This window comes from Hypanus sabinus, chromosome 16 (genome assembly GCF_030144855.1).
Source record: "Hypanus sabinus isolate sHypSab1 chromosome 16, sHypSab1.hap1, whole genome shotgun sequence".
Taxonomy (NCBI): Eukaryota; Metazoa; Chordata; class Chondrichthyes; order Myliobatiformes; family Dasyatidae; genus Hypanus; species Hypanus sabinus.
In genome coordinates, this window is record NC_082721.1 from 33,844,478 (window position 1) to 34,104,604 (window position 260,127).

The window sequence follows — 260,127 nt, forward strand, 5'->3', positions numbered from 1 at the left end:
TCTATCTCTCTGCAGACTCACTGTACCTTCTGCACAATTTGCTTTTCCACTCAAGTTAGTACCATCAGCAAACTTTGATACCCTGCGCTCTGTCCCCTCTTCCAGATCATTAATGTATATTGTGAACAGTTGCGGGCCCAACATCAACTCCTGCTGCACATCGCTCACCACTGATTGTCAACCAGAGTAACACCCATGTATCCCAACTCTCTGCTCTCTATTAGTTAACTAATCCTCTATCCATACTAATACATCACCCTCAACTCTATGCATCTTAATCTTATGGATAAGTCTTTTATGTGGCACCTTATCGAATGCCTTCTGGAAATCCAAGAAAATAACATCCAACTGTTCCCCTCTATCCACTGTGCTCATTATATCCTCAAAGAACTCCAGTAAGTTTGTCAAACAGGACCTGCCTTTGCTGAATCCATGCTGCATCTTCCTGATGGATCCATTTCTTTCCAGATCCCTCGCTATTTCTTCTTTAATGATAGCTTCAACCATTTTCCCAACTACAGATGTTAAACTAACTGGTCTGTAGTTACCTGCCTTTTGCCTACATGTTTTTTTGAATAGTGGCATGACATTTGCCATCTTCCAATCTGCTGGGACCTACCCAGAATCCAGAGAATTTTGGTAAATTATCACCAACACCTCTACTATAATTTCTGCCATTTCTTTCAGTACCCTGGGATGCATTCTATCAGGACCAGGGGACTTATCTACCTCCAGGCCCACAAGTTTGCACTGCACTACCTCTTTAGTGATAGCTATTGTATCGAGCTCCTCCCCTCCTATCACATCCATAACATCTCTGGCATGTTTGATGTGTCCTCCAGCATGAAGACCAACACAAAATATTTATTCAAAGCCTCAGCCCTTTCCTCATTATCCAATATCAATTCCCCCTTCTCATCCTCCAAAGGACCTACATTCACGTTAGCCACCCTTTTCTGCTTTATATAATTATAAAAATTTTTACTATTCGATTTTATATTTTGTGCTACCTTATTTTCACAATCTAGCTTCCCTTTCTTTATTACTTGCTTAGTGGTTCTTTGTTGCTTTTTAAAGTTTTCCCAATCTCCCAGTTTCCCACTACTCTAATGACTTTGTATGCACGAGCTCTTGTTTGATGACCTCTTTTATTTCCTTAGTTATCCAAAGCTGTCTCTCTCCACCCTTACTGTCCTTGCTTTTAACTGGAATATACTTCTGTTGAGCACCGTGAAAAAACTCTTTGCAAGTCCTCCACTGTTCCTCAACCATCCCACCATATAGCCTGTGCTCCCAATCTGCACCAGCCAAATCCTTCCTCATCCCATTGTTTAGGCATAACACATTGGCTTTAGTTCAAACTATTGCACCCTCCATTTGTATAAGAAACTCAGTCATACAGTGATAACTCTTTTCTAGAGAATCCCTAACTACAACATCACTAATTTTACCTGTCTCATTGCACAGGACCATATCTAAAATAGCACGTTCCCTTATAGGTTCACTAACATGCTATTCAAGAAAGCCATCATGGATGCATTCTATGAAGTCCTTCTCAAGACTGCCTTGACCAACTTGATCCACCCAATCTATGTGCAACTTAAAGTCCCCCATGATAACTACTGTTCCATTCTTACATGCCTCAGATATTTCTGTTCATTGCTGGTACCACTGTAATGCTATTTTTCGGTGGCCGATAGACAACTCCCACCAGTGATTTTTTTCCCTTTACTATTCCTAATCTCTACCCAGATGGATTCAACATTCTGCTCCTTAGATCTTATATTGTCTCTCACTATTGCCCTGATCTCATCTTTAATTAAGAGCACCACCCCACTTCCCTTGCCTTCCTGCCTATCCTTCCATATTACCTGATATCCTAGGATATTTAATTCCCACTCCTCTCCACCCTGCAACCACATCTCTGTAATGGCCACTATATCATACTGATTTGTGCAACAAGTTCACTGACCTTGTTTCGAATACTACGGGCATTCAAATAAAGTGCCCTTACACTCACTGTGCTTTTAAAATCTTGTAATCTTATACTCTTTTCCACTTGACTTTTCTTCACTCCACTCTTAATTTTCTCTTTTTTATCTTTTGCTTTTTCTTTATCTTTATCCACACTTTTCTTTTTTACTTTATCCATACTTCCCCAATTTGTCAAACCCAGTGCCGAATACTGTTGTACTTTCCTTGATCTAGGAAAGCATAAGTAATCAATTCTTCCTGATGTATAATGTACACGAACAGCCAAAACAGATGCCATTTTCCTTTAGGAAGGCAATCTTCTCAACAGGAGCCCTTTTCTACATCTGAGGGCACAAATCCAATGTGTGTTCACTCTTGTAGAAAAGACAAACCCTTCCGTTAGTTCCAGGTTCAATTTTAGCATTACACCTCACAATGACCACAATAGTGGACTATTTAGCCTTAAAACAAAATTGTGACTTAGTTCTTTCTTTATACCTTTTCTTATTGCCAGTGATGTAGCATTATTCCCCAACACAGGGTGTGTAACAATCTTTAATTACCTTTCTATAAAATCAACAACATCAGTGAAAGTAATCTTATGGTTGTGCTTTTCACGCAGTTTACAGGTTACTGTTTTTCATTTATCCCACAGCATACAGGGCAATTTCTTCACAACAATCAACATATTAGAAGGCACGTCCAGTTCACACATGTACTGCACTTCTTCCAGTCTCTAAGCAAAAGACAATAGCCTTGAAGAGCTCTCATAGAAACATAGAAAGCCCACAGCACAATACAGGCCCTTCGGCCCACAATGCTGTGCCAAACATGTACTTACTTTAGAAATTACCTAGGGTTACCCATAGCCCTCTATTTTTCTAAGCACCATGTACCTATTCAGGAGTCTCTTAAAAGGCCCTAGTGTATCCACCTCCACCACCATCGCCGGCAGCCCGTTCCACGCACTCACCACTCTCTGTGTAAAAAACTTACCCCTGACATCTCCTCTCTACCTACTTCCAAGCACCTTAAATCTGTGCCCTCTCATGCTAGCCATTTCAGCCCTGGGAGAAAGCCTCTGACTATCCATATGATCAATGCCTCTCATCATCTTATACACCTCTTTCAGGTCACCTCTCATCCTCCATTGCTCCAAGGAGAAAAGGCCGAGTTCACTCAACCTATTCTTATAAGGCATGGTTTCCAATCCAGCCAACATCCTTGTAAATCTCCTCTGCACCATTTCTATAGTTTTCATATCCTTCCTGTAGTGAGGTGACCAGAAATGAGCACTGTACTCCAAGTGGGGTCTGACCAGGGCCCTATATAGCTGTAACATTACCTCTTGGCTCTCAAACTCAATCCAACAGTTGATGGCCAATGCACTGTATGCCTTATTAACCACAGTCAACCTGCGCAGTAGCTTTGAGTGTCCTATAGACTCAGACCCCAAGATCCATCTGATCCTCCACACTGCCAAGAGTCTTACCATTAATGCTATATTTCACCATCGTATTTGACCTACCAAAATGAACCACCTCACATTTATCTGGGTTGAATTCCATCTGCCACTTCTCAGTCCCATTTTGCACCCTGTTGGTGTCCCGTTCTAACCTCTGACAGCCCTCCACACTATCCACAACAGCCCAACCTTTGTGTCATCAGCAAATTTACTAACCCATCCCTCCACTTCCTCATCCAGGTCATTTATAAAAATCACGAAGAGTAAGGGTCCCAGAACAGATCCCTCAGGCGTACCACTGGTCACTGACCTCCATGCAGAATATGACCTGTCTACAACCACTCTTTGCCTTCTGTGGGCAAGCCAGTTCTGGATCCACAAAGCAATGTCCTCTTGGATCCCATGCCTCCTTACTTTCTCAATAAGCCTTGCATGGGGTACCTTATCAAATGCCTTGCTGGAATCCATATACACTACATCTACTGCTCTACCTTCATCAACGTGTTTAGTCACATCCTCAAAAAATTCAATCAGGCTTGAAGGCATGATCTGCCCTTGACAAAGCCATGCTGACTATTCCTAATCGTATTATGCCTCTTCAAATGTTCATCAATCCTGCCTCTCAGGATCTTTTCCATCAACTTACCAATCACAGAAGTAAGACTCACTGGTCTATAATTTCCTGGGTTATCTCTACTCCCTTTCTTGAATAAGGGAATGAGATCTGCAACTCTCCAATCCTCTGGAACCTCTCCTGTCTCCATTGATGATGCAAATATCATCACCAGAGGCTAAACAGTCTCCTCCCTTGCCTCCCACAGTAGCCTGCGGTACATCTCACCTGGTCCCAGAGACTTATCCAACTTGATGCTTTCCAAAAGCTCCAGCACATCCTCTTTCTTCACGTCTTTGTGCTCAAGCTTTCATATTCATTAAGTATCTCTGCTATCTCCTCCAGTTTCATACACACTTTTCCACTGTCACACTTGATTGGTCCTATTCTCTCATGTCTTATCCTCTTGCTCTTCACATAGTTGTAGAATGCCTTGGGGTTTTCCTTAATCCTGCTCGCCAAGGCCTTATTAGCGCAGGCTGAGAGTAAACACATTTCTTTTGGAGGTTTGTTCATGTATCCCAAATGCTTGAGGAACAAAAGAATCAACATTGACATTGAGTTTTTTTGTTTTTCTCTGTGCCTTTTCAATACAGGAACCCACACCATAGGAATGTCCTGCTGGAGCACTTTCAGCACTCACCATACTAACATTAACTTTAGCCATCTGTGTGGCAATTTCTTCCTTCAGTTTAAGCTGTTCCTTCCTTTTCCAGAGCTGTCCCTCTTGCTCTTCCAGCACATGTTTGTCCTTCAATAATTGTTCTTGTGCATTTATTGCAGCTAAATAAGCCTCTGTTTTAATGCATGTAGTAGATATAGAAAATCGTCTCCTGAGCTTTGAGTGCAGACATTTGACATACTGTTGTTCAGTTTCCCATCATCTTGTGGGTTATCTGCTATATGCATAATCAAAATATGCCTTGGAATTTGAGAAACGTTGTTGATGGAAGGTCAGACACATATTCACTTATTGCAGCAACTTGACCTTCAATATAACATGTCTAGGTCAACCATTGTTTCGTATCCTTTATGAATGCACTACAATAGTGATCAATGTTTGGAAAACATCCATTTTGTTTAGAATACTTGACCTTGGAAAGTAATGAGAGATTAGATGTGATGCAGTTTAGCTACAGTTTCACAGAGACGAGTCAAGCCCTCAAGACGAGATTGAACTTCTAAGGCATTTACTTTAGTTTTCATAAGATGATTAATTGGTGGTATTAAACCTTTAATTTTGTTCAGATTTGTTTCATACTCTTTTTGAAGACTTTCAAATAGGTTAGCCTTAGCTTTAGCTTAATTCCTCATTTGCAAGCCCCAACTGCAGGGTCACTGGTGCCAAATCCATGCTTCGATACACTCATGTTAATGTCTCTAGTTGTGCAACTTGCAATTAATTCTTTGTTCACTAGCAGTACTGGTGATACTCAATTCAATAAACACAGTCAACAAACGAACTATCCGCACATCCACAGCTTAAACCAAACTGAACAATTCAAATATCAGCAACTGGAATACCTCAGCACTTGAATTGACTTGATTACTTACATCCTTCACATACATGAGGAGTAAATTTTTTTACGTTATGTCTCCGTCTAAATGTGCAATGTGCAATTTATGGCAATTCGTAATAAATAGTATGTTCAATAAAACAGGCAATATAACATAGAAGTACAATTGTATCAGCATGAATTAATCAGTCTGATGGCCTGGTGGAGGAAGCTGTCCCGGACCCTGTTGGTCCTGGCTTTTATGCTGCGGTACTGTTTCCCGGATGGTAGCCGCTGGAACAGTTTGTGGTTGGGGTGACTTGGGTCCCCAATGATCCTTTGGGTCCTTTTTACACACCTGACTAGGTAAATGTCCTGAATAGTCGGAAGTTCACTTCTACAGATGAGCTAGGCTGTCCACACCACTCTCTGCAAAGTCCTGTGATTGAGGGAAGTACAGTTCCCATACCAGGCAGTGATACAGCAAGTCAGGATGCTCTAAAATTGTGCCCTTGTAGAAAGTTCTTAGGATTTGGGCACCCATGCCAAACTTCCTCAACCATTTGAGGTGAAAGGGGTTCTTTTGTGCCTTTTTCACCAGACAGCCGGTATGTACAGACCACGTGAGATCCTCGGTGATGTTTATGCCGAGGAACTTAAAGCTGTTCACCTTCTCAATCCCAGATCCATTGATGTCTATAGGGGTGAGCCTGTCTCCATTCCTCCTGTAATCCACAACCAGCTCCTTTGTTTTTGTGACATTGAGGGAGAGGTTGTTTTCGTGACACCACTGTGTCAGGGTGATGAATTCTCTGTAGGCTGCCTCGTTATAATTTGAGATTAGGCCAATCAATGTAGCACCATCAGCAAATTTAATTAGCAGATTGGAGCTGTGGGTGCCGACATAATCATGAGTTTACAGAGAGTAAAGGAGGGGGCTTAGGTCACAGCCCTAAGGGGTAATTGTGTTGAGGGTCAGAGGGGCAGAGGTGAGGGAGCCCACTCTTACCACCTGCCAGTGATCTGGCAGCAAGTCCAGGATCCAGCTGCAGAAGGCAGGGTGAAGGCCGAGGTCCCTGAGCTTCTTGTCAAGCCTGGAAGGAATTCTGATGCTGAATGTTGAACTGTAGTCCAAAATCAGCATTCTCACATAAGCAACTTAAATTCACTTATTTTGCCACTTTTCAAATTCTGATGAAAGGTTATCAATTTCTCTCTCCCTCTCGCTTCACGCATACAGCCTGACTGAATGAGCATCTTCTGCTTTAATTTTCAGATTTCCAGCATCTGCATAAGCATTCAGTAAAACAAATCGATGACCCCTTAGGCACAATCAAGCCACGGATGGGCAGCGTTGACCATTTGAACTATGTTCAAGCTACAAGCACACAACATAAATCAACAAAGGTTTGCAGATAATCCTACCACAAGCTTCTTGAGTTCCTGACATGTTGTTCTCAGTGTTGTGATTCTAATTCAGGTCTGAGGCAAGCTTTTACCGTATTCTGGTGTCTGTTTGGTATAACTTTTTTTTGGTTGACAAAATGTAGCAATTACTTTAAAAAAAGCCAAAACAGCGGAATGTCTAAGGCAGGGGATCGACAATCTATGATGTGCTTCCAAGTAACGAAGTTCCAAAGCTGAAAAAGGTACATTCGATCCTTTATTATGAAACCAGTAAAGATGATTGACCTTGTAGCAACATAAAAGAAACTAACAAAACTAAGTGATATAGCTATCTTAACATTCAAGTCAGTGTAACTAAGCATTCTATCCAGTAATGTCAGAATTAGTGTTCCATATGTGTCTAAGCATTCTAGTTAATGATCGAATAGTGGTCAACAAAAAAATACAATTCCCGTAGCCCACCCCCTCCCCCACTAACAACTAACTAACCCAAAGTGTGAATATGTAACTATACTCATTTGCTTTTACTACGCCCCAACCCACGTGACAGGCTACCATAATAAACATACCCCAAAATACGATACAACAGAAAATTGATACTTGGCCCAAATGGAAAGAAAATGGCTCCTACAATGGTTAAAATAACTTCTGTAATTTTCTTTTGAAATAATATTTTCTAGTTGGACTCCAGAGAGACTTTGTGAAATTGTCATGCCAGGCACAATAGACAAAGAAGGAAGGTAGAGAAAATGTCATCTGTTTAGTATAGAAACAGAGAAAGAGAAAAAGTTGGAAAATGAAATATTGATTCCATCATTGGCTTGGATCATTCTTGCTAATTGATGATAAGCATTCACTTGTCTGTGACCATGCCTATAGTTTGAGTTTGATCAAGAGGCTGGATGGTATTGACCTGGAGCTTAGCTGGATATCCACTATCTTTTATTGACAATGGTGAAACAACATCTGACCTCATTACCGATCTAACCATTCGCTCACCTGGTTCAAGTTGAGCAATTCATACAATGGAATAACTTAAAATCAAAGGCACCTTTATATCAATACCATTTGATATTTTTAACATTAAGTGAGTAAAATGTTGTGAGTGAAGTTTAAAAAAAATGCAGATACTGGAAATCTGAAAATTAACAGAAGATGCTCATTCGGTCAGGCTGCGTTTGTGCATAGAGAGCGAGAGAGAGAGAGAGAGAGAGAGAAACTGATAACCTTTCATCAGAATTGGGAAAGTGGCAAAATAAGTGAATTTAAATCGCAGAGAGGGGAGGCGTGGGAATGACATGTCTACAATAGGGTGGAGACCAAGATCATACAAGTGATACAAATGCTACTGAAGCCATCTAAGAGAGGTGATGAACACTTGTTAATCATAGATAGAAAATAGGAGCATCAGAACGAGAAAATTTTGCTGCTGGAACTGAGATTCAGAGCAGTTAATACTAGCACAAAGTGCACTGCATTTATCTACACGAGTGAGTCAGATCGTGCCCCTGAAACACATGACTACTACCATTAAGAAGGACAAGGACAGCACCTCCTGAAGGTTTCCTCCCAGTTACACATGGAACCCGAGTTAGAAAGTACATCACTCCATAATGTACTGGTTGGGTACATTCAGCCAGAGACTAATTCCACCGAGATGTAACACTGAGCGTCATCGGAAGTCATTCCTACCTGTGGCCATCAACCTTTACAACTCCTCCCCTGGAGTGTTAGACACCCTGAGCCAATAGGCTGGTCCTGGACTTATTTCCACTTGGCATGATTAACTTATTTTTATTTAATTATTTATGGTTTTATAATTGCTATATTTCTACACTATTCTTGTTTGGTGCAGCTATTCCCTCCAGACCAATGAAGTATGTCTGTCTGTCTGTCACCTGTCTATCAACATATATGGGTCTAAGTTCTGGAACTCCCCATCCAATGACACTGTGAGACCGCCTTCACCAGAAGGACTACAGCTGTTTAAGAAGGTGTCTCAACATCATCGTCTTCCCTGAGTCATTTACAGTTGGGCAATGAATGCTGGCTTAGCCAATAACACCATAAACTGAAAAATAAATGAAAAAGACAGTCCAGTACCCAAGTGTTCATTGTGAATAAGGTCAATAAAAATTAACCTGGCATTCTGCCCCAGAAAACACATCATACAGCCTCATCTTGGCTTTCCATTGAATTCATAAATGCATTTCCGGTAGGGCAGTAATGAACAGGTGTGTTGACTGATGTACATTCTTTTTCAAAAGGACAGATCATGGCCCATCACAGTCAGTATAACAAAATGGAGGCTGAAATCTGGTCTCTTCATAATAGCTAAAGTTCAGTGCCATCTTATTATTTGTAATATCTAAACTTCTGGAGGCGATTATATGGGATAAAATCGATATATCCAAGTAAATGTGAAACATTAATATTAAGACCAGAGGATATAGGAGCAGAATTAGGCCATTTAGCCCATCGAGTGTAATCCACCATTTCATCATAACTGATCCATTGGCCTCCACAGATGCAAAGAATTCCACAGATTCACCACTCTCTGGCTAAAGAAATTCCTCTTCATCTCTGTTCTAAAAGGATGCCTCTCTATTCTGAGCTGTGGTTTTAGACTCTCCCACCATAGGAAACATACTCTACACATCCATTCTATCAAGACATTAGGTCACCCCTCATTCTTCTGAATTCTGGGGAATACAGGCCCAGAGACAACAAACACTCTGCATATGACAAGTCCTAACCCTCTCCAGTTTCAGCACATCCTTTCTAAGATAATGGGTCCAAGACTGCTCACAATACTCCAAGTGAAACCTCACCAGTGCTTATAAAGTCTCAACATTACATCCTTGCTTTTATATTCCAGTCCTCTTGAAATGAATGCTAACATAGGATTTGCCGTCCTCACCACAGACCAAACCTGAAAATTAACCTTTAGCAAATCCCACATAGGGACTTCCAAGTCCCTTTGTGCCTCAGGTTTTTTTTTGTATTTTCTCTCCATTTGGAAAATAATTAACCAAATTTCTTCTACCAAAGTGCATGACCATACACTTCCCAACACTGTATTCCATTTGCCGCTTGTTTGCCATTTTCCTAATCTGTCTAAGTCCTTCTGTAGCCTCTCTACTTCCTCAAAACTACCTGCCCCTCCACCTATCACCTGCAAATGTTGCAAGGAAGCCAGCAATTCCATCATATAAATCACTGACATATTACGTAAAAAGAAATGGTCCCAACACAGACCTCTGTGGAACACAACTACTCACTGGCAGCCAACCAGAAAAAGACCCCTTTGTTCCCATGCTTTGCCTCCTGCCAATCAGCCACTGTTTTCTCCATGCTAGAATCTTTTCTGTAATACCATAGGCTCATAGTATGTTACGCAGACTCACGTGTATCACCTTGTCAAAGGCCTTCTGAAAATCCAAGTACACAACATCAGCCAATTCTCCTTTGTCTACCCTGTTTGTTAGTTCTTCAAAGAATTCCAACTGATTTGTCAGGCAAAATTTCCCTTGAGGAGACCATACTGACTATGGCCTATTTTATTATGTGCCTCCAAGTACCCTGAAAACACGTCCTTAGCAACTGACTCCAACATCTTCCCAACCACTGAAGTCACACCAACTGACCTATAATTTCCTTTCTTCTGCCTCTCTCCCTTCTAAAGAGTGAAGTGACATTTGTAAATTTCCAGTCTTCTGGAACCATTCCAGAATCTAATGATTCTTGAAAGGCCATTATTAATGCCTCCATAATCTCTTCAGCACCTCTTTCAGAACCTTGGGGTACACCATATGGTCCAGGTGACTTATCTATCTACAGACTTTTCAGTTTCCCAAGAACCTTCTCCCTAATAATGGTAACTTCACGCATTCCATGACCCCGACACTTGGAACTGTCTTCCACAGTGAAAGCAGATGCAAAATACTTATCCATTTCATTGTCCCTCATTACAGCATCATTTTCCAGTGGTCTGGTATCCACTGTCATCTCTCTTTTACACTTCAAGAAATTGAAGAATCTTCTGTTATCCTCTTTAATATTATTGGCTAGTTTACTTTCGTATTCCATTTCTACCTTCTTAATGACCTTTTTAGTTGTCTTCTGCTGATATTTAAAACCTTCCTATTCCTTTAACTTCTGATTAATTTTTTCTCTATTCTGTACCCTTCCTTTGGCTTTTATGTTGGATTTGACTGCCCTTGTTAACCATAGTTATGTCATCTTGCCTTTACAATATTTCTTCCTCTTTGGGATGTATATATCCTGTGCCATCCAAATTGTTTCCAGAAATTCCAGCCGTTGCTGCTCTGCCCTCATCCCTGCCAGTGTTCTTTTCCAGTCAATTCTGGCCAACTCGTCTCTCATCCCTCTGTAATTCCCTTTGCTCCACTGTAATACTGATACATCAGACTTTAGCTCACCTTTTCAAATTTCAGGCTGAATTAGATCATACTATGATCACTTTCCTCTAAGGGTTCCTTTAGCTTAAGCTCTCTAATCAATTCCAGTTCATTGCACAACTCCCAATCCAGAACAGCTGATCCCTCAGTGGGCTCAACCATGAGCTGCTCTAAAAAGCCGTGTTGGAATCCCCCTTGACTATTGTAACATGGCCCTTTTGGTATGCACTTTCTATCTCCCATTGTTACCTGTAGACCACATCCTTACTACTGTTTGGGAGTCTGTATATAACTCCCACCAGGCCTTTTTATTGCTGCAGTTCCTTAGCTCTATTCACAATGACCCTGTGTCGCCTCCTTCCAAAATGATTTAATTTCATTTTTTACCAACAGAGTCATGCCACCCCCTCTGCCTTCCTGCCCATCCTTTTGATACCATATTAACTCTGTTTCTCCTCCCAAACATGTGACCAGGCCTATTGACTATATTCACTATTTTCTGTTCTAATTTGAAAACCGATGCATAGGAAGATGTTGGGTAATTGATGCCAGCCTGACGAAGTCTACTAATATTATTTGGGGAAAATAGTTGTGGTGTAGAAATTGCTGTAGACTATTTTCAAATGGTATTTGATGAAGTGCCACATAAGAAGCTTAATAAAATTAGGAGCTTACTCTAAAGGTACTATTACTGAATAAGTAGGAGATAACACAACAAAAGTAATGGCTGGCAATTATATTTTTGGACCATGGAAGATGAAAAAATAGCATTCTCAGAGCTCAGTTTTGGAACTGAAGCTATACCAATAATAATTAGTATGGCAGTTTTTATGTAAGATAAACTATCAGCATTAGACAATGTCACAAAACCCAATGTGATGTAAAACCATATAATATTACAATGACAGATTTTTTAGATACTACATGAAAATTTTGGTAGGAAGTTTAAGCTTTGTCATCCCCATGGCCTTGGCATCCTTCTCAAAAGCCAAAACTGGATCTAATATTTGTTGAAATTTATAATATATAATTCATATAGAATAAGAGTTAACACCATACACCTTTGTAATTTTATCTCATTGACAAAATAACCGAGAATTTCCTTATTTTAAAAGTAGTTTTTCTTTTTTTTGTTTTCTTCCTCCCAAGGCTTTGAAAATTATACACTGTTTTCACAAGTTATTTTGTTGACCAGATTCTTTTGTTGATTTGACCTCTGCTGTTACATAATTATTTCTGAGGTATTTGTTCTTGAAACTCAGGAACTTGTAACATATAAAGCAATAACCGTTACTGAACAAACGTGAACATCCACATATTAATGTCAGGAATAGATACCTCATTGTGTGTGTGTCTTTTGCTGTGATTATTTGCTTTATATGGTCATTTCTGGTTTGACCTTGAATGCAAACTGAATCCTTTTTCAAACTGTAGTTTGGAATTTCTTCGTCAAGCTCACCTTGTTCTGTTTCACACTGGTTCTCAGATCTGATTAATCTAAAGCACTCGTGAAATTGTGTTTCACTTCTTGCCTCTTTTTTTCTTTCCATTTAACCTGTTCCGAGATCAGTCACATGTGAAAATGATGATTATATTAGCAGCTATATTATTATATATTATAAACCAGTGATAGTCTGCAGAGTTGCTTGGTACTTAAATATGTGAGTAATTGCAAAGCTAGTGTAATTTGCTTCTTCGGGTTGTCTTTTAGCACAGAGAAGCAGAGTAATAGGAAGGAATCAATGGATGTTTGCTGTTGTTACAGTGCATATTAATGTTGAATAAATGTGAAGTGAACTACAGTCCACTGTCAGACATTATTTCCATCAGTACGGTATATGTAGCAAAGATCCATTTAGTTACTTAATGTCTGAACCATTTTTGTACAGCTACCTACAAGCCTGACTTCAATCCATTTTCACTGTGCAGCAGAAAGCACAAGGAAATGATCATTCCTTTATTGACTGAAGTTAATTTAGACTTGTGGGAATGGCTGACTGAAACATTTCCATGATCCAGATAGGTGATATTCCTCCACACTGCTGGCAAACTGTGAAAATCGACACAACCTTCTCTAGCTCTGTATTAATGTTTGGCCAATAAACAGAACAGTTGTGCATGGCCTTCATATTAACAACTTCAGTGTGTTCAGCCACAGTCCTTTATTTCATGGGAACTCTTGGTAGGAATGATTACTGATGTCTCCATTTTAAATATTCTTGAAGGGCTGATAATACAAATCCATGATTATAGAATGGCTATAATGCTTCATTTTGACATTTCTCCTGGCTGGCCAATCTTCTCACAAATTTGTTTTAGTACCATATATAGAGAAGATACTATCGTAACTACTGTGTCTTGCTGATCAATCTTATTGACTAACTGGAAAATCCTTGTCTGCAAACTGCAGTGTGAAAATCAAACTCATGTTGCCAACATCTGAGAGCTCCTTTGGTGAACTGGGTGGAGCATCCGTTTCAGAAGCTAAAACTTTTGCCCAATCCCAAACTTTTCCTATAATATCTGATCATTCAATAATCCATTTTAATTGTGGATAACTTGAAACTCTGACCATCATAGCATGCCATGTAATATTGTGCAGACATTATATAAATGATTTTTTAAGAGAAGTTCATTCGCTTTTTGCTAATGGTGCATTTAAAACTATAATTCTGTCTGCTGTCTTCTGTTTTGTATGTTGCAACCACTTGTCCTATTTTTAAACAAGTATTTCTTAAAAGAACAGTGGCATGGGGTACATATTCATCAGTTCATGAAAGCCAGTACTTTTCCATCTGCAACTTGCAGCCCACTAATGCAGTCACACGATGTTGTCCTCATTACTGGACCAAACCTTGTAAGCTACCATTACAGCAGCAACAAACACAGGGCAGAATTCTCTGGCACTCTTTCCATGGAAGCTGTAATCCAACACACCAGGTCAAATGTAGGGCACCTTTGCTAAAGCACTCCTTGTTTTTTTTTAAATCGTAGGCCTTATATAAACCTGTCTCCCTAATAACATGTCTCCAGAGTTACAACATCTTGATTGATCTTTGAAAGCTGAAATACAATCATTCTTGTCTTCCGCTAGGTCTTAACTTATAGCTGTCTAGTATCACAGGTGGCTGTGGATTTGAAGTATCCTCCCAAACCCTGAACTACATCTGGAATCAAAAGTTTACTACTACATATAATGCTTATATGTAGCTCAACAGATTTTTTGCCCTTGAGAAACATCTCTACGTAGGATGTGAATGATTCCTCTGTCTTGCTACATAACTTCAGGCTTCCCATGAAACATAGAAATATAAAAAAAATTTCTGCACATTATAGGCCCTTCAGCCCACAATGCTGTGCCAAACATGGACTAACTTTAGAAATTAGCTAGTGTTACCCATAGCCTATATTTTTCTAAGCTTTATATACCTATCCAGGAGTCTCTTAAAAGACCCTATTGAATCTGCCTCCACCACAATGGCCATCAGCCCATTCCACGCACTCACCACTCTCTGAGTAAAAGACTTAACCCTGATATCTCCTCTGCACCTGCTTCCACACATCTTAAAACTGTGCCCTATTGTGATAGCCATATTAGACCTGGGAAAAAGCCTCTCATCATCTTATACACCTCAATCAGGTCTTCTCTCATCCTTTGCCGCTCCAAGGAGAAAAGGCCGAGTTCACTCAACCTATTCTCGTAAGGCATGCTCCCCAATCCAGGCAACATCCTTGTAAACCTCCTCTGCACCCTTTCTATAGTTTCACTATCATTCTTGTAGTGAGGTGACCAGAACTGAGCACAGTACTCCAAGTGGGGTCTGACCAGGGTCCTATATAGCTGAAACATTAGCTCTCCACTCTTAAACAATCCCACGATTGATGAAGATCAATGCACCTTATGCCTTCTTAACCACAGAGTCAACCTGTGCACTAGCTTTGAGTGTCCTATGGATTCAGACCCCAAGATCCCTCTGATCCTCCACACTGCCAAGTGTCTGACCATTAATTCTATATTCTGACATCATATTTGACCTACCAAAATGAACCACCTCACACTTATCTGGGTTGAACTCCATCTACCATTTCTCAGCCCAGTTATGCATCCTATCGATGTCCTGCTGTAACCTCTAACAGCCCTCCACACTATCCACAACACCGCCAACCTTTGTGTCATCATCAAATTTACTAACCCATCCCTCCACTTCCTCATCCAGGTCATTTGTAAAAATCACAAAGAATAGGGATCCCAGAACAGGTCCCTGAGGCACACCACTGCTCACTGACCTCCATGCAGAATATGACCTGTCTACAACCACTCTTTGCCTTCTGTGGGCAAACCAGTCTGGATCCACAAAGCAAGGCCCCCATGGATCCCATACCTCCTTACTTTCTCAATAAATCTTGCATGGGGTTCCTTATCAAATGCCTTGCTGAAGTACATATACACTACATCTACTGCTCTACCTTCATCAACGTGTTTAGTCACACCCTCAAAAAATTCAATCAGGCTTGTAAGGTATGACCTGCCTTTGACAAAGCCATGCTGACTATTCCTCATCATACTATGCCTCTCCAAATGTTAATAAATCCAGACTCACTGGTCTATAATTTCCTGGGCTATATATACTCCCTTTCTTGATTAAGGGAACAATATCTGCAACCCTCCAATCCTCCAGAACCTGCCCCTTCCCCATTGAGGATGCAAATATCATTGCCAGAGGCTCAGCAATCTCCTCCCTCACCTCCCACAGTAGCCTGGGGTACATCTCATTGAGTCCCAGATACTTGTCCAACTTGATGCTTGAAAACTCCAGCACATCCTCTTTCTTAATGTCTATATGCTTAAGCTTTTCAAACTGCTGTAAATCATCCCGACAATAACCAAGATCCTTTTCCATAGTGAATACTGAAGCAAAGGGTTCATTAAGTACCTCAGCTACCTCCCCCAGTTCCATACACACTTTTCCACTGTAACACTTGATTGGTCCTATTCTCTCACATCTTATCATCTTGCTCTTCACATAGTTGTAGAATGCCTTGCGGTTTTCTTTAGTCCTGCTCACCAAGGCCTTCTCATGGCCCCTCCTGGGTCTCCTAATTTCATTCTTAAGCTCCTTCCTGCTAGCCTTATAATCTTCTAGCTCTCTATCATTACCTAGTTTTTTGAACCTTTTGTAAGCATTTCCTTTCTTCTTCACTAGATTTTCAACAGCCCTTGTACACCATGTTTCCTGTACCCTGCCATCCTTGCCTTGTCTTGATGCAGAATGCCATGCAAATATCCCCTGAACATTTGCCACATTTCTGCTGTACATTTCACTGAGAACATTTGTTCCCAATTTATGCTTCCAAGTTCCTGCCTCGTAGCCTCATATTTCTCCTTACTCTAATTCAACACTTTCCTAACTTGTCTGTTCCTATCCCTCTCCAATTCTCCAATGTTATGGTAAAGGAGATAGAATTGTTTGTTTTTTTTAATATAAATTTTTATTTGATTTTTTAAATAATTACAGAAATAGAATAGTGAAATAATGATATATATATATATATATATATATATATATATCAGCCCTCCCCCCCCCCCCCTTACATCCCTATCTAAAAAGAGGAAAAAAGAAAGAGAGAAAGAAAGACAGTCTGCCTGGATATCGGAAGAACCCCACATGCTCCATGGAATTCAAAATAACTTTAATATATATACTTATTTTTCCCCAAATGACTTTATCTTCGGAGCACCTATATATTTAATCCTTTTTTTGCAAATATGGGCGCCAAATTTTCAGAAATATGTCATATTTATTTCTTAAATTATAGGTAATTTTTTCAAGTGGAATGCAGCTAAAAATTTCATTATTCCAACAGTCCATAGTTAAGTATGAAACTGATTTCCAAGTTATTGCAATAGTCCTTTTGGCTACTGCCAAAGCAATTTTTATAAATTCTTTCTGATATTTGTTCAATTTGAGTTTTGGTTTTATCTCTTCAATATCACCTAATAAAAATAATATTGGGTTATGTGGAAGTTGTATTCCGATAATTTGTTCCAATAAAACTCTTAAATTTATCCAAAAAGGTTGAATTTTGGCACAGGAGTAAGTAGAATGTAAAAAAAATACCAATATCTTGATTACATCGAAAACATCGATCAGATAAATTTGGATTTAATCTATTTATTTTTTGTGGTGTAATATATAGGTTTTTTTTTTAAATAATTTTTTATTGCATTTTTAAATGATTACAAAGTATGAAAAAACAATGTATATAACCCATACCCCCTCCCCTTAACCCCTCCCCCCTAACTGCCCCATAGAAAAAAAAAAGAAAGAAAGAAAGAAAGAAAGAAAGAATGCCTGGTGGTTGGAAGATCTCCACATGCTCCATGGAGTTCGTAATAATTTTAATATGTATATTTCTTTCTTTCCCCTAATAACCAATTGTTTCATCTTAAAAGCATCTATATATTTAATCCTGTCTTTTGTAAATAAGGGCTCCAAATTTTCAAAAATGTTTCATATTTATCTCTTAAATTATGTAAATTATATTTATCTCTTAAATTATGTAATATATAGTTGATGTAAAAAATTATATTGTACTAATCTAAGTCGGACTTTTATTGTATTTGTCATACTATCAAGACATAGTCTTGACCAACTTGTTTCATCAATTTTAATATTCAAATCAGTTTCCCATTTTTATCTTGACTTATGGATTCCTGGTTTAATTGTCTGTTTTTGAATCAAATTATACATACAAGACGTAATTTTTAAAATTTTTCCTTTTTGAATTAAAGTTTCTATTTTATTTGGTTTTGGCATTAACATTGTATGACCCCGTTTATCTCTTAAATAGCTCTTTAATTGAAAATAACAGAAAAGAGTGTTATTTGATATTTTATATTTATTCCTTAATTGATCAAATGACATCAATATACCTTCAAAACAATCTCCTATATATCTAATCCCTTTTTGAAACCAGTTATATAAAAGTTGATTATCCATTGTAAAAGGAATGAGTCTATTTTGAATTAAAGGTCTCTTTACTAATAAAGATTTCTTTGTCTCATCATCAACATTTACCTTATTCCATAAATCAATTAAATGTTTTAATATAAGGGATTCCTTCTTTGTCCAAGGAGATAGAATTGTGATCACTATCTCCAAAATGCTCTCCCACTGAGAGACCTGACACCTGACCAGGTTCATTTCCCAATATCAGATCAAGTACAACCTCTCCTCTTGTAGATTTATCAACATATTGTTTCAGAAAACCTTCCTGAACACACCTAATATACTCCACCCCTTCTAAATCCCTTGCTCTAGGAAATGCCAATCAAAATTTGGGAAATTAAGATCTCCCACCACAACAACCCTGTTATTATTACACCTTTGCAGAATCTGTCTCCCTATCTGCTCCTCAATGTCCCTGTTATTACTGAGTGGTCTATAAGAATCACTCAGTAGAGTTATTGACCCCTTCCTGTTTCTAACTTCCACCCACAGAGACTCAGTAAACAATCCTTCCATGGCTTCCTCCTTTTCTGAAGCCTTGACACTATGTCTGATCAGCTGTGCCACGCCCCCACCTCTTTAGCCTCCCTCCATATCCTTTCTGAAACATCTAAAGCCTGGCACTCTAAGTAACCACTCCTGCCCCTGGGCCATCCAAGTTTCTGTAATGGCCACAACATCATAGCTCCAAGTACTGATCCACACTCCAAGCTCATTTGCTTTGTTCATGATGCTTCTTGCATTAAAATAGAGACATCTCAAACTATCAGTCTGAGCGTATCCCTTTTCTATCACCTGCCTTTCTTCCATCTCGCACTGTCTCCAAGCTTTCTCTATATGTGAATCAACTGCCACTTCCTCCATCTCTTTAGCTCGGTTCCCACCTCCAGCAATTCTAGCTTAAACTCTCCCCAATAGCCTGAGCAAACCTCCCTGCCAGGATATTGATCCCCCTCGGATTTAGATTCAAGTACAACCTGTCCTTTTTGTACAGGTCACACCTGCCCCAGAACAGGTCCCAATGATCCAGAAATCTGAATCCCTGCCCCCTGCTCCAATCCCTCAGCCACGCACTCATCCTCCACCTCACTCTATTCCTATCCTCACTGTCACATGGCACAGGCAGTAATCCTGAGTTTACTACCTTTGAAGTCCTGCTTCTTAACTTCCTTCCTAACTCCCTGTGGTCTGTTTTCAGGACCTCTTCCCTTTTCCTACCCATATCGTTGGTACCAATATGCACCACGACCTCTGGCTGTTTTCTTTCCCACTTCAGGATATTGTGGACAAAATCAGGAACATCCCGGACCCTGGCACCTGGGAGGCAAACTACCACCTGCGTCCACAGAATCACCTGTCAGATCCCCTCTTACTGCTGCCTTCTTCCTTTCCCTACCCTTCTGAGCCACAGGACCAGACTCTGTGCCAGAGGTGTGGCCACTGTTGCTTCCCCCAGGTAGGCCGACCCCCCCAACAGTACTCAAACAGGATTACTTATTGTTAAGGGGGACAGCCACAGGTGTACTCTCTAGTATCTGACTCCTGTCCTTCCCTCTCCTGACTGTTGCCCACTTATCTGTCTCCCGAAGCCCCGGTGTGACTACTTGCCTATAGCTCCTATCTATCACCTTCTCACTTTCCATGACCAGGCGAAGGTCATCAAACCGCATCTCCAGTTCCCTAAGGAGCTGCAACTTGACACACCTGGTGCAGATGTGGCCGTCCAGGAGGCTGGGAGTCTCCTGGACATCCCACAACTGACACCCAGTGATGTTTGAACCATTATTTTCTTTCTCTTCCAACCAAAATGATGTTGCAATATTTAAACCTCCTGAGTGTTTACAATGTTACCATCAGCTTATTCCACCGACTACCCAGATTATACAGTCAAAAGCCACTGTTTGAAGTTCTGTGTCTCCTTTTGTTCTGACTGGCAAGGCCTATGTGAAAGGGATACTGAGCCTTAAATCAGGAATATGACATTGTGAGCCCTGCTGTTTTTCTTTCCATTTTTGTTTGAGTTTTAAGCATCCTCAAGGTGCAACACTAATTTTTTTTGTCTTTTTATAACATCACATCTCTGTTGATAATTTTAATGTATCCTTGGGTTAACCTAGGACAATGCTAGAATACTCACCATAACAATTACAGTGCTCAGGAGTGTCAAATAGATTGTCTACTTTGTTCTATTGAATAGGAAGGAATTCAGTGCATGTGGTACTTCCATTTTTATACCCTCAATAACTCACTAAACTCTCCATCACACAATGGATACAAATATACAAGGGAGTGGAGGGTTTCACTGTGAGATGTAACTGGAGAAACTATGGCTTTTACTTCGGTCCAGATAAAGATAAGAGATCAGACATATGTATTCAGAATTTTGAAATTAAAAAATATAATGATGTGTTATGATTATATCTGAATTGAAATGAAATGCTGGAAATCAGCCAGCATCTGTTGAATCTATGTTTTGTTAAGAGCCAAGGCTTTTCGGAAAGTAGAGGCGGCAACTGAATGTTGAGGAAGAGGGGGGGTGGAGTTGAAAATAATTTGCTTTCAACTTTTGTGTTACATCTTCTTTATCAAAAATTTGATTCCATTTACTCTAATTCAGAAATAAATGCTTCTATTTTTATGCAGGTCAGATTACTTTCCACCAGCTGATATCCCATGTCCAAATATAACACAGATGAAAAAGCTGAAACTATATTTGCATACCAATCTATTGCAGACGCTTATCCTTCTGTTTCCAGGTACTTGGATGGGTAGTGTGCAGCAGCAACTCTACACTTTCTGTTGGTCTTGTTGTGTTTGTGTTTCTTAGGAGGTGTGCCCTGTAATTTCTAAAGAACCTTACAAATTGTCTGTCCTCATGCCAATAGTACCTGTTTCACTTGCCATTTACCCAAGTTAATCTGGTTTCTGGAAAGACATGGCTTGTTGTAATCTGACACTATGATGGTCAATAGATGGAAGATGTACAATGAAATTGTTTCAACAATGCATAAAGCACACAAGAAACTATGTAAATTCCCTGCAAACTGCGTCAAAAACTGTTAGGCAATAATGGTGTTTACTACAGATTACTTAGTGACCTAGGAAACATACCAGACATTCTCTATTTGTTGGGCGTTGCTTGTGGATCGGTAGCATACTCACCTCTGAGTGGGAAAGATCTGGGCTGAAACCTCACACCAGAGAACTGGAAAAATATACAGACCTGGCACCACAGTGTAAAAGGAATACTACAGAGCAGGAGTTGACATCTTTCAGATGAGATATTAAACTGAGGCACCATTTGCTCTTTTTGGAAGATTCCATGGCATTATCTAAGGAAGAGAAGTGGATTTCCTGATAGGATTTAATCAATGCTTACCTCCTAGTCCAGGTCACCAATTACCTTACCTGATTGCTAATGTTGTCCTCTCAGCTAATTTGCACAAATTAGCTGATTTAATTACTACCTTACTGTGAGTATTCTTTAAAAGTACATCAGTTACTGTAAAATGCTTTGAGAAGTTGCAGATAAATATGCCTTTTTATATTTTTGTGTATGTTTGCATGGTGCTATACTGCCAATATTAAACACTGTTTACCCTTACTCCTTTATTTGGTTTGCTCAGTCTTGTACATGGTTACTGCTAGTTTCCAGCTCTGAAAAACTCTAGTAGAAGTTGTTATTCTTCTAATGTTTCAGATTTGGAATCAAATATTTTCAGGAGGTTGACTCTTAATATTGATCACTGTAGTACCCGTTCCCAACTTTTTGAGTCTCTGCTCTGAGCTCCCTTGGGAACTATGTTAAACAGAACTTAATCTTCCTTTGCATCTCCTCCATCAAGCCCACCTCTGAAGCTTTTGAAATTCATGACAGCTTCTACTTCCCACTTTGAGTTACTCTCAAGATTTTTCCAATCAGTTTAAATGCCTGCACAACTACGCACTTGCTTCTGCACAATTCAAGTCTATCTTAAGAGTTGCAGGCTTTCTTTAGCTTTAACCGACTCTAGCCTTGACAGTAATCCCTATCCCCATGTCCCCATCTGATATGTGTAGGAGATCCACAATGTGTTAGCACTGGCTGAGCATTAGAATTGGGAGCAAGAGTGGACTATTCAGTCCCTTGAGACTACACCACCATTCTGTCTGATCTTCTACCCCCAGCACCTGCCACTGTCCACTGTGAGTTAATGTACTGAGAGGTCTGCTTGTGTGCTGTACACCTCTCTGTGACTCTACATAAACCCATACTTCACCTAACACTCAGAGGTTCATTACAAATGTACCATACCTCAGATATTCGGTTTGCTCGTTTTTCAACATTATGTTTGTGTCGTCGTGTGAATGAAATCGCCAGAGAAATTTACTGGTAGATACAAAGCAGCTTCTTTATTTGACAAAACAAGGTGCAGCAGGCATCATATGGAGATGCTTTCGGTGGAAAGGTCTGCTGGCCCAATGTGGGGCTTGATATTTATGTGTTAAGCACAAAGGACAATTCCATATTTACAAAGTATAGACAATGCTTTCTTTTGAAACTACATACAAACTTCACACCTCTTGATTCACATCCATCCCATAGATGCTAGCATTGTCTGGACTGGGATTCACAGCTTTCAGGAATGCATTGTTCCAAACTAAATCCACAATACATTTTCAAGGAACAGAAGACTGGTAGCCAAAGCCATTTGCTGAATATAAATGACCTAAACCCAAAAATCACTTTAACAGTTTTTTTTAATCTTTAATAACTTGTGTTCCAACTTGATGATGAAACTGATTACTTTAGTACATATTTAAGATTAAACCTGCAACTTCCCTGGTGATTCATCTACTGACAGGTATACTTTTAGACATAGGGTCTTACAAAATGCAAATCAGTTCCTTTGTCCAAAAACTCCACTATCAAACTCCCATTTATTTACACTAATCTTTCATGGATCCCATTTTTATCCTCCTCACATTCCCATCAACTCCACCAGATTCTGTCACTTACCCACCCGTGTAACCCTCATCCTGTACAGTTTTACAATGTGTGAAGAAAGTGGAGCATGAAGAAGAAACCCACATCTAAAATAGACTGGTTATAGCACTGAGTTCAGGGTCAGAGCAGTCAGCTGAGGCTGTATGTGTTCCTAGGTGCGAGCATGCACTGAGACAATGTTCACTATCATGTTCAACAGGTGAAAAAACATATGAATAAGTCATCAACATTCTATTTGAGGCTAGAAGCCAGGAACCTGCCCCAGAATTATTTTCGTGTCATTGACATGACATACTGTGGTCTTAGATGCATTAGAGCCAGATTGAATGGTAACTCACTGGGTAACCATGAGCCATGGGAGCAGAATTAGTCCATCCATCCCATCGACTCTGCTCAACCATTCCATCATGGCTGTTCCCGGATCCCACTCAGCCCCATAAACCTGACTTCTCACCATATCCTTTGAAACCTTGACCAAATAGGAGATGATCAACTTCCGCCTTCAATATACGCACGGACTTGGCCTCCAACATAGGCTATGGCAGAGCATTCCACAGATTCACTACTCTCTGGCTAAAAAACTTTCCTCCTTACCTCTGTTCTAAAGGGTCACCCCTCAATTTTGAGGCTGTGCCCTCTAGTTCTGGATATCCCCACAATAGGAAACATCTTCTCCACATCCACCCTATCCAGTCCTTTCAACATTCAGTAGGTTTCAATGAGATTCCCCTGCATTCTTCCAAATTCCAGTGAGTACAGGCCCAAAGCTGCCAAATACTCCTCATATGTTAACCCCTTCATTCCTGGAATCATCCTCATGAACCTCCTCTGGACTCTCTCCAATGACAACGCATCCTTTCTGAGGTATTGGGCCCAAAACTGTTGACAATACTCTAAGTGTGGCCTGACTAGTGTCTTATAAAGGCTTAGCATAAAAAGGAATTTGTTACTATTGGAAGGAGTGACTGAGATTTCTGCTAAATGGAGTCAAAAACTGGCCTCTATTATCAGAGCAAAACAAAAATAAGTTCCACATATTGTGTCTTCACTGAGTGGAGGGTCTCCTGACATTTTTTTTGTCAGGGTGCCAAGATGATTAATTCACCTGCTGGCTATACACACTCACACTGCCTCTCACCTTTTGTCTTCCTTTGATGAATGCGCACAGTTGACCTGTGCTGGATCAGTTAAGAAATTAACTGTTCAGTTCAGAACGGAGGTAGGCAGCTAGAAATTTCGAAGTCTGATCCCTCTCCCACACTCTATGTTGCAGTTTGTTTCTGAACTAAGGAACGGAGCAAAGAGCAGAGCTTGTCCCAGGGTTATCCTGGCCCCTTCACACATGTATGCACAATAGAAAAGGACTACCTGCAGTCAAAACTCATAGTTTTGATAGCCAAAACTGTCAACATTTATTACCTTGATAGGTCTGGAACAACAGCCTAAAGAACTGTTCTTCAAAAGTCAGGGGATGAAGCATGGTGTTTCAAATGGATTTTTGTTTCTTTAAGCTTACAGTGCTGAACTGGTTTCCTTAAGAATAATGTACTGTGTGTTTTCTTAAAATACAGATATCTCAGATTTTGTCACCCAAAAAGCCCCTGAAATTTGACAACAGGCTTGGAGATTGCCAGTGCTTCCGATCTCCACCCCGGGGCCACCTTGATGTCGATCACAATGCCAAGGGTCAGTCTGTACCAGAGCCGGGGAAAGGTCGAGCAGATTCCGTGCCCCCAACCACTGAATGTCAACCTGCTGGTGAGCCGCTGTCTCAGCATCGGTCTCGGGTCATCAGTGAAACGCCCAGTCGCCACAGTGGCCAAAACCAGGAGTAACTGGCGAGCCAGCCTGCAGCATTCCACCTTACCAGCCATTAAATCTCTCCCAAACTCTCAGCTAGCAGAAGTGAGGCGTGGTGGGGAACACGGTAACTCGGAAACACGACCTGTCTTTGCACAACCTCTGCCTCCCAGCAACGTGCAGAGGATCACCGTTGACCTTCGATCAGCTTTAGCCAGGGTCCATGAGCCCTGCGAGCACAACGATGAGACCCTGGACGAACACACCGTGTTGGAAGAGGTGGGCAGGGGCGTTTCACCCAACGCCGGAGACACGTCGGCGTTTGACAGAAGTCAGCAGCCGGCAGACACCGGTAACTGGAAACCGGATCCACACCCAAAGTCTGGAAAAAGTCGAAGTAACGAAAGGTCCTTTGAACGTTTGAAAATCAAAATGCCCTTGCCACCCATAGCGAACCGTCCCAGTGAACGGGAACCGGCTCCCAGGGCCCCTCTCACTTCCTCGGCTCACAACCCAAAGGTCGGCCTCCTCCAAGTCACTAAAGATGGTGCACTGGCAAACCCAGACCATGACTTCCAATCCGCCAGGCGCCAAGGTAACCAATTAGTCCCATTCCCGAAGATATTTCTAACAACTAGCCCGTCCAATGTCTCGGTGAGGGCTGAATGTGCATCGAGACGAGAGGTGAGATGACATTTTACTGTTTTTCGTCCTGTCCGTGTAAGCGGACTTGACTTGGTTTTGCCGGCCACTTTCGCTTGGGTTCGCTTGGGTGTCCGTGTTGTTTTACTGCCCCTCCACTTTGCTACGTGCTTCGTAATTCGGGCTAATTGCTTGTAACTATAACCTCGGGATGTTCACGGTAATTCGTCTTTAACTTTCTATTAACGGGGACGTTTATACCTGTTATGTTACCGCTGATGGCGCAGCTTTGAAGAAGATCGAAGCCGAGTTGGGCAAGTGCTGAGACTTTAAGCAGTTCTTCCTTTGGGATGTCTGCATTATGCCTTTCTATCTGCCAGAGTTCCTTCCTACTCCGGGTGAGAACTTACCCAGAACGGGGAGGTAGACAACTGCCGTTGGCAACGAAGCGGGAAGACCCTCTCGTATGTGGAGTGTATGCGAAACCTGGGGGCGAATGTTCACCTGAGCAAGAAGCTGTGGATTAGTGCTGGGTTCGGCATGCCACGCTTGGCGTGCGTTTCATATCTGTACAGCCAGAATGGGCGGCAGTGAGATCGCGGCCGTCACGTCTTGCCCAAGTGACACAGGATGCGCCTGTGATTTAACTTTTCGGCAGATCTGTTAGGTTTGGGATTTCAATGACGTTCTTTCGTCCATAATAACCTTCCGTGGTTTGAAGTTGCACAATGATTTAATATACTACTAAAGGTTATACCAAAAGTATAATCATACATTGGCTGTATGATTAACACACGTTGCCATTAGGACCCTGACAGTTAGGCCTCCAAACTGTAGCTGGACTGTGGACTACAGATTATAACGGGAAATAGAAAAGGCGTGTCAAAAGGGCAATGTTATGACAGACACAGGACATTTTAACATGCTGGTAGATTGGAAAAATCAGGTTGATGGTGGATCCCAAGAGAGTGAATTTGTTAAATGCCTATTAAATGGCCTTTTAGTGCAATTTGTTGTTGAGCCTACTAGGGGATCAGTTTAACTGGATTGAGAGCTAAGTAATGAACTGGAGGCGATTAGGGAGATTAAGGTAAAGGAACCCTTAGGAGCAGTGATCACAATATGATTGAGTTCAACTTGACATTTGACAGGGAGAGGTTGATAAGGATGATTCCGGGAATGAAAGGGTTATCAGATGAGGAACGTTTGATGGCTTTGAACTGGAATTTAGAAGGTTGGATGGTGAGGGGTGGGATTTCATTAAAGCCTTTCATAGGCTTAGACAGAATACAGGGTGGTTCTCCTCGACCCTGAGGGTAGCCTCAACAGGCACAAAGGGAGGTCATGGACCTACATGTTGGAATAGGAATGGGAATCACAATTAAAATGTTTGGTCATTGGGAAGTTCCGCTTTTGGCAGATGTGCCTGATGTCCGATGGGTCTCACCAATGTAAGGGAGGCTGCACCAGGAACACTGGACGCAATAGACAACTCCAACTGATTCGCAGGTGAAGTGCAGCCTCACCTGAAAGGACTGTTTGGGACCCTGACTGGAGGTGAGTGTGGGGGTGAATGAGCAGGTTTAGCACTTTGGCCGCTTGCAAAGATGTGTGCTGGAGGGAGAGTAGTGCGGAGGGATGAATGGACAAGGCAATCACAGAGGAAGTGATCCCTGTGGAAAGCAGAGGGTGGAGGGAGGTTATGTTTGGTGCTAGGATCTCTTTGGAAACATCAATGGTAGAGGAAGAGAAACTCTGTTCTTTGAAAGAGGTGGATATCTCTTATGGCCTGGAAAGGAAGCTGGGTGAATGGGGGATGGGGGACGATGAAGTAAGAAGCTGGGAGAAGATAGTTGGAAAAGGTAAAGGGCTGGAAAAGGACTCTGATAAGAGCGGACTATGGGGAAAAGAAAGGAGGCAGGCACCAGGAAGAGTTAATAAGAGGGGTGCCAGAGTGAAAAAGAGGGAAGGAGAGGGGAAAAGCTACTGGAAGTTGGAGAAATCAATGTTCATACCATCAGGTAGGATGGTACCTAAATAGAATACTAGGTGTTGCTCCTCCAACCTGAATGTGGCCTCATCATGGCAGAAGAGAAAGCCATGGACCGACATGCTGGAAGGGGAATGGAAATTGGAATTAAAATGGTTGGCCACTGGGAAATCCTACTTTTTGTGAATGGAACAAAAGTTGCTTGATGAGGCGAAGGTAATAGTGAGAGCATGGCCTGGATGGGGTTTTTGTTTGGTAATGAGTGCTGTTTCTTGTTTCAGCACTCCATGTAAATGCACTTACTGGTGGGGAGGGATTTACCTGCAATGGACTGGGCTGTATTTTTTTGCTTTAATTTTTTTTTAGAGAACCTTGACCAACCTGCATGTTAAAGGAATAGATCAGAGTTTTGAGCAATCTGTTGAGGATTCTACAATCCCATTTCATCAGCTGCTACATCAGATGAGGAAAAGAACGTCCAGTGCAAACCATGTGCTGATTACAGAGGTACTGAAGTGTCTGAGGGAGGAACTGTGGTTAACATCACCAAAACCCAAATGTGGCCAGAACGAGTAAGTATCATAGCTGATTCTTGCCCAATTGTTCAGTGAATAAATACCTTCTCTGGGTGATACTGAGCCACAAGGACTAGATTAATTTCTTATTCTGCTGTCAGTCTTTGCTTCTTTTGATAGACAGAGTGAAGGTGCTTAACAAAGCGGTCCCCAATCCACAGTGGCTGTCATGAAGCTGCACCAGATAGAGAATGGAATTACACTGGTTGTAGTGATATTATCAAAAGCTTCTGGACCACTTATGACCCAATATTGCTCACAGAAAATAGCCTCTTAGCAAGATAGCCAAGATCCGTGACAATAATGGTTATGACAAAAGCTGACCTTCATGGGCGGAGCTCTCTAGTGATGGACTGTGGAAAGCACTCTTGATACTTATTTCTAATGGGTTAAGAGTAGGATTTGTATTCTCAATGATAGCTTGGAGAATACTGCTGTGTCAGGATATAAAACTCTTCTTGTAACACATAGAAATAATCTGTTTTTACATTTTAAAACAAAGAGCAATTTTATTCCTTAAGATTCAGCCTGGTTTTATGGCAAGGATAGCATTCATTGACTATCCCAATGTCCCATGTAGAGATAGCTTCTTGAACTTTTCTAGCATAGGCTGTGACTATTCTCACCACAGTACGGATAGTTTGGAAGTTACAGGAATTACGATGAAGGAGCATCTGCTGCCCTCATCACTCCAGGTCTTGAAGGTTACTGGGACAAAATGTTGTATTGGATCCCACAGATGCACCACTGTGGACTGTCATGAACGGAAACAAATAATTAATGTGTTAATGGACTGCAGGAAATGGGAAAATGCTACTGTATTTAGAATTAGGTAATATTTTCTCCAATTATTTTCAGAGATTTATCATATGTTTCTAGTATTGACCATTAAATTGTCATTTGTCTTTTGTTTCAGAAGAGATGCTATTGGTCCTCTATACAACAGAAGAAGTATTCCATTCTATAGAAGGGCTGAGAACAGATTGGATGGTCAGGCAAGATGCATATATCAATCTTCTCCCTTGAGGAGAAATAAATCACCTGTCAAGCTCAGCTTGTCCAAAAACAGGTCATTGTAACAGTGTGGTATTGTGCATGATAATTACAGTGTGGAAGCAGCAGCACAAATCACTTTAGAAACACTATACTTGTGATGGAGAGAGTGCAAGAAAGCATCACCAAAATTACTTTAGGGATGATGGTTTTGGAACAGGGTTGGGTGTGGTTTCCCACAAGGGAATGCCAAGCAGACTGAGCATATACTATCTAGAGTTTAGAAGATTGAGAAGTGATTACATTGAAGCATGCTGCAATCATACAAGCTTGGCAGAGTAAATGTAGGGATGATGCATGTCCTGGCTGGGGTGATTAGGTCCACTTATCAGGGGCCTCCTATCGGTTGTGAATCATTGGAATTCTCAGCCCTGGAGGACTCTGGAGGTTCAGTCACTGAGTATATTCGTAATGGAGATCAAAAGTTTTTTGGACATTACAGTGACCAAGAGGTGAGTGTAGAAGGATAGTGCTGAGGTCACAAATAAGCGATGACACTGACAGAGCAGGATTGAGGGGCCAAATTGCAAGGGCCTGGTGGGGAAGGACCACAGTCTAAGGTCCTTCTCCCATGGGAGTCGAGGGGTGGGGGTTTTTAAATATGAAAGAACAAAGTGCCACATGGGTGGCAAAACATTAGAACTTTGAAAATGTAAAGACAGTAATGGTACCAACTGTAAAGAATTGAAAGTCTTTGAATGGTTATTGTATACAATTTTATATTGGAATAAAGTATATTTTGTTTAATAAAAAGATTGTTTTCTTATGTTCTTTATGGGCAGCTCTGGAAAACATTTGCATGTAATTTTAATTTCTTTTCTGCAGTGTAAAGAAGATACTGCTGGATACATTAAAACTGAAAAGTGTATTGTTAAATTGTAGAAATACAGTATCACTGGGAGTAGAGCATAGTGAGCAGCATTTTCCGTTCTTCTAAAGTGTAAACTGGAGTCAATTAACCAATACTCCGCAATTGTCTTTTTTTAATATTTTTCTTACTGTTCTAAAAAATGAGCCATATGCTTATATGCACATTAAACTCAACGTGAACTAATGTGCATCTGAGCATATGGCTCATTTTTAGAACTGTAAGAAAAATATAAAAAAGACAATTGAGAAGTATTGGTTAATTGACTCCAGTTTATATTTTAGAAGTGTAAAGGTGGTAGGAAAAATTTAGAGATAAAGAGTAATGAGATCAGATTCCCTGAATATGAGTCAGTACAGGAGACAATGTGAGGGGACGAGCATTCAGCATGGTGAATATGCGGGATTGAAGGACAAGATGCACATAAGCTATTTACAACCTAGAGGGACAAAGGGTCAACCATTGTTTTCTATTATGGATGATCAGTTTTCTAAACAGGACTTTTGCATTCACCTAGAGACATTGGGTATAATCAATAATAAAACAAGGAAAACAAGGAGAATTGAAAATCTTTTCTCTTTCAAAGAACCGCTAATTTCTAACATGGTTGGATTATGTAACAGCCGAATTTGGAGATGAAGAGCCAGTACTGTCCTTGACACCAAGGTCGTGCTTAACCAAGATGTGATCAGGAAGTCCAAATAACACTTAAATCAATAGGAAAAATTTCAGTGTAAATCTAGCACTAAATCCGGGGGTTGCTGTTGATCCATCATCTCTGTCCCAGAACAATACCTCTGGGGTTGTTCAGCAAAATAGTCATTATAAGGCCAGATGGAAACATTCATTGACCATCATAGATTATTCAGTTTCAATTGCAAATACTCAGGCGATGAAATAGTCAATAACTGAACACATTATGTTCTGGATAACATTCAAATTTGGGCTGATTTGTGACATCAACATTACCTTCCACAAGTGCCAGCCCATGACCAGCTTCAACATGAGTGAAATGTCCATACAAACTATTCCCTCTGCCATGGGATCACAAGAGCATGCTTGCTGTAGGGACAATCCAGGAGTTTCAGCAACAAAGGAATCGTCAGAGCAATTCAGCCAAAAAGTGCCAGAACTAAAATAGGAATTAAAGCAGAATATGCTGGAAATACTCAACAAGTTGAGTATCTGTGGGTAGAGAACAGGGTTCATATTTCAAACCAATAGAGCAGGGGCAATATTTCATCTGGTCTTTGACCTGAAACATGAAGTCTCTCTTCACAGATGCCGTCTGAGCTGTTTAGTATTTCTAGCACTTTCTGATTTATTTCAGATTCTTGGCATGTATAATATTGTACTTTTGGTTAATTAAAACAAGAACATTTGCCAGAAATGAAACTCTTGGATATGAATTGTAACTTGGAGTTGGAAGAGTCAATTGTTTCTGAAAGCACTTTTCACCTTTTGTTATCACAGCATATGGGTTAATGTTAATTGTAATTGCATTTGAGTCATAAAATGATCCTCTTTATTAATCAAGATTCTGCCTGTGTATTATTTTAAACCAGAACAAATATTTTATATTTCTGACTTTGCTGTGACACTGCACTGATGTTTACACATTTGAGATAATCTCCATGGGCGAGCCTGGCGGTTAGAATTTAGAATTGTTAAACTTGGATTGAATTGCATCAGATTAATCATTCACTGAAAAGCTTGACAATAAGAAGTATAGATTCCATGATAACAGCAAATAATACATCAGGCAGTTAAACTTTACATGTCATGCTGAATAATCCAGATTAAATTACATAATGAAAATTATTGTAAGATGTAATTTGTAAAGACAGATAGTATCTACAGCTCAACTAATCTACTGAAAACCAAATAAACTGTTCATAAATTCTTTGGATTTTTACATGAAGGCTTTCAGTGGATTTCCATATATTTTACAGTCGGGCTTCCTTCTGTGTTTGCAGAGTGTTGCAGGTAATGCCTTTAGCTGCCTCACAGCCCCATTGTAGCAGGTATGAGTCACGTGGAATTTGCACCTTTATCCATAAGTTAGAAATGACACAAAATTTACAATTATGGTAACAATTTGTCATGAGTATTGTAATGAATGGCATCAAAATCAGAATAGACTGACAAGATTCTAAAAAGAGTGAGGCAAGTGGCCATGATGGTGAGCTGTTCATCCGCCGCCTCCATCTCCGAGCCTATTTATTTGGCAAGGGCTCCCCACCCCCCACTGATGACCCCCTATCCCATCTTCAACCTGCTTCCTCTTCTTGGAAACCCCGTCCTGGTCTTCTGCGTGCTTTGGACCCTTTCATTGCCAACTGCCAATGGGACATTAACCTTCTAGATTTTAACACTCCTCTCTCCTATTCCAACTTCACTCCTTCTGAACACTCGGCTCTCCACTCCTGCATTAATCCTAACCACACCATCGAACCCGCAGATAAGGGAGGTGCTGTAGTAGTCTGGTAGACTGACCTCTACCTTGCTGAGGCTCAGTGACAATTGTCAGAAACCTTCTCTTAATTACCCCTCGAACAGGACTCCACCAAGGAGCACCGGGCCATTGTCTCCTACACCATCACCGACCTTATCAACTCTGGGGATTTCCCGTCCACTGCCACTGACCTCATAGCTCCTCCTGTTTCTACCTCCTACCCAAGATCCACAAACCTTTTGTCCAGGTAGACCCATTGTTTCAGCTTGCTCCTGCCCCATTGAACTCATATTAGCACACCTCAACTCAGTTTTATTCCCCCTGGTTCAGTCCCTTCCCACCTACATCCGTGACACCTCACACGCTCAATCTTTTCATGGATTTCAGGTTCCCTGGTCCCCATTTTATTTTTACTATGGATGTCCAGTCCCTGTACACCTCCACCCCAACCAGGAAGGCCTCAAAGTTACCCGTTTCTTTCTGGACACCAGACCCAACCAGTTCCTCCACCTACCGGAACTTGTCCTCACATGAAATAATTTCTCCTTCAGCTCCTCCCACTTCCTTCAACCAAAAGGGGTAGCCTTGGGCACTTGCATGGGTCCCAGCTCTGCCTGTCTGTTTATCGGCTACGTGGAACAGTCTATGTAGCAAACCTACAATGGTGACCGTTCCACACTTTTCCTACGCTACATTGTCGACTGCATTGGTGCTGTTGCAAGGACGAGGCTGAGGACAAACCCAAGTGCAGGACACAGGCGTGGAGGCGTCAGCACCGTCGTGAGGCGTCAGTACCGTCGTGAACAGGGAACCGATATCCAGCAGTCTTTACACGGAGATAAGGCTTACGTAGAATATCCAGGAAATGATGCGGAGCTTAGAACTGATGGTCCTAAGGAATCAGGAAATGAGGTTTACTCGCACTAGAGTCGACCAAAGAACTGGCGAAGCAGGGCTGTGATGCCCGAGTTTTATCGTTAATGAGAACCCAGTGTGCTGTAATTAGTGGAACTGGGAATGACTGGAAATCAGGCAAGGGGATTAAGGCCCATTTAAGGAGGTAATAGCAAGATGGTGAACTGCCAGATGGGACCATGACAGGTGCTGCTTCCTGCACCCTTGCTGAACACGTCAATTTCATCTACTTTGCCTCAAACTTCCACCTGGCCCTCAAATTCACCTGGTCCATTTCTGACACTTCCCTTTCTCGATTTCACTGTCTCCATCTCAGGAGACAGTTTATCTACCGTTGTCTATTATAAACCACAACTACCTGGACAACACATCATCTCACCCTGCTACTTGTGAAAATGCCATCCCCCTTCTCTCACCTCCTCCGTCCCTGCTGCATCTGCTCTCAGGATGAGGCTTTTCATTCTACAATGAAGGAGATGCCCTCCCTTTTCAAAGAAATGGGCTTCCCTTACCCCACCATCAACGCTGCCCTCAACTGCATCTCTTCCACGTCATGCACGTCTGCTCTTACCCCATCCTCCTGCCACCCTACCAGGCATAGGGTTCCTCTTGTCCTCACCTAACACCCCACCAGCCTCTGCGTCCAGCACATAATTCTCCGAAACTTCCAGCACCTCCAACGGGATCCCACGTTTCCCTCCCCCACCCCTCTCACCACTTTCTGCTTTCCGCAGGGATTGCTCCCTACGTGACTCCCTTCTCCATTCGTCTTACCCCAGTGATCTCCTGGCCTGACACTTACCCTTGCAAGTGGAACAAAGTTCCAAGGTGCCTCTACACCTCCTCCCTCACTACCATTCAGGTCCCCAAACAGTCCTTCCAGGCGAGGCAACACTTCACTTGTGAGTCTGTTGGGGTCATAAACTGTGTTCAGTGCTCCCGGTGTGGCCTCTTGTACATTGGTGAGCCCCACTGTAGATTGGGAGACCACTTCGCCAAGCATCTATGCTCCATCTGCCAGAACAAGCGGGATCTCCCAGTGGCCACCCACTTTAACTCAAATTCCCATTCCAATATGTCCATCCATGACCTCCTCCACTGTTGTGATAAGGCTGCACTTAGGTTGGAGGAACAACACCTTATATTCCGTTTGGGTAGCCTCCAACCTGATGGCATAAACAATGATTTCTCAGACTTCCGCTAATGCTTCCACGGTCCCCTTCACCATTTCCCAACCCCTTGTCCCTCTCTCATGTTATCTCCTTGCCTGTCAATCACCTCCCTCTGGTGCTCCCCCACCCCTTTTTCTTTCTTCCATGGCCTTCTGTCTCTTTCACCAATCAACTTCCTAGCTCTTTGCTCATCCTTCCCCCTCCAAGTTTCACCTATCGCCCGGCATTTCTCTCTCCCTTCCCTCATCTTTCAAATCTACTCCTCAGTTTTTTTTTCTCTCCAGTCCTGCCGAAGGGTTTTGGTCCGAAACGTCGACTGTACTTTTTTCCCTACAGATGCTGCCTGGCCTGCTGAGTTCCTCCAGTATTTTGTGTGTGTTTCTCGGATTTCCAGCATCTACAGCCATAAATTGGCCAATTGTAATTCCCTTTACACCTACAACTGTGCTACTGCACACAGCTCCAATTGACTGATCAAACTCGCAGATGACACGACCTTGGCCGGCCTTATTTCAAGCGACGATGAGACAGCCTACAGAGGAGATGTTGACTCCCTGACACAGTGGTGCCAGGATACCGATCTCAATGTCCAAAAAAACAAGAGGGCTGATTGTGGATTACAGGAGGAATGGAGACAGGCTCGTTCTGATGAACATCAATGGGTCTGCAGTTGAGAGGGTGGGTAGTTTCAAGTTCCTCGGTATACACATCACCAATAATCTCACCTGGACTGTACATACCGGCTTTGTGGCAAAAAAAACACAACAGCATCTCTTCCACCTCAGGCGACTAGCATGGGCCCCCAAATCCTCAGGACCTTCTACAGGGCACTACCGAGAGCATCCTAACTGGCTGTGTCACCGCCTGGTACAGGAACTGCACCAGCTTTGATCACTGGGCACTGCAGAGAGTGGTATGTGCATTTGTGGATGTGAACTTCCCTCCATTTGAGGACATTTATAGCAGTAGGTGCAGAAAGGCAGCCTGGAAGATCTGGGACACCAGTCAGCCCAACCATAAACTGCTTCATCTGGCAAATGCTATGACAACATTAAAGCCAAGACCAAGAGGTTACGGGACAGCTTCTGACTACAAGCCTTTAGACTTTTAAATTCAGATGTCTGTACTTTGCGACAGAGTCATAACACAAAGATTTTTACTCCCGGATGTTCTGGGATGGATGTAAGATTTAAAGAAATTCTAATTCTGTAAAGTCTGGAAATAGCAGGTATCAAGTAATCCAGGCATTTGAAAAACAGGGAGAAACACTAAGTGCACAGTGTAATTCACACTTAACACAGTCAAATCAGGTCGATAATGAAGGCATTAAAGGCAAAACACTTTCTCAGTATAGGTCTTTATTTTGTCAAAACTTTGTACACAGTCCGATACAATATTAATAATGAGTGGGAACAGAGGCAACTTTAAGAGAAGCTTTAAAAAGCTGTAACTCGGCTCAAATACACATACTTTATTCTTGTGCATTGTGTACTTAGAAGAAATGATATGTCACCCAATAAATGACCTTAAGAACACTGGAATGTGATTTGGATGAACCTCATCTGAATCAGATCTTCAGCATTTCTATTTCATGAACATTAGTTTTCAAAATATCCAAGCTTGATTCCCAGTCACTAAAAGTCAGTGGATCCAATGGGCTCAGTAACAGGGAAGTATCACCTGGAGCCACACATGTTCTTAAACAGGAATTGCTAGCTTGATGCAGGAATCCTAGTTAATTCTGGCCAGATCAAGTTACTAAGGTCAAGTGTAGATCCTCTCCCGTCACCTTGGTTGCATCAACTGACTTCCTCTTCCTGAAAGCTCCTTATCAAGTTGATCAAAGACTAGCAGAATAAACAATTTGCATTCAGTGATAGAACTCACACCTTCCACATGAGGTTCTACACAGGGACTTTCCAGCCTGCCCCAAAAATGTCCTCCAAAATATTCTGAAAATAATTACAATGAAATTGATTCATAATCTTGTGCAAGTGAAGCTGTAGCAATTTTTTCAGTAGTTTCTGCTCAAAATATTTCTCTGATGTTAAGAAGAAAAATGCATAAAAGAATTCTGACCTGTACTTTTCAGGCAAAGACCCTAGTGTTGGGTTACACTTCCTGCAGGGCTTCTCCAGTGTTTCTGGTGGCAAGGAACATCCCTGAGTGGCTTCATAGGAAACATTGCATAGGTTAAGGCTTTGGACAAAGCCCTAAAGCTCCAAACCCAGTCATACCCACTGGGTATTGGGTCTGCATGTGATTAAGACAACTATGCTTAAAAAATGACAAGGACATTTATCTCTTGTCACATTTGACCAATATTTGGAACAAAAAATGCCCCTTATCCAGACTTTCTCTTCCTTTCCGCAGGACAACATGGAAAACTGGATGAATTCCCAATGTCGCAATTCCTTTCAATGTTTGCCTACAGTTCACTAATAATCACTTCATTCTCAATATATACAATGCGGCTTTTTGTTTCCTTCTGATTTTCCTACTTTTTACAGTCTTCAAATACTAAAGTGCAAATTAACAGAAGCGCAAAACAGTAAAGAACGTAATTTAAAAATAATTTTTAAGGTTGGTTTCAAATACTGGCTTATCTGTAGTTCTCCATTATCAGACAATACCAAGGGGAAATATTTAACTTAGTACTTTGCAGGAATGATATAGATAGCTAGATTCTGCAGAGTACCACTCGATTCGCCTTAAGCGTTCTTGATGGCTACTTCTCAACAAAGTGCAGGGTTCAATGAATGCTCAATACCGCACGAAGCAGCAGTAAGATGGGGTTCTTTTTTCCGAGGATACAGCAGCATTGCTAAGTTTTTATAATCGGCCACAACTAACACCTTCTTTGAAGGATAGGAACACTTCTTTCAGCATGATATAGCAGCACTTGTGATTTGTCCACAGAACCAGGTTCTTGTTCTCAATCAGCCTGTTGTGGCCAGTTACAAAATGGAAGCCCCCTTAAAAGGGAAGGAACATAACATAGTTCTAATTAGAGGATCTGGAAGCTGGAACAGCACCATGTACTGACAGTGGCTACCTGCTTTCAGAACAAAGGGAGAAGAGATCACATCAAATCAACCTCCCATCAACAGTGGACATGAGCCCAAGGATGTGGAGCTCCAGCCTAGTTGAGTGTCTTACTTGCACGTGGATAGGCTGCATGTGCCTCTAGCTCATGCATAAATCTGACTGCTATATTGAGTTCAGTTTCAATTTGGATGGGATTGTTGAAGGGTGATGGGCTGAAGTAGACATGGACATAACTCTGTCATTAGTATACACTTAATGCCATGTCAGTTATAAACAGTCATTTAATTTCCAGGATCTGGGGTTAGATGTTCAGGGCAGGAAAGTCTACGGCCTTCTTGAACAACATAAGGCTTGTTTCAAAAGAAACTTAAAATAACTTATTAATTTCAGCTCTCACAAAATGCAGGAGGAACTCAATGTAATGTATGTGTGTGTGTGTGTGTGTTGCTTTGGATTTCCAGCATCTGCAGAAACTCGTGTTTATACTAATTTCAACTTCTTTCTCCTAATACAACTCCCAGCAGGTTTGGTATGGTTGTAAATTTATCATTTGTAGTGAACTGAAATGTCAGGAGGGTCCAAGATCTGCATTTATAAAGCAGCACTCCAATGATTAAAGTCAGACAATTTCTTTAATGGCATCAAACATAAGCTAAACTTCCATTCTTAAAGGAGGCAACCAGTTTCCTGGGCATCAGTTACTGCCCTGACTCAAGTGCCCTGCCACACAGCTTTCTGTTATCTGATGTGGTGTGCTGGCTTAGACTTGCATCCCACTCCCTTTCCTTCCCTTGGAACTTCTGGTTGGTTGTAAAAGGCCTTCATAGAAAAGCATTTGTTAAACAAGGTATATCAGCTATTGATACATTAACTTACAGACCGAGTCAATGCTATTTGGACCAAAAATCCTGAATGCATGTTAACATGAAGAATCATGCTTGGCTAACAGTTAAAAAGTCATGAAACGTTTTGTGAAATACACATGCACCTGGTGTAGCAGCCTAATAGAATACCCTTTTTGTAAAATATCACACACAAAATGCTGGAGGAACTTAGCAAGTCAGGCAGATCAATGATGTTGACATTCTGGGCTGAGACCCTTCATCAGGACAGGAAAGGAACAGGAAAGAAGCCAGAATAAGGTGGTGCAGGGAGGGGAAGGATTACAAGCTGGAAGGTGATAGGTGAAGCCAGTTGAGGTGGGGGAAAAGTAGATGGAGGGGGGAACCTTTTTTGCAAAATTCCTTTTCAGATGAAGCTGCTCCAGGGTAGAGCTACATTCACGTGCCAGTTCGTTGTCATGTCCTTTCTTGCTAATAGTGCTTTAGAGCAGGGGTTCCCAAGCTGGGGTCCACAGACCCTTTGGTTAATGGTAGGGGTCCATGGTATAAAAAGTGTTGGGAACCCTTGCTTTAGAGTGAGTTGTGGCCCAAAGCTAACATTCTTACCTGAGTCTAAGTGTTGAGTGTTTTGGGTCTCTCTTAACCCAGGCTGAAATCAGCATATTACTGAAGGAGAGCTGTTGGATGTACCATCTTTCAGATCAGGGATTAAATTGAGGGCATTTTCCTTCAAGTGGATATTTAAGATCCCACAGAGCTTCACTTTAAAAAGCAGGCAGATCATATTTGTGTCTCTCAATTAACATCACCAAAACACATTTTCTTGTTATTATTTTTTTGCCAGAGATTCCTGTGTGGAAATTAACAACAATGACTGCAGTTCAGAAACGCTTCATAAATTATAATGTAATTTTGGAAAACTAGAGATCAGAGAAATTATCATAAAAATGGAACTTAAATTGTGCAATTTTTGATCACAAACTATGACTGGGAGTTGGCTGTTAACTTTAACTGCCAACAGCTGTTGTGAACAAAAATACTTTGCTAGTTTAAGAGTGGAGTTTATTTTTACACTAACTTGTCTTCTCTAAATGATTTGTTTATCTTAGAAAAGCAGAAGCTGTTTAGCCTGCGCACAGTATAGATCCTTTGAGTGGAATGTAAACCTAAAAACTATTTATTGAGATGAGAATGCTTGAAGGAATCCTGTTGAGTGCAGGGCCTACTGAAGTTAGCTTCTATTGAATCACTGAAAATTAATGCACAATTGTCACATCCTGACTTTTAGTTGTGAAGTAAGGGCCTGGAAGTTGAAATTGGTAATGGCTCCCCACAGATAAGGCTGCCTTCCTCAACTCTTTTCAGAACAGTTTAGTTAAGGCTTAGATACAATTATCTAGCAAATTTCAACCACCAGACATAATGTGCCATACTATTCCTTCCAATTACCTTTTTTACCTTTTCCTCTCTCCTTAGACATTGTCAGTAAAAAAAAAACCCTGTAACGCTTGGAGTTTTCTCTCTCACTCTACTCTCTCGCCTGGTAGCAGACCACCCCATATCTGCAATATGTTTCAATCTTGTCATTGTGGGTCCCCAGAGGTGGAACAAATGAAGGTTTACTGCAGCTCATCACCCTGCTTTCATTCAATTCAGATTCAGAAAACTCCAGGAATAAAGTGCCAGGTAAACATTGGCTGCAAATGCTAAAAAGCTTAAAAAGTACTGGAAGTGTAGAAAGAAACCATATAAATAAATCAGTCTGTACATGCTTCATCTTTCATACAAATACAGAAAGGAATAATTTAAAAAATAAAACCTCTATTTCTATCCTGTTTATTAATGGTAACTTGAAACAGGGTGGAGGATGATGGGATGGACTGGGCTGGGGAAGATGCTGAGAGAGAGGGGCTTTGAAAGTTGGATGGTGGTGTTCATTGAATCCTTGCAGAGGGGTGACAGGGCTGTCTTCAATAGTCCAGTAACTGATAGCTCAGTCCAGGCACAATCCTTCAACTTACTGTGCTTTGGAATCTTCTGAATTCAACTGGGAAATGATTTAGATCATACCCAGATCATACTGAACTCTCTCTCACATTCTCATCTGCTAGAAAATTTGTGATGCGCTTTACTGTTTCCTTATATTGTGGCCCATGTGTTACAACATCCTTTAAATATTCTTCTTCACTTTGTTCCTTGGCAAAATTGACAAATACCTGGATGAAAAAAAAGGGAAGAGTTAAAATCGCAGGGAATGGAAAATCTAAAATACTCAACTGGAAGAATGTTTATTATTGTCTTGTGGCGACCCACTTCCTAGCACACTCGAACCGGCTCACAAATAGCCAGCGCGCAGGCACGAAGGCCAGGTCCACAACAAAGGGAAAAAGCCTGCGGGGGTTTGTGAGTAGGTGTCCCTTACAGCATCCACGCCCGGGGAGGGCAGGATGAGGGAGGCTTTAAAGCAAGGCTGTGAAGTTCGAATAAAATCATCTTTAATTGCAGTTTACCGACTCCGTGTCATTATTTTAGCGCTGCGTGTAGCACACCGCTACAGTATATTAGAAATAAAAATTTAAATATGCTGGAAATACTCAACAATTTCAGGAAGAATTTGTGGAACGAAATCAAAATGAATGTTTGAAGCCAAAGATGTTCGATCAGTTCAATGAATGGTTTACAACCTCAAACTTTAACCAGCTTCTCGTTCCAGAGATGCTGCCTGACCTGCTGAGTATTTCCAGCATTTTCTGTTTTTTTATTTTATGGCTTCCAGCATCTGCATTTTCAGTTTTAAATTATATATTAGGATTAATTTTGGATTTTAATCTTCCACTTTCATGTGTTCAAACGCTTATTTAGGTTTGGATCTACCATGCATTGGCAAGCCTATGCGATGTTCACTTTTGTGTCTCGATGATAAATTTTTTTATTTTTTATTTTTTTGTTGAGGAGGGGATGTAGTAGGGTTTATGTTGGTGTGGGACAGCTGGGAGGAAGTATTGGCACTGATCTCAACTCTGTCCTTATTAAATGTCCACACCGTCTTTCTAACAGAGATCAATGGATAGTGATAAGGAATGCTGATCAATTTCCTTCTCAGCTCTGGACACACTCATCGTGCTGTCATGGATCTCAGGGTGCAGTCAAATGCTGGCATGTTATCTATTGCAACTGACTTTGTTCTCACTGCCTTGTGAGCTGCTCCAAACTTCAAGTCCTTTTATGAAACCGGACAATATGGGAGTGGAGGACTTGCTTAAGTCCACTCCCGCCTCCTCACCCTGACTGCAGTGATTTTGTAAAGTGGAAAGTGACACCAACTGAGTGTTGCCCTCATCCGTCAGTCCCAAAGGATTAAATTTAATCTCATCCTTATGCTGAAATATGGACACCTGCAGGTGAGTAACGTAGGTTGGTGTCTAAGGCCGTGGGTCAAGGACTGAAAAGCTGCAGAACGACTTTAGAGTAATATATCTGGGAGTGCGGATTGAGGCTAGTGCTGGAGAGAGGACAGCAATGAGAGGAAAACTACTGGGAGGGAGAAGACAGTGTTGGGGAGGTGGTGGAGGTGGTGACAGGTCCTGCCCCCACAGCAGCCATTATCCAGACACTCACAGTCGGTGCACAGGCTGGACTAAAGGCACTTCCTAATGATCAATCTCATTTCAACTGAACATCAGATTCAAGTCTCCAGAAGGTAGTCTCACATGTGAAATTTTGCAAGCAAGGCAATGCATTTCGATTCAATGTCAGCTAATTAAACTGGTGTATTAATTTTTGGCCCAAGGATTATTTAATTGTAGAACTTCAACATGCCATAGGAGGCAATTCAACCAATGGTTTAAGCTGGCTCTCAGAATTCCCTGACGCTTTGATGTAACCCAGTTACATAGCATCAGCACTGCACGCCCCTCAATTTTTCTGCCAACCATTTATACAATGAGTAATTTACAACGGCTATTTAATCTAACAACTAGCATGCCTCTAGGAAGTGGGAGGAAGCCAAAGAACTCTGAGGAAACCCACTCTGACATGGAGGGAATGTGCACAACTTCGCACAGAAACCTGGTGCGACTGTGCGGCAGCAGTACCAACTGCCTGTCACAGTCCCGGCCGTCCCTTCCGTTTATTCCTCATGTTCTCCTAATTCCCTTTTCCCCATGTTTCTCCTGGGCTTCCTGACTGTGGCGCTCCTGAATTTCATCTAACCTGCAGCATAAATACTCAGCTTTCCATCCACTCATTGCCAGATTGTTGCTTCAGCCAATGTGACAGTTCACGTTCTGGGCTGCTTAGAATTGTGTATTCTAAGCTTTGTTTCCTGTGTTAACTCTGTCCCTCCGTATTAACAGGAGCATTGCATGCCGCCTGCCTTCCCGTTCGTCCTCCTGCCTGCCCTTCTCCTCCAGCCACCCTCACACCCTTGTCTGCATCCCTGCTCTGCTTCGTCCCGCCGCCCGCCTACACTTTCCGCTGGCTCAGTGGTTAAACGCCGTGCTCTCACTGGAGTGACCCGGGTTCGAACTCCTGTCAAGCCTTGCTCTCTCCTCTGCTTTCTTCGGCCTAATCCTCACTCCCCGGCCTTCCCTGCAACTATTTTTAAACCCTCTTCAGATTACTCCACCTCTGTGTCAACGTCTTGTGCTTGGGTTCACCCATTTGTTGCAACACTGCCATGAATTAAGTCTTTAGGGATTTTATAGACAGCTTCCAAATCCCAACAGTTGAGTCTACTGATAACCGTAACACTATGTTAATATCCAAGGACTTGGCTTTCCCTAGACAGACAGAACAGGGCTTGTGGAAGCGTAATGTGGTCCCGGTGAATCTGGTAAACAAACTCTTACTTGATCTAATGTGGTTTGAGACACCGAATAGTCTTCAATCTTTAGCCTTTCTTTGTTGTTTGTGAGTGCACTGAAGATCTTGGCCAGGGAGCAGCACCCAGTCGGTATCTGGTACTGCAGCATACTGTGGTGCTTTTCCTTCAATACACATCCTGGGAATGTGCACAGCATGAATTCTTCCACAGGGGACAGGTCCAGTGCAGAACAATGCATCCTCAGAATGATGGTATAACCATCTCCAAACCTAGGGGCAAAAATTTGTTAGTTCCATTGTAAAGTAAATTCCAAAAACAGACAACAGCATAAAGGTTTCTTGAATATGACTCTTATTACTATCTTGACTCTGCTCCTCCCGCTAGGATGGTGTACAATATTACAGAGAATATTTGTCATGGTCAAACACAGAAGGAGCAAGCTATGCTGAATCACACTCTGAAGGAGGGATGACCTCAGGTTCTTTGGAAAGAAACCACATTTAAAACGGAGAGGAGTGCAGAACAGGGCGTCCAAGGTAGCAATCTCTGCATTACTCCCAGCGCCACGAACAGGATAACAGCACAGATGAACGAGTGGCTGAGGAAGTAGTGCAAAGGGCAGTGTTTCAGATTTATGGATCATTGGGATCTCTTTTTGGGGAAGGTATGACCTGCACGAAAAGGAGGGGTTACACCTGAACCCAAGGGAAACCAATATCCTTGTGGGCTGGTTTGGTAGAACTGTTGGAGAGGGTTTAAACTAAGTATGCAGGGGGATGGGAACCAAAGTGAGGATAGGGCAGTTGGTATACAAGTTGATGCAGTGTACAGTATATTGAGACAGTGAGGATGAAAAGGCCTATGGCAGGGAAAAATTGCAGACTGTGGGAAGTGAAGTGTAACATGGGAGCAAAATCAAGAAGGGTGATGAATACAAGACTTGAAGGTGATATATTCAAATGCACACAGTATACAGAATAAGGTAGATGATCGTGTAGCGCAGTTAGGTATTGGCTGGTATGACGCTGAGTTGTAGCTGAAAGAAGATCATAATTGGGAGCTTAACATCCAAGGGAGCTTAATCTTGCATCGAAAGGACAGACAGGGGGCAGAGGATGGCTCTTCTGATAAAAATGAAATCAAATCTTTAGAAAGAGCTGATGTGAAATCAGAAGATGTAGAACCCTTGTGGGTACAGTTAAGAAACTGCAAAGCTAATTAGACCCTGATGGGAGAGGCTGCTGAACAGTAGCCAAGATGTGGGATATAAATTTCAATGGGAAATATAAAGACATATAATAAGGGCAATGTTACTTAAGTAATGGGGAATTTCAACATTCAGGTTACGTATTGTGAAAAATCGGGTTGGTGCTAGATGCCGAGAGAGGGAATCTGTAGCATGCCTGCGAGATGGCTTTTTAGAGCATCTTGTGGTTGAGCCCAGAAGGGGAAAGGCAGTTCTGGACTGGATGCTGTGTAATGATCCAGATTTGATTGGGAGCTTAAGGTAAAGGAACCCTGAGGAGGCAGTGATCATAATATAATAGAATTCACCCTGCAGTTTAAGAGGGAGCTTATAAAGTCAGATGTATCAGTATTACAGTGGAGTAAAGGGAATAACAGAGGTATGAGGGAGGAGCTGGCCACAGTTGATTGGAAGGGAACAGCAGCAGCAACGATGGCACAACAGCAATGGCTGGAGTTTCTGGGAGCAATTCAGAAGGTGCAGGATAGATATACCCCAAAGATGACATAGTATTCTAAAAGGAGGAGAAGACAAACATGGTTAATAAGGGAAGTCAAAGACAGCATAAAAGGAAAAGACAGGGCATTAAATATAGCAAAAATTAGTGGGAAGTTAGTGGATTGGGAAGCTTTTAAAACCAAACAAAGGTTAACTAAATAAACCATAAAGAAGAGAAAAGATGAAATATGGAGATAAGCTAGCCAAACATATCAAGGGGATACCAAAGTTTTTTTCAGATATATAGAGTAAAAGAGAGGCAAGTGTAGATATTGGACTGCTGGAAAATGATGCTGGAGAAGTAGTAATGGAGATTGACAGATGAATTTAATAAGTATTTTGTGTCAGTTTCCACTATGGAAGACACAAGTAGTATGCCAGAAATTTCAGTGTTGGAGGCAGAGTGAGAATAGTTGCTAAGGAGAAGGAGCTTGGAAAACTGATAAATCACCTGGACCAGATGGACTACACCCCAGGGTTCTGAAAGAGGCACTAGTAATGATCCTTCAAGAATCACTAGTTTCTGGAATGGTTCCAAAGGACTGGAAAATTACAAATATCATTCCACTCTTTAAGAAGGGAGGGAGGCAGAAGAAAGGCCAATTAGCCTGGCTTCAGTGTTTGGGAAGATGTTGGAACCCATTATTAAGGATGACATTTCAGGTACTTGGAGGCGCATGATAAAGTAGGCTGAAGTTAGCAAAGTTTCCTTTTGGGGAAATCTTGCCTGACAAATCTGTTGGAATTCCTGGAAGGAATAGCAGGTAGGATAGACAAAGGAGAGTCAGTGGATGTTGTTTATTTGGATTTTCAGAAAGCCTCTGACAAGGTGCCACATGAGGCTGCTTAACAAGGTAAGAGCCCATGGCATTACAGGAAAGGTACTAGCATGGATAGAAGATTGGTTGATTGGGAGGAGGAGAAGAGTTGGAATAAAGGAGGCCTTTTCTGGTTGGCTGTAGGCGACTAGTGGTGTTCTGCGAGACTGGTATTGGGACGGCTTCTTTTCACCTTATATGTCAACATTTGGATGATGGAATTGATGGCTTGATGGCCAAGTTTGCAGATAATACTAAGACAGTTGGAGGAGCAGGTGGTGTTGAGGAAGCAGGAAGTCTGCAGAAGAAATTGGTCAAATTGGGAGAAACAGCAAAGAAATGGCAGATGCAATATAGTCTAGGGTAAGTGTATGGTCATGCATTTTGGAAGAAGGAATAACGACATAAACTTTTTTGTAAATGGGGAGAAATCTCAAAAATCAGAGACCATGGGAGTCCTTGAGAAGGTTAATTTGCAGACTGAGTTAGTGGTAAGGTAGGCAAATGCAATGTTAGCATTCATTTTGAGAGGACTAGAATATAACAGCAATGACATGATGCTGAGGCTTTACAAGGCATTGGTCAGACCTCACCTGGAGTATTGCGAGCAGCTTGGGCCCCTTGCCTAAGAAAAGATGCTCTGGCATTAGAAAAGATCCAAAGGAGGTTCACAACAATGATTCCAGGAATGAAATGGCTGAAGTATGAGGAGTGTTTGATGGTTCCAGGCCTATATTCACTGGAGCTTAGTAGAATGAGGGTGGGATCTTACTGAATCCTATCAAATACCGAAAGGCCTAGATAAAATAGATGTTGAGAGGATGTTTCCAACAGTGGTGAGTCTAGGACCAGAGAGCACAGCCCCAGAATAGAGGGGCACCCATTTAGAACAGAGATAAGAAGGAATTTCTTCAGCCAAATCTGGGTAGCAAATCTGTGAAATTCATTGCCATAGATGGCTGGGGAGGCCAAGTCATTGAGTAAATTTAAAGCAGAAGTTGATAGGCTCTTGGTTTGTCAAGGTGTCAAAAGTTATGGGTAGAAGCAGGAGAATGGGATTGAGAAAGATAATAAATCAGCCATGATGGAATGGCAGAGCAGTCTCGATGGTCCGGGTGGCCTAATTCTGCTCCTATGTCTTACAGTCTTATGGTGGGTGAAATGATAGTTGTCAGGCTGGTATTGGAGATGAATATTGCAGACTGATATATGACTAAGAAACACTCAACAAAATAGTTCAATGTGGAGTATCAATTTTTCCAAACTTTTAAGAAAATCAGTATGTACTTTTGTAGAGCACAGGGTCTCACAAATGTACCAACCATGTGTTGCTTCCATGCAAGTAATTACTCTTAAATTAATGCAACCATTTGTCCAAAGAAGGTGACGTGGTGAACAGCCAGATTGGGAGTGCAGAAGCGCTCTCAACTTCAGATTATGCCATGATTGTAAACAACCACCTGAACAAGAGTGAGTCCTATTTTAAAAGAATCATCCACTGATACCTCAATCCCTCTTTACTCAACTGGAATGTCAGTTCAGATTACATGTTCTAGTCCTGTTATACAAAGTGAATCCACAATCTTCTTACTCATGGAGAGATGGAGGCATTACTGATGTAAACTGACATTAAGCCAGCCAGACACACACAAGGCAGCACCGTCATTCTCATTTTCAAAGACTTAGTTATCCTAACCTAACCTAAGGTGAGGGATCTAGGAGCCCAACAGGTGGAGTAGTGCCCAGAATCTCATGTTTATGATTGCTGTGTAGCAAAACCAATGTTATGTAGGATTGCATCTTCCACAAGAATTATTCTTTTTCTAAAGACTTTATTGACAGATGTTAGTAGGGATTTGCATGGGACCAATTAATTTAAGGAGTGCAGAAACCAATGTTAACCAAATGCACTGGGACTGTAATAATAATACATTGGAGTCAATAATTCAAACGGCATTGCATTTTACCTCCACAAGTGATCATTCCAGCATCGCAGAGCTTTGTCTAACAACTTCAACTAAATACTGAACATAAACTGATATTCCTCTTTCAAAGTTGTTGGTTCATTTGACATCTTCGGTGACCTCAATAGAATGGTGTTGCACAAGAACCTAAACCCAGCTCTTCGGTCAAATTTAATGATCAATGTTTAAGAAGGATGTTTACCCCCACAGATAAAAGAATAGCTACAATTATCTTCCAAAGACTTACTGAGTTTAAACTTCCTGGTGAAGGACATGCAACTGTTATATCAAAAATACCTGATCTTAAACAGTGTAACCTGATTTGTGGCTTGATGTGAAAATACCTGGATTCACCGGATTGAGGTTACCTGCTTTTCAGGTGTTGCACACTGCCCAGACAGCGGAACCGTCCATTCACCATGATGGCCATCCGTGTGCACAGAGCCTCACATTCCTCCATGCTGTCACAGGGAATACAACAGTTATCACCTGTACACATATTATTACCCTTTTATTGACACAGAAAAATACGTAATTATATTTACCTCAAACTAGCTAGGCTAAATTGTTGCTTTGTGTCATTTAAAGTCTTATAACTATAATGAGTGTATAACATTGATTGTCTTGTACTGTCATGTGGTTAGCAAGGACCAAATTCATTATTTTTTAAAGATGGCATCAAATTAAAATATCCCCCTATCCCAAGTTCCATTTAAAAGACATTTCTCTCCACCATTTGCCTGACAGTAATCTCCTTGATTTAACAAGTTTGGTTGTATGGTAAGATCCACACCATCCATTTAACCACGACTTATTATCTTTTACCAGCACTTTTAAAATTTGACTTTGACTTACTTTGAAGGGAAAAGTTGACATAGGCAGAGGAGAAACTATTGGAGTGACCAAAACAACTTTAAGGAGAACTGTGGAGGGAAATTTAAGAAGGGTGTTCCAGAATCTGGGATCTAGATGGCTGAGGACATAACAACCAATAATTGGCATTGGTATTGTTTTATTATTGTCACATGTACCAAGATACAGTGAAAAACTTGTCTTTCATATTATTTATACAGATCAAATTATTATACAATGCATTGAGAACGAATAAGGTAAAACAATAACAAAGCAAAATAAAGTTCCAAAATGCACTGAAAAGAGTCGTGCAGGTTTATGATAAAGAGTAAGATCACAATGATGTAGATCATGAGGATAATTGTACAAGAGATCCATTCAATCATCTGATAACAGAGGGATAGAAGTTATTCTAGAGTCTGGTGGTACGTGTTTTCTGGCTTTTGTATCTTCTGTCCAATGGGAGAGGAGCGAAGGGAAAATGTGCAGGGTGGGTGGGGTCATTGATTATGCTGGCTGATTTACTGAGGCAGTGAGAAATATAGACAGAGTCCATAGAGGGGAGGCTGGTTCCTGTGATGAGCTTGGTTGTGTAGACAATCCTCTGCAGTTTCTTGTGGTCATATGGAGAGCAGTTGCCATACCTAATTCCAGACAGAATACCTTCTAATGAAGCAAATGCAACAGGAGAAATCCATCTAGATACGCTAGAGAAATGTAAGAGTCCAGTACAAATCTAATGTAGGTTATACAGATGGGGTTGGACAAGGTTATAAATTTCAGGTTATATAATTTCAGCATGATATCAAATGTTAAATTGGAGATAGTGGGAACAAAGATATCATAGTTAGGCAATGAGGATAGGAATGGTGGGTGAAAAAGTTTCATATAAAGATACGGTAGTAAATTCAAAATTGTAAATAGTTAACTCAGAAGTCAAAATTGTTCAAATAAGAATGAAGGGCTAGATGAAGGTTTCCAGGAGCTATGTTGAGTGGGACTATGATATCACTGAGGAGGAGGGTAGGCTATATTTCTTATGGAGAATATGTTGCCTCAGATAGTCAGCTCATGGCCAAATAAGACACTAAGTTTACAAACAGATGGCATGAATAGAAGTAGAAAAAAGAAAGAAGAACCATTCATTGGGGCCAGGAAAGTAGGCTGACTGGACATGGGATCAAGGGAGCATAAAGTCAGTCTCCAAGATCATCTAAGCTGAGAGAAAACATCAGGGAGTGAAAGAGAAACTAGAGGAAAGAAAACTGATAATGCCAAAAGAATTTAGCAAGTCAGATAACAATTGTAATAGAGGTCATTGATGGAAATATTAACTCTGATCACAAAAGGAGAAATTTTTCATTTTATAGTAAAATTATACGGATTTGGTAACACAAACATTCACATGTCTAAAATAGGCTCAACAATCATGCACACTAACCTGTGTGAGGTCAGTACCACTGATCTTCCTTCCTTGATTACACTCAGAATACAATTCCAAAGGAATCGCCTTGCCTTGGGATCCATTCCAGTTGTAGGTTCATCCTGTCAACAAAAAGATTAACAAACATTCCTATGATGATCCTTTTCACCCAAACATTGACGGCCCATCCTCTTGTACTAAAGGCTGCCATGAACAGTACTACGGGCACCAACGATCCCCACTTTGCTCAAGTCTCTAGGCAGTAATAAGTTTTCACCATTGAGCCTTGTCCTCTACTCAGCACGGGATCTTTCTCCCCCCTCAAAATGAAGTAGCATCAGAGATACTTGATGATGCTCTTTCCCAACGACTGGTCTCAGATCAATACATTCCAATCTGAGCAAAGACTGAGGTTTAAGTCATCCCGGGGTTTGTGTTTTAGACTACACTATGTATGCCAGTTACCAATTGGATGACAAGAGTAATGCAGGATATGTAATGGGATTTAGTGAACTGTTTGAATCCTTGTTATTCTCTATATTCCATAAATGTTCCTCTACAATTTTCTTGGAGCTGCAGACACTCCTCAGCTATACCATTTGTATAAAAAATGTTGCTGCTACATTAACCTAGAGCGAAGCTCTGAGGAACTTTCCATACAGTTTTTGTTACTCACAATGAGGGCAAAGCACTAACCAGAAAGATGACAGGAGGGCATCCAATCAGTGCAATGGCAGTGGACAACTTTCGTTTGTTGCCACCACTGTATGTGCCAGACGGTCTATCTGCGTAGCGGGAGAGTCCGAGTTTCTTTATGCCCCATTCAGCGACCTATAAAACAATACTCTATCTTGACACTGAACGTAACCAAGTCCCTCATTCTGTTAAAATATATATTTATTAATGCTGTGGCAAGGATATTTTTTTAAAAATTCAGAATAAGGGTGATCCCCAAATGCAGGGAAACAATGTGAACATCTACAGAGTAGAACATCAGATGAAAAGCTTCATCCCAGAGAAGGCCACCAGCTGAAAAAAAAATTCAGGGGAAGGCATCAACTGAAAGAGCTACTTTCACAGTCCCTAATGAAGGGACTAATCCAGATGTGACACCAGGTTAGAGAGCCAGTCTCACCATGCCAAGTGTCAGCAGACAGAACCAGCCTACAGCAGAGGGCTCTGAAGGACATTATCCCATAGTCAGGATCAGAGCAGTCCCAAAAGCTGTACTGCAGATGGGGAACAAGTTGAACAAACTAATCACATTCTGCATTAATTCATCTGTGGTGCTGAGGATACTAGAGCAGTTCACAGAACATTATAAATGGCAGTAATCAGTGCTGGTGCTGCACCAGGCCTCCAACTTTCCCACCTCCTCTCTGTAGGCCTTTTCATCGCTGTTGGCTGTGGAGTAACAATCACTTCCTTCTCCTTTACACCCGTGTACTGGAAATGACATTAAGCAATCTTAAATCTTAAACAATAGTTCCAGCGATCTGACTTTGACCCGTAACCTCAGGTGCTGTGTAGAATTTGCATCCTCCCACACTCCAGGGACAGACAGGTCAATAGGCTTTTATTCATTTCCCCTCTTTGTAGGTGGGTCTTAGGGGAATTTAAGTCATGCGAGGTGGAGTACATTGCAGAGAGATGCATAGGAGTATGAGACCGATGGAAATGCTCTGGGAGCCAGTGGGATAAATAACCTCCTTCTATGCTATGAAGAGAAATGTACAGAGAAAATCAAAGATAAAATACATGCTTAAAACCAGGTTATTAAATGATGCTAAATTTGAATGCTAAAGGACTTCAGATTGCTTAAACTTGAAGAGACAGAGGCAAGGGACTCAATAAATTACAGTTTTGGAATACAGTGAGTTAAGGGAGGAGATGGACAATTCAATCTTATTTTCTACCACCTCCACCCCTCTCCCTCACAAGTCAAACGAAGAAGGCTCTTTATAAACTTGGTATTAAGATCAATTTTGGATCACATAACTACGGCAGTAACACACGTGCCAATTTCTATTACATTCCATGTCTCCATTAGCTGTTTACCCTGCAGATCAGCCCTGCTCTGAGAGGAAAGCTTGTTGAATGCAAGGTGCAGCACAGCAGCAAAGATTATTGAAAAAAAATGTGTGAGATGCACACAAATCCTCAGAGCAAGCTTCAACTTATTGCTGACCTTGGGAAAAGTGGACCGATTCATATAGCTTGGTGGACTCTTCTCAGTAAAGATTGACGAGGACGTTGAAACTCACTACAGTATTTGATACGTAAGCATTCATGCATCTGAGAAAAAAGCATGTTTGTAGATTGAAACCTGAAATCCCACAGAAAGCATATGAGCATCTGGGCACCAGTGAACCTGTTCTCAATCAGCATTGCCCACACCACAGTCGTGCTCATTAGGCCCAACACCAGTGACTGACATTCTGAGCTCTGCAATGGCAATAGATTACCGATATGCTAAGGAAGATTCAATGTTGTTCTCAAAGCCTCCTTGAAAATGTGATGTCCCTACTAACTCAAGGGAATCCTCGGCCTATAACTGCTCAAAATGGAGAAGGAACATTTAGTGTGGCATTGAGAACATGATATCCCACTCACAGTACATGGAAATCCAGAATAAATAGCTGAATTACCTCATAGTCTTCTAAATTATACCCCTTGCTCCAGTGAGAATTTCTGGCCCACTTGTGGCTACGTGTGTGTGGAAACCTCAGTGGCCCTAGCAGGTACCTCAAAAGTCACAGAACTAAATGGGAAACAAGTCATATTTAACCTCGAGGGCATGCCTAAGCTTACTAAAACATTACCGTAGCCAGCCTCTCCTCTTATACTCTCCATAAACCAAATCATCTAAACTCAAATCAATCTTATAAAGGAAGAAAATTCACATAAGCCTTTGTCTTTGCTGAAATAACAGAAATATGTGCAGTAATTCCAACTTAAAAGCAAACCTACTCTTCTACTTATTTTTAGTACTTTTTCAGGACTTGAAAATGGTGAGATTATTTGAGGACACGGAGCAATCCACAGGAAGATTTATGGCTTTGTTTTGTTGGCTGTGGAAGAGTTTATTCTCTAGCGAATCATACCTTAGCAACTTCATGTTCAGGAACACCACGCAGTCTTGAGTAAAACTCTAGATGTTCTCGTCCTGTCAACAGTTTGTTGATGGCATCAAACTGTGGGCAGTACCCAGTGTTTTGGTGGACGTCCTGGATATTGGACAGAATGCTAAAAAAGGAAAGAAACTTAGGCACTATAGAAAATAATTCAAAAATTGTAACAATCCCACTTTTATCTGTGTTCTCTGTTGTTCCAGCTCCACATGATCTTCCTGAGCTTCTCTACTCTAGATATTCTGGGTGACGCAATGTCACCATAGAGGAGAGGGTATTGTGTGTAACTCTGATTGTCTGGTCATGTTGTCACCTTCAGAGCCACAGAGAAGCAACAAGGTTTTGATTTCTAGTAATCTAAGACAGAATGGCAGTTCTCAAAGTCAGGCTTTACATCCATTGCTAAAGAGGATGTTCTAAATAACAAGTGTAAACTTAACACCATTATCTGCACTGAAGTCTGAAGCATATTACTCAAACCGCAGCACAGTTACAGACATTATTATTGGAAACTCTCATTGAAGCAGACCTTACATGTCATGGGATAATTAAGCAAAGATTCACCCCCCCCCCATGAGGCATTGTTGTATGACATTGCAATTTAAATATTTCTGCAAAATTTTCTTTAAGAAAGGAGGAGAAACTGCTCAACATAGTAAGTTTGCACATAAGATGTGATGAGAGTGGAGTAGAGGATGAGGGATATACTTAGGCAGTAACATGGGGGGGGGGGGGTTGGTACATAAAAATGTAATTAGCATTGATTGAAAGATACACAAAGAGTTTAGGCATAAAAAAGCAGGTAAGGATGATAAGGCATTGAAGGCTGATGACAAGGCATGCTGTGGGGACTGAGTAAAATAGTGAAAAGATGGGCAGAAGGGATTGATTTACATGATTAAATGATGGACAGGCAGATTTGAGATCTGAAAGATTCTGATTATGGATTATACACTAGAATGTTAATAGGTTTAGTTTCCATTATGCTACCTACCTGAGTGTTATCCATTTTAAAATTTCTTACATTTGAATATCTGTGATTGTTTTGACCTTCACTGCAAAGTTAAAGGTTTGAGTCAAATGCCCTTTCCCTGATCTGATTACCACACTTCTACAGTTAATTATGTAATACATAATCTGTCAAGTAATAAGCTTCATGTATCAATTTAAAATCTCTGATATAGTATAAAGACATTCTCATTAATCTACTTATATCAACAATGTGTAAAAAAGTATTAGACCCTAAGACCATAGGATATAGAAGCAGAATTAGGCCATTCAATCACGGTGGAACTGAATCTCCTCTCAACCCCATTCTCCCAACTTATCCCCATTACCTTTGATGCCCTTACAATCAAGAACTAATCAACCTCTGCTTTAAATATACCCAATGACTTGGCCTCCATAGCTGTTTGTGGCAATGAATTCCACAGATTTACCACAAAAAAAAATCCTCATCTTTGTTGTAAAGGGGCTGTTCCCTCTGGTGCAAGATTCTCCTACTATTGGAAATATTTTTCCATGTCAACTCTATCTACTCTCATTTTTTAAATTTTTTTTTTATTTTTTAAAAAAACAGTCCAGTGATGGCAGACCCAGAACCAAACATTTCTCATAAATTTACCGTTTCATTCCCAGAATCATTCTAGTAAACTCCTCGAGACCCTCTACGATGCCAGAACACCCCTTTCACAATACAAGTGTGATTTGACCAATGCCTTATAAAGTTTCATCATTACATCCTTGTTTTTATACACCACCCCTTCCGAAATGAACACTAATGTTGCATTTGCCTTCTTTACTACCAACTTAACCTGCAAGATAACTTTCAGTGAATTCTGCACTAGGACACCTAAGTTCCTTTGCACTTCTGATTCTTAATTCACTCATTTAGAAAATAGTCTATGCCATTACTTCTTCTATTACCAAATTATATGACCATTCACTTCCCTACATTGTATTCCATCTGGCACTTCTTTGCCCATTCTCCTAGTAGGAACTTTCCGTTTACAATGGCACTGGTGAAGCACAGCGATGACTTGCCGGCAGTAATAACAACCATTAACTATGTCATTACTCAAAAACAATCAATGCAATCAATAGCCTGTAACCTCCCTTTTGGAGTTGAGCTTTTGAGCCTGCTCGACTGGGCATTTTTGCAGCGAACTAAAGTCTGAAAGGTGCAGGATGGTTGCAGCATGGTGAATATAGGCCAGATCGAGGCAGCGGAGATCAGGTCTGGGCCCAAAACAGGGAAAGAGCTAATGCTTGGCACTGCTGCATCAGACCTGGAGGCAATTTGAAGCGGCACAACCTAGGTGAAGCAGAGTCGAAGCAGCGGGGTCCATGCCCAAAAGCAAGGAGCGACCTTCAATTTAAGAGCTGGGCCAGATTGGAAAACCTGGGTACAGGTTGAATCGAGTTAGTGGGGCCTGGGCTCGAGAGTGTATCAAAGTGGCAGGGCCCAAATCCAAGTGTGTGGAATGACCTGAGGTTTGGCTGGTTTAAGTGCCGGACCAGACTGAAAACATCAGTGTTGGGGCTGGAGACGAGGGATGAGCCAGTGTTCAGCTCATTGCTTTGTGAGGTTTAGTCATCTCTTGGCTGAACTGAGGCTGTGGCCTGCAATAACAGGCTCCCGGATCGGCCGTGACTGGCTTTGTGGCTGTGGACTTGCTTTCGTGAACTTCATTTCTGAAATTCATTTGCTTACTTAAGTACCTTGAACTTTAATCTGTCCCAAGTCCTTCTGCAGATTCCCCGCCTCTTGACACTACCTGTCCCTCCACCTATCTTTGTATTATCCACAAATCTGGCCACAAAGCTATCAATTTTGTCATCCAGATCTTTAACATGCAAAATGAAAAGTAGTGGACCCAATATCAACCCTTGTGGAACACCACTAATCACCTGCAGGCAACCAGAAAAGGCTCCCTTCATACCCATCTTTTGCTTTCTGCCAGTCAACCAATTTTCTGTCCATGCTCGTATCTTTCCTGTAATCCCATGGGTTCTCATCTTGTTTAGCAGCCTCATGTGAGGTAATTTGTCAAACGCCTACTGAAAATCCAAAAATAACAATATCTATTGTCTCCTCTTTGTAAATCCCGCTTGTTATTTCCTCAAAGAGTTACCCCCGCCCCATCCAGTGAGACAACAACTCTAAAACAGGACCTTTCCAAACAAGACAAACTAATGAGCAATCAGTTACTTGGACCCCTAGGTTTGGGTCCAAATACTGCTCACTGGATGTTTTTCAGACACTTCTGGTCTAGCAGTTTAATTTTCAGGAATCAAGGAGTGTGTACCTATATCCATTAAGGAAGGCCTCACCACTGCTGACCTCAGTATCTCCTGTCAGCATCTTGAAGGTGGATGTTTTTCCAGCTCCATTTATCCCCAGAAGTCCAAAACACTGCAATGGAAATGAAAATTCAGAAGGGATTCATCTATAAGCCAATGTGTACAGTGCAGATGACAAAAACAGGACAGGGAGCAGCAGCTTTTGCTGTGCCATCTTTGCTTTGTACTTCAGATCCCAGAGCTTCTACAGATTCAAACATAACTTGGAGAAGAGAAATTAGAAATTTTGTCTGTTTATTTCTCCAATTTTGCAGATATTGGGCTCTCCCTTAAAGTTATCTGTTCTCAATGTCTATTTCTACACAAGGACCAGTGAGTAGCATTTTATTAGGCACTTTGACAATAGAAAGATATGGAGGAGAATCAAATGTTCCCCTAACTTGACATTTCTGCAAGTACACTTTCCAGCATGTTACTGGATAGAATAACGTGTTGCCAGCTCTATGCATCAGGTAGTAACAATCTTAGGTGTTTGAAATGGCCACAATCAACCATGCATGCAGGCTCTCACCTCCCCTGGGGGAATTCCCACACACAATCGATCCACAGCTGGTTTCTTTTTCCTTCTGTAAACCTGGAGAGACATGAAGTGATTTTTTTTTGCAGATGGCATTAGCTTTATGCTTTTTGGTACCCAATATAGAAAAATCAAATCCCAACTTCAAACTGCCAACAATAAACAGTACAAAATATGGATCTTTGACCTAATATGTTAACTCTGTTTTCCCCCTACAGATATGACTTAACCTGCTGAATATGTCCAACATTTTCAGTTTTTATTCTAAGTATGAAGGTTTTTGGCAAAGAAGCATACACATTACGAGGATAAAGTTTCACTGTACCCAATAACAGTTGAACAATAACAGTTTTCTGAAACTGTTCCCGTTTTCTGACCTTGAGTTCATCTGCAGTTCTTTCATGTGCTTACAGGTTAGGAAATGAAATTGAGAAATGCTTGAACACGTTTCATGCCATTAACAGAAAATATATTGGTCCTATGGGGTATTACCACCTGTATCGTTAAGTGTCACAGAACGAAGGTAATTAAACTCATGTAATTATAATCACAAAGGTTAATTTAATTACTAGACTCTAATGACAATAATGTGATAGTTAAGAAATGAAAATAGTGATTTAATTGAAAGGGTTAAAACAAAAGAGTGTTTTTAAACCACAGTCTTTAATTTAAGACTTTCTATAAGATGCTTTTTAGCTGGAGCAGGCAGGCTTCAGTGGTAAAAAGGTAATTGATAAGCTTTTGTCAAAATAAATGATTCAAACAAAAATACAACAAATCCTTAGTTTGGGGGGGGAGGGGAGGGGTGGGGGAATTAAAGTTAATTAGGTGTGAATGTTGACAAAACATCACTATGGGAATTATTCATGTAAAAGACAGCTTGAGTAAGGCAGGAGGTAAATCAAACATTAGCTGATCCAGGATCAGGTCACTTGGACATCTGTAAATTAGTGTTCGATTTACTAATGGGATGAAGTACTTAGAAAAGTGAAGGACCAGCAACCCTTGTAGACTTTCAAACAGGATGTTTGTGTTAGTGTGACAAGGAGAAGAGGTCATAGACTTTCTTTTTTATGGACCTCGTCTGTCTTGGTTTAACACATTAATCAGATTTAGAAAATGATCCCAACAGCAAAATGTAAAGATTTAGCAATCCTACTGTTCCTTACCCACCTTATTCCATCTATCACTGATCATATGTCTATCTTATGTAATTGTTTTCTAATAATTACAGGAACTGTCACCATTCTGTAAACCAACAACCTTGCTCTGTTGAGTAATCCACATTAAGATCAACGCAGAATCTTGCAGAACCTATAAATGACTGTGTTCAATAAAATGCAACTCTAGCAAACTGTGTCCAATCTGAAATTGTACATGCTATTACCAAGTAACAGTGCATTTGCATTCTCCAATTCCTCACTTCAGGTTATTTGTAGCCACAAGAGTACTGTATGTTCCATAAAATAGAGAGTAAAGATTGATTCGTCGATGCATCTGTGATTAACTTTGAACTGTGCTACTGTACTTTCAGAAATGAGAAACTAGACATTCTGAAAATGGCCTAACAGGGATCTTGAGATATATTCCATTTGGCTCAATATTGGACTGAGCATTGAACTTGCCAACACTGCCAGTAGAAACAAACAGTCATTTAGTGAAATACGTCAAGAAGCAGTTCACAGTTTTAACATCCCTTACCTTGGTGAGATCCTTGATAACTAGAATGTCACCGTCACTCCCACCATACATGACCCTTTGCCTCTCTCTGGCTACATCCTCATCTTCTGATTCCAGAGAAAGAAACTTCAGTGACACAGGCCTGTGGAGAGAAAGCAGGGGTGCAGGTGCTTAATTTAGTCAAACATAAATTAAAATCAAAAGCCTTTGTTCTCTGTATATTAGCCCTTTGAATAATTACCATACAGATGATTAGAGGTTGCAAATGTGACACCAAATTACCTCTGCATGTCATCACCTCTCCCCTACATTTATATTCTGGATCATGCACTTAGTTCTCATTGGCCTAACTGAAGGTTAATTGGAAAGCACATATTAGTTCTTCTTGTTTTTCCAGGGGCACAGGATTATTCTGTCCTATTTGGATTAAAATGTTCACGTATCATCTTGGATTCAGTGCATTTAGCATGTCAGCGAGGGTCTTGAGGGTTTTGCAGGGGGCTACTCATGAAAATTCTGATTTAGGACACTGAATGGGGCTCTGCAAATTGATATTTGCTATATTATCAATAATACAAAATGGACACAAGTGTACCATGAAAGAGTGTGCAGGAAGGATGGCCACTTTAGCAACGGAGCAAAGGTGACCCAACTAAAGAATTCTGTGCTCCCAGATGAGAATAATTGTAAGTGTGGGTGAGAATGGGGGATGGGAAATCCCTTCTCCAAATCCTGAAATCTCCATGCTAATGAACATTAAGGAGTGTCAAGAGTCGGCAATATTGTAAAATGAAAAATTAAACGATGAATTAAAAATGAACAGTCCAGATTTAAGGCTGAGACCATTCATCAAGTCCTGAAGGGTATCAACTGTTCATCTCCCATCATAAATGCAGCCTGACCTGCTAAGCTACTCCAGCATTTTGAGTATTTTTCAACCAGAGACTCCTGAGTCATGCAAGTAAACTACAATTATAGGCCACTCATAACCATGAACAAGTTCTGTTTTTGTGGATGTCCACAAGTTAATCGTGTTCCTAAATCCAAAAGTACTCAATGTGAAATGTATGATTTTGATAAGGGCTAATTAACATGAACATTTATTTGTTGTCTTCCTTTGCCTAATTATAATGGTATAAAACCAGGATGTTCCATGCTCAATGGCTGGTTTTGATGGGTTTGAAGTATCAGTGGCTATTGCATTGTTTAATAAAGTATCATTGCACAACTATCAACAGAGGATCACCAATTTCCCAAACAACTCTGGCGTCCTGTAAAGAAACTGACAACCTATGTTAAGAGACATTGGTGCCCAAATGCTGTGGGGATTCTTGCTTGAATTCAATAATACTTATGGGAGCTCATATATAAAATGTGTATTCATTACCCGAGGAGGGCCTGTAACAGAGAGTACGCAGACAATAAGTGTGAAAACCAAACCCTTCAAATTTTGGGAATCTGAAATAAAATTGAAAAATGATAAAAACAGGTCAGGCAGCATCTGTGGAAAATGAAACAGAGATAAGGCTTCAGGTCAAAGACTGGAAGGTCAGAACTGATGAAGCACCGAGTATTTTCAGGGTTTTACGGTTTTATATCTTTGAATTAGGAACAGTTCTATTCTGTACTTGTACTTTCAATAGAAAATTTCCAAACATGCAGTCAGAAGATAGGACAGATTTTTATCCTGTTGTGCAGGGCTGGATGTAAATGTTTGCCAACAAAAAGATTTTATCAAATTGCTCTGTTTTGCTGCTGCAGAATTCTACAAATCCTGTTTTCAAAGAACTGGACAATCACACCACTCATTAGAGAGACTACAGTCACTAATTGATAGTAATTTTTTTTGAAAGGATGTTGGAGTAAAATTTTAAGCCAACTACTCACCTCATTTTGATAAGGAACTTATACTGTAATAAAATTGTGAACAGAAAGAAGACGACTCCCTGGACAGCCATAGCAAACATGTTCTTCCCCACCAGGTCCCAGGAGAGTGGAGACACAAACTGCCTCTCTCCTACATCAGACACAAGACACAAAGTTCAGGTAGGAATTTCTTAGTTAACCAAGTCAACAAAAATAATGTAGTCTTCATTAAACTGGAATAGCTGTCTATAATTACTAGAATGTAGTAGCATGGTAACTAGCAGTACAGAGATCATTACTACTGATTCAGTAACAATTCAGATCACTGGCTGCAGAGATTATATTTAGCCAATTAAATAAATCCACAATAAAAAGCCAATGTCAGTATGAGCAATTGTGAACTTAAAACACAAGAAATAGAAACAGGAGACCATTCTGCCCCTCATTCCTTCTACCTCAGTGCCACTTACCCATACTAACTCAGTATCCTTAAATAGCTAAATTTCTAATGATGTGTATCTTGAATAAGCTTAACGATGCAGCCTCCTACAGCTCTTTAGTTTAGAGAATTGTAATAGTCCCACTACCCTCTAGGTGAAGAAACTTCCTGTCCCATCTTGTACGGCTAACCCTTTAGATTGAGACTATGGCCCATGTTTCTAGATGCCCCTACTATCTTCCCCATCAAGTCCCACATGAACTTTAATGATAATCTCTTGTCCTTCTAAACCTGACAAGTGCAGACCTCCTCTGACCTCTCTCATTAGCAAGGCATTTTCACCCACAGAACTGCCACTCAACTGATGTTTTCTTTTGTTTTCTGCACCGTCCTCTAAATTCTAGAGACTGTTGTGTGTGAAAATCCAAGGAGATCATCAGTTTCTGAGATAGTTGTATCACCCCGACTGGCACCAACAATCATTCCATGGTCAAAGTCACTTAGGTCACATTTCTTCTCCACTCTGATGTTTGGTCTGAACAGCAACGGAACCTCTTGACCATGTCTGTATGCTTTTGTGCACTGAGTTGCTGCCACATGATTGGCTGATAAGATATTTGCAATAATGAGCAGGTGAATAGATAGACCTAATAAATTAGCCACTGATTGTAATTAGAGAGTGAAAATGCTTGATAGCATAAAGGTTTCACAGAGTGGTTGGGTTAAATAGTCTGTTTCTCTGCTGTAAATTCTGTGTAATTTATATAACTACAACTGGCATTTGAGAGGAGATCTGTTGTTTGCTGCTCATGAGAATTTTGAACTTGATTTGAAAATGCTACATTCTGAAGACTATCAGCTAAAACAATAAGGAACACAATTTCCTTCCCCCTCCTGGAAAGCAGTTCTGGCTGGACTTGAGAAGATCAATAATAATAATTACTGACCAAACCTCTCCAAAGCATCTGCCATGGCTTGATTCTTCACCATGTCAATTAATCCTCGACCCAAACAGAAATGCGGGAATATGAGGAATACTTTCTTCAGGATTCGATTGACATCATTCAATTTCTGCACAGAGAGGAAACAAGGAAACTAATAAATTAAATACATTTGTTTCAATTTTTCTGTCACTTTGCTGAACTCTGATTCAGTAACAGGATTAGGTGTGATGCAGGTAACTATCTTCGTGATAGAGAAGGGATTGTGTTTCTGGATGGGTTGAATCTTCAGGCCATTAGGCTGCACATCCTGAATTGTCCAATGTGTTCTTGTTCACATAAGACATGGAATGGAATTACTTTGTGTCAAGCAGGATGGTTCAATTGGATGTTAGCCCTGTGCACAGTGAAATGGAAAGGAATTAATTCACCTGACTAACATTTCTGTTGATGGTTTGTTGGGGAAATGTAAACGTGAAACCTTGATCTGATTGACAAGACTGACCTCAGTCAGAATGCTGGTGAAGATCTTGCAGCTGATCTCAGCCTACCAGCTACAGAGAGAAATAAGCCAAGGCACTGGACCTGACCAATTAGAGTGTTGGCCAAGGACAGGGCCATGCTTAACTTTGAATGTGCATGGAAGTTGAATAACCTGGTGACCACTATTTTCTGGACTCATGCTGAAATATTCCTGGATACTTGAAGGAGGTGTCCAAGGGCAATTAGTTCGGTGGGGTGGAGACTCAAACCTTCTTACTCAAGAAAGTGTGCATACCATTAATGAGCAAGCTGAGATTTAGTCATTTTAAAATTAATTCTTCCATATGAGTGCACTGTCTCAAAGAAATAAAATGTCAGCTGATCCATCAATGTTCAACAGACAATGACCACAACCATAGTGGCTTTCTAACTTCAGTGCTTTGCTACCATTCGTTTCAGGTATTTTTTTTTCCTTTTTAACCTCACATTCGCAAAATGTAAATTCTGCTCTTTTATTGGGTAAGATCAAGTCCACACAGGAATTCTTTCCTGATCCCTTCCTCACTAGGACAGATTAAGAGCAGGTTATTATTTAAATGGTGAAAGATTGCAACATGAAGCTGTGCAGAGGGACTTGGGAGTGCTTGTTCATGAATCACAAAAAGTTGGCTTGTAGGTACAACAGGTTATTAAGAAGGCAAACGGAATGTTGGCCTTCATTGTCAGAGGGATTGAATCCAAGAGCAGGGAGGTCATGCTGCAACTATACAGGGTACTGGTGAGGCCGCACCTGGAGTACTGTGTTCCGTTCTGTTGAGGAAGGATATTGGCTTTGGAGGCAGTGCAGAGGAGGTTCACCAGGTTGATTCCAGAGATGAAGGGGTTAACCTATTAGGAGAGATTGAGTCACCTGGGACTGTACTCTCTGGAGTTCAGAAGAATGAGAGGGGATCTTATAGAAACATACAACATTTTGAAAGGGATAGATAAGATAGAAGTAGGAAAGTTGTTTCCATTCGTAGGTGAGACTGGAACTAGGGGGCATTGCCTCAAGATTCAGAAGAGAAGATTTAGGATGGAAATGAGGAGAAACTGTTTTTCCCAGAGAGTGGTGAATCTGTGGAATTCTCTGGCCAGGGAAGCAGTTGAGGCTTCCTCATTAAATATATTTAAGATACAGTTAGATAGGTTTTTACATAGTAAGGGAATTGAGGGTTATGGGGAAAAGGCAGGTAGATGGAGCTGAGTTTATGGACAGATCAACCATGATTTTAATGAATGGTGGGGCAGGCTTGATGGGCTGGATGGCTTGCTCCTGCTCCTATTTCTTATGTTCTTATGAACAAAATTATCAGCATCTAATCCAGCAGCATTACAAATTTCAATCCAATTTTTCATTCTAACAGACAGAATTAACCATGCAACAGTAATCAAGACACATGGGGAGATAACAATGTGAAGACTTGTAACAGGGAAGAACATTCCTGGGGATAGAGTGCAATGTCAGCTCATTGACATACAGCAATACAAGGGAGTAACAAGCACCTGCGTCCACAGGGATACAGTCTAGTGTCTGGGCACTGAAACCAGCAATGAAGTGGAATCGCAGAATATTTTACTAGTTTTCTTTATTTAGAGATAGAGTACAGTAATAGGTTCTTGTGGCCACCAAATTGTACATGTGACCAATCAACCTACTGACCCATATGTCTTTGAAATGTGGGAGGAAACCAGAACACCTGGAGAAAATCCATCGTCACAAGGAGAATGTACAAAACTCCTTGCAGAGAGTAGTGGCAGAGTTGAATTGGCGCTATAATAGTGTTATGCTAACCACTATGCTACTATGCTGTTCTGATAGTCAGGCAAATACAAGATAAAAGGGAATGACTCATTGTTGAAACTGATACAGGGGAATATCAATGCATCAACACCTAGAACTTCAGGGTCATATTAGGGTATCTAGATCTGTCGCGCAACATCAGTGACTCAAAGACCTAGTGGACTATTTACATCTAATGATATTACAGGAGAATATCAAGGCATTGGCATCCAGTGGACAGAGGGAATAATGAGATGTTGGTTCTCTCTCATCTGTCATTACTGATTGCACCGATCAAGGAAATGAACAATTGTCATATAAAACACAAAACATCAGTATCAATACATTAATTGTGAAAGTGAATGCAATGATCCACACCAGTACATTATCAATTAATTACACTACTCTTGTGTCACAATTCTTGAATAATGTTATAGGACAGGGAAACTTCATCTTACTTTGTCAGTGAAGAGCTCCAGGACAAAAGTGGCTACACTGCCATTGATGCCAATGAACAAGTTAACACAGGTCAACACCACATAGGCTGTGCTGGGAATGCTGAACAGAAAGGAGGCGGGATACATGAGGGGAGTAATGGACCACCTGAGGAAAGAGAACAAACAAACATGAAATCAATCAGAAATCTGAGAGAGGAACCTCTGGACAATCCATCGATGATATTCTCAAATTCAAAACAAATTTAGTCCAGGACCTAAAAACCACTGCCTGCTTACCCATAGAGAAACAGTAAGAGGACTAGGGCTGGCAAATTAGAGGCAGACACATAGGACTTTTGCTGGAAGCAGATGAAGATGATGACAACCATTGTGGCAGGTACTGCATAATTACACTGGAATGACATGAAAAGAAATGTCACTGGGTGTTAGTCTATCTCCATCAAAGAATAATTCAAAATTGGTTTATCCTATCATATTCTCTACCTAACACATTTTATCTATAGTTAATACACATGCACCCACAGTACCATGATATAATGGAAGAACTACTTCATTACGGTATCAGAATGAGAATGACAGTGACAGCCTGACCCTTATCCCACTGATCTACAGGAATTCACTTTTCAAGTGCTCAATATTAATTTCTGCTTCAAATACTCATTCAACTTCTTTATTCAAAGATGTAATAGTTTCAGTAGTGGACAACATGCATCAAAATACCCGCAGCATTAACAATATTTTCCACAAATTAATTTTGTTCTAAAATGTCTCCTCCTTAATAACTCAAGACTTCAAATGAAAGGAAATTTACTTTTTCTCTATTTCTACACTAACATCTCTCCTTATTTTAAAATTCTCTATTAAATCAACTCAACATTCGCAGTTCTGGTGGAATCGATTCCCAATTCTTCATGCCCATCCTCATAACTAGAGTTTCCTATCCTGGCTTCAACCTGGTGGATTCATAATTCAAATGCTTGCTGCTTGTCCTATTTCAAAGAACAATGCTGGGTATATAATACTGAAAGTACAATGATGGGCCAATGAGTGTCCTGCTTAAACACCTCACTGATTCTAGTTCTTGTTCTCTGTACATATCGATGGTACTTTCAATTTTCTTAGCCTTTTTATAAGATTTATTTTACTTCCTTCATTTCAAGGGATTATGTATTTAAACCCCCAGGTATTTCTGTTTAATTATCTCCTTTAATTTCTCCCTATTGGTTGAATCAATTAATTGTATTAAACCCAAATACTTTGTTATAAATCTCCACTAATGTATCACTTGATGGGGCTTTGTTGTAAATGATATAGAAGTGCATTCCCATTGAGGACAAAATGCACCAGTGGATGGAGTCATACCTTGTACGAAGGAAGATGAGAGTTAGTCAATCCATCCTCAGCACATTAGTGCAAGGATGCCACAGGCAGTTTCCTGGGCCCAACCATCTTCAACTGCTTCATCAACGACCTTTCTTCTAATGATATGCTTCCTTCCATCATAAGGCCAAAGATCTTTGCTGAAGATTACTCAATTTTCAGACCCATTCCCATCTCCTCAGCAAATGAGGCAGCTCATTCTTGCATGCAGCAAGACCTGGACATTCAGGCATCAGCTGGTAGGTGACAAGCAACATCTGCAGCTTGTGGTTGCTGCTTATATGGTGCTATGTGCTTCTGCTGTTACTGCAGGTAAAGTTTTTCCTTACACATTGCATACACGTGCTTGTGCATATGACAATAAATCTGGCCGCTTTTTTGGTGTCCCTCTCAAGACACAACACATGCAAGAGCAGCACAATATACTCCTAGTTATACCATGTATTCAACAGTGGTTGATGGTTGTACCCAGCAACTCTAATTGATGTCTGTAAGGAATGAAATATGCTGCATGTGACTTTTAACACCATAAGTCAGCGAGTTGTTTTATTATGTCTCCCCTCTCACTGTGAAACGGGGACACCTCTTTTCCCCTTATTAGTGATAAAGAGAGCCTGTGGTATGTCAAATTACTGAGTGAACGAGTAGTTTTTGGGGTACTGCAAATATATGTGTCTTTATTAATGCTTTGCTACACTCTTGGGGGGGGGCTTTATTTAACTGTCATTTATTCTTTGAGGCACTCCTCTGTTTTCGTGGATGTTTGCGAAGAAAAAGAGTTTCAGGATGTATTTTGTATACATTTCTCTGACATTAAATATACCTATTGACTTGTGTTTTTTGGATGTCACTGACAGATGAGCCACGGACTATTGTGCAGAGATTGTGCAAATCTCCTAAGGATACAATTTCACTGGACCTGGTCATTCATGTGGCCGTATTCAAATTAAACCACTTTTGTGGTGCATGTAAAACAAAATCCAGTAGACACTAATGAATATGTTTCCTTGGCAAAAGTGCTTTATATTTATTTAAATTAAATTTCACCTGTTTCCCCATTTTACTAAGCCACAATTTTTCCACAGCCATCAGTATTCTAAGCCAGGCAACTTACTTTTGTAAGATCAGAAAATAGATTATTGAGGTCTTGACAAACAAATCCTGTGTCTCTGCAGAACAATCACTTAGGCCCAGCCCAAACAGTTTCAACTTCTCGTTCTGGAACAACACCTATTGGAATCTTTTATTTTCTTACTGATAACTAATTTGCTACATTCTCTCTTGCAATAAAAAGAAATTTGTCCATCTATTTCTTGACACATCTATAGAATGTTTTCCTCAGCTTTATATACAACACCTGTAATTCCTCCATCCTCTAATTGGCCACATAGTTGAAAAAAAACCCAATAAACGTGGCAAAAATATCATTCCTTTAACATTTCAATATAGTTTATTAACCAATGGATTTCTAAATGATCAGCAATGTTATCTCTTTTAATGATAGTGTTATATCAGCTGTACTTAATCCACGAGTACCTTGGCCCAATATTAAATTGCTTTCCAAAGCCCATCTACAATGTATATTATTTAGAATTACGTTCAACACTCCAATTTGCAAGCTATGCCGTATCTGACCTGCACTTACCATATCCCATGCAAAGTTAGCAAGCCAATAAATGCCAGGCTTCACGCCACTAACAAACTGAAGGTGCTTAGCCTTGCTGACGCGCTCTTCGACGAGGAAGAGAACAAAACTGGCTGGCACAAAGGACATGGCAAAGATAACACAAATGGAGACAAGCACATCAACCGAGGTAGCCATCCTGCAAGAAGGGGCAAAGTGTGTTAGAAGCTAGAAATTAGCATACAGTCAAATAACTTCAACTGTCACATTTTCCCCTAATATGCATTTGAACATGGAACAACTTTACAAGTAAATTAAAAAAATTCACTAGTGACCTGTCTAATCCAGTGAGTTCCATCAATAACTTGCTTTCATGATGTCTTTAATACCCACGATCACCAAGTGCTTCATAAGTAATGGACGCTGAGCCCAAGACTTAAATGTGGGCAGTCTTAAAAAAGAGGAAGGAACGAACACATGAAAAAAATTACTGGATACACCCTGCACTTGTTGAACATTGACAGTTTCTCCTTCCACAGATGCTGTCTGACCTGCCGAGTGCTTCCAACATTTCATTGCCAGCATCTGCAGGTTTTCCGATTTTCTTTTACAGAACTTGGAGATGCTGAGGAAGGAGAGTTATGGTCTACATAGGAGGGAGGGGTTAGATTGATTATGGGGTAAGTTTATGTAGGTTGGCACAACATTGTGTAGAAGGGCCTGTACTGTGCTAGACTGTTATACATAGGAAGGGCAATTTGTGGCTGGGCTGTAGTTATCAAGTATGAAGGGGTTTGAGGGATGTATCACATAGGGTCTTGGAGGGCAGAACTTAGGATGATGGCGCCTAATGGCGACTCCTTTGCTTGTATCTTCAGAAACAGCTCTATTTCTATCTTTTATACCTCTTTTTTTCCCTTTTCAGCGTTCTTTTGAAGACCCTGACCTGGAGTTACACGCTGACTTTGGTTCTTTGCAGGAATGGGGCCCGCTCTTGGAGCCCGTGACTGGTCACTTTTCGGGATGTGGCCCAGAAGACTGGTGCGCCTTCAGGGTGCCGGATTGTCACGGCTCTGGAGACGGGCTGATTCGAGGCCGCTGCCGCTGCCTGATGTGTCCTGGGAATCCACGGAAGATCGAAAACATTGAGCTGGTTGCTGGCTTTGTGTCCAGAGACTCAAGATCTTTAGGCACAGAGCTCGAAAAAAGCAATGCAACAGACTATTAACATCATAATCAGTGAGTTGTTTGTTATGTCTTTCGCTGTGAAATGGGAACATCTCTTTTTCTCTTATGGGGGGGAGAGAGAGAGAGCCTATGGTATGTCGAGTAGCCAGGTGAATTGGGATACTGCAAGTCTGTATCTTTAATGATGCTTTGCTGCACGCTTCAGTGCTCAGTGGAAGGTGCAGATGCTTTTTTGCTGGTGGGGGGGGGGAGTCATTGATTCGCTGCTGCTTATGCGTGGGGGGGAGCTGGGGGGATTTCGGGGTTCTAACATTTAACTGTCATTCATTCTTTGGGGTACTCTGTTTTCATGAATATTTACAAAGAAAAAGAATTTCAGGATGTATCTTGTATACATTTCTCTGACATTAAATTGAACCTATTGAACATGTGAGCCAACTGTTAACCTTGTCCAATCCTCTCACATATTTGATTTTAGAGCCATTGAATAACGAATAGGAGTAAGATGGGATGTAGTTCTAACAGTCTACTTTCTAGCTAGGAGCCCTAATAGTAAATGCAGCATCCAAGCTGTTGAACAAAGATTTGAGCTGGGTCTCTACCAAGACCATTAGACCAAGGAGCAGAATTAGGCCATTCAGCCCATCAAGTCTGCTCCGCCATTCAATCATGGCTGATGCATTATCCCTCTCAATCCCATTCTCCCACCCTCCTCCTGTAACTTCTGACATTTTTGCTGATCAAGAATCTGTTCCGATTAGTGCTATTTGGTACCATTTAAATACTTTTTATGATTTTACCGGCTACTTACAATGCAACCTCAGAAAGTTGTTCTTTGGTCAAGTTGAGGGGGTGATTGAAGGCTGTAATCCCAAACAAACGAGGGTCTTTTCCTGGTGGAAGATTTGCTCTCAATACTGCATTATTCATCACATTCACAAAGCTCACCATAGCATGCCAACCTTTATTGTTGAACCACACCTGCAAACAAAAAGAAAATGTTCTTTCCAATATAACAGAAGTATTCTAGAGTCTTCTAATAAAATATTTCAGTTGCTTCTTAACATTCTGTACTTGAGCCAAAGAGTCATACAAGGCACACCACAGCCACCCCAATAATAAGACAGTTATAAAGTCGTATAAAACAGAAACAGGCCCTTTGGCCCATCCTGTCCATGCCAATCATGAACTACCCATCTATACCAATCTTACTGACCAGCACTTGATTCAGAGCCTTCAATGCATCATCAATTCAACTACTAATTAAATACTTCTTAACTGTGAAAGTCACTGTCTCCACCATCCTATAAGGCACTGAATTCTGAACTACAACCATCCTCTGGATGAAAAGCGAAATCTTATTCACCCTAAACTGATTATTGCTTACTTGCTATCGGCAAAAGTTTACAACACTTGCCCTTATCTATGTCCTTTGCAATTTTATGTCTCCATCAAGTTCCCTCTCAGCCTTCTTCACTTCAAGGGAGAGAAACCCAATCTATTCAGTTTCTCCTCAAGATTGAGATACTCCATCCCGGGCAACACCTTACTGAATCTTAGCAGAATCCTGTCCAAAAACCAATTCCATTCACCCAGTGCCAACATTTCTCTTCAGTTTGGCTACATTGCTAATTATTTTGTTCCTTTGGCAGCATTTTCCAGTGGTCATTTTTTAAGTGTGAACTAAATATGATTAGCTTGTTATTCTGTATGGCCCATTTAGTGGCTGGGATAGACCCATTTTCTTTAACCAGAAGGCTAGTAAGACTGGAGGCTGCAGTTAGTTAGGAGTAAGTATAGTCGGCCCTCCTTACCCGCGGGTTCTGCACGTGTGGATTCAACCAACCGCGGATCGGGAAAACGTGGAAGTTCTCTCTCCAGCGCTTGTTGTTTGAGCATATACAGACTTTTTTTTGTCATTATTCCCTAAACAATCCAATATAACAACTATTTACATAGCATTTACATTGTAGTAGGTATTATAAGTAACCTAGAGATGATTTAAAGTATACGGGAGGATATGCGTGGGTTATCCTGGATCGGGATCGAAAAAAAACCGGAAGTTTTCTCTCCAGCACTCGTTGTTTGAACATGCACAGACTTTTTTTTCTTGTCATTATTCCCTAAACAAAACAACTATTTACATAGTATTTACTTTGTATTAGGTATTATAAGTAAGTCGGCATCTGGCATTATATAGCATCAATTAGTCAAACATTTGTCTTAGTATATAGTACATATTTTACCTTTAAGTATATAAAACACTTAAGAAACATATGTATTTCAATAATTAAACCACTGCGTTGCTTAGTAATAATTATAACTTTCATCAGGGCAGGGCCTTTCACATGCTCTATTATTTTCACTTTATCCTTTAAAATTGTTCCAATTGTTGACCGACTGTAGTGTGACACTTTTCCAATGACTGATGGTGTTTCACCTCTTTCTGATCGCTTTACTATTTCCACTTATTTTCAATCGTGATCGTTTCCCATCAATGGAACAGAAACACTGCGGATTCAGCAACAGCTGCGAGCTCCACCGGGTCCTAAAGTTCACTGCACTGAGACAGGTTAAATAAGGGACTTGAGCATCCGCGTTTTTTGGTATCCGTGGGTGGGGGGGGGGGGGGGGGGGGTCCCTGAACCAATCCTCCGTGGAAAAGGAGGGCCAACTGTATGGAACATCATTATTAAAGTTATTACTAATACATTAGACATAATAGATTTTTAGACAGGCACATGGATGAAAGGGAAATGGAGGAATATGTGGGAGGGAAGGTTTAGGTTGATCTTGGCATAGGCTAAAAGGTTGACACAACATTGGGGGCCAAAGAGATAGCACAGTGCTGAACTGTTCTATGTTCTTTTCCTGAGTTGCTGCTGTCCTTGGATGTCAAGCTTTTGCCAGCAGGGGTCAGTCGTGATAAACTTTCACAGAGCTGCACATCACTGAACGTCACTGCATGACAACTTAACTGAAATAGACTAAAGTAGTAACAAAGATAACCTATCCTTGCTTGTCTCACTTCATAGACACCAGCAGGATTCCTCTAATGCTACGAGAAATCCAGCCTGCAAAATATTAATTGTAAACTGAATAGATCTTTCATTTTGGCCACCGCCCATCTGACAAGATTGTTAGACTCCAATGTGGAGCCTTTTACACAACCGAAGAGCAGTGACATGGAATTCTCAGCTAATCCTGCTCAAAGGGCATTTCTGTTCCTAACAAAGCTCTCACAATACTTGATTTAACAAGATCACAATATTCTTTTGTTTCCTTCTCCAGCTTGCACTGAGTTGCCTAGCTGTTCCAAGTGCTTTCGTCCAGCTTCTTATTATGAAATCACATGTAATAATTTGTGAAATTCATTGTAGTTTGATGCTTGAAGGGAAACTTGCAGATTGGAAAGTATTTTATGAACCCTCAGCTCCAAATCAAAAGAAACAGCAGTAAACAGGGGGGTCATTTGAGATAATAATAGGCTCAGTTAGACAGACAAGTGTGAAAAAAGTTGATCAAAATCTTTTAGACCTACTTTAGTATTGTTCTTTGTGCTCAGCCCTTTGATAAACTTCGTAATGTCTTCCAGCAGTCGGTCTGTGGAACTTCCCTATAAAGAAGAGGAAACATTAATTTATTAACCATTAAATAATAGTAACAACCATATTTACATTATTGGTCACAGGGTCAAATGCGGAAGATTATAGAAGTCAGTGTGTTTCCAGACAGCTTCAATTTATTGAGTTTATCCCATTTGGGTAACTAATTTCACAAGTTTAATTTAATTAGATTGCAGAACTTCTCCACGTCCGATAATGGTGTCCTAGCCTGAGAATCATTTCACAAGACCGAATGCAGCAAATGCTCAAAACTAGAGAGGTATAAAATAATATTCATCTAATTGTGGATGGAAGTGTAAAGTGTCATGTGACGGATCCCCTGCTGCTATAAGATTGGTTCCCGTGTCCCTTTCGACCCTACGGTTTCTTTCAGATGTCAACTTACACCAGTATTGAAAAGCAAAAAGAAAGCTGGGGCTGGTGGAACTCAACACAGCAAATGCTGGATTCACAGTCAATGTTTGTGGGGAGTTAAACAGAGTTAACTCATCAGGTAAATACACTTGTATCAGAACTGGAGAAGGGCGAATAGGACAAAAAGATTGTCTAAGATAGGGTGGTGAAGAAGACAGAATTATGTTCAATGCTATCTATGAAGGTAATATTAATTTGTGTTAATCATAGATGATCTGTTGGAAGGAATGTAAACAACCAAAAATGTATCAGGGTCGATGGAATAAAAGGTTGGACAGAGTAGATGTGGAAAGGCTGTTTCCCTTGGTGGTTGAGTCCAGGTCAAGAGGTCACAGTCTTAGAATTAGAGGATACCCATTTCAAACAGAGATGAGGAGAAATTGTTTTAGCCAGAGGGTCGTGGATTTATGGAATTCGTTGCCACATACAGCTGTGGAGGCCCAATCATTGAGGGTGTTTAAGGAGGAGATTGATAGGTATCTAATTAGTCAGGGTATCAAGGGATATGGGGAAAAAGCTGGAAACTGGAACGAGATGGGAGAATAGTTTAGCTCATGGTGGAGTGGCAGAGCAGACTTGATGGGCCGAATGGCCTACTTCTGTGTCTTGTGATCTTGTGTATCATAGACAAACCAAGTCATTGAAACATAGAAAACCCACTGCACAATACAGGCCATTTGGCCCACAATACTGAGGCAAACATGTACTTACTTTAGAAATTACCCAAGGTTACCCATAGCTCTCTATTTTTCTAAGCTCTATGTACCTATTCTGGAGTCTCTTAAAAGACCCTATTGTATCCGCCTCCACCACTGTCACTGGCAACCCATTCTATGCACTCACCATTTTCTGCATAAAAAAATTTACCCCTGACATCCCCTCTATACCTACTTCCAAGCACCAACACCTTGTGCCCTCTCGTGTTAGCTTTTTCAGCCCTGGGAAAAAGCCTCTGACTATCCACATGATCAATGCATCTCATCATCTTCTACACCTCTATCAGGTCACCTCTCATCATCTGCTGCTCCAAAGAGAAAAGGCCGAGTTTGCACAACGTATTCTCATAAGATATGCTCCCCAATCCAGGCAACATCCTTGTAAATCTCCTCTGCACCCTTTCTATCGTTTCCACGTCCTTCCTGTCATGAGGTGACCAGAGCTGAACACAGTACACCAAGTGGGGTCTGATGAGGGTTCTACATAGCTGTTATGTTACCTCTCGGCACAAACTCAATCCCACAGTTGATGAAGGGCAATACACTGTACACCTTCCTAACCACACAGTCAACCTTCGCAGCAGACACTCAAGTCCTATGGGCTCGGACCCCAAGATCCCTCTGATCCTCCACACTGCCAAGAGTCTTACCATTAATATTATAATTCTGCCATCATATTTGACCCACCAAAATGAACCACCTCATACTTCTCTGGGTCGAACTCCATCTGCCACTTCTCAGTCCAGTTTCGCAACCTATCGATGTCCTGCTATAACCTCTGACAGCCCTCCACACTATCCACAACACCCACAACCTTTGTGTCATCAGCAAATTTAATAACCCATCCCTCCACTTTCTCATCCAGGTCATTTATAAAAATCATGAAGAGAAGGGGTCTCAGAACAGATACCTGAGGCACACTACTGGTCACTGTCCTCCGTGCAGAATATAACCAGTCTACAACCACTCTTTGCATTCTGTGAGCAAGCCAATTGTGGATCCATATAGCAAGGTCCCTTTGGATCTCATGCCTCCTTAGTTTCTCAATAAGCCTCACATGGGGTACCTTATTAAGTGCCTTGCTGAAATCCATATACACTACATCTACTGCTCTACCTTCATCAATGTGTTTAATCACATCCTCAACAAACTCAATCAGGCTCTTAAGGCACGACCTGACTTTGATAAAGCCATGCTAACTATTCCTAATCACATTATGCCTCTCCAAATGTTCATAAACTCTGCCTCTCAGGATCTTTTCCATCAAATTACCAACCACTGAAGTAAGACTCATTGGTCTATAATTTCCTGGGCTATCTCTGCTCTCTTTCTTGATTAAGGGAACAACATCTGCAACCCTCCTATTGTCCAGAACCTCTCCTGTCCCCATTGATGATGCAAAGTTCATTGCCAGAGGCTCAGCGATCTCCTCCATCACCTCCCACAGTAGCCTGGGGTACATCTCATCCGGTCCCAGAGACTTATCCAACTTGATGCCTTCTTAATGTCTACTTGCTCAAGCTTTTCAATCCGCTGTAAGTCATCCCTACATTCACCAAGATCCTTTTCCATAGTGAATACTGAAGTATTTATTAATTATTTCTGCTATCTCCTTGGCTCCATACACACTTCTCCACTGTCACACTTGACTGGTCCTATTTTCTCATGTCTTATCCTCTTGCTGTTCACATACTTGCAGAATGCCTTGGGATTTTCCTTAATCCTGCTTGCCAAGGCCTTCTCATGGCCCCTTCTGGCTCTCATAATTTCATTCTTAAGCTCCTTCCTGCTAGCCTTATAATTTTCTAGATCTCTATCATTACCTAGTTTTTTGAATTTCTTAAGCTTTTCTTTTCTTCTCGACTAGATTTTCAACAGCTTTTGTACACCACAGTTCCAGTACCCTAGCATCCTTTCCCTGTCTCATTGCAACGTTCAATGCAGAACACCATGCAAATATCCCCTGAACATTTGCCACATTTCTGCCATACATTTCCCTGAGAATATCTGTTCCCAATTTATGCTTCCAAGTTTCCGCCTGATAGCTTCATATTAAACGCTTTCCTAACTTGTCTGTTCTTAGCCCTCTCCAATGCGATGGTAAAGGATATAGAATTGCGATCACAATCTCCAAAATGCTCTCCCACTGAGAGACCTGACTCCTGACCAGGTTCATTTCCCAATACCAGATCAAGTAAAACATCTCCTCTTGTAGGCTTATCTACATATTGTGTCAGGAAACCTTGAACACACCCAACAAACTCCATCTAAACCCTTCGCTCTAGGGACATGCCAATCGATACTTGGGAAATTAAAATCTCCCACCATGACAACCCTGTTATTAATACAGCTTTTCAGGATCTGTCTCCCTATCTGCTCCTTGTTGTCCCTGTTACTATTGGGTGGTCTATAAAAAACACTCAGTAGAGTTATTGACCCCTTCCTGTTTCTAACTTCCATCCACAGAGACTCAGCAGACAATCCCTCCATGAGTTCCTTCTCTTCTGAAGCCGTGACACTATGTATGATCAGCTGTGCCACGTACCCACCTCTTTTGCCTCCCTCCCTAACCTTTCTGAAACATCTAAAGCCTGGCACTCTAAGTAACCACTCCTGCCCCTGGGCCATCCAAATCTCTGTAATGGCCACGACATCATAGCTCCAAGTACTGATCCACGCTCTAAGCTCATCTGCTTTGTTCATGATGCTTCTTGCATTAAAATAGTCACGTCTCAAACCATCAGTCTGAGTGCATTCTTTCTCTATCTCCTGCCTATCCACCCTCTCGCAGTGTCTCCAAGCTTTCTCTATTTGTGAGCCAACCACCCCTTCCTCCGTCTCTTCAGTTCAGTTCCCACCCCCCTGAAATTCTAGTTTAAACTCTCCCCAATAGCCTTAGCAAACCTCCCTGCCAAGATATTGCCCCCCTTGGATTCAAGTGCAACCCGTGCTTTTGGTACAGGTCACACCAGCCCCAAAAGAGGTCCCAATGATCCAGAAGCCTGAATCCCTGCCCCCTGCTCCAATCCCTCAGCCACACACTTATCCTCCACCTCATTCTATTCCTATCCTCACTGTCGCATGGCACAGGCAGCAATCCTGAGATTACTACCTTTGAGATCCTGCTTCTCAACTTCCTTCCTAACTCCCTGTGGTCTGTTTTCAGGACCTCCTCCCTTTTCCTACCTATGTCATTGATACCAACATGCACCACAACCTCTGGCTGTTACCTTCCCACTTCAGGATATCATGGACATGATCAGAAACATCCCGGACCCTGCCACCTGGGAGGCAAATTACCACCTGCATTTCTTTCCTGCGTCCACAGAATCACCTGTCTGACCCCCTCTTACTGCTGCCTTCTTCCTTTCCCTATCCTTCTGAGCCACAGGGCCAGACTCTGTCAGAGGCACGGCCACCGTTGCTTCCCCCACACTGGCCGTCTCCCACCAACAGTACTCAATAGGGGTACTTATTATTAAGGGGGACAACCACAGGGGTATTCTCTAGTATCTGCCTCTTGCCTTTCTCTCTCCTGACTGTTACCCACATCTGTCTCCCGAGGCCCCAGTCTGACTACTTGCCTATAGCGCCTCTCTATCACCTCCTCCCTTTCCCTGACCAGACGTAGGTCATCGAGCTGAAGCTGCAGTTCCCTAACCTGGTCCCCAAGGAGCTGGAACTCGATGCACCTGGTGCAGATGTGGCCTTCCAGGAGGCTGGGAGTCTCCCGGACTTCCCACATCTGACACCCAGATCACCGGCCTCACAGACATACTTCCTGTTTCTATTCTTCACAGATAACCTGCCTGGCCTCGACCCATTATCACCAAAGCCCCATTGAACCAAAGCCCTCCTACCGCTTTGTAAAGCTGTCTCCTTTTAAACTTCACGCCGGACTATCTCACTGACAAACTATAAGACAATAGCTGCCAGAAAGCCGAATTAAAAGAGAATGCTGGGAATATTCCACAGGTCAGGAAGCATCTGTGGAGAGACAAAAAATAGAGTGCAAGTTTCTGGTGGATGACTTTCGCTGGCAGCCAGGACTCTGGCGTGACATCAGACAGCATTGTTGCTGTGTCTGCAATCACAAAAATGCCTCACAGCTGGTGAGCTTCACCCACACAGTCAGCAACCGTCAAATCTGTCACAGTTATCTAAAGTTCAAAATCACTTGGGAGCACTTTAGACAAAATGGGAAAATAAAATTAATTTAAAAATGTTAAGAATCTAAAAAAAAGACCACAAAACACATATGTGCTTAAAACATTAAAACTCAGTTATATAATTTGAAAACTTTTGTCTACTTTTTGTTTCAACTCATCAGGCAATTTCTCCTATTTGTTTACATAGGACTCCAGAACTACTTTTATTTTAATTCATGAAAGCCTGTACTGTCCCTCTTTCATCTGGCACTGCCACTTGGTCCCTTCAATCTATCACAGACCTTCCCACTCTATCACTCTTTCACTTGGTGTATGTTTTATTTCTTGCTTCCCCAGTTCTGATTAAAAGTTATAGCTCAAAAAGATTTCATTTCCAGCACCTGCAGTAACTTTCTTTCTCGACACAAGCAGCAGCTGACCTCTGCCTCTCTGTTGCCTGCACTACATGAAATAGGAGCATGTTCTCAAACCACCGTGCCAGCAGCCTTCCTTTTCATTGTCATAAGAACCACTCTGAGGAGCCATTGTCCCCAGGCTCATGAACTTGACTTTCACTAACAGTATTGCCGGAAGACCAATTAAGAAAAAGGATGAGGTTTAAAGCAGTTCCATACCTTTGTGACACTAAGTCGTGTCCTGATCTCAGTGATGGACATATTAACTTCATTCAGCGAAGGTAAAATCTGAGAACTTCGTGCTCCAAAAGAGAATCCTCCATACCTAGAATAGATCAAGGATGTCCTTTTCTTGATTCTACTTACTTTTACATATATCCTCTTTAAACCAATATGAGCAGATTTCAGTTTTACAGCTTGCGGATTTATAAAGATACGCATAAAATAAAAACAATACAAGGGATTGAAATGAAACAAAATTGAAAGTTCTAGGATAAAGAAAGCAGAACTGGCTACTTCTGCAGCGAAAGGACAGTTATTTCAATGGTACTGTTTGAGATTAACCATTCACTTTATTTTTCGCTCTTTCAGATAGACAGGTTTGCTGTAGGTCATTTTTCTATTTATGGGTATTCTTAGGAAGTACGGTACTAGTTAAAACACATTTAAACCCAGTGTAATTTACTCAATTGCTTTTCCTCAAAGGAAAAGATGGCTTTATGAAACTTAGCCAAGATTTTACAGGTAATTTCCAAGTTATGAACTCCCAATTTATGGACACCCCCTACATACATTGAATTTCTGTAATATTACTAAATTCAAAAGTCCAGTGTACATATGCTCATTTCTAGAATGGGCTGAACTAGCTTCTCCTCTCTCTTTGTCTCTCCCACCACCTCCCCCCCAGTATTTTAGTTTATTTTTCTTTCTTATCAATCTTATGTGGTTTTGTTGCTGTACACTACGATACCATATCGTATGATTTTGTCTATTTACTAATATATGGTTTACAGACTTCTGCAAAAGCAAAAACTTTGGGGACAGCCTGCACTTTCATACATGTTAGAAAGCACCAAAATAATCTGACATCAATGAATTTCATGTTATAGACCAAACAATTTTGAAGTTGGTAGAGATTCCTTTTGGCAAACAGTGTAACGTTTGGATAATGAAAGTATGCATGTCAACCTTCTTCCCCTCATTGGTTATACACTAGATACAGTAACCTACCTGAACTCGTTCACCCACTTCTTGGTTTTCAGACTGAAAACATGAACAACAAGTTTAAGTTACTTACAGAGCACCAGAATAAATAAATGACTTGAAATGCATATTTGAGTAAATCAGAGCACATTTAATTGCATGATTTGCAATTAAAGCCATGTCACTTTATACCTCTTACTAAGGATTTGGGGGTAGGTCTTCACAAGATAGTCAGAGATATTCCTGCCAGTCAGGTTCTGAAGTATGTCCCCAGTATTCCGATGCATCTGTTTAGAAAACAGAAACCAGTGTTGTCAATACATATGATGCTATACAATTTTTTGATCAAGTCCCTGTAGCTGGACAACTACAATGGTCCAGTGTCTGTATTTCAATGTGAATTCTGGTGCTATAACTTATGTTTTCTGGTGGGCTACATATTGTGCAAGATGAGGTAAACCAAGGGCCAGGGGAAGTTCAAAATAAATGTAGTTCAAACTAAATTATCAAACTACTAATATGTTACCATATAGTATGTAGAGATTCATTTTCTTGCAGGCATTTACAGGAAAGAAAGAAACCCAATAGAACTTGTGAAAACCTATGCATAATCAGACAAAGACTGTCAAACAACCGATGTGCAAAAGAAGACAAACTGCACAAAAAAAATCCTGAGAAGATGATTTGTAAAGAATGAATGTGTAGGTCATAGAATCTGGTTCAGGAGCCTGATGGTTGAAGGGTAATAACTGTTCCTGAACCTGATGGTGTCAGCCCTCAAGCTTCTGTACCTCCTGCCCGTGGTAGTATTGAGAAGAGGGCGTGGCTTGGATGAGTTTCAGTTTCAATATCTGACAACAGTTCAGGAAAGCAAAGAAGAGCTGCTGGTAGTCAGATGGAAGACATTTCCGATCGAGACCCTGTACGTGGAGGGTCTCAACCCAAAACACCGACTGTCTGTCTCCCTCCACAGATGTAGCTTGGCCCACTGACTTCCTCCAGCAATGGATGGTAGGGTCTTTGATAAAAGATGCTGTTTTCTTGTGGCAACACTCCATGTACTGTAAATGTGTTCAATGGTCAGGAGGGTTTTGCCTATGGTGGAGTAGGCTGTGCCCGTTTCCTGGGCTGTTTCCATACCAGGGAATGATACAACCAGTTAGGATATTCTCTACTGTGAATCTATAGTTGTAAAAGTTTTTGGTGACATGCTGAACCTATGCAAACTTCTAAGAAAGTAGGAGGTGCTGTCATGTCTTCTTTGAGATGGCCCTTATGTGCTGGTCCTCCTGGCCTGCTAACACCAATGAATTTCAAGCTACTAATATTCTCAACCTGCATTCCACTGATAAGGACTGGCTCATGGACCTTTAGCTTCTTCTGCATGGAGTCAATGACCTTCTCTTGGGTTTTGCTGATGTTGAGTGAGAGGTTGCTCTTGTGGCACCACTCTACCAGATTTTCAATCTCCCTCTTATATGCCAATTTGATTCAACCTTCAACAGTGATGTCATCAAAAAACTCAGAGATAGCATTGTTGCCGCACAATTATAGTATAAAGTGAGTAGAGCAGGGGCTAAGCACACAGCCTTGTGGTGCACCTGTGTTGATGATGAGTGTAGAGGAGATGTTATTGCCAACTCCTACTGATTGGGGTCTGCCACTGAGGAAATCTTGGATCCAGTTACAGAGAAATACCAAAGCCCAGGTTTTGGAGCTTCGTGATGAGTTTTGTGGGAATGATAGTATGGAATGTTGAGCTGTAGTAAATGAAGAGCATCCTGACATATGCATCTTCATTGCCCATGTTTCCCACAGCTGAGTAAAGAGTCTGACTTCATGAGTCCTGACGAAGGGTCTTGGCCCGAAATGTCGACAGTGCTTCTCCTATAGATGCTGCCTGGCCTGCTGTGTTCCACCAGCATTTTGTGTGTGTGTTGTTTGAATTTCCAGCATCTGCAGATTTCCTCGTGTTAGTAACTGCAGTTGTGACATGGATCAAACATTATATAAGGGCATAAAGTGATAAGGGACCTCGAGATTTACTTGAAGTGAAAAATATGCCAAGCTAGAAGGTAGAAGGGAGCTAGAAGGGAAGGGCATAGAGGCAGAATTAGATAATTAATTCACAGTAATGTCAGAAACACAACAAACCAGATGGCATGCTTTAAATCTAAAGAGGAAACACTGGAGATTTATGAAGAGTTTGTCCAAACTGGAAAATCTTAACTAGAGAAAAAATTGAATAATTTAAGTTTGTTTTCTTTGAAACAAGGCAAGACTTAATTGGGGTGTAAAATTATGAGAACATAGATAAGTGCAAAGGACTTACTTTCTTTAGCTGGTAAGTCAGAAACCAAGTAATCCAATTTAAAAGTAATTGACAGAAGGATTGTAGGAGAGATGAAAATCTAGTTTCCTTCAGAGGCTGGAATCCTTGCTTGAAGGAAGTGGAAGCAGAAATTCTCAACACATTTACAAAGCATTTGGACACGTACCAGGCTTTCAGGGCTATAGACCAAGAGCTAGAAAAGTTGGTGGCTACTTATTTTTAGTACAAATGAGCCATATATTTTTCTTGTGGTACAAATCATCTATAATTCTATTAAATGAAGCAGCAGGACAAGTAAACCTAAGTGCCTAAATTTAAGAAAGCACCCTGTTAAGAAAAAGATGTGTGCTGTTGAACACAAGAGAAAAATGAGGCAATTGGAAATGGTGTGTAAACATGATTTGAGTGCAAATGCTATATTTTTAATGGATTGTAGTTTGATAGACACAGCTAGGACTTTCAGACATTTAAGTGGTACCCATGCACATGTGGTGGTTGCATCTGAACAATTAGATCTGCTGTAGTAAATGAAAAGCATCTTGACGTATGAATCTTCATTGTCCAGGTTTTCCAGAGCTGAGTAAAGAGCCAATGAAATAGCATCTCCTGTTGACCTGTTGCAGGCAAATTGTAGTGAATCCAGATCAAGTAGATCTGAGAAAAATTGCTCATCTAGCTTCTGTTTACAACCCTGCAAAAAATATCTAATAAGGTCACAAAGCACGGCAGTGCCCATCTACCTTCTCATGTATTTGGTTCTGCATTTCTGGTAAATGAGTGATAAACCTCACAACAAGCTAGAAATTATAAAAACATTCAATGAACCTGGCCATTGTTATGCTTTCAAAGCCATCAGCACAAAAAAAAGAAAAACACAAATTATCTACACATTCATCATACCTAATCTATTCCACTCACCTCAGCAGGTGGAAGCCCTCCTGCTCCTAGTCTACATTCAGGCAGCATCCTCTTGCTCTCTTCTGAGCTACACTCACACGTCGGAGATGGGTTCTGCATCGTCCAGTTACCATTGAGAAAAATGCTCATGACTGATCCAGGAATAGGGGGAGTTGCCCATTCATTACTGCCTTGTGAGCAATGTTCATCTCTTAGGGGGAAGAGGGGAATGAGGCATAAAATTTTAAAAAAAAAGCAGATAATACAAAATATAATGTTAGTCAGACCAGTAATTCATACACTCTTGTCACCACTTTAGAGGAGATGTGTAAATGCACTGGAGAGAGAATACACAGGATTTGTGAGGATGTTGCCAGGGCTGGGAAGATGCAAGTATGAGAACAGGTTGAACTAGCTAAGTTTCTTACGAAGGAAGATATTTAACATAACAGTGAAATTCTTTGAGGGGCAAAAATAAGGAACAAAGGATGTTTTTTTTAATACAGGGAGAGATCAAAAAGAAAGGGGCTGAGATTCAAAGCATTTGATGGAAGGATGAGAGAAGGGAAGAGGATTTTATTTTTCCATGGAGATATTGGTACAGATTTTGAACTTGTCACGGTCTATTCATTTATTGAGCTAATTAATAAGACCTACATAATTCCACCGCTGCAACTTAGTTTAATTCATCCCTGATGAATTTAGTCCTGATGAAGGGTCTTGGCATGAAATGGTGACTATTTACTCCTTTCCAGAGATGCTGCCTGACCTGCAGAGTTCCTCCAGCATTGTGTGTATGTTACTTGGATTTCCAGCATCTACAGGTTTTCTCTTGTCAGTTCATTTAATCCTAAAGCTCTCATCATATGTCTTTATTATTATTATTATAATTTATTGATTATTGCAACATTTCCCTCTTAGCTTCCACTCTCAAAATTAAAGGACATCAAATACTGTTTCTCTTTCCTAAACTGCAACACATCCTATTCACTAATCACCTCTGGGTTTGCTGACCATCACTGGATTCTAGATATACAAAGATTCAATTTTAAATGTTTAAATGTACCAGTTTTGTTTTTAGATCTCTCCTCTGCTTTTGTCTGATAGTTCTCCAGGACATCACTTATATACCTTTATCTCACTCTTTCCTCCTTTAAAATATTCCTTAAAACCTCCTTGACCGAACTTGTTATCTGTACAAATATCCCTTTTTGTTTCACAAAGCTCATTCAAAATTTAGAATGGCTTATTGTGCCAAAGATAAACACAAGCTCAAATTGCATCTTTCAGAAGCAGTTAACTAAATTATATTTGTATATAGATTTTAAATTCTTGTTTCGCTTTATGTATAGGAGCTTCAAATCACTGATATTGTTGGGGTCAGATTTAGGACCATCAGCCAATTAGGTAACATTATTAAGAAAAGTCAATTCCAAGCCTCATTAAATGCAAATAGGATATATCAGCAAATAAGAATTCAAGCAGAAAATCCTTTGGTTTCATGGACTGTATGACTCAATGCTCAATAGGTATAAATGATTGTTAATGAACTCGTGTTTAGCACATTCATGTTTATTGTAATGTACTGATTTTTGAGATTGCTTTACAGCCCCATGCATAAAAATATAACAGTGGGACTACCAAACTGGCATCTAATTATTTCACTGTTCTGACCTTTTGAATGTTCTGTGACGCACACAGACTGCATGAAGCACTTCACTGAATGTATGAACTACCAAGGCAAAATGGGTCTGAAGAGTTGTTTAATATGATTATTATAAATGGGCTATCATCTACAAAATGCACCAAAGTAGAGCTGATTAGATAACAAAAATAAACTATCAACATTTCTACTGTTTAGAAGGAACAAGGAGGAAGGAGATCAGCAGGTACAAACACTGCATGTTGTTTGAACGATACGGTAACTTTACTAGAATACTCACAAATTCAAACCATCTGCCATACATGTAGTACCAAATCCAGGGTCACTGAGGAGTGCACTGATCAGCTCATGAGTACTGAAATCCTCTGGTATATCATCACTGAAAGAATTGAAAGCTAAATTAGACAAACAATATTCACACGGGACCCAATAAGTTGGTTGATAATCAGCAACTCTAAGCTTCGGTAGCAGTTGATCCAGGTCAATTTGACACTGCTGCCTGGTCCAAAAGTCAACAGGTAGGTAGGGGGAAACACCGCAAAAATTACTGTAACCATCTTCGGGTTACCTGAGAAATGAAAGCTCAATGAGAGAACTTGCTCAAGGTGTTATTGGCCTACACAATCCAACATCTGTGTTGGTCCATAACAAACTGCCTGACCTCTTTCAGGATGGCTGTGAGGCACAGAGAGTGGCCTTCCCACTCTTTGCATGTGGAGGGAGAAAGAGGAAGATCAAGGCAATCACAGTTCCTGCTCCTCTTGTGATGTATTCACACACCAACTGTAAGACTAGTTTGGAGTTCATTGTCTTGGTGCTAAAATTCAAAGTACAATATAATATAAAAGTACAAGTTTCAATAGTCACTCACTCATTCACCCAGAGACTAAAGGTTCTTTCATCCAAATAAAACAAGAATTTTCCCAGTGGCCTACCCCACTGAGATGACTAGTTAGTGATATTACATGAAGACCATCCTGATGTCACCTTGAAACAGCAAGCTTCACATACTGAGAATGGCAAACATCAAAGAGATCCTTTAAGCATGCTGGATGATATGGACTCATACCCAAGCAAGAGATGGTATGCTCAGAGGGAAGAAACTAAAATTAACTTTTTAATCTATTATAAATTGTTTTTATTCCTTAAGTGGGATTAGTGCAGACAGGCATAATAATCGACATAGATGAAGTACATTCGCATACTAACAGACAATGTGACTCTGACATTTAAGAAAAAAATCCTGAATAAGGAATTAGAAATTAGTCAGAGAAGTTTAAAATGAAATTATCAATCATATTGTACTGAACAAGCAAAGTTGAAGGTACATGCTTAACCTGGAGGCTTTCTTAATTCGTTTAGAGCTTTTGGTGTGTGTATATAAGGTTTCTCTCAAGGGATTAAATGGATGCTACGGAGTCTGTGACTGGAATCATTTACACCACTTACAGTAGGAACGTACTTGGTTGGTTGAACATTTTAACAGCAATATTTGGTTGGCAGAGCGCAGAATAATCTGCACTCCTGGAAGTTAGCACCAAATGTAAATCACTATTCGAGAAATTCTCCTGGTATCCTCAAACATTCTGCACTTTAGAATCACCATCAAACTGATAGTTTTAATGTTGTTGACAAGATCTTGATGTTCAATCAATTCATTAACTCTTTATTTAGTTTTCATATTTGGGTGCAGCTGTACCAACTTCTTGAACTACAGGAGTCCTTTTGGGGAAGGTCCTTTCATAGTAGGGCTGGGTAGGGTATTCCAGCATCTCGACACAGCTGTGAAGAAGGACCGATGCTATATTTTCAACTCAGGGCTGTTTGTTTGGAGGGGAACCTGTAGATGGTGACACTAGCTGCCCTTTTCCTACTTGGAGAAAGAATCACAGGTTTTAGAAGTTCTGTCAGAGTAGACACAGTGAGTAATAGTGGGGCATTTTGTAGATGATACTCATTGTAGCCACTGTGTGCCTGTGATGGACAAAATTAATCTTCAGAATGATGGATTGGATGGCAGTCAAACAGGATGTTTAGTCCTGAGTGCTGTTGAGAGTTGCTGTGGCTTGAATCATCCAGACAAATGGAGAGTATTCTATAACGCACCTGACTTACGCCACATAGATAGCTGAAAGTCAAATAAGTGTTAGGACTTGTGTACCTGGTGATAGCAATGGCATTAAGTATCTGGGGCAGGGGTTTAATTTCTGTCTTGTCAGAGGATGTTATTGCCTGGCACTCCTTTGGCATGAATGTTACTCGCTACTTATCAGCTTATTCCTAAATGTTGACTGGGTCTTTCTGTATGCAGGCATGAGCTGTTTTCCTTTGCTGAGGAGCTCAGAATGGATTTACATATTCAATCAGAAGCAAACATCTCCAGTTCTAACCTTATGAAAGAAGAAAGGTCATGTACATTTTATATATATATATATTTTTTTTTAAAACAGCATTTAAGAAGCAGGTAGCATGCACTTTGTTAATTTCTAAGGGGAATCCAGATGACTAATAATGCAACATGCTCTTGTAATTTCTTTCTGTGAAATAGCACAACAAAGTTTTATAACCATCATTCATTATTTAATACTCTGGGGAGACGTATGCAAGTTGGATACCTGATGAAAGTGTATTGTTCTCCATACATCCAGGGAGTCAACTCTAATGATGGATATTTCCCAAATGGAGGCACAATAAGACTGAAGAGTAGGGCAACAAAGACAAACATTGCAGGCAGCACAATCTGGAAAAGACAAAATATAGAAGTTGGTTCATTTTGATTTCTATCAAAGGACCATACCTCATGCAAGCTTAAATTGGATAATCAGTTTATATAGCATTGGCATGCTTTACTGCATAAATTAATGATGTACTTAAATATACCAGAATAATTTAAATAGGGACCCACCAACTGAAGTTATTTGAAGTTGCAAGCTTCACTGTAGAACCCTAATAGGAAAATCTCTACCTGTTTTAACTGGCTCTTTGCAAATTCAGCCCAAAAGAATGGGATTGAAGGCAGAGGTGCAGTTCAAGACCTTTAACGGTATTAGCATAGAATGAGCCTAGGTAGGTACTACAAAGGTTAGATGTAATGTAATGTTCATTTTGTACTGTGAACACTGATTCCATTTACCAAGTCATTTAGTGTGAGGTTAATGATTATTGTTGTACTGAAGAAAATTGATTGCACTTAGGTTGAAACCAATAAAAGTAATTTTGGAATCATCAGACTAGAAGTCAGACAGAAATTGATGAATGAAAAACAAGACAGATTAAGGATGGGTGTGTTACTGGCCGTACCATTTGATGTTTGGATCCATATTCCAACACCTGAAGGCTGGTTGAGGGACTTTAGTAAGGCTCTGGTCCTAAGCCAACAGACAGACAACTCAGCCTTAATTTGTGGCTACGGTCACATTTTAGAAATTCCTCTGAAAAGTTTGCAAGTATAACATCGAACAAAATTGCATTGGTGAGTTTGTGTGTGTTACCCACTTACTGCTAAAGTCCATTAACAGACAACATCCAGGTGAGAGTAAACTATATAAGGGTAATATAAGAAATGGTAGCAAGAGAAAATCAAATAAACTGCTGGTATTGGAAACAGGAAATGATGGAAACCTTCAACAATTCAGACAGCATCTGTAGAAAGAGAAAGTAAACAATTCAGGTCCGGGATCCTTGATCAGAACTGAGAAAGAGTGAAACAAGATTAACACATTAACACTTCCTCTGTGGATGCTGCCCGACCCTTGAGCTTTTCTAGTGATTTTTGTTTCTTTTCGCTGTAAGAGAAAGATGGTTATGAAGCCATTCCCCAATAAACATTAGTTGTTTTGAGGAAGCAGGAAGGGGATGAATATAGAAAAATACACATCTTGCTTCCACAAATAGTAGAACTTTGACTTGCCTGAGCAAAGAGTCCCCTGTGGCTTCGTCTGGCATAGAGAAATCGTTTGATGAACAGAGAGTGGAACTGCTGTCGGGTGAGCTCCCAACCACGCAATTGGTATGAGCCTCTGCCATCCGAACAGTGCATGAAGTCTGTTTCTTTGGATTCTGAACAAAAGTTTAAAGGAAGCTCTTTTATTAAAGAATGATGGAAGCTTGGAGTTTTTAGCTTAATGAGCTGAAATGTGCTTTGAAATGCCAAACTGCCATCACTTCTCTGTGGAATATCAAATGCTGCCAGCTGCAGGAACATTTTTCACAGAGCTCTGATACTAGATTCTTCAGAGTCCTACAGAAAAACACAAGCTTACACTAGCTCTTATAGCGTTAGGGCTGGGGTATCCACTTACAGAATCTGCAGCAGCTTGGACCTGGTGCAGGAAAAATGAATTCATTCATATCAATGGAAAATAGCAGCTGCAAGTTAACTGGAAAGTATTAGCTTTTAATTCAAGTTAATTATTTAAAAATATTTTAAATTTTAATTATTAAATTGATTCATTGACTAGAAACACAGAAGCATTCAAAGTATTGGAGAGAATATCAGCTAAGTTTATTGTGGCTTAGTAACTATCAAAGCTCTAATGACTGGGATGATGAAATGTTTTATGAGTTGGGGTTGTCGCAATCTGTTTTATCATGACAAAGGTGGATGTGGTTTGATTTCACCATTTAAGAGAGATATGGATAGACACATGGATGGGAGGGATACCGGGGGGGGGGGGGGGGTGCACCTATGGTCCACATGCAGGTCAGTTAGATTAGGCAGAATAATCGTTCAGCACAGAGCAGATGGTGTGATGGACCTGCTTCTGTGCCGTAGTGACCTATGACTCCATAGCATTACATTGCACAAAGCGCACAGACTTTGCTCTTTAGGATTGGAATGTTTCAGGCTGTAAGTTGATACGGGCAGATTGGGCAAAGGGAAGTAGCCATTTGCTATGGATGGTGGTGAGCCACTGGCACTCACCACTGACCTACGCGGCATCACAAATGAGCTCTGCCTAACCATTTCGTAAAATTACCACAGCATGGGAACGCAAGTCATTGGCTGAATGAAAATAGAAGCTAATTTAACAAAATATTTAATAATATTTCTTTCTTATATTTAATAATAAGCTTTCTTGTGTTGCTTTATCATGTAAGATGTCATCCGGCGAGGCTCCGAAATTCTCTGATACTTTGTTACTGGCCAACTTCAAGTGTTCTCGGCTGAGGTTGCACTCAGAAGTATCAGTGTTAAACTTGCAGCTGATAATGATAAGTCAACTCTGTAAAATAACTCCTGCAGCACTGAGTGCTGGTGCTCTCCCCTCACCATCCCCCCCCCCCCCCCCCCCAGGTACAAGGTATAATTGGTATCTTCACAAAGCAGCTGCCCTGTAGAAGACACTACAGGAGCATCAGTAATGCAAAGGCTTAACATTTGAAATATGAAGAGAAAATACTTGAAATACTCAGCAGGTCAGGCAGCAATGGTGGAGCAACAAACAGAAGTAAGTCTTTAGTTCAAAGACTTTTCCCCGGACAATTTTATATGAAAGATGACAGTTGAAAAGTTAACTATATTCTTCTCCCTACAGATACTAGCTGACCTGCTGAGAATTCCCAGTGTTTCCTGGTTTTATTCATTGATTTTTAGATCTGTTTCAGGTAGCAAGATCAAAAAGGGCAAAACCAGCATTTTTGCTTCCTTTAAACCAAAGGGTGATGAGCTCTTTAATCTGAGTCTCACTGAGATCAGCCGGATTAAACTTGATATGCACTCAGCTGTACTGCCAATAGTTAAATGCCCTTCTTCAAGTAAATATTTGAACGTGATTTAACCACTGGGCAAATAGAAAATGTTCTGTGATCAAAGTACCTTCTTTTCCATGTTTTACAAATGTCCCTATAAGGTTAACTTCCATTAAAATTATATCTGTTTTACTTAAATCGTACCTTTTGTTCGTACTTTCCTTCTTACTGGCATTTGGGAAGCATTAGAAATAGAGAGACAACGTGTTCAATATAAAACATTCAGAAAATAACTCTAATTTAGTAAACTATATTTTCTCCAAGTTTCTTCATACTTGTAGAACAAGATAGATAAATTTAAATTTAGTAATATTTTAATTGTAAATTCATATGTGACACCTGGAGTTGATGGGACAAAACAACAGGTAATTTATATTCCTTTTTATTGGGATATTTATTAAGCCAGTGTTTTAGTTTGTGTTTCTGAAGGAATACCTCCTGTTTCTTGGTTGCAATTATGTTTTTTTTATAATATTCCTGAGAAGCTGACTGTATCATTGTTCTGCCCTTGCCTAAATGTTCACGGATAAGCTTAGGTGGTAGAAAGCTACTCGACAATGAGAAATTTTAACTGCCAATCCAAAGGCACACATTAGATTTTCATGCGAATCACTGGACAGTGACTAGGTTTAACACCATGGGCTGATTCCCACCCACTTCTTAACCCTATCTCATGAGCTCACATTTAACATGTACCATCTTCGTCACCTTACAGGCCCAAGAGAAGGGGACTGAACGTGGGGAAATTTTCTGTTCTGGATGACTCAATTTGGGAGCTGATCTAATGAACTTTAATCTGGCGAAAGTAACACATGGTACTGAACCAAAAGCTGACTGGGATCATTAAACGTGCGTATTACCATGTTCTGTATCCGGCAAATCAAAGTCCCCTTCCTCACTGACAGGCTGCAGTGTCTGCTCACTCGATCTTGAACATCTGACTCTTTTAATAGGGACGTTTCCATCTGCAAAATCCCAGAAAATTAAAACTGGCGCATGAAATGATGCAAAGAAAATGCAAAGGTTACAAATTTCATAACAAAACAAATGTGTTTCCATTCAATAGCTTTTGAATTTCTGTGAGCGCTCTAAAGCCTGTGAAGTAAGTTTTTGAAGTGCATCCACTTGTAAGATAGCAGGTGAATGTGATCTGAAATGGCTGACGTGTCAGCAACAGAAACCTATTTCTTGACTTTTAATTGGTAAATTAATTGGCCAACAAACACATCTGGTGCAGGATGTAAACCCTGTCTGAATCTAAAATCATCCTGTATTAGGAAAGGAATTGTGGCATGTGATTTCTTCATTTCAAAAACACTTTGCACTTTCTTTCCAGCATCCAGTAACATAATTGTTAATAAAATATACACAGCCAGTGCCCATATCTGAGGTTGTTTAATGTACACAGAATGTGTGTAGCATCCTACAACCAGGGCATAAATGATGCATGGCTCTTTTAACCCTGCAACTGTAAGACTCAAGCCATATTTTAGAACAGAGTGCTGCCAGTGCTACTATACTAAAGACAAAATTACATAGGAACGAACATTTCTGGATGATTACAGACCACAGTAACATTTCCTAACCATCCTGGCACAATGATACAATGATGAACATGTCAATCAATCGATTGGTCCAAAACTGACCAGGTTTGATACTAGGAAAACCCAGGTAAAGGAAGCTTCAGGTTCCACAAATAGAAAATCCAATCTTTTTTTCCCTGAAATTGTTGCAGCACAATTAAGGAAACAATTTAAATATGTTAATGAATCTTAGTTAGGCGGGCCATTATCATGTCAAAGGCACAAGGCAGAGCCTCACCTTGTTCATTTGCTCTATTATTTTATACACTGTTTCCCCCCCCCCCCCACCAACTTCCTCTTTCGAGGATTCTCATTGCCATAACTTTATGTGAGAGGCAACAGGGGTTGGTAAAGTCTTTCAAGATGGGCTGCAGCACAGAGAGAGATAGTACAGCAGAGAAGGCCATTCAGCTGTGTGACTCTGCAAGTTCAGGTGGTCTCAGCCTTGTTCTCTTCCCATATTCCAGCATAAGCTAGCAGCTTTTTCCTCAGGTATTCATATTATCCTTATTTGAAAACTACTATAAAATCTATTTCCACCATTCTGTCTAGCAGTGAATTCCAACACCTAAACTACTGCAAAGTTTCTCTACTGCTCTAAAGTGACACTATTGCTGTGTTTAAAGCTGTAATTCATTTTAGAGGTGGCACAGAGCTTTTCAAGTAACAGAAGTGTAGCAACAAGAAAACAACAAACACCTGGACACACACAACAGGAAAGGCACATCTAGATGCAGAAATGATAAACTGGTCTTGGGTTCCATCTGGGCTGAAGATTCCTGGTCTCGTGCTTTCCTCCACAGCTGATAACTATCCAACAGTAAACTTGGATTTATTATAGTTTTGCTGGGGAAGATCAATTTTTACTCAAGTCCTTGGTAAATGCAGAAAGTTTACAATGGGCTTGCTCTCAGCTGTACAAAGAGCTTCCCACTAAAACAATGAAAGCAGATTTAAAACATCAACAAAAAAAAACAAGTAATCTTTATAAGTTGCTTAAATATCTCACACTGGATGTAAAAATGCTCTTCACTGACCGATGTCTCGGTTTCAGAATAATCACCAAAAGAATTATAATCAGCAGGGCAGGGTGCGGAAACTGGTTCCTCATTTGGCAAGGATGAAAAAGGTGAAGGAATGGAGCAAGGAATGGTGAGGTGGTGGGGGGGGGGGGGGTGTTGTTGGATGGTGGAACATAGAACAATCCAGCTGTTTATCTCTTTCCGAAAGCACGATGCTTGAAGTTATCAATATATCAGCAATGGCCAATCCAATGACTGATGTTGGTTTTACATGATGTACTGTACAGTCTAGAAATCATGTTATGAAGCATAGGATTCAAATTACTTTATTAACTGCTTTCTTCACGAGCCCATCTGCCTGCCAAGGTTTGCATATGAACACTTCAGCGCCATCCCATGTACTACTCACCTCGTTTGCTCCTCTGATTTCTCTATTCTGTGACTCTATTATCCTCTTTAACATTGTACCGTTTAGCTTGGAACAGTTCTTCCTGAGGAATCCTACCAAAATTCATCAACTCAAATGTTCTCTGTAGTGGATTTCATCTGTCACGTCTGCCCATTTTATTTGTCTATGTTCCCTTTAAATCTAATCACTATTCTCCTTCTTGTTCTAACATTCAGATTCATGCAGTTTCCAGCTGAGGTCACTGGCTAGTGAACTAGAGATGGGGCCCAGGTATTCTTGCTGTCTCATCCCTGGTCTGAGGCATCTTCCAATTTTTCTGAGACAAGACAACATGAAACACTTGGCATCAAGAAAAAGGGGTTGAAATGGCCATTTCTAAATAAAAAAAATAAATATATTTTTTGTGAAAAATAAAGGAGATCTGAAGTGTTAACTTTTAAATTACCTGCAACATCGCTGTCCACTCCTGTATCTTCAGCCACTTTGAGAAAAATCTAAAAGACACATCATAAGTCAAAATGCAGCGATCCTACACAACTTCCACATTCAAAACTCTCAACAAAGACAAAAAATGAAAATAATGAAACCATGTAAGAGGTGATGAAACATGGATAAGAGAATACAAGGAGAGGAGGTAGAGAACAGCAATTTAATCTGCATGTCACATAACATTAAAGGTGATAATAAAAAAACAGTAATTCCAGTAACTGCATACTCAGTTCTGACAGAACCTGATATAAATAATCAAAAGCAAAACAGAACTGATATGGGAAATCTGAAATAAAAATAAATAAGGTGATGGAAAGTTGGAGTGGGATGGAAAATTTAGATATAGGCAATCAGAAGCTTCAGTCATTCTTGGAAACTAAACAGAGTGTTTCTAAAGTGCTCTCACAATCTGCATTTCATGTCCCCAAGGTATAGATGGCAATACTGTGAGCACTGAATATAGGATACTAACTCATGAAATGTACACAAGCTGCTAATTTACTTGAAAGTGTTTGAGGCGCTGGACTATGGACAGGGAGGAAATGAATGTGCAACTGTAGCATTGCCCATGATTGAATGGGAAAGACGTAAGGAAAGTTTCCTTTGGAATGGTGAAAGGGGACGGTATTTGGATTTGGTGATGATATCACACAGGAGATGCAGGAATAAACAAAAGGTGATCCACTCAGTATGGGGAGTGGTGGGGCAGAAAGTAAAGACATTGGGAACATATTGTTGTGTTGAGAAGGGGGATAAGAAGTAAGAAAATGACATGGACATGGGTCAAGAATCTCGTCAAAGATGGTTGAAAGGGACCTCAAACTAAATAACTCATCAAAAACAAATTATAAAACTTCATTTCCTTATCCTCATTATTCTCTCTGTACCTTGATCTTCTGCTTAATGATATTGTACCTCTTTCCTTGTGAATAAATTGATTGTCCTTAAAACAACAGTGACAATGCTTCAAGAACATGATGGGTGGCACGTAAAATTAAAGTTCAGTTTTTCAGTTCCAAGGACAACTCACAAGAGGTTATAGCTCTGTTCTCCAATAAAACAAAGCTTTCACTTCAGGACAACAACCTGTGGTTATGCAGCTCCGATAGTAAAGTTAGCGTCCAAGATACTTCACAACGAAGCAAACGTTGTGAGCTAAGCAAAATGTGACAAGTCCAGTCCAGGGGAATTAATGATTGCTTTAAAAGAATCATTCTTTTTAAAAGAATCATCTTAGAGCAGTGTGAAAAGGAGAGGCAAAGTTTTAGGAAATTAATTCCAAAATTAAGGAGTTGATAGCTAGAGATGATGCTTAAAGCAAGGAATCCACAAAAGGCCTGAAAAGGAGAACTCCAGAGGTTGTTGGGAATTGTAAGCAGTGAGGTGGTTAAATTGATAGAAGCAACTAGAAAGAATTTGAAACAAATATTAGAATTTTAAATCTGAATGCCAGCCAGGCTGTTGGCACCCTTCAGCTTTCTCCTCACATGCTTACCTCTTCAAGGGTGGTGTCCGAGATACCATAGCTGGAAATTCCAAGCTCACAGAGTCGGCTGTCCAGCTCCTGGAACAGTTCCACAAATGCACCATCTTTTGCCCCAATATAGGGTAAAACATAAGTCATTTCATGGCCAAAATCTTCCACCAAACGAGTGTCAGAAACATATTTCTGCACCAGTGCTAAAACAGTTGACACATCTAAAAAATACAAAAACAAAAGACTTGTGAGAGTCACTGCCCGAACCACTGCCTGTAGTTTATTTTTCATTCAGGGCCACTCCTTACCCAGTTTTAGCAGTGAAGGTGATTCGCCTTAATGAAACTGAGAATGGGATAAGCAAAAGGGACTAGATACTAACTTACACAAAATGCTGGTGTGTGTGTGTGTGTGTGTGTGTGTGTGTGTGTGTGTGTGTGTGTGTGTGTGTGTGTGTGTGTGTGTGTGTGTGTGTGTGTGTGTGTGTGTGTGTGTGTGTGTGTGTGTGTGTGTGTGTGTGTGTGTGTGTTTTGTGTGTGTGTGTGTGTGTGTGTGTGTGTTGTTAGAATTTCCAGCATCTGCAGATTTCCTTGTGTTTGCTAGATATTAACTTAGTAGGTGGACACAATTGCAGCAAGAAGATAACTGTGAGACCCATTATTGTCAATCTGCATCTTCATGTCAACTCATCTCATTAATTTAATGCACAGGTCACAATCTCGAATAATTAAGTACTTGTACAGATTCACCACACATGAAGTTGATACTATATTTATTAAAATATTGCATATTCTTGAATAAAAACTAGCTTGATCTTTCTCTCATTTGCTCCGCTCAGTCTAATCTAATGAAATATTCAAATTTAATAAGGGCCAGAGATATACTGAACAGCAGATCTGTTGGGACCAAAGAGATGGATTACAAAACAAATATCAGAACTGAAATAAAACTATAGTTACAGTAATGTATTGCAATGAGAAAAATTGGTTCAAAGTGAAATCACTCCCACAGCTCAAATTTATCAAGGTCTTTTGGATTCAAATTGAATTTTGTATGATCTTTCCCCTTATTCATTTATTTCAAGGTGTTAAAATCTTTAATAAAAAGGATACTGAAGTATTTTATATAGTTCCATTGTCAATGTGGCTCATAAGTGACTGAAACTTAAATTGGCATCTTTCATTAAGTGAAGCTTTTAATTTTAACACTGGAAACTTTCTCATTCAGTTGAACAAAGGCAGGTCCATTACACCATGTAACATCCGATGTATTATTCTACTGCTAAAGTACGGGCAACTACAGCATACACTTGCTTTTACATTGCTTCTTTAAAGTGGCTAAATGTCATGAGGCCCTTTATAGGGGGCAAAAGTTGAAACAGAACACAACTGTTTATGGGCAGATCTTCTGGCTATTTAACTGTTCACATCCTCTCGCCTTCTCCCCCAAGGAGTAGATTTGAAGTCATTTGGATAGCACTTTCTGTCTTGGGGGATATATCATTACTTTTTTATTGAAGCTTTTAAAGATGTTAGAAAAAATACATGCAACTCATAGTCGAAAGAAGTAGTATGTAAAGTTTTTATTCTGGTATTTCAGTCTCCTAGGGGTGCCACACCAAGATATCAAATACTTCCCTTGCATTATCTGAAATACCAATAAAATGGAACAATGCTGAAACGTATCTTATTCACTCCGAAAGGGAATGAAACTTACCCAGTGCACCAGTTTCACTGTACTGTTCACTACCAAGCCCAGTATCATAACTTCTTTCAGAATCACTGTCATCCTAGCAATGTGAAGGAAACAGTTCATGAATGAAGTTCCACTCTTACTTTGTTTCAAAGTACACTCTTATTTTCATCAGTCACTTGAGCTATTAACTCTGCATCTGACAAATTATTTAAATCCATAGTAGATGGGAATTCAACTCATATCAGCTTCTGACTGGGAAACTAGCACAACAATATAATAAATAAATATAATTGTTCTGATAACATACAGGCCTCAGAATCTGAAAGCAAAGTCCTCACAGAATTTATTTATTTATTGAGCAATAACGCAGATAGGACCTTCCGGCCCTTTCAGCCACACTGCCCAGCAATCCCCCGATTTAATCCTAACCTTATAACAGGACAATTTACAATGACCAATTAACCTACTAACTGGTATGTCTTTGGACTGTGGGAAGAAACAGGGGCACCTGGAGAAAACCCAAGTGGTCACGCGGAGAACATACAGGCAGTGGTGAGAATTGTACTCTGGTCGCCTGTGCTGTAAAGAGTTGTGCTGATCACTACGCTACCATGTTGCCCCTACCAGGGAATAGCAATACACCAGAAGAGTAAGCCTGCAAGAATATGTGTAGCACAACAGAGAGATTTAAAAATGCTCTCTCCTACGCTGAATAATGCTTTCCCAGGACCTCAGTACTATGGAACTTCGCATGTCTTTGGAATTTTCAATTGTTAATTCTTTTAAATATTCAGGTATTATAATTACTAAAAATATAAAGATCTTTATAAAGCTAAAGTAGTTCCTTTAATGGACTTTATGAAACAATTATTTTCTAGATGGAACCCACTTACACTTTCTTTAATAGGTCTTATCCATGCTGTGAAAATGATGATTTTACCTAGATTTTTAGATTTTTCAAAATATACCTATCTTTCTAACTAAAAAATATTTTGATCAAATTGACTATATTATTTCATCCTTTATTTGGAACAATAAAAGACCAAGAATTAATAAGTATCATTTACAAAAATCTAAAAAAGACGGTGGACTTCAATTCCTAATTTAAGATTGTATTATTGGGCTGTATCTTTTTGGCTATATTGGCTCAACAAGAGCCAAAAACCAGTTTGGATTGATTTGGAATTAAAAGCTATCAAACAATTTTATTTAACATTATTAGGAGCTCCATTACCTTTACAACTCTCTAAAATTCCAAATTTAAATCTCTACCCTGTTATTAAACAGTCCTTACAGATTTGGTTTCAGTTTTGCAATTATTAAAATTTTAAACAATTTAAATTGTCTAGCTCTTTACATCAAAATTTTTTTATTTAAACCTTCAATAACTGATCCCATTTTTCTCTTATGGAGAAATAAGGGGATCTGTTTTCTTGCAGATTTATTTTGTAATGGTCGATTGATGACTTTTGAAGAGCTAATTAGCAAATATTCTCTCTCTCATACACACTTTTTGCAATATTTTCAGGTTAGACATTTTGTACAAAAATACTTATCTAAGTTTCCATATATGCAAGAATCTGATTTGTTGGATACTGTTTTGAACATGAATCCTTTAGCAAGAGGTTCCATTGGTAGAATTTATAATTTATTTTTACTACAAAAATATAACCTCTCACTAAAGATTAAACAAGATTGGGAAAGAGAACTTAATATGATCTTTATTAACGAAGATTGGTTGCAAGTTCTGAAAATAGTCAATTCTTCCTCGATATGTGCTAATTACTGTTTAATTCAATTTAGAATTGTTCACCATTATTATTTAACAAAGGAGAGACTATCCAAAATATTTCCTAACATAGACAATTATTGCGATAGGTGTAAAACTGAAGTAGCCACTTTGTCACATATGTTCTGGTCATGTCCTTCATTAAAATCTTTTTGGAAATCTTTATTTTTTACAACTTCTAAAGCTCTGAAAATTAATTTACAACTAATAGATTGACTGTTCTATTTGGAATAGTTCCTCATCATAATCAGGGTACTTCATCTTCAGATCAACATGTAATTGCATTTGGCAAGAAGGGCTATTTTATTAAAATGGAAAGATACCTCTTTACCTACATTAATTCAATGGTTTTCTCAAGTAATGTTATGTCTTAGTTTGGAAAAAGTTATAAGTAGAACTTTTGATCCTATTTGATTTTGAGAGCAGATGGGACTCTTTTGCCAAATATTATCATTTAATTTGAATTATTTTATATGGTTTCCTTCCAATTTTATTTTATATAAACATGATTTGGCAGTTGATGATTCTTCTTTATATATATATAGATGATGGTAAGCTGTATTGCTCCGGGAGTTGATTCCCAACCGGTATTTTTTACTTTTTTTCTTTTTCTTTCTCTTGTAGTTAGTGGGGTTTCTTTTTTTTTAGTAAGTCAGGTTCTCTTTTTTTCCTTCTTTTCTTTATAAAAATATTTTTTTCATTATCATATATTATCCTTTTTTTGTAAATTTTTTTCAGCTTTATATATATTGCTGAAATTGCATATATATATCAACTTATTGAAGTTCTGTATCATTTTATAGCTGTAGAAGATTATGTATCAATAAAAAGATTCTAAAATGAGAAAGAGATATATAGATAAATGCCCAGAATCTGTGGTACCTTTCTCATACCGATGGTGGTGCTACTGGAGCTGGCTGGTGTTGTCTTATCATTTTCCTTTTTAACTAATGTCAAATAATAGCCAGTTCCCAAATGGTTTTTGAGGAAGAGTGAAGAGCCACAGCAGCAGAGTTTTCCATGGGAGATAATGGCAATCCTGTCTCCAAGGAGATCTGCCTCATCCATATAATGGGTTGATAATATAATGGTGCGGCCTGCAGAGTAACAAATCACTAATGACAAATGTAAGCCTCTTAAGAAAACTACATTAACGATTACAATACAAGACTTGGCTTTGTATAGGCTAATTCCAGATTAAGTTAGCTCTCAGCAACGCTAGAAATTGGTGAGAGCTCAGAATCGGAATCAGGTTTATTATCACCAGCATGTGACGTGTAATTTGTTAACTTAGCAGCAGAAGTTCAATGCAATACATAATATAGAAGAGAAAAAAATAAATAAAATGTGAGGGGCAATTTTTTTTTGCACAGCGAGTGGTGGGTGCCTGGAAATGCACTGCCTGAGGTGGTGGTAGAGTCAGAAATGTTAGATTTTTAAGAAACATTGAGATGGGCCCCTGACTGAGTAAAATGGAAAGATAGGGACATTGTGTAGGCAGAAGAGTTTAGTTGGTCATTTGATTGCTAATTTAATTGGTTCAGCACAATTTTATGGGCCGAAGGGCCTGTTCCTGTGCTGTACTGTTCTATGTTCTAAAATAAAAATAATAATGATAAGTAAATCAATTACAGTATGCATATATTGAATAGATGAAAACCATGCAATAAACAGAAATACTGTATATTAAAAAAGTGAGGTAGTGTCAAAGGGTTCAATGTTTATTGAGACAGAGAGGAAGAAGCTGATAGTAAAAGAGGAAATAGAATGGCTGGTATTCCTGACACTGTCATTACGTCAGCACTGGAGTTGGCAATGATATCCTGCACAGTCAAATGGCTTAGCAGCACATGCACCCAGGGTTCAAACACGAATTGTGCACGATAAGGAAAAGTACCAAATTACACCTAGAACAACCCCAACAACAAATAAAATATTCAATGCAGAAAATGAACAGAATATTTTTGATCTGTTTGGAAAGTTAAAATTTAGCAGGAGTCATAGCTTGTAATGGAAGAATTTGTTTCTGTCTGACTATCATTGCAACATAAAACAATTGAATGAAGGCAACCAGGACTCTGCATGATATTTAGTTTGGGAGCAGTATTATTCTCAAGAAATTACATGTGAATAGTGGTACTGGTGACCAAGAGAACTAGAAAAGCTTTGGTCGAAGTTACAGCTTTGTAGCTGTGTTCCAGAGAGGAGGGCAAGAGACTGGCGACAAGGAGTTGCAAAATAAACTGGAATAATGAAACCCACTGAGAAACATCGGTTTTTCTGGCTGAATATGGTAGGTCACTATTTTCTGCAATTCACATTAATACTAATTTAAAACATTTTGTAGTAGAAGACATGTTTGGAGTCATCATGGCTCTATCTGCATCTCTTAAGTAATTGGTATTGATTTGTTGAGTGATTTGTAACAGGACCCACCTTTTCTATATTTAAGTAGGAGTTCCCATATTCCTCGGCGTGAGTAAGGGTCAACACCAGCAGTTGGTTCATCTAAAATGACAACCTTTGACCCACCAACAAATGCCACGGCAACTGAAAGCTTTCGCTGCATGCCACCTTAGAATAAATATCAAAAAAAAACAGAATGCTTATACATTCCACCAGAAGGCGCGGCAAGCTCCTACACTGGGAGAAAGCGAGGAGCTGAGTTCTCACCTGAAAGGTTTTTTGTTTGTTCTTGACGTTTGTGTTCCAAACCTATATCTTCAATCATCAGCTTTATTTCTTCTTTTACCTCTTCCTCTGTCAGGCCCTTCAGCCTTCCATAAAACCAGATGTGTTCCTCCACAGTTAGTCTAAACAAAATTTTCATGGATTATAAACAATAAGTTACTGGAAGATTATCAAGTACTGTAGCATTACTTCTCCAATAGGTTTTTACAGATTTGCTTTGAAGTGGGTTGCAAGAATCATGGGGACGGAAACGAAGTGAATAGTTTTATTTTCTAACACCCATCAGCTTCAAAGCTGAGAGTAGTATGCAACATAGACAACAGGAAATGTTGTTGTAGTCAATCATGTGTGACACATTTACACAGATTCTGCTGGGCCTGAGGCAATAATGTTAATCGATAGGCAAAACCCCTTGGACCACTTTTGATGTTGCTGCTATAAACTTTCAGTACACATGTTGGAAACTTCTTTGAAGGTGTTATATAGAAGGTTTGCATCAGAGTAAGTTAAATGATCTGAACTTACATGAGCCACTACGTCCACCAATGAAGCCAACCTTGATAATGGTACAGAGAGCTTTAGTTCTGCAATAATTTGATGTGAGTAGGGAGATTGATGCAAAGATAGTAATCTGACCACATTTTCTCCATGATGACCATTGTTAATTGCAAGTGCCCAGTGCACATTCCTACCTCAGAGCCATCACTTGAAAAGAAAGCTGTTCTAAACTAGGCCACTTGTACTTGTAACATACTTGTAACACTGCTCCTTTAAGTTATCCTGACACCATGGGATGCTGTGCTTTTGAAAACAAAAACACGGTGGGACACTGGTTTTTGTAATTTGGAAGATTATAAATGCTTCTGGATAAATACATTTATACACTCATCTTGTGATCTGGTGATGCAAATATCCTTATATAAAAATACTTACATGTCAAAAAGTACATTATGCTGTGGACATATCCCAAGGGACTTCCTGATGGTATCCATCTCTGTGAAAATATTTCTGCCCAGAATGTATGCTGTACCAGAGGTGGGTGGAAACAGTCCAGTGAGAATAGACCTTTCAGAGAGTAATAAAAAAAATCAAAAGGAAATATCATGAACAATGTAAAATAGAAATGCATAGCAGATGCATGACTATCTAGGGTATCCTCCAGTGTTCAATATCAGGACTACTCTTGGGCTTTAACTTCAGTTTGCAACTGCTTCATGACAAACAAAGAATAAGTTTTTATCTTCCTCCTGTCTCAACTGTCAGATCTTACAAAAAAAATTACAACTTTCTTTGCCCTCCTTCATGTCCTCCTTGTCATTATTCCCAGTGGATTCTCCCAGTAAATTGGAGACTTGTTTAACTCTTTGTCTATCCAGTCTGTTAGCTGACCAGCTAACTTATTCTTAACAAATACTCAACTTTCCCCACTCCCAATCCCTGGATCCAGCTACAGCTCTACTTGCAAATTAATCTCGTTTCTTCCAGATTCTGACTGAACCACAAAATCAGAGCACTCTTGTTTATAGAACAGATTGGAAATACTCCATAGTCAAGCAGTCTGTTGACAGTCACCATTTCTTAAGACCCAGTTAAAAATGCTAATCATAGATGTTGCCTGGCCTGCCAAGCATTTCCAGGATCTTGTAATTTTATTTTCAAATGTAGCACTATAACGTATCACCATACTCTTTCAGCAGGAGGCTCTAATTTGTCTTTGCTGGTAGAATCCTCACTAGGATTTTGAAACCGTAAATTAGACATAGCATTGTCCTTCAATCAAAGAAATACTGCACTAACATTCTGTCCTAAACCAAACACACTGAATGATAGCGGTGTGACAGCAGTGTAGCGGTTAGCCCAGCGATATTTCAGCTCAGTGAGTCAGAGTTCAGAGTTCAATTCTGACGTCTTTTGTATGGAGTGAGTACACCCTCTCCATGAAATGCGTGGGTCTTCTACAGTGCTCTGGTTTCCTTCCACAGTCCAAAGATGTACCAGTTAGTAGGTTAACTGGTCATTGATTAGAGTAGGGTTAAATAGGGGGTTGTGGATTCTGTGCTGAATCTCTAAATAAATAAATAAAATCAGATATGAACTCTAGCTAAACAGCTGTAATCGAAGTTGCATTATTAAACATTCTTCTGTGCTGTAGTTTCACAATCAAAAATACATTTCCGTGCATAAACATCAATACTCCATGTGGGTTAATGGCTATGGAAGCCAAGTACAGAGGATGAGGATGAGGAGAGGGCTCGAGGTGTGAGGGGGTGGGGTTGGGGGTGTGTGTGGGAGTGGGATAGGCGGAATGGGATAGAAGCTTGTTAACATTTACCTATTGAAGTTACATGGAGCTGAAGTGTGCAGATGATCAGGAGGCTAAATTAGAGCAGAAGGATGGCTATAGGAACAAGGGGCTTTGGAAGATTTTGGAAACAAAGGTCAAAACTTAAAAATTGAAGCATTCCTCAACTGGAGTGTGTGCCTAACTGAGCACAAATACAATGTAAGATATATTCTGTAGCACTTTACAGACCTTATCTTTGCCAAGATAGTACAGGTCCTCCACAGCTCACAAACACCTAGCATATGCACATATGAATGAACATTTGGGAGGGTGGTGGGACAGATCTTTCAGCTGCTATGCATCTTCTGATATTTGCAGACTCCGTTCAAGGCTGCAGTTGTGACTTGTAAACTGGGTGAGTTAACAGGAACAGAACCCTGCTGTAATCTGGGAACCACCTGTACAAGAGAATGGGTCAAGTCCAGGCCGCTTCTTTGCTCTTGTCAGTATCCATTAAAAGGAAGTTTCTCTCAGCCAGTATTGGATGATAGACAAGCTATATAGCATTTAGGGACAGTGAAATGGTCAAGAGAGGGAGCTGTTGTTGAGATAAAGTTAATTATTATTAGTGTGCACGTGATAAATGAAGCTATGTTTTCTGATGATTTTGCCTAGGGAACAAATGATTAGAAATGGTGGTGGGAGAAGGATAGTCATACTGAGTTTATTAGAACCAATAGTGCCATTGTAGGCTAGAAACTTCCCATCAGTGTTTATACACCTAACAAACAAGTCTTACATGGTGGTTGTTTTTCCTGCTCCATTGTGCCCAAGGAATGAAGTGATTTGCCCTTCGTAGAAATTAAGGCTAAGTCCATTAACAGCCACCTTCTTCCCATTCCCGTAAACCTTCACTAGCCTCTGGATAGAAACACCCAGTTTGAGATGAGTTGGTTCCTTCTCCAGATGGACTGAAACAAAAAAACATGCTAGAAGTTATTCATAGCATAGTGTTGCATCAAAAACCTCAGGAAGCAGCAGGAATGAAAAACAGAGCTGAAAAACCATGCCCATTTGTTCAGCTGAGTTCCAGATCAAAGACTGTCCAGAGGACTTCCTTCACTGTGAAAGTAATATGGCAGCCCTTTCTTCTTCCAGTCAAGATGGTGATAATTTATGGCTGAGGTTGTGGCTCAGACATAGTTGTTTTTTATATGCTATTAGGGATGGTTTGGGGTCAGCGCCAGAAATTAGGGGATAGTTTAAGGTTTAGCAACAGGGATGAGAGGAGTTAAGACATTAGGAACTATAAATGAAGAGTCAAGGGCAGGAATAGGAGTCCAGGTCAGATTGCTCCATGGTAGAAGGTCAGTGATACCCCAGATGGATGTTGGGCTAGTAGGCTCCCATGGATCCACGGATGAGGACCGGACCATACCCTCGCCACTCCCTTACCCCCGGTTTGGCAGGTCCCAGGATCAGAAGTCAACGTGGTTGAAGATCAAAGGTCAAAGACAGTAGTCAGCGAGTTCAGAAGTTGAGGCCTGATGTTGGCATGTCCAGAATTCAGTGGCCTGATCTCTGAGAGTCTACAAGTCTAGGCCAGGAATACTCCCCAGTCCCAGGTCAGTGAATACCCTTGCAAGTCTGGAGTTCAAGAGAGACTGGAGACTCAGAGATGGCCTGTCCCAGGTGGGGTTGGAGACCTGTCAGTGTGTGTGAATGGGTGGGTGGCTACGAGGAAGAAAAGGGGCTTGTTGTTTGAGTTGTTCTACTGAACATTTTGGATGTGTTATGTTGGCACCACAATGTATGGTAACTCTTGCCCATTCACAACTTTAGACTGTTGGTTGCTAATGCAGACAACACATTTCACTGTATATTTTGATGTACATGCGATAAATAAATTAATCGGATCAGAAACTGAATCCGAAACTGTTCTACTCTAGTTTCTCTACTCCCTATTGTGTGTACTGGATCCAGAGTTCACACTGAAATTGCTGTGAAAACCTGAGGTGATCTGATAACTCAGTCTGACAGATACAATAAACACAAGAGATAATGCAGATGCTGAAAATCCACACAAATACACACCCAAAATGCTGGAGGAACTCAGCGGTTGGGCAGCATCTATGGAAATAAATAAGCAGCTGATCTTTCGGGCCTTCATACGTGTCTACTGGGGTAGTCTACTGCATCCGGCATAGCCTCCTCTACGTTGGTGAGACCCAACCTAGGTTGGGGGCCTACTTTGTCGAGCGCCTCATCTCCATCCACAAAATGTGGAATTTCCCAGTGGCCAACCATTTCAATTCCTAACCCCATTCCCATATGTTAGTCCATGACCTCCATTTCTGCCACGATGAGGCCACTCTCAGGCTGGAGGAGCAACAATTCATATTCCATCTAGGAAGCTTCCAACCTGATGGCACGAACATCAGTTTCTCCAACTTTGGATAATTTCCCCCCCTCCCCCTTCTTCATTTCCCCACTCTGGCCTCTTACCTCTTCTCACCTGCCTATCACCTCCCCCTGGTGCCCTTCCTTCTTCCCTTTTTCCCAGGATCCACTCTCATTCTTATTTTATTCCCCCCCCCCATTCCCCATCCATCTGGCTTCATCCAAGACCTTCTAGCTTGTCCTCCCCCCCCCCTTCCTATTCTGGGTTCCTCCCCCTTTTTTTCCAGTCCTGATGAAGGATCTCGGTCCAAAACGTCTATGGAAATGAATAAAAATTGATGCTGCCTTTATTTGCTGAGCTCCGCCAGCATTTTGTGTGTGTTGCTCTGATGGAGTACAATAATAATATTGTCTGTGTACATTTATGGACAAAGCTGTAGTCATAATCATGAATTCAGCAGAGCTTTGATGTATGTCTTTCAGAACAAATCCATTCTATAGTGTTTGAAAGACAAACATCAGCTGCATTATTGTTATCGATTATAAATCGTATTTTGTAAAGATATTCATAAAGGAACCACTGATTTTAATATTACGCATGACACATAAAGATTTACCAAATTTAAAATGAATAAAATGGATCTGAATCATTTAGTTCTTAAGTTTTCACCTTTTTTTGTATTTCCATTATCAGAATGTTGCAACACATCGTCATTTGAATGTAGTTCTCCACACCAGTAACTCCGGAGGATAGGGAAATACCAAGGTTTGGGAACTCCATACTGACCTGCAAACAAAACCATCAATAAAATAAGACCAGAATCATTCACACCACACTGAATTCAAATACAATGGATTCCATATAATTGGGCCATCGGTAAATTGAGACAGCCGCTTATTTGGGACAACGCTTCGAGAACAAAAATGAATCGAGAAAATAGCCAGGATTCCCTTCCTTTATTGGGGACACTATGCTGCTTAACTGGGGCAGGAGACTGTCATTGAACTGTTTTCTAACTAGCATCAGTCATGTACACTTGTGTGGCCGATAGGTGCTGCACCATGCTTAGAGAGAACAGATTTTAAACAGCATCAGTTGCACGTGTTTGTGTTCAAAAAGCAGTGATTTTTGTCACTGATACTTGTTGATAAATAGGCAGCAAGACGTTTTGGAACTTTCTTATCACTGCGGTTTTAGGCATTCAAGAAACAGCCGGGAGTAAAATTTAAATGATTTCACTACTTCAGCAAGTTAGGAACTATGAAGAATTTGAAGGTAATGAAAATCATCTTGAATGTTAGAATGAAAATGAAGATTTGGAAGGCAAGAATCAAAAGCATTGCATGAAGGCTGCCATTACCTACACTAGGTGCTGCCATCGATTTTGTTCATTTACAATCAAAAGAATGTGGCAGTTTACACTGGATGAATTCATGTAATATTGCCAATGTTAACTGCAATGCTGTGGGATGCAATATAGTACCATGGTAGCATTGGTAGTGTTCTATTTTGTTTTGTATTTAATTTAAATATATATACTCAGTAAAATGGTGGTCATTTTTATATAACTTTTTGACTATTTTCACAAAACTTTGACTTATTGGGGCAGCCAATTAACTGGATCAAAATGTACTGGTATATTTGTATCTAAATTAACCGAATTTCACTATACTCACATTCATATTGTATTCCAAACATGCTGAAATATACTCAGTGGTCACTTTATTAGCAACTCCATGTACCTTCTAAAGAGGCCACTGAGTGTATGTTCATGGTCTTCTGCTGCTGCAGCCCATCCACTTCAAGTTTGGATGGGTTGTGCTTTCAGAGATGCTCTTCTGCACATCCCTGTTCTAACACATGGCTATTTGAGTTTACTGTCACCTTCCTCTCCGTCTGAACTAGTCTGGCCACTCTCCTCCTCTGACCTCTCATTAACAAAGCATTTTGGCCCACAGAACAGTTGCTCACTGGGTGTTTTTTTTTTGTTTTTTGCACCATACTCTATAAATGCTAGAAACAGCTGTGCATGAAAATCCCAGGAGATCAGCAGTTTCTGAGATGCTCAAACCGCCCCATCTGGCACCAACCATCATTCCACACTCAAAGTAATTTAGATCACATTTCTTCACCATTCTGATGTTTGGTGTGAACAACAAATGAACCTCTTGACCATGTCTGTATGCTTTTATGCACTGAATTGCTGCCACATGATTGGATGATTAGATATTTGCATTAATGAGGTGCAGAGGTGCACCAAATAAAGTGGTTACCAAGTGTATATCTCAAAGCCTGCTCTCATTTTCAAATCCATAACCTTGTCCCTCCCAAGTTCAGTAATTTTCTGCTTCGTGCCCCTGCACAGGATCTCTGTAAACCGCCATCAGATGGTACTTAAACCATGTTTCTCATCTTCCAGCTCTCATGCCAAAATATGGTGCAAGAGGCGAAAAATAATGCATTTAAAGCCAAGGATGGAAAAGGTAAAATGAATTGTGAAAACTAGGATGGTAAACTAAAGGTGGAAGCTAATGAGGGTGGATTTTTTGAAAACAGGGGTAAGTACTCCAAGAAAGAATAGATGCTTCCTCATATTACAGCTATCACCACTTCAGGATTCAAGGTCTCTCCGCAAATAAATGTTTGACCCAGTTAATTTCTTTAGATGATGGCTGATTTTTTCCCCCCACTTTCAAGCAAACAAGCATGGAGGACAACTATTTAAATGTTTTATCTGTAGACTGCAATTGTATTTCTTTGGTATTGCACTGAAGAATCTTATTATTATGAATTAGAATTGCACTCTGCAGCACTGAGTCAGAAGATCAGGATGGAGACAATTAGAAAATTACTGAAGACAATTTTTACATTGCACTAAGATTTTTATGGTTGTTAATTTTAATCTGCTTTTCAGGAGAAGATGCCTTTACTTGCAATTTTCTTCACAGGGTGAGACTGCTTCCTAGTTTACTGCAGAGTGATCACTACTCATACAAAGACCTCTACTGTGTTATGATGTTGAAGTGTTTAGGGGCATTTCAGTGCAGACTGACCATCTCTCACCCAATACGTATCTTCCAGCAGAGCACTGAACTAGGTGATCTGTCATTGTTTCTCTCCTGTGGTAGTTCTAAAGCTACTCAGCTTTACATCAACTAAACTTGAGAGATCCTGATCTGTCTGGTTTAATGCTGCATAGCATAGCATGCTTATGAATTTACCCAAGACAAGAGCTCCTCCTGATGAAGTATTTCATTTTTAAAAAAATTTTCTGGAGGTTAATAACAATATTTATTTAAAAGTACTTAAAAATATCTATAAGGCACATTTGCTCAGCAGTATTGACATAAAATATTTAATAAAATAATGAATTACCTGGAAACACTGCTTCGATGTACCACGTGGCAATGGCGTACAAGATGGCGTCTAACAGCATAAGGATGATAGAAGTAATGAAATTGTATGCATCATCCTCCACTGGACTAGAAACGAGATTAAACCACTGAATACCAATACCTTGCTCTTCATAGAGAGAAAAATATTCACATCCAAAACCAAATGCAACTGGAGATAAAAGGCTCTGTGAACAAAAACACACGAGATTTCAGAACTAATCTAATACATTATATCCCCACATTACGAAAGGGTTGAGTTCCTTGAAAGCCATCACTTCTGATCTGCCGTGACATGAAAAATATTAGGAAGTTCCCCCCCCCACATAGACTACCTAAAGGTTTTTTTAAAATTCTGTATCTCAAATTTTCTGGGTATTGGTTTGTGGATTTTGCACTGTGAATGTTTGTTACCAGAAGTTCGGTAATGTTTGGGTATACTGGCTTTTGTTCCCATCAGCTACAGAAGATGCATGGTATATCATAAAAAAGTGATTTATAAAAAGCACAAGCTTGACACGCTGGGACCAGGAAGAGCACAAAAGGTTTAGACTATGGGGCTCTAAATTCAAGCTCAAACAAGAGAAAATTTGCAGATGCTGGAAATTGAAGCCACACACACAAAATGCTGGAGGAACTCAGTAAGCCAGGCAGCATCTATAGAAGAGAGAACAGTTGATGTTTCTGGATGAGACACTTCAGCAGGACTGAAGGAATTTTGTTGCTTCAACAACATTTAACAACTAATTTTGTTGCGGTTGCAGTGAAGGACAAAAAACAAAGATCTGGAGAGAATTGATAATTTTTACAAAATTGCATATTTGCTTCCTTAGGAGCAGCGGAACCTGTGTTACATTATTATTTGCTTTCTTCACCCCAGTTATCAGATTCATGATGGGAAGTGGGAGGCTATCCTGCTAGCCAAGGCAAAAAGAATCGCTACTAGCAAAGGGCAGACCATAGGTGTCAGATGAACAATCTACCACTATTTTCACTTCTTCAATGTGCACATGCATCTAAACATTTCTGCATTTTTCTACATATTTTCTATTCCTTTACCTTGATGAATTCCATTCCCCCTGTATCAAATGCTACTTGCCACTTTTCTGGACAAACCATCCATAATTTCTGGAAGCAAAAGCTTCCCTCCTCCCTTGAACCACACAGGCAATATTTGTATAATCTATCTTTCCTGAGCTCAGTAAAAGGCAATTTCCTCAACACTCATAAATTGGGACAGAGTTAGCACTGATGGAAACTGTTTACAATTTTATTCCCAGATCAAGTGAGTCATATCATTTATTATTCAACAACCATTAGGCAAAATTCTATTTAGATAATAGTGGTATTTACAGTACACTTCAAGCTAATGTTTTTATACAACTTACAGATAAATTCTGAGGATGATAATATATCACTGGCCCTACCTCTTGAACTTGACCTTAATTCCAAACTGAAGGTATAAAAAAACTTAGCTAGGGGCTTATTTTAATGTATACTTAGGTATGTGATCTTTAGCAGCCTCAACTCATTCAAGATTATAGTATTATGATGACCTGGAAAGCAGTCAAATAGTATTTTTGCATAGCAGGTAATGTAAAAACTGTGGGCTACTGGAAGTATTTATTACTGACAGATGATGGGGCTGAGGCATATGATTAAAGTTTTATTCTCTATTTTACCATACTAAACTAAATATTGGAGGGGTCGATGCAGCAGTGTATGCCTGATCCACACCATATCTGACTGGGAAGCATATTCTGTTGGCAATGGGAAAAGGGAGAGCAAAGTAAAACTTCAGTCCTCTGAGGCAAAATTTTTTTAATAATGTCAATCAATGACAGGTCTCAGCATTGTGAAAGCCAACTGGAGTTTTTTTTTCAATAATGCAATACTATAATTTGTCTCACTCTACATTTTTGATTTCAGACTTCCATTTCCAGTTAGCATTTTGAAAACAAAAAGACACCACTCTTCATGTTCTCAAAACCTTTCAATGATGACAGTTCTGCAAGGCAATGATTATGCAGTCTTTGCTTCTTAGGAATCTTCATGTTCCTTCAATTTCCCACTGTCAATCATGCATCAGTACAGAGTTGATGAGAAGAGGGTGCTTCCTCTATAGGGAAGTCTAGGACCAGAGGGCACAGTTTCAGAATACAAGGACATTCCTTTAGAACAGAGATGAGGATGAGTTTCTTTAGCCAAAGGGTAACAAATTTGTGAAAATCATTGCCACAGATGACTGTGGAAGCCAAGTCATTGGGTGTATTTATAGCAAAGGTTTTTAGTTAATAAGGTGCAAAGGGTTAAGGAGAGAAAACAGGAGAATGGGGTTCAGAGGGATAATAAATCAGCCATGTTGGAATGGCAGAGCAGACTTGATGGGCTGACTGGCCCAATTCTGCTCCTATAGCTTATGGTTTATGTCCTGAACATTAAATACATTCCATAAACCTCACTGCTTGGAAAAGATTGGTTAAATCATGGTAGTGTAACAGTTAGCATGACTGTATTACAGCTCGGGGCATCATAGTTTGGAGTATAACTCCGGCGCTGCTTATTAGAGTTGTATATCCTCCCTGTGATTGCAGATTTCCACTGGGTGCTCTGGTTTCCGCCCACATCCCAAAGACGCAGTAATTAGTAGGCTAATTATTCATTGTGAATTGTCCTGTGATTAGGCTAGAGTTAATAGGAGGGTTGCTGGGCAATGAGTCTAATTGAGCCAGAAGAGCCAAGTAAATAAAATGAAAAAATTAACTAAAACTCAACTCAGAACAATTCTTCAACAGTCAGGCCTAACCCTTTATGTGACCTAGTTTCAAATTTTAATCCAACTTTAGTTTATATCCAAATTTTATCTCTGCAGCTTTACACATGCTTTCCTTGAAAGCATTTCTGCATTTTTCATTGAAAGTTACTATCAAGCTAGCTTTCCCTTCAGGCTGCATTCTCAAAAAAAAATCTTTAATAAATTATCAATCAATAAATACTATTGACTCAATTGGAAATAGTCCCTAGCTATCAAAATCCCTCACAACTTTGAGCACCTTTGTCCCAAAACTACTTCTGCTTCAAGGTTGAGGAATTAGTGCAGGTGGCAGTGTTTCCTGCACAAAAAGGATGGGTTACACCTGAACCCGTGGACCAATATCCTTGCAGGCAGGTTTGAAGAGCCGTTGGGGAGGGTTTCAACTAATTTGGCAGGGGATGGGAAACAGAGTGATGAGGCTGAGGGTGGGCCAGTTGGTATACAAGTAGATGCACCGTGTCATCAGACTGTGAGAAGGCAGATGATAGGATAAATCTGCATCAGTGGGATGAGTTGAAATTTAACATGGTGCAAAATTGGAAAAGGGTGATAAATATAGGACTGAAGATGTAATATTTGAATGCACACAGTATATGGAATAAGGTCAATGATCTTGTAGCACAGTTAGAAATTGGCAGGTATGACGTGGGCATCACTGAATTGTGACTGAAAGAAGATCAGAATTGGGAGCTTAACATTCAAGGATGCCAAATATATCAAAAGGACAGGCAGGTATACAGAGAGGGTAAGGCAGCTCTGCTGGTTAAAAAAAGATCAAATCATCAGAAAAATGTGACAAAGGATTACAAGATGTAGGATCCTTGTGGGTAGAGTTAAGAAACTGTAAGGATTAAAAGACCCTGATGGGAGTTATATACCAGCTTCTGAACAGTAGCCAGGATGTGGGATATAATTACAATGGAAAATAGTAGAAAAGGCATGTAAAAAGGGCAATGTTACGAGCGTTATGGGGACTTTCATTATACAGGTAGATTGGGAAAATCAGATTGGTGCTGGATCCCAAGAGAGGAAATTTGTAGAATACCTACAAGATGGCTTTTTTAGAGCAGCTTGTGGTTGACCCCAGTAGGGGAAAGGCAATTCTGGACTGAGTGCTGTGTAATGAAACAGATTTGTTTAGGGTGCTTAAGGTAAAGGAACAGTTAGGAGCCAGTGATCATAATATGATAGAATTCGCTCTGCAGTTTGAGAGGGAGAAAATAAAGTCAGATGTATCAGTATTACAGTGGAGTGAAGGGAATTACAGAGGCACAAAGAAGAGATAGCCAAAGTTGATTGGTAGGAGACAACAAGAGTGATAACGACAGAACAGCAATGACTAGTTTTTGGAAGCAATTCAGAAAGTTCTGGATAATTTCACTGTGGAAGACACTAACAGTAAGCCAGAAATTCGTGAGAGTCAGGGGGCAGAAGTGAGTATAGTTGCTATTACTAATGAGGTGATGCTTGGGAAGCTGCAAGGTCTGAATTAAGTCATCTGGACTAGATGGACTACACTCCAGGGTAGTGGTAGTGAGGAGGCACTGAGGAGGCATTATTAATGTTTGTTCAAGAATCACTAGAATCTGGAGGACTGGAAAATTGCAAATGTCACTCCATTCTTTAAGATGAGAGGGAGTCAGAAGAAAGCAAATTATGGGCCAGTCAGTCTGATTTCAGTGGTTGGGAAGATGTTGGAGTCCAATGAGTGGATGAGTGTAATGGCCTGGTTAAGAGCATGTTTTATGGTATTCCTAATGCTATGCTGTAGATAATTTATTTCAGCAGCTTTTCCACAAAACCCAGTGTGTTCTATTAATTAAGCTTCCCAGATTAGTGTTTGGTTTCTGCTAAGATAAGGAACCATTTGCTCAGTTTAGGAATGATGTGCCAGTTAATTGGGTTTGTCTTGGTAATGTTCTATAACATTAGGACCAGTGGGATGCCATGGAAGATTTGAGAGAGCTTGACATGATCAGAGTCCTGAGGGACAACAGTCTGGTTTTGTTTGCTTGGTTAGCAGGGTGCAAGAGGAAGGAGGTGCAGAGCGGAGCAACAAGGGAAGACGCTCGCAGAATCCCATCCGAAGGAGAGACCCTGTTGCAAGAAGCGATTTGTGCAGATGAATGGTTCCAAGGAGGAAATGCCAATACTCCTGAGTTAGCCAGTTCATTCAAAATGGTCCTCAATGGAAGTTCGAACTGTACCTGTTATCTTTCACGCAGAATCTGGGTTTAGCGCATGAGTAATCAAAGCAAAGCATCCCAACTACTACAGAAACAAGCTTCGATGTTGATGTACACATTTAGACTGGTATAACTGTAATGGGCCATTTTCTTTTTCTCTTCTATTAACTGTTAAAGTTGAAATATCTGTAAATATACTTCCACTTTAATTTTATGCCAGTATACGATCCGTTATTTCCTGGGGCATAACTACGCATAGGACAGCATTTACCCAGCATTCACCATAATTTCCATTCCCTCGTTGGAACATTCCAACTTTCCTGTTTGGCTGAACCTGAATTATACCGACCCTAGATGTGTGTTGCTTATCAAAGGTGGCCTCTCACCATTACCCATGCAATGCTAAGTCACATGGCTGTTAGTCAGATTTGCTATTGAGCCTGTTTTATTATGAGACATGGATAGAGGGCTACACTTGGATGAGGTTTCAGGATATTTGGAGGTATATGATAAAATAGGCCAAAGTCAGCATGGCTTCCTTAAGAGGAATTCTTGCCTGAACAAATCCAGTTGGACAGACAAAGCAGAGTCAGTGAGTGTTGTACACTTGTAATTTCTGAAGGCCTTTGACAAGATGCTGCACGAGGCTGCTTAACAAGGTAACAGCCCATGGTATTACAAGAAAGATACTGCCATAGATAGAAGATTAGCCGACTGATAGGAATTAAAGGGTTAACATATGCGGAGTGCTTAATAGCTCTGAGCCTGTACTCATTGGAGTTCAGAAGAATGAAGGGAGATCTCATTGAAACTTATTGGAATTTCAAAGGCCTGACAGAGTGGATGTGGAGAATATGTTTCCTAAAGTGGGTGAGTCCAGAACCAAATGGCACAGCTTCAGAATAGATTGACATCCATTTAGAACAGAGATGAGGAGGAATTTCTTTAGTAGTGAGTCTGTGGAATTCATTGCCACAGGCAACTGTGCAGGCCAAATAATTTGATATGCAGTATATAAATCTGAATGATAGGTTGTTGACTAATCTGGACATCAAAGGTTATAGGGGAAAAGCAGGAGAATGTGTTTGAAAGGGGTAATAAATCAGCCATGATGGAATGGCAGAGCAGACTCAATGGCCTGAATGGACTAGTTCTGCTATGTTTTAAGGTCTGAGGTGAATGATCACATCATATATGGGAGTGCTCACTCCCATATACTCAAAATCCCACATCAGGGCAGCAGAGAGCCACTGTCCCACAGAATCAGTAACCCCAGTTCAATCTTGACCTCAGGTGTTTGCATATCCTCCCTGTGACGCCTTGGTGGTCCAGTTTCCTTCTACTTCCAAAGGAAATGTGGGTTGGTGGGTTAATTGACCAGTGTAAATTGTGTAGATGTGAGGTAAATTTAGGGAAGGAGGGGGAGAAGATAATGAGTGTGGGGAGAATAACAAAATGGTTTTTTATGTAGGGTGAGTGTAAATGAATGGTTGATGCCAGTGCTAGATTGGTGCACCTAAGGTCCTCTTTCCATGCTTCATTTTCCAATGTCTCTGACTCCCATCATTCTGGTAAACATGTTCACTAATATCTTGTGGTATTATAGCAACCAAAATTACAGACATCATTCAAATTGAGAATCAAAATGAATTGGCATAAATGCTCACAAGAACCAAAACCAAGATAAAACAGCCCTGAATGATTTTTGAATTTCTTTGTGATCCTTTAGAATTATTCTTATGAGCAGTTCATAGTCTAATAACAAAGTTAGTGTTGTACTGAAGAACGGGCACAAAGGCTAGGGAGATGGACATGAAGCAATTCTGTTTCTTGATAAAATTTGATCATTGTCAACTTTCATTTCCAGTTGACTAGAATTCACATGTCAGATTTATAAACTGATATTACAGATTAAAGACAAAGGTTTGAAGGACTATCTTAATGCAAGTGAGGTGGGCGAGGAGAGACTTAGGAATGAAATTCCTATGTTTCAAGGCCGGAGCAGATGACAGCATAGCCATTGGTGGGACACATCAACCAGCCATAAAACAAGCCACATTCTCCATCCATTATTCCACCTGACTCGTATACCCTTCGCTCCTCCAACAATCTGTAGTTCTGTAAAAAAAAACTGAAGAAGTGTGATTGTATTTTATTGCTATCCTATACATGCTATCTGTGCCTCGTGCTGGGTATGACTGTTGGTACTGTGTTTTGCACCTAACCCCGGAGTAACGCTGTTTCGTTTGGCTGTATTCATGGGTATTCACGTATGGTTGAATGACAATTAAACTTGAACTAGATCGAGCTCAAAAAGTCACTCAAGCTTCTTCCTTCAGTTTCCAACAGGAAAATATTCATTCAGCTAACATCATAACAGTTGCTGTACGACATCAAGACAATGACAGTATCAGACTCACTGCAAATATTCGGAGTGGGTAGGTGACATGGTCTCTCCAGGCAACACAGAGGACGTATGGGAGGTAGAGTGAGAAGTAGATGATTCCTCCACATGCAGCCGCTAGGTTTGCCCCAGAAAAGAAGGTGCTGATCAGGAAACACTGCATGATGGTTGCAACTGCAAAAGTTGCAAGGAATACAAACACTACAGAGGGGTCACTATATGGGAGAATGCCTCCTTTCTGTAAGAAAAGAGAAAATATGAAAGCTGAAGATACAATTCTTTGTTCTTAATATCCAAGATAGATAAAAAAAAACTCTGATTTTTAACCAGTGTACATAAACATAACAAATGATCAATTATTTGTTCAAGATTGTCAGTCAGCAGTAAGAAGACTGCCTGGTGTGTCAGGAGTCCCAGGAACAGCACCATGAAAATACACTTATGTATGCTTTTCTGTGCCAGAGACTGCCTGTCCTCTCAGCCTTCCTTGTTCCCCAGAAGGCTAAATTTTTTGGCAGTGGTATCTCTTCAAAGTGCACATTTCACAGATACGGACCCATATAGTAATACCATCATTAAAGCTGAGCAATCCTCCCTTTCAAGGTCCAAGAAAACTGTAGCCATCTTAGTGTAATCAGCTAATTCATGACAGGTCAGAAATTGAACCTGGTACCAATTGATTTTATATCAACAATGCAATTATCTGGAAATTTACTAAATCCATTAATAAAGATGATACAGTAAGAATTATCACAGCACCTTGAGATCTGATTCACCTATTAGCAGTGGAGAACCATCACAACAAATCAATATTTCACTGAAACAAAGCAGACTAGAAAATGAATTTCAAGAGAGCATTGCACACAGATGAGTAATAAAATCTACAAAATAATAGGCAAATACCTATTTTAGTTGTCCAACTATACAATTTTTTTTTAAATTAAGAAACTATTCTTAATACTTTTCCATTGGAGTATGTACGAACTGAAATTAGTTGTTCCTTGCATAAAGCAGATGAGCTCAAAGCAAGAGAAATAAACAAAATGAAGATGAGTGAAGGGGAAGGTTACTATGAAAGCAAGTAGAATATTTTAAGGCAGGGACAGCTAAGAACAATTAGAATTGCACTGATGGTTATTTGTGCTATAGTGAAATCTGATCTTCACGAATGAATCACATCATAAATTCAAAAAAGAACCTCCCCCATTCTAATATATGTGTTATGGCACATCACAGAGTCTAGATCAATGAAGTAAATGGTGATTAAAAAGTTAAAAAAAAACACTGACAAGTTGAAATCTAAAATAAATACCCCCAATATTCAGATCTTGTCTTCTTTTCACCGCTACTTTGAAAAGGAAGTAAAGAAGCCTTAGATCCCACACCACCAGGTATAGGACAGTTATTACCCTACAATTATCACTTTCCTGAATGAGTGTGGATAACTTCAATTACCACTACTCTCATTTCATAGCTTGTCACACCAGACGATCAACCATTCTTTGCCTGGCGCGTAGTGTCAGGACTGGTCTCCTTTTGGATTAACCGGGTCACGGTATGAACGTTCCTGACTCAAGCCTTGAATTTTGTATCAGGCCGAGTGGCTAGCTCAACACGGATGGAAAGCGTGAAGGGGGGGGGGGGGGGAGGTGCCGTTGGGAACCTTCGCTTCCAAAGTCCGGTGCTGATGCCACTGTGCCACCAGCCAGCTTACCACTAGTCTAAACTGGTTTGATGACATACAGACTTACTTTCAAACACCCTTTATGACTCATGTTCTCAATATTACCATTTTACTTGCACGGCTTGTCTTCTTTTGCACATTGGTTGTTTGTCCGTGTTCATGCATAATTTTTTCATAACTTCTAATGCATTCCTTTTTTTCCTGTAAATGTCTACAGGAAAATGAATCTCAAGGTAGAATGTGGTAACAACCACCTCTCACTCAGTGTCAGCAAAACCAAAGAGCTGTTTATTGACTAGAGGAGGAGGAGGAAACTGGGGGTCCATGAGCCAATCTTCACTGGGTTCAGAAGTGGGCAATCCACGCTCTCTTCTTGCTGCTGCCATTAGAGAGGGGGTACAGGAGCTTTCATCCCTCACCACCAGGATCAGGAACAGTTATTATCCTTCAACCATCAAGCTCCTGAACCAGTGTGGATAACTTCATGGTCTCAACACTGAACTAATTCCATCACCAATGGACTCGCTTTCAAGGACTCTACTACTCAAGTTTTCCGTTATTATTTATTTACTTATTAATTATTATCTTTTTTGTATTTGCACAATTTGTGTTCTTTTGCACATTGGGTGTTTGTCAGTTTTCATGAGCAATTTTTCGTTGATTTTATTGTATTTCTTTGTTTTACTGTAAGCACTGTGAACTTTAACCACGTAGGCACTTGGATCATAAATTGACTTTGAATACTGCAGTTAAACAATGCGAACCTAAGGGAAGCACACAAAGGATGAAGATCAGGCAGGAAAGATCAGAGAATGCAACAACATTTTCCGGCAATTTGTGCTTTGTACTCATAACTAAAGGGACTTGGGTGAATAAAACCTTAACCTAAACAAGGAGTCCATGCCCGTGATTATTCAGCAAGAACTCTGCCACCAAATCCTGAACCTTAAAATTGAAAAACAAGTTAAATCACCCGGTATCTTGTTCGAATAATTTAATAATTTTGCAATCCGAGGATATTTACCTTCAGGATTAACATAAGAAAAGCAGAGCTGATGAGGAAGGGAATGAAGCTACTGATGAACCAACTGATCCACAATATTCCATTAGTCAGCCCCATCATCTTCATCGTTTCCTTCAGTCGTGCCTCTTTCTCGTGAACCATCCCTTTGATTATCATTGCAACTGAGTAAATCCAAGCCAACGTCATGAAAAGGGGCAATGAACGGTTCAAAACTCGCAAGAATCTGATCCAAAAGGAAGACAAAATTAATCAGCTATTTGTAAATAGAGCAGCTTAAGGAACTTTTACTTTTATGACAGAGTAAATTGGAACTTTTTGATCAGTGCGCTTTCACAGTGTATACCTTACAGACCAAGAATATTAGAAGGTTCAGAGGATAAATTACTGGTCTATTCTTTATTAGCTACTCATAAACACGGTGATAGTTGGGACTTTGCAACTGGCTTCAGTGCCTCTGTATTGGGTTGGAGAAAAGCAACTGAAGGGATTGGATGCTGGCCTTGGTTTCAGTTCATGATTCATATGCAATGCATGGCTGTAAAATCAGGATAGGGCCAACCTTAGCTGTCATGTGCCATGAATTTAAATACCTTTCAATATTCACTTTCAAAACCATATATTAAGTTGCCAAGAGCTAAGTGCCAACAAGAATCTGTGTTTGTGAGAGTAACTGGAAACTTAAGAGAGACTGGCAAGGAATCAAGGATTTAGCAATGTTACAGTAAACACCCGGAGCTGGTTATCTGGAATTCACTGCATTTAATGGTGCAAAGAATTTGAGTTCATTTGAAATATCCTATTCAAGTGTATTAAAACAAATAATGCAATTTATATGTTATCTACCACATTACTCTATTGTAAAATTCAAATTACACTGTTGACTTTCATCTCCAAAGCTAAAGTCTGACTGAAATACTTCTGACTACTGGATAAATTTACACAAAGATGTGAGGTTGTTATCAATAAGCTAGATCACTTGCCCAGCCAAATTCATCCATAAAGAAGAATCCTGAAGTTGTTACACCTAAAGTAATAACCCATTTCTTTTCAATGATTCTGGGTATTTAGATGACACTAATTTAACTGGAAACCTATGCCATGTGGCATTGATATATTTGCTTGGTGACAAATTCTAATAATCATCTTTAAAATGGTTTGTACCAACTCCCCTTTCATTTCCTCAGAGAATCACAGATGATAAAATCTTATAACACAGAAATAAATTATTTCAGCCACCTTATCCACGTCAACCATGATAACTATCTTCACTAATCCCATATGCTAGCATTGGGCCCATATTCCTCAACCTACATATCCAAATAATTTTAGATGTTATAATTATACTTGCTTCTACTACAACCTCTGGCAGCTTATTCCAGATAATCACCACCTTCTGAGTTGTAAAAGTTAACCCTTGAATTTCCCTTGATTTTCTCTCTTCTCACTTTAAACATGTCTTCCAATTCTAGACCTCCCTTCCCCCAGGAATAAGACCAACTGTCTGCCCTTTCTATGCCCCTAATAATTTTATAATCAGCTATAAAACCCCTCAGTCTCCTATGTTCCAGTGAGAATAAACTCAATATCCTGGTGAATCTCTTCTGCACCCTTTTGCTACTACATTCTCTGAGGTTGGTGGCTGTAAGTGTACACAATATCCCAAAAGTGAGGTCTAACCAATGCCAGTATAACACCCCAACTCTTGTGTTCATTGCCTTGGACCACAAAGGCAAGAATTGTAAATGCCTCTTTCACTCCTAATCACCTATGCCGGCACTTTCAATTAATTATGGACATGCATCTTAAGGTTCCACTGCATCTTAAGGTTACTCTATATGTCCAACCAGAATTTGACTTTCCAACGTCCATTACCCCACGCTTGTCTGGATTAAATTTCACCTGCCACTGTTCCACCCAACTTTCTTGGGGATCTTTGCAAGATGATTTCCTTAGGTAACTTCTTAACAGCAAGGCCACAGTATGTCCATTTGGGCAGTGATGTCCTGTGACCCATTACACTGAGCACGGGTGCTCCCCAAGGCTGTGGGCTCAGCCCACTTCTGTTCACATTGCTGACACATGACTGTGTCGCAGGATTCAGCTCAAACCGTGTCATCAAGTTTGCAGATGACACAACATTGGTAGGCCTCATCAAGAACAAAGACAAGATGGAGTATAGAGAGGAAGTGGAGCAATTGGTGGATTGGTGTGACAGGAACAATTTAAGCCTGAACATGGAGAAGACCAAGTAAATCGTTGTTGAGTTCAGGAAGGTGTAGACAAACCACCCCCTCCACAAAGACATGGCTCCTCTGTAAAGAGAGCTAAGTGCACAAAGTTCCTGTGAGTACACATCACAGATGACCTCACCTGGTCGCTTAGTATCACCTCCCCGAACAAGGCATAGCAGCGCCACCACTTCCTAAGAAGACTGAGGCCCCCTCCTCCCATTTTAATTACATTTTACAGGAGGACCATTGAGAGCTCCCTGACAAGTTGCATCTCCATCTGGTATGGGAACAGCTGAGCATCGCGCCAGAGACTGTGAGAACAGCTGAGAGGAGCACAGAGGTCTCCCTACCATCTACTGGGGATATTTGTCAGAAGTGCTGTGTACGCAGGGCCCTTAGTATTATCAACAAAACCACCCAACCATCCAGCATCTTCTTTGACTTTCTACCATCAGGCAGCAGACTGTGATGCATAAAAACAAGAACAGTTAGGATGAGAAACAGTTTGTCCCCCCAGGCCAGTAGGCTTCTGAACTCCTGGCTGCATCATATTCAAAGTGCCACTGGTTAGCCTGTTTTGAACCTTACAACATTTAATATTAATGCACTTTAGTTTGTTATTTATGTGTGATTCATCTGTAGATTTTATCCTTACCTTCACGAGTTATCATATGTTATGTGTATCACTGTGCTTTACACCCTGATTTGAAGAAATGTTGTCTTGTTTCTATACATTATATACATGAAAATAGTTAAATGACAATACAGTTGACTTGATGACCTCACCAATTCATGGAGATGGAGGGGGAGGGAGGGAGAGGGAGAGAGACAGACAGACACACACCTCTCTGTGTGGAATATCCATTTCCACTCTGGTGAAGACTGAAGTGGTAAATGTGATTTCCCCTGCTTCATATTCTAGGACATTGAACATTGACATTCACCAGGTTTCATAAATGTGAATTGTCATTCCTTCAGGTGTTATGTCAAGATTCTGTCTTTTCAGTCTTAAGCTTACCTCAAAGTTAGTCAATATTGTAATATGCCTCATTAGGAAATAAATTTGCTAAATCACAGGATACAGATGTGGGGTCTGACCCATGTCTTCCCAACATCTAGCTTTATAAATATTCACAGAGTCTTCGTTAGTAATTGGATCAGCTCTTTGGGTAATGTCCCCTCTTGTTATTCACTGATCAGGAGCCTTGCTTAAATCAGCAATTAAACCAATTACAAATTTGATTTTCATCAACTGATATGTGAAATTAGAAGCTCTTATGATCACTAATTATCTTGGCTTTGAACTTGTTCCAGCACTTACACATCGTCTACATAGCATGGATATGGCATCTGCTGCAAATAAATCCCAGTCTTCTTATCTTCACCAGTCTGTACTCGAATAATTGCCTGCTCCACCAAATCCTGGATGTAGACAAATCCTCCCCAGACATACCGCATATCATCAAATGGGTCCGCTGCAGGTCCTGGGTCCCAAAACCTGTGAGGCAAAACATTAGAAGAATGGTCATTCTGGCAATATGAGCATCAAGTATCAATACTAAAAGAAGTGTCTTCCCACCCTGGGAGATACTGCAGTGCTCGCTTCCCAGCCACTCAATCTGTGCGGAATAAATATTACAATCCTCCAAACAACAACAGAACGCTTCCAGTGTTACGTTGTGAATTTCAGCAAGTCTGGAAATTCATCCATGCAAGTGCTGTGTCTGCTATATACAGCAGCAGGATTGTAGTTTGTTCCCAAATTCAGATCCATTAACTTCAACATGACTGAATGATGAAGGCAGAGTATATTGTGCTGTGACTGACAAGAGATCATTGCCAGACAATTACAACTTAATTTCATTGTGCACATGAGAGCCTTCTCTGGGGAAGTTTTGTAGCATCTCTGATCATGCTAAATAAATAAACTTTAAATTGATGAGCATGTACTCTGCTCTGAAATATGGCTGAGGCCATATTGGTGAAACACTAACCTCTGCACAGCTAATGTCAACAGAGCAAACTGTCAGTCAACATCATCACCAGCATTGTCATTTTGCAGCCTCAGCTTACACACTCTCAACTTCAAATGGCCAAAGTTGCATTAAAACACCAAAGAGAACACCGCCTGTGCCTTATAAGAGAGTAAACTGCTGGCAAGTAAGGATGTCAAACTAAGTGACGCTAGTAGCAGTAGGCAGCCGTCGATCCCAGGGGATCACGGGTTTGTGCCTCTGGTGGACTGTGTCCTTGCAGACCTGGGTAGGGAGATGTGAAGAACCGGCTGTTGCCTATGCAGTGGGTTCCTCTCTCCACGTCATTGATGTAGTCCAAGGGAAGGGCAAGCACTGATACAGCTTGGTACCAGTGTCGTTGCAGAGGTTGCCAGAGTGAAGTTGTAAACAACATCAAACTGCCTTAGGTACCCCGGCTCCAGATTTCTTCCTCGGGGTTTACTCCCGAAGCCTTCCCCATGGTGGGTATGGCCACAAGGCAATGGAGGTGTAAAATGAGAGTTTTCCTTTTGTAACTGGCTTCCCTCTGATCCTCTGCTGCCCAACAAGATACACCCCTTGGGTATTCAGAAAGACCCAAGAGCAAGTTTATTATGAAGGAAGAAGGATTTGTAAGTTAGAAGAAAGTGACAAGGCATGGAAAGACCATGACAAGTGGGTATCATCTCTTCCATAGTTCCAGCCTTGTCATCACAATTTCAATGAAGACTAGCAGCATCTCCTCCATGTACAGGTGGTGCAGTTTTCATCAGGGAGAGCCTCTTCAGCATTATGGATTTCTGATACCTTTCCATGCAAGTGAAAGGGAGGCAGATGGGCGAGTACGTGCAATTCCTTTCAGTGATGTGGCTGGCAAACCTGGCAGTGTGGGCTAACCCTGAGATGAGTGAGAGACTTGCAGCGGTCCCAAGCATGATGAGACAAACGTAGTCAGTCAATGAGCCAGAGCTGAAAGAAGTTATCGATCTATTCAGAATCCCTTTTATTATTACAGACGTATATCATGAAACTTGCTTTCAGCAGCAGTATAGTGCAAGACTAAATCTACTACAAGTTACAAAATTCATAATTAGTATAAAGGAGAAATACTGAGGTAATCTTCATGGACCATTCATAAATCTGATGGAGGAGGGAAGAAGTTGCCTTTAAAGAATAGAATGTGGCTTCTTGATCCTCCTCCTTGATGGTACTAACACCGAGTGGGCCTGTCCTGGATACAGAGGGTCTTCAATGATGGATGTCACCTTCTTGAACCACTGCCTGGAAGAGTCCCTCGATAGCAGGGAGGGTTGTGACAGTGATGGAACAGGCTGAGGCTACAACTCCAGGCAGCCTCTTTTAATCCCGATGATAGAGGCTCCATGCCAGCATTGTGATGCAGCTAGTTAGAATGCTCTCCACTGTACATCCGTAGAAATTTTCAGGAGTCTTGGGTGACAAACAAAATCTCAAACTCAATGATGTTGAACCACTAACATGCCTTATTTGCAACTGCATCAATGTGTTGGGTCCAGGATACATCCAAACATTAATGCCCAGGAACTGGAAGCTTTCCACTACTGACTTCTCCATGAGAACTGGTGTGTATGTTTTCTGATTTTCCTTTCTGAAGTCCAAAATCAGTTCCTTGCTGATGTTCAGTACAAGATTGTTGCTGCAACACCGCTCTATCAGCTGACTGAACTCATTCCTATATGCTTCTTCGCTTTGAAAACTTCAAAAGGGAGAACAGCACTATGGAGGGAATAGCACAATACTGTACAAATCCTTGTGGCATCTGGTATCCCTGTGATCTGTGACTCAGGAGGCCAACGTCAGTACATCATTCAAGAGGGCGAGTCTTCAGAAGGCAACAGACCCCAATGACATATCTGGCAGGGTATTGAAAATCTGTGCCAACCAACTGGCTGGAGAGTTCAAGGATATCTTCAACCTCTCACTGCTGCAACCAGAGGTTCCCACTGGCTTCAAAACTGCATCAAACATACCAGGGCCCAAGAACAGTGGAGTGAGCTATCTCATCACCCATCATCCAGGAGCACTCACATTTACTACACTGAAGTGTTTAGGGAGGTTGGTCACAGTTAGAATTAACTTCGGCCTAAGCAAGAATGCGGACATGCTGCTACAAGCCTACTGACCAAATGGGTCTATAGAAAACGCCATCTCACTGGGTTCCACAGAACCTACACAACAGCAAAACACACATCAGGCTGGTGCTTACCAATTCCACCTCTGCATTCAACACCACTATCCCCTCCCTAGTAATCAACAAGCTTCAAAATATGGGCTTTTATACATCCCTCTGGAACTGGGAATCTTTGACTTCCTTATCAATAGAGCACAGCAGCATCAGTAATAACATGTCCTGATTGCTGACAATCAATACTGGCACACCTCAAGGATCGATAGGTGAATGAAGAGGAGGCATCAACACATGCAGTTAATAAGTTATGACGTTTGAGGATGTACTCATTGACCGAGGTTGTGAACTTCCTATGACAGTGCAGTGTCTAGGTCCTTGGCGTTAACTCCTTGGAAATCTACCTCACTGCCATGTCTTGTGGGGAGGAGGGGGTGGAATTCCTGTGGCCATTTCTTCTTTTAGTTCAGTGTCTTAAACGTCTGGAGCCCTCTCTCTCCAAGTCAATTTTTCCTTGGTCAGTTTCAGTAGCTGTAAACTGCCAGCTGCTGGTCTACTTTAAGCGATATTGACTGGCTTTAAACAGTGTATTGATGCTACTGAGTTATGACACTGGCTCCCTCCTCTCAACAGTGAAGTTGGCACTGGCTGTGGGCAGGGTACCCATCATCATCAGCAAGCAACACAGATACAGCATATCGTCTGCATAGCAATCAACGAGGAGGGCTATAGGAGCTGACATAATGCAGATTCCCCGCAATCCCTCCCCCACCCCCACTACTGCCTTATATCTATACAACATCCCCATTGGTTTCCTTTTGTGTATGGCATTTGCTCATTGCACCTCCTCAGATGGAGATGCTGCAAAGTTGAAAAGAAAGCTATTGTTCTCCATTGAGAGCTGTAATACATCACTAGAAGCTAAGTACCTGGCAGTAGGGAATAAAAGCCATCAATCAAAAACACTGTATCACACAAAACCAGGCAAGTCCTGGACAGCATCAAAACACCAAACCACATAAAAGTGAACGGAGCCTGAATGAGGTGCAGGAATGATCAGGATAGCAAACCAAAATGGTTGCTCTTCAAAATGTAATTTTATTATGGTCATTATAATGAGATCAACAAACTCTACATACCCTTGCTTCCTTTCATGCTCTCAATTCTTCCTTCACCAATTAAGTACTTCCAAATCACAATTGAAATGCAGGAAACGAGCTTTCCAATTTGTACTTAGCAAGCTTCTAGAAACAATAATTATGATAACAAGATAATTCATTTTGGGAATGTATGAGGGCTAATTATTGGATAGACCCCATGAAGAACTTCTTTTCATAATCACATGAGGAATTCTTTTACATCCACCTGTGAAGTTGAACAGATCTGGGTTTGTTGAAACATCTGAAAGATGTCCAAGGTATAACAACATAATGGCTGTCACAGCTTAATGCCACAAGTTCCTTGTTTCATTAAGTTGATGGTTACTGTACCTTATTTTACTAGTAGGCCTGAATTTTTAATTACTTCATTCAAACATCTGGAATGGCTAGAAAATGTTACATTAACATAGCATTTACTTTAACCTTTCCAGCACCAAAACTTTGCATTAAGCATTGTGGAAGCATTTTCATTTTCAACAATTTTTGGAAACAGATCAAAAGCAGCTATGAGGCAAATACACCCAGATTCTCATAGGAATGGAAGATCCAATCAGACCTGTCCTTGATTTTATTGGTCCGAGTAACATCATCGATGTCCATCCTGATCTTGTATTTAATGTGTGGCTGAAGACTATGTAGTTCAGAACCCATCTGTTCCTCGTTCAAAAACACAACACCAGCCCAGAACTGTCTCTCTGCCAGGAGCTGCAAGGCCCGTACCACCAACTTCTCTTCAGTTGGGACAGCTTCCAATTTGTTCAAGGATATGCACTGTTAAAGAAAAAGCAGAAGAATTTAAAATAATGCACTTGAATCTTCTGGGCACAATGACTGATATGTTTTCCATAAATTATAGAAAAAGGGAACTAAACCAGATTATGGAAACCTGAGGTCAAAAATTGTTAAGGATGATATTATCAAAGGAAGTGTTGCAAAAACAAAAGAGAGAGAAATGAAAGTTGCTGACTGTCGCTGGAGGCAAACATGAACAAAGGCAGAAAACTCTAAAACACTCAGTTTAGTCAGCATTTGAGAATGTTTCAAATATAATGTCTCCAATCAGGGCAAGAACATTCTGGCAAAGAATGAATTCCAGCATACTTGTCAAATTTTAATTGAATCACTGTGGCAAACCTCTTCTGCAGGAAAATTTGCCAAGAGCAGTCATGGAAAGACCATGATCACCTACGTCATACGACACAGCACATAACAAACAAACTGAGGTTGCAGGGAGAAAAATAATTGAGGTTGAAAATTATGCAAGGTGAGAGATTTGGAGCTTCAGGGAAATAAAAGGAGAGGTCAAAGCCACACAGACTGTAAAAGTATCAAAATAACATAAGGGTCAACTTGCAATGATAGTGTCTTGCACTTCACTTCTCAGTTCTAAATAAATCAATGATAGCATTAATAACTAGGCTATTCAAACTATTATTTGCAACACATGGTTCAGGTGTCAAGGAATAAGGCTTTAGGTACAATTTTTATGTTGGAACTAAACAGAATAGCAACAGTATAAATCTGATCAGCATGTGGAATGTCTTTCGGACGAGTATACGTAAAGGTCTTTGCTGTTTACTTGTGAAGGAAGGCAATGTACTCCACAGAGGACTGAGATTATAAACAAGGCACATCTGTGCCAGGTACACAAATTCTAATATGGGCTGATCAACAAGCATAACAATTTGAGAAATTTGTTTATCCACCTTCAATCCCTGCCCATCCTCCATGGAGACTGTATTTTTCTCTATTTTGTGAAATATCTGAGCTCTTCTGAACTTTTCTCTTTCACCCCTTTCAATGTTCTTCTTGATATTCACACTGCTGCACCTTGCATCCATTCAACGTTGAAATCAGACTGATGTTTGTTACAGAATTCCTTAGATTCAGTCTTGTTTTCTCTGTTTCACAAAATTTTAAGCTCACCATCACCTTGCCACTATTCACTTGATTTATCTTTTATTCTCTGCAACTCCTTTTAAAATCAGTGCTGACTATCATGAGACTTGACCCTCCAACCAGGTTTCCCACAAGAATAAAAAGCCTCATTTTCCCCAACGGCACAAATGTTTTGATAAAATAAAAAGGTAGAAACATTTTTTAGTGGAACAAATGATTCTGTTTATGAGTTTCATTTGAGAATGACAAAATTTTTGGAATAATCTTAGTCAGATAACATCCAGTTCACACCACAGAGTGGCAATATTAGTTAAAACCCCAAAGTTAACAGAATGGCAATATTAGAAATATTAGTTATTATACAAGGAAATAACGCAGGAGAAAATTGGATAGATTTGGCTAACTGGTAGCAAACTTGCAAGGGCAGTTAGCCCACAATGGGTTTTGTAAGTAATGATTACATTAGAAATTTATGTTTCTAGCAATTAGGAAATGCTAACCACACTGTTCTTGGTTTTAGCACCGATAAAGGCTTGGCAGCTTCAGTAGTGAATAGCAGCAGTTGGTGTTGACCAGAGCTGCAAGTTCACAGCTAGAACTCTGCAAGAGGGGCAGGCTTTAGCAGGCAAAAGGCCTCCTGTTCCTTCAGAGTCTGCTCTGCAGTTACTGCTGGATAGGGTGGAGAGGATACGACCTCCTCCAGCCAGAGAGGAACAGGTAATCATCTGGACTTACTGTCAAGTGTGAATGGAGAAGTCAATGCCAGGAGTCAAACCCAATTTCAGTGCAGGAAGTTAATTACTTTTCTTCCTGTGGTTAAGGTTGGAGTTTACACTTTTATCAGTTTACCCAATGCACTATAAGCTTTCAACATGGCTCAATGCTATTGAAACCCATTCCTAGACTACCAAAATTACAATTGTGTAGGACTCACACATAATATGCCCCATAAACCACCATGTCTCAACACATTTACTAATCCCATAAACCCTCATATCTACAACATGCAAGTTACACATACTGCCAGCTCTTTAACCAGGGCAGGCACATCAGTCAAAGAATTTGCAATTTTACATGTGCACTTCCCTTTTCCAGCAGTCAGATGGTATCCGAATAACAAGAGTTGATTGGTCCTCTTACAAATCATCAGCCAGAAGGAGAATATCCATTTTTCAACTGGAACTACCATAACTATAGTTAATGGAGAGTTCACAGGTATACAATTGCCTGGTTATGTCTGAACATTTTCCTCAACTACTACTCTACAATCTCTTCATGTACAAGATGCTGAAAGCATTCATTATTCTTCCTCCTCACGTTTATTCAGTTACTTTACTATAACCCTAGCCACAGATTTCATAATGGAGAAAAGTACAAGGATTTCCATTTGTCTAAATGACTTAGGTCAAGTAACAGAGTATTGATGAAGATGGTACCCCATCACCAGGTCTGACATCATATGAATGCACACAAAAAGGGGAACTATAAGGGTGATTCATTTGTTTTGCCATTGTTGATGGCATTTTGGTTTTTAGAGGGAGTACATGGAGAAGAAAGGAAATAATTATTTTTTTCCTTTTGGGCAATGGGAGGTCAGGATGAGAAGCTGCAGAGAGGAGACAAAATGAATACAGTGTCAGGAGCTATTTATTGAAAATTAGGCTGAGTTAACCATTGTTTGACCATCTTCCATCTCCTCCTCCTTCTCTTTGTCCAGACATTGGGAATTATTAACCCTGTGGCAGTGCCATGTCATACATCATGGAGTAAGTTACTAGAAATTTGGATACCCTCTCCCAAGTACATTGTAGAGCACCTCCTGGTCAGCACAAACAGTGGAAAAAGCTTTTAGACACTGCTCAATGATGTTCTGGGTCACTCCATACCTCCCACTTAATGACCACTTTATTGTGGTGATAATAGAAATGTGTCATTAGCCAAGTCATTAGGACTGGCATATAACAAAGCAGTCACCTGCTTATTTGGCATGGTGGTTAAAAATAGAGGGACCAGTAGGCTGTCTTCAGAAAAGAGAGTTGGGATATGCTAACTGAGTGGAGTCTTCAGTAGGAAATAGTCTTCCAAGTCCTGATGTAACACTCTCAAGGCAGCGTAGAAGTAATCAGTTGTTTCTTAGATCATGAATAAGCCACAACCTTAAGAACGACTTTGATGTGCTGCTTTAAAGGAAGAAGATGAAAAGCGTGGTTCTCTTGCAATAGGAAGGCTTAATGACCTCCTGACAGAAAAGGAAGAGACAAATCCTAGGATGTTGAATGAAGTTACTTCCACATCCAACTCCAAAAATATATCCAATGGTATAAAAAATATACAAAACTGCATTACTTCAAAATTATATACTTGCTGCTGAACAATGGGACAAACACTTTTCTCTACCTTTGTTAAATCTGAATTTGATTTGTGTTAATTTTAGAAATGAGACTATCCAAGGGTCATAGTCACAGAACACTACAGTTCAGAAACAGACCTTCTTATCCATTCAGTTCATGCTAAGCTGCTCTTCTGCCTAGTCCCATTTATTTGCCCATAGACAGAGCCTTCCATAGTTCTTTCATTCATGTACCCATCTATACATCTCTTAAATATTACATTTGGTCTTGCATTTACCATTTCTGCTGGCAAACTTATTTGACGTTCACATCAAGCTGAGTGAAGAAGCTCCTCCTCATATTCCCCTTAAATATTCCACCGTTCACCCTAAATCTATGATTTTTTGTTGGAGACTTACCCAACTTGAGGAGGAGAAAGCCAGAATGAAGTCACCTGATCTGTATCCTTCACAGATTTGTATACCTCAATAAGATCTCCACTAATTACCCTGCACTCCAGGAAATAAAGTCTAATCTTTTCAACCTTTCCCCATCAACTAGGTTCTCAAGTCCCAGCAACATCCTTGTAAATTTTCTCTGTCCTCCTTCATTAATCTCTTTTTTGTAGGTAGGTGACCAGAACTGCACATAATACTCCAAATTCGGCCTCACCAACGTCTTATTAAACTTCAAAATTACATCACAACTCCTGTACTCAGTGTCCCGATTTATGAAGGCCTATGCATCAAAAGCTCTTTTTACAACTCTAACTGTGATATCACTTTCAAGCTGGCGACATTATCAAAATATACACCAGGGTGCACAATAACTTTATCTCAAAACAATAACTGAGTCCTTATCCAACTGAGAACTGTAGAAAAAAAACACTTTAGTATTTACAGTATGTGATACGACTTCCCTCGGTGAAAGTTCTGGTGGGTGAAAATTAAATAGAGTCCATGATCTCTTTATTCTATAAAACACACTAACCTAACTACCAGCTGGTGTGGATTAAAAAAATGACCAACAAAAGTTCTGGCACTCTTGTCAAGTTGGACTTCTTTTCTTGACTGGAAGCTTTAGAAATATTGTAGGTTTTTTATAAGAACTTACCCCAATGACTTGTGACAAAGAGATGATTATTTGATCTATTTCTTTGTAAGCCTGCTTCCACGTGTAAGACTTTTCACTCTCCTGAGTTTGGTTTGACAAGAAACTAGTTATATTTGCTGTACTCCAAGAGGTAGAATTGAGCTGTAGGTCAATTAGGCTGGAGACTTCAGGGTTCTTCAATATTTCCTGAAAAAGGCAAAACATTAAGTGTTTTGTGTGACAAGTACATTAATTATACAAACAATTGAATTGGGCAAGGTCCCCATTTTGCCCACGTGGCAAAATTGAACAGTTTGGGCTACCGATTAACATACTGGTGAAATACTGTATACGTAGGCTATAGGAGACCTCACACAACCAGCACTCTCTGGCTACTGACACTTCAGAAAGAGCAGCCAGGCCATTGGAGGAACCTAGCCAACACTCAGGCTTTTTGTGATGTACTATTGCAGGCAATTTATACTTCATTCAATTAAAAAGCTGAACAGTTTGTCTCAGAATGTTTCTGAATCAGTATCTCATCTTTAATTGTAATAGAGGCTATGTTGCCAAAACAAGTTAGCTTCCATCAGAAACTGCTCAAACAACAGTGAGATAAATGACCTGTTAAACCGTTCTGAGTGACTTTCACTCAAAGAGAATACCCTCTTGCCTCCACGCCATGAGAAGATATTTTAAATGTTTGCCTAAGACAACAAATATAACCCAGGTTCAATGTCACATTGGGTGAAGTGCTTTCTTGGACATACACTGCATTGCATGTTAAAACGTGAAGTGGAATGGCAACATACAATGTTCTGATAGAGAGGAATGACTTCTATCAAATGAGTCAAATAAGATACGATGAGACTAAGACTCAAACCTGCAGGAGGTGGATTTCCTGGCTATTTTCCATAAATTTCCAGATCTGTGGCCCAGTTTCATTCCATGCTCCCTGCACTTCTCGCAACAAACCAAGATCCTCAAATGTTCTGTTAAGCTGATACACATGAAGGAAGGAATGTATTAGTATCTGCAGAGTTGAAAACTCACAATTCCAAGATAAGATCTTCTATTCCTGTTAATATCCTGCATTCAATCTACACTGGCCATTGTACAAACATCTAGAAACAATAGCAGAAATTAATTCATTTGATATATATTTGCTCAGATTTAATTTACATTTTACATCTGTGGAGCAGTAATAGTAGGTCATGAGATGTACATAGAGACCTTGGGATGCAACTCCATAGCTGCCTGGATATGGCAACACAGCTAGATGGTAAGGGCATCCAAGGTTACAGTGAGAAGGCAGCAGAATGGAGTTGAGAGGGATAATAAATCTGCCATGACCGAATAATGGAGTAGACCCAATGGGCTGAATGGCCTAATTCTGCTCATTTAACTTATAAGACTGCTAAGAATGCATCTGTTGCTCTTTCCTTCATAGGCTGGGGGCATTGAGTACAAAAGTTGTGACATCACGTAGCTAATCAAAACATCGGTGAGACCATACTTGGTACAGTTGTGTGCACTGCATACAGTTCTGGTCTCCACACTACAGAAAGAATGTGGTGTGCAGAAGAGATTCAATAGGATATTACCCAAAATGAAGGGATGTGGTTATAGGGAGCGATTGAATAAGATAGGTTTATTCACAGTTGAACTTAGGAGGCTAAGGGATGATATTATTTAGGATCATAAAATTATGAGGGGCATAAATAGGAAAGAGAGATTCCCTTTCCCCCCAGAATAATGGAGTCTAGAACTAGTGGGCATAGATTTAAAGCAGGAGGAGGAACATTTTAAGAAGATCAGAGGGCTAGGCTTTACACAACAGGATGGAGTTTAACTGGAATAAGTTACTAGAAGAGATGCAGAGGCAGATACAGTTACAATGCTTAAAAGGCATTTGGACATACTTAGATTGAAAAGGCATAGATGGATATGGGCCTCTGTGGGCAAATGGGATTACAGTAGACTGCATTACAGTCAGCATAGGTGGGATGGGCTGAGAGGACTCATTTCGGCTCTGTATCGTCCTGTGATCTTTTGGAATCTATACAATGTGAAGGTTTCTTAAACTTTTTTTGCTGTTCCTTTCTCAGGATCTGACTAAGTGTTCACAAAATCATTTATATGCTAGGTGAATTACGTGGTTGGTAGAATTCTTACCAACAAATTCAATAACAAAGACTTCAGTGGAGATGGGATTTTTAAATCATTAAGTACCTCTTTCATTATCCTCAGTGTAGCCGGTGTATCAGGAGTATATAGAATTTTCCCCACAAAAAGTGGCTTGATGCCTCTCCACATAATCCGAGAAATTGGGTTTGATTCCAGAGTCTTAATCAAATCTTTACAATGAGGTGCTATAGGAAGAGAGGGATTTAGTTAAACAATCTCATTTTCTTTTTTTAAAATTTGAAGTATCATTTACTTTCTAAGTTCCCTTCACCAGTCTCTCAAAGGTCTCAAAATCATTTGACATTTCAAAAATTGCTTGAAAGGGGTTAAACCCAAAACTGTTAAAAAAAATTGAACAACTTGCAATTTTATGTTACTTTTCACTATCTCAGTGTCCTAGTGTGCTTTAAATCCAGGGAGGTATTTTTGAAATTTGGTCTGTGCCACCAATCAGGAAATAAAACAGCAAATTTGTATACAAGATCCATTAAACAGAAATACACTCATGACTGGATTAATCTAAGATTAAGAGATAAATATTGGCCAGTGCATCAGGGAAAAAAAAACCCTTTGCCTTCCTTTGGAATTCAGGAGAGGTGTTTTTTTTTACATCTATCTAAGGCAGTTACTGAAACTACATCTGAACTTAGATAGCATAGGTTAAATGCACAGTAAAACTTCCAAGTTCAAGTTTAATTGTCTTTCAACCATACATGAATACCCATGAATACAGCCAAATGAAACAGCATTACTCCGTGGCCAAGGTGCAAAACACAATACCAACAGTCATACATAGCACAAGGCACATTTATAAGATTGCAACGCATATGAGACAGCAGTGAAATACAGTCACACACAAAAACAGTCCAAGATGGTGAGTCCATGAATGTTGCGGCAGTCTGCAGTTGAACAGAATACGGCTCGTCCTCTGCCAAACAAATATGGGGGGGGGGGGGGGGGAGGGCAGCACCACAATGGACACTGCACCACACCTGGTATGAATGGATGTATATATTTTAGTGCAGTGACTCCCCTTAGCACTGCATATTGACTGATGTTTTACCCATGCACATTGATCTGTTGTCCTCTCTTTGCAAAGTGAGTACATTAGTTAACCTTCACCTCTGCATGTGTGATTTTATTTAATTGATATACATTTGGACAGACACAACAAATTATTGATGAGTACGAACTGAATGAGTGAATATTAACAGATATCACCAACTGCACCGTTATGAGATGACAGAGTTCTGAGGAAGAGAGAAAGACAGTGAGAGGAAAGAATGAATCATTACGGAGAAGAAGGCTATCATGAATGCAACCAAACAGATGAGTGAGTAATAGTGCACAGTACACTGTGAGGGACGCACAACTAGCAGAGTTAAAGTGAAAATAACATGACGATAGCCTAAGGTGGGGAAGTTGATGAACTTGATAGTACTAATGAGGACTGGGAATCGTATATCGAGAGGGTTGAACTATTCTGTAACACGATCAAAGTGGATGAGGCAAAGAAAGCCTCCATACTTCTTAGCTTAATGGGTGCTGAAATGTACAAGCTCTTACATAGCATAGTAACTCTTGAAAAGCCAGCAAGTAAGATGTTTCACAATATTGTTGTAATTTTACAAAACCACTTCAGTCCTAAACCACTAGTAATTGCTGAGAGATTTAGATTTCACAAAAAGAACCAAAGGGTGAAAACATTTCTAAATACATTGCAGAACTGCGTAAACTATCCCAATACTGTGACTTTAGAGGTGGACTTTATGATGCATTAAAGGATAGGCTTGTATGTGGGCATGCATAGTCAAAGCACTCGAAAGAGGCTTCTGTCAAAAACAGACATAACCTTAGAAAGGATATTGTCCATTGCAATATCATTAGACACTATAGCAAAGGATTCAGCAGAACTACAGAAAGAGTTTAGATTGTGAAATGCACAAAATGCCCCCAAATAGTGCAAAAAAACAAAAAAATTTATTGATGTGGCAAATCCTCCACAATGACTTTACAATGACTGTAGGTTCAAAGAAAAAGTTTGCAAAAAGTGTCAGACAAGATCACATAGAGTGTGCAAGTCCAGCAAAAGCACAACCAAAGAGAAAAACAACACAGTGAAAAGTTTCAAATATAAAACTAACCAAATGCATAAAGTGACTGAACGAGAAACTGAATCAGATACAGTGTCTGCCAGGGGTGACGTCTAGGACTACATAGCATTACTGAAGCAGATCGCAGTGTAATATGGATTATAATAGATGTGTCTGGTGTAAAACTGAAACTGGAGCTGGATACAGGGTCACCTCTGTCTATAACTTCACAGGCTGACTACGATGGACTGTTTTCTAAGCTACCATTAGAAAAGGCCTCAGTGATGCCAAAGACCTACACAGGCAAAAAAGTGTCTCCCAAAGGTAAACTGAAAGTGAAATTGGAGGTAAAACACAGCAGTGGAGCTTTCGGTGTTGAAAAGTGGGCCAGCAATTTTCAGATGTAAATGGTTGAGGAAAATCCCACAAGACTGACACACAATCAAAGCTCTCAATGTGTCATCGACAGGCAACTGTTGACCAAACAGTAACACTTACCAGAGACTGGCACAGCTGCTTAATGCCTTACGCACTAAGTCCTAAAGTAGATACTGAACATCAGAGCTTAGAGATGTCTGGCATTCTCTCCAAGGTTGAGTGGAGTGACTGGACCACCCCCATTGCCCCGGTGATCAAGGAAGGAAAGGCTGGAGCTATTTGCATATGCAGGGACTTCAAAGTGAGCATCAACCTGGTGTCATGTACTGTGCAGTATCCCCTGCAACGAAGAAATATTTGCATCTTTGGCAGGCAGGGAGAGGTTTTCAAAGACTGACTTGCCACAAAATTATCTGCATATGGAGATGCAGGAGTCAAGCAGGACGTTCCTCACAAACAACATTCACAAGAGACTGTTCCAGTATAATCTTCTCATCTTTGGCATTGCATCAGCTCCAGCTATTTGGCAAAGACTAGTAGGCCAAGTGTTCTAAGATATCCCAGAACACAATGTTATCTTGATGACAACATTGTGACTGGCAAAAATGATGAAGAAACTTCAAGAAACTTGGTAAAATGCTTACCAGGCTGAGTGAGTATGGCCTGCGTGCAAAGAGAAAGAAATTTGAGCTTTTCAAGAATGAAATCTCAAATTGCGGACATGTCATTGACAAGCACAGCTTACATAATCACAAGAGAAAATTGAAGCTGTGTTGCAGGCACCCAAAGTGCAAAATATGTCACAACTCGGATCATATTTGGGCCTTGTAAACTACTACCACTGCTATAGTGCTGCACCCACCGAAGACACTGATGCAGACAGGAATAACTTGGAAGTAAATGGGAAAGTCAGAAATATATGAAAGGTTATTCAAAGAAATAAAGAGACCAATAACATCAGATGAACTGCTCACCCATTCAGAGCCATTTCTGCCCATCAGACTACTGTGAGATGCGACCCCTTATGGCATTGGTGCCGTTTTGTCACACACCTTGGAAGATGAATCTGAGCATTCAATTACATTTGCTTTAAGATCACTGTCAAGTGCAGAATGCAACTACGCACAGATCAACTGAGAGGCCCTTAGTCTAGAATGGGGGAATAAAGAAGTTTCACCACTACCTCGAGGGACAGATTTTTACTCTACTGACAGACCACCAGCTTCCCGTGTCCATTTTCAGTTCCAGTGATGTCTGCTATTTGGCTGCAACTTTTTCTAGGACCCACTCTTATATCAGAGTTCAAGGAACCAAACAACACAGCAATGCTGATGACTTGTCATGTCTTTCTTTGTTGGCAACTGAAGACAAGTCTTCATACTGTGACCCAGCAGAAATGGTCTACACCATATTGGTGGACCAGTTGCCAGTAACAAGTTCTGAAATACAAAGAGAAACAATGAATGACCTGACATTGTCAAAGGTCTATGACATCACCAAGCAAGGATAACCACCTCATGGTAATCCTCTGTTTCCTGAGTTCTCAGTGAGTCCAGACCAACCAACTGTATGTCAAAAAACCCTGATGTGTAGATCTTGCGTTGTGATTCCCTCGAAACTATGTATCAGAATGTTAGAAAGCTGCATGAATAATATCTGGGTACAGTCAAAATGAAGCATCGCATCTGTGTGGTGAGGTGGCCAGGAATAGATCGACAGATTGAAGACTTGACCAAAAGCTGTTTGGTATGCCACAAAGTTCAAAATGTACCCGCCACAGGCACTGTTACACCTATGGCAGTGACCACCTTCACCATGGCAAAGAGTGTATAATGACTTTTAAACCCAAAGTACACTGCAGATGCTGTGGTCAAAGCAACATGTACAACACGCTAGAGGAACTCAGCAGGTCGGACAGCATCCGTGGAAACGAGCACTCAACGTTGACTGCTTGTTTCCACAGATGCTGTCTGACCTGCTGAGTTCCTCCAGTGTGTTGTATGTGTTGCATATTGACTTTGCTGGGCCATTCATGGACTCCATGTTTCAGATTGTTGTGGATGCTTATCTGAAGTGGCCAGAGGTCATACCAATGAAGACAACTACCTCAAAAAAACTGTTTCCATTCTGAGGACTACCCTTTGCAAGTATGGCTTACCTGAACAAGTTGTAAGTAACAACGGTCCACTATACACGCCAGAAGATTTTTGATTGCTCATGAAGAAAAATAGCATCAGACATTTCAAGTCAGCTCCCCAGCAACTAATGGGTTAGTTGAAAGGTTTATCCAAACTTTCAAGAAATCTGTTAAAGCTATGGACAAGGAGGACATTTCTCTACAGCACAAGGTGGACAATTTCCTTTTTGTGTATCGGAATTTTGTTCATGCGATGACAAATCAAACACCTGCAATATTCCTGAGCAGGAGTCATAGACCTCCTGAAAACTGATCTTCAGAGGGAAGTGCAGTTGCCAAGTAAATCAGCAAGGAGCTTTGAGGTTGGACAGGAAGTTCTAGTGCGTAATTGATGAGAAGGCAAGTGGACACCCGGTAGGAGAGCTACAAGAACCGGACCACTGATGTGCATAGTGGATGTTGGAGATCAGACATGGAAAAGTCATGTGGACCAAATACTCGATGCTCAGCCAAAGTACACACCTGAGTCGACTGCATCCAACAAGACGGGACACATTACCACCACTGGAGTTACCCCTCAGTGATGATCATGTCACTAACAGCAACGTGACACCTGCAACAGAGAAAGTGGTCTTTGACAAGGCACCTGCCAAACCTGATGCCACTCCACAGGTCCAAACACACTATCCTGAAAGCAACAGAGTGCCATCCAAAAGACTGCATCCTTAATGTAGTGTAGCTAGTTATGGACTGTTATTGTAAAAGTGAGTATATTTGAATATGGTCTGTTGAAGGGAAATTGAATTTTTTGTTACATGTACAGTGTTATGTTAAATTTAAAGGGGGAGGAAGCATAATGTATGATCTATTTCTTTTAGAACAATGAATCTCCTTAGCACTTCATGAGCATTGATCTGTTGTTCCCTTTCTCTCTCTGCAAAGTGAATACACCTTCATCTCCATGTGCGTGCTTTTATTTAATTGATATGTAGTTTTACAGATACGGCAACAGCCCCTCCGGCTCATCGATGGAGCGCACCAACTCCGACGCCTGGGTGTCTCTCCAGGCAGCTGCAAACAGGTGACAGTGTGGCTTGAGCTCATGTCCTTGCTACAACCAACGCCACGCCCCACACCGCTCCCTGCATCCACCAATATACCGGTGAATTGGACTTGCAGCATTCCACCTTAACAATGTCCTACAGGATCTTGCAACCACAATAAAAGCAACTAAGATGATCATTCACTGTTAGACAGCACACCTCCTTCACACTACCACACCAGTGCCTCTCTGATGTAGACAGTAGCATGATTTTGCATGTTCAGGACCAACTCCTGTGCAATCCAAACCTCCACTCTTGGCTTCACCAACTCCTCTTCAATGCATTGCACCTATAAAGATGTCCTTATTTTCCTTTCCTCCTTTGAATTTGTAACTGTCCACATGTGTCATGGATGAACTAAAGTTCTGCCAGCTCAGCAATTCATTATCAAGATCTGCCATACTATAATGCGATCATATCCCCCACTTTGCATGGTATTTCAGCTGAATTGTACAAAATCAGAACTACTTCAGAAAGCACATCTCAGCCATCATCAAGACTTTCACCTTTAATATGTTAGCAGCTACTCTTCCCTCACCATAGTGCTTAAACATTATCACCACACTAACATTTTCAAATTTATTTTTCCCAGATCATCTTTGCTATTTTCTCAAACACTAGACTTCCTGAATTCTAATTCTTCTTGAAACTTATGTCACACATTATCCATCTTTACCAAAATACTTTTGCATCCTCATTATTCTAAACTGTGTCCCATAACCTAATGTCTATGCAGTCCGCCTCCTCTGCCTGGCTAAACTTGCTCTACTGCACAACTTCTCCTCTGACTGCACACGTTCCACTCACCTTCCAAGCAACAAAAAATGATGCTGTGGAAAATGATATGAACTGAAACTATGTTTATCTCTTAGTGGGATATGAGAAACCTTCTAGATGCACGTTCTCCCCTACACCACAGCCTATCACTGCATTAACAGTAGTATCATTATAACTCATTCCTCATTTCCTGAAGTAGAAAGACTTAATTTCATTGGCTGGCAAGTTGAAGTCTGCTCTGTTGTTCATCTGGACCATATTTGGCTTTTCATTTCCATGTACTGAGGGTACTATGGTGAGACCACCAGTAATTGGCTCCCACATCACCAAGATCAGGAACAGTTATTACCCCTCAACCACCAGGCTCTTGATCTAGAGGGGATAACCACACACACCCATTACTAAACTGATTCTATAATCTATGGACTCACTTTTAAGGACTCCAAAACCTGTGTTCTTAATATTTATTGCTTAATTATTAGTATTATTTTTACTTTACGTATTTGTTGTTTTATGTTTTGCACATTGGCTGTTTGTTCTATTTTTGTCATGCACATTTTTGCGTTGATTCTATCGTGTTTCTTTGCATCTATTGTAAATTGGTTGTCATTGCCTTCTTCTGGGCAATACTCTTCAGAGATTGTCTGTCTAGTGTCAATGGCTGCATAACCAGGAGTTGTGATACAACAATCCAACACTTGCTCCCACGGCTTCACATGACCCTGATTGGTGTAGGGGGTTGGGTCTGAGCAGGTGCTACACCTTACCCAATGGTGACCTGCTGGCCAGTGAAGGGGAAGGATGCCTTACATCTCTTTTGGTAGAGATGCATCTCCACCCTCCTACCCTGACACATCTGTATTTTGAACTTTGAATCGGTGCCTTCTGGTTCCAGAACAAGTTTGATCATGACCCCAGATGTTACCTGTGTGGTACCTGCACATGCTCCCCGTGACTGTGTAGATTTCCACTATGAGCTCTGGTTTCCCCCCATATCCCAAAGCCACCCTGGTAAGTAAATCGGTCTCTATAGATTAGCTTCAGCATAGGAAAATGACGAAAAAACTAATTGAAGAGTAGAAGGTGGGTATCAGAGAGGGAACCTTTTACAGGATGAAGGGAAATAAAGAGGGAGAATAGGACTAATGAAACTCTTCTGCCATGAGCTAACATTCACCTAATGGGCTAAATGGCCTCTTTTAAAATTTCATTGCAGGTTATTAAAATAAGCAGGCGACCTAAATACACTGGGTTTCCACTGATTTCCATGCGTTCCCTGACTGCACCCCCAACACCTCCTTAACTCCACACATTCCATTTCATTCTCATAGCATCTCTAGCTCCATGGCAACACACAGAAAACACTGAGGGAACTCAGCAAGTCAGGGAATATCTATAGAGATGAATAAACAGTCAATGTTTCAGGATGAGGCCCCTCATCAGGACTGGAAAGTAAGGAGAAAGATGGCAGAATAAGAAAGTAGGGGGAGGGGAAGGAGTACAAGCTAGAATGTGATAGGTGAAACCAGGTGGGTGGATGAAGTAAGCTAGGAGGTGATAGGCGGAAAAGGTAAAGGGCTGGAGAAGAAGAAATATGATTGGAGAGGAGAGTGGACCATGGGAGAAAAGGAAGCAGCTGGAAGTGATAGGCAGGTGAGGAGAAGAGGTAAGAGGCTGGAGTGTGGAAATGAAGAAGAGGAAAAGAGATCAGAAAAATTTGCCAGAAATTGGGGACAGCTATGTTCATGCCATCAGGTTAGGTTGCAAGCTACCTAGACGGAATATGAGCTGTTGCTCTAACTTTGAGAGGGCCTCATCGGGGTAGAAGTGGAGGCCATGCACCAACGTGTCAGAATGGGAATGGGGATTGGAAATGAAATGGTTGGCCAGTGGGAAACCCATTTTTTTCTGCAGGTGGAGTGAAGGTGCTCGACCAAGTGGTTCCCTGATCTGCATCTGGTCTTACCAATGTACAGGAGGCTGCATGAGGAGTACTGGATAGATTCACAGGTGAGTGTTGCCTCAACTGGAAGGACTGTTTGGGGCCTTGAATGGAGGTAAGGGAGGAGGCAAGTGGGCAGGTGTAGCACTTTGGCCACTTGCAGGGATAAGTGCCAGGAGGGAGATTAGTGGGGAGGGTTGAATGATCAAGGGAATCAGAGAGGGAGCAAACCCTATGGAAAGTGGAGATTGGGGAGGTAAAGGTGGTAGGGTTACATTGAAGATGGCATAAACTAGAGTATGATGTTTTGTACATGGAGGACAGGACAAAAGGAACTATCCCTGTTAAGGCAGCGGGAAGACGCGGTGAGCTCAGATGTCTGGGGAATGAAGGAATTGCGGGTGAGGGCAGCATCAATAGTGGAAGATGGGAAACCCCATTTCTTTGAAGAAGGAGGACATCACTGATTTCCTGGAAAGGGAAGTCTTGTCCTGGGAGCAGATGCAGCAGAGATGAAGGAACTAAGAAAATGGAATTGCATTTTTTATTTTACAGGAGACAGAGTAGGAAGCAGTATAGTCGCTGTGGGAATCAGTACATTTATGAAGGATATTGGTCGACAGCTTGTCCTCAGAGATGGAGACAAAGAGACCAAGTAAGGGGAGAGAGGTTTCCGAAATGGACAAAGTGAATTTAAGGGCAGGGTGGAAACTGAAAAGAAAAATTGATGAAATTGACAAGCTGAACATGGGTGCGTGAAGCAGAACCAATGCAGTCGTCAATATAGTGCACAAAGAATTGGGGAGCAGTGTCAGGGAAGGCTTGGAACACTGAATATTGATTTCCATCACCACAGAATCTCTAGTATTTATGATTTTCTAGCTCCATGGCCATGCTCTGGCAACGCCACTTTTCACACCACCGCTACCTTGCTCGTTGACTCCGCATTCTCCCCTACAATGGATGAAAAGGCTCTCAAATGTCAGCATTCCACCTCCTGTGCTTCTGCTTACTTTTCCCCTATCCCATCCTCACTTCGTACTTCACTAACCCTCACATTCAATACAGCAGCCTCTGCGATTTCCAGCACATACAAGCAGCAGATTTATTTTTATGTCCTTGCTCTGGACAGTTCAGACAGATTGTTCTTTTCTGGGTCGCTTGGCTTACTCCAACAAAGTTTTTTTTAAATCCTCCTCTCTTCCCACCATCCATGCCCTAACAAACTTGCCATGTAAAGCATCAATATACTTGCATATCTTTCAATTCAGTAACTTACATCTTTTGCTTTCAATGTGGTTTCCTTTACATTAAAGAGATAAACCAGATGATTGCATTGTAGAACAATTGTGCAATTCAGAGCTTCCAGTCACTTGTCATTTTAATTCAGTTGCAATCTTCCTTGGACCTCTCTATCCATAACGTCTAAAAAAGCTCGGAGAAAGCTTGAAGAACATCCATCTCAACTTGGTACATTACAGCATTTTTCAGACTCAAACATTTTATTGTTTCATTTTTTTGTTAATAGCTTCAGTAAATCAGAAATAGTCACGGCTTTAGCCAGCTGCAAATAAGTTTTCTGCTGTTTTTGATCAAGGCTTGTTCTAGCCTTCTGCTCATCCCCCACACAATAGCTTTTGAGTGCATTGATAAAGGGAGATGCTCAAAATATATGTTCTTATTTAAAATATTGGTACATAATTAGCAATGATAGCTCAATTCCTAGCAGCAGAACTTCAGGCCCAACAAATCTCCTTCTTTGAAAGATATATTTGAAGAATAAAATTGCACTCACGTGTTGAATTGTCAAATGTGATCATTCCATCATTTGTGCTGTTCCTACCAAATAAGGCCTTGTAGTCATCATCTTCATACCAGTTCAGTGAAGGTATGCGCAGTCCACCTCCATCTGGATGCCCACAAACAATCTTCGAGATGGCCTGAAACATCGTTTTTGGTGATCCTGTTGTGTTTGGACTTGTTAACCACTGGACTTCATCCCGGAATTCAGAAAAACTCGTCATGCTGGATAGCTTGTGATGTAATTATAAGAGAGGATTTAAAAAAAAACAAAATAGAAGCTTTAGTGGAGGCAGCATTAATGAAAAACCCACAATTCATTAACATATCAGTACTAAAGTTCCCTCTTAACGGTTTGAATTGTTGTGCCTTTGTTTTATGACACTATAAAACAATGCTCCTGGTTTACCTTTCACTATCTTAGATATCCTTAAGATGCTTCTTTCAAGGGCAAACAGCCAGTGTTATTTGTAATAACTCAGGTCTCCCTGGATGATGCTTAGTTCTCTTTACCACCTCCAATTCTTCTCATGCCCTAGACTATAGACAGAGTACTCAATGTGTGACATATCCACCAAAATGTTCCTCATGTTCTAACTATAATCAGGGTTTGGAGTAAAACTATGTTAGTAAAATACCAAGAAAAGAAAATCTTTCTGTATTTGCCACTTTCAATCAAATGAACACAAATTCTTTAGGATTTAGAAAAGATTCTTTTTAAATTCTCTTTGGGTCACATGCTTCCCAAATCCCTTTTCTCCAACTATGAACCTTTACCATTTCCCCTGAAGCCAATTAAGTCCCATTGCAGGAGTCACAGATGTGAATATTACTCTATCTCTTTGTCCTCACTTTCTTCTACCATTTGTTTACCACTATTTCAATCTTCATAACACAAGTAGCTTTCAAATGATCCTTCCAAAAGGCATTTGTTGTCCACAAAAACTACCAATCAGCCTATCAAACAAATTACTTTCTGTCCTGATATCCAACTGCATAGTCCTGTTCAGAAAACTTCATATCATGGACTCTACTCAACTACAGTCTCAATGAGAACATATGCAGAATCTTCAGTCCTCAACAGGAAGAATGAGCAGAGTGCAGTCAGAACACTACATGCTGCTGGAACAGAAGAAAGGAATTTAGCAGCAGGCTACATTCAACAAGAGTATCCAAGGTACAATCCTCTCATCCTGTATGTTAATGAGGAATAATGTGCAAGGCTTCTGCAGAAAGGACACCTTCACTGAGATAAGCCACATCCTTAGCTTCACCAGGAGAGCAGGGAAGGAAGTACTTTGCTGACAGCTGTTAACGTCTCTCTGGTTTTCACTTTCTGCAGTGTGGGTTCATTCCTATCCGGATTTGGAAACACCTATAATGTAGCTGTTGCAGGTGTTCAAGTCTCCCTTTCCAAATAAGGAGCATCCAGTTTTGCAACATGAAATTGGAGACATACCACATCCAGAAGAGAATTTTATTTCTTCAATACACTGGAACTCCTTGCTTGTTCACCAGACTAACTTATTTGTTGCTCTACATGTTAAGGGCTCACCTCTGTCTCATATTCACTGCAAATATGATTAAAGATATCATTTTCCCCTTGTTCAGAGAACTACCTCCATGAAATCTCCCAGGTTATTTGAAAAGTGGTACAAATCATTAATCTGATATAGTACCAGAGATAATTAAGATGTTCCAGAAGTTTTGACTTAGACAAGTTAAATGCAAAGGCCTTGAAGAGTCAGGTAGCTATTTCAAAAGCAATTGAGATATAGCCAATATGTTATAATGAGTATGTCAGCCTCATCTACAAACTTCCCGGAGGCCAACTATTTTGATTCCTGTCCCCATTCCCATATGCCAGTCTACGGCCTCCTCTACTGCTAGGATGAGGCCACTCTCAGGTAGGAGAAGCAAAACATATTCCATCTAGGTAACCTATAACCTGGTGGCATGAACATCGATTTATCCAACTTCTGGTCATTTCTTCCCTTCCCTGTTCTCTCTTCATTTCTCCGCTCTGGCCTCTTACCTCTTCTCCTCACCTGCCTATCACCTCCCCTGGTGCCCCTCCTTCTCCCCTTACTCCCATGATCCACCCTCCTTTCCTATCAGTGTTCTCCTACAACCCTTTACTTTTTCCACCCAATACCTTCCAATTTCTTACTTCATCCTCCGCCCACACCCCCCCCCCCCATCCACCTGGCTTCACCGATCGCCTCCATCCTGTACTCCTTCCCCTCCCTCCACCTTGTTCTGTCTTCCTTTCCAGTCCTGATGAAGGGTCTGAGCCCGTAACATTGACTGTTTACTCTTTTCCATAGATACTGCCTGGCCTGCTGAGTTCCTCCAGCATTTTGTGTGTGTTGCACTCTAGATTTCCAGCATCTGCAGAATCTTCTATGTTTGTGCTCTTGTGTTTATGTTAAAATGATTACAATTTTGTATGATTAAACAAAGCAGAGTTAAAAATGGTTGTTTTTTTTTCAAATTGGATAGATATCAAGTTATACCCAAAATGATTATACTTAGGCCATATTAATGAATTGCATAAAGGCTACTGCTTTCATTTTTATACTGCTGTTTGACCTTTATTGTCAATTACACCAGTACATACAGTATATGCAATGCAAAACTCACTTGCAGCAGCGTCACGGATGCATTGCATCATATACAGAACATTCACAAGAGAAACGTAAATGAAAGATACATTATACAGGAAAGAAAACATACTACAACAAAAAAGTCCATTGCAGTGCTAAGTAGTCGTAGTGTTACGACACTGACCTAGTGATTAGAACAGTGCAGGTTAGTTCAAGAACTGTGTGCCTTAAGGGAAGTAGTTGTTCAGGGACTTCAGGTTCCCGTAACTCCAGCCCAGATGGTAGCTGCATGAAGGTGGCATGGTCCGGAAAGCTGGGGAAAGGTACGCGTGATATATTGGGCTGAGTCAACTAGTTAGTGGCTTCTTGCATTGTTGTGCATTAAAGCTGCCATTCTAAACCATGATGCAACCAGTCTGCATACTTTCCATTGTATATCTGTAGGATCAGGTTGCAGTGTTTGGAGACATGCCAAACCTCCTTAAATTTTTAAGACCGAGATGCTGGTACACCTCCCTGCAGTTTGTAAATCATTCAACATTCATAATAACTATTACTCATTTACAACGTTGGTACAATAATCATGACTCATGTATTTCATAGGCACATAATGAGTACATCTACAAAAGCAAGGTTCAAATCTTCCAGGATTGTCCTGAAATCACCAGGAATTTTAAAAAAAAATCTGCAGAATCCAAGGGTTGCATTTATATTTTTATGCTTTAAAGATTCTCAGGTTCTGAATCTGCTCAAAATCTTAGTGAATGTTTTCAGTATAGTATGGCATACAGCCATTCACATAATTTAAATAACAAACCTCATTATCCATCTTGACTGATGTCTCATCTGCTCTGGCTGCCAGGATCAGTGATGAGCAATGGGAGTGCTAATAATCTTAGATTGGATCTCAGTCAGGTCACCAAAATAACAACGGCTAAATATAGATATCTGTCAGCATCACTTTGATGCCCATGTGGAGCAGCGGTAGCTCACAGCTGTTGTCCAGTTTCCGCTGTGTGTGTGGTGTTTTCATGCTCCCCTATTTCCTCCAGGGCATTTGGTAGTACATTGGTAAGTAACCTGGCTAGCACGTCAATCTTGTAGGAGGATCAGGGTGGATTGATGAGCATGTGAGACAGAAATAGGGTGCAGCGAGGTGTGTGTGAGAATACAAATGAGGCCAATGCCTTGGGACCTGGTATGGACTAATGGGCTGAACAAAGTCATATAAGAAATATGAGAACAATCCTTTTCAAATCAACAATAAGAGGAAAGCAGATCCTGTTTGTCTACACCGACATTCTTATGCAATTTTATTATGCTGAAAGGAATTGAGTAACAGCACAATTCCTTCCAATCTTCTAGCCAAAGAGAGAATGAGTTGAAAGCGGATTAAATACAAAACAACGCCTTCATACATGATTTTCCAAAAAGAACCTTTTCTTAAAAGGGTCACTAAAATCTTTTCATTGTTTCTTGGCATCTGTTTTGTCTGCAATCTCTGCTCCAGCACCTCACAAAAATTATGGAGAGAAGGAAATTAATTCATCAAACCATAAAGTCGTAGCCACAAACAAAAACCTGACCTCATCAAGTTATGAATGGCCACTGTGGCATTACACACTGGTTAGGGCTGGACCCATGTAATAATAAAGTCTTGATAATGTGGAAAAGGAAGAAAAACATTACTTAAAAAAACAAGCCTCAAAATGTTGAACTCTAATTTAAAATCAGCCTATTAACAGAAAGCAAAACAAAAGCTTATTTGAGCAGTTTTCTCCTTAATCCTTCAATGGACAATTTCAATGATTATGGGCTGCCCTCCAGTGACTCACCCACATGACCATTCTTCAAATAAGAAACTGTTGAACACTTTGCACTTGCAGCATGCTTTAGAGGTAAATGGAATCACATCTTCAAATATAAATGTTTGTAGGAATTAACATCAGAATGTCAGCTTTCAGAACATCAGAATTTCAGGAACTGTTTTGTCTTATGGCCTTGGACTCCAAGTTTAATGTTGTACTATACATGGTGAACCAAACAGAAACCGGAACACAGGTAAACATTCAGGAAACAACTAACACTTGCACAATGGATAGAAGTTGTACTAGGCCTGAGAAATTGTGTCAAAGGAACCATGCAATGGCGTTCATTAGTTTTGTTTAAGGTCTCCTACTAGCAATACCCTATCATAAGGTATTACATGCAATGGAACTGCTCTCCATATTTAGAACTGTACAGAATTTTTCTCTTCTCAATTTGAAAAATACAATAAATGATCTAAAGTCATTCAGCATGTAAACAATGATCTATAAAACAATAAACCTGGGCAAACTAGTGTAATTAATCATCATAATTCCATATGGAATATTTTGCCATTCACAATGACATTTTCTTTATGCGTCAAATTGATCTCTCTGGCAGATTTCTTGCCCTGGTTGTGCTGCAACTTCACCATTTGCTGACAGCGTCACATTCTGAAGGATGTCCTTCTTTGCTATGCTGAGTGCAGTAGACATGGAAACTTTCCAGCACACACTCATGTGACTGAGCTGATGAATGTGACGTATAACATCTGATGTTGTCTTGATGTTGCAATTTGTGTCTACAATGCAGGTAAACCACAAGTGAAACGGGTCCAGTGCAATTAGTGTCAGAACATGAAATACTAGTGTGATGTTTCGCATAAACACCCATCTTGAAGACATGGTGAGTGGTGTCACAACAACAACCTCACACTCAATGTCATCAAGACCAAGGAATTGATTGTGGACTTCAGGAAGGGGAAGAAGAAATCAGGAAGACACACAGCAGTCCTCGTTGAGAGGTCAGTGATGGAAAGGGTGAGCAGCTTCAAATTCAACATTTCTATCACCAAGAAGCTCCACTTCGTTAGGAGTCTGAGGTGACTTGGTATGTCCCCCAAGATCTACAAAGTTCTGTAGATGTATGGTGGAGAGCATTCTGACTGGTCACATCACAGCCTGGTAATAAAGCCTTCATTTCATCCGGTTGCAAGAGACTGCAGAGAGTTATAGATTCAGCCTACTCCATCAAAGGCACAACCCTCCCACCACCATCAGAAACAACTTCAAGATGCAGTGCCTCAAGGCAGAACCCATCATTAGGAACCATCACCATCACGACATGCCCTCACTACAATCATCAGGGAAGAGATACAAGAGCCTGAAGACCTACACTCAACAATTGAGGAACAGCTTCTTTCCCTCTGAATGGTCAATGAACCCCATCTCTTATTCCTTTTTTGCACCATATTTATTTACTTCAGTATTGTCTTTGCACTATACTGCCACTGTAAAGAAAAAAATTACTCAATATAACAGTGATAATAAATCAGATTCTCACTCACAGTAACACTTATTCCAACTTCACCAAACACAACTGTGTTCTGGCTAGCTTTTTAGCATCTATCCTCTAGCTACGTATGGTGAAAAACACCTGGAAATGCAAATGTAGAACCTTTGTCTCAACTTTATCTGCTATCAACTTGTTATGAACTATTTTTCCAGGAAGATAGTTCAGCTGGGTGACATGGAGCCATGGAAACAGGCTGGATTCCGTTCCTGCTGAGAAATTTAATATATTCATTGCTACTGAAGATGTTTCGTTGTTCATCTCCGACACCTCTGGCAGACTGTGTGAAGATACAGTATTGAAACCTTCACCTGAACTGCATACACATCTATAGGAACTGCTTCCACCCATTTAGTTTGTACATTTGCAATGATCATCAGCACTTTTCCACATAAAATGACCTGCAAATATTCTGCAATTCCTTGACTGTGGTTTGTTTGAGCAGGGCAGACAGGAGTTACAGATGTATTCAAAGTTCAAAATACATTTATTATCAAAGTAGGTATACATTATACAACCTTGAGATTAATCTCCTAACAGGCAGCCATGAAACAAAGAACCCAAAGGACCCTTAAAGACTAACCACTCAATGTGCAGAGGGAAAATTGCATTCTGAACTGAAGTCCACAGAGAAGTCTTGAATGAATGCTCTTTACATTATTTATATTCTTTCAATGTCCTCCAACAGTTTGTCCAAAAAATTTTTTTGTTAACTTGCTTGATACAAGATACATTTGGATATCCTTCATTCAACTGCTTTAGAATCAATGCTTTTAGTTGGAATAAAACTGTATTCCCCCAAAAAACCTTTCCAGATGTTTAGCTCTCTTGCAAACATCTGTAAACCTTTACCTTTTCTCTTGCCATCCAGATTGTCAAAATAGTTGCACTCTGTCGCCTCAAGGTAGAAAGCTGTTGGGTCACCACAACTGTATGTGTATTCCAACAGTGATACAATCTCATCCATACTGGAGCACAGCTGTTTTCCACAAGGTGCGAAGTTTGCTGTCTGATATCACTGAGCAAGCCAGCAGCTGCCATGCACAACCTCTGCTTAGTTCTTTTTTGCAATGCAGGTAATATAGGTGTTTGGTGGCCATTCTTAGGTACCAATGGGTCTTCCTGAATGACTACATAAATATTTTATGAACTGTGGAGATTTCAAAACCACTTCTGAAGGTTTTGAGGGTGATTATGATCCAACGCACTATTCTAGGGCTTAAGAAACATACTGTCCAATTTAAGGACAACATATTTTCTACCCTCAGAAGGATATTAATAAAAAGAACTGGAATTTGGTATCATTGAAATTACTTGTCAGTCTCTTTTACTGATACCTTTTTTAATCCCAATTTTATTTATTGTTTTGATCCAAATTCTTAAACTAATAGCATTAGCTTTCTGTTACCAGCAACAACTAAAGAGAGAACGGATTTATGTTACAAGTGCGGAATCCTGACAGGGAAAAGTTATGTAAGTGGATCCTGAAAGTAGGGCTAAATTATGGAATTACAAAGGGGATACATTATTATTAATTAGGGCTTGGGAGATTTCCAAATTGCTCTATGGTGAGCCATCAGATCTTTATAAGCTCTGAGAAAAGGGGGTTAACTGAGTAAAATTTCATGAGACATCTGAAAAAAATTTGTAACAAAGAACATGCATACAAAAACAGGAGAAATATATCAAATGACACCTTTCATCTTTCCTAATGTTTTCATAGTATCTATATTAGATGTCCTAAGCCATTCCTCAGCCTCTTGAATATTTATTTAACTGCTGCTCTGTTGTCATTGGTGTCATATTCAGCTTACCTGCTGAACAAGATTTCCAGTTCGGCGTATTATATTGTTCAAAGCATTGGATGCATCAAGCATGTTCCCAGTACTAGATGTAATCTTCTCCTGCAAGAAACAACAAATCAGAGGTAGGTAAATACACCATGATAACATAAAGTGAAAGTAAATAACTTTTGTTTTTCACAAATGAGAAAATCTGCAGTTGCTGGAAATCTAAGCAACACACACAAAATGCTGGAGGAACTCAGCAGGCCAAGTAGCATCTATGGAAAAGTGTACAGTTGCCGTTTCGGGATGAGACCTTTCAGTAGGGCTGTTTCTTATTTGTTTCTCATCATGTTTTGAATACTTTAAGATTAAGCACAGCAACACCCCCCTTTTTCAGCACTACTATTTTGACTATTTTTTTAAATGTAGTAAACATTTATAGGAGTGCCTTTCTCCATCTTCCTGGCAAAAAAAACCCTATTAAAATACTATCTTTAAATAAGAAACAATTTTCCCCATGCCATAGCTATATTGGGTTAATGGGAAACATCAGTGGGTAATAAAACTAAGATACAGTACTTTACACTTTGTACAAAAAATAATGTGTGGCCTTACACTTGGCCCAAAACACTTCTATAGATGCTGCATGACCTGTTGAGTTCCTCCAGCATTTTGTGTGGATTTCTCTGGATTTGCAGTATCTGCAGAATCTCATTTATTACTTGCTGCTCAACTGCAAACTCTCTTCGATATACACCTACCTCTTCCACAGGAGTTCAGCGAGACCATCACCCTCTGCTCCCCTTGTGTGATCTCCACTGCTCTCCAATTCCTCAACCTTGTGCTCACCCAGACTCACTTGTTTTCCTTCCCCTCCCCCCTTCAACTCCTTAATCTGGCTTCTTCCCCTTTCCTTTCCAATCTTGAGGAAGGATCTTGGTCCAAAACATCAACTCTTTATTCCTTTCCATAGATACTGCCTGACCTGCTGAGTTCCTCAAGCATTTTGTGTGTGTTAGCTCTGGATTTCCAGCATCTGTAGAACCTCATGTTTAGGACTGTGCTGATGGAATGCTGCAATGTTGGAGGTGTGACACTATGAAAGATGTCAGTCAAGGTACTTTATGCTCAGTTTAAATGTATGGAATTAAGATAATGCAACTATGTTAACAATGAGTATTAGGCTGTACAGCATATCTAAGTGATCTTGAGTATTCTTGATTATTCTACGTTGTTGCCCAAGGTAACTTTGAAAATAAAAACTGGAGATACGCAGTACAAAATATATCAAATTACATTCAGGTCAGTGCTGTATAATCAGATTCTAAATGAAATGACTACATAAAGGTAACAACGTTAACACTCAATCATGCCAACTGACCGCCAAGAGTTTGGAGAAGTTGATTTCTGAGAAGAAAATACTTCTTGCTTTTTGCAGCATCTCCTCTGGTAAGGCACACAGATGCTTGTGCAAACGGTTGAAGGCCTTCTTGTTCTTTACAGTTAGGAAACTGGAGAGATGTGATATGTTGCAAACAGTCTCCTTTAAATTTTCCCTTAGACCAGCAAGGGATATCTACAAAAATCCAAACACCAGGTAGAGGGGTTTAACTTTATTCTACAAGGAAGCCAAATGGTAACAAATCCTTATTCCAATTTTCTTGCACGTTTACAAATGACCATTTCCATTTTCATGTAATGTTGCCTTAGCTTTAAAATCTGTAATTGCTCAATTGATTAATTCTTACTCTCTCTATACAGCATCAATTGACAACCACTTATTAATACTCATGATCCAAAAGGTATCAAAACATGAATGGTAACTGATTCCCTTGTGGAAAACATTTTTACTTTTGAATAACCAGGTTGAACAGACAGTTTGATCTAAGTACAAACAGAAACTGTCTAACTCAGTCATATGGGATATCTTAATAACAGACCGACTACTCTTAATTGCACACCACAGAGTTTCCAAAAATGGTTGTCAAGCAAGATTCAGTTTGAAACAATAGCCCTTACTAAAATATTACAGAAAAGCGTAACAGAAAAATGGACTTAAACCTCAAAGCTATGCTTGACACAATGGAATATAAAAGAGGCACTAGATAACTCTTGTGGAAAAAAAACTTGCAAATTAAATTTACCATCTAGTATCACGTCACCACCTCACTCCCACGTTTTCTTCCACAAAGATGAACTCAGAAATTCTCGCAGTGGTTCACTGTAAAATGATTTCTCTGGGGAGTGTGTCAGTCTCCCATCAAAGTAACTACAGAGATTAAAGTTCCAGCAGAAATTCTGGACTCTAGGTTCTTAACACCAATGGAGCCCAGGATATCCCTTAGAATGCTTTATTTAAGAAATTGTTATTTCTTTCTAGATGAAGAACATCTGAATGTTATTCTATCCTGCAATGCTGAACTCAGTTGAGATCCCTATCTATTACTGTACATTTTACTTTTAATTAAATGGGTCTTAATGAGTAGCAATCAAGAATCAGGACCTTGAATGAGGTGGTTCCTTCAAAGCATACGACTTTCATTCCTTCTAAAGTTATCTTGCTGATAAAACAGAATTGGGGCCTTCTCCATCTGTAATACTCAGTTTCACAGTGGTGAATGGAAACAACACCTCAGTTCTGCTCCATCCGTTGTAACAAGCCATATCCTCGATTAGTTGATCAACTCAATGCCATCTTTCCGTAAGGATAACCACATCTTACTGCAGATTACCTGATCAAGATTTATCTTCGCCATCATCAAGTCATTAACCACCTCTTTTGGAAGTGATGCATTGTTCGTGAGGAACTGGGACAAGGTTTGATTCTTCTCTAAATACTCCTCTAGTGGCACACCTAGGGAATCAAAGATCAATTAGTTCCTGATTATGTATGTTGACTAAAACTTAAAGTAATTTATTTTCTTATATTATTCTGGAGGTCATGCTAATGTCACAATTGTCTATCTTATTGCTGCTAGCCTACTGTACATGAAACAAATCTGAATCATGAAGCCTATAGAGAAATGAAAAGGGAATAATTAACTGTAAAGTTAAATTAAATTAAACTGTAAAATTACTAACTTTATACAGTAAAAAACAGTAATACATGTTTTTTAAATTATGCACATTAATGATTTTGGTATCACTCACATATCACGTTTGAGTCTGTGAATTACTTTGTTGTACTACTGAACATTGTATCAGATGCTTTGTTGTCTGATATGAGCCTTCTCCTGCCTTTAATATCTTTCCTATCTTTATTTTATTATGGATGAATATAGTGCTAATACCAAAGCTAGCCAAGATGCTACTGACTAGCTAATTCTCAATTCAATCATACCTGATAACCTTACTACTGCAAATGACAAAACAATTTTGTGCTTTGCCTGTGACCTTTTCTCTCTTGTTTTTAAATGCCAATATTCTATCCTAAGCACACTTTCACCATCCTGTCTGAAGACCTGAAATCTCCTACCCATCATTCTATCCAGCAATTTTACCCTCTTCAGCTATGTGGAAGGAAGCAAATATTTAGATTTTAAAAGCCATTTTGGTCTCAACCAAACACAGTGGGATCTGGTTAATTGGTATATGTTGGGACCAATACATTTTGGCCCAATTAAACGGCTAGACCAATTAACTGAAGATTCATGGAAATAGTTAAAAGGTATATTAAAAAAGACAAGCTACCATTTAACTGAGTAACAATTTATGTATTTAAATGAACAGCAGAACAGATTAGAACACTACCAGTATCTCGACAGTACTATAAAACTGTATTAGTTCCTCATCATTATCGGACGAATTCATTTGCCATGTCCTTTTGATTGACTGTAAATGAACAAAATCAGCACAGTCACCCAAATGCAGATAATGGACTGCTTTCATACAATGCTTTAGACGATTACATCCTCCAAATCAGCTCATTCCTCATTCTTGGGCTTCTTTAGTTGCTTTTATGCACTAATAATGCCTCCAAATGTTAATTTTCACCAATTTCTGAGCCAATTTTTACTTTGCTCCCAAACTCTGATCTAAAGTCACGACCATGTAATTAAAGTTAGCAATGGGGTTATGCATATTTCAAGCTATAGATAAGAAACTGGATAAGTTGGGAAAGCCATTCAGGAGTCTGCAGCCACTGTGATTCTGTTTTATTTCGTTAACACCTTTTATTGTAGCTCCACATTGAATTTAATCCATTAGTAATTATCGAATGCAATAACCAGTGAAATATGCTCAGATTCTTTTTTTGGTTAAGATTCTTGCCGCTGTATTTTGAACAAGCTACAGCTGATTTGCATCTTTCTTAGGCAGTCCCGAAAAGAGTGCATTATAGTAGTCTAATCAGCTTAAACCAAAAGTTATCAATTTTTCTGCATCTTGAGATGTTATAAGAAATCAAACTCGTGCAATGTTCCTTAAAGGAAAGTGTGCTTGCTACGTGGAAATCATAACCCATGTCACCACAACACTGATCAAATATCTGGAAGCCCAGTGGTCAATAAACATTCACAGACTGTCAAAAAGGCAGTCCCTTATCCATAATTGTGACCAGTTGATGAATCTATCAAATGAATGTAGTAGGACTTTTAAGGACCAAATGTAATTATCTAGGGGAGATAAAGATGACAGACTCTACTGACATTCTCACATTTCATGAAATCTACTTGAGTGATAACAAGCACAGCCCTATAACATAAATGGCTGCAACTTGCTATAATCATTTAAAAGAAAATTCCAATGTTCGGCATTATGGAGAAGTTCAAATAGCAAAAATGTTCTTTTGACTTGGGACGAAAGACAAAAGCTAAATGGTAGGTTTGTTCAGAAATAGAAATTGTTAAATCCTTTATCGAAGTATCTCAGCTTTATAAGATTGCTAGACTTCTGTCTATCTGGCTACTTACCTTAAAAGCAACTTTTGACATCATTGGCTGGAGGCCTTTTGGTGCTTTGTTACTGTTTTGATGACATCATTTGCAGATATGTAGCAAAGTGAGCCACAAGCAGGACATAGTTTTGGAGCGTTATTGCATTTTCTCTTTTTTTTGCATGTCTACTATTGTTTCTATGAAGTTAGGAAGAGTGCAAAGTGAAGGAGGATGGTTTCTTTGTGATTGCTAGTACAGCCTTTAATTTTTCCTCTCACCATTTCAGGTTGTTTTAAAATAATTTATGATTGCCAAGCCCCATTATTCTCCTTTGCGTCCAATTCTGTGCTGTGTCATTGAAAGTAAGGAACCAAGTTTGCAAGCTCCAATGGAACAAATTCCAAGTTTGAAATGGGAAGGTGTGGCAAAAATCAATTATTTGCTTTGTAATTTTATCAGCTTCTTACATCTACTACCACAGCTACCTTGTAAGGATCTCAAACACTCTGCAAAGCTCCGCCAGTTAAAGCTGAGAGACTAATATATTGATCAAACATGTCAGTGTCACTTCAGAAATTTCGGGAGCTTAATTTGATGACATCACCAAAATGCCCCTCAGCATCAATCAACCATCAACTTAAAGATAAACAAGAGAAAATCTGCAGATGCTGGAAATCCAAGCAACGCACAACACAAAACTCAGCAGGGGTGGCATTATCAAAAAGTACAGTCGACGTTTCAGACCAAGAACTTCGATCAGGACTGAAACAAGAAGATGAGAAGTCAGAATAAGAAAGTGGGGGGAGGGGAGGAAGAACCACAAGGTGATAGGCGAAACCGAGAAGGAAAGGGGTGAAATAAAGAGCTGGGAAGTTGATTAGTGATGGAGAAGGGGGAAATCTGATAGGAGAGGGCAGAAGGCCATGGAAGATAAAAGGGTGTGGAGCACCAGAGGAAGTGATAAGCAGGTAAGGAAACATGGTGAGAGAGGGAAATGGGAATGGGGCACGTTGAAGCGTGGAGGGGGGGGGGAACTTTAGCGGAAGTTCGAGAAATCGACGTTCATGCTATCAGGCTGGTTCCAGGTGTGACCTCCTGCCTCCTGAGTATTGGGGAGACCCAATGGAGATTGGGAGACTGCTTCGCTGAGTATCTGCACTCCATTGCCAGAAAACATTGATCTCCCTTGCTACCCATTTTAATTCCACTTCCCATTCCACCAGGTCAGTCTATGGCCTTCTCTACTGTTGCAATGAGCCACACTCAGATTGGAGCAACACCTTATATTCTGTCTGGGTAAACCTCCAACCTGATGGCGGTTGAACATCAATTTCTAGAACTTCCGGCAATGCCCTCCCCTCTCCTTCACGATTCCCTATTCCCATTACCCTCTCTCACCATATCTTTCTTACCTGCCCATCACCTCTCTGGTGTTCCTCCCCCTTTTCTTTCTTCCATGGCCTTTTGTCCTCTCCTAACAGATTCCTCCTTCGCCAGCTCTGTATGTCTTTCAATAATCAACTTCCCAGGTCTTTACTTCACCTTTCCCCCCTTCCAGTTTCACTCATCACCTTGTGTTTCTCCCTCCCCTCCCTCCACTTTCTTACTCTGACTCATTTTTTCCCCCAGTCCTGATGAAGGGTCTTGGCCCAACATGTCAACTGTTTACTCTTTTCTATAGATGCTGCCTGGTCTGCTGAGTTCCTCTGGCATTTTGTGTGTGTTGATGAACAAAGATTTGTTCTGTGGGTGCAACTAACACTGGCAAAGTAGTATTTATTGGCAAATTCATGGAAGTAATAGCGAGTCCTCTCTTTGGACTACTGACACTCCAACAAAAGAGAGACTTTCAGGGCAGTGACCTATCAAGAACGACTACATCTTCACTGAGATGGAGCATAAAACTAGGAAGGAGAATCTGAAGGAAATGGCAGTGCCATAGCAGCAATATTTTTCCTTTTATCGGCATTAACTGATTATGATGGAGAATGATGTTGTTACATCCCTTAGATAGTGTTTAAAATCATAAGTGGAAATTGAGTCCAGAGGCAGAAACATTACTTAGCAGATGATTCCCTTTCACACACTGCTGAGCCTTGAATGCTTCAGTGGGTATATATGCGCCAAGACAAGTGCAGAACTTGCCATTGCATTTCTGATCAGCTTTGCTGAGGGTCTCGATGTCTTGCAAAGAGTTCATGGCAATTTGATTGTTGTGTACTACCAAGTTACAGAATTAGTTGCAAACTGTTAATCCTTTAGGTGAATCTTGGCCACTCCCTATCAGCTAGGTCTTACCCATTTCCTATCATGTCCCAGCTGCCCCCAACCCACCTTCCCCTTCCCTCCCCTCCCAAGCAAGCAAAAGTTGAGCAACGCAGGTGGTCGGTGCAACACACACAAAATGCCGGAGGAACTCAGAAGGCCAGGCAGCTGACATTTCGGGCTGAAACCCTTTGACAGGACTGGAGAAAAAAAAAAGCTGAGGAGTGGATTTAAAAGGTAGGGAGAGGGAGGGGAAAGAGAACCACCACTTGTTAGGTAAAACCTAGAGGGGGAGGGATGAAGTTGATTGGTGAGATGAGGTGAGAGAGGGAAAAGGAAGGGGGGTTTGGGGGGCATCATTAGAAGTTTGAGAAATCGATGTTCATGCCATCAGGTTGGAGGCTACCCAAATGCAATATAAGGTGTTGCTCCTCCAACTTAAGTGTGGCCTTATCCCGACAGTGGAGGAGGCCATGGATGGATGTATGGGAAGTGGAATTTAAATGGGTGGCTACTGGGAGATCCCACTTGTTCTGGCAGAAGTGGTCTCCCAATCTACGACAGGTCTCACTGATATACAAAAAGCTACACCAGGAGCACCGAACACAGTATATGACCTAACAGACTCAGAGGTGAAGAAAGTCACCTGGAAGGACTCTGAAGGGTAGTGAGGGAGGAGGTGCAAGAGCTGGTGTAGCACTTGTTCTGTTTGCAAGGATAAGTGCCAGGAGGGAGATCAGTAGGGAGGGATGAATGGACAAGGGGGTCACATTCTGCGGAAAGCAGAAAGTGGGGGTGGGGGGTGTGGGAGGGAAAGATGTGCTTGGTAGTGGGATCCTGTTGGAGGTGGAGGAAGTGTCGAAGAATTACATGCTGGATGCAGAGGTTGGTGGGGTGGTAGGTGAGGACAAGAGGAACCCTATCCCTGGTAGGGAGACGGGAGGATGGGGAAAGAGCAGACATGCGTGAAATGGAAGAGATGTGGCTGAAGGCAGCGTTGATGGTGGAAGAAGGAAGCCCCTTTCTTTGACAAAGGAGAACATCTCCTTCATTCTAGAAATGAAGAGCCTCATCCTGAGAGAAGGGATGGTGTTTTTACAAGTAGTAGGGTGGGACGAAGTGTAGTTTAGGTAGCTGTGAGAGTCTGTGAGTTTGCAATAGGCATCAGTGAATAAGCTGTCACCGGAGATAGAAAGAATGAGATCGAGAAAGAAAGGGAGGTGCCGGAAATGGACCAGGTGAATTTGAGGGTAGGGTGGAAGTTGGAGGCAAAGTGGATGAAGTCGATGAGTTCAGCACAGGTGCAGGAAGCAGCACCAGTGCAGATGTCAATGTAACATCAGAAAAGTGTGGGTCGGTCACCAGTGTGGGCTTGGAACACAAGACTGCTCCATATAGGTGACAAACAGGCTATAGGCTACATGTGGGACCTATGTGAGTGCCCATGGCTAACCCTTTTGTGGTTGGTGGTGAGGCTTCCCTTTCTGGAGCACACATGACCTTGTACGATCATTAACCATTATTTATAAGACAAAGAATGTATGTTGTTTAATGTCTGACACTGGAAATTAGTTCATTATTGGTGCTATTGCAAACAGAATTGAAATAGGTTTTTGTGTGAATAACCCCTTTTCTAACCTCATGACACAGGAAAAACATTGCTAAAAATAGCCAAGGAGTTTCAAAATGAGGACAATTCTCCAAGGAAGACCTGCAGCAATGTCCTGAGATTATATTAACCACCCCTTGCCACCCCCACCCCCCGACTCTGTTGGGTTAAATATTTCCCCACACCAATTGGCTCCAGTTCACTGCTGTCAAAGAAGTGGGAAATGAGAGAGTAGAGTTTTAAAAAAAAGTCAAGACCAAGGCCAAGGAGTAGAGACTAAGATCGGATATTCAAGTTTTGATGTTTGTACTACTGAATTGTCATGAACTATGAAAATCTCATTGACACTTAATAATTAACATCTGCTTAAAGCAGCTGGAAGTAGAGAAAAAGATTGTTATTTTACAAGAATTACATCTTGGTTTCTAATTAACAGTCTGTAAATTTCCAGACAACCAACTGAACAAAAACAGTTTGATCAACAGAATAATTCAATCCTTTTTTTTTGAAATTGATTTTATTATGCATTTCTATAACCACTACAAGCAAAAACCCAACAGCAAAATGAAGACTAATACAGTGCAAAATAAACATATCAATTACATAGCTCAAAACAGGAAGGAAAAAGCACCCAGAATAAAATCATATAAAGTTAGTATCCTCCCCACCCTCCCACGGAAAAAAAAACTCCAGGCCAACCATTACAAGATGTAAAAAAAAATCAAAAAAAAATCGGAGTATTCAAACCCCCAAAACTGTAAATAAAACTACTGTAATAACTGAGTGTATCTGCACACTCAGAAAATTTTATTTAAATTCCAACATCACGCAATAACTTAAGTCAGTCTGCTTCTGTTATTTCAGTTCTGTGCAGAACTTTGTTTCAAAGATATCCAAATTAAATAACAGTTCAAGACAAATTTTTTGTTGTTGAAGGTTTTCATTCCAAATCAAATAGCCTGACTGACCTAACTGAGTTACAAGGAATAGATGGTTTTCTGTAGACACAGCAGCTCAGCAAGGGAAATGGAGAAATGTACACATTTAGATTAGATTTCAGCATTCATAATTGAGTTCAAAGTACAACTGGGTACATGACACATTGTTTAGTTCCCACCCTCTATTCAGCATCTTGTATCTTAAAGTACATTCTCTGCACTTGACCCTAGTCAGTATAACCAGAATCTTTCCAGAGTTCCCACATAACTGCCCATTACTATGGAGTTCACATGGACTGTACCAGCTGTGGTGCACCTTGCACTTCAAAGCCAGCCAACTTCCACTCACTTTCCAGGTTTACGCTAGGAAATATGTTGCGTTCTTGCACATGCACACTGTGTGTGACAAGGATCAGTTGATTCTGCAATTATAAACACTGAAAAATGAATTTTATAATAGTTAATATTACCTCAACAAACATCTGGAGACACTAATGTTGCAAGAATGCAACAAACAGTGAGAGCTGTCAGAGAAGCAGACAAGTAATAGTCTGACATAATTATATTTTCAGAAAAATACCAGAAACCAGCATGGCAGACTTTGCCACTCCATCACCTGTAAGGGAGAGATATCCCCACTCAGGAGTTAGTAGAATAATGTTAATACAGGCAAGGTGAAGTGAATCTAGGGGTACTCAATGTCAACTCAAAATCCCACGAAGCTATGTCCATCGTTAAATATGGACAAGAAAACCCCTAATTATCATATACCATTCTCTCTCATCCAATGAATTTTGCTTCCTCCTCATTGAACAATGGTTGGAAGATGCATTGAGAGTAACATGGTCAGAAAATAGCTGCTGAGTAGGTGACTTCTATGGTCATTTATCAAGACTGGATTAAAAGCATCATCACTAACAATGCAGGCAGACAAAGTCCTGAAGGACACAACTGCCAAACTGGGACATCAGGTGGAGAATAAACCACCATAAAGTATAAACCTTCTCCATCTCATCCTCACCAACCTATCTGATGCAAATGGATCTGACCATTACAGCAATCATGGAAGTGACCATCACAAAGCCACATCTTCATATTGAGGGCACCCTCCAGGTTGTACAACAGTATTATTCTGCTAGACAGGATAAATCTAAAATTAACCCTGCATTCATTAAGTGTAATGCTATCTCTACCGTCATGAGCTGACCCACCAGACCAGGGGACCAGACCTGATTTAATAAGAAATAAAAAAGAGATCCACCTGCACCTGAGAGCAGCAGCAGGTGGATCTAAAAAAATGAGCCAACATGACAGAGCTGCAAGATAAAATAATGTGCATGTTATACAGTAAAAGGAACAAACCACAGACAGAGCTAAAAATGCCACAACTGAAGGACCAATAGACAATAGACAATAGGTGCAGGAGTAGGCCATTCGGCCCTTCTAGCCAGCACCCCCATTCACTGTGATCATGGCTGATCATACACAATCAGTACCCCGTTCCTGCCCTCTCCCCATATCCCTTGACCCCGCTATCTATAAGAGCTCTATCTAACTCCCTCTTGTATGCATCCAGAGACTTGGCCTCCACTGCCTTCTGGGGCAGAGCATTCCATATATCCACCACTCTCTGGGTGGAAAAAGTTTTTCTGCATCTCTGTTCTAAATGGCCTATCCCTTATTCTTAAACTGTGGCCTCTAGTTCTGGACTCACCCATCAGCGGGAACATGCTTCCTGCCTCCAGTGTGTCCAATCCCTTAATAATCTTATATGTTTCAATCAGATCCCCTCTCATCCTTCTAAATTCCAGTGTATACAAGCCCAGTCGCTCCAATCTTTCAACATATGACAGTCCTGCCATTCCGGGAATTAACCTTGTGAACCTACGCTGCACTCCCTCAATAGCAAGAATGTCCTTCCTCAAATTTGGAGACCAAAACTGCACACAATACTCCAGGTGTGGTCTCACCAGGGCCCTGTACAGCTGCAGAAGGACCTCTTTACTCCTATACTCAATTCCTCTTGTTATAAAAGCCAGCATGCCATTAGCTTTCTTCACTGCCTGCTGTACCTGCATCCTTGCTTTCATTGACTGATGTACAAGAACATCTAGATCTCGTTGTACTTCCCCTTTTCCTAACTTGAAGTCAGCATTCAGTAGTACAGCAACACCTAGTCATCCAGTGATGGTGGACAACTCAAATAAATTGGTAAATTGGTTTATTATGGTCACATGTACTGAGGTACAGTGGAAAAAAAAACTTTGTTTGGTAAGCCATCCCATGCAGATCATTTCATTACAACACTACATTGAGGCCAGACAAGGGAAAACAGTAAAAGATCGCAGAATAAAGTGTTAAAGTTACGGATAAAGTTTGGTGCAGGCAGACAATAAGGCCGAAAGTTATAACACAGCAGATTGTGAGGTCAAAGTCCATCCGATCAAACTACAGGATCAATTAACAGTCTTATAACAGTGAGACAGACGCTGCCCTTGAGCCCTTGCTGTATGTGCTTTCAGGATTTTGTATCTTCTACCTGATGGCAGGAGAGAGGAGTGGGAATGTCCAGGATGGGTGAGGTCTTTGATTATATTGGCTACATTTAGTGGCAGCAAGAAATGTAGTCTACAGATGGAAGACTGTTTTCATCACATGCTTCACAACTCTAAACTTTCATGCAGTCTTGGGCAGAGCAGCTGACATATGAAACCATGATGCATCTAGACAGATGCACCATAGAAAGCATCCTAGAAAAATTGGTTGGGTCAAAGGGAACATGAGAAAATTCTTTTAGTCTTCTGAGAAAGTAGAGGTGCTGGTGTGCTTTCTTAGCCATGGCTTGAGCAGGCCATCTTCACTCTGAGGTTGCAGGTGAGAACCCAAGAGGAGGCTGAATTTCTAACCATATTTACTCTGATCTGCCAAGCCTTAAATTAATTCTGTTCATTCACATGATAAAGGAAGAATGAGAGGACTGGATACAGCATAGTCCATGGGAGAGACAACATCTCAGGTACGGACTGAATACCTGAAGTCCTGTCACACCTCTAATCAAGCTATTCCAGTAGTTACATCACCAGCATCTACTCAATGATAACGGAAAACTGCTGAGGTGCATCCTGATCTTGTAAAGCAGGCTTTGTCCAAGTTTGCTAATTATCACTATTCTCAATGATCAGCAAGGCGATGAAGGGCACCGTTGATAGGGCTTTCAGGTTTCACTTACTTACCAATAATCTGCTTACTGATGCTTGGTTTGGGCTTCATCAGAGATAGTTAGCTTCAGTACTTTTGAAGGCTTAATCGAAACATCAACTAATGTTATGATTTGCCATGATGCAGTGAATGACTATAGTTTACATGAAGGCAGCATTGACAGTGTGGGTTCAAGGAGCCAAAGGGGAAAGCATTCTGCTGAGTGGAGTCATATCTCACAAAAAGGAGGATTGTCCTAGTCATTGGAGGTCAGTTAATTCAGCCCCAGGACATCACTCTGGGACAGGGACCCCAAACTTCTTTATGCTATGGACCCCTCACTATTAACTGAAGGGTCTGTGGACTCCAGGTTGGGAACCACTAGCTCTAGGAGATTCTTAGTATAGTCTCCAAGGCCCAACAATCTTCAGCTACTTCATAATATTAGAAGTGGAAATATTTTCTGGTAATTATATACTACCTAAATACATATGCAAGTCTTTTCAAAATGAAGTAGTCCATTCTTACACAGAACAAAACCTGGAGAATATTTTAGAATGGGCCGATAAATGACAAGGAAACATGCATCAGGCAATGATCATCTTGCACAAAAGGTCTAAACACCCGGTGTTTATATTCAATGGCACCACAGTCATCAAGACTCCATCATCATTATAGTGAAGATTACCTCTGACTAGAAACTAAACTGGACCAGCTATATAAATAGTATGGCAATGAGATATGGGATTTCCTAATATACCACAACTTTATGATAGACCACTCTCCATTATTTGGATGAAAACACAATATACCTAAACTCAAGAAGTTGGACACTACCTAGAACAAAGCAACCTGCTTGAATTAGCACTCCATCCACCACCCTAAACTTTCATTCCTTCCATTTTGGATCTACTATGCATCATGTACAAATGCTTTGCAGTTATCTGATTTGGCTACTGCAAAAAAAAAAACAAAACAACACCACCTCCAAGGAATTAAAACAGCAGCTTCATGGGAATGATTTTTGTCAACAAGGTTTGTTTTTGCAGAGAGGTGGCTTCCAGGATATGGAAAGCAATCCAGGGTTTTGATCATCAGGCTGGGTAGCGGGAATGGGAGTGGGACATAAAATGGTATTTAGACACAGGAACAAATATAGAAGACCTTTGCTTTCCCATGTGCTTTGGTGCACAAGCAACAGATCAGATCAAACCTTTGGAGTGCTACCATGTATTGTTGTGAATGATAGTCAACAATTAAATAGCTAACAGTAGGAGGCGGCTCCAAGAACAATCCCACCCTTAATCACAGCAGTGCCATGCAACTGCTAGAAGTTAAAATATTTGCAACCATATTTAGGAAGAAGTGTCCAAGAGGTGATTCATCTTTGCTTCCACGTGAAATTCTCTCCATCACAGAGGTCAGTCTTCAGCCATTTCAGTTCATGCCATGCAATATCAAGAAATGGCTGAGAACTCTGGATACAGTAAGGTAGGCAGTAGCATTCTATCGGCATTACTGTAGTCCTGCACTCCAGAACTACTGGAACAGCTTGGCTACAGGTGCATATAAAGTTCCATTGTTGCCAATTAGTGAATAATGTAGAAAGTTGCCCAGATATGGCTATTTATTGCCCAATCAATATACTCTCAATGATCAAAGTGTTGGACGGTACCTACAGTGTTGTCAAACACTATTCAGCAATGATCTGCTTATCACTGCTCTATTGGCAACTTTCCAGGACTACTCAAATTTCAGAGCCTGAACCAAACATTGAAAGCTGAATTCCATACACAAGATCTATAGGACTGCATTTCATATCAAGGCATTATTGGACTGACCATGGACTCAAGGAGCCCTGATAAAACTGACATCCATGGATAGCAAAAAGAAAAGTACTCCAATGGTTAGTCATACCTTACACAATGGAAGGCTTTTGTAGTCACTTGACGACAATCATTCTAGCCCACACACATCAATGTAGGAGTTCCTTAGAATAGTGCCCAGGTCACCATAATCCTTATCTGCTTCAAAGACCTTCCTTCCAACAAGGTTAGAAGTAAGCCCAATTAGTAATGATTGCAAAAGTTGAATTCCACTCAAAGCTGGTCAGCAAATAAAGCAGCACTCTCCTGTCTGTACCAAGACGTTAACAACATTCTAGTGTAGGCTGAAAAATAGCAGCCATCTGCCAGGCAATGACCGTTTGCAACAAGACAGCCTCGCCATGACATTACCATGACTGTATCCCCACCATCATCAATATCTCCTCCTCATTGATAATCGACACAGGTACACCTCAAAGGTGAATACTTAGTCCTCTGCTTATGTTTCTGTACACTCAATACCATGTAACTAGGCACAGCTCAAATCCCATCAAATTATTTGCCAATGACACCACTGCTGTTGGCAGAATTTCAGATGGTGACAAAAGGATACAGGGGTGACACAGATTGGCTGGTTAAGTGGTGTTACTGCAACAACATTGCATTCAACATCTGCAAGACAAAGAAACTGATTATGGACTTCAGGAAGGGGAAGTTGTAAGAATACACCAGCCCTCATTGAAGAGCCAACAGTAGAAGGTGTGAGCAACTTCATGTTCTGGGATGTCAATATCTTACAGCAGGGGCTCCCAACCTTTTTTTTATGACATGGACCAATACCATTAACCAAGGAGACCATTGACTCCAGGTAGGAAGCTCTTGTCTTAGAAGATCTACCCTGGGCTCAACAATGCAAACCAAGAAGAAGATATGCCAGCAGCTAAACTTCATTAGGAGTTTGAAAAGATTTAGTATGTCACCAAAGACTAACAAATTTCTGCAGATGGAGAGTGTATAGCTTTCTGACTGGTTGCGCCACATGCTATGGGGCCTCCAATGGACAGGATCGAAAGAGGCTGCAGAGGTCTGTAGACTCAGTCGTCTTCATCATGGACATAATCCTTCACTCATCATCAACAAAGGCCATAAGACCATAAAACATAGGAGCAGAAGTAGGCAATTTAGCCCATTGAGTCTGCTCCACTATTCCATCATGGTTGATGTATTATCCCTCTCAACCCCATTTGCCTGTCTTCACCCTATAACATTTGACATCCTTACTAATTAAGAACCTATCAACCTCTTCCTTAATGACTTAAATATACTTAATGACTTGGCCTCCACAGCCATCTGTGGCAATAAATTCCACAGATTCACCACTCCCAGGTTAAAGAAATTCCTCTTTCTCAGTCCTCAAGGGATGTCCTTCTATTCTGCAGCTAGACTCTCCAATTATAGGAAATACCCTGGCCACATGAACTCTACCTAGGCCTTTTAATATTTGATAGGTTTCAATGAGATCTCTCCCCATTCTTCTAATCTTCTGTACCTCTGATTTCTAAACTTGATCCTTGTTTAGAAAAATAGTCTACACCTTTATTTCTTCTACCAAAGTGCATGACCATATACTGTGTTCCATCTGTTACTTTTTTGCCCATTCCCCTCATCTGTGCAAGTCAGGAGTTCTGAACCTGGGGTCCACAAGTCCCTTGCTTTATGGAACAAAATGCTGAGAATCCCTGGTCTAAATCCTTCTGCAGATTCCCTGCCCTTCTACCTATCTTTGTGTCATCCACAAACTTGGCCATCAATCACAGTGCCTTGTCCATCATTTAAGGAAATGATCTCTTCTCATTACTGCCATCTGGGAGGAGGTTCAGGAGCTTGAAGACCCACACTCAACTTTTTAGGAATAGCTTCTTTCTCTCTAATATCAGGTTTCTGAACAGTGCTGAACACTACCTTGCTATTCCTCTTTTGATCTATTTATTATTATTTTTTGTAACGAAGTAATTTTTGTCTAGTAGAGTACTGATGCCACAAAACAACATATACCACAATGTACAGCATGTCAGAGATAATAAACCTGATCTCCTTATCCAGAAGGAGACTGGGGGGCAAAGGGCAGGGTGGAAAGCATCATTAACTGGTTACTGTGGACCAATCACACAAATGCTGTGGCTGTCAGAGAGGATAGGAAGATGAATGCCTTGTGATGATTCGCTCCCCTCATTATACTACAAAACTTTTCTATCATCTAAAAAACACAAGTCAACAGTGTGATAAGATAGCCTCCACTTGCAGATGACAGAGCTCAATACCATTCAGGAGGAAGCATGCCACTTGATTCATGAGTGCATCATGGCAATAATGCAAGCCATCTACAAAATGCACTGTTAGTTACCTGCCCAGGATACCCCCATAATACCTCTCCCACCCAGGAGGAGGGCACTACCACCTGCAAGTTCCCCTCAAGGACACACACCATCTGTCGGTCTCGAGAGACCATGGATCTGCGCCTGGAGTTTCCAGGGCGCAGGCCTGGGCAGGGTTGTATGAGAGACTGGCTGCAAGCTGCAGGCCTTCCCCTCTCCATGCCACCGATGTTGTCCAAGGGAAGGGCACTAGGACCCATGCAGCTTGGCACCGGTGACGTCGCCTTGCTCAAGGACACAAACACGCTGCCTCAGCTGAGGCTCAAACCAGTGACCTTCAGGTTACTAGTCTGATGCCTTGCCCACTAGGCCACGCGCCAACACACCATTCTAATGTGGAAATATATCACCAGTACTTCCTCATCACAGGTTCCAAATCCTGAAACACTCTGCTCAACAGCACTGCGACAGTACCTTCACCAGAAGGACTGCAATAGTACAAGGAAGCTCATCACTACCTTCCAAAGGACAATAAACCCTTTGATTCCAAAACATGAAATAACAGGAGGAAAACAGGGTTTACAACATAGTTCTCAGACTCCAAACACACACACAAACACAAATACATACATAGTTTACAGTGATTGTAATTCTGGAGGACAGAGCATGAAAGATTATACAGTACAATTGTTCATTTGTCCTGTACAAACTAGTTTGATGGAAGCAAGGAAGATTAAAGAGGCATTTGGTCCAATGACAACCTTGTTGACCCCTGTCTATATTGTGATTAATTTCATGGTAAGCCAGTTGTTTAGAACTTCAGATTGCATGTCATTGTACAGCAGCCAAGTTTGAAAACCTTCCTCCACAACCCTTCTCAGTTAAAGGAGACTGAAGTCTTTAGAGTTCAGAAAAAGGCAAAGTGGTGCTCCTCACTACATTTTTCTTGCAGTTGCCACATAGTATTAATTATACACATTGTAGCTTTAAATAGAAAGGATCAGCAATATTGCATATAGGTACAGAAAAAAAAACATGCAAAAGCACAGGTTACACCATGCTTAATTACAGGACCAACTATACCTACAACTCATTACACCAACCCTATAGTAATTACTGTTTACTTCAGTGTTGCGAGGTTATGGATTCAAGTTTTGCTCGAGCGACAACTCAAAAATCGAGGTTGATTCATGAATATACTATTGACAGATTTGCACTACCAGAAGTTTAGTTTTTGTTAAGAATAAAATACAAAGTGTTAACTTGCAATTTTGCTTGCTCTCTTTGGGTGAATACAAAATAAAGTCCTATGGCACTAATTCAAAGACAAAGATGACTCCTGGTGTCCTGACCAAGTTTTATCGTACAATCAATATAAATAGTAAAAAAAAGTTACCTGTTTATTATACTGCTGTATACGCGAGCTTGAATGCACAAAATTATTATCACATCTCTTGCATTTTAGCTGTGATTACACTTAACTACTCCACTGACAATTAATAAATTTGCAACAACAAGAGTCTGAAAATAAACTTTTCTTTTTCAATTACACCCTTGCACAAATCTCAATAAGTGAAACATTCAGATAAAGTTGTCAAAGCATCACCAAAACTGTGGGAGATAACTTCAAAAGCAAAAGAGTGATGTATTTGGGAACAGCACCTACAGAGGAACAGAGCAGGCCAAGCAGTACCTACTGAGGAAAATAGATGTTAACTGTACAGTTCTCTCCATATCACTGCTTGACTCAGAGTTCCTCCAGCACTTTGTGCATTGCTCCAGATCTCACCATCTGCAGTCAGTCATCGAGAACTTGGGAATATTTGTGCCTCAACACCAAAAGACACTAATCTCATTAGTCACCCCTCCACACCATGGGCCCATGCAAGAAGTAATTCATTTTGCAGATATTTAGCTTTGATTTGGATACTCTCTGACCACTGTGTACATGACAACTATGCCTGATCACCATTCAACTCAGTAGTGGTCACCGGAAAGTTTGGAAAAATTGGGGATTCTATTTACATCCATTCCACAGATGATGCAATCTATCCAAATTCACTTATGAATTACAACCAATTGGATAAGAAAACTGAAGACAACAACACAATAACACTCTTACACTTGATCCCGCATGTTGTTGATGCAAGCACCCTCCTTGAGATTTGGAGCACATAATCCAGCCTGGCAATCTAAAACAGTACCGAGGGAATGCTGTCTCGCAAGATAAATATCTTCCGTGTGTGTGATTAAAGCAAGGCCCATTCTTTGTGAAGTAGATGCAAAATATTCCTTGGCTCTATTAATACAGACAATGCCCTGGCCAACATCCTTCCTTAATTAACACTACCAAAAAACACTAATTTACTTTGTACCTATTTACAGCACCTGATGTGAAAGTTTCCCTACATCAAAGAAGAATACATTACAAAAGTTCTTAACTTGTTGCTAAATCCCTAGGACGGGGGTCGGCAACCTGCGGCTCCCGAGCCATTTGTGGCTCTTTCACCTCTGTGCTGCGGCTCCCTGTGGCTTTGGGAAATAATTGGTCAGTATTTAATTAAAATGTATTTTATGTTAGTTTGTTAGCTTTTGAAATGTAATTCTAAATTTGAAGATTATGGTGATCTTGTACGATCTAAGTGTGGCGACACATTTCCTCACAATTAGCCAGCATTCCGGCTAAGGGAGATAGCCTACGGGGGTTTGTGAGTACGCGTCTTTTGCAGCATCTGCGTCCATGGGGGCTGGGTTGAGGGAGGCTTAAAAGCAAGGCTGTTTAGTTCGAATAAAGTTACCTTTGACTGCAGTCTTTATTTTAGCGCTGCGTGTAGCGCTACACCGCTACAACGTGTTTTTTATCGCTATTAATATACATCACCACTGCCAATGCCTGACACCCGCCAGTGCGCGCTTTCTTTTAATTCTTCGATCCAAGGTAGGCTACCTATGTAGTAACCTTCAACCCAACGTCTTTTTTTCGGAGTTCAAAATGTTTTTGTTGCATGCAGAAATGTAATTTCGTTTTCTCTGCAGGAGTTCATCAATTTCAAAAATGCAACACATTATAGTTTGTTTATACATAGCATAAAGGCAAAAAAAACCCGTTGTATGCAGTGTTATTTCATTTTGTGGCTCCCAGTGTTTTCTTTTCTGTGGGAAATGGGTCCATATTGGCTCTTTTAGTGGTAAACGTTGCCGACCCCTGCCCTAGGACAAGATCACAATAGGCATAAAACAAATGCTTGCTCTTTTTCTTGATTTTGTGAAAGGCTACATTAGAGACCAGTGTATGGAATTCATCCACCAAATGTATATTGATCTATATATGCAGGTTGTTACTATTAATAGACTCTGGTAAAATTTGCTTTCTTCAATCTGGTAAACTAAGAGTCAACAGTCAAGTCACCTCAACCAAACTATAATTCAGTTCAATCTTGCATCAAATGTTTTAGAGTCAGAGTAGTACAGCACAGAAATAGGCCCTTCAGCCCATCTAGTTCATGCTGAAACCATTTAAATTGTCTATTCCCATCATCCTGCACTGGGACCATAGCCCTCCATATCCCTACTTTCCACATACCTGCCCAAATTTCTCTTAAACGTTGAAATCAAGCTCAGATGCACCACTTGTGCTGGCAGCTCATTCCACACTCTCACCACCCTCTGAGTGAAGAAGTTTCCACTCATGTTCCCTTTAAACACCTTATCAATCACCCCTAACCCGTGGCCTCTGGTTGTAGTCCCACCCAACTTCAATGGAAAATGCCTGCTTTCATTTATCATATCTATACCCCTCAACTGTGTACCTCTATCAAATCTCCTCTCAATCTTCTACGTTCTAAACAATGCAATCCTAACCTATTCAATCTTTCCTTATAACTCAGGTCCTCCAGAGCTGGCAACATCCAATAATTTCTCTCTGTACTCCTTGAACCTTGTTTACATCCTTCCTGTAGGTAGGTGATCAAAACTGTACACAATGCTCTAATTTAGGCTGCATTACCGCCTTATACAACTTTAACACAACCTCCCATCTTCTGTACTAAATACATTGATTGATGAAGGCCAATAAGCTCTCTTTATGACCCTAACAACCTGTGATGCCATTTTCAAAGAATCAGAGATCTGTTTGTTCTACCTCAGCCCTCAGTGCCCTACCGAAGGTCTTACTGTGTAATACCTACCCTGGTTGGTCCTACCGAAGTGCTATCCTCCTGTCACTGAGAATGTTTTAAATATCTCTGCTAGGGATATTTGCACTTGCCTCACATAGGGTCCGAGGGAACAACTTGTCAGGCCCTGGTGATTTACCCACCTAATCAGACAGGGTAGCAAACACCTCCTCCTGTGTAATCTGGGCAGGGTCCATGAAGTTGAAGCTGCTTTGCTTCACTTCTACAGACTCTGCATCTGTCTCCCGAGTAAATGCAAGTTCAAAGAATTAATTTAAGATCTTCCTCATATGTTTTGGCTCCACACATGGATTATCATTCCGGCTTTACAGAGGACCAATTTTGCCTCTTGTAACCTTTTTGCTCTAAGCACATCTGTCAAATCCTTCAGGATTCTCCTTCACCTCATCTTCTAGAGCAACTTTATGCCTTCTTTTAGCCTTCCTGTTCTCTTGCATTTCTTGTACTCCATAAGCACCTCATCTGTTCCTACTTGCCTATGCCTGCTATGCCCCTCTTTTTTCTCTGAACCAGGGCCTCAAAAATCTCTAGAAAACTGAGGTTCCCTATTTGTTATGTTTACCTTTTATTCTGATAGGCACATACAAGCTTTGCACTCTCAAAATTTCGTTTAAGGTGGCCTCCACCTTCCAAGTACACCTTTTCCAGAAAACAGCCAGTCCCAATCCACACTTGCCAGATCCTTTCTGATACTACCAACACTGGCCTTTTTCCAATTTAGAATCTCAACCCATTCTTTCTGCCTATTTACTTTGAAACCAATGGCATGGTGGTTACTGGATGCAAAGTGCTCCCCTACACAAACTTCTGTCACCCGCCCTGCCCTCATAGCAGATCCAGTATTGCACACTCTCTCATTGGAACTTCCATGTACTGATGAAGGAAACTTTCCTGAACACATCTGACAAACTATCCCATCTAGTCATTTTACAATATGGATTTCCAGTCAACATGTGGAAACTATTACAGGCTTATGCTTCTTGCAACAGTCTGCGATCTTTTTACAAATCTGTTCCTCCAAATCCCTAGGACTGGTGTGTGGTCTGTAATATAGCCCCATTAACATGGTGATGCCTTTCTTGTTTCTCAGCTCGACTCATAACGCCTCACTTGTCAAGTTCTCCAGTCTGTCCTGGCGCAGCACTGCTATGACATTTTCCCTGACTAATAATGCTACCCCTCGTCCTTTAATCTCTCTCACTCTGCCACATCTAAAACAACGGAATTTCAGAATATTGAGCTGCCAGTCCTGCCCCTCCTGCAACTGAAGTCTCCCCAATGGCTACAATACCATAATTCCAGGTGTTGATCCATGCCCTGAAGTAAAATGATATAAGCACAGTAAGAGATCACTGAACCCAAGTTAACCATCTGCAAGAGCAAACAGGTAAGACCCCTTCAAATGCACTACTACTCCAGCAACTGATGGCTCCATTGCAGGTAGAACTGATATTTATCCTTTCAAATATTTAGCAGCACAATTGGGCCAAAAATGTTTTTAGTTGTTTGTTATTCTTTTATGTTTTTTGAAGATTGCTGGCACAGATCACTGGTCTGTTAGCCCACGTACTTCAAATTTTACTTCAAAGCAATTCATTATTCATTATCCCTTTAATGAGGTATTTTTAATGTTTTGAAATACTAAGGCCCTGTATAAATAAGACTATAAGCTACAATTTGACCTGCACACAGGCCTACAGAGATGAGACCATCAAATGATACAGTTTGACATTTTAAACAGGGCTTTGTTGGATGATTTGAAAAATGACATCATTATCCTCATAGAACATAAAACGCGGGCCAATAAACTGAAAATGCAGCATTCTATTATTGATTTCTAATTTTCATGGATTGGGTCCAGCTCGGTAAATATGGACATCATTTTCACAGTGACTTAGCTAAACATCAGCACACAATTACTTTCCATTAGAGCACATTCTCTAAAATCAAGAATCAGAAGAAGTCATTTCTCAAAAAGTGGATTAGCAGGAAGCAATAAGACTTGAAAACTTGCACAGTGAATGCCAAACTTGAATTTTACAGAGCTGTAGATTGTGGAGTTAGATACTTGAGAAAGTATAACACACTAATAGAGCAGAATCCATGAGGGTATGAAGGGTGGGTGGAAAATCACTGACACACTCGTAGGGCACGGCCGCTAAGCTTAAGGCAAATGAATCCACAAGAGTGTCTTGGACCTAGATGAAAATCAGTAGATCTCACTTTCATGGACTTTACAACCATAATATCAATATTATTTATCCTTTATTAGCCTTCTTTTTTGTATTTGCACAGTTTTTCTTCTTTTGCACACTGATTGCCTGACCTTGTGCGCTGTTTTCCAGCTTTTCCCCCATTGTATTTCTGTGTACCCACTGAAAATGATGTCAGCGAGGCTGCAGGCTCATTTTGTGGGGCTTTGAGGTTTACATTGCATGTGTTCCTGGATTCTGGTTACTTGCAAGAAAATGAATCTCAAGGTAACAATACAGACTTCGATAATAAATTTACTTTGGACTTCGAACTTTCAGATTTACTGACAAAATGCAAATGGCCAAAGCTTGTAGAAATACTTCGACATTGTAATGTGTTGGAAGCATGAGTTTAGACTTCACTTAACTTTAAAAAGTGTCAGAGTCAGGGTTGTAAAAAGATAGCCCATTGAGTCCAAGCAGATCATCTCAGAAAACAAGGGAGACCTAGTTCAGAGGAACATTTATCATCAGATAAAGTGAGAACTTGTTATTGAGCTCATGCAGGTAAACTGATGATTTCATGAATCCCAACGTGGCAATCTCACTAAGTGCTTTTAATTGTAACCCTATCTAGACAACATTAGAAATTTGGCCAGAATTTCTTACATTTCTTCCGTTCTTTTTAAGTCAGAACTGGAATGTAAAAATCCACCTTTGAGTACATCTCTATTTCTGTACCAAGTTTATTAAGGCACAATAAAATTAACCTGTCATCCAGATATCAGGATGACAAAAGGACAGATACAATTCAGTGGCCACTTCGTTAGGTGCAACTGCTCATTAATGTAAATATCTAATCAGCCAATCATGTGGCAGCAACTCATTGCATAAAAGCATGCAACTAGAGGGACATCCATTTAGAATAGAGAAGAGGAGGAATTTCTTAAACCAGAGGGTGTTGACTCTATGGAATTCATTTCCACTGATGACTGTGATTAAGAGTGATTACAACAGTGGTGTGCAGAAGAACATCTCTGAACACACAACACACCGAAGCTCAATGTAGATAGGCTACAGCAGCAGAAGACCATGAACATACACTCAGTGACCACATTATTATGTACAGGAGATACCTAATATAAAGTGGCAACTTAGTAGTTGTACTTTGGGCCTATTGAGCGATCTTGCACTTTGCTGTCTGAGGGAGTCTGGTGAGGCTTGGAGACAAAGCATGAGCCCATAATTGACTCCATTACTTTTTTCCAACTGAGGCGTTGAGGGTGCGAGCCTACGATCGATTCCATTGTTTCTCTTCCATTGAGGCATCGAGGGTACGAGCCCTTGATTATCTCTATTGCTTTTCTCTGATTGAGGTGCCAAGAAAGCGAGCCCCTGATTGACTTTATTGCTTCTCTCTGATTGAGGCTCCGAGCAAAGCTGAAGTCGATGAGATTGAGAATGGAGGACGAGTGCATGTTTGTTTGGCGCCGTCTGCCTGGTAGCTGCTGTCGTAGGAAAGTGCAGGAGTCTTGGGATCCACATTGCCAGGATTGATTGGCGAGGCCGTGGATTCATTCTGGGGGACTTTGAGCCTGTGTCCTTGGATTCTGCTTACTGATTTTTGTTCTGTTGTTTTTGAGTGGTTTCATCAGAGCGATCGGTGTAGTCTGGGCCATTTTGGCAAAGGAAGGCCCTGCAGCGCTGATGTGAACTAAACCAAATATGACTGGACTCCCGGTTTGATTTTCTACGTGTTGTTCACTCGCTTTTTGCCGTTTGCATAATTCATTCCTTTTTTCGCACTTTGGGTGTTCTTGGATGCTTTCTTGAACAGGTTCCATGGTGATTCTTTATTTCGTGGCTGCCTGCAGGAGGACGAATCTCAGAGCTGTATTTCATATGCATACTTCGATAATAAATGCACTTTGAATCTTTGAAATTTTACAGGACCTGAAAAGTGTGTGGCACATTTTTGTGATATGCATACAGTACTATGAATATTTAGAATGATAATTGAAAAATTTGATTTTATTTATTAATTGAAGGGTATAATGAAATATAGTATAAAGAAAATCTTTCACATTTCATTAACTTTCTCTAGCCGTGTCCAACTCCTGCTGCATGACAACGAAGACTGTGTGTGGGAGCATTTCAGTTACCGCGCAGCCACGTACTAGTGCAGCATAGGGGGAACAGTGGTTCTCATCTCCTCAGACGCTGTTAACTTGCTGAGCAATTCTGGCATTCGTCACTTTAGATTTCCATTCAGAGGTTTCAACTCTATTTAAAAACTGGTGTTGGTGCTACTGAAGAGATTGAGTGTCTGATTTAATCAACAGACCATTGGATTAATTCTACCCTTTTCCTCCATTTTTCCAATTAAAATGGTGAAACAGTCATTGTGTAGATAGCAAGTGTTTTCAGACAAGTACACAGTACAGTATCATACAATACAGGCCCTTCGGTCCATGAAATTGTGCTGACCCTTTAACAGACAGCAAGACCAATCTAGCCATTCTTTCCCACATAGCCCTCTACTTTACTTTCATCCATTTGCCTACCTAAAAATCTCTTAAACGTCCCTGACATATCTGCCTCTGCCGCCCCTCTGGCAACACCTACCAGTCCCCGGGTACAAGAAAAACTACCTCTGACCAATCTTTTCTCCCAGCGCCTCGAAGTTATACTCTGCCACCTGTATTAGATATTTTAGCCCTGGCAGGAGAAAAACAGAAGTCTGACTATCCACTTAATCTGTGCTTCTTATCTTGTACACCTCAATCAAGCCACCTCTCAAGGGACTTAATATATTCAAGCATGGAGGAGAGGCTCAAGTCTAAAAACTGCTCCTCAATCCTCTTGAGGATCAGCCATCTGTAGCTGACACTGACACTTTCAACACTTCCCATGTTGTAAGTGTTTACATCTTCTTTCAAACAAAGTAAGAATGAGGACCCTTAGGATCAACCAGGGCCTGGTTTTGGATAAGAGATTCTGCAAGATGTATGGTGGTCAGTGTCATGTGTGACACTAATGAGCCCAGAGGATCAAAGAGACTTAATCTTGTTCAATTCCATACACTCTTAATTTATTACTACATTGTGAAGCACTTATTTTTCCTGGTGCGCTCAATAATGGTCCTCCCTAAGACAACTTTGTCTGATTTTCATCCCAATTCTCTGAAAGGAGAGTTGCACAAGGTATGATGTGGTTGATACCAATATCCCATTAAGTGCACAAGGGTGAATTGTGCTCATAAGAGACCAGTTGAAGGTCTCAACAGGAGAAATCCTATCAAAAACAGTTGCAACGGATTTCCATTAACGGAAAAAAGTGCAGTTAAATGTAGTGCTGTGAATCCAAATTCCTAGGTTAGTATTCCTTAATTGATGTTTGCAATTTACTATTAAGGCAAAAGTCCATGATGTAACTTTGAAGCTTCTTCTAACAGTCTTGAATAAAGAATGCATGGGGCCCACTGAGGAATAACTTAAATGTTTCTGCATTACTTCAGATGCTGAAACCCATACCTGACAAAGGACGGATGTTATCAACCAGTTTTCTCAATGTGCTCATGAATTCATGGAAGCTCTGTAGAATGTGTTCCTTGTTGGCATGATGCAGTACCTTCTGGGCATCAGAGAACAACCGAGAAACACTGTCGAAAGACAGAAGTATATCTATTAATAAGTGGTCTACAGTAGATGTAAAGTTGCCAAAGGTACTGATTATAAAATGGTCTCTCTCCTCAGATATGCAAGGGAAACCAACCAATTGTTAAGTGCAACTCTTCTCCTGTGACAGAGCTGACTGTTGGAATGTGTAGAATATTTAGTTATCTTATTCTAGTTCCCATTCATGTGTGAAATAGAACAATGAATATCAACCTGCTAATTGAACACATTTAAGAACAACAGAAATCTTGGAAAATATGTACAAAGAAGGTGCTCATGGACAAAAACACTCTTTCACGCCTTGCAGGTGTATGAACATCCACCTTGGAGCCCCAGTATTCCCACTTTGTGATTTATTAACTTAGCAATAATGAAACCCAAGGTATCTCTGCTCCATATGGTAAAGCATGGAAATACTCCACAAGGGGTCTTATTTTAGTGGCATTTGTCCAAAGGACAAGAAAACCTTCAGTTCTGGCCAACTTCATAAGTATTCCTGCTGTTGCTGTTCGCAGCTCACATTGTTAACAGAATTTGTGGGCGGAGAGGATCAAGAGAGGGCCCATAACAGTGGGGGTAGGGGAGTGGCATTGAGGGGTACAGAGAAGCAAAGGACAGCACTGACAAGTGATGCCAACACCCAGCTTACCAGATCTTGAAATGAATATTGTTAAAGCAAGATTGGAAGAGAGAAGATGGGAGAGTCCTAGTTTTCTATACAGCTGGTTTCCATTCCAACAATGGCTGAAATCTTACCTACAAGTTATGGACAAGCAGACCAAAAGATCTACTGTTTAAATAGATCATACAAGCTATATACAAATCATCTGGCTAGAAAAATCATCATCACAGAAACACATTGGTTGTTAAGTGGTTCCACAATTTCCACCTCCACTGTTATATCTAGAAGCTAACTTTACATATTAATAACACTATTAATTCAGTTTCTGGCCTCACTTTATAAAGATAATAACCAAGACTTTTTTTTCTTTTTTTCATTTTTTTCTGATTTGCTTACACGATAACTCCTTTTTAGGTCACAAGTCTAAGTGGGGGGTTGTAATTAGCCTTAAGTCCCTTACACTAAATGTGCAACACGGCCTTACTTCGTCTTAAGAGTTAAAAATGCACAGCAAGGAAACCACATCACCACTGACCGCTGAGCACCAATCTGCACTAAATCCATCTCATAGGTCCATACACTTCCATGTACAAGTAATTCAAGAACCCATCCAGAGACTTTAAGAATTTTTCAGTTAACCAGTTCCAATCATTTCTTTAAGCACTGTACTCCAGGCAGTTGCCACTCTCTGGATGAAAAAGGTCCCCCTCTGATTCACCTCATCTTTATCCTAAATCTGTGTCTTTTTTTTTTCCGTCTACCTCTGATAAAGGGAGAAGTTTTCTGATGCCTACAACTTCTAGACTCAATTTTATCTACCTCAGCTATGTCCCTTCTTAATCTCCTCTGCTCCAGGTAGAACACACTAGGCTTCTCTGGTCTCTCATAACCGAATCATTCCACTCCAAGAAACCTCCTGGTAAATCTCCCCTGTACTCTCTGTAGCATAATTGCAGCCTTCTACAGTATAGAGTCCAGAACTGCTCTGACCTCATCATTACACTTGGATACCTCTTCAAAAATTCTATCAGCTTGGTCAAACACAACAAAGCCACATTGGTTGCCTCTGATTAGACCCAGTTGACCATCTCCAATTAGACTCAGTTGTTCTAAGCAATCATTTGGTCTTGTGTTATACAATTCTTCTGAAATTTGGTTCTGATAAAGTAGATCCTAACTAAAGAAGTTAATTTCCACTAAAGTTAATAGAAATATATTTTCAGAGGGGAAATATAAGTATTAAGTTAGTCCAGTCTTTTCACACAATTCAGACCTTAATAATGGAAATCTCTTTTCTTTTCTGCTTCCAACTGATGGAATGTGCAACTGGACAAAGTGCTCCAAAGTAAGTTTATTGAAAGACTTGCTTGATTTGATCATGACTTCCTTCAACATGTATTGCACTGATTTGTGTGAGTTGGCACTTGACAAATCCTATCCTGCATGGGTTGGATATAGATACTTCTTTGGTGAAACAGGAGATATTAACACCTCTTACATGGATTGGTTGAAATTCCCCACAACTCCTGGAGTTTCTCCTGGTGTAGCATATTGGAAGCAAGGATTGTTAACGTTACAGATGATTCCTTGTATCCACGGCAGTGTCCCTGCTGATGGTAGTGCTTTGTTTGGAAAATGACCTATCAAGAGAAACAGGCAAACTGTGAACCCAAATGAAAGCCTAACCCTCCTACTCAGTCATAAGGATATCAAGTTTTCTAGTTTTGTCAGGCATTGTTAATTAAGTCAGGTGTAAGTAAACAGCAATTAACATCTAACTTTAAAAGAGACTGTGACTACAGCACTTCATGTTTCTATGATTTTAGCAAGCTTAACTGATGATATGCAATCTACTGCCATCAAAAATTAACTCTGAAATAGAGTAAATATTTTATGTTTGCAAGCACACTGCTGACAGGAACAAGAATACAATTTTATTCCCTGCACCTGAAGGCAGAACTTCCATTTGATAAAACTGCTGCAGTATAGAAGGTGACCAGTCAGCCCACTGAATCAGCACCCGTCTTGAACCTATCCATGGCGCCACGTTTCCATGATGTTTTCTTCATTGTCCTGAAAACGTCCTTCAGATTATTTCAGAAGTTCCTGTTGATTTTTTTCATATTTCATACAGGCAATGAGAATGCAGACAACTAAAATTGTTTTGTGTAAGCACTTTTCTCAGTTCCCACAGTACCTTTTGCCCAAGATATGATTATCAGTCTCTCTGTATCTGAACCTTCCACTAATGGGAAATCTGCCTACCATCACTACCAACCCTCTACATGCCCTATCTAAACCAGTCCTGATTATGTACAAATCCTTCAAATCACTTCATAGTCTGCTCTAAGGAGAGTAACCACAGCTTCTTGAGCCTGGAGCTATAATCTCATAAGTTACTTGCAGACATTGCAGCCAAACACTAATCAAAATTGCAAAAACACCACTTCCCACACCAAATATCCTGTGATAATTTTTGTCAAAAAATAAAATCAGGTCAAACATATACCTTCAGCTAGAATAATGATACATGCGGCCAATACAACACAACAACAGATTCCTTTTAAGTTTTGGATAGCGGTGAGTGAAGATGTTCTATTGGAATAAAAGTCAGCAAAGAAAAAAAAACTTAGACTGCTTCGAAGGAAGCCCAATAAGCCAAGAGTGATACTTGCCCTCAGGCATTCTGTATTCCAGAGTCCTCTTGCTCTGTAACATCTTATGGCATTGGTCCCATTTTTATAGACAGCAGTTTTTCATGTGATTGTACTCTGGCAATCAAGTTTCACTGGCAGCTCACGCCAGCTTCACTTTGAAAAGTGAATATTAATATTGTACACAATATATCCACTGAACAGAGGATATTATGCATTCATAAAACCATAGAACATTACAGCACAGAAACAGGCCTTTTGGCCCTTCTTGGCTGTGCCAAACCATTTTTCTGCCTAGTCCCACTGACCTGCACCTGGGCCATATCCCTCCATACCCCTCTCATCCATGCACTTGTCCAAGTTTTTCTTAAATGTCAAAAGTGAGCCCGCATTCACCTCTTCATCTGGCAGCTCATTCCACACTCCCACCACTCTCTGCGTGAAGAAGTCCCTCCCCATGTTCCCTTTAAACTTTTCCCCCTTCACCCTTAACCTATGACCTTTGGTTTTTTTTCCTCCCCTAACCTCAGTGGAAAAAGCCTGCTTGCATTCACTCTATCTATACCCATCATAATTTTATACACCTCTATCAAATCACCCCTCATTCTCCTACGCTCCAGGGAATAAAGTCCTAACCTGTTCAACCTTTCTCTGTAACTCAGTTTCTCAAGTCCCGGCAACATCCTTGTAAACCTTCTCTGCACTCTTTCATCCTTATTAATATCCTTCCTGTAATTAGGTGACCAAAACTGCACACAATACTCCAAATTCAGTCTCACCAATACCTTATACAACCTCACCATAACATTCCAACTCTTGTACTCAATATTTTGATTTATAAAGGCCAATGTACCAAAGTTCTCTTTATGACCCTATCCATCTGTGACACCACTTTTAGGGAATTATGTTTCTGTACTCCCAGATCCCTCTGCTCTGCTGTGCTCCTCAGTATCCTACCATTTACCTTGTATGTTCTACCTTGGTTTGACCTTCCGAAGTGCAATACCTCACACTTGTCCGCATCACAGCAAGTCTCCAAATGCTTATTGATATATAATGTACATATACATGCACATGTCTGTCCATATATATTAGCTGCCATTAGCCCGCATGTATTTAATGAAAGTGATGTGAATAATTTTAAAGATTGTACATCCTAGCAGCAGATCCAACACCAATGGTCAAGCACGTACCAAGATGGGATTGGTATTCTATTAATACTGCTATCATCTTGCAAGTGCATTTATAGTAGTTTGGTTTAGGAAAGCTACAAGATATTAAAAAAAGCAAAGAAAAACAACAAGAGAAAATTTGCAGATGCTGGAAATCCAAGCAAAATGCACAAATTACTGGAGGAACTCAACAGGCCAGGCAGCATCTAGAGTACAGCCACCATTTCGGGCCAAGACCCTTCATCAGGACTGGGGGGGAGAAAATGAGGAGTCAGAGTAAGAAAGTGGGGTGGAAGCAAAGAAAGAATGGTTTAGGCAGCAAACTATGATGTAGTAGTTTCCTGGAGTCCAATGGAGAACTTTTGACAGAAGTGGCTAACATCCCTCTCTCCTTCCAATAGGAGGGAGCATGATGGCGAGAAGGTGGAAAGTACAGGAAGCTCCAAAATTTGTTTTTGCTCATCTTGATATGCAAACTAGTCTCACTTCCCAACAGAACTCACTCCCCCTATTACGAGGTAACCACCTCATCGACAATCAAAATCAAAACTCAGGTGTTAAGAATGAAAACTTGTACATTCCCAGAGGCCACCGTGTATGTGTGGAATCTGTATCCAAGTGAAAGTTAAAATCTGCAGAACTTCATTAAGAGTCTGAGTCTTCAGCAGTGGAGAGGGAACTGTGAGGTATGAATGGGTGTAGCCTGGGGGGGGGGGGGGGGAGGGTTGGGGTGGAGGGGATAAATCATTCTCACAAAGCAGCGGCATATTACTTACATTCATGTTGCTCAAACGGTGGGTGGGACTGGCGTACTGAGATTAAGATAAAGAAGAGGAAGAGAGGCCATAATAGCTCAATAACCAGTTGAATCTGCAAAACAAATAGTGCCGAAAGTTTTGAACGTTAACACACATTTCAATACTGGCTGCATACACAACATTCTATATCACACAAAAATCATCTTTGTCAAGCCCAGCACCAGCAATGATCAGTTTGGCAGCAGAACACAGTCACAGCAAACATCATGGATAGATAGCTAATGGTATGAATATATTTAAATCAGTCGCTACTGAAATGAAGGAATTTCACAGCCAATTTGTTTAATGAACTCTGACAAACTGTTACATTATAATGACCAAATCTCCTGCTTAGTGCCTCTGGACCTATACACACTGGAGTTTAAAAGAATGAAGCAGGATCTCATTGAAACATGTTGTACACTGAAAGACCTACATTGAGTAGACGTGGAGAGAATATTTCCTATAGTGGGGGAGTCTAGGGCCAGGGGGCCCAGCCTCAGAATACAACACAGATGAGAAAAAATTTCCTTAGCCAGAGGGAGGAATACACTGCCACAGATTACAGTGGAGAACAACTCATTGGGTATATTTAAAGTAGGAGGTTGATAGGTTCTTGATTAGTAAGGCCGTCAAATGTTACGGGGAGGAAGCAAGAGAATGGAGTTGAGAGGCATAATAAAATCAGCCACGACGGAAAGGTGGAGCAAAATGGCCTAATTCTGCTCCTATGTTAAATGGTCTTAATTACAGGTGCTGATTTGAAGTTAATATTGGCCAGGACACTCCAGATTTAGCTGTGATGGCAAACTCTGGTTAGCATCACAGATTAAAAAAAAATCAGCCAGTAGGACAAAATCTATTGTAACCATTCCTCGGGAGAGAGATGAAATTGACTGTTGCTGCTTTTGGAGTGATTCCTGGGAAATACTGCCCTATACTATAGACATTAAAACATTACATGACCACCGTCCATTCTCTATTAGCCCCTGGTGATCGGAATCAGCAGGCAGAATCATATAATGTAATCTAAAGAGCAGATTGTGGGTAGAGAAGACTGTCATACTGAAACCACAGTCCTATCATTTCTATAAATAACATCATTTGAAGGGAAAACAAGCTAAGTACTGAGAGATGCCTCTGTTGTTCATGCGCACATTTTGTACACCAGTCTCTACATCCAAATAAACTCCAACATTTAAGCTTGAAATTTCTGATCAGAGGCATTTTAAATGTTATTAGTGCCATGGACTTCAACAGCATAAAAACACGTTTTCAGTAAAGTATATTCATGATAGCAGTGTATTATAATATTGCAAATGGGCACAAATTAGGACAGAACTCTCTGTAATTCGGCACTAACTGGTGATCTCATTCAGAAGATACTTGTGCTCTTCCCAGGTTGGCACTGCAGAACATTAATGCTGTGAGAATATTGTACACTATATCTGGCCAAGTTAGACCTGGCAGAGACCGAGCTTGTGGCAGATATCTGGTGTAATAAAATGGAAATAACTTCATTCACAACAATAACATCTGTTTTTCTTTAAAACAAATAAAATCTAATATACTTGAGAGGGGAAAATCTGCTTTAACTTTACAAGACTGCAATATAAGTAACAGTTCTAGGAAACACTTTAGCATTACAGTTACTACAAATTCCTCTTTGACAGTCTTTCCTCATTTATGGTTACAGAGTGCATTAGTTTACAAGATAAAAACACTTGCTTGAGTTATTATTGCAACAAATGTCACACCACTCCTTACCTCCTTACTTAAAAGCATTTCTGCTCCATACGGAAATGTAGACTGCTGACATTGCACTGAACCAGGAAGCTTCCAAGTTAGAATCAAATTCACATGGCTCCTGGGCTAGGACTGAGAAAGTTCAAACCAAATGCCTCCTGCCCTACTCCCTTTACACTTATGATTGTGAGGCTAAGGACAACTTTGATGTCATACCTTTGCCGACAACACCAGTGTCATAAGTGGAATCAAAGGTGGCGACGGATCAGCATCTAGGATGGAGATTGAAAGTCTGGCTGAATGGTGCCACATCAACAACCTTTCACTCAATGTCAGCAAACTCAAAGAGGTTATTATTGAGTACAGCAAGAAACCGGAAGTCCATGACCCAGTCCTCATCAGGGGATTAGAGGTAGAGACGGTCAGCAACTTTAAATTCCTCGGTGTTAACATTTCATAGGATCGGTACTGAGTCTGGCACGCAAGTGCCACAGCAAAGAAAGTACGGCAGCACTTCTACATTCTTAGGAGCTTGCAAAGATTTGGCATGCCATCTAAAACTTGACAAACTTCCATAGAAGCACTGTGGAGAGCGTACTGACTGGATGTGTCAAAGCCTGTTATTGAGAAACAATACCCTTGAACAGAGAAGCCTACAAAAAGTAGGAGATACAGCCCAGTGCATCATGGGTAAAGCGTCCCTACCATCGAGCACATCTATAAGGAGTGCTATCGCAGGAAAACAGTATTCATCATCGAGAACCCAAGCATCCAGGCCATGCTCTCTTCTTACTGCTGCCATCGGGAAGGTGGTACAGGAGTCTCTGAAACCACATCACTAAGTTCTGAAACACTCATTACCCCTCAACGATCAGGCTCAACCAAGAAGAGGAGATAACTTCACTCAATATCACTCACCCCAAAACTGAACTGTTTCCACATGCTATGGACTCACTATCTCATGCTTTTGATATTAATTGCTCATTTATTTATTATTATTTTCTCTTTTTGTACTTGCACAGTTTGTTGTTTTTGCATAATGACTGTGTCTTGTTATGTGCAGTTTTTCATCAATTCTATTGTGTTTCTTTGCATTTACAGTGAATGCCTGCAAGAAAATCAAACACAGGGTAATATATTGTGACATTTATGTTCTTTGGTAATAAATTTACTCTGAACTTTGAAATGAAATGAAACGGCGAGGAAGATTGAAACATCGAGGTGAACGTGGAGGGGGTCAGTGATGACTCCCAGAGACAGTCAGCAGCCAGATCAGAACGTTCATCCCCAGATCGGTGTTCATTATTTACGGAAGGACCGAGTTCGTGCAGCTGCTCTCCTCGGATGCAGACGAAAAGACGTTTTCCACATTCTGAGATTTATTTGAATATTGGACTGTACTTTATATTGGTTTCCTTCAGTTTCTTTGGTGTTTCCTTTCTTGTGAACGATTGGGGGTGGGTGAATTGTTAATTTTTTTTGTGTGTGGGGGGGGCATTTGGGTGTTTGGTGCTACTGCCGCAGTTCTTTTCTGCAAGTGAGGGGGTCAGGGATTGTTACGTGGCTGTGTTTTGTTGTGGGCGAGGAGAGGATGTTAGGATCTGTGAGTTTTGTTTTTTTCTTTGGGAGGGTGGATTGATGTCTTTTCTTTCGTCAACACTAATGGTCTTTCTTAACCTAATGGCTATCTGGAGAAGACAAATGTCAAGAGTTGTATTGTAGTTTGACAATAAAATGAAGTTTTGATTCTTATGCAGTTGGGAAGCAAAGTATCTGTATATAGAAAACAAGAAATGATAGGATTACTCCTTATTACCACAATAGTCTAGCCTATCAAATGATGAGTATTTCAGTGAAATACCACTGAACTGGCAGGATACATGGATCTGTTCGTTAATAACGAGTTGGCAATCAAAGGCGGCAAAACAATCACGAAAACATTTGGTAAAAGCGTTCACCAAGCTAGCATTTAATGAAACACATCTTACTATGACTTAGTACTTTAAATACAAGCATTAGTTGTTTTAAAACAATACACAGCAAAACCCAAATCAGCTTACTGAATATGAAACTCACAGTTTGCCGTTTCCGATAAGTGAAATTCTTCCAGAGGAGAAGTCTGAGCTGTACCCAGTAGCTCATGTTGGTCCCTAAAATTGTGCATTAGAAAGCAAAGTTGACCTGTGTTGAAAAGAGACAAAGACCATTTAGTACAAACCATGACACATATGAACACCACATGCTGGAAAACATGGTTGACCTGAAGTACAGTGACATTTAATTTTCACTGTTCGATTTCATTCCTCTCAAGGATATGGATCCCTGTAGCAGCACAGAATTTTATGTTCCTATTCTACAGATTCTGATTAGTTCTGACATTTGGCTCCATGGCCATTTGTTCTTTTGATATTATGGCTCACCCAGAGTCATTTAGAATCTTTTCCCGGAGGTTGCTTACCTAGTAGTCAAAGTTCAGTGTGGCAAGCCATCAACAATGGGCAGCAATGTAACCCAACTAATTTCTGTTCGCAACTTAGGTCACTGCATTAGAATTACCCTTGGATGTTAATCTGAAGCATCTAACGATCCCCTTCCTGTGTAACCGTGATCCTGGCACAATCTAAACCACACCGTTTTTACCAGTCCTGTGCCATCATGAAGGGTTAACATGCAACAGATTCCAAAGTATGGAGGTAAAAAGGCAATGGAATGCCAGTGTGAGTCCGGAGATGGGGGCCAAATGCCAGGAACTAGCGCAAAGGCAGAAACTGAGTATGTGAAAGGACTGCCACAGGGCCGAGTTGATACCAGACAAAAATGAGAACTCAACACAAATACAGTCCTGGAGATCTGGAATCCACCTATTTATGATCTGCAGATCTTAACAGTATCCCAAATACAAAAGCCAAATAGACAAGCCCGGTCTGCTAAGTAAAAGGATATTAGTTTCATTTATGTACTAATACAAGACTTGAATTAAGCTTAATTCAAAGAACTGAAAAGCTACCACAGGAAACCACACGCAAGGAAGTGGGTCTTTCTGAGTTAGATAGAGAACCGAATGACTTTGAGAAATGCAAAATGGCTCTAAGTTCATACTTCGAACTTAAACATACAAGGGAATGTTGCTCTTATTTTGAAATTACAGAAAGTATAGCAGAAAATCTAGGTTTAAACAAGTGTAAAACACAGATAACTGAAGACATTTTACGGCCTGGAGGCTCAGAGAAAAGCCTCGGCATTTAATAGGTTCTCTTCTTAAAAAAAATCTAGAAATTTACCTCGGGCACTGGATAGACGGGAATAGAGTGTGTAAGGACAATCTTTTCATATACATTAATGTAGTACAGAATCATGGTATGTCAATCAGATTTATTACAAGACCAATTCTTTAAGCAAAAGGTCATTGACCAATAGAATTTATTCCTATCAGTGATATGGATATTTTGAGCTAATCTACCTAAAAAAATTACAGCAAGTTCCAGATCTACTTTTACATAGCATTGCCCAAGACTGCAATGACTACACTTGTGCGATCAGCAGCCCGACATTTAAAAATTCCTATCAAACCAACCACTCAGCTTAATGTTCAAATTTTTCCTGTAATAATCTGTATTATAATATGTATTATACAAAGCTAATTGATTATCTTAATTGTCTTAACGCAGTTCTCCAACTCCTGTTACACGTATGACAATTCCACAACGATGTTCTCCTGTCTGTGCAACATGCTGGAGGAACTCAGCAGGTTGGGCAGCATCCGCGGAAACGAGCAGTCAACGTTTCAGGCAGAGACCCTTCGGCAGGACTGAAGAGGGAGGGGGTAGGGGCCCTATAAAGAAGGTGGGAAGGAGAAGGCTGGTAGGTGCCAGGTGAAAAACCAATAAGAGGAAAGATCAAGGGGTGGGGAGGGGAAGCAGGGAGGGGATACACAGTAAAGGTGAAGGAGGAATGTAAGGGGAAAGCACTATGGGTAGTAGAAGAAGGCAGAATCGTGAGAGAGGTGATAGGCAGCTGGAGGAGGAGGCAGAATGAAACTGGGATGGGGAAAGGGAAGGGAGGAAATTACCAGAAGTTGGAGAATTCAATGTTCATACCCAGGAGCTGGAGACTACCCAGACGGTATATGAGGTGTTGCTCCTCCAACCCGAGTTTGGCCTCATCATGACAGTAGAGACCATGTATGGTCATATCCAAATGGGAACGTGAAGCAGAGTTGAAGTGGGTGGCAACCGGGAGATCCTGTCTGTTGTGGCAGACAGAGTGGAAGTGCTTGACAAAGCGGTCCCCCAATCTGCATCGGGTCTTGCCGATGTAGAGGAGGCCACACTGGGAGCACCAGAAGCAATTGATGACCCCAACAGACTCACTATAAAATGGGGGGCACCTCTTTTTCCCTTATTAGCGGAGACAGAGAGCTTATGGTATGTCAAATTACTTTGCTGATGCTTATGCATAGGAGGGGAAAGTTGGGGGGGGGGGCTTTGGCGTTCTAACATTTAAATTCTTTGGGGCACTCCTCTGTTTTCGTAGCTGTTTGTGAAGAAAAAATTTCATATGTATACTGTATACATTTCTCTGACATTATATGTACGTTTTGAAACCTATTGAATGGGCCCTTCTGGCTCTTTGAGCCTCACCACCCAGAAATCCCTCGAATGAGTCCTGGCCTAACTTAATCCTAATCATGAGACAATTTAGAACGACCAATTAACCTACCAACCTGCACGTCTTCGAACTTTGGGAGGAAACCAGAGATTCTGGAGGAAACCCACATAGTCATGGGGAGAATGTACAAACTCCTTACAAGCAATGACAGAGATTGAATCTGGGTCATTGGTTCTGTAAAACACTATGCTACCGTACTGCCCCACAGTTGAGGGGTTGCAAATAAAATTCAATATTGCACAATTGTCAGCAAATGTCCAAACTTCTAACCTTATGACTGAAGGAAAAGTCACTGATGTCCAAGATTACGCTGAAGAGCTCCTGCAGTGCGAGGAACTAAACCAAGATGATTTCCTCCAATAACCACAACCATTTCCTCTTTTTTCATTTGTGAGTTTTTCCTGTGAGAAAAAAAGCTCTAGTCCTCGCATAAGAAGGGACAATTTAAAAAAAGGACATCAAGTAGCAAGGGGTGTTTATAAACCAAATCCTCAATTGTTCTGAGCTTGGCACAGTCTCACCTAGGACAAGGGAGGCCAGTACTTTGTGGGCCTGGTAAGTCCTGTCCTTTCCTGGCATCCTTTACTAAATGGATTAAAAAAACACCTACATGTTGTAGTAACTTCACAGAATTATAATTTGAGCTTTTTAAATGGAGTCCATCAGCAGAGACAGATAGCTAAATAAAGCGGGGGTTCAGTTACGACAGCAGAGGATGTGAATATACCTTTAAGTCTTCTCACAGCTATTTTAACTGCACACCTAAGCTTAACATTTGCTCCAAAAGATTCACCTGCTCCCCAACTGCACTGGAGATGTGCAATGTTTGGAATGGAGCTGAATAACAAGCTCTCCAGATCTTTCCTCAACATATCTTTTATTAGCTTATCTCAATAGTTGGTGCTACAACTGACCTCTGAGCCTGTTTTGGGAAGGGGAAAAAACACAGGCATCTGAAAGACACTAATGAACTGCATGCACAAGAATTAGGCAAGGATAAACTCAAAGCCCAGTCAGAGCTCCAATGTTCACACACTGCAGGCACCCATGCTTTGCTGAGCGTGTGAGCAAAAATCAAGAGCCACAATGTCATTTTAAATCCTCAAAAACAAAGTTTTCATCAAATCTTTTCATGCACAAACTAACAATACTTTACATAACAGACATCTTTAATTCAAATGGAGTAGATGTGAGTTGCATAACAATATGCTACACTTTAAGTTTTAATTCAATGCACTAACAAAAATGATTTTCAAGTAAATTTGAAGGTTTAAAGATGATAATAAATTACTCTAACACAACCATTAACCTCACTCAACAAGGTTTCATTTTCAGAAATCTATATGAACGTCCAAGTCAAAAGACTAAGAATGTAATGATTATGATTAAAGATAAGATAAGAAAAGTAGTAGCTGGGTCAGGGCGAGCAAAGCTTGTGTCTATGCAGTTCTTACAAGGGCTCCATGGGCTATGAATCATATGAGTTACAGATACCTGACTTTTATGTAAATTCTTCCATTTATTTTAAAACCTGTTTTAATAAACATTTTATTAATTGGGTATATTTAAAGTGGAGAATAGGTTTTTGATTAGTAAGGGCATCAAAGGTTAAAGGGAGAAGGCAGGAGATTGGGGTTCACAGTTAATTAATCAGCCATGGCCTAATTAATGGCCTAACTCTGCCCCCATGTCGTATGGTCTAATTTATACATGGATAGTGGAACGGTGATTATTTAACAAAATGGAAGAATTATAAAAGTGAAAAAAGAGTGCGGGGATTTGGGGAGCTACAGGAAACTGACATTTCTGATTTATGGAGAGGTCAGTTGTTGACTTCAGGGATGGAACTCTTAATGTAACCAATACATGCTGTAACGGGAATGTAGCAAATACTGGCCAGACTGATTCCTGGGATGGCAGGAGCAGAGTAACATTGCAGTGGGTTGGGCAAGAATTCAGAATAAGAGGAGATCTAACTGAAACATACACATTTGGACAGGACTTGTAGGCTTGAAGCAGGTGAGACTATTTCCCTTAGCTGTGGGGTCTAAAACCACATGCCATGGTCTCAGGATACAGGGCAAAACTTGTAAGGCTGAGATGAGGTGAATACCCTCTTTCAGAATGTTTCCTCTCCCCTAGAAGGTGGCAAACTATGGATCTCACCAACAGAGAAAGCTGAAGTCACTGGAAAAATTGGTAGATTTCTACACACAAAGGACATCAAGTGTAATGGGGAGAGAGCTGAAAGATGCTATTGAGATAGATAATCAGCATGATCATATTGGATGAGGAACAGACTTAATTGAGTGAATGGCTTCCCCCACCCACTCTTTTGTTATATTCAATACAAAATAATACAAGGAAGAACAGAGGAGAAATTTTAAAAGACACTTAGTTAGTAACTTTTCTCTAAAGTTCAATTGTCTGTCTTATTTCTCAGAGCCCAATAGATACCAAATGTGAGAGAAGCAAAGAGAGTACAGAAGGCTCGCACACGGACTACAGCAATATTGTAGCTATATTGTACTTCTGCAGAACAATCACTCTTGAGCGATAGTAAATATGCACGAAATGTTGCTAATTACACACTCTCAGTTACACAGTTAATGCAACATCATTCACAGTTATTCTATCTGACAATTATACCATTGCCTAAGAAGAATAATGTGAGCTGCACATTCCCCAGCAGCACTCACATCTACAATGATGAAATGCTTTGAGAGGCTGGTCATGACTAGACTGAACTCCTGCCTCAGCAAGGACCTGGACCCACTGCCATTTGCCTATCGCCTCAATAGGTCAACGGCAGACACAATCTCGAAGGCTCTTCACTCGGCCTTAGACCACCTGGACAATAAAAATCACATGTCAGGATGCTGTTCATCAACTACAGCTCAGCATTTAACACCATCATTCCCACAATCTTGATTGCCAAGTTGCAGAACCTGGGCCTCTGTACCTCCCTCTGCAATTGGATCCTTGAATTCCTAACCGGAAGACCCCAATCTGTGCGAATTGGTGATAATATCGCCTCCTCACTGATGATCAACACTGGTGCACTTCACGGGTGTATGCTTAGCCCACTGCTTTACTCTCTCTATACCCATGACTGTGTGGCTAGGCATAGCTCAAATATCATCTATAAATTTGCTGATGTTACAACCATTGTTGGTAGAATCTCAGATGGAGATGAGAGGGCGTACAGGAGTGAGATATGCCAACTAGTGGAGTGGTGTTGCAGCAAAAATCTTGCATTCAACGTCAGTAAAGTGAAAGAGCTGATTGCGACCTTCAGGCAAGGTAAGATGAAGGAACACATAATATTCTTCATAGAGGAAGCAGAAGTAGAGAACGTGAGCATTTTTAGGTTCCTGTGTGTCAAGATCTGAGGGCCTAACCCGGTTCCAACATATCAGTGCAGCTATAAAGAAGGTAAGACGGTGACTGCACTTCAATAGGAGTTTGAAGATATTTGATACATCAACAAAAACTTCTATGGATGTACCTTGGAGAGCATTCTGACAAGCTGCATCACTGTCTGGTACGGGGAGGGAGGGAGGTTACTGCACAGGACTGAAAGAAGCTGCAGAGGGTCGTAAATTTAGTCGGCTACATCTTGGATACAAGCCTACAAAGTACCCAGGACATCATCAAGGAGTGGTGTCTCAGAAAGGCAGCATCCATTATTAAGACCCCCAGCACCCAGGGCATGCCCTTTTCTCACTGTTACCATCAGGTAGGAGGTACAGAAGCCTAAAAGCACACTCAGCAATTCAGGAACAGCTTCTTCCCCTCTGCCATCCAATTCCTAAATGAACATTGAACCCATGAACACTACCTTACCTTTTTAATACATATTATTTGTCTTTGCACGATTTTTAATCTCCTATATATAAACACTGTAGTCGATTGATCTTTTTTTCTTCTATATTATGTATTGCATTGAAATGCTGCTGCTAAGTTAACAAATTTCACGAAACATGTTGGTGATAATAAACCTGATTTTGATTCTGAGCTTGTCTGAACTTTTCCTCCCTATGAAAGTTTAATCATGGGTTACAATTGGCTCACTGAGCAGTGCAAGGGGATTAAAAAAAAGGAGTCTATTCATTTTAAAGCATCTTTTGTTTCCTAGAATGGGATAATATATTTTGTAGTGTTTTTTTCTCCTTAACACTGACGTTTGGAAACTCCTAAAACTTCCATTCATCTTATGAAAGCACTTTCACATTAAGAGAGAAGAAAGTTATTTTATCTACTCTGAGACAGAAGTTTCTGAAACTGAAACCATATGTGCTCTTTGTGCTATGTATTGCAGGTAACAAGTCCAGAATTAGGCCATTCAGCCCATCCAGTTTGCTCTGCCATTCCACCATGGCTGATCCTGGATCCCACTCAACCCCATACACCTGCCTTTTCACCATATCCTTTGATGCCATGACCGATCAGGAAACTATCAACTTCCACCTTAAATATACCATGGACTTGGCCTCCACTGCAGTCTGTGGTAGAGCATTCCACAGATTCACTACTTTCTGGCTAAAAAAAAATTCTCCTTATCTCTATTCTGAAAGGTTGCCCCTCAATTTTGAAGCTGTGCTCTCTATTTCTGGGTACCCCAGCCATAGGCAACATCCCCTCCATAGTCAGCCTATCTAGTCCTTTCAACGAGATCCCTCCGCATTTTTCTGAATGTGTGTTGCACCTTGGCCCTGGAGGAACACTGTTTTATTTGGCGATATTTATGTATTGTTGAATGATAATTAAACTTGAACTTGATTTTACATGAAGGGAAACTGTATGATTCAGTCCGACCATTCCTCCATTCAGTGAAACTGGAGCAAGAGCCCACAAGCTATTTTTCAACACTACCCGCCTCCTTCCCTGGCTGACATATTGAAGGCAACTTTGACCACCAGTCTCCCACCTGATGCTAACTGGGGTAACTCAGCATGGCAAAGATCTGAAGATGAACTATTCCTAAGTAGTTTAAATATGCTGAAGAACAAACTAGGGGCTTAACCTTTTATTTTACATTAACTTATCACAATAAATTACATTATACAATAGGATACAGTAAATTATGACAGTAATTGGCTGAAAGAATATTGATCCATTATGTATGTTTTTAGTTGGCCCAAAATTAGCCCTTTAAAAATTCCAGACGTACGTTATCCTGAAACACTGTGCAAACTCCCTTTGTGTAAACTCGACAATTATAAACCACACTAATTCAACTTTTGTCATAACGTTACTCTTTAAACTCAGGTGGCATTATAAGGTCCACCCCAGATTTCTGAGGGCAAATTGGCAGCACAGTGAGTTGCCCTGCACTGACAATATTGTCAACACCCTGAGAAAATAAATCACTGGAAAATACCGTGTCACCATGATATGAAAAGAAGAGGGCACACTAAGAGCAAAATACTGGCTCTATTCAAGTTAATGGGGAAAGAATGGAGATTATTAAGTCTGTTATGTCAAGAAATTGGTGACTAAGTAGATTCAAAAGATTTCAAAATATTAAAATACTTCAACTGAAGTATACAGCAAAAGGAACACAAAAAAAGCACAGAGAGCAAACTTGAAAATACTGATAAGGAAAAGTACATTAATCCTCAAGCATTGGTAAGTGAATCAGCACACCCTTACTATTTTTGTGGCCAGGCTTTGACTCAACAGGCAAGCTAGAAATCAAGTTTGAGAAGTTAGAGGTATAACAATTGTAGGCAGGATGGTAGTAGAGAATCACAAACATGCGAAAATCTGCAGATCAAGTCATCACTTTTATTGTTATTTTGACCATAACTGCTGGTACAGTGCATAGTAAAAACGAGACAACGTTTTTTCAGGACCATGGTGTTACATAACACAATACAAAAACTAGACTGAACTATGTAAAAACAACACAGAAAAAAAACACTAGACTATAGACCTACCCAGGACTGCATAAAGTGCACCAAACAGTGCAGGCATTGCAATAAATAATAAACAGGACAATAGGGCAATAAGGTGTCAGTCCAGGCTTTGGGTATTGAGGAGTCTGATGGCTTGGGGGAAGAAACTGTTACATAGTCTGGCTGTGAGAGCCTGAATGCTTCGGTGCCTTGTCCCAGGCAGCAGGAGGGAGAAGGGTTTGTATGAGGGGTGCGTGGTATCCTTCATAATGCCGTTTACGTTGCTTTGCAACGTGTAGTGTAAATGTCTGTAATGGCGGGAAGAGAGACCCCGATGATCTTCTCAGCTGACCTCACTATCCGCTGCAGGGTCTTGCGATCTGAGATGGTGCAACGTCTGAACCAGGCAGTGATGCAGCTGCTCAGGATGCTCTCAATACAACCCCTGTAGAATGTGATGAGGATGGGGTGGGGGGGGGGGGGTGGGAGATGGACTTTACTCAGCCTTCGCAGAAAGTAGAGATGCTGCTGGGCTTTCTTTACTATGGAGCTGGTGTTGAGGGACCAGGTGAGATTCTCCACCAGATGAACACCAAGAAATTTGGTGCTCTTAACGATCTCTACCAAGGAGCCGTCGATGTTCAGCGGGGAGTGGTCGCTCTGTGCCCTCCTGAAGTCAACAACCATTTCTTTTGTTTTGTTCACATTCAGAGACAGGTTGTTGGCTCTGCACCAGTCCGTTAGCCGCTGCACCTCCTCTCTGTAAGCTGACTCGTCGATCTTGCTGATGAGACCCACCACGGTCGTGTCATCGGCGAACTTGATGATGTGGTTCGAGCTGTGTGTTGCAGCACAGTTGTGGGTCAGCAGAGTGAACAGCAGTGGACTGAGCACTCAGCCCTGGGGGGCCCTCGTGCTCAGTGTGATGGTGTTGGAGATGCTGCTCCCGATCCGGACAATGCTGGAAATCCAGGCAAAATGCACAGAATGCTGGAGGAACTCAGCAAGCCAGGCAGCATCCATGGAAACGGAGTGTGTCATTGATGTTCTGGACCTGTCATCATGGTCTCGGCCCAAAACATCAACTGTTTACTCTTTTCCATAAATACTGCCTGACTTGCTGAGTTCCTCCAGCATTTTGTGTGCCCTCCTGTGAGATGCGGGATTTCAGGGTACCCAGCAGTCTCCCTGATGACAATATCTGCAGGAGGTATACCTGAATTTCAGCTCCTGACCAAGAAGGTCAAAGAACTGGAGCCGGATACACTCAGGACCATCCAGGAGACTGAAGACTTCATAGATGAGACTTTTACTGAGCTGGTCACACCCAGAGTGCAGGCTTCAGATTGTAGATGGGAGACCACCGGGAAAAGTAAGGTTAGTGAGCAGACAGTGCAGCATTACCCTGTGGTCATCCCCCTCAGCAACAAATATACAACTCTGGATTCTGCTGGGGGGGGGGGGCGATGGCGACCTATCAGGGCACAGCAGCAGCAGCTGCTATTCTAGTGGCCCTGTGGCCAACTCTGATACTCAGCAGGGAAGGGTAAAGTCAAGCAGACTGATAGTGATAGGGCACGGACAGCAGATTCTGTGGCCATGAAAGAGAAGCCAGGGTGTTGCCTCCTAGGCACTAGGCTCTAGGACGCCTCAGAGCGGCTGCAAAAGACTCTCAAGAGGGAGTATGAGCAGCATAACCTCGTGGTGCACATTGGCACCAATGACACAAGTAGGAAGGGGGAAGAGGTGATGCACAGTGCGTACAGGGAGTTGGGGGAAAGGTTGATGAGCAAGTCCTCCAAGGTAGTAATCTCTGGATTACTCCCAGTACCATGGGCTAGTCAGGGCAAGATTAGGATGACAGTACAGATGAGTGAGTGTTTGAGGAATCTGTGCAGTGGGCAGAATTTCAGATTTCTGGATCACTGGGATCTCTTCTGGGGAAAGTATGACCTACACAAAAAGGATGGGTTGCACGTGAACTGGAGAGTGACCAACATCTTTGTGGCCATGTTTGCTAGAGCTGTTGGGGAGGGTTTAAACTAAGTCAGCAAGGGGATGGGAAGCAGAGTGACAATCTGAGGGGCAGTTGGTATACCAGACGATGCAGTGTGTAGTGAGAATGTGGGGAAGAACAGGCAATAATAGGGCAAAATTGCAGACAGTGGGATGAGTTGACATGTAACAAGGGGGCAAAATTGAAAAGGGTGATGAATAGAGGACTGAATGTGTTGTATTTGAATGCATGAAGTATGCACAATAAAGGTAAATGATCTTGTAGCACAGTTAGAGATTGGTAGGGATGAAATAGTGGGCATCATTGAGTCATGGCTCAAAGAAGATCATAGTTAGGAGCTTAATATCCAAGGATACACGTTGTATCAAAGGACAGGCAGGGAGGCAGAGGCGGTAGAGTGGCTTGTGGGCAAAAACCTATATTAAATCTTTAGAAAGAGGTGAAATATGTTCAGAAGTTGTAGAATCCTTATGGGTAGCTTTAAGAAACTGCAAGGAATAAATGACCCTGATGGGAGTTATATACAGAACCCCCCCCCCCCCCCCCAAAACAGTAGCCAGGAGTGGGATATAAATTTTCAATGGGAAATAGAAAAGGCATGTAATAAGGGCAATTTCATGATAGTCATAGGGGATTTCAATATGCAGGTAGATTGGGAAAATCAGGTTGGTGTCAGATCTCAAAAGAGGGAATTTGTAGAATGCCTTTTTAGAGCAGCTTGTGGTTGTGCCCACTGGGGGAAAGCCACTTCTGGCTTGAGTGCTGTGTTATGAACAATATTTGATCAGGAGCTTAAGTTAGAGGAACCCTTAGGAGACACTGGTCATAATATGATAGAATTCATGCTGCAGTTTGAGAGGGAGAAGATAAAGTCAGATGGATCAGTATTACAGTGGAGTAAAGGGAATTACAGAGGCACAAGAGAGGAGCTATCCAAAGTTGATTGGAAGAGAACACTAGCAGCAATGATGGCACAACACAAATGGCTGAAGTTTCTGGAAGCAATTCAGAAAGTGCACAATAGATACGTCCCAAAGATGAAGTATCTTATGGGGAGCAACCTTGGCTGACCAGGGAAATCAAAGACAGCATAAAAGCAAGAGAGGGCACATAATACAGCAAAAATTAGTGGTAAGTTAAAGGAATGGGAAGCTTTTAAAAACTAGAAGGCAATTAAAAACATAAAGGAGAGAAAAGATGAAAATCACAGTAAGCTAGCCAACAGTATCAAAGAGGATACTAAAAGTTTTTTTCAGTTATATAAAGATTAAATTGAAGAAAGTGTGGATATTGGACCACTGGAAAATGACACTGGAGAGGTAGTAATGTGCAGCAAAAAAAAGGGTGGAAGAAATAAATAAATATTTTTCATCGATCTTCACTGAGGAAGACACTAACAGTATGCCAAAAATTTGAGAGTGTCAAGCAACAGAGGTGAGTGTATTTGCTATCACTAAGGAGAAGGTGCTTGGGAAGCTGAAAGGTCTGAAGGTAGATAAGTCACCTGGACCAGACAGACCAGGTGGTAGCTGAAGAGATTGTGGCAGTATTAGTAATTATCTATCAAGAATCAATAGATTTTGGAATGGTTCAGAGGATTGGAAAATTGCAAATGTCACTCCAGTCTTTAGCAAGGGATGGAGGCAAAAGAAAGGAAATTATAGGCTTGTTAGCCTGACTTTAATCATTGGGAAGATGTAGGAATCCATTATTAAGGATGAGGTTTTGGAGGCACATAGAAGAAAATGATAAATAAGTAGGCCAAAGTCTGCATAGGTTCCTTAAGGAGAAATCTTGCTTGACAAATCTGTTGGAACTCTTTGACAAAATATCAGGCAGGCTAGACAAAGGAGAGACAGAGGATGTTGTTTACTTGGATTTTCAGAAGACCTTTGACAAAGCACCACACATGAGGATCTTTAACAAGCTAACAGCCCATAGTATTAAAAGAAAGATACTGGCATGGATAGAGCATTGTCTGACTGGCTTGAGGCAAAGTGTTGAAATAAAAAGGGGCATATTCTGGTTGGCGGCTGGTGACAGGTGGCATTCTGCAGAGATCAGTATTGGGACCACTTCTTTCCACATTATACGTCAATGATTTGGATGACAGAACTGATGGCTTTGTGGCCAAGTTTGCAGATGATACAAAGATAGGCGGAAGGACGGCTAGTGTTGAGAAAGCATTAAGTCTACTGGTGGACTTGGACAGACTGGGAGAATGTGCGATGAAGAGGCAGGTGGAATATAGTGTAAGAACTGTATGGTTATGCACTTAGAAGGAATAAAGATGTAAAGGAATAAAGACAAATTTCAAAAATTTGAGGTACAAAGGGACTTGGAGTCCTTGTGCAGATTTCCCTGAAGGTTAAGATCGTGGTAAGGAAGGCAAATGTAATGTCAGCATTCACTTTGAGAGGACTAGAATACAAGAGCAAGAATGTGATGCTGAGGCTTTATAAAGATTGGTCAGACCACACTTGGAGTACTGTGAGCAGTTTTAAGCCCTTTATCTAAAAGGTGCCCTGGCACTGGAGCTGGCCCAGAGTTGATATAGGAGTTTGATTCCAGGAATGAAAGGGTTAACACTTGAAGAGCGTTTGATGGTTCTGGGTCTGTAACCACTGGAGTTTAGAAGAATGAGTCAGGGGAATCTCATTGAAACTGATTGAATATTGAAAGGCTGAGATAGAGTGGATGTGGAGAGGAGGTTTCTTATGGTGATTGAGTCTCGGACAAGAAGGCATAGCCTCAGAACAGAAGGACTTCCATTTAGAATAGATGTGAAGGAATTCCTTTAGCCTGAGGGTGGTGAATCTGTGGAATTCATTGCCAGGGATAGTTGGGCAGACCAAATCATTGGGTTTATTTAAAGCAGAGTTTGATAGGTTTTTGGTTAGTAAAGTTAAGGGGAGGAGGCAGGAGAATGGGGTTGAAAGGGATAATAAGTCAGCCATGATGGAATGACAGAGCAGACTCAATAGGCCAGGTGGCCTAATTCTGCTCCTACATCTTATGGTCTTTTTCTTCCCAAGTCTTTGAAGTTTACTTTAGTTTTTCTCAACCAATCAAGGCTTCTCATATGGGAAACAGTGGCAGCCTTAATCCAATACTGGCCAGCAAAATTTGAAGCAAATACCAAGGATTGATGCCAAGTTCTTCCAAGCTGTTATCACGTGGGGACTTCACTTACCATGCTTCACAACTTCAAAGATGAAGAGATTTATCATTCACTGATTTAAACAGCAAAACATAACACTCAGAACTTTTAGTGTAGTTTTCACAACCTATCAAGTAACATGCCAACTACACTGAGGATCCTTCCACCCAGCCTGATTCCCAACCTTTCCCACCCCCCACCTTTCTTAATGGAAAGGCTTTTATATAGTTACAGAAGATGTAAATGTCAATGGTACCTTGCTAAAGCAGAATTCCTTAATATTTCAGGTTTTAAATGAATACTGGTGGGCTGTAGGACAATTGTAAGCATCGTAACTCAGGTCAAAGATGGTCAGGAATCTTATTCACCCCTCCCACACACACTAATTACCCATACTGCTTAAAGTAGCACTACATCTTTAAATACTTAAACAGCATAATCAGCAAAGCTGGAACAAATGGCATGTTCAAAGGAACCCTTTGGTAAAATGCTTTTCTCGCTTTGTCCCTCCCTCAAATAAAATGAGCCAAAAGCAAGTTAGCAGATTTTCAGCCCAGACAAGTTCATCTGGGAGTGTAATTATGGGAAGAAATCCTAAAGTTACAGAATTTCACTCAAAGCACAAGACAATCAAACAACAGAACAGAAAAAGTAAACCAACTGAACACTCGGCAACAGCAACTGCACTGGAAATGTTCCAATGAGCAGATTTGGATTCTGGCATAGTGAGCACTTTCTGTTCAGTTTCCCAATATTGTACATCTAATATAGACCTGTAGGTCTGTAAGATCATAGAAATATTATTGGAGGATGCCATTCAGCTGTCAAATTCTTGCTTTTTAACAGGAGCTACCAACTCGAAGACACCCATCATCCCACAATATTCAAATTTGCCAAAGATATATTGAATTCCCTTTTAAATTATGTCACACTGTCAAGGACATGCACCATTACCAAACCTTTGTTCACCTTCAGCAAAATAAAATTAAGGGGGAATTTCAAAAAGAGAGTCTTTGATAGCATAATCACCTTGAACATGTAGTGGACCTTCACGACACAGCATCATTAACAACCAAAGTCCAAGATTTTGATTGATACTATGTGGGCACTGAACCTCCTGCTGCGGCCTGTAAGGAATTTGCACATTCTTTCCATGACCGCTTGAGTTTCTTCCAGGAGCTCTGGTTTCCTCCCACAGTCCAAAGACATATACTTGGTTGCTTAATTAGTCATTGTAAATTGTCCTATGATTAGGCTAGGGTTAAATCAGAGGTTGCTAGGCGATGCAGCTCGAAGGGCCAGAAGGTCATTTTTGCACAGTATCTCAAAAAAATAATATAATTAACGTGTCACCTGGGATTGAGGCCTGATCTGGAGGCTCAAGGTGTCATGTGAGAGAAGACACTTAAAGAGAAGATGAGAACCAGAGGCTGGAAGCCCTATTATACCCTGGGAGAAGTGGGCTGAGGGCAACTGATGTACTATAATCAATATGAGAGAAAGTTGGCTCAAAAAAAAAGGTAACAAGTTATTTTATAGAAACGAAAGAAAGGTGGTCAAGGATCTTACAGCCCTGAGTGTGCATCAATAAGATCTTGATTATTTTTAGTCACAATTCAACCTTCCTCTCCATTTCCCACAGTTCTGTTTGCTCCTATCCAATTCTATACATTCAAAAAAGATTACAAAAACAGTACCTTGTATTCCAGTTATGGTAAATGTGCATTCAAACTCCTTTGCATTGAAGGTCAACATTCCACACGCTTTCAAAATTACTAGTACATGTGCATGCAAAAGGACACCCAGATCCCTTTGTACCATAACAGATTATAGCCTCTGTTTAAGTACAGAAACTACTACTGATATCAGCCTAGCAAGCACATAATGAAAACTTTGCATCTAGGAGTGGAAAAGCAATGGCTGACCTCAGGATGAAGTGATTCAATTTCCCCAGCCATGTTCCAATTGCATGTTCCAATGAGGAAACAAGAGTATCTGACAATGAAAACAGAATCCACACTGCAAATGCTTAGTCAAATTTCTAAAAAAAAAAAAATCGCAAGATGTGCTTTTCACCTTATCTTAATCTTTAAACATGTGACATTGAAATAAATCATGAACTAATTTCAAGGGAGCAGAAATGCCTTTTATCAAGTATGTTTGCTGCCTTGGCATTGTGGGAATGTGCTTCTCTTATAAAGATTGCACAGATCAAAAACAAATAGCAACAAGTTTTCTCAAACATTCAGGACACCACATACTCTTGGTTGATGCTAAATTTACAAATCCCAGCTGGCACATTGCAGGGACACAATAGCTGGACCAGTTTCCCAAGAGCAATAAACAATCTGCTGGAAGAACTTAATGGGCCAAGCAACATCTGTGGAAAGAATTGTTAATATTTCAGGTCGAAACCCTGCATCAGTCCTATGTTCATCTGGCAGATATTAGCTCCAAATTCCAACATTCGCATTTGCTCTGTTTCCCTGGGTTGGGAAGAACAGGGTCATTTTTGGTCTGAGTAATTTTGGTTACCAACTGACAGCAGTAGAAAGCGAATGGACAAGGTAGCGAGCGAGGAAGTACTTCACAAAGAAGTCCGAGTGCTCAAGCTTGGACCATGATGTTAAATCACAACAATTTAGTTTGATATCTGAAGAATGCCACTCAGGAAGGAAACCATACAGCAGACTGAACTAGTCCAAAATAAAAGGAAAAAGAGAGCATTAAAAAAAAAATCAAAAGAGGAATGAATTTGTTCTTTTCTATTTAAGGTCATTGATGCACCATCAATAACTCACTCTGAGACGTAAGGCGAGATATCGGCTTTTATTGACTGAAAGAAGGAACAAGCAGTGAGTGACCACCATACTACATCCTGTAGACTGAGAGGCCGGGCTCAGGCCTCAATCGCCTTTATACAGGGGTCTGGGAGGAGCCACAGGAGCAGTCAGCAGGGGGCGTGTCCAGACAGGTATGTGTAGTTCACCACAGTCATACATAATCACCTGATTTAAGAAGTGATACTTTTTCTTCCAGAAATACACAAAAAAAGGCTCCAATACTGGTGTAGTCTCAGATCTGAAGAATGTTTTAGTAAACATTTTCTCCTTCCTCTGTTAACCAGTTACTATTTATTACTCTAGTTACATGCTCCTCCTGAACCAGAAGAATAAAATCCTAGCAGGAAGGTTTGCTAATGCTGTATGGTGAACTTTAAACTAGAGTTGCAGGGAGATGGGAAACAGAGTGGCAGAATAGTTAGTGGAGAGATTATGGAGACAGACATTGTTAAGGCCTCAGACAGAATCAGGAATCAAAAGGTTGAGCATAGTGTGACTAGTGCCGAGCTGTGTATATTTGTCAAACATGTTCAGGAAAGTTCCTTAATCAGTACCTCCAAGTCCCAATGAGAGAGTGTATGATACTTGATCTGCTGTTAGGGAATGAGACAGGGCAGGTGACAGAAGTTGGTGTAGGGAAACATTTTGCATTTAGTGATCATAATGCCATTAGTTTCAAAGTAAAGATGTAAGAAGTCTGTGGATTGAGATTCTAAATTGGAGAAAGGCTAAGTTTGATGACAGCAGAAAGGATTTGGCAAATATGGATTGGGACATGCTGTTTTCTGGCAAAGGTTTACTTGGCAAGCAGGAGGCCTTCAAATGTGAAATTTTGAGTGTACAAAGCTTGTATGTGCCTTTTCAAAATAAAAGGTATAGCTAACAGGTGTTCCAAGCCATGGTTTTCAAGAAATATTAAGGTCTTGGTTTAAAAAAAGAGGCGCATTGCAGGCATAGGCAGGCAGAAATAAATGAGGTGCTTATGGAGTATAAGAATTGCAAGAGAACACAAGAAAGACATCAGGAGAGCTAAAAGGTGGCATGAGGTTGTGCTAGTAGACAAGGTGAAGGAGAATTCTAAGGGATTCTATAAATATGTTACAAGCAAAAGGATTGCAAAGGATAAAATTGGTCTGTTGAAAGAACAGAATTATAATCAATGCGTGGAGCCAAAAGAGATGGGAAAGATCTTAGAAGAATTTTTTTTACATCTGTAATTACTCGAGATGGATAGAAACTATAGAAGTGAGGCAAAGCAGCATCAACCTCATACATCCTATACAGATGACAGAGGAGGAGGTGCTTGCCGTCCTGAGGCCAATTAACGGAAGCAAATGCAGAAATTGCTGGGACCCTAGCAGAGACAGTTAAATCATCCTTAGTGACAGGTGAGGTCCTGGAGGATTGGAAGTTAGAGACTGGATTTTTAAGTATGTGGATAGACTTGGACTGATTCTGTCCAAGACCTCTTTCAGTCAATGCCTCTATAAGACAAGGTACGTCATTAAAGACCCCTCACACCCTCTCCATGAACTGTTTGTTCTTCTGCCATCAGGTAAACGTTACAGGAGCATCAAAACTAAAACCACAAGGCTACTAAACAGCTTCCTCCCACAGGAAGTCAGACTGCTAAATAGCTGCTCTACCTGACTCTGCTTTGGAGACTTTTAACTTGCACTGGACACTTATAACTTGTTTTTAACTGACATGTGGCTGTTGTGTTTTACTATTTATTGTTGTGTTTATTATTTAGTGTTGTGTTCGTTATGTTATGATTGCACTGCTCCTGGGAAACGCTGTCTCATTCTGACCTGCAGAGCTGATGTACGGTTAGAATGACAATAAAGTTTTTGAATCTTGGAAGTCAGAGACTGGATTTTTAAGTATTTGGATAGACTTGGACTGATTAAGGGTAGTCAGCATGGCTTCATGCATGGTAGGTCATCTCTAATCAATCTTACATTTTTGAGGAAGTTAACAAGAAAGTGGATGAAGGCAAAGTAGTGAATGTTGTCTACATGGACCTTAGCAAGGCATTTGACAAGGTCCCACATGGGAGGTTGGTCAAGAAGGTTCAGTTACTGGGCATTCAAGATGAAGTATTAAACTGGATTAGACATTGGCTTTATGGGCGAAGCCAGAGAGCGGTAATAGATGGTTGCCTCTCTGACTGGAGGCCTGTGACTAGTGGTGTGCCGCAGAGATCGGTGCTGGGTCCACTGCTGTTTGTCATCTATAATCAATGATCTGGATGATAATATGCTTAACTGATGAGCAAATTTGCAGATGACACTAAGGTTGAGGGTGCTACGGACAGCGAGGAAGGCCATCATGGCTTGGAAAGGGATCTGAATCAGCTGGAAAAATGGGCTAAAAAAAATGGCAGATGGAATTTAATACAGACAAATGTGGGGTGTTGCATTTGGGTAGGACCATCCAGGGTAGGTCTTATACAGTGAATGGTAGGGCACTGGGGAGTGCAGTAGGACAGGTTGATGGGGTCTTAAAGAAAAGTTTTGGCACATTGGCCTTCATCAATCAAAATATCGAGTACAGGAGATGGGATGTTATGTTGAGGTTGTACAGGACATTGGTGAGGCTTAATATGGAGTAGTGTGAGCAGTGGTCACCTATCTACAGGAAAGATGTAAATAAGGTGGAAAGAGTACAGAGAAGATTTACAATTTTTGCTAGGGACTGGAGGACCTGAGTTATAAGGAAAAATTGAATAGGTTAGGACTATTTCTTGGAACACACAAGACTGAGAAGAGACTTGACAGAGGTAAACAAAATTATAAGGGGTATAGATAGGGCAAATGCAAGCAGGCTTTTTCCACTGAGGTTGGGTGGGACGACAACTAGAGGCCATGAGTTAAGGTGAAAGGTGAAAAGTTTAAGAGGAACACGAAAGAGAACTTCTTCACTCAGAGAAGTTTAGATAGCTACATGGATGGTAGGAGCATGGAGGGCTATGGCCCCAATGCAGGTCAATAGGAGTAGGCAGCTTAAATGGTTCAGCATGGACTAGATGGGCAGAAAAGCCTGTTTCTGTGCTGTACTTTTCTAAGACTCCACTTCAGCAAGCTGGTTAACACAGCAAAAAATTTAAGCTTTTCAAAATTCTGAGGCAGCAATGCTAAAAAAAAAAATCCATGAACTATGTTCTAGACAGACATTAGATATACAACAGAAAAAATATGGCAAATTTAGGATAAACAATGTTGACAAAACTAACAAGTCCTTCCACTTATAGTAGCATGTATGAATTTTGCTGTTCTATGTAATTCTGGGCGTCTATTCAAAGTGTCTTTTGTGCTTTATAGCTAAGTCTGAGATGAGGTAATGCCCTTTACCCATGAAAGATCCAAGTAAATTTATTGTCAAAGTACACGTCACCACACATAACCATGCAATTCATTTTCTTGTGGGCATACTCAAAATCCAAGAACATTACAGAATCAATGAAAGACCACACCCAACTGGACGGACAAAACCAATGTACAAAAGTCAAACTATGCAAATGCAAAATAAACAATAATAATAAATATATAAGCAATAAATAGAGAACATGAGAGGGGGAGTCTCTGAAGTTGTGGAAACAGATCAGTGATGGGGCAAGTGAAGTAGGGGGAAGTTATCTCCATTTGCTCAATGGTTGAGGGGTAATAACTGTTCCTGGTGGAGTGGGTCCTGAGGCTCCTGCACCACCTTCTTCATGGTGGCAGCATGAAGAGAGCATGACCTGGGTGTTGGGGGTCCCTGATGATGGCTGCTACTTTCCTGCAATAACGTTCCATGTAGATATGCTCAGTGGTGAGGAGGGATTGACTGGGCCCTATGCACTACGTTTTGTAGGATTTTCCATTCAAGGGCACTGGTGTTTCCATACCAGGCTGTGATGCAAGCAGACAATCAGCTCTCCACCACACATCTACAGAAAGTTGTCGAAGTTTCAGAGGCGTGCCAAATCTTTGCAAACTCCTATGGAAACAGAAGCACTGCCGCATTTTCTTTATAATTGCACTTACATGCCCACAACAGAGCCCCTGAATTGATAATACTGAGGAATTTAAAGATACTGACCCCCTCCACCTCTGACTCCCCCCACTCCCAGATGAGGGCTGGCTCTTGGATCTTCAGCTTCCTCCTCTGAAAGTCAATAATCAGCTCCTTGGTCTTGCTGACACTGAGAGAGATTTTGTTGTGGCACCTCTCAGCTAGATTTTCAGTCTCCCTCCTATATGCTGATTCATCATCACATTTGATTTGGCCAGCAACAGTGGTATCATCTGCAAAGTTAAATATGGCATTGGAGCTGTAGTCAGCATCACAGTCATGAGTATAAATCAAATAGAGCAGGAGGATAAGCAAATAGCCCTGGGGTGCACCTGTGCTGAAGGAGATTGTGGAGAAAATGTTGCCAATCCAAACTGACTGGGTCTGCAAGTGAGGAAATCAAGGATCCAATTGCACAAGGAGTTACTGAAGCCAAGATTTTGAAGTTTATTGATTAGTTTTGAGGGGATGATTGTATTGAATGCCTAGCTGTAGTCAATAAAGGGTATTCTGATGTATGCATCTTAGCTGTCCAGATGTTCCAGAGTTGAGCAAAGCACCAACGAAATGTCATCTGATGTTGTCCTGATAGGCAAAATGGAGTGGATCCAAGTTTCTTCCCAGATATTTTTAATCACTGACCTCTCAAAGCACTTCATCACAGTTAACGTAAGTGCTACTGGGTGACCATCACTGAGGCAAGTTACTATGCACTGGTATAATTGAAGCCTGCTTGAAGCAGGTGGGTACCTCAAACTGCCAAGGCGAGAAGTTAAAGATACTGGTGAACACACCAGCCAGTTGATCCACGCAGGTCTTTAGTACTCAGCCAGGTACCCCATCTGGCTGAATGCTTTCTGTAGGTTCACCCCCCCCCCCCCGAAGATTGCTCTCAGTTCTGCCTCAGACTGAAATCATAGGGTCACTGGGGGCTGTGAGAACTCGTGAAGTTTCCTCCATGTTTTGATCGTCAAAGCGAGCAGAGAAGGCATTGAGCTCATCTGGGAGTGAAGCTTTGTTATCACTCATGTCACTTCGTAAAAGCTAATAACATTCAAGCTCTGCTACCGCTGTCGAGCATCCTTCAGTGATTCAAGTTTGGTCTGGAATGTCACTTCACTGTGAGATCATACCTGGACCTCTTGTATCTTACTTGGTCACCAGACCTGAATGCCACTGATCAATAAGAGAAACAGATCAAAAACATACAACATGGCACACTACAGCACAGTGTAGTGCCCACAATTGTGTGCCAACCCTTTAAACTATTCTAAGATCAATCTAATCCACCCCTCCCACACTGCCCTCTATTTTTCATTCATCCATGTGCCTAAGAGACTCTTAAATATCCCAAATGCACATGCCTCTACCACCACCCCAAGTAGAGCCTTCCATGCATCTAACACTCCTGTATACAAGAAACACCTCTATATTTCTATACATACAAATATCATTATGCATTTGAAAGCCCTATACATTTCTTCAAACACCATGCCCCTTGGTTTTAGCCATTTCCACTCAGGGAGAAGTCTCTGGCTGTCCACTCTTATCATCCTGTACATCTCTATCAAGCCATCTCTCAACCTGCTTTGCTCCCTCAACCTATCCCAAGACATGCTCTCTAATCCAGGCAGCATCCTCCCTGAAGTGCTGACATCATTCCAATCATGAGGAGAACTTCCCTTCTGATGCCACTTGTATTTTGAGGTGACATCAATGAAGCAAGTTCTTAGATGCTGTAATCAGTATCTTCTCAACTCTCTCTGAACGTAAATGCCTGTGAGACATTTCAAGCCACCAGGTCCCTTGAAGAGTAATACAGGTCCATTCCATCATTTAGTGGGCATTTGGGTGCACATGATTGCCAAGGGACATTTAAAGTGAAGATTGTGACTTTCTGTAGCTGAATTCCTGAAGACATTGATGTTGCAATGCAAACTCTCCTGCAACTTCAAGCGTCTGCTGCTGTGAAAAGAAATAAATAATTCTGTTCAATGTAAAATATTGACAGGATATTTGGTTGCATTTATCCTGGGATACAATAAAGTTTTCTGGACCTAACCAAACTTCCTTTTTAAATAAATACTCTATGAACTTTATAAATTTCAAAGTAAAACATACAAAACAAAACATCTTTGGCCTTTCACTTTGATGCCACAAAGAGCTTGATGAATTTTCTCCCATTACATATCTACCTCAAAGCCAAACTTCTTCCCTAATTAAAGCTTTTGCTACTCAGTGTTTTCCAATATCTCCATTGCTAATGTCAAGCATATGGAGTCACATCATCTGATCGCTCATAGCATCTTAATGCTAATAACAGAAACATTCCCCTGTCATGTGCATTCAGGATGCACTTAACCCACTGCTCTCTGTTTCTGAATGAGCAACAGCAGGCCAAGAAAAGAACTATATGAAAGGTTATGTAATGATAAGAGGTTCAAGGCTAAAGGCACATCAATAAAGAGAGACATTATACTTGGTTTGACAATCTCGGGGTTAGAGATAATGATTCTATAATATTGATCTCCTACATATGGCAATGGCAATGGCATGGGATGTAAAGCAACTTCTTCCACTGATAGATACACCTTCTCAAACTTCAGGGCGGCTCATTTCTATGTTTCTGTTCCCATTATATTTCTCATGAAAGGTATCTCTTCCCCGGATGTTGACAATGGAATATTTGATAATGATAATGTGTTTACTGTTAAGGAAAAGCAAGATTCTCTCTTGTTGAAGATGCTAACACTTAAATGGCATGAGTGCTTCTCGACGGTCATCAACCCAACCTTGAATCTTAACATGGCTTTTCCAAAGAAGCGTAAATGGAACGGAACACTGCCATCGTCAAACAACATCCCCGTTTCTCACACAATGAGAAAGATCTTTGATGACACAGCTGAAAATGATGGACACAGGACAAAATCCTGAGGAAACCCTCAGTAGTACCCTTGGTGTGAAATCTTCAATTCTCACTAACTGGTGACACTTGATGTAACACTTTGCCTAGTGCTGAATTAAAGTCAAGGGCAGACACTCATCTTCCCAGTAGTTGTCGCAATGATTCTCGGAATACACTACCTTCAGAATGAAACCAGTACAAAAACTGTGCTTTAAAAGATGTTACTAAGTTTATGCTTATTAAGTTTATTAATCATCCTAACCACATCCTTTCAGCTAAAGACAAGCAGCAGGTTTGAACATACTGTAACAAAATAAACGACCAGTTCATATTGTTTTAAGTTGGGAACTTCTCACTAGTCTTTATAAATGCCACGGAATCTTTGAAATTCACATGAACCACCGAAGAAGACAGACACTTAGTTTAGTCTCACAATTGAAGAACAGTTTTTACAACAATGTCAAACATAGAAAACTGTTTATTTCAGTATATCCCCACCTTGTGAATTATGCACCAACCTGCTACCTTACAATCGTTTCCAGCTCCCCATTTAAATTTGATGGAGGGGAAAATAAATTAGCATGACATTTGTGTGTCTGATTAAACAATCTATATTGCCTCCAAACTGTTACACTAGGATCCCAAGAACAATTACTGATGTACAGACAACTCAATTTTATGTATTCTTAAATTTCTTATTCACAGAAATAAGAAATTGTTTATATTTTTATAACGGCCTTGAAGGTTTAGAAGAATCATTTTGGCAGTGGTTACAAAATTGGTGGATAAATCCCAATCAGAATACCCAGAGTTATTAGAATGAATGAAGAAATTTGTTCAATGAATTGGCATTACAAGTTTAGGTACTAAGGTTTTACACTGCTCAATGGCCACTTGACACATCATAGAAAAGCAGACGGTTACACTGCAAATTAGCACAAACTCACACAGAAGTATTCTATGTCCCACAGCTATGCAGTAGTGGGAGGTGAGTTCTGTTAATATTTTCTACCAATATACTCACCCCAACTCTCTCTTTCACACCTTCTACCATTAACTTTATTTGGACCAGGTACTTTACAATTGTCAGGAATTGTTTAGCTGCCCAATACAGCTTTGGCAGGACATTCCCTTACATAGTCCATTCGACCCAGTTACACCTCTTGTTGGTCAAGATCAACATGTACAGTCCTTTAGGGTCAATGACAAGGATACCCCACATTACCACATCCAGTCACAGCTCCAACAATAATATTACCCCAGTTCAGTGACGATTAAAAACAAATAGGAATTTGAAGCCACATTTTCTTGTTTGTAGGGCTCATTAACCTGTCAACAATGATCTCATCCAGCAAACCTTCTGACACAAGTGCAAAAACTTCATAAAGTAGGCACATAGTCAGAAAGCTGAATCATGTGCATAACTTTGGTGCTGCTGGAACAGTGTTTTAATACCACAGACACAAACCAAATATATCCTGGATAAAGACAGCACTACAGGTCCCTCAAGCTACAATTAGCCCAAGATCTACAAGTCACAACCATATTGTGTCTGCTGTAGATTATCAAGTGGCAACTACAGTAATCTTAATCTGCCTCTGCAACATTTTCAGTCCCTCAAGTACTTATTGCTATTGCTCTACCTGTGTTTTACCCATGATGGCAAGGATTTCAATCTCCCACTGCAATCTTGAACTCTCTTTGCAGCTGCTTTTGGTCTCAATCACTCACCTCTGTCAAAAATCTTTCCAAAATCTAATTGTTGATCATCACTGAACTCCTGTCTCAGATTTTGCACCTAAACAGAGCTTGCCAGAATGTAACCCTTCACAAGTGACCCGAAGTAACATGCTACAGAAAAAGACTTAAATGTGAACAGGTTGATGAAAATATGCATTCATATCTGAGGCAGCCATCCAAAGTATGCAATTTGACAGTTGGCTCTTTTAAATGCTGTGATTTTCAACGAAAATCTTGCAAGTAAATAAGAATTAATAAGGTATAAAACCTCATTGCTGACATTTGGGGGCTTAATGATGAAAACATGGTGCAAAGGCAAATAATATCCCACAAAAAATTTAGGAGACAATTTTCTCAATAAGTGCTATGACAACCACAAATATGAAGCAAAGGCTAAATTCAAAAGTAAACTGATTTTTTAAAATCACACACCACTTTTATTTGTGCTAATGTAAGGGGGTATGGGGAAAAGAAGTGATGAGTGCAGAAAGAATTATGCTGGGCAGGGTTAAAGTTTGTCATCAAATTCTAGAGAAAGGGGAAAGTATGAAAGGTCCCAATGAAGGGTCTCAGCCCAAAACGTTGACTGTTTACTCTTTTCCACAGATGCTGCCAGGCCTGCCGAGTTCCTCCAGCATTTTGTGTGTGCTGCAGGGTAAAAGCAGAGTTCATTAAGGTTGTCTCAGGATCAATGTAGAGAATTCAACCAGCAGGGTGAGGGGTGGAGCACTCAACCCAGTAAAGAATTAGTGAAAACATAGTCACACCGAAGAGGATCCCTCCTATTAAAATACCTCTTCCCTCAATGTTCCAAATGGAATACAACAAGGGAAGTCACTCTTTTCCATGTAAAAATCACTTAGAAATGGCACAAAGATTGAATAAGCTGTTTTCCCTTCTCCATCAAATTTAAATGGGGAGTTGTAAATGATTGAATAAAGATTGACCGACTTGGATCTGGAGGTGGCCAAAGGAACTACTGAAACAACAGTGATTTGTTTCCACATTATGCAATGAAAACTAATGTTTGGTGACTGAGTTTGGTGAAATGAGAAACTTGAGGGAGGAATAGTGTTGATGGATGCAAGGTTAGCTATGACTGTTCATTGAGCTTAATCAAGTTTACAGTCTTCTCTCAAAATGCTGAGACACTGGTGGGGACAAATAATTGCCTTCTTATTATGAATCATTGTTCTCTCGTCTCATGCCCCTCTAGGACATATTGGTCTGTTTACCTAATTGTCTATAGTTGAAACAACTTGGCGCTCTGCCATAATATAATTTCTCATCCACACCAGACAATGATACCAAAAAGGATGCTTGCTAATTCAATAGGGAGGTTCTGATTTTTGGCTCCTTTTCTAGCAGAGGTCCAAGGAAGAATATAGCATATACCAACCCAAAGACTATAAGGCACATTGAACTGAAACCAGTCTGTGTTTAGAAAAGATTGTGTAAAAAAAACTTGTAGCACTCATAGCTAAAATCTACTGTTTATTTTTTAAAACTTATAAGTGTAGAATCTGTGATACAGCACCACTCACACTGGAGAGAGCTTAGAAAGAACTAATTGTACCTCCCAGAAAATAGCTGTTTTCCCTCCACAGGAACCACTAGCACCAATGTTTACAGTACAGCAGTAAACTCACTCTTGTTCCCTTTACCAAATCCCCAAACCACCTCCATCAGAAATGGTTAACTTTCCAGTAAGCTAGCAAACAGCCAATTAGATCAACTGGCTCATCACAAATCTGGGATTTTGAGTGTGGGTGGGGGTGGGGGGGGGGGGTTAAATAAAACTCTGGTCTATTCTTCATGATCTATGATGGAATACATTAATGATAGCTTCCTTTAAACCTGCTGCTGATAAATAACTTCAGAATCTGAGGTAGTTGGAAAAATACATGATTCATCAGAAAGATGGCCTAACAGTTACAGACTACCTGCATTGGGAGGAGTTAACAACAATAATTGGTGACAATAAGTTGTGCCAGTGTTGCAAATACATATAATACCCTTGTCCACTATGCCGTCTGCTTATTCGCTTCTTATCAGAATTTACCTTGGAGGAGATGTGAAGGCACATCAAGCCGAGCAATGGATGCCAGGTTGGAGCAGAACATTGGAAGGGAAAGTGACCCATTTAAAGGGAATAATGATATCATGCATTTTTATCTATGTGCACGTTTCAGATACATGTGTGTGTTAGGTCTGTACAACAGAATCTGACCTTCAGTTGTCTTAGAATTGAACCAAGACCTCACATTATCATCCTTGTGATAGTTGGTGTGTAACAAACACCTCATGTTAAACAAATTCACCTTCTACTCAACAAATTATTAGATAGAAGGAGGTAATGTCTGCTTTTTACTTGAACACTGAATATTTATTGTATTATAAATTTTAAACTTTAGAATATACATTAATATTTAAAAACATCTCAGCAGCAACCTGAATAAAAATAATAGTTTTAGTCAGTAAAACTGCATATTGAATAAAGAAAGCCAAAGAAAACTTCTGAAGGTGTCTGGGGTACTTTATGTCCATTGACCTCCATTTCCCCACACACCATATTTTATGGGCTAGCTTTGCATGAGGATCCTACAGCAGAAGGAGATGCCAATAAATTTTCCTTTTCAGTACATACAGTAGTTGGGTCATATCAAACACTTAATTTTTTTTAAAAGTACAACATAATTTCAGATTAAAATTAAAATACAAAAATTGAGAACCAAGCAGCAAGCAGCATCTATGTAAAACAGTACTGTCGACATTTCAGGCCAAGACTCTTCAGTAGGATAAAATGTCAGCCCAAAACGATGACTCTACGTTTTTTCCATAGATGTTGGCTGATCTGCTGAGTTCCTCCAGCGGTTTGTGTGAGAACTGCTGACTGTTGCAATCAGAGGTAGAGAGAGTTCGCAACTTTAAATTCCTCAGTATTATCATTTTGGAGGACCTGCTGTGGGTCCAGCATACAAGTGACATTATGAAGAAAGCACCTCTATTTTCCTTTGAAGTTTGCAAAGATTCATGATGTCAATTAAAATTTTGACAAACTTCTATAGATGTGTGGTGGAGTATATATTGACTGGATGCATCATGGCCCAGTATGGAAACACCAATGCCCCTGAATATAAAATCCTACAAAAAGTAGTGGATATGGCCCAGTCCATCACAGGTAAAGGCCTCCCCACCATTGAGGACATCTACATGGAGCGTTGTCACAGAAAAGCAGCTTTTATCATCAAGGACCCCCACCATTTGGGCCATGCTCTCTTCTCACTGCTGCCATCAGGAAGGTGGTACGGGAGCCTTAGGACCCACACCACCAGGTTCAGAAACAGTTATTACCACTCAGTCATCAGGAACTTCAACCAAAGAGGTTCACCTCTCAACTTCACTCACTCCATCACCAAGTGGACTCACTTTCACAGACTCTTCATCTCACATTCTCCATATTTATTGCTCATTTTTTTCCCCTTTCTTTTTGTATTTGTATATTGGTTGTTTGTCCATCCTGTTAGGTGTGGTCTTTCACTGATTCCATTGTGTTTCTTATATTTACTATGATTACCTACAAGAAAATTAATCTCAAGATTATATCTACTTTGATAATAAATTTACTTCGAACTTTGTTCATCATGATTAACTTTTTTTTCCCTCTGACCCTTCCCTCACTGAATTCTTACATTGTTCTCTTAAACATCTGTGCCAGTCAATAAGAGAAACTCAGTGCCACTTCACCTCATTTCTCTGAATTCAATACACATCCTTTTCCCTACATTAAATTGAAATTGGGACTTGCAGTAGCATTGGTAATATACTGCTGCCTCAACTGCCTTCTAACAATATTTTCCCTTATATGAACAAGATACATTGTTTTAAAACAAGTTTTGTGACACTTATATTATTATTTCCGATTCACTTGATCTTCTCTAGCAGACTCCAGCTCTGATGTTTGCCATATACTTAATTGAGAAACCAATTACTCAAATCTACTGGCTAGATTCAAGAGTTCTTTCCTCTTTGGAGCTCCATCTGGGTCTCATCATTTGAAACCCAAATGTTCAGTTCTGACAAAAAATTCATTGAGATATCAACTTTTCTACATCACAGAAGCTGAATTTATACTTCAGATTTCAATATTGCTTTTCTACATACAGTTGTCAGTTTTACCTTTAATCATTGTTTAATCTATGGTAAGAAATTTTCTTTTACTTTCTCAGTCAAATTGCCTGAGAAGAACTTTGTTTCAAAGCAAACAATGCCTATGGAGGAGGTATTAAATACATTAAAAGAAAGAATTTAATTCGGAACTTGTGAAGCTCAGTTATTCATTGGGTTTACCAGCTGAGCCATTAGGGAAACTATTACTGATGTATATCATTACGTAGTCATGTATCATATTTAAACAGAAGTATCATTAAACAATCATTTCACCATTTTTATCCACTGATAGACACCTGTTTAGACTCAAGGGCAGCCAATTATAACCATTCAGACCTATTCTGCTATCCTAAATAGATCTCGATCTGTACCTTAACTCTTATAAAAACCTGGTTGCATATTGCAAAGAGCGATCAATGAAAATCTAAGTGTAGAAATCAGGACTGTGCAAGGGCTCAACAGGTCAATTTGCATTCATGGAATGAAAAACAGAGTTAGCAGTTGAAGTCAAGGACTCCTTGTCAGAACTGGAAAAGGGAAAACAAGTTAGATTTTTTTAAAAAATCTAACTTGTAAAGTAAAGAAACGATGCACTGGAGAAAGGGAATATCCTATACACCAGGGCTCCTGTGGTGATAAGCTGTTGATATAGATCCATTAATCTTTGCATTATTAGTCCTTTACAAACATTGTATACAACTGTCAAACATATTGTTGGAAGTTTAATTACCTATTATGGGAAATTGGCTTGCACCCACTCACTACCATCAGCTGCCAACACTCGACCCAATGCCAACACTCCTATCCCACTCACCTTCTTGGTGAATTAAATACTATTAAGTCAGGCAAAGCATGGTCAAGATGGAAGGTCAAGCTTGCCATCAAGCAACTCTAAGTCAATTGCACAGCATATGGTGGATCACAGTAAACTTCTCTACAGAAACCCAAGGAGAATATTGAGAATAGGCACAATGTGGGCCAATGCTTCTCAGTACCTAGCACTCCTAAGACAGACGTTGTGTGAGTTTGATACTCAGTAAATCTCACACCCATTATTCCGTGCCCTTTCTCTGCTCATGGAAGATTGGTGCCAAGTAAGATAAGAGTGTAGGATGGAGATGAGACACAAAACATAAGAGCAGAATTAGGCCATTCAGCCCATCGAGTCTGCTCTGCCATTCCTTCACAGCTGATCCCAGATCCCCCTCAACTCCATACACTTGTCTTCTCACCATAACCATTGATGCCCTGACCAATCAGGAAACTATCAATTTTCACTTTAAGTATACCCATGGTCTTGTCCTCCACAGCTGTCTGTGGCAGAGCATTCCACAGATTCACTATTGTCTGGCTAAAGAAATTCCTCCTAACTTCTGTTCTAAAGGGTCGCCCCTCAATTTTGAGGCTGTGCTCTCTAGTTCCGGACAACTCCACCATAGGAAACATCCTTTCCACATCCACCTTATCTAGTCCTCTCAACATTCAGTAGGTTTCAATGAAATCCCTCACATTTTTCTAAATTCCAGTGAGTACAGGCCCAAAGCTGTCAAATGCTCCTCACACAAACTTCTTCATTCCTGGAATCATCATCGTGAACCTCCACTGCACTCTCTCCAATGGCAACACATCCTTTCTGAAATATGGGACCCAAATCTGTTGACAATACTCTAAGTACGGCCTGACTAGTGTCTTATAAAGCCTTTGCAGTATCTCCTCACTGTTATATTCTCATCCCCTTGAAATGAATGCCAACATTACATTTGTCTTTTTTTTTTACCACAGACTCAACCTGTAAATTAACCTTCTGGGAGTCTTGCACAAGGACACCAAAGTCCCTTTGCACCTCTGAATTTTCTCCCAATTTAGATAATAGTCCACACTTTTATTCCTTTTACCAAAATGCATTATCATACGTTTCCCAACACTGTATTCCATCTGCCACTTTTTTGCCCATTCTTCCAATTTATCTAAGTCTTTCTGCAAGCACATTGCTTCCTCAGCACTACCTACCCCTCCACCTATGTTCATATTATCTGCAAACTTTGCCACAATGCCATTATCTAAATCATTAACAAACAATGTGAAAAGTAGCAGTCCCTATACTGACCTCTGAGGAACACCACTAGTCACTAGCAGCCAACTAGAAAAGGCTCCCTTTATTCCCACTCACTGCCTCCTGCCCATCAGCCATTCCTCTATCCATGCCAGTATCTTTCTTGTAATGGCATGGGGCTTTATCTTGTTAAGCAACCTCATGTGTGGCACCTTATCAAATGCCTTCTGAAAATCCAAGTAAATGACATCCACTACCTCTCCTTTGTCCACCCTGCTTGTGGAGATGTAATATTAGAATTAAAATGTCACTTTTCAGATGGAAATAGAATACATTCACCATTGTTGTCTAACTTGGGTATGCACTCAGGTCATTGGAGCTAAAGGTCAATGCCCCACCCATCCAATCAGTTATCTCTCAGTTGATTTGTTTTAATTTATAAATTAAAGTCATTGCAGTAGATATGCCCTATTATTATTATATTTAGAAAATACACCATATTTAGAAAATTGAGTGCATGTAGTAAATATTATGTTAAATATAATGACATAGGATGTCATTACTGGATATGGATTCCTGTCATTTAGTAGAGCCAGTCACACCCTCATAAATACACAAGTGTTTTGATCCACCTGCAGAGAGTTATAGCATTCTGAAATCCAACTAAAGTGAAGACTGCTGCTTCTCGGAAGTAACAATAATGGAATAAAGCACCTGATACTGGAGGTTTTGTTTTTAAAATTGTTCATAACAAAACCACAAAATCACTGAAGGGGCATTCTCCTTCAGTTACCAATTACCTTAAAGGTCTAAGAATCATAGAACTGTTGTGGCATGAAAGGATGCCAGTTGGTTATCCAGTCAGCATTGACTCTGTGCAAAATCCATCCAAGTAGCTTCACTCCTCTGCAGATTTCCTTTCAGATATGATCTAGCTGCAATTGAACTTGACTACACCTATAGATCTGGCAACTTATTCCAGATCTAGCCACTCACCGTGCAAAAACATAACATTTTCATGTCATTTTTAGTTCTTTAGCCATCGACTTCATAGTATACGCACTAGTTTGTGACTGCACATCCCTGGAATCATTACAGTAAATCTAATTCCCAACCCTTTTGAAATCTTCACTCTTTTCAGAAAGTGCAGTGCCCACAACTTGACATAGCGCTCCAGAAGTTTTGTGCATCATGATTTTCTTATATTTCCTTTCTTCATCCTTCTATTTATAAAGCTCATGATTCCATATGCTTTTTTAAAACCACTCTAAAACTACCCACACCCTCTTGTTTTCATTGCCTCTTTTGATTCTTCCTATCAAAATGAAATACCTAATTTCTGAGCATTAAACCTCATCAGGTACCTTGTAAAAGTAAACCTGGAGTCCCTTTCATCTAGTACTTTGCCATAGAAATATCATGTGTAGCCCAGGCAGAGAAATATCATCTTCAGACAATACCTTCAGTAGAAACTGTAAACAGGCATTTCCCAGCAAAGAACACTGTGTAATAATCAGAAACAGACTTAGCTGTTGATCAGATTTTATCTCAGGGTCAATGGAGCCAAATGGATTCCCCCATCGATTACTGAACTAATATTGCTAACTCCTTAACAACTGGATTTGAACTGGAACCTATATTCTAAACATACCTATTATGCTGCTGACACAAACCTGAATGTTATGTTCACAACCCTTATTTAAAGACCAGACACCAATTACTACTTTGCAATTAAGACTTAATTGCATCAGACAGCAGTTAAAATAACTGAGCCACAAAGCAATCTCCAAAAAAGCATATATCTATAGTTATACATACAATTAGAAACTTTTAAAAGATATACAAACCAAAATTATTTTATGCTTGTTAAGGTAAACATATTCTACACCTATAACCAAATATTACAATTGTAATGTAAATTGAGCATAACAAGTTAAATTGAACTTTTAAAATACAGATCCTTATCAAAAGTTTAGCATTTTAAACTACATTATTCCTATATGCATTGTTAGGAAATGAACGACCTTAAAAGCAAGAACCTGTAATATTGATTGAACAAAATTCACTAGCCTTAATTACAAATGACATGCGAAATTCACATTTTGGCAATAAGATACAAATTAAAAGAATAATTTAATGCATAAACAACCTGAAGCACAAGGACAAATCCCCTGCAAGTGCATGCGGCTGTAATAAAATCTAATGCAACCGTATATGAGGCAAGCAGGAGCCTGACAGCATCATCCTCCAGCGCTTCCTGCGTATCGTATCGATAATTTATACGTAGCTTCCCTTTCAACGTTATCAAACTATTGTCAGCTTATAATTTATACCTTTTTCAGCATGTCACTGTCTTCGACCCCATGTTGCCTGTTCTTGAGGTATATCACTCTATTCTTTGCCTCCTCTCTTCAACAGCCACCTCTGCCGCTGGCCAGGGTCCTCCCACCACCGCAATCTCACTGGTTCAATCTGGGAATCCGCCCGCCAATACTCGCTCAACTATTGGACGATCACTCCGTCAATAATCGACTATCGGCAAACACTCTAATTACTGGTTGGACAACGTGAGAACCACAGAGTGGACAATCCATGGGAAGAATTGTGGAGGGTGTAGTCTCAGACTTCGTGGAGCTGCTTAAAGAGAAAATTGCTCAAATACAGACTGTTTCTTAGTGCCTTATGTATGCGTAATTTATTTACGGGATGCAAGTGTTGTGGACACGGTCAGAATACATTGCTCTTCCTGAAAAGCCCTAGCAAAGCTGGTGGTGAGCTGCTTTGAATGTTGGAATCTTTATGGTGAGGTATTCCCATGATGTTTGTGAGGGATTGAGTTCCAAGATTTAACTCAGTCATGATGAAGCAAATGTTGTATTTCCAAGTCAGGATGGTATGGTAACGCAGAGAGTCATGTAGCTGCTGCCCTTTCTCTTTTGAGAGGTGTTGTAACTGCAGTATAAATAGTATAGACGGTATAATAGCAACTTTGTCCTGCTTTTAGTGACAGAACTTTTTTTTGCATTAATATATAGCTGCCAGTTTCATAACTTCACTGGAACAATCTAGCTACAGATATGGTTAGATTGTGACTAAGACGGGGATGCCCACTGTATCTACTGCTGTCAAGCTTTTTTTGTGTTATCAAGTGGAGTGGATCAAACTACCTGAATATATCATTATAATGGTGGAGACCTCAGAGAAAACTGATGTGGTCATTCAGACAATAATTCTGACTGGAAATGTTTGCAACTGCTGCAGCCTATTGCATATATATGCTGGGATCCACTATAGCTGTGAATAGGGACATTTGTGGAGCCATTTGACCCTATTAGCAGTTTAATTTCTCACTACAGTTCATGAACTGCTTTGTTCTGGTCTCCTGAATGTGAGATTACTTGGCTTCATCTATTGCATACCACTCTTAAGTTTTTAGCATTAGTGTATCCTATGTTAAAGCATCACCACGATGACACTTTATTTACAGATATGATTAAGTGCTGCTCCTGGGATGCCCTCTTACACTGTACAAAGAACCCGGATTGATCTTCTGGATCAAATGTAATGATAAGGTGAGCAAAAAGTTTCAACACCTTGGACTCAATACATCCTTGTTCAACTGGATCCTCGATTTCCTCACTTGCAGACTCCAGTCAGTTTGGATTGGCAACAACATCTCCTCCACAGTCTCCATCAGCACACATGCACCACAAAGGCTGTGTGCTTAGCCCCCAGCTCTACTCACTTTACACTTATGACTGCACAGCTCCAATGCCATTTTCAAGTTTGCTGACAACACCACTGAATCAAAGGGGGTGGCGAATCAGCATATAGAGGGGAGACTGAAAATCTAATGAGTGGTATCAAGACAATAATCTCTTACACAATGTCAGCAAGGGCAAGGAATTGATTATTGACTTCAGGAGGCAGAGGACCATGAGCCAATCCCCGTCGGCAGATCAGAGGTGGAGAGGGTCAGCAACTTTAAATTTTTAAATTTCTCAGTTTTATCATTTCAGAAGGCCTGCCCTGGGCCCAATATGAGAGTGCAATTATGAAGAAAGCACAGCAGTGTCTTTACTTCCTTAGGAGTTTGCTAAGATTTGGCATGAGATCTAAGACTTTGACAAACTTTTATAGATGTGTGGTTAAGAGTATATTGACTGACTGCATCACTGCCTGGTATGGAAACATCAATGCCCTTGAATGGAAAATCCTGCAAAATATAGTGGACACGGTCCAGTCCATCGTGGGTAAAGCCCTCCCCACCATTGAGCGCATCTGCATGGAGTGATTTCACAGGAGAGAAGCATCCATCATCAGGGACCTCCACCACTCAGGTCATGCTCTCTTTTGACTGCTGTCATCAGGAAGAAGATGCAGGAGCTTTAGGACTCACACCACTAGGTTCAGGAACAGTAATTACCACTCAATCATCAGGCTCAAAAACCAAAGGGAATAACATAACATAAGAACTTAAGAAATAGGAGCTGGAGTAGCCTATCTGGCCCATTGAGTCTGCTCCACCATTCAATAAGATCATGGTTGATCTGGCCACAAACTCATCTCCATCTACTTGCCTTTTTCCAATAACCCTTAATTCCCCTACTATGCAAAAATCTGTCCAACCTTGTCTTAAATATACTTACTGAGGTAGCCTCCACTGCTTCATTCGGCAGAGAATTCCACAGATTCACCATCTCTGGGAAATGCAGTTCCTCGTCATCACCATCCTAAATTTACTCCTCCGAATCTTGAGGCTATGTCCCCTAGTTCTAGACTCGCCTACCAGTGGAAGCAACTTTCCTGCATCTATCCCTTTCATACTTTTATACATTTCTATAAGATCCCTTCTCATTCTTATGAATTTCGTTGAGTACAATCCCAGGCAACTCAATCTCCCCTTATAGTCTAACCCCCTCATCTCTGGAATCAACCTGGTGAACTTCCTCAGCACAAGCCAGTATATCATTCCTCAAGTAAGGGGACCAAAACTGCACGCAGTACTCCAGATGCAGCCTCACCAGTACCCTGTACAGTTGCAACATAACATCTCTGCTTTTAAATTCAATCCCTCTAGCACTGAAAGCCAATATTCTATTTGCCTTCTTGATAGCCTGCTGCACCTACAAACCAACCTTTTGTGATTCATGCACAAGCACTCCCAACTCCCTCTGCACAGTAGCATGCTGCAATTTTTTACCATTTAAATAATAATCTGATCTTCCATTTTACCTTCCATCTTCATTCATCTTCACTTGCCCCATCACTAAACTGTTCCCACAACCTATGAACTCACTTTCAAGGACTCTTCATCTCATGTTCTCAAAATTTAGTGCATATTTACTTATTATTATTATTATTATTTCTTCATTTTTGTATTTGCACAGTTTGCTGTCTATTGACTCTGGTTGAATGCCCTGTTGGTGTGGTATTTCATTGATTACTGTAGTGGTTTTATTATTATGGATTTATTGAGTATGCCCATAAGAAATACTTTGATAGTACATTGAATTTTGAAGATATTGGACCATAACATTACAGATTGCAATGAAATGCAGTTCTACCTCTGGTGATAGCCTATGCCTTTTCATGGAAACTGAGTTCTGAGCTGCTAGATCTGCTCTGAATCGATCCTTTTACATGATGAAAATGACACTCAAGACAACAAGCGGTTTTCTTCAGAGTAAAGATGAAAGTTGATTCCATCTTTAATCTGCAGGGATCACTCATATCAATACTGATAAGGGCAGTGGATGAGATCAAACAAAGTTGTCCTTTGGGAGACACAAGAGATTGCAGATGCTGGAGGATATTGGTGGATCAGGAAGGAAATGGACTGTTAATGTTTCAGGTCAAGATTCTTCACCAGTTCAGATGAAGGATGTCGATCCAAAATGTCAATTGTCCATTTCCCTCCAAGCTTCTCCTGAAGAGAAAAAATAGGCAAAAATCTGCAGTTTTACTTGCCTGCTACTATTTAGATTCAGGTTTGAATACTTCCAAGGTTGATCTTGCTCAACTGTGTGCAGCTACCTGTGACAGGATTTTGCTGCTGTTGGATCAAACCTGCTGAGGAACTATGGTGGAGCCATCTAGGATATTGGCTCTAAGGATCAAATTAATGAATATAATGATGTTGCTTGGTGAGTCTGTGGGAGATCTCTCTCAGTCTACGTGCCAATTTCAAGTTGCTTGGGAAAAGGATTTCCCAGGTTGACATGGTTGGGAGTGACATTGCTATTTCTGAATTCATCTACTGAACGTTTGATACCAGGTGGCTTATCTAGTTTAAACCTTGAAATACTTCAGTGTGGCAGGTTTTGCTATAATTGAATAGACTCCTAAGAAGTTTTCAAAGGGTTGTTAAGAGTCAGTTACTCTGCTGTGGGTTTGGGGTCAAATATAGACCAGACTAGAGAACAGCAAATTTTCTTCCTGAAGGACATTGGTAAAAATATTCATGTTTTTATAATAGCCCTGTAATCTCATGGTTGACATTATAGTGAGTAGCTGTTTTGAACTTTAGATTATCTAAAGTTTCAATTTCCCTGCTGCCTCCATGAGATGTATATTTATGCCTGAAACTCATTAGACGAGTCTCTTTATTTCTAGACTCGTTACTTCTGCGCTTGAGACACTTTTCTCATCCTCAGATGTATGTTCATTAATCTGTAATGTTAACTATTTCTGTCTGTTCAGATACTGTCTGACTTGCAAGGTATTTCTAATACCTTCTATTCCATTTTTACTTGTAATAATGCAGAAGGAAGCTATTTGGCCCATCAGACCTATGCTGGATCCTATGAGAACAATCCCATTGACCTCCCCCCACTATTCTCCTGCATTTTTTCTCACATGTTCTACTTTTTTGCCATTAATGCAAACTAAGGGTAAAAATTGCATTTACTATCTTTGGGAGGTGGGAGAAAACTGCAACACCCAGAGAAAACCAACATACTCACTAAGAGAATGGCAAACTCCAAATATCAGCCTAGATCAGGGTCAAATCCGTGAGCTAGCAACACTAATTGTCAATGTTTAGTTCTGAAGTTTTGCTCTTTCAAATTTTCTTTCAAATCTTCTTCATGCTAACTTGGCTCACTGGTTAGCACAGTTACTTTCAACTCAGGAAGATAGGAATTTAGGGTCATGAACACTAATCTGATGCTGCAGTGTGCTACTAAAGGAATAAAAACTGATGCAAGATTATTAACTTAAAACATTGACTCTGCTTGACCCTTTACACTTATTGCCTGACATGCTTATTATTTCCAATATCTCTTTTTCTTTCTATTTCAGAGGCCCAGCATCCCCAATTTTTGTTTTGCTTTTGACAAATAAGGGAATGCTTCATTGTTGATGGTCTTGCGAATGAAGCTTTAAGCCTCGGTCACACATTCCCTCAGGAAGTCCCTATGGTAATATTTGGAAGTACTTGAGAATTCTGCTAAGTGCTCTGTCCAATATTTATTTCTGAACTAGCATATAAATATTAGATTAGTTGGTCAGAGAACCACAGAAATGTGCTGCATGGAAAGAAGACTTTAACTCCATTCTGTTCATGCTAACCTGATAAGAGTGCTCCTAGCTACCAAGAGCTAAATCAGTGCCCTGATTAAAGGTCTCAGCCCAAAACATTGACTGTTCACTCTTTTCCATAGCTGCTACCTGGCGCCTGCTGAGATCCTCCAGCATTTCGAGTGTGTTGCCAAGAGCTAAATCCATCCTCTTGTACTTGTAATGGTCATTCACTTAAGAAATATCCTAAGGGTTTCTTCCTTTCCAACCATTCAATCACTGAGTTTCAGACTGTAATTCCCTGGGATTTTCTCAGCTTCCTGCTTCAGGTCTCTTTAAAATCATCCCCTTCTCACTTTAAACCTGCGCCCTCTGGTTTTAGATTCCCCTGTCCTGGGGAAAGGCCTTTTGCTGTTGGCTTTATCCCCTCATGATTTTATAAACTTCGAAGAAGTTACCCCTTAGCTTGTATGTTTCAAGGAAAATGTTTTCACTGGTCCAGCCTCTCCTTGTAACCTAATCCCACCCTCCCCTCCTCATTCCTGTAAAATCCTCATATTTTGCCTGCACAATCTTTCATGAGAGGACTGTAAACAGTACTCCAAAATGTGACCTTACCAACATTTCAGAAATACATTGCAGACAATCTCTCTCATTATTCTTTTCTCTATCATACTCAGAAACACAATAGTCCATGAGAAGCATCCTGAATATCTCATGTCTTCTTGCAACCTAATGTGGGATCCACAGCAACGTGATCATTTGTATTTAGAATTGACTTACTCCTGGAGGACGGAGGGTAACGGTCAATGGATCTTTTTCTGGCTGAAGGTCTGTGACCAGTTCCACTAGTTTTGGGACCTCTGCTGTTGTGATATGTATAAATCACATGGATGAAAACTTGAATGGGTAGGTGAGTAAGCTTACAGATGACTTTTTTAAAAATGGTGACACTGTGGATATTGTAGAAGTCCGCCAAAGAATACATCAATATAGAGGTCAGTTGTAGATAAGGGCAGAAAAATGGCAGGTCCAGCTTAATCCAGAAAAATGTGAGGTGTTGCACTTTGGAGGATCAAGTATAAAGGGATCCCTGTTAAAGGCAGTTAAAGGCACGATCCTTAACATAGAACAGCACAGCATAATTCCACAGAGAGATTCTGGGGTCCAAGCCCCCAGCTCCCTGAAAGTGGCCACACAATTTGATAAGCTGATAAATAAGGCATATGGCCCACTTGCCTTATTAGACAGGACTGGGTTCAAGAGTCAGAAAGCCATTTTTGCAGCTTTATAGAAGTCTGGTTAGGCCGCATCTGGAGTATCCAATTATCATTGCATTCTGGGAAGAATGTGAAAGCCTTGAAGAGGCTTAGCATCCTGTATAGAGCATGTGCTATGATAAAAGTCTAGGCAAACTAGGTCTATTTTCCCTAGAGCAGCAGAGACTGAGAGGAGACCTGATTGAAGTTTATAAAGTTATGAGAGGTATAGACAGAGTACACAGCTGGTATCTTTTCCCCAGGGTTGAAATGTCTAATACCAGAGGGCATGCATTTAAGTTGAGAGGGAATAAGTTCAAAGGAGATATGAAGGGCAAGTTTATCGCACAGAGAGTGCTATGTGCCTGTAATCTGCTGCCTGATATACTGGTGGAGACAGATATGATAAAGGTGTTCAAGAGACTCTTAGAGATGTGCAACAAATGTCAGGACGTGGACCACATGCAGGCAGAAGAGATTACTTAATTTGGCATCATTATCTTAATTAGTTTGGCACATCCTTGTGGGCTCTATGTTTTAACTCCAAGAATCGGTATGTCCTTAAAATCTTTTGAATATCTAACTTTCTCCTGTCAAGCCTATCAGTGGAGTTTTCATGTTAACTTATCATGTAATATGAACTTGTTCCCTTCACCGTGTGTTGTGAAGGTTTCAACTAGCTTTTTTAACACCCTCCATTTCGGTTTCAGCTGGACCCATTCAGGCCTGTCCCAAGCTTCCACTACTTTAGTGCTTTTCACTAGCATACCCTGTTGTAGAGTGTGACACTGATCTGTAGCTTAGAAGAAAATCTGTGAGTATATATTCTATATAATAGCCTGACCTGCCTTACAAAGCTTTCACCCCTAGTGCCCCGTTCGTTTACGTATTGATACATAATTTCATTTATGTATAGATACACTGGTGAAATGTAAGGGTCCACTAGACAGGTATATGGAGGAATTTAAGGTGGGGGGGTTATATAGGAGGCAGGGTTTAAGGGTCAGCACAACATTGTGGGCCGAAGGGCCTGTGCTGTGCTGTATTGTTCTGTGTTCTGTGATCTCAAAGCTTCTCCATTTGAGATGTAAAGTTTGATCTTATATTATTTCACAAGTGGTCCATATTCAAATAATTGAAATACAGACCATTACTTGAACACCATATGTTATGAACGTGATTTAAGTTCTTCTATCATGCTTTCAGTGATGGTCTTTCATGCCACATATAATATCTCAATCCTTTTGTACAGTTGTCCGCCAGCACCATTTCTGATTGTAATCTATGTGGACATGCTAGGAGTGCCTTTGTTGACATTTCAGTGCTTGGATTGTGCTCTTTCTAATTGATCTGTAATCTTGATTGATTGTCTGCACTCTTCCAGATCCATAGTTGTGCCAGACTAAAGACAAAGCCTCGAGCTACTGCTTTTACAGAAGCAGTGCCCGAAAGTTCTATGTAAAATTCCTACTTTGTGTATAAATATTTGGCGCCATTTATCATGTCCATGATAGAAAAATTTACATTCTCATCTGAATGTATCTAAGTTCATCCTCTCAAAGTGTGTTCATATACTAGATTTAATTTCAATTTTTCCACACTGTTACAATGATCCATCACTGCCTGATGAAAATTATTGACTTGGGTCAATGGGGATTTGGGGTCAGTGACTAGTGTGAATAATCTACTCCACATATAGCTGGTGGAAATGTGTGATCCCAAATATCAATGGTCAATGCCCTTCTTATGAGTGCAGGCCCACTCTCTCTCTGTTGATGTGTGCAACACCAAGTCAATGGTCCATCATATTGCCTTTGACTATTCCAGCCCACAAATGAAGACAATCCAATTGAGCTTTAGTGTGCACAAGTTGTCATGGTGCACCAGGAAGGTTTTGATACGAAGACATTTCAACATGTGAATTATGCCTTCTGCAATTCCTTTACCTGGTATCACAGTTCACCCTTCATCATTAGTTAATGAAGTGGTGTCTGTGTCATTGTGAAGTGTAGTTGAAACCTGGCATAATTTTGGAACATACTTAGGAACAACTGAATTCAGAGGCTCGCTTGGGTTTTCTAAGCTTAAAAATGACTTTAATCGTTTCCCTGGCCAGTTGTAGAATGTTTGCATCTATGTTCAGGCCAAATAAACCACCTCTTTTCAACAAAAGTGCATTTATTCTTTGAAGCCTCCTACCTTCTCAAGCTATTTAGAAAATTTCCTTCATTGTGTTGATTACAATTTAAATGCCAAGTGACAGTGTTCAACTTACTTTAACGTTGACAGGTAACTATGACAGTCTGAATAATTTGAGTGGGAACTGCGCACCATAAACTAGCTTCTTATATAAATGAAGCCCTGTTGTAAGTGTTGGTCGTCTTTATCCTGGATTAATTATGCATATAAATGTGACAGATCCAATTAGTGAAGACCCTTAATCCCTGCCAATTCAGCGTACAGACCCCAGCACTTTGGCAATCAGCCTTGTTCATCATCTATGGCTCAGTCAACCTTGTGCTTCTGGGATCATTTGGCATATGTGGCATCCTTACATTGACAATCTACATGCCTACATAATTTTGGCTTACATTCCAAAGTATGAGACACAAGAGATTCTGCAGATCATGACACACACACACACACACACACACACACACACACACACACACACACACACACACACACACACACACACACACACACACACACACACACACACACACACACACACACACACACACACACACACACACACACACACACACACACTCACTCACTCACTCACTCACTCACTCACTCACTCACTCACTCTGCTGGAGGAACTCGGCAGGTCAGCCGGAGCTGCTGAGTTCCGCCACCATTTTGTGGGTGTATTCCTTTGTCTGACCTTGCATATCGAGTCTATCTACTTTTTTCACAGATGAAGCATTTCACTGCTCAAAACTATAATATTTATTTCTTGTAATCTCCATTTAATATCACTATTAGTCACATATGTTGTATCAAACTCACATCAGCTTAGTATCAGAGTTCCTGCCTTTTGTTCAGTTCCGAAATTAGTACTGACATCAGACACTAATCAAGCTCATTAATATTTTTGATAATGACCTTTTTGGATGTAGTGATTTTAATACAAGCTCAAAACTTAAATCCAGTCAATTTAATAATTGAGATTCAGATTGTGGTAGGTTGGACCATGCCAAAATGTCCCTCAGAATTCCATTACAGCCTCGAGTCGGATTCTTCAACAGAACTTGTCGCTAACTGCTTCACTTGACTTGTTTTATTTTACATTCTGAATGTGAAACTTGTACTATCTCAGACGATAGCAGATTAAAGTGAATCTCCAATCTCTCTATTACCTCATTGACTGAAAAATCTAATGTCACACACGGTACCACAGAACCTTTCAAACTGATACACATATCTGAGGCTCTTTAACTGTAGGATGACTCTCTTACATTTTCATATGCCATAGTTCACACTTTCATTCATTTTCAGTAATATTATTTCCCCTGAAGAGCATTTTCACCTGTACTACATAAGCACTGAAAGCTTTATCAGAAATAGTAAGGTTTGCAAGTCAAAGCTGTCATCTTGCAAGGTTCTCACAGTTATGGTTACAAAACTTTTACCCAATAATCCCCATTCACTAGCCTTGTGCATGGAGGCTGATCCTGTATCCCATTGTTTCATGTTTTTGCAGTGAAGTTACTGTGACGAGCTCTGAGTTTGGAGACATACCTCACTGCTATGAGTATATGGTTGTTCAATGCATTTGATGACTTTGTTGCTTCAGTAGGCAATAATTTTGTCCTCTTTGCTCATGTGATGTTTATGCCCCTATGCCCCAAGCATATTGCAATGTATAGAGTATTACGCAGGAAAAAGAGACGTGCCTGATTTTTTTGAGATTGTATTTGGACTGCACACAATTAAACATGAGTGATTAGATACATCATTAAAAAGATCGCACTGATTACAAACACGTAGGGCTCCAAATTCATTGGTTGTGAGATCCTGACAGTTCAGCATTTGGTTTTCCTTCCTATGCTCCCTTTAAACTTACAGGGGCTATGTTTCCCACACTCCCTTAAAACACCTAGGATCCTGTTTTCTGTACTCTTAAACTCACCTGGCTGATTAGAAAATTTGTTATACTACTGTGTAGTGTCTTAAAAAGAAAAGAAAAGTGTGTTTGCGTATTAATGGCCTGATTAATCTGCCTGCCTAGAACCGCCAATTGTGAGAGAGCGCTGATTCACTGGAGTTTTAGTGAGCTGATCTAAGTATAACCCATAACCACAGTGCTGATGAAGGGTCCCAGCCCGAAACATCAACTCTTTATTCCTCACCATAGATGCTGCCTGACCTGCTGAGTTCCTCCAGCATTTTCTGTGTGTTACTAAAGATAACCAAAAGGTCTTAACAGTCATAGAAATGCTTTTGAAATAAGTTTTATTTAGTAGAGAAAATGAAGCATCATCTTTCGGGAGCTGGGGTGGGGTGTAGTGGTTAGGGGAGACACTGGGAGGGAAGGGACTATCAATGTTTCAGGTCAAAATCCTATATCAGGGTAATGCAGGGTTTCAGCCTAAAGCGTCAACAACTTGCTTCTCCCCATTAGTGCTGATTAACTGGCTGAATTCCATAAAGCCATAAGACATAGGAGTAGAATTGGACTATTTGGTCTATCGAACCTGATCCGCCATTCCATCATGGCTGATTTAATATCCCTCTCAACCCCATTCTCCCCGTAACTTTTGATTCCTTTACTAATCACGAAATTCTCTTTAAATATACCCAAATGTCTTGGTCTCCACAACCGTCTGTAGCAATGAATTCCACAAATTCACCACCCTCTGGCCAAAGAAATTCTTCCTCATCTCTATTTTGAATTCCTCCCTGTACCCTAATGATCAGTGAATTGTTGGCATTTGAGGTGAGGCAATTTCCCCTCACTGATTTCCCTGCTACCCACCAGAGGAAAAGAATGACAGTCATTTACCCCCTCCCCCCGAGTTGGCCAGCTTGCCATATGTTAATCAACAGAGGTTGAGGAGCAAATGTCAGAGAATTTCCGATCAGAATACAATTTTCTCAAGACCAATATTATCCTCTGTGTCTACTTGAGCATGCATCTCCAACAAACATTCTTCAGATAGTGGAGTTAAATGTTTTTTCTAAAGAAGGTTCAGGTTTAAGTTCATGTGGATATTTAAAATTTATTGACAGAATAGAGTTGGGTGACTTGAGAAGAACTCAAAACATTCTGGTGCAATTCTATTCTACCATCATAGAGAGCATCCTTACATCAGCCATTACTGTCTGGTTTGGTGCCATAACCTCTCATAATATACAAACCTGTCAATGGCTGTGCTCTATCAACACTGCAGGAAGTACATGTGTCCAGGCCAAAGAAGCAGGCAGAAAAAATATCACGGTGGACACTAATCACCCAGCAAACTGCGTTTTCCAAATGCTCTCTTCTGAATAGGGATTATAGGGTTAATAAAACGAAAACTTCGTGCCACTTTAAGAGTTCCTACCACTAAGTGGTTAATCTGATCAATCATTCTCAATAGCCCCCACCAGCCCCTCTCCCTCCATTACTACATTCCACTGTAAACACTTTAAAATAATTTTTATGATGCTCTTTACATTGTAAATGAATGCTAGTATTTATGTACATTTTGTTCAATCTTTGCATTTTAACCCCTAACTTTATTTTATAGACTTCCTTATTTTATAATCACTGAATGTTGTCTTTCGTTGCATTTCGTGCCAACACTTCACAGCAAATTCCTAACACGTGTAAATGTTATATGGCTAATAAAGTTGATCGTTGGTCCTTGAAATTAGAGCTGAGCCATTCATCAAGTACCTCCTGACACAAAGGACAATGAAGAACTGGAACATTTACATCACCCTTCACCATCCCGAAAACCTATAGAATCTGGCTTTAACTGTAACATTCAAAACGTGAACAACGCAGAGGTTAAAAAGTGTTACAGAGCAAAGCTGGGTAAATGGAGCTTTCAGCATTTCAACTCCAGTTTAAGGTTAGGGAGGCTAGAGGGACTGAATGGCCAGCTCATGTCCCCAGGAACAGCAAGATATTGTCAGAATGGCTGCTATTTCCTTTAAGATGTGTGCATGTATCCGTGGAGCAAGAACTACAATGGAGTAGTATGATTTAAAGTTTTTGTTCAGTTATGTTAATAACAGTACATGCTTCCCCTCCAGCAGATTGTGTGTTGCTCCAGTTTCCAGCCTCTGCAGCTCTGAGACAGACATGCAAAGGCCCACAAAAGGGATTAAAATGGAAATGGCCAGGCTTCAGATTCCCTGTATGATTCTTCATTAAGGCAGCTGGTTTGGCCTGCCCCAATTCAAAGCATATGACACAGATAAATACCTTTAGACAGAAATGTATCTGTTCCAGGCATACCTTATGACATTAAAATAAGGATATAAGTTTAAAATTTAAGCTAGCTGCTTTCCTGCTCTTATTTTTTTTAAGCGTTGGCAGTGCAGAAGGAATGACAGAAGGCAGCAACAGTAATGCTTACAACATTGTGTCCTACAACAAAAGCAGAGAGTAAAACAAAGTTAAAACTAGTTAGTGGTAAGATTAAAGTGCATTGAAGAACATAGTGTGAGCTCTAATATTGCAGTAACAGCAGTAGGCTCTGAACTCAGACGAATTTGAAAGTAAAAAGGATGGGTCCACTTATTAACCCAAAAGCTGCTCCCTGTCCATCCATTCGAAGATCTTGGATGACATGAAAACAACTTGGTTATGATTTCACTACATTACTTACAGGAGGCAGTAAGGCTTAGTATAAATCTGTGACCTGCCTTTTATTGTCTCCATCTCACCATCACACCCTGAACACTCACCTCACCTTCACCCAATAGTTCTGTGGCTCATTTCACTGACAAATACAGAATGGGATTATAGTGTTTCTCTGCTTCGGTGTATTTTTACAGGTTTGATGCCCTATATTTCATCATCTACATGGTTAAGTAGTTTACTATCTTCAAAAGCAATAACTTTTATAGATAATAAATCAGAATTCCATATAATTAAGTGGACTATACTACACAGAGACACAAGAGATTTCTGGTGCTGAACTCTGAACAACTCCTGCCAGGCTGGAAGAACTCAAAGGGTCAGGCAGTGTCAATGGAGGGAAATGGATAGTCGACTGTTTTGGGCCAAGACTCTTCAGCTGTACAGAATCTCATCAACAATCCAACCCCATGCCTGTAGCAATGGTGCATGAAACAACTGCTGTTGCTTCCAGCAGTTTAATGTGTTTGGCTATATGGATTAAAAGATTGCCTTTTAATGAACCTACAAAGATAAACTTGTACGCAATTCCGATGTCTGAATGGGAGCTCTATGAGGTTGACATATATAGCTTTGACAAGATGAAGGTTTGTTAAACACATCTTAATCTTTGTGATGGCTGCCTTTGACCAGAAAAAAATTTCAACTGTTTATGGTTTGTAACAAGAGTGAAAGTTACCCTGAGAGAAATTTGTGAAACTTTGAGTCATACCAGAAAAGTAGTGGCAGAGGCTTTGCTTCAAAGTATATACAAATCTTTGCTTCATGTCAACATGAGAAAAGCGCATAAGCTGCATCCATCATGTGAATAATGATTGTTGCAACACCATAACTGGAACTATTTCAAGGTGAGTGCAGTGTTCTTTCTATGTCATAGTGCACCACTGTTCAGTCTGCCTTATGCTCACTGTTGGTATAATCTGTGACTTGCTTTTTATTGTCTCCTTCTCACCATCACACCCTGAACACACATCTCACCTTCACCCAATAGTTCAGTGGCTCATTAAACTGATCAATGCAGAATGGGATTATAGTTGTCTTTCTGACGTGGAATTGAAACACTCTCAGAAAGGGCTGAGCTCTGTGATGTTGCTTGTTCTTCTGGAATCTTGTATTGCTTTTACTTTAACAGATTAGATTCCAATTGCATTAACTTTCATGACTAAATATATCCCCCCTCCCCAGCTTCAATCTGACTTTCCATTTATGGAGTCTCTTAAAGACCTCTTTGAGGCCCTTCCTCAGTTCCAATAACAGTTTTACCATCTATGGGATAATTTTCATAAGCATTGATTTGTATTACTTCATCAAGAGCTCCCTCTGGTGTACTGGTGGTTTCCTTTTCTTCAATTTTATTTTCTTGCAATTTGCAGCATCCTTTTTTAATCTGCATTTATATTTTTAAATAATTTGAATTGACTCAACCTTACTGCAAAATGTTTAGCAGGAAAAGCAAGGCCGTTCTTTCCGATACTCTGGTGAAATAATGGTCTCATATTTTCCAGGTCCAGTGCTGGCAAGCTCAGGAAGCCCGGATGGTTTAGAGGGACAAGGATTGGTGTGTGGAGTAGGTAATTGTCTCAGCACCAAGCGTGTCTTTCCCCTGCCTGTATGGTGGTGGGGACCAAAGAAAGTGCCCCAGGTTTATCTAACAATTTGCTGGGTAATTTTGAGATTTAACACATTTATGGAGGTCCCAAAATTTAAGGTATTTGACCACATTTCAATACTTGAACTTTCTTGCAACAACTTGGCCATTTTTTTTCCTAACGTAGGCAAAGTACATGTTGTGAAACTTTAACAGAGGAATAGATTCCCATTGACTTCAATGAAATAGAACAGAGGCAGGGAGCCAAATTAATTGTTAATTTATATCTTTTTAGTTGTTTGAATTTATTTCAAATCTTTAAGCTGTGTCATTTTTAAGTTCTTAAACTGTTTGAACTTATTTAAGTTTTAATAGATGGAAATTACAATTTAATGTTGTGAGTATTTCTGAATGTCAGAAACATTCACTATATATTGATGTCTTGAACTGGTGGTCGTGTCAATGGGTATGACTTAGCCATCTGTCCATGATTTATAAGTTGTGGGCAGGGCTTAGTCTAGCACCTCACATGATAAGAACATAAGAAATAGGAGCAGGAGTAGACTATCGGGAGCGTTGAGCCTACTCTGCTGTTCAATAAGATCATGGATGATCTGGTTATAGACTCAGCTTCAGCTACCTGACTTTTTCAAATCACCCTTAAATCCCCTGATATGCAAAAATCTATCAAATTGTGCCTTAAGTATATTTAATGAGGTAGCCTCTACCCCTTTCCTAGGCAGAGAATTCCACGGGTTCACTACTCTCTGTGAAAAGCAGTTTCTTCTCATCTGTACCCCCAAATCTTGAGGCTATATGCTGTAGTTCCAGTGTCACTTATCAGTGGAAACAACTTTCCTCCTCTGTCTAATTTATCACTTTCATAATTTTATAGGAGATCCCCTCTCATTCTTCTGAATTTTAGTGAGTAAAGTGCCAGGTAGTTCAAGCTCTCCTCATAGGCTAATCCCTCCATGTCCAGAGTCAACCAGGTGAACCTTTGCGAAGCGCCCAGTCGGACACTGGAAGCCTGAGAAGATGTAGTTCACGCAGGTTCGCCGATTGAGTAGAAAAGGCAACTATTTGCAGCAGTTTAGTGCTTTGAGCAGCAGCCAATCAGCATTTGGGACTGATTGACAAGAACAAATTAAAGTAAGTCAGGGGCAAACAGAGCAGCCATTGTTGGAGTGACATCATTGGAGTGGAAAGTTAGAGAGGGGTTTTGAGGCTTGAGGGAGAGAAGGCAAACAGAGCAGCCATTGTTGGAGTGACATCATTGGAGTGGAAAGTTAGAGAGGGGTTTTGAGGCTTGAGGGAGAGAAGGCAAAAAGAGCTGTAGGTAGAGTTTTTCTCCCCCACAGTTTACTGTTTTCCCTTCTTTATAGTGGCTCAGGAACAGTTGAGATGCCAGACAGGATAGTGGAATGCTCCTCTTGCAGGATGTGAGACGGCAGGGAGATCTCCATTGTCGCTGATGACTACACCAGTGAGAAGTGCATTCAGCTACAGCTTCTAACACTCTGCATTAAGGAATTGGAACTGGAACTGGATGAATGCTGGATCGTTCAGGAATCTGAAGGGGTGATAGATTGGACATATAGAAAGGTAGCTACAGCCAAGGTGTAGAGCACAGGAAACTGGGTGACAGTCAGGAAAGGGAAAGGGGTTAAACAGACAGTGCAGAGTACCCCTGTGGCCATCCTTCTCAACAACAGGTATACCATTTTGGATACTACTGGGGAGAGATGACCTAGCAGAGGAAAGTCACAGCAGTCAGATTTTTGGTACTGAGTCTGGCTCTGTGACTCAGAAGGGAAGAGGGGAGAAGAAGTGAGCTGAAGTGATAGGGGATTTGTCAGTTAGGGGAATAGAAAGGAGGTTCTGTGGACAAGATTGAGATTCCTGGATGGTATTTTGCCTCCAAGGGTCTGGGATATCTTGGATCGAGTCCTCAGCATTCTTATGTGGGAGTGTGAACAGCCAGACATTGTGGTCCTTATAGGTAACAATGACATAGGTAGAAAGAGTGACCAGGTTCTGCAAAGTGAGTTCAGGGAGTTAGGTGCTAAGTTAAAGGGCAGAATGTCCAGGTTGTCTTCTCAGGATTGCTACCTGTGCCACATGCTAGTGAGGCCAGAAATGGGAAGATTGTGCAGATTAACACATAGCTGAGCAGTTGGTGTAGGAGGAAGGGCGTAAGAGTTTTGGATGATTGTTCTTTCTTCAAAGGGAAGGTGGGACCTGTGCAGAAGAGATGCTTGACCCTGAACTGGAATGGGACTAATATCCTAGCTGGAAAGTTTGCTAGTGTTGCACTGGGGCTGGGGGGTGGTGGGGGGAGGGTTAAACAAGAGTTGCGGGGGATGGAAAGCAGAATACCAGAACAGATAGCGGAGAGGATGTTGAGACAGATGTTGTTAAGACCTCAGACAAAGTCAGGATTCAAAAGTTTAAGCATGGTGTGAATAATGTCCTGAGCTCTGTATATAAGAAGTATCGTAGGGAAGACGGATGAGCTCCGGGCATGGATCAACACCTGGAATTCTGATATTGTAGCCGTTAGAGACACTTGGTTACAAGAGGAGCAGGACTGTCAAAGTTCGAAGTAAAATTTATTATCAGAGTACATACATGTCACAATGTATGACCCTGAGATTCTTCTTCTCAGCAAATACTCAGGAAATTTATAGAACAGCAACTGTAAACTGTAAACATCAGGAACTGTTAACTGTAAATAAACTGCAGATATAAATAAATAGCAATAAATAATGAGATTGAAATAACAATATAACGTCCTTAAGTGAGTGTAGCTATCCCCTTTTGTTCAAGAGCCTGATGGCTGAGGGGTAGTAACTGTTCTTGAACCTGCTAATGCAAGTCCAGAGGCACCTGTACCTTCTACCTGCTAGCAGCAGCAAGAAAAGAGAATGGTTTGGGTGGTGAGGATCTTTGATGATAGATGCTGCTTTTTACAGCAATATTTCATGTAGTTGTGCTCAATGGTTGGGAAGGTTTTACCCATGATATACTAGGCCGAATGCATTACTTTTTGTAGGATTTTCCACTCAAAGCCATACCAGGCCACAATGTAGCCAGTCAGCACACTTTCCACCAGACGTCTATAGAGGTTTGCCAATGATTTTGATGACATGCTGAACCTCCAAAGACTCCTGAAGAAATAGAGACTCTGTCGTTCTTTCTTTGCATAATATTTATTTGATGGGCCCAGGACAGATCCTTTGAAATAGTTACACTATGGAATTTAAAGTTACTGATCATCTCCACCTCTGAATTTCCGATGATTACTGGCTCATGAACCTCTGAAGTCTACAATCACTTCCTTGTTCTTTTTAGCATTCAGTGAGAGGTTGTTGTTATTACACCACTCAGCCAAATCTAGTCTCCCTCATATATGCTGATTCATCACCCCCTTTCATACAGCTCACAACAGTAGCGTCAGCAGCAAGCTTGTGTAGAGAGTTGGAGCTGTGCTTAGTCACACAGTCACAGGTGTAAAGCAAGCAGAACAGGCAACTAAATACACATTTCTGCGGTGCTGCTGTGCTAATGGAGATTGTGGAGGAGATGTTTTTGCCAAGCAAAAATGACTGGGGTCTACAAGTGAGGAAATCCAGGATCCAATTGCACAAAGGGGGTACAAAGGGGGTCTTGGAGTTCACTGATTAGTTTTGAGAGGATGATGGCATTAAAGGCTGAGCTGTAATTAATAAAGAGCATTCTGATGTATTCACCTTTGCTGTTCAGATGTTCCAGAGTTGTGTGAAGAGCCAACGAGACAGCATCTACTGTAGACCAGTTGCTTTGGTAGGCAAATTGGAGCAGATCCAAGTCACCATTTGGACAGGAGCTGATGATATTTCAACACCAGCCTCTTGAAATACTTCATCACTGTGGATGTAAGTGCCACTGGGCGATAGTCATTTAAACGGGTTTTTGGGCATCAGTACAATTGAAGTCTGCTTAAGGCAGGTGGGTACTACACACAGCCGGTGTGAAAATTTGAAGATATCCATGAATACACCAACCTGTTGGCACAGGTCTTCAATATTTAGCCAGGTACTCCATTTGGACCAGATGCTTCCCTTGGATTCACTCTCTTGAAGGCAGCCCACACATCATCTTCAGATACTGAGACCAAAGGATCATTAGGAGGGATGGAGGTGTGTGATGGTTCCTCCTTGTTCTGATGGTCAAAGTGAGCATAGAAGGCATTGAGCTCATCTGAAAGCAAAGCTCTCCTCTCCCCTATGTCACAAGGTTTAGCTTTGTAGGAGATTGTGACATTCAAACCCTGCCACAGTTGTTGAACATCCTTCGTTGTTGAGCTCAATATTCTGGGGTAGTGAGGTGTTATGGGTGGAACTGACCACCCAACAATCCAAGGGATTTAAAGGAACAAATTTTTAGAGAGATCACAAACTGTTCCAAGAAACATAAGATTGTTATGGTAGGTGATTTTAACTTTCCACATATTGACTGGGATTCCCATAGTGTAAAAGGACTAGATAGGAAAGAGTTTGTTAAATGTGCTCAGGAAAGTTTTATTAATCAATACATAGAAGTCCCAATGAGAGAGTCTATTTTTGGGGAATGAGACAGGGCAGGTGACAGTAGTTTGTATCCAGTGATCACAATGTCATTAGTTTCAAAGTAAATCTGGAAAAGATAGGTCTGGTCCACAGGTTGAGATTCTAAATTGGAGAAAGGCCAACTTTGGTGGTATCAGAAAGGATCTGGCAAGAGTGGATTGGGATAGGCTGTTTCCTGGCAAAGATGTACTTGGTAAGTGGGAGGCCTTCAAAAATGAAATTTTTCGACTACAAAGCTTGCATGTGCCTGTCCGAACAGAAGGTAAAGATAGCAGGTGTCTGGAACCTTGGTTCTCAAGATATTGAGGTGCTGGTTATGAGAAAAAGAGGTGCATTGCAGGTATAGACAGGTAGAAACAAATAAGACGATTATGGAATACCAGAAATGCAAGAGAATACTTAAGAAAGAAATCAGGAGGGTAAAAGAAGGCATGAGATTGCCCTAGCAGACAAGGTGAAGGAGAATTCTTAGGGATTCTACAGATCTGTTAAGAGCCAACAGTTTGCAAGGGATAAAATTTGTCCTCTGGATGCTCAAAATTGTAATCCATGTGTGGAACCTAAAGAGATGGGGGAAGATCTTAAATGCATTTTTTTTTTGCCTCAGGAGATAGGCACAGGGGTTACAGAAGTAAGGCATCAACTTAATGGACTCAATTCAAGTTGCAGAGGAAGAGGTATTTTCTGTCTTGAGGCAAATTAGGGTGGATATCTGGCTTGATGAAGTGTCTTGGCCCGAAACGTCGACTGTTTACTCTTTTCCATAGATGCTCCAGCATTTTGTGTGTTGCTTGGATTTCCAGCATTGGCAGAGTTTCTTTCTTTATTGAGTACAGGAGATAAGACATTGGAGAGGTCTAATTTGGAGTATAGTGTGCAGTTTTGGTCACCTACCTACAGGAAAGATGCAAATAAGGTTGAAGGGGTACAGAGAAAATCTACAAGGATGTTGCCACAACTGGAGGACCTGAGTTATAAGAAAAGATGAAATAGGTAGAAAAGATTGAAAACTCTAGTTAGGCCACACTTGGAGTACTGTGTCCAGTTCTGGTCGCCTCACTATAGGAAGGATGTGGAAGCATTGCAAAGGGTACAGAGGAGATTTACCAGGATGCTGCCTGGTTTAGAGAGTATGGATTATAATCAGAGACTAAGGGAGCTAGGGCTTTACTCTTTGGAGAGCAGGAGGATGAAAGGAGACATGATTGAGGTGTACAAGATATTAAGAGGAATAGACAGAGTGGACAGCCAGTGCCTCTTCCCCAGGGCACCACTGCTCAGTACAAGAGGACATGGCTTTAAGGTAAGGGGTGGGAAGTTCAAGGGGGATATTAGAGGAAGGTTCTTCACTCAGAGAGTGGTTGGTGCGTGGAATGCACTGCCTGAGTCAGGTGGTGGAGGCAGATACACTAGTGAAGTTTAAGGGACTACTACACAGGTATATGGAGGAATTTAAGGTGGGGGGTTATATGGGAGGCAGAGTTTGAGGGTCGGCACAACATTGTGGGCCGAAAGGCCTGTTCTGTGTTGTACTATTCTATGTTCTATGTTCTAGGTTTGGACTTCATTCCTTGGAACGTAGAAGATTGCGAGGAGATTTGATAGAGATATACAAAACTATAAGGGGTAATAATATGGTAAAGTAAGCAGGTTTCTCCACTGAGGTTGGGTGGGACTAAACTAGAGGTCATGGGTTAAGGGTGAAAAGTGAGAAGTTTAAGGGGACCAGGAGGGGAAACCTCTTTACCCAGAGGGTGGAGAGAGCATGAAATAAGCTGCCATCGGAGCTGGTGCATGAGCACGCGATTTCAACATTGAAGGAAAGTTTGGATAGGTATATGGATGGTAGGGGTATGGAGGGCTATGGTCCCAGTGTAGGTCAATGGTAGTAGGCAGCTTAAATGGCTTTGCAAGGACTAGATGGGCCAAAAGGCCAGTTTCTCTGCTGTACTTTATACCTCCTCTGTACCACCTCCAAAGCCTGTATATATTTCCTCAAGTAAGAAGATTAAAACTACACACAATACTCCAGCTGGGGCCTCATCAGTACCCCGTATAACCTCCCTGTGCTTAAGTTCAAATCCTCTGGCAATGAAGGCCAGCATTCCATTTGCCTTCTTGATAACATTTTGCAACTGTAAGCCAACCTTTTATGACACATGCACCAGCACTCTGCATAACAATAAGCTCCGATCTTCAACATTTAAATAATGACCTGGCCTTCTAGTTTTAGTCCTTTGTATAAACTTGAATTTATCAACATTGTAGTCCATCTGCCAGACCTCTGCCCACTCACTTAACCTATCTATATCTCCCTGCAGACTGTTCGTACCCACAGCACAATTTGTTTTTCCACGCAAGTGAGTGTAATCAGCAAACTCTGATCACCAGTCCTCTCTTCCCATTTGTTAATGTATATTGTGAAGAGCTGCAGGCTGAACACTGATCCTGTGGCACTCTGCTCATCACTGACAGCCAAAGAACATCCATTTAGCCCAACTCTAATGGCCTCCTCTCAGTTAACCAATCCTCTATCAATGCAAGTATAGTACATTACTGTCAACTCCTGAATCCATACCTTATGGATACGTTTTTTATGCAGCACCTTATTAAATGCTTTCTGGACACCCCAGTATACAGTATCCACTTGTACTCTTCCATCCGTTGTACTCATTATATCCTCAAAGAACTCCAGTCAAAGTTGTTTGTCAAGCAGGGCCTACCCTTCATGAATCCATGCTGTGTTTGCGTGAGAACCACTTCGATCCAGATGGCTCACTGTTTCTTCCTTAATGATAGCTTCAAGCATTTTCCCAACAACAGATGTTAAGCTAATTATCCTACGGTTACCTACATCCTTTTTTAAACAGTGGCACAATATTCACCATCTACCAACCCACCCGTGCCTGCCCCGAGTCCAAAGAACTTTGGTAAATTGTCACAAACACGCCATTTTCTTCAGTACTCTGGGACGCATCCCATCAGGAACAGGGCACTTGTCTACCTTTAGGCCCACTAGCCTGCTCATCACTAATTCTTTTCAATGATTCTATCAAGATAATAACATCTCCTGAAAGAGAGACGTTAATGTTTCAGGTTGAAGACCCTTCATCAGAACTGAGAAAAAGAGAAGCAATTAGTTAGCAGAGGAGGCAAAGGGGAACGGACGGATCTTACAGGTGTCAGATGGGCAACCTTATGTTGCAGTTCTCTGTTAGCCAGGAAGGTACAGGAAATGTGCACCTTCTGAAAGAAGCAGGTCTAGTTGTGACTAAGGTACAATTACAATTCTAAAGAATTGTCTGACTATTTTACCTTCCTAACAAGTGATGAATTACTCAGCAGTTTTCATCACACTCAGCCCTGTGTGAACAGGCAGTGATGCAAGTCATTGGCAGCAATGCAAATTGTAATGCAGCCGGTCTGTTCAGATTAAAAAATCATAACCACAGGGTGGTGCTAAAACCAAAGATTGTCTGTGTCTTGCATCCCAACAAAACAAGTTGAGTCAGTGATTAAATAGCCTGTAATTGGAAACAACAAAAACTTCTTTACACGATATATTGATTGCTATCCATCTTAGTTATCAGCCCAGTCTCTGTGGATGAGATTATTGTCTCTCAGCCAATGGTTTGTAAATTTATGATACTCAGATTCAGACATTAAGCACTAAATCCAGACTGTGTGACTGCTACACTGACAGAGCTACAGTCTGCAGGATAAAATGTTAAACTAGACCCAGTTTTTCTCTCTTTGAGGTACACATGGCCTTGTATGAAAAGAGAAGAGGAATCCTGAATGATAATGTAGGAATTTCTCATTAAAATTCCTATAAATGTATCACCAAATGACTTAGACCATTGCTGTTTCTAAAACATCATCGTGCACAAATTAGCTGAAGACTTTCTACAATTACAGCAGTAGCATTACTTCAGAATTACTGAGTTAGTTGTAAAGCGCAGAGACTGCAAAAGATGCTGTACAAATGCTGTTTTCCTTTCCTTATCCGTGCAATTTGTCAATGTGAATTATCCAGGACAACGTGCATCTGATGGCAGTGGGGACTTCCTTTTGGAGATTCCGATCCTGGTATACCTCTACCATGATCCAAATAGGATTGAATGGCACTGAGCAATTTTCAATGTGCTGCTAAATTGAAATCATTACAGGATGCACATAGAATCTCCTTGGCATTAGATTACCATCAACTTCAACAAAAGAGACAACATAACTTTGGAGCTCTGTAGTGTCGCGAGTGCCAAGTCACCCCGGTGATCTGCCACATTTGGTGTAGGCCTAGTGTTGACTTTTATTTTACAACCAAATAACTTTATTTGTATAGCAGTGTCAATGCAGTTAAATCTCTGAAGGGCCATGAGAAATTCAATTAAAACAAATAGACACATCAAAGGAGATATCAAAATAACACAATATGAAACTAGTTCATAAACATGGGTTTAGGGTACACCTTAAGGTAGGAGAAAGATGGAGGAAGCCATAAAATGTTAGAGCTGAGACAGATGAGGACATAGATGTGAAATGGGGTAAGTAGCTATACAAATGGAAGTTAAACCTTCCTAAACCTAGGAACAGAATAAATGGAACCTATTTTATTCTGTTCCTAAACCCTGTCTCCCACATTGACTTTAAGCATAAGAGCCTTTGTCTCCCACACTGCAATAGGACATCCATAACTAAAGAGGTCAAAATGGCTTTCTGGGGATACTGAAAATGGCAGCCTCCACTTCGGACGAGCTGAAGCCAAATGCCAAGATGTGTCACTCTTCGTGCACATGAGTAATGGAGCCTGGGAGTAAAATGGAAAACAAACTTTGTGGAACCAACTGAGCTTGAACTGATATCAGTCTGGGAAGATCACAGCTTTTCCTCTGTGGATTCAGCTGCTCCCTATTTCACTGCCCAGTTTTGGAGAAACTTTAACTGTGCCCAAATGTTACATCTACCTCACCTTTACATTAAAATTGCCTACTCAAATGTCTTTTCGAATTACAGTGTCTGTTGTGTAGCTGTTTCTGTTTCTAGGAGAGAGAAAGTATATAATGCCTTTCGAATATTGTTGGTTAAAACTGTCCACTCAGGCCACATGGTTCCAGATTGCAACAATATCCTTTAAATTTAAGTTCTCCCTTCCTCCCCTGCAAACCCCCTCCCCACCTGGAGTTCAGCGATTTAAGCAACAACTTCAGGTGCATGAGTAAAGGAGTAAATGAATAAACTGGAGTTTTCCACGCCCTGCTCTTTAATAAGCTAATGCTTGATTGCACTGCCCTCACAAACTAACCAGGCCACCTCCAACCTCGTGGCCATTATCAAAGTCCTTGCACGTGTTGCTTTTTTCCCAAATGCATGTTCATCTTTTCCAGAACGTCTTTCAGTCTCTTCACTTAGATTGCCACTCACGTCATAGCACAGATTGCTTTAACCAAAATTATTAATACAAGTATGTCATGTTTACCTGCTCTGGCCTATATTTGACAGCAGACCCTTAAAACTGCAGTTGGCTCATATAGCTGGCTTAGCAATCAGTTTGTTTATATAATAATCACTGCATCACAGAAAGGGAAATAATCAGTTGGACATTCACCCTAGACTTGATGTGTTGCAGCTCCTTCTACATTGTTTTGAAATATGAGATAGGTTCGGCAACCCAGTGAATCCAAAAATCTGGAACTGATGTCCACATCTGTCCACAGTGTTGTCAGTCAACAGCCTGACATATTCATAACATATATTGCACCTTACAGACAACACATCAGACTTGATCATCATAAACATTAAGTGCATCCTTCCCAATTGCGGAAGGGTAGGCAGGACAGTGGTATTCAAGTGGATGAGCGTAGCCTTGGGAGTGCGGAGCATAGATTCTGGACCTGACAGCATCATATCAAACACTGACAAGGAAACCTCCTGATTATCACCTACTGCCTTTCCTCAGCTGAAGAATCAGTGTTCTTCAATGTTGAATAATATCAAGACTATATCATATATTCTAGATAGGAGACCTTTAATATCCATCACTTGGCTTGGCTTGGTGACACCACCACTGACTGAGCAGTCTAAATATTGTGGCAATGTGTTGGTAGGTTCAAGTTGGAATATCCTGCTTCTCTAGTCTTGAGATTTCACCTTGTGTGGGATTGACTAATGAACTGATAGTTTTCCTTCCTATTATTGAGACATTTGTGGTATGTTCCCTACAGAATAGTGTATAATACACAATAATGTATTATATCCATGAGGCTAAGCAATCAAGTGCTAGCCCTGCTATATCTAATATTTAGGGGAGAACTACAAGATGCCTTGTCAATTCAGGAATTTGAAAAGACAATTAAGGAACACGAATAAGGAAGTCAGTTCTGTTTTTGGTAAAGAAGAAATGCTAAAGTGGCAGAACTGATATCTTTAAAACTCTGAAGGCAAGGAACAAAAGAGATTTGATCAAATAGTTCACCACGGTAACATACACAAAATGCAGGGGAATTCAGCAGGTCAGACTGTTTATTCCTCTACATAGATGCTGCCTGACCTGCTGATTTTCCCCAGCGCTTTTTGTGTGTGTTGTTCTGGATTTCCAGCATCCACAGAATCTCATGGTCTTCACCATGGTGATAGTTTCGCATCAAGAAAACACAAGTCAAAAATGAGGAAATTGTATGTGCTCATCCATGCAGTTACAAATGAACTATAAGTGGCCGTTGCCCTGTTGAGAGAGTCAAAAATACACAAAATGAACTGAAAGTACCAGAGAAACCAAAGCTAACGATGTGGTCTGTGCTGTTCTCTGATTCTATTACTTAGGTGAATCAGTTCACATTCTGTTGCGTCCTCCGTCTTCAGCCACTTCATTATTGGAGGGGTTTGAGGCACTGCTGAACTCTAAAAGCATTAGCAAATAATTCATTATGCTTGTGTGGGACTCCTGTAACAATACAGGGCTGAGATCCCTGGCCAACTTCATTTATGCTCCTGCCACTTCAGCTAAGTTCTCCTCGACTTCTCTAAGTTTCCCTTCGGCCGTTCTTGATTTTAATTCGAGCCATCATGTCCAGCTCACATCACTGCTGTTCGTCAGGGAAGGGCTAACAGTGTGCAGCTTCATCAACGATGTGCCCTCTGTCACAAAGTCAAACCTGAGGATGTTCAGATTGTCCAGTGTTCAGTTCCACTTGGAGCTTCTCAAATACTGAAGCAGAATATGGCTGTGTATCCTGGACAACATAAAGGCATGAACTAACATGGGGCAAGTTATAGAGTCCCAGACAATAACCATCTCCAATTTTCTTTTGGCATAAAATAGCATTAACTCAACTGATTTTCTCTTTCAACCCTGAGAGTCTCTTTGATTAGAGACCCAACTGAAGTTCTCATATAAATACTGTGTTCTGAGGGTTGGTCAGGTAATGAAGCTGCATGTCCTGTGCTGTGCAGTTCATCTGACTCCCCAAAGACTTTCCACCTTTCAGAAGACAGAAGTTTAAGGACATTCTATACCTGAGAACTATAGTATAGCCAGTTAAAGCTTCATTAGCTATTTTCAAAGTAATAATTAAGAAAATAAGAAGACACCTGGGGAATTTAAGCTGATAAAGGAAGGCTAGGAAAGATTTGTTGAAGGTAAACCATATTTGACCACCATGGACTATGGATTCATCTCTGATTGTGTTTCTTTTTGCACTACTGTCTTGTTTGGCAGAGTCCTTTTTTCTCTCTCTCTTTACAGTCATGTCTACTTTATGTTCAGTGTGTTGTCTGAACCCGCATGCCTGTGATATTGCTGCAAGCAAGTTTTTCATTGTACCTACACCTCACCTTAATTATACACACGTCAACTAAACTCGACTTGATTTTTATAACATAAGATCGTAGAAAGGGTGAACATAAGAACATAAAGAATAGGAGCAGGAGTAGGCCATCTGGCCCATCAAGCCTGCTCCGCCATTCAATAAGATTGTGGCTGATCTGGCCATCGACTCACCTCCACCTACCTGCCTTTTCCCCATAACCCTTAATTCCCCTAGTATGCAAAAGTCTATCCAAGGGGCGGAATGTATTGGATAGTATCTTCATCGATTTTTCAGAAGGTATTTGGTAAAATGGAGACCCATGAAGTTAAGGGTCGCTGGCGGCATGAATAGGAAATTTGTAGATATTTTGTAGATTGGTGGGAACTGTTTGCTCTTCAGTGTCGAGGATGGTGAACGTTATGTTTCCCAGGGTTTATTGCTAGTATCAATACAATTTTAAAATTTATTTGGGCATGGATCTTTAGGGTAAAATTTCCATATCTGAGTATGACATAAAACTTGAAAATGGTGTGAACAGGGGATGTAACAGACCACGTGAAGACAGGAACTGACAGATTTAGTGCACTGACGGCAGCAGGTGAAAACTTGCACGTTGAAAAGCGGAGTGACAGAAAGAGCAGAGACAAGGTAGGCTAAAGGTGAAAGGATTTTGCACCAATGTTTAGCACAGTCTTTTCCTTCTCACCTTGCTCTCCCGTATAATTTATGTTTTGTATGTTGTCTGAACTTGTATGCCTGTGATTTAAATTTTTTTTTATTTTATTGAGATACAGCACAGAACAGGTCCTTCCGGCCCTTTGAGCTGCAAAACCAACAATATTGTTGCAAGCAAGTTTTCCATTGTATCTGTACCTCACCCTTGTGCACATGACAATCTACCTTTAGGGCCTCTCATCTTATCATCTACCTGCTTTGGATTTTCTTGTAACCGTAACCATAACAATATATTCTGTTACTGCATTACTCTTGTACCATTTCTAGGTACTTATGTTTTGAAATGGTCTGGGCGGATGGCTTGCAAAGTTTATCACTGCATCTTGATAGTTGTGACAAGAATAAACCAATATGTATTTTATATATATTTAATAAATGGCAGTTGTAAGGCTGTGTAGAAACAAGGTGCATATGTTTATCAATCCCTGAACAGGGAAGCCTTCGTTCAAATAATGCAAATAGGATTTTGGGATTCTTGAGCTGAAACGGCACATAGAAGAAGAAAATAAAATCAGAAAATGCAGGAAGCACTCAACAAGTTGGGCAGCCTCTGTGGAAGGAGAAACAGGATTAATGTTTCAGGTCTATGCCCTTTCATCAGCATTAGGAAAAAGAGGAAACAAGTTAGTTTAAATTTGAACTATAGATGGGCGTTTAGGGCAAAGGGAATATCTCTGATAGGAAAGGTGGTGAAGAAAAAATGTTTTTTGACTCAAATTATGAGTGAGCTGGTGCTGCTGTAGGGGGGAGTTCTTGTCACTCCTGAACTGAAATTCAGATTCCTGGTCAGATTAGTTTTGTCTGTTTTCTGAACTGGACCAACACGCTCAGCTAGACAGACTGAAATTGCTCCCTATGAGCTGCAGTCAGCTTGGCTGTCTTTCAATTTTGGAGATCTTACTCTGTAGCTTCATATCCAAATCGTTAATACATATAAAAAGTGCGGAGAGGCCAGCATGGGCCCATGGAGAGCATTAATTTTGACATCACAGTCCATTTACAGTGTCCCTTGTAAAATGACCCAACATTAGCTCCAGACAGTCACCGCTTAACCCAAGGCACTAAGCCAATATTGCACTCACTACCCGCTTAAATTATAATTTTGCTTTCTTACCAATGTAACGAAGTCTGGAAATAACATTAAGTGAAGGTTGCTGTCATGAATCAGACTTTCTATTTCTCGCTGATTTGGCTATCCCTCCCACACAAGCCACAGGTTGTTGTGGAGAACGGTTCTGCAACCAGCAAATGACTACTCTCCATGGGTAAATGCTGATAAATGACCCATCAGAATCTACAGCAGGCTCCTCTATCACAGTTGCTGCGTATGTTCTATCGGACACACAGAGGGGGCAGTATAGTGATATTCAGGTGAGAGGGTGAGATCCTGTTAATCCTCAACATTCATTCCAGACTCTAAGGTCAAACATAGACAAGGAAACCTCCTCTTGATTACTGTCCTCTCTCAGGTTATGCACCTTTTTCCTTCATTGGAAGGAGAACCAAACATATCAAAGGCCCTTTGGATGGTTATCTTCAATATCCGTTACCAATAAGTCATACCTGCATAAACCTGGGCATCCATGAGGCACTGTAGATGATTAGCAACAAAACTGGGTTCCACCACAATTTGTAACCTCAAAGTCTGGCACAGCACCCCTCTACCGATGCTATCAAATCAGGGATTGACCCAGGTTCAGTGGAGAGGGTAGAAGAGTGGCAGGCCTAGCTCAAGATTCGGGGAGTAGAGTTGGGATGGAGATGAGGAGGAACTGTTTTTCCCAGAGAATGGTGAATCTGTGGAATTCTTTGCCCAATGAAACCATAGAGGCGACCTCAGTATATATTTAAGGCAAGGTTGGATATATTTTTGCATACTAGGGGAATTAAGGACTCTGGGGGAAAGGCAGCTAGGTGGTGAAGAGTCCATGGCCAGATCAGCCATGATCTTATGTTCTTATGTATTCACAACCACGTTCATGAAACATGAAGATGATGAACCATCACAGCTTCCACCTGAAAACAGTCTTCAGCAATATCAAGAAATAGCAACCATCATTGGATGCACTTGTAGGCATAGGAGAGACAACATCCCAAATGTGGCCTTTCTCCAGTACAGTTATACCACTGGAATTTATGCATCAGTGTAGAAAATCACTCAGCTGTGTCCTGACCAATGGAAGCAAACAAATCCAAATAATAATTAAAATTCAAAGTAAATTTATTATCAAAGTACATATATGTCACCATATACCACCCTGAGGATCATTTTCTTGCAGGCATTCATAGTAGAACAGAGAAGTACAACAGAATCAATAAAAAAACACACAAAAAGACTGACAACCAATATGCAAAAGAAGCTAAACTGTGCAAAATAAACAAATAACTGTGAACATGAGTTGTAGAGTCCTTGAAAGTGAGCCTGTAGGTTGTGGAATCTGTTCATGGTTGAAGTGAGTGAAGCTATCCATGCTGGTTCAGGAATTTGATAGTTGTAGGATAATAACCTGACCCTGGTTGTGTGGGACTTAAGGCTCCTGTACTTCCTTCCTGACGGCAGCAGCGAAAAGAGAGCATGACCTGGATGGTGAAGGTCGTTGATAATGGTCTACTTTTAATGATTAGCTCAATGATAGAAGGTAGCAACTACAGTATTGCCAAGGGGCAGTTAAACTGCTCACTAATGCTCATTTTGGGCTTTGCCAGGATACCTGGCTGCAGACCCTGTGGAAAGCCTATCTGAGGATATTGCAGCAGGAGTAGCTCCAAGTAGAGGCCTTGGTTCAACCATCTTTAATTGCTTCATCAATAACTTCCCATAAGGACAGAAGTAGGGATTGTCCAATGTTTCATTCAGACCTCCACAGTAGATGCTCATGGGGGCATAGCCAAGACAGTGACAACAATGTCACATGACTCCTAATTGACAAGTGACATTCATAATGGCCAATGCCAAACAGTGACCATCAGCATCAAGGAAGGTTCTGCCCACCTGTTCCTACCACTGAATGGAACTACTGTAGCTGAATCCTTTCCTGGGTCTCACCATTCACTGGAAACTCAACACATGACAACAACAGCTGAAAGAGCAGGTCAGAGGCTGGCCATCTTATGTTAGCCAAACAGAGACAACTTACCTCCTGAAACCCTTCTGAAAGTCCAGAATGTGATGAAACACCCTTCATTTGCCTGATCAGTGTAATTGGAACGAACATCTGAGAACTTCAGCAGAATCCAGGACAAAGCAGTTCACTTCAACGGCGCTTTTTGAAACACCCTGAGCATTCACACCCTTCACTAATGATGCACCATGGTTGCACTGTGTATGACTTACAGCTCCAAAACCTTCTTCAGTCTCTGGCTTATCTGTGAGCAATGCACAATGGGAGTAGGCCATTCAGGCCTTCAAAACAATTGTGGCTGATCATCTATCTCTAAACCCATCCTCCTCGATGCCTTTTGCACATAAATATCTACTAATATTTTAAAATACATGGCATCTGGTCTTCTGTGGTCCTAAATTCCTTAAGTTTACTGTTCTTTGAATAAAAAAGTTTCTCATTTCAATCCTAAATGCTTCAGCCTGTATTTTCAAACTGACTCTTGGTTCCTGACATCCTCCCTACGTCCAGCCTGCTTTGCTGTGTTAGAACTTTATGTTTCAATTAAATCTCCTCTCATTCTCCAAAACTCTTGTGAATACTGGTTAAGTTGATCCATTTTCTCCTCAGATGACAGTACTGTCATCTGGGGAATTGGAGTGGTAAACCTTTGCTTCATTTCTATCTGACGTCCTTTTCAGACAAGAAAAATGAACCGCTCCAGGTGTAGACTCAGCGAAGCTCAATATAAATACAGTGTAACATCCTTGTTCCTGTATTCAAAACCTTTTGCAATGTATGTCAACATGCCATGTGTTTTCTTGACCATATTTTGCAACTCTTTACTGCACAATGTAAATCAACATTTCACAACCTTTCTCTCTCTTCAAATAAGTTGCTCTTAAAGTCATAGTCATAGAACACTACTGCACTGAATCAGGCCATTCTGCCCATCTAGTCTGTGCTAGAACTATTATTCTGTCTAGTCCCATTCACCTGTGCCCAGGCCATGGTCCTCCAGACTCCTCCCATCCATGTACCTATCCAAGTTTCTCTTAAATGTTGAAATCAACTCTGCCTTCACCTTTTGCACTGGCAGCTAATTCCTCACTCACCACCCACTGAGTGATGAAGTTCTCCCTCATGTTCCCCTTGAACATTTCACCTTTCACCCTTAACCCATGACCTCTAGTTGTCTCACCCAACCTCAGAGGAAAAAGCCTGCTTGCATTTACCCTTATCAATATCCCTCATAATTTTGCATATCACTATTAATTCTCCACTCAATCTTCTATGCTATAGGAAATGAAGTCATAACCTATTCAACCTTTCCCTATAACTCAAGTTTTGGCGCCTTCCTTGTAAATTTTCTGCACATTCCTTCACTCTTATTTACCTCTTTCCTATAGGTAGTTGACCGAAATTGGGCACAATACTCTAAATTAGGCCTCACCAATTTCACCATAACATCTCAACTCCTCTACTCAATACTTTGATCTATGAAGGCCAATGTGCCAAAAGCTTTGTTTATGACCCTACCTATGATGCCACCTTTAAGGAATTATGGATCTGTATTCCCAGATCCCTCTGGGGCTCCTCACTGTGTAAGACCTACCTGCTGGTCCTCCAAAATTTATCCAAATACTTATATATCCAGTCCCTTAGAACACCTTCCAGTAACTTTCCCACTACTGATGTCAGGCTCGCCTGCCGATAATTTCCTGGCTTATTCTTAGAGACCTTGTTAAACAACAGAACAGCGTTAAGCATTCTGTAATCCTGTAATCCTCCAGCACCTCACCTGTAGCTAAAGATGTTAAATATCTCTGCTAGATCCCCTGCCATTTTTGTATTAGTATCCCACAGAGTCTGAGGGAACACATTGTCAGACCCTGAGGATTTATCCACCCTAATTTATCTCAAGACAACAAACACCTCCTCCCCTGTAATCTGTATATGATGCCTGACCTCACTGCTGCATAGCCTGATATCTATAGTCTCTGGGTCCATCTCTTGAGTAAATACAGTTGGAAAAATCCATTTAAAATCTCCACCATCTCTTTCATCTCACTCATAGGTTACTACTCTGGTCTTCCAGGGGACGAATTTTGTCCCTTGCTGCCAATCCCCATTCCCCCTCCTGACAGTCACCCAGTTCACTGTCTGCTACACCTTGGGTGTAACTACCTCACTGTACGTCCTGAATATAAACCTGTCAGCCTCCTGAATAATCTGAAATTCATCCATTTCTAACTCCATCTCCTTAACATGGTCTATTAGAAGCTGCAGCTCTAGATGCACTTCTTGCACATGTAGTCATCAGGGACACAATAGAGATCTCTCTCCCTTACCACATCCCGCAAGAGGGGGATAAAAAACAAAAAAAAATTACGTATGGTCTAATGTCTCCTTGCTAAAGCCTCGATGAGCCAAAGCCTCAGCTCCCCACTCCAACACTGGCCCACTCACACATTGGCTGCTCCGCTGAAACCTAACTTTAGGCAGATGCTGGAAATCAAAGTTAAACACACAGAATGCTGGAGGAATTCAGCAGGCCAGACAGCGTCTATGGCCCAAAACATTGACTGTTTACTCTTTTCCATAGATACTGCTTGGCCTGCTGAGTTCCTCCAGTACTTTTTGTGTATTACTCTTTTTATTGGACCTTGCCAGGTGCCTAATTATATGCTATCTAATGTCTGCTTGGGAAAGTGGAGTGCAAAATGTGCCAACCGCACCCACTTGTTTCTTTTAAACTCTCTCCCTCCAGTTAATCCAGCGTCTCCTCAGAATTGTGGCAGGTAAAAGTGAGCCAAGAGCTCCCACTCACTTCTTTTAAACTCTCTCCGCCTCCGCGCAGTCTGGTATATCTTCAGCTTTTCCTACCTGTCATTAACTTTGCATTAGTCCACTTGATACTACAATCACTCATTTGTTTGCCAGTCACTCTGCCAAATTTCTGATGCAGGGATTTGACCTGAAATGTTGACAATTCCTCCCCCCCCCCACCCCAACAGAAGGCAGTTGACCTGCTGAGCTCATCTAGCAAATTGTTTGTTACTCCAAATTTCCACATCTGCAGTCTCTTACATCTCCAACATATTACAAGCTGTTCCCTCTTTATAGTTATTGCTATACATCGTGAATGAGAATCCCTGTGCTAGCCCACTAGTTGTTGACTACTGCCCTGAAAAAGACCAATTTGTTCCTAATCTGCTTCCTGTCAATCAACTCCAGCCCATAACCATTTATTATCAAAAATCCCGTGTGGTTTATTTTCACACACTAACCTTTGGAAATCCAAGCACAGCTTTTCCATTGCTTTATCTTAGCTATTCTACCAGTGGTGTTGCAAACAACAACTTTGTAATCACCATCAGTCAGACCAAGGAATTGATTGTGGACTTCAGGAAGGGAACACACACCAGTCCTCATCGAGGGATGAGCAGTGGAGAGGGTAAGCAGTTTCAAGTCCCTGGGTGTCAACATCACTGACAATTTTGCAAAGGCATGACACTGACTATATTTCATTAAGTGTTTGAGGAGACTTAGTATAGAAACATAGAAAACCTACAGCGCAATGCAGGCCCTTCAGCCCACAAAGCTGTGCCAAACATGTCCCTACCTTAGAAATTACCTAGGGTTACCAATAGCCCTCTATTTTTCTGAGCTCCATGTATTGTCCAGGAGTCTCTTAAAAGACCCTATTGTATCTGCCTCCACCACTGTCGCTGGCAGCCCATTCCATGCACTTACCACTCTGCGTAAAAAACTTACCCCTGACATCTCCTTTGTACCTACTTCCAAGCACCTTAAAACTAGCCATTTCAGCCCTGGGAAAAAGCCTCTGACTGTCTGCACGATTAATGCCTCTCATCATGTCACCAAACATTCAAATTTCTACAGATATACTGTAGAGAACATTTCAACTGGTTGCATCTCTGTCTGGTAAGGAGGGGCTTTTGCACAGGGTCAGAAAAAGCTGCAGAAGGTTATAAACCTAGCCAACTCCATCATGGTCATTAGCCTCCCCAGCACCAACAACACTAGACCAAAGACTCAACAAGACAGTATCCATCATTAAGGACCCCCATCACCTAGGACATGTTCTTTTCTTGTTGCTACCATCAAAGAAGAGGTAGAGGAGCCTGAAGACACACATTCAATGCTTCAGGAATAGCTTCTTCCCCACCACCATCAGATTTCTGAATTGTCAACGAACCTATGTACACTACCTCACTATTTTATTTTTGCACTGGCTATTTGTGTATGTATATATATATATTTCTTATTGTAAGGTTTTTATTGTTCTGTACTGCAACATACTGCTGCTGCAGAAATACGAATTTCATGACATACACCAGGATATTAAACCTGATTCTGTTACAGTACTGTGCAAAAAATGATATATATGGGGGGGTGAGGGGTGATTGATAAGTTTGTGGCCTAAAGTAGAAGGAGTCGATTTTAGAAAACCTAGCACATTTATTTTTCAGCATAGTCCCCTCCTACATTTACACACTTAGTCCAGCGGTCGTGGAGCATATGGATCCCTTCTTTGTAGAAGTTGGTGTCTTGGGCCTCCGGACGTAGTTCACAGCAGGGGTGATTGGTAAGTTTGTGGCCTAAGGTAGAAGGAGATGAGTTATACAGCTGTCATTACCTACACATGCAGGTCAACTCTGAGTGATTATGCAGAAAGTTTGAAGTTAATAACTCATCTCCTATCTACCGTAGGCCACGAATTTATCAATCACCCCCTGTATATAGAAAGAGAGGGGGGGAGAGAGAGATAACGAGTGCTAGGGTGCCTAAGACTTTTGTGCAGTACTGTATTTGTCAACATGGAGTGGACAGCTAGTTTGTAAACCACATGTAAGCAAAGGATGTTGAGAATGGCAAGGGTGGAGTCTGGTTTATTAATCATCACAGAATGTCTCTCTGGTGCTTCCCACTCCTCTCCTCTCCCCATTGGTGGGGGGTGTTCAAAGACATTTTCAGTCTCTCATTGCTACAGTCAGAAGTTCCCACCTGCTTCGAAAGGATAACAATCATACCTGTGCTCAAGAAGAGTGAGCTGCCTTAATGACTGTTGTCCACTAGTGCACACATCTACAGTGACGAAGTGGTTTCAGAGGTTGGTTATGGATTGTGTCAACTCCTATCCCAGCAAGGACCTGGACCCGCTGCGATTTGCCTATCGCCACAATAGTTCTCCGGTTGGTGCAATCTTATTGACTCTTCAAGCAGCCTTGGGTCCTCTGTTCAATACAAATGCCTATGTTAGGATGCTGTTTATTGACTATAGCTCAGCGTTTAACACCGTCATTCCTACAGTTTCGATCAAAAAGCTCCAGAACCGGGGCCTCTGAACGTCCCATTGCAACAGGATCCTCGTTCTGCAACCAGAAGACCACCCTTTGTGCAGATCAGAAATAACACCTCCACCTCGGTGTAAATCAGCACTGGCGAACCTCAGGGATGTGTGCTTAGCCCACTGCTCTACTCTCTCCACACCCATGACTGTGTGGCTAGACACGGTTCAAAAGCCGTCGATAAATTTGCTGATGATGCAGCCGTTGTTGGCAGAATTTCAGATGGTGGCAAAAGGTGGGGTACGGGAGTGAGATATACCAGTTAGTTGAGCAGTGTTGCAGCAACAACCTTGCACTCAATGTCAGTAAGACCAAACAGCTGATTGTGGACTTCAGAAAGGGTCAGACCAGGGAACACATACCAGTCCTCAGAGGGATCAGAAGTAGAAAAAGTGAGCATTTTCAAGTTCCTGGCTGTCAATATCTCTGAGGACCTTTCCTGGTTGCAACGTATCGACGCAGTTATTAAGAAGGCACAACAGAGGCTTATTTCATTTGGAGTTTGAGGTGGTTTGGTATGTAACCCAAACACTCACAGATTTCTACAGATGTACCATGGACAGCATTATAACTGACTGCACAACCATCTGGTATCGGGTGGAGGGGGTGTGCTACTGGCATAAGATCACAATAAGCTGCAGAGGATTGTGCACACACACAGGTCAGTTTTTTTTTTGTATTATTATGTATTGCATTGTACTGCTGCTACAAAGATAACAAATCTCATGACACATGCTGGTGATGTTAAACCTGCTTCTGATTCTGATTCCCAACCACGATTCCCCTCTCCCTGCCCCCTTC

At 40.6% G+C, this 260,127-nt stretch overlaps 2 protein-coding genes across 4 annotated transcripts; one reads left to right on the plus strand and one right to left on the minus strand.

The window, feature by feature from the left end:
• Positions 1-21,533: 21,533 nt before the first annotated feature.
• LOC132406206 (uncharacterized) lies at positions 21,534-30,277 on the plus strand. Of its 3 annotated transcripts, none has more exons than XR_009516094.1 (4): positions 21,534-21,859; positions 24,945-27,372; positions 28,172-28,377; positions 29,297-30,277. XR_009516094.1 is itself a non-coding variant. In XM_059991532.1 (4 exons), exons 2-4 carry the CDS (start codon positions 25,039-25,041, stop codon positions 29,457-29,459), a joined length of 1,185 nt encoding a protein of 394 aa, XP_059847515.1. In that variant the 5' UTR covers positions 21,534-21,859; positions 24,945-25,038; the 3' UTR covers positions 29,460-30,275. The 3 variants fall into 3 exon arrangements, 2 of the variants coding, with proteins under 2 accessions (XP_059847515.1, XP_059847513.1); XM_059991532.1 differs by having other exon boundaries at positions 24,945-25,857; positions 29,300-30,275; XM_059991530.1 differs by having other exon boundaries at positions 24,945-25,857; positions 29,297-30,273.
• Positions 30,278-36,205: 5,928 nt separating this feature from the next.
• Positions 36,206-222,920, minus strand: LOC132406207 (phospholipid-transporting ATPase ABCA1-like). Its single transcript, XM_059991533.1, has 50 exons — positions 222,807-222,920; positions 189,038-189,142; positions 185,195-185,288; positions 182,091-182,232; positions 179,827-179,954; positions 155,553-155,674; positions 154,202-154,396; positions 152,848-152,937; positions 145,045-145,282; positions 134,865-135,004; positions 133,516-133,632; positions 132,654-132,839; positions 127,868-128,082; positions 123,315-123,491; positions 119,763-119,985; positions 117,071-117,292; positions 109,633-109,837; positions 106,927-107,043; positions 104,656-104,827; positions 102,506-102,637; positions 101,555-101,694; positions 101,318-101,455; positions 99,764-99,978; positions 97,114-97,186; positions 95,416-95,618; positions 93,877-93,925; positions 91,278-91,382; positions 88,577-88,725; positions 87,282-87,406; positions 84,947-85,045; positions 83,025-83,214; positions 79,967-80,061; positions 79,802-79,834; positions 78,791-78,896; positions 72,793-72,867; positions 70,063-70,232; positions 68,085-68,262; positions 65,336-65,451; positions 65,060-65,204; positions 62,303-62,426; positions 60,938-61,067; positions 59,072-59,192; positions 57,365-57,427; positions 56,799-56,905; positions 53,464-53,605; positions 51,056-51,190; positions 50,378-50,481; positions 48,453-48,545; positions 43,584-43,827; positions 36,206-40,949 (listed from the first exon to the last, which is right to left on the minus strand). The coding sequence occupies exons 2-50, from the start codon at positions 189,101-189,103 to the stop codon at positions 40,809-40,811; spliced, it is 6,789 nt and encodes a 2,262-aa protein (XP_059847516.1). The 5' UTR covers positions 189,104-189,142; positions 222,807-222,920; the 3' UTR covers positions 36,206-40,808.
• Between the last annotated feature and the right edge of the window lie 37,207 nt (positions 222,921-260,127).

Bases quoted from the DNA above. Each gene is read 5' to 3' on its own strand.
- LOC132406206 (XM_059991530.1), top strand. From the start codon at position 25,039: ATGTCGATCACAATGCCAAGGGTCAGTCTGTACCAGAGCCGGGGAAAG. The intron at 25,858-28,171 runs GTGAGATGACAT...ATTTTTTTTTAG, and splicing joins AATGTGCATCGAGACGAGAG to AGAACCTTGACCAACCTGCA. The intron at 28,378-29,296 runs GTAAGTATCATA...CTTTTGTTTCAG, and splicing joins CCCAAATGTGGCCAGAACGA to AAGAGATGCTATTGGTCCTC.
- LOC132406207 (XM_059991533.1), bottom strand. From the start codon at position 189,103: ATGAGCTACTGGGTACAGCTCAGACTTCTCCTCTGGAAGAATTTCACT. The intron at 83,215-84,946 runs GTGAGTATTCTA...CTTCCCCCTAAG, and splicing joins ATGGCAGATGGTTTGAATTT to AGATGAACATTGCTCACAAG. The intron at 53,606-56,798 runs GTACACACTCCT...TTCCTTTTTTAG, and splicing joins GCCTTCCTTAATGGATATAG to CATTCTGTCCAATATCCAGG.